Below are 288,358 nucleotides of genomic sequence, written 5' to 3' on the forward strand. Positions count from 1 at the left end.
TAAAAAGAGAGCTCACTGATTGTTTTCAGACAATAGATTAACATTACTTTTAGCTTAATTAAGCAGCTCATTTTCAGAAGTAACATTTCATTGGCTGAACAAAAAAATTTTTAAAAAAAAGAAAAGAAGGGATGTGAAAACTCCATATTACTATTTTGTATGTTGATTTACACATTACATGCCGTGACCACATATTTGCATTATATTTAACTTCACTCAATGTCGATTCATCACTTTTGATTCGAGTTTTACCAGGTCCCAGAGAAAATTTTCTTACTTAACATTGGTAGTATATGGTAGATAAAGTATTAAATAAGCCAGAGTTTTCCAAAGTGTTGTAGGCTGACCCCTGGGGATCTGCAGTGCTATCCAGCTAAAACATTAAATATTATTGAGAATTGAGAGATGCATAACGATATTTTAATTCAAAGAGAAAGCATTTATGAGGTATAAAAAAGTTCTTGCTTAAGTACATGCAGGACGCAACCCCCCCTCCCGCCGGAACTATTGGAAGTAAACACACTACACATTAATTAATTTTGTGTACATGACAAAGTTCATATTTTTACAAAACTAGATTAAGTAAAATGCAAATATTGAGGCACATTTTTACAGCTGGGATATTATACTTTAAATAAAACTTTTGCTCCAAAATTTTCAAGACTAAATTTAATGGACAACATTCAAAATTTCAAGCAAAGGCTGAAATAGTTCAAATGCTATAGTTTGCAGTCAATTTTAACAATTATGGAGTACCCCAAAAATAATAATGTAAAAAATGAAAACCAGACAAGAGCTCTGAAATATATACAGAACAATGAATAACTAAATTTAAAGGGAAAAAAGAGTAAAAATATATTTAGCAAAAAATAGATTTAATTGTTAAATATATATATTTTTTCTTTTGCACTCGTCGGGGCGGGGTTCCGCAAAGTTAGTAGTTTTTCTGGAGGGTCTGCGCAGGTCTGAAGTTTGGGTATCTCTGAAATAAGCTATATTTTGTTCTATAATGCAAACGTAAAAGATGCAGGTATGTAGGGCAGCCAGTAAATAATGTGCTAAAGAAACTACTTTTTTAAAAATATTTTAAAAGAAATGGATGCATATATGTGTGATAGAGGCTATATTCTTTAAACGCAATTTTTTTAAACCTCAATTTTTTATGAGCTCTTAAGACATTTTTTTCTATTATTATTGAATTATTAAATTATAAGTAGGGAAATGTAGGGCAAAGTGAAATAGTTAAGAGAACTTGCTTTTTTTAAAATGAACAAATTGGAAATATGAGTTGAAAATTAAGGTACATAAAGAAAGAACAATGTATTTGAAAATAAAACCTGCATTGAAACATTATTTTTTTATTTTTGGCAATAAATTCGTACCTTCAAAAACAGGTGGAAATTTGTCACTTGTTTTTTTTATGGGGCAAAGTGAAAAATATTTTTTTTTTGAATGAAATCTTTTCTATTTGATTGTTCAAGATATTATTGATCAAATAGATGAGTAAAATTAAAGAAAGAATTAATGAATTAATGAAAATCAAAGGAAACAATAAATAAGTTTATGTATGGGAAAAAGTAAATGAAGGAATAAAATTGTGAATTAATAAAAAAAAAATATAATAACTAAATTAATGAATAAATAAGAGAATTTTTAAATAAAGCACAGTAAAGGAAATAATTAAATGAATGAATACGTAAGTGATTTGATAAAGGTTTGTATAAGTAAATGAAACAAACTATTTCACTTTGCTCATTCGCTTTGCCCCATATGCTTTTGACTAACCATACAAAGCATTTTTTTAAAAGCATACTTTTAAGCAAATAAATGCTGCACCGAATATTAGTAGGTTTAAATTAATATTTTAAATGTTAATAACAAGAACTTTGTCATTTAATAATGACAAAACTAATTTTTGACTTATACAACAAAATATTACAGTATGATCAATTTTTGAAAATGGCTTGTATTATCATATTATTTGATTTTCAGAGGTAATTCTTTCTTAATTGGAGTAGACTACATACGTTACTACATAGTTAAAATATTACTAGATAGGTGACGCTAAAAGCAGAGTAAATATTTCCCAACTCCACTTTTACCCGCTATTTGACTTTTCCTCACATTCCCCTACATCTTAATTGTATTCAAACCATGATATAATTATGAAATAAGACATAAAATAAACCAGTTCAGGGTGGCGACAGGAACTGAAAAAAGGTTCCCTCACTTTTCCCTGATTTACGTTACCAATGATAATAGTTTCCTTTCTTAGCTCTACTTGAAATCCATTGTATGTTTGTATAAAATGCACTATTTTAAACGTTTTAAGTTGTGTAAAGTTGTTGAACTAAAGATATATTTTAAAAAGATGCTACTTTTTTAATAAAATGGTTTAAAAAAACAAAATCAAGACAATTTTTGGGAAAAAAAAAACCCTACAAAACAGTAGGTGTATTAAGTTTTTCTACATGGAAAGATTATAGGAAATTTTTTAAAAAATACTTTACTTCCAGAAACCACTTAACATAAGAATTTTAAGAAACTATTAAAATCACTCTTAAAAACATATGTGTATTTATGACAGAACTAAAAAGTAATTGAAATTATTTTAAACTAAACTTTCAAACAGTATAATAATTGTTGCAAGAATAACAAGTAATAGTGAAAGAATAGAAGTAATGCAGTTGTTCTTATATAACTAATTGACATATTTATGCAAAAGAGATGAAACCATTTGACATCCATTCATAGGGAGCTTTTCTCTAATCAAGAACATAGGTTTTAATGAATGAATACAGCACTTTAGCAATAAGAAAAATAAAGATATTTACTTAAGTACACAAGTTAACTCTATTTCAAATGATTTCAGTATGTAATGAAAAAATTTTTATATTGCTTTTGTAACAAAGGACTTGAAACGAAAAAAAAAACAGAAAAAAAAGCAATTAGTTAATTTCAAAATACATAAAAGATGAATGCAACTTGGTTACAAAATAAAAGAATCATTTAAATTAAAAGAAAAGAAAATCCTTATAATCTGCAACGACAACAAATAGTATAACGGCAAAAAACAAAGTTTTTTTTGGATTGAAAGTTCAATTTTAGCGATTAAATTAAAAGCGCGAAGTAATAACTTTTAAGCTTTTATCAGTATTAATTCAAAAACCAAAGACTTTTTCTTGAAATCGTGATTACAGTGAGCTAATTACCTCGAGACAATGGAATAAAGGCAAAGGAACTAAAGCATTAAGAAGGCTTCCTCTTTGCCTGTATAGTTGTTTATTTTACGTAGCATTGAAAGTATGAAAAGAAATTTCAAGCTAGGTAAAATAAAAAACCTAACAGACACAGAAGCAATCTTAGGAAGTTCATCCTGCGGTTAATAAGTAAGAATCAATTCTTTGACGTTGAAGAAAAAAGATGCACAAATATGTGGCAATGCATAATCGCACCTCTTTAATTTTAATTTTTTTTTTGAACAGATAGTTGGCGGAAAATGCGTAGGGAATTAAGGTACTTAATTTTGTAAAGCAAAAAAGAAAAATTTCCTACATAAAATCAATTTTCCCTGATTTTTTGCTATTTTTTCGAAATTCCCTGACTTTTCTCTGATTAATAAAGTTCCCTGACTTTTCTCTGATCTGTCGCCACCCTGCAGTTTAAAGTAACATAGGTGAAAATAACTTCCACTTTTTCAAAATTGTTGAAAAATTTACAGGATGCAAAAGGATTGAAACTAAAAGCACAGCACGCAATTTTCGGCGAATATAAGCGATTCTATCCCACCTCTTTTACTTATATGCTTCTTTTTAACTTTCAGTGACAAAAATTGAATGCAACAGCAATTTTTTTCTTGTCTTGAATCTTTTTGGACAATAAAATTGCATTTTTGGCGCAAAAATTGCGAATTTGGCTGTTTTGTATCAGGTTGTATCAGAATTTGAAAATTGGCGCAGTTGGCGCTGATTTTCCACCCCTGATATACTCTTCACATTATTGAATTGTACATTTCAATATACAACATATAAGGACTAAATAATCCATTTTTAGACTTACCCATTCTAAAAAGAAACAAATATGGCTTTCCTAATACTGTTGCTAACTACGATAAAGTAATATTTTACACATAAAAAATATTTAATTTCCTGGGGTAACAATAATAAGTTGCACTTAAGGACACAAACTGCATTGAAATTTTAAAATGCTAGATGAGCAGTTAAGTAAAATCAATTTCAGCTGTGTTTAACTAACAATTACATCCTTCTTTAATGTACAAAAAATAAAAAAGCTCCTTGAAAGAGTACAGAAAAGATAAAGTTCATGTGAACGTTCTAGTCAAGACAAGAAAATATCCATTAAAAGCTAACTAAAGTAATGGAAAAGGCTTATTAATTTACAACCATGAAAAAAGGCACTGAATGCAATGAATTTGATGCAAAACAATGCCTCACTACAAGTTTATGCAATGCCAAAAACAAAAATTATAAACATTAAATTGAACGGAAAAAGTCAGGACACCAAACTGTGAATCGTTTTGAAAATCACCCAATTAATAAATGAAGTAATGTAAGTGAAATAATTATGAATGAATACATTTAATAAATGAATGAATAAGTAAACAAAAATAACTATTTCACTTAGTCCAATATGCGTATGACAAATTGTATTAAACATAAAAAATTAAAAAATGCCTAATAACAAATAAATGAATACTGCTCTGAACACCAGTAGATCTCAATTAATACTTGAAATGTTAATTTCAAAAACTATCATTTTATTATAACGAAAATTTTTAATCAATGACAAAATATTACACTATGAGTCAAATTTTGAAAAAAACTTGTATATACCTTGATCTTTAGAACTATTTATTCTTTGATTGAAATAAACTATATGTTTAAGAACGTAGATAAAATGTTGCTAGACAGTTGGCACTGCAAACTGAAAATATTTTACCATTTTACTTTGCCCTACCACTTCCAGACTTTAAAAAATATTTTTGCTGCCATTTTAAATTGTTTAAATGTCCTATCTCCATAAAAATCACTTTTCTGAAAGATTAAAACTTTGTGTGCAAATAAACAAAATAAACTTTATACAATATGAATGTCTTTAAAGAAAAAACACATTTGCAAATTTTAACATTTTATTCAATAAAATGTAACACATTTTTTTACATCACATTCATGTAATACAATTTTTAATCAAGAGAACAATGGACCGGTTTTGCTTTAAATATTTATAATACACTATAAATATATGTCTCTTTTACAACAACCATTAATCACAAAAGTGAAAGTCAAATATTTTCAGCATATTATAAGATTATGCATAGTACGTTAACCAAGTTTAATAACAAAAGACCAAGATGCAGTTTAAGAAAATAATTGCATAGTTGTCAATTCCAAACATTTAATAATAAATCAAATTAAAAATAATAAAATAATTTTTATCACAACATAAAAATACTTCTAACAAACATAACTATACATGACCAAAACGTTTGGGGTGAATAGTAAAATTTTCAACTGGATGCAAATATTTCAGCTGCGGAATGAATCCAACATTGTTTAAGAACCTAAATAGAAAGAAAATGCTATAAAACATATATATTTGTAAATAAACAACATTAGTTACAAATAACTATAGCATTATAAAAGCTACTAAAAACGGCTCAGTCATTCACAATTTAACCCATTCCTTGCCCCGGCCGATACAGGATCGGCCGCGCAGTTTGTGTTAATACTGCCCCGGCCGATTCAGGCTCGTCGCAAGAGAATGGTTCCTAACTGCCCTCGACGATCCTGTGTCGTCACGGCGATTCTAGCAGTTTTTGCTTCGGCCGAATATGTGTCGGCGATTCTTCCAGGGGCAGAACCCTGTTATTGCGCTTCTCTGTTGGGTTCTGGAGCTTTTAGGGGAGCGGTAATCAAACTCTTTTCTAAGACAAAAGGGATGTAACTTATAGTATTTCACGGAACTTGTTGTAATTTATTTTATTTTACTAAGATATTAACTTTTCAAGTACTTTTTGATGGGACACGTATAATGCTTCAAATAATCAGGCATTATTTTTTTTATCTTTTCGTGGAAGCTTTGTTTCTTAGCATTCTGGCATTTGAACTCCTGATGAACAAGTGTGAAAATATTTCCTTACATATTTATCAATATTTCTATGCCTGAATAAAGCAAATAAACAGAAATATGTTTTTCTTGTTATCAAAAATCCACCTTCTTGCGCAAGTATCCTTCACTAAATTGTTCATAATCCTCAAATTTTATAATTTATTTTACGCGATATTATTTTTTTAAATTATCTTACATACCTTAATTTTGTACAAGTATGTTTTTTTTAATTATTATAATGTGTTTACTACGCTTTTTATTTATTTGTATGCTATTATTATTTTTTATTACTTATTTATTTTTAAATTATGATATTTTGAAACGTAAATTATATCCTTTTATATTCGCGGCACCCTTTGATGGATTTTTAGTGATACGGTTTTGAATATTTTTTATTTCACGAAAAAAAAAAAATGACGACCGCATTGACTATACGTAAAAGTTGACTATGTAAAACATAAAATAGATACGACAGTACGAATAAAATGAAAATATCTTGAGTTCTTTTGTTGTACGCTTTACTCATAAGAAACAAAACATTCCTTTTCTCCCATTCTTTTTCAGATTTTATTTATTGTCTTAAAATAGCTCCAATGTTTTAATTGTACCTTCTTTTATGAGATTTTAAAAATATAAATTAAATATTTGGTTTCTTTTCAATAATCAAATTTCCGTAATTAGTAAATAATCCTATGAAACTAACTAAAATTTATCCAAGTATGTTTAAAAAAAAGATTTAAAATCCGACTCGATTTCAAGCAAGATCTCTTTTTTTTTCCCTTCTGAAGACATGTTCCGTCATATAAGCATAAAAGCTTGCTTTGAAATTCCTTTCTGGGCTAAACTGTTTTGTTGTAAGAAAATAATGTGGAAGGGTTGACCACAAAACACTAAAACTGTCTGACCATTCTTTGAATGGAACTAACTTGCTCGGATGTTTGCAAAGAGGGTCCTTGGAGAATACAGACCTCCCAGTCGGTCTAGTTATTCCTCTCTCAGCTGGGGGCTTTTAGTTGAACGCACAAAAGTATCCTTTAGGGAAATAGGGGATTAGATGCAAGTTTTGATCTTTTGTAATCATTTATCTTTAAAATACTTCCCACGCTTATACTTCCCACGCTTGAGCAACTGATATCTGGGCATTCAAAAGGGATTTAAAAGTCACCTGAATTACGATAAAAGTCGACCATAGTCCTGCCATCAAAGAGATGTCTCTGTGTTTATTGGTTGTTTGGAAGTGTCACAATATATCAAAAGGAACCGAAGAATCCTTTTTATCCTCTTAGAATATCATTCCCACACTTAAAGCGTTTTTGTCCATTCAATTTTCTTGCTCACACATTGGATCGATCAGTCAATTGTTTAAAGAATGTTTTGTTGAGGCATTTTGAAAGATAGATCATCTTACATTTAACAGTAAAAGAAAAATAAAAAAGATATACTGAGATAAAAGCAAAAAGAAAAATAAATCAATAAAATAATTAGTGTTATGAAAATAATTTCTTTTCGTCCAATCCTCTATTGTTTCTTATTTTCCTGTTATGTACTGCGTAAATGTATGAATATTTCAGCACATATTAGCAACCTTGTATTTTATTGCACTATTTAATTCAGTGCTTAAAAACATATAAAGCGAAGTGATTTTCGAATGCAAGCTGAACAGAAAAAACAACATTAAAATACCGATAGCAAAATGGGGAGAAAAGTGTAGTTACAACGTAGCAAAAAGCAACTCCGTTTCGTTATCTGCGGCATGCGCATTAAGGGTTTTCGGGCTGGTCATGGAATGGGTTAATAAAGATTCAAACAACTGACAAATTGAAATGCTTTCAAAGTAAAAATATTTCAAAATATGGTTTGTACACAAAATTAGAATAGTTTTCAAGGACTAATTAGGACTATTTGAAAGTGTGAACTTTTAAAATAATAAGTGTTGATTTGGTTCCAGTTCAAATAAAAGTTTTAGAATTAGACAAAACCTTTTAACCCACACAATAAAAGCTTTAAAATCAATCTATAATAATGGGGAGTGAGAATCACATATTAACTATGACTGACCTAAAATATCAATAAAAGGGTAGGTAATATTTTGAATGAAAGATTAAAATAATCTACAGTTGATTCTCTACTCTATAATTACTTATACTCTACTACTTAACGACTCCAAGAGACCACAAAAAATCGTCTTTAAGTAGAATGCGTCCTTAAATAGAATGCTTTTAAAACTACTGTGGAGCATCTGGGACCGTGAAAAGTCGGCTTTAAATAGAAAACACTATTAAATAGAGCATTGTTACACAGAGAACAAACAGTAATTAGTAGTTTCAAAAAATTCAGAAGTAATGACAAAAATATCTGGGTATTTAATTGTAAGGGTAAATTCCAACTAGATATTTATTTTCCTCATTACCTATTCTATTCACACAAAATACCTACATTTATGTATGATAAAATAATATTGCATTTTGATATCCAATACATTGAATGTAAAAAAAAGTTTAAAAATTTGACCCGTTCTGACATTCTTTAAACTTTATAAATTAGGTTTTTTTTTTTTCCAAATTCTGCAGCCCTGCTAAAAATGAAACAATGCTATTCACGACTTTTAAACTGAGGAATCCTATCTCTTCTACTCATGCTCAGAGTGCACCAAAATCTAGTCTGAAGTTTTCTTAGAAAATTTCAGACTGAATACAAAGAACAGCTTTATATATAAGCTTTATTTTCCACTAGGCAAAATACAACAAGACAAAGTAAGGTGCAAAATGCTGAACTGAAAAGGCTAATAAACATTTTAAGTGCATAACAAATATAGGCTATATTTTCAACTTTTTCCAGCGATATCAAACCACCCAGGTCCATTTACAATAATGAGCGTAAGCTAAACAAGATAAAGTAAGGTGTAAAATGCTGAACTGAAAAGGCTAATAAACATTTTAAATGGGTGAGAAATAAAAGCTATATTTTTATCCTTTTCCAGAGATATCAAATCTTCTAGGTGCATTTGCAAAAATGAGCAATTTTTTTTTTTAAGCGTTTACATGCACTGTTATCCTTTTTGCTATAGTTTAAAAACATCCTAGTGTTATTGATATTTTAAGCTATAGCATTATCCAATATCATAATTTAGCTATTTTGTGGCTTATCCATGAAATTGGATTATCAGCGGTTAGCATGCTACCCTATTCCGCAGATAATTGGGTGTTTACTGTACCAAACTTTCAAAGTTTTTGTGCAAACTGAATGCAACCAACAAATTAAATTCATGACCACGGCATTTTCTGAATATGATATAAAAGTGCAACTGAAGCATTTTCTAAAGGTTCCTTGGTAAAAAAAAAATGCATAGCATAGTAAAGTGAAACAAAAAGCATCTGTGCTTACAACTCAAAACTGTCTGCAGGCATAAAAACCAATATAAAGTGGGTGTAGATAAAATTTTTAGTAAGATAACGCTTTTTGCTTTCAATCAAAATCCATGAAAGTAAGAGGTGAACTTTTGAGATTAATTCATCAGCAAATTTTGAAAATAACCAATGGTGAATATTCATATTAATTAACGATAACCAAATGATACCACATATTTGTAGCAAATGTACCTGCACAGCAGTAAATGTATCTGCGAACAGCATGCATGCATCTGTATTATCTAGTATTGACATATAGTTCAGCTGGTTTGGTATAGTAAGGACTGAGGAGCATCTCTTAAATTGCTTGTTCCCTGAACATTTACTCATCTAAACCTGGTAAGGTCCTGGCATGTTGGGATAATTGGCGCTCCACTGTAATTGATAATGTAGAAACACTTTTCAAAGATTACATTGTAATCATGATGGTAGTAAGCACTTTTGAGAAATTTTCAAGCCTTGTGGGAACTTGGTCGAAAACTCAAACCAATGATAATTTAATCTTCTATGCATGTTTATGGATTAATGGAGTAATTTTAATGACAATGTGAACATTACAACCAAAAGTTTGAATATTTATCTACTTACTTAAAAAAGATTCGACTAGATCACTCATTTTTTGCTCGTTTTTTGAGGAGTTGTTTTCCGTAAAGTGACGTGGGTACCAGTTTCCTTACCTTGGTTACCACCAATAACATTCTAGGCATAAAAAACAAGGGTAATTAAAACATTTACTTTTTTTTAATATATGTAATAATCTGATTAAAACTTTAATACATGGTTCAGTTCTGTGGAACGGAATTAAGCAGTTTTGTATCAGTAATTAATGTGACAATGTTAGGTTTGAAAAAAAGCCTCTAGCACATTTTATGTTACACTAACAGGATAAAGAAAAAAAGAATGTTTGTAAGGAGTTGCAGGCATTTTGTGTTTCAAACTCAAATAATTTTTTTTTTAAATAATAACCCTACAGAATAGTTAAAATTCAGATAAAGTAATTTGAGTGAAAAAAAAAACATTGAAAGGCTAATCAAAGACCAAAAAACCTAGAATAAAATCAAAGTAGTCTACAGCCTAATTGTGTTTTGTCATCCTTTTAAACAAATAATGGTGACCATTCATATTTTTTAACAAGCCGTCATTTGTACAATCTCAGCTCTTCTTAACAAACTACTGAACTCGCCGGCCATTGACATGGAGGGTACTTACACAATGCGGTTGATATCGCTCTCCATAATCTAAAAATCTGAAGTAGACACCACACTACTTCCTTTTACATCGACTAAATGATCCATTTTTTTTAATAACTAAAAAAATGGCTGCTTTCACTTATGTATTATGTAGTATATAGAGGAAAGGGAAAAGACGAACTATGGATACTTTACTCCAAAAAATGCCTTGGAATAAGCAAGGAAACACTTTAAATATTTTCACCCCTTGTTTGTCAATGCAAAAAAGCGTTTTACAGAGATTAATTTTCTACATATCAACAAATTTAACATGATTCAATAAATCTTGCTAATAGCACTAAATTGAAACCAGATTCAAAAAAATATTTTTTCACCAAATTTGTCGCCATCATGGCGATATATCGCCAAATTATAACATTACTTGAGTTGCATTGGAATTAACAGATGTTCCCCAAAAAAGGTGTTAAAGACCTCTTTTGGAACATTTGAATGCAACCAAAAGAGGAGGTGCACAATTAGATCTCACTAAGAGTCTACACACCAAATTTCAACTTTCTATGGCATACCGTTTTGAGTTATGCGAGATACATACAAACATACACACAGACATCGTGTGAAAACTCATGGTAATATAACAACAAAATAATTTATCAGTTCCTTGGAGTTTGATGTTGCAGGACTTCATAGTATATTCTAAGTAAGGTAGAAATTTTGAACAAATTTATTTGTGAAGAAACATAAGGTCTTTCAATTGATATGTGTATTTAGATGAAGAAGATATTTTTGTCACCCTTAACTATATTCATGTAAAATTTAGTTTAAAATTAAAAAATATATATATATATATTTTTTTTTTTTTGAGAAGAAACTCTTTTTTTAGTTTTTAAAGTAATTTTGAGACAAATTTCAAATTGTAGGTGCTATTGTGTTATAAATAGACAAAAGTTGTTTGTTTTATATTTATAGATCATATAACTGTCAGTAGATACTCACAACTTTAGTAATCTTAAAAACAAATTCAAAGCTTAAATAAAAGTATAACTGAAAAATTAAACAAACAAAACAAAACTTACAGTCATACATTGCAAAGGTTTAGTAACAGGAGTTGCAAATTTCATAGCAGGAGTATGCGGTGTTCTCATATACTATATCAAAATAATAAACAAAACTCAAATTTTCCAAAAATAAATAAACATAATTTGTAAGTGAACAAAACATGCAAAGACAATAACAAAACTTTACGCATGACTGGCTATGAAAGACCCTAAAATATTCATGATAGAAATTAGGAACCTACAACTCAATTGCATAATTTATTCATTTACTTTGCCAAATTTGGCCATTATAAAATATGAAATAATTTTGAACTTTGATTATAAGATTTATATTTCTAAAATGAAAATTTAGTTCAAGTTGAATTGAATGGGCAATAAATATTAAATTCTAAAATTAATTGTGAAGATGAAATGCACTTTTGTAGAGAATTATTTAAAAATACCTTATTACTATTTACTTTTTTCACTATAATATTGTTGTCTTTAAAACCTGAAACTTAGGCTACGTTTGCCGACCTAGGCCCGTACCTACCAGTCTTTTGATCACATGACAGCTAATGACGTCAGACAAATAACAAGCAGGTGAAAAAATACTTATTATTGGTCAAAAATTTTCACGTGCTTCAATCAACCAGCTTAAATTGCGGTCGACCAGTAGATCATAGAACGCTGCGGTTAGTCACAGTCGACTAGTAGAGGTCAGCGAACGCACCCTTAGTAGTAGTTAAAGTGCTTGAATTCACAATCAGTTTGGGAGAATCATTGGAGGAAAGTTTATCTAACTCAGTGGCGGATGTACCATGTTGCATCTGCCATAATTGCGAGGAGCCCTACAATCATAACAGCCCTAAAAATTATTCCAAAATATGCATGATAAATGTTTTACTTTGTGCTGTGATAGGCAAAGGGGGCCCCAAAAATTTATTGTGATGAACCCCTAAACATGTAAATCCTCCACTGATCTCACTTTGCGTATTAAAATTTTTTTACACAAATCTTAATATATGCAATCAGGCTAGCTTAGATTTTGAAGGCAGGTTTATCAGCAAATTATGAGGATATCAAAATTAAAATAAAAAAGAAACAAAATGAGCATGCATTAAAAAATTTGGAAATAACTTGTACATACCTGGCCAACGGGACTTTGAATGTACTGGTATTTTTTTGCAGATGACAGCTGAGCAGCAGACTTGGTTGGAACTTTGGAAATAGATGAGGGCAATGTACAAAAATGGGGGATTTTTTTGGGAGTTGCATCAGGTACAGTTGCAGTGCGAGAAACCAACTTTGCAGAAAGGGGACTTTTCAATTTTTCATATACCTTTGAAGATTCGGACTTTATTTCAGCAGATTTGGGAGTAACAAAAGCCCGAACATTATCTTTTCTAATTGGAATTTTTGTGGCAGAGCTTTTCTGAAAAATATTTCCTTTCAATTCCTTTTGTTCAGATTTTGGTGAATTATAAAAACACGTATTAGGCTGCTTTGGAGTTTTCCAAGGATTATTTTGACCAGGAGAATTCTTACATTGTTTTGCACAGGGTTTGTTTGGCATTTTTAGAAATATTTCAGGAATATTTTCTTTGCTTTCGCTTCTAGAAAATGAAACGGGTTTATGGTTAAAAGATGTATCTTTCAGACACAAGTTTAGTGGCATTAGGGAATCTCTAGATTCTAAGATGGAATTAGACTTATAACTTATAGATGTATCATGTAAATCAAGAGCCTGAAGAAGATTTTCCTTCTTCACATTAGGTTCATTAAAACTGCCAATGTCCATCTTTGAATACAACCTATCAATGTCACTATGTTTAGCCAGAATATTAGAAGAGCATTTTGTAGCAGAGGGTTTTGAACTGACTTTATCTAAGACCTTCTGACGAATTTGAGAAAAGTCTTGTTTGTAAGAGCTGTGTTCTATAGCTTTATCAGATTTTAAAGTTTCTATTTTACTTGTTACATCTTTATCAGACTTCACACAAACATCAACTTTGTTTTCTCCATCACATCCAATGCTTGAACATATTTCAATGTTTTTAGAATCAATTTGCTTCATGCCATCAGCAACTGTCAATTCTATGTGTAGTTTTAAATTTAAATCACTGCACTGATTTTTCCTTGAATTCACTAATACGGATGGTGCAACATTTTCTGAATTAATATCACTTAACACAGAATAACTCTTTTCATGCACTTCTAAAGAACAAAAGCTTTTTTCCGTTACTTCAATAAGTTTATTTTCTTCACTTGGGCATTTGTCATGAATTCTATCATTCAATGAAGATTTTGTAGAGTTTCCCTGCTTAGGTGTTCCTTTTTTAACCACTTGAGACTGTGCAGTTCTTTTCTGAAGTACCTTGTGATTTTTGATACCTTTAACGTAAGTCTTATTTATTTCTTTTACATTTGAAACCATTTCATGGTCTTCAAACCTATTGCTAGCTAATGAACTACACACTATAAAAGAATCACCTTTGGATTTAGCATGCACATTAGAATTTTCATTTTTATTGCAGCAGCCTTCATCAATATTTTCATATAGAATTTGTACTGATGTATCAAAATTATTATCAACAGAAGGAACATGTATCAATTCAGCAATATCTGAACATAATTCGTTAGGCTGGACATTTAAAGCATTTTCTTTGGTACTAGATTCCTTGGGAGGAATTTGGCTATTTGGCAGTTCATCTAGACTATCTTTAGAAACAGCATTACAGTCTGAGCTTGATAGTGAATCACAATTAGCATTTCCGTTTTCCCTTAAAACAGATTTTGGGTTCTCAACTTTTTCGTACATAACTTGAATAGATGCATCTAATAGATTTTTATCAAAAAAAGATGTTCTTGATGTTTTATCACAATTATTACTCAAAGGTTCACCCCTAAAAGGAATTTCACTTTTAGACTGCTCATCAAGACTATCTTTAGAAATAGCATTACATTCTGAACTGGATAAGGAATCATGATTAGCATTAGCATATCTTTCTGAAACAAGTTTTGGGTTTTCAACCTTTTCATATACTACTTGGATAGATGCATCCAAAAAGTTTTGTTCAAAGAAAGGAGTTTTTGTTGTTTTATCACAAACATTAATTACAGATCCAACAGGAGTTTCACTTAAAACTTTGGTGTTGGATAACATTAAGGAGTCATTTTCCACTAAGCTGTCCTTCATTACATCATTCACTTCTGAAGAAGATGGAGAATCGCACTTGAACTGTTTTTGTGGGAAAATATCCTTTTCTTCTAATGAATCTGTAAAGGATAACCTTTCAGTCAGAATTTGAACTGAAGTATCTAAATGATTACCAGCTATTTTAGCCATTTTAACATTTGCAATTTCTGCATCTTCTTCAGAGCATGACACTGATCTCACTTCAATGCAAGCAGGTAATACAAATTCCTCCAGACTGTCATCAAAAGTTTTTTCATACTCAAGGATAGCCAGGGAGTCCTCGTCAAAGTGTATTTGCTCATCACTATGCTTATTTTCAATCTTACAAGGATTAACAGAATCTTCACTGATAAATTGCTTTCCTGGTGCATAAATATTTTCTACTTCTTCAGAAATGCTTAGTTTTTCAGCATTTGAAACTAAAGAACATATGTCTTCTAAACTATCATATAAAGTGTTGCCTCGTCGCATATTTACAGATTTCTTGGCATTATCCACTGCTGTTGCAGGCAGGAAACTGCTCAAGAAGTTATTCTGATTTTCAAGTGCTTCACCATCAATGCTGTCAATAAAACTTTCATATTTGCTTTCTTCAACTGAAAAACTTTTATAGACTGATTCATCACTATTATTGCAATCGTTAACTTGAAGCTCTAACTTGTTCCTTAATTGCGCTTTCATGCAAGGTTCCATTTGCCCTTTGAGTTGTTCACAAATCTTTTTTTCTTTTTCCGTAACAGGACCAAAGAAAACAACATCATCATCACAAACTGGTTCCATCAGACTAAAATAAACAATAAAAGATATTAAGTTTTAAAGTGAAGAAACACAACCAATGTTTTTTTTAAATGACTACTTAAGATGTACGTACAAATAAGCTAGCTGTGTAGCCCTGCATTCAGTGTTGCCAAGTTTTTGACAGCTGGTGATTTTATCCGGTTTTAACCACGGTTTTTACCATCAAAAACCCCTTTTTGACATAATTGCCAAAAACCTAAATTTCTATCCAAAACCTGTCTAAAATTACAGTATCAGCTATAAAATTACCTTCACAGGTGATTCTTTGTTCAATGAATTTTGATTTCATGTACTAAAGGAAGTTTCTTGGCTGTTTTAGATTTTTAACTATAAAAAATCATTAACACTATTTTGATTCAATGGAAAAGAAACGAAGTCTGTAGGATAAAAGGGCTATTATTATAGAATATAAAAAAATTAAATAAAAAAAAACAGTATATTTGAAAAATAAATAAATAAAATCAACATTTTAATTATCATTTACATGTTATATTTAGTCCCATATCTACAGGTATATCTTTTTTTTAAAAGGCATACCGCAACAAAACACAAGATTTGAAGATTTTTGGATACCAAGTGTATTTTTTAAAAGTCACATTCTAATTTTTACGAAAGAAAATTTGAGCAACTAATTAGTTTAAAACATAAGAGGGGCAAAAAATATATTCTTATTTCAGCTCAATAAGCTTTGTACAATATACAATTCAGGGAATTATCAGAAAAATAGCCCTCCAAAACAAATGTTAAAAGATTGAAAGAAAGTTTGTAAATGAACTGGCAAAAAATAGCTAAAATTCGAATTGAAATACCACGAAAAAGTTGTTACTTAAACTATTATTCGTTTAAAAGATTTTTTAGTTTTCAAAAAAAAAAAGTTACTATTGAAATATTTTCGAGTTTTGTATGCATACAGTACACAAAATTTTTTTGAAAAAAGACCCTTCTTCTCTACTATAAAATTTCTATTAAAAAGTGCCATTTTAATTAAATTGAAGTGCCCCCTTTTATCTGGAAGCACTGTAACTTTTTTGGAGAGAAAGGCAAATACTAGACAGCATAATTTAGAAATCCTCTTTATCTACATAGTATCATGATTCAAGCATTTAAAAACTTTTTTTTATTTTGCCTTTATGGTAACCACTATAATACTAAGGTAAAAGAAAAAGCCAACAGAAACAAATTATAAACTGAATAAAGCATTTGTCTTAAACCCAAGATATTACTGCATATTATGTGCTATACACAATTTAAACACAATGACAGACACAACTTAAAACTAGGCTCAAATGAAGGTATAATAAGTATTATTTTGCCCAGAAACAGTTACATGTAATAAAATAATTAACAAGAAAAATAAAAGAGAAAAATTATTGAAAGTTAAAATGCATTGTATTTTACATACCTGTCCTCCAGTTCAATACTAGCATCCATTCTTATGAAATATCATATATTAAGACCTATCACAAAATAAAATGGAAATTAGAAGACAAATTAGTTCGTACTAAATCTTTACAAAATGGGGAAAAAAATTAACAAGAAAATAATTGGAAGAAAAAAAAAACAAGTTCATTTCAAAGTAGGAGTCTATCAAATACCTGCAGTACCAGAAATTTTCTGGTTGAAATTTTAACTATGTGATATACCAATCTTTAATTTATGCCAATTCAACATAGAAAATGTTTATTTGACTTCTTTTGCGAAAGTAAGCATTTCCATTATTTCAAATACAATTAATACATTAAAATAAATAAGAAATGAAATAAATCATTCCATATGATGGTGTAATACTACATTTAGGGCATGGAAATAAGTGTACAAGTTATTATTTGCAAGGTTCAGTCATTAGTCAGGCAGACAAAGTTACTGATCTGGGGGTCTTAATAAGTCAGGATTTAAAGTTTAGCCAACAGTGCAGCATTGCTAGTAATAAAGCCAATAAGATGCTTGGGTTTATCAATAGATCTATTTCAAACAAATCTAAAGAAGTTCTGCCCTTATATAGAAGTTTGGTAAGACCCCATTTGGAGTATGCTGTTCAGTTTTGGTCTCCTTATCTTAAGAAAGATATTAATGTATTGGAAAGGGTTCAAAGGCGGGCTACAAGGCTAATAATGGACTTTCCCACTTGGATTATGATTCCAGGCTTAGAAGGCTAAAAATGTACAGTCTTGAGCAAAGAAGAGACCGAGGGGACATGATTCAGTTGTTTAAATTTATTAAAATAAAAGATGTTACGGGGCTGAAGTTTAGCACTGAAAACAGGACAAGGGGTCATTGTTTTAAGCTATTTAAATCTCAGGCTAACATGGATATTAGGAAAAATTATTATTTTAGCAGGGTAGTGGAACCTTGGAACAGCTTACCGGAAGAGGTGGTAATTTTGCAAGGGAGTAGATAGTTTTAAGAGGACCATTGATCTTCACTGGGGATTGTAAATTGACCAGGACCAGTCTAGCTGGGCCCAGAGCCAGTTGCTGGTCGTCACTTTTGTATTTGTATAATACTTTAGAAATTACAAGATACTGTGGAAAAATTTAATATTTAAGTCTTTCCTTCTTAGGTGCGATGCAAAATATCTCATACTGTTCTGTAGTTTTATACAACATAATTAAGGGAGATATATAACAAATCCAAACAAAAAATAATCAATACATGCAAAAATAGTTAACTATCAAGTCTATAAAAATTAGGAGTGGCACCGAGTTTAGTCTTCAGGCAGCGTCTATAGGGATTTTAAAAGGATTTAAAGATGTGGGGGGAAGGAAAAGCAGACTACATGCAACAGATGGGGGTGTGACCATCCCCCTCAAGTCAATGACACCCTCCTAAATACCATGAAGACCCTCACAAAAAAAAAAAGAGAGAACGCCTCTAACTTCCCCCGAACAAAGAAAATTTCAGATATGCAATCTCCTCTATGAACCCAATAGTTAGGCACCACTGACTACAAGTTTTAGAAGTTTGTCTCATCAAAAACTTAAGTGTGCAGATGATTTTCCACCATAAAATTCATTGGATACTTCTCAGCATCCCAGATTTTTATGAAAATGTTCCAACTCATTAATATTTTTTTAATTCATTTTTTACCAGAACTCTGTGAAGTGGACAATGTGTGTCTCAAGCCCAGGGTTCCTAGGTCGAGGTTTTAAGAACAACTTTCTGTAACAATTTAATGATAAATATTATCCAATATTGTAACTATTTTATGATCTTATATGTTTAGCATGAAAAAAAAAAAGGTTCAAAGATCAATATAATATACAGTCAGACCCCAATTTAATGAATTCAATGGGACCGAAACTTTTATATGTTAAATCTGAGTTATTGTAATATCGTGGTTTGAAAAAAAATTTAAAAACTGCACTTACCTTATCCAAAACCTCTAAGAGGAACGGCACAAAAATATCCGTAGTTAGAAAGTGTACACTTTTTATTCAGCATTTCATGACTTATTACACACTACTTACAGGGCCTCATTACTGAATAGGCCAACTAGGACGTGGCCTAGGGCCCCCCACTTTTTAGGGGCGGGTCATTCTGTGTCAAATCAACACACTTTAAATAAAAATTTTACCTCACCAATTCAGATTTTCTTGAAATTTGGTAAACTGATATCTTGTGCTAATATGAATAAAATTACAAAATTTCAAATTTTTATCTTGAATAGTTTCTTGTATATGGCTTTGTGAAGTGAAAAATCGTGAAATTACCAAGAACGAACAGTTTTCAAATTGCTATAAAAGCTGTCAAAATTGAGTTAGAGAGGTAGGACTGGTGTCATTTTGTAGCTTTTTTAATGCTGTTTTCAGAGAGATACAACCTGCCATAAGTTGTAGCAAAAAAAAAAAAAAATAATGCAAAACAAATTTTTGATTTTGATTTTTTCCAAAAAGTACCACTTTTAAAATTTTCAAAACAATTCTATAAATTGATAGTACTTTCATAAACTACCATGCAAAGTATAATGATGGGATGGTAATGGGATCTATGTCACAAAAAATTATTACTGACTCCTATTTTTCCTGTTTTGTAGAAAAGATCTAAGTTAAAAAATAAAGAGCCTTAGTGGTGAAAAAAAATCTGAAAATGAAGATTGGATCGGAGGTGAATGTTCCAGAAGAAGATCCAGACTTTGCAACAAGTTCAGTGATTGTTCAGACACTAAATACTTCACTTCATGAATTAGGTGAGTCCCCGATTGACAAGAAGAAAACAACCTCCAAGCACTATGCTATGACTAAAGTAAAAAAAATTTCTCCGTCTATGAAGCGTAAACTCTTTGTTGCTGCTGAAAATTCTTCATCAGATAATGATATTGAAATTGACCAATTGGTTCTTCAAAATCTGGAAACCAACTTTTTGAATTATACAAATAGATCAAAAAAGATTATGACTTTCACATGTTTACCGAGAAATGGAATATTTGGAAGATAATACACGAGTTTAATGCTCCAAATTACTTAGTTCGACAGTCAAAATAAATTTTGAAAAAATATTTCATAAACATAATTTAATATACTCAAGTGATTTTTCATAAAATCTTACATCACTATATTAAAATTATCATTATTTGGTCAAAACTGGGTATTTATGAAAAACAAGAGTTAGTTGTATTTTTTTTAAACATAGATCCCATTACCATCCCATCATTATACTTTGCATGGTAGTTTGCAAAAGTACTATACATTTATACAATTTGTTTGAAAATTTTAAAAGTAGTACTTTTTGAAAAAAAATCAAAATCAAAAATTTGATTTGTATTATAAAAAAAAAATTTTTGCTACAACTTATAGCATGTTGTATGTCTCTGAAAACAGCATTAAAAAAGCTATAAAATGACACCAGTCCCACCTCTCTAACTCAATTTTGACAGCTTTTATAGCAATTTAAAAATTGTTTGTTCTTAATATTTTCATGATTTTTTGAAAACTTCACAAGACTGTACACAAAAAAATATTCAAGATAAAAATTTGAAATTTTGTATTTTTGTTATTCTCATTGCCCACTATATCTGTGCCAAAGTTTATCAAAATCTGAGGGGGTGAGGTAAAATGGGTGTGTTGGGTTGACATGGAATGACTCGGGCCCCTAAATGGCTAATTTTTTTAACCAATCGCTAAAACATTTTGGCAATGGCTAAAATTGCAAGGGTTGACTACACAGGGGCTCCAAAAAAGTATATGGCCTAGGGCCCCTTGATATCTTAATCGGGCCCTGACTAGTTAATGTGAAATTTTCAACTACTGGGTAATAGATGTTGGACAATTTCCTCATACTCAAAATAGTCCTCTTTCGAGTTTATCGAGAAATGAAAATACTGTGCCATTTGCAGCTTGCTGCATGAGAAATGTTTTTTTTTTTAGTTTCCAGGCCAAGCATTTAAAAAAGTAAGTTTTAATGGGAGTTTCATTATCACTTTCTGCATCAGAATCAATACTCGTTAGTTTGCCACCTCACACGTCAAAAATTTCTGATTTCAAGAAAAGTCTTTTTCTGCTTCAAACAATATGGATATAACATTTGGAAAACAGTCTATTATTTCCTAACTCAAATTTACAAAAAAAAAATCGCCTGTTAAAGTAATTTGTTAAATCAGCGTTTATTGTTTGGTAAATAGGGTTTTTTGCCTTCATTTCAGTTGGGGAAAAAAGAAAAATTCGCTAAATCGCGAAATTTGTTAAATCAAGGTCCGACTGTATAAATATTTAAATGACCAATTTCTACTTCTGTACTATTTATAGCCTGATATTTTCGCAAGAATCAGCACAACTTGGGTCCTCATCAACTTCACTGTAGGATTTTACTCTTCTAATTCTCCTAAAATTTTCATTAGATGTGGGTTTGCTAAAAGTGGAACTACACGTTCTTTGTCTTTCTTTATGACGACAAAAAAAAAAAAAAAAAAAACTAAATAATTATGAACTAAAGGAACTTACTTTAGGAGAGGAGTTCAATTTATCATTCCATTCTTCATTAAAATCGTTTAAAAAAAATTAAGTTGCTAACTTACAAAAATTACTTAAGCACTGAAAAGATAGCAACAAAATTTGTTTCTGAAATAACATTTTGCTCAAAATAACTGTGTGTACCATGTGGTTTTGTTGTAGGATTTCTTGTAGCTATAGATTCCATTTTTTGATGATAAATAAAAAACTTTAATAATATTAAGTATTGAGACCGGTCCAACCAACCTCATCCCCAGATTTAGATAAAGTGAAAAGCTTTCTGCAAACAAACACAAATCCTAACTACAAAATTTTCTGCAAATAATTATTTTTCCTAATTCACCCTTAATTTGCATTAAAATATAAAAAAGACAAAGCAAAATATGCTTTAAAATCATGCAAAAAATTTTTTGCAATAACATAGTTGACGCTTTCTTTTCACCAACTAAAGAAAACTGCCTTAACCATTATTTTTTGACCAACATCAATCACTTGATCATTATTATTTACATTTTATATCAAAAAAGTTCATGTAGATCTGATAAAACATGAGCTACCTGCTTTTTCTGATTTTGTAAACAAATCAACAAAAATTACTTATTTGTTTAAAATTAAGTATTTCTGCAAAAACAAATACCATATTTTCCAGCATATTATCTGTTAAAAGATATTTGAAATTAATGAGGTGCGGATTATATGCTGCCATAGATTCTTAGCTTTTTTTTTTTTTTTTTTTTTTAAATCTCTCTCAACAGATTGAAATTCAATTTACACAGGATTCACCAAGAGACCATTCCGTATTCTGTAAAGTTTTTTATTTTACATACCTTGAATTTTCCTCTTACGCTATTCAGGCTGCGTAAAATAAAAAGTTACACAGTCATAGTAGAAGCAGTCGCCATTTGCAACCGTTTTAAAATAATTAGCGTACTATGATCATGATTTCAAGAAGAAATTATATTTTAAATTAATTTTGCACCAGATTTAGAAGAAACAGAAATAAAGTGTCATTTTTTTAAAAATATATATATTTTTTAAATTAACGTTAGTAGTTTTAAAAAAATTTCTGCAGAGCCAAAAATTTTCTGTGAACACCGTTCGCCAGCGTTTGTCTATATTATGCAGGACTGCTCATCCCCCCCCCATATCAATATGAGACTATTTCCGTAATTTCATTGAAACAAAACAAGGTTGGCAAGGTTTTGGACACAACGGTAAAAACCACGTCAAAGTTAGGTTTTATATTGAATATTTATTCAATGTAAACATTCAAGAACAAAGTAACTTTATTATGCAACTGAATTTAATCTAATTACAAAGAATTTGAATTCTTCATTAAAATTTCAATTTGTATGCATGATGAGGGTTTTTTTTAATCACAATAGTACCCAAATTTTTCGACAGTTATGCATGTGTTCAAATAAAAGTTTAAAATATAGTGCAATAATTGATTTAAATGCAATAAATAACAATTTTTGAAATAAAGAGAAAAAAATATGTCACCAAACTACTTTTGTAAAATGCCAATCAATTATTTCTAAAAATTATCAAGCTACTGCCGATAATTTTTGTTTATTGTAGTTACAGAATGTGTTGTAATTAAAAATAAGAATTATAAAATCAAACTGCACAAGTTTCAAAATATAAGTGCATTTATTGTTAAAAAATTATTGTTAAAATATCATGAAAAAGATATTTACATGTAAGATATTACATAGGCAGAAATCATTAAAAAAATTAAGCTTTTCTTTTCTTTTGCACTTAAATATTACGCATTTAATAACTTTCCTTTGAGTTATAAATGGAACTGAAATTAGTTAGGTAGGATCTTGGTAATGTGCATTTCCTTTCATAACTCTACCAATTGTTACCTAAGGACGTTTTTATAAATTAGAAGTTATAAGTATTTTTTTAAGTAAAATATTTTTTAAATGAACGTTTCGGAGAAAAATATCATCAAATAATCATTAATGAAGTATTATAAACATTACGAATATTGCAGTAAATACTAATTGATTAGATAACATCCCTTTATCTTTAGCACACTTTTGGATAGTATAAGACACTTTCGGACAGGTTTAGACAGCTTTGAACGGTAAAAACCATCTGTCCAGTCATAAACCCGGTTTCGGACAGTCCAAAAGACAACCCGGGAACAAAAGTCTACTCATCAGTTTTCCTAGTACAGAAAAAATTCATAAAGTCGGTATCAAAAAAACTTTTCCTTAAGTTTTATTTACAATTGCTCTGTTACATGATATACGAAGTACATTAGTCAAATTTTGATCATGCCTTCATTCACTCAGAGATTTCAAAACATTGTTCAAAATAAAACAGAAAAACGATGGAAAATTAACTATTTCTTCTTGTAAATGTTCCATTCTTGGAAAGTCAAAGAGTCATTCATTTTCTGATGATTATTTAAGGTTGTTTAGTTTTTATACAAGGTAATTCGTTCGGTTTTTACTAGCGTAAGAATTTTGAGAAGCTCCAGACAATAAGCCACAAAAGTTTTAATGTTTCTAAAAACAACGTTAATTTACTTTTTCACCAATAAATACACGCCTGAAAAATTTGTAGAACTATATCTTACCTTTATAATCGAAATTGACGTTTGTAAACAAACAAGATCCAAAAACCGCTGGTAGACAGATTTTAAAAGTAGCTGCCAGAGTCGATTGCGAAATTTCAGTAGTAATAACAAATAATTTTAATCCGTCGTATACAGATAAAACTGTCTTTATTAATGTCAAGTGATACAAATTTTTGAAATTAACTTCTAAACTATGCACTGTAACAAAAAATACCCCTTGGAAATTCAAAATTCTATTCAGGCACTGTAAATGGGTAGGGACTTGTCTTTAAATGCACTTTACTTTTGTAACCGCGAGTTGTGTTTTGAATGTGTATGTGTGTGTGCGGTTTTTTGGTTTTTTCAGTGGGTTTTTTATTGGTTTTTAGAATAGTGGTTTTTAGCAGTGTTTGAGATGGTAACTGGATAATGGTAAACTTTGAATCTTTTGTACACTTTAATTGTGAAACAAAAAATTAGTTATTCATCTGATGAAATATTAAATGTAATACTTTTGGTTGCTTGGATACATTTATTTTTCACATTCTTTTTTCAGGTAACTTGATTTAAGCTTCAGAATGTTACGACGAAACATTCTAAAATTGAAGCATGTAGAAAAATTGGACGTGTTTCCAAAAATAGATGAAGAATATAAGCAGACTACTGCATCAGGAGGAACAGGTATGTTTTTTTCTCCTTCATCTAACTCTCGTAGTGTGTGTATCAGACTCTGAATAACTGGTGCTGTTGCAGCTAAATTCATTTCTGAGACCCAAATCTCATTCATGTTGCAAGAATCAAAGCAGAAGGGAACAGCTCCTGAAAGAGTGAGACCCCCAGTTGGGCAGGAGCGGGCCTGGATTTATAAATTTTAGGCCCCTGCAACAATCTGGAGGGCCCCTCCCCAGATGCCAACAGTGTATGTTTGCAACGTTTTTAAGTCTTAGTGCTTTTTTTTTTTAATTTCTTGGGCCGTCAGGCGCTTAAGGCTGTTCCCCCTCTCCCTTCCCACATTGCGGGGTTTGCATCGTGACCTGGGCAGGAGTCTAACCTTAGATTTCGAAACTGGTGATTCTTTTGCAAATCATTTTGTCGTTGGAAATGTCAATACAAAATGAGTTATATTGTTTGAAGATAACTTCTAAATTTTCTGATTTGTCACCAGCAGAATTGGAAGGTAAATTCTAAAGCAAATTTGTTTGTGTCATCAGATTTATGTTTAATGTTTTTGTAAGTACTCAAAACCAACCCAATTTGAATAGCTGAACTCTGATTTCAGTATGAATCAGTTTCTAAAAACATATAGGTTTGTTGTATTTATATCGGTAACTTTATCATTATTTGAATCTCATTCGGAAATATAAATTATTCATGCTAAAGCAATGAAGTTCTTAAAAACAATTAGGGCTCGACCGATGGCATTTTTTGGCCGATGGGCCGATGCCGATGTTCAAAGATGGCCGATGGCCGATTGTTTTCCTCCAAATGGCCGATTGCCGATGCCGTTGGCGGATGGCAAAAAAAAAATCTATCGGAAATAAACTGATAAGATTGTCAGGGATTTAAAAGATCATTTATTCATTTCACTTTACTTCCTTTCTACAAATAAGGACTTGTAATCAAAAAAAAAAATCAACTTTCGATCTAATTTCTATTTTACGATCACTCAATTTAAACTTCACAAGTTTTTTCGGCACATCTGTACACGCATATGTACCAAAGAACAGATAGATGACCAAAATAATCCATTTTGAACAGCACCTCAGTTAATTATCGCAAGTTCTCTTGTGATGTCTTCATACGCATAAACTTGCGTCACTCAGAAACGTTATGAAATAGTAAGTTGAAAACTCATACGTACGTAGTATGATTTAAAATGTCGAGGACAAGCAGTGTAAAACTTTACCCTGAATAGTTCTCATTACTGAAGCTCATCTATCTACAAAATAATCACCTTGAACGACTATGCACTTCTGCCAACGTTCGTATAGCTTTTAGAAGCACTCCTGGCAGCCATTTTTCGCAACCTCCTGTAAATCCTCTTGCGCTGCTGCTTTAACTTCATCGTGGGGAAGAAGGCAACTTTCATGTTGAGGATGCACGGTTTGATTAATCAATGCTCTGATATGACAAACAAATAACATAACGTTTCGTCGGACTTAGCCCCGTTTGACTCTTACCTGTCCCAGCAAAAAAACATTTGCATGGACGCCGCTTTCTTCCGCCAGGAGAAGATCAAGCTGCATCATAGTAGGTTGCGAAAAAGGCTTCCAGGAATGTTTCCAAAAGTTATATGAACACTGGCAGAAGTACATAGTCCCCTAAGGTGACCCTTTGAAGGTGGATGTGCTTCGGTAATGTGAACTATTCTGGGTTAATTATGTTGTAAAATTAAAATTATGTTGTTTAATCATTCAAAAAAATTTTAAGAAATATGAAACCGTCAACAAATTACGCAATTAAAGTGGAAAGATTGTACGTAGACAGTTTTTAGTCATGAAATTAAACAAAAAAGATAACAAATAAATTACATTATTAAATCATAATAGGAATACAGTTGAATCTCTGTTTAACGACTCTCTATTTAACGACTTTCTCAACTTAACGACGACTTTTCATGGTCCCAGATGGTCCACTACAGTGTTAAAAGCATTCTATTTAAGGACGCTTTCTATTTAAGGACGATTTTTTGTGGTCCCTTGCAAGTCGTTAAACAGAGAACCAACTGTATTTTTATACTTATTTAAATTTATGAATAGAAAAATTTGCATTTTTCATAAAAGCTATAACAGTGACATCTATTTTTCTGAAAAAAGAAATAGCCATGAAAAGAGTGAGTTTCTTAAAACGCAGCTACAATAAACAGACTCGATATTTACTCCAAATTAATAGTAACTGAATACATATACTACTTGATCTTATGTTTGCACTCATAATATTGAACAATTTGATTGTTTAAAATCTTTTATGAAGCACTACAAACAAGTTCAAATTAAATTCTTCAATTTAACAATAATTTGCTGATATTAAAAAAATTGCTTAATAGAAAATACTTGAAACTTTTCTATAACATATTATTAAAAATGTGATGAAAACAAAAATAACTGGTTCATTGATTTTATAAAAATACGTGAAAATAATTCTATCTTAATAATAGTTCTATCTAATCTTCAATAGAAAAAAATCGATCGCTATAAATAATGCAAAAAAAAAAAAAATGGCGCATTACGAAATAAAGATGAAACAAGAATGAGAAATACGCAAAATGACAGTTCTTGAGCAAAATAAATAATGGAACTGATGTGATATACCCCACCCTTGGCGACTTTTTCCTGTTGGCGCCAAGAAAGCGTCGCCAAGAAAACGATGTATGACGACATATGTCATACATCGTTCTTAGCGATGCTTTTTTAGCGCCAACAAGAAACTAGTATGTTGTGGCCATCACGAAACTTTCTTCTATATCTTTCTTATAATTCTGATCCCTCCCCATGCTTAACGAGGAAGCAATATTCCCAACAAAAACAAAATTACACATGCAAAAACTTGACGACCATCCCAATGTCTGAATTATTACAAAAGCAAAGCAAAGAGCGAAAATTGAGAGTTATTTTAAAAGCCTTGCTTGAATTAATTACAAATATTTTATTTGTTAACAAACATAAGATGGCAACAGTTAAAAACTTTAAATCATTGAGATAATATTTCCTATCATTTCCATACAATTAAAATCACGAGAAATACGCAGACGACAATCTATTACGATTTATCTTTCTTATTGTTGCATTAATAAAGCTATTTTTATTCGCAAAAAAAATCAAAATCAACACCTCTTGGAGCGATTGGCGTCAAAATTGAACCAAAGTCTGTTTACATATGGATTCACATATATTCCAAATTTCAACCAGAACGTAGAATTACTTCTTGAGATAGGGCACTCACAATGGAAAAAAAGAACGGGCGATTGCGCTACCCCCTTTTTAGCTGTTGACACCAAAATAAAATCAGCTCTTATACCCACTAAGGGCTACTTGTCAAAAAATGTTTGTTTGATTCCGTTCGTTATTTCTTGAGATACAGCAGTCACAATTGACGACAAAAAACGTTCTATAGCTCAACCCCCCTTTGAGTTATTGACACCAAAATTGAATCAGCACCTGCTCCTGTTAATGGCAACATATGGACCAAATTTTGTTTGATTCCGCCAGTTACTTCCTGAGGAATAGCAAGCACGCGTAACTCAAAAAACGTCCCATTGCTCCACCCCCCTTGGAGGAATTCGCGCCAAAAACCAATGGGCACAAGTTCACATACGGGCACATATGTGTACCAAATTTCGTTCGATTTCATGCGGTAGTTTTTGCTGTAGAGCGGCCACAAAAAACTGGTCACACACAGACGTGACACACATACATACACACACACACACACACACACACATACACACACACACACACACACACACAGACAGACATTTTCCAAAAATAGTCGAAATGAACTCAGCACACCTCAAAACGTTCGAATCCGTCAAAATTCGAAATTCGAAAATTTGCACGAATCCAATACTTTCTTCTATATATTAGATATAGAAGAAAGTAAAAATCAGATAAAAAAACATGATCAAAGCACTTCAGAACACAATATATATAAAAACAACATAAAAGCACAACGAAAAACATCACGATTATATGCTTCAAAAATGTACAGGGCCGGGGTTTTTTGTAAACATATTAAAATACAATGAAATAAATTATTGTATTAATTACAAGTCGAAATTAATGCATTAATTTTTTTTTCATCATTTCTCCGGGATACGAGCCCTTGGTCTCATAGTACTTTCGTAATGAGACCTCGGCTCGCCGGCCCTGCCTTGATCTCATTACCAAAGTACTATGAGACCTCTGGCTCGCCAGGACCTCGCTCCGCTCGGTCCGTTATCCCTCCGACTGTTAATATACATTACAGTCGGAGTATGGTCACAGTTATGTATATTTTCATGGAGACACCCAAGGGTGGCTCCTTCCGTTCAGTGTACAATAATGACACAGTTTTAAGTGTGAAATATGCACCATTATTGTGCAGATTTATTAATAAAATTCAGCATTTTTAAGAGTACAACCGAAAGAACTTTCAATTGTTAACATAAAATTCAGTACCTAAAGGAGGCACGTTAATAGAATGTCTAAATAATTCGTGGCATCGATAAGAATTAACTTTTAGAACAAAATAACCGTACTATTTCTGTAAAATTAATTTACATACAGTAAAAATAAAGTTAAAAACTACAAGAACCCCTCAAGGATTTGTAAAAACAAAGAATTTTGGAAGTGAGAGGTTTTTTTTGAATTCTAAAATAAAGAACTTACCTTTTAATATGGTATAAATATTCACACTCAGTCTAAAACAATACATTATATGACAATGGCACGTTACAGATACACACCACGTTGGAGTTAACTTTTAATTAACCTTCAAGTTTGAAGAAACTGGCATTTTCTAATGTTTTTACTTCAAAACACAACTACTGAATCTAAACTAACACAAAATAAGCATTCCTGTAAGGTATATTGCACAAAACAACACGTATCTCTCCTGCGTAAAACCAAGTAAAGAACCCAAGTAAACAAGTTCGAACAAGTTTGCCTTGGCATTGCCAACCACAGGTTAGTTTCACCAGGGATGCCATGCTTAAAAATTTATCGCCTCATTGGCGAGAAAAATATTTCAATTTTGTGCAAAAAATCGGATGTCGCCAAATGGGGGGGGGTATATCACATTTGTACCTAAATAATCGCTAAGTATTTTGGAAATGCTTGAAACGACGAGGAAGGGGCGGGAAGGGGGGGGCACCCGCTGATTTTGGAGTAACTCACAAAATTAAACTTCGTTCCTAACTTCAGCCTCATTTGTTTAGTACAGAACCGTAACCACCAACGCCTCGGAAGAGTTTCTGAGTCGACTTCAGTACTTCCAAAGAAAAAATTCAAAAGTCCCTTTGATTTCCGAACTATGTCACCATTCAAATCATCTTTAATAAATTTCTTACATTAATGCTCTAATTTCTTCCTAAACAATAGATTAAGTTTGAAAAAAAATCTCAAATTTTATGAATGGTGTTAGTTTTAAACAACTCGGAAGTGCAACTAGAGTTTAATTTCATAAATACAGGAAGGGGGGAGGGGGCACGCAAGTGTTCTAAAAATTACTGTCGGTTCAACGGGAATCTAACAAAATGACACAAAAAACGGTTTCGCCATCTCATACTTGTTTCCATGTTCTCCAATTCGGCAATATACACTCTATAACAAAAAAATCGACGCATCAAGAAGCAATCATCCGATTGCTTTGAAATTTTGTATGAATGATTGTTTTGACCAGATGTGCAAATGATGAAAATTTGGTGTCCAGTGAATGAATAGTTTGATACCCAGCGCATCGAAACTGCGCATCCAGCAGATGTATATAAAGAGCAGTTCTTCAACAGTTGTTAAAGCTTTCAGTTTGATTGCACAATTCAGATTACCTTTCAACAACTTAAAAATGCCTCGCTGCATGGTTCATGCTCATTACGAGCAACTGTCAGAGTTTAAACGAGGTCATATGATTGGATTGAAAGGAGCCGGTTGGTCAAATTAAAGAATCGCTCGTCATTTGAGTCGAAGCGATGCGGCGACTCGAAGATGCTGGCAAGGATGGGTGGAAAATGGCAGAGTTCAGCGTCAGGATGTTAGCGGTTGACCTATGGTCAAAACAGATCGTGATTGTCCGATCAGCTGTCACAGCGCTTTCTTCATCTCTATGAACCATCAGACGTTCAACTCAAACACTAGTGTCCATCATGACCTTTAGCGGACGGTTGGGACAACGAAATCTACGCTCGCGCCGATCGTTACGCCACCTGCCACTGACGCCTACACACTGCCGAGCCAGATTACAGTAGTGCATGGCTCGACCAGGTTGAAATGGTGCCGACTGGGGATGTTTAGTCTTTAGCGACGAATCCCGCTTCCAACTGTGTCATGACGATCATCGAAGACTTGTTTGGAGACACCCAGGGCAGAGGAGGGATTCTGGTTTCACTTTTGCGCGCCACACTGGCCCTCAACAAGGCATTATGGTCTGGAGTGCCATTTCTTTTGATAACTGGACCCCTTTGGTCGTAATTAGAGGTACACTTACTGCACAGTGGTACGTCGACGACAGCCTAAAACCTGTTTTGTTGCCGTTCCTTTTGCAGTACCCTCGACTGGTTTTCAGCAAGACAATGGCATACGGCATGTGTTGCTATGAACTGTCTGCAAGCTTGTCAAATTCTTCTGTGGCCTGACAGATCGTCAGATCTCTCTTCCATCGAGCATGTCTGGGATATGATGGGATGGCGATTGCATCTGGCAAGGAATGTTGATAACCTCGTTCGACAATTGGAGCAAATTTAGCCGGAAATACCGCAGGACAACCTCCGGGAGCTTTATTGGTGTTTCACACGTCGTACTTCAGCTTGTATCTAGGCTAGAGGCGGGTGAATACCTTATTGAACTTGTTACTGTAACTCTGACATAAATTATTCAATTGTTCTAAGCATTTAATCATTTATTATTCTGTGCATTGTCTTCCTATTCACCAATTTTCGTCTCAATCGGATCACTCCTTCTTGGTGCGTAGATTTTTTTGTTACAGAGTGTATCACCAAATGATCGTCAGTCTGAGACACTATATTAGTTTTGTGTTGAAATAAGTAATTAATAGCCACAAAAAATGAGTAAATAGGCTTTTTAGAACACCCGATCGAAAACAAAAAGGGAAGTGCACAACTGGAACGTACGCACACCCCACATGCGAAATTTTATCCTTCTAACAGCATACCATTTTTGAGTTATGACTTATGAGAGATACATACGTACATCCAGCAGCAAGAAACAACGCAATAATTAACTTGTTTGGTACCTGAATGCAGTATTAAAAACTCTTTCAGGGGTGATTAAAATAGAAATTCATACTGAAATTTAAGTAAACAATTTTATATGAAAACAATAACACCCTTTACTTTGCATTAAAAAGTAAAACAGCAAAGATTTTTTTTTTTTTCGAAACCATCGGCCAATTCCATCGGCTTTTCGATGTTTTTAAGGCCGATGGGCCGATGTTTCTTGCAAGTTAGCATCGGCCGCCGATGCCGATGGCTCAATTGTTGAACCATCGCCGCCGATGCATCGGCCTGGCCGATTTAGGACTCGATGGTCGAGTCCTAAAAACAATTCTGGCATTGAAAGGTTACTTCCGCTGGAGGGAAACCCTGAGGGATGGTCCCAAGGAGGCATCCTGTTTGCCTATCTCACAGAAGATGAATGTTGACCCCGCTTTCTCTAGGTGAAAAGCACTTGTGCTGCAACAGAAAGGTCTATCTTCTTTTGAAAGATCTGTGCGCCTGGTTTGATCAATCTAGCTTAATTTATCTTGGGTGAAGTCAAAAAGTTACTTAAACTTGTTCCATTATAAATTACTTCCAGTATCGCAATGTTTACAATCTTATTGTAGTGTAACAGTTTTTCCCAGTTTCAAAATATGCATGGATTTTTAAATGCTTAAAATAATGACCCTTGACTGTGTTATTTGCAGAAATTTAGCTCATCAATATCTTCCGTTTTAATAATCTTAATAACTGTCATATTCTCCTTAGACTCCCCTTTGTTTGAGATTATTTTGATACATGTCAGTTATAGCTAATGTGTTAAATCCTAAAAATTACTTGATTATAATTTGTTCATATTGCAAATTTTGGTTTGTTAAATAAAACATAATTATAATGCAAAATTATTATTTTACTGTATTTTTATTTTTTTAATTTATTCTTTTGTAGTGTCAATTGTGAGCTTCATTATCATCATCGTTCTTGTGGTTACTGAAATTCGATATTATAGTTCTAGCCAATTAAAATTTGAGTACAGTGTTGATCATGATATAGATAGGTATGTTTTTTTTTATTCATTTTGTATTTATAAATGTACATTTTAGGTTTATTGAATTAAAATCCCTTTTTTTTTTCTTCTTTTCAGTAAACTGAGGATCAATGTGGATATTACTGTTGCAATGCCATGTTCAAGTAAGTAGAATATTTTTATTATTGTAAAAGAATCTGAATTTTATAATTTATTTTTAAATTTTTCAAGTGTCTATGCATATTAAAAAAAAATAGTAATTTGCTTTATGTTCTAAGAAAAATTCTTTATTCTTATTTATTTATTCATTGTTAAAATAATTTGTATTAAAAAAGAAGGATTCAAAATATTTTGCTTTCATAGTTAAAGTCTTAAGTTATCTTGGTTGAGATGTATTGGTGAACAGTAGCAGTTGTGCAGTATATATACTCTAGGGTGATTCTTATCTATATGGGGGAAAAAAAATTTCGGAATTCAACAAGTGACGCCTCCTAGTTTTGTGACACAATAATAAAAAGAAACGTGTGCAAAATTTGAACTTGATCGGTCAATAATAACACGTGCCCCTAGGCCGTTGAACTTTAACACTTTTGATAATTTTCGCACAAATCTTCCGAGTTTTTGCTTCAGACCCAGTACATCGTTTCTCCTAGGTTTACAAAATATTTTTACAGTATGGTAGCACTAAAATTAATCTTTTTAATTACTTAATACCATCTAAAGATTTTACTTTGAATAAGAATGAAATAATGCTTTAGAAACTTTCCTTAATCGTACGCTTTTCTCAATGTATCTCGATAGTGTGTGTTTTTTCCGATAGTCTTGGACGGTCTGTAAAATTGTTTTGTGACTCATATTTGGTAAATTAGTTGTGAAATTCTTCGATTAATTGTGCTCTTCCTTCAGTTGTAACATTCACAATTTTCAGTATTTTAACGATCTCTGTCCCCTTTAAATAACTTCCTTTATAATGCCGTGAATCAGGATCAAATAAGAAAAAATCTTTTAGGATTTGTAACTTATCAAACAGTTTTATTGACTCGTAATTGATTCTATAAAGAGGAAGATCTTTACTAAGAAAGTATTCCAAATCATCTACTGTTATCTTAAATTTGTCAAACAGTCATCAGACACGTCTTCCTTATCACAAGCATTTTTTGGATTAGTCTTTTCCTATCTTCAAAGTTAATTCCTTCATCCAATACGGACAAAGCTACTAGTTTATCCCCTAAATACTATAAGTGATTTATGAATTTTCCAATCACTGCTTCTGCTGCATGTTTGTCGTATGCTGCTAGTTTTTCAGACATATTATATTATTCAAAAGAGCCTCGATTGGGTTGCTGCGAAAAACCATATCTTCATACAGCATTTAATTGTAAAACAGCTTGGTAAAACAGCACTGAAGGACTTTCTTTTCATGTAAGGTCAATTTAAATTGTTTCCTAAATATAAAAATTTTTAAACAAAAATTCCTTTTGCCACCCATGTGGCTTAGGGATAAGGTCCAGGTTGCCGAAAACATATCCCTGTAGGAGGAAATTCTCCAGGAAATATTATTACAAGTTATGAGAATTCTCTGTAATCTTTCTCAATTCTGCTTTTTACGAACAATAATATGTCATCAACTTCGTCTTTTAAAATTTAAGTGGTATGAGTACTTGATTGAAATGTTATAAGTTCTGAATGATGGAGATCTTTCCACAAAATTTTAAAGCGCTTAAATAATTGAATATCTGATCTGGAACTAAGAAAGGCAAGAACTTCTTTAAGGACACACTCTGCAGTACGATTTCAAGTGCATGATGATGGCAAACCAAATGTAATATATCACCGTTCAGTTTTTGCTCTAACAAATTGCACAATTTATATGGTAGGTATTGCAAGTTGTTGTATCAAACACTACGGCTAGAACAGTGAGCAGTAAAGAGCTATCATCTAAGATATCATATACAACTGAAGAAATATCTAATTCCGAGTAGCTTCTCAATATTAGGACCTGAAGCTATCACGGTAATCCTGCCGGCGTTTTTTTTCCAGTTACATCTGGATGTAGCTTTGTATCCCAGTGAATAACTAAAAAAACTAAATTGTAAATTAATGATATTTAATTTTACCTCTCGAAGACTTTCTTTTGCTCTTTTAAGGAATATACGATTGATCACTAAGTCATTTGGATTTAAATTTACTGCATCTGCATAGGCTGTAAATAAATGAACAACATCTTTATCCCTAATATGGCATTTGTCTAGCAGTGATGAAAGGCAAGCAGATATCAATAGTTGTCAAGCTTTTTTGGATTGTGGTAGACCAGCTGTAGAAAACAAAAGTTCAACAGATTAGGATAGATACCCATTTCGGTTTCTAAATCTTGTGAACCGCAAGAATTTGATGATAATAAAGGACTATGTACTGAAATAGAAGAAAATTAGTTTAAGGTATATATTTCTGCATTGTTCCGATTTGGTTATTTTGTTTTAATTTATATTTTAGCTATGGAAAATACAGTATATTTTTATGTTAGGAGTATTCGAGGATTTTTCGAAATTTATATTTTAAAAATTAAAAATTCCATAAGCATTTAGGTATGTTTATAACTAAAGAGCAACGAATTAAAATATAATTGCAATTACTTATATTTATAGCATTGAAACCTTGCGATTTGATTTGCCACACCAATTACATACACAGGGAGTTTTGTTAATCAACACCCCCAAAGCCTGGAGGAGGCAATTTGTTGGTGTCAAAGATCGTTCATTAATGGCTTAGGCCATTCATCAATGGCCTATAGAATCCCTTGTGTCCATCTTGATGGGAAGAAACGTTCCCCTGCCGCTTGGTTGGAACTAGCACAAAAGAGCGGTACGCTTGACCCAAGGCCATTGGTGTACATTTTATTCTCTGTAACATGTTACATTTTACAGAATGAAAGTGAGAGAATGGTCGGTCTGGAAGTAGCAGCACCTACTGAGGTTCAAAATTACTTTAAATATAAAACGTTAGAATATTTTTACATAAAAATGAGAAAATCCGCAAATTTTTCTTCGAAATTCAAAGAAGGGGGCCCTAGGGGCACGTGTTAATATTCATGGATTGACTTTAAATTTTGCAAAGATCATTTATTTGTACAATGAAACAAATTGAGGGGGCGTCGCGTAAAATATCTGCAACTTCAAAAATAAGGACCACCCTAATATACTCGTACCAAATTCCCCTGGAAGGAAAGTGTAAAGTTGGAAAATCAGGACTAGTTTCTCATATCTCGCAGTTAGAAGCAAAGGGATGTAAGTCAGCTATTTCACATGTTGAGTTAAATGCGTTTAAAGATAGAGGCGGCCTAGGTAGGCTTTCATTGAAAAGTTTTCTAAATCATGCTGTATAGCAGCACTTACCAGAGATACTGGTACTATCTCTTTCCCCAAGACAGAGGAGAGGTTCACCTACTATTTGTACTGGTTGTCTCCAAATTTTTAATTTTGTCACTTTCATCCCTTTGCTTCTCACTGCCTCATATAAATTAAAAAACTATAAAACAAGATTTCCAACTTTTTTGTTCCCCATGCTCACAAATGCCTGCAGTAGCTGTTAAGAAAATCATGTGTTGACATGTTTAAAATTTGCATTGTTTTGAAGCGCATATTGTAAATATACACTTTTTTCTTAATTCTGATTGATTAGTTTTAAATTTACTGAATACTTATCAGATTCCGTTAGAAACAACTATCTATTCTTCACATTGCACATAATTTATTTGTATAACTTTTATAGTTATTGGAGCTGATATACTTGATGTGACTAATCAAAATACTCAAACATTTGGAGAGCTGGAAGAAGAGCCCGCCCATTTTGAACTCTCTGAACCACAAAGGATTCAATGGGATACGATGCAAAAAATAAACCTGTATATTAGAGAGGAGTATCATGCAATTCAAGAACTAATTTGGAAAGATGGTTATACAAATATTTTAAGAGGATTTCCCACAGGGTAAGAAAATATTGATAACATATGGTTTGTAACAGTGCATAGATGAAACAAATTTGATCTGATCATTTCATGAAAATATCATCCTTTAAAGATATTATGCAAGCAGATGGGAACAAGTTTTGTTTTATGATGTTATTTCACACTTCCTTTTTGTTTTTCATTAACATTTTTTTTCAATGAGAAAAGTATTAATTTGAAAAAAAAACATATTTTATACACTCAATATCTATCTACCTATTTGATCCATCTCTAATTTTTCTGTTTAACAAAACGTCCGGGGAGAGAAGGGGAGCAACAAATGAAACCCCTTGAAGAAAACAAAAACAAAGGAATCCTTTGAAAGGAAGGAAAAAAAAGCAAGTTACTTCAGTAAGATCATGTAGACTTGTTACATCACATTTGGAGCGATCACAGCAGATCTTCAGCAAAGTGAGAGCTCATATCTTCGTTCTGTATTTAAAAAATTGTAAAAAAAAACTATTGCATATTTTTGAAAACATTTTTTTTTCTGTAGAGGGAGAAATATTTTTACTATTACATAATTAATTTTTAAAAAGGAATCTTTTATACTTTTTGCAGTATGAGTTTAGAAAAAAAATTAAACCCAGGAAAAAATGCAAAATGTAGGTTTTTTTTCAAAAATTTGTAAAAAAAACGCAAAAATTGATCTATCTTCAAACGTTTTTCAGTCGTCATATTTAAAATTAAATTTTCTACATTATAGTACAAAAAATATTTGTCTGGTGCGATTGGTTAGGAGTCTGTGAGGTAAAAAGTGCTAAAAATCACATAAAACATTAAATAACTTATTTTCAAATTAAAATATCAAAAATCGAAGCCCCAAGTGCACTCCGTCGGTAAAAACTGCACCTGTATACCATATTTCATCTTTCTAGGCCTTACCGTTTTCCCGGAATGCGCGCCACACACACAAACATCTTATTTTATTATATGTATAGATATCTTTAATGTAGCTTAGGCATTTAGCTTTGTCACAATCTAGTGTGCAATACAAACCTTAGAATAAGCAACCAAATAGTTTATATGAACACTGAATTGCTCTCAGAAATGGATCCAGAGAAGGGGGAAGGGGGTGATGACCCCTCTTTTAAGTGACCAAAGATAGCCAAATTATGCACTATTGGAAATTATATTCCGAAAATTTCGTCCCAATTCCCTATTTATGCCCAAAACTAACTTATGAATTAACACACTCTAAAACTAGAAGCTATATCTACCCTTGCTTACTCTTTTTCATCATAAATCTTAGTACCTTGGAAAGTTAGTGTCTCATTCAAAGAGAGAAAAGCCCGACCTTTTCCCCAGAAATTCCAGATAAGACTATTTGAGGAGCACTTCATAGTTCTTGCTTAGGCTTGCTTTAAATCTATGTCTATTATATGTTAATTTCTTACTGTAAAACCGAGTTTTACCTGGACTTGGGCATCATTTTGACTTGATTTGACCCTGCCGTTAATTCACAAACAGTGCGAAAAGGAATAATTTTAATGCACTTAAGTGACTGCTGCTAAGTGTGGGAAACTCAAATATTTTTTAACGTTGAAATAAGAGATCCTTCTCACTGAAACAACTGTGTGCACTATATTTTTCAAATTTTGAGATTTGATGATGATAATTTAATAGAAAGAGTGAATAAATCGCTTTCTAGACATTGTTTTGCATTTATTTGATCGTATTTCAATCTGAAAAAGAGCAGCTCATAAAATTTAAATTAAGAACTCATTTCTGTTATGAGAAATGAAGTTCAAGGGCAATATAAACATTGATTCAAATCAACCATGTTTGAATAAAGATCAGTGCTGAAACTAAGGGAGAGCAAGCTGACCCCTTGCCACAGGCTGTAACTTCTACGGAGCTGCAATTCACTCCTTTTTTTTTTTTTGGAACTCACTATAAAAACTTGAAGAAAGATGAGTAAGGGTTGTAGTTTAAATTTTTTGCTTTGACTCCAAAAATTGAAGGTCTGGCACTGATAAAGATACACTGCTCAGTTAATACCTAAGAACAAGCAGTTGTGTAAACTGTACAACAAATTTATTTTAGTTTGAAACTCATTCTCTATATGTACTATACTTTACAGGTGTAAGAAAATACCTGAGAATTCAAAACAAGAACTAAAAGCTTATTAATTTTTAATGTGCATACTTGGGTACGCACACTCGTTTCTTTTTAGGTATTGGGAAACATGAATTATTTTTAAAATATTCCATTAATTCATGTCAGTTAGTCATAAAAAAAACTTGTTTTTTTCCCTTCTTTTGCAACAAACTGATTTATTTTGTTAAATTATTATTTTGTTATTTAATATTTATTTTGTTATTTTATATCTTGTTAGTATTTTTATTATATTATTATTAAGAATGATAAGTCTTTCCTGTACATGCTGTATGTTACTTTCAATTTAAAATCTGAGTACCAGTCTGATAGAATGAATTGTAACGTGGTAAAACTCCCATTAAATGTAAAACTTTTGTTAGATCATAATTTTAATCAAGAGGTAGAAAATTATATCTGACGAAAATATTTTTCATTCCTATCAGTTCCATCTGAAACTGAATTTTGCATGGGGTGTATCTGTATCATGATTTATGGTTGAAAATTGTACTAACGTTTATTTTTTTCTTACTCTCTGCATTAATTGTAACATTATTTTTCCAGTCATAATATTCATAATAAAGATCCAGATGCTTGTCGTCTTCGTGGTTCCTTAGTTGTGAATAAAGTTTCTGGGAACTTTCATATAACTGCTGGAAAGTAATTATTATTATTTTTTTTTTTGCCATTGAAAAGAGTTAAATTATTGATTTTTAATTTTAATTTGTTTATTCTCTTTCTCAATAAAAATATATGGCTTAAACTTTCAGACACATTCCTCATCCTGCTGGTCATGCACATATTTCAGCATTCCTAAAAGATTCAGGTGAGGTATATTTTAAACAGAAATAGTGCATTATTTAAAAATTATATTACTGAGAGATTAAATATTTTATGTTGTCAAAAGACATTGAATTTGCCATGGCAATGTATTGATTTAGAAAGGAAAGAAAGAAAGCTTTTAATTGTTGCCAATAAGATTTTATTTAAAGTTATAATAACTGAAATAAAATGTTCTTCTTCCTTGAGTTCAAGAATTTCCCAAAATCTACATTACAAACATCTGTTAGTAATGAAGTGATTTATGGTTTAGTGTCTACTTTTGCATTCCAAGCTCTTACTGTTGCAGATAAATGTATCGTACCTGTTCTCTAGTCCGTTTGTATTGAATTTTTGCCTTAATTTCTGTTTAGTATATATTTTTATTTAAACGCAGTTTATTTAACTATTTTGTGTTAAGTAATACGGGATGCTTGTACAATAAAATTTGTTACAACATTTTACTTAATGCCCGTTTTAGCAGTTTACTGTATTATGTTATTGTGGTTAAGCTACATTTAGTAAAAAAACAAGTTTAAATTTATTGCAGCAATGTTATGACACTCGTGCAAAACATATCCTCTCCATTTTGCATATTATAGCACAGTACTTCTTGCATTTGCTTACTGAACATGATTCTATTATATCTACATCCATTGAGGATAAAAATTAAAACTTATCTAGTTTCCCTTATCAACACAACTTATTGGGCTTTAATTTTTTCTCAGTTTCTGGTGACTGATGCATAAAAAATCTTTCAAATAACATCGACTCATAAAATCTTCAGGATTCGTTCATTAAAGGGTTAGCAATAAGTATAAAATATCTTCTTTATGTAAGTTGGATTTTAAAAATTGCTTTTATTAGGCATATGAAAAGACATTTTTTACAAGGAAATTTTCTTATATGACAATTTAGAAAGTTATATTATTTTGTTTTAATTACAAGCTAATTTTTACTTTAAAATATGTATCTAATTAGTTGCATTTCTTATGTGTAATGAAAGTCTTTCTTTTTAGATTACAACTTCTCACACAGAATTGAAAGGTTTTCTTTTGGTGAACCGTCATCTGCAATATTTGATCCTTTAGAAGGAGATGAAAAGATAGCTACTTCTAGTAAGCTTAGTTTTAAAAATCTATGTTCAAATTCTAGACACTTTTTTAAAAAAGTAACGGCATGTCTGCCAAATTGATTCTTTTGCGAGAGTATCTACTCTTTTAGGCTGTCTAAAAATTTATCATTTAAGTATGATTTTCTTCCACTTTTTAAAATAGTTTAGTTTTATTTTTTGAAACTGCTACACATCCTCAAGAGATGAAAAAATGAATGACTTTCAAAAATTTTTCTGACCTTGAACATCTCGGAAAGAAGTAGGATGTTTTGTGAACATTTTACAATAAAAAAGCTATTTATTAACTTTACATTTTTGAGGAATCAAAATATATGCAAATTTGACTTGAGTGTATGATAACCTCAACAACAACAACAACATCAGTTGATTACATTATGATAATAACCTCAACAATATCAATTTAAAATTTACCCAAAAGCGCCAGTAATCATGTTGGCTGGTATTAATATTATTCCATCACAGATTAATTTAAATGAAATTCTAAAATATTTTTTTCAACAAAAAATTCTTTTATTTTTCTATTTTCATGCTTCTGATGACAAATGTGATATTTTTGCATCAGTGGTGGGAGCTGAATTGTTCTCTATGAATATTAAGCATTTTTAGAAAGCTAGTAAATTAAACTGAAGTTTATTTTCATCAAAGCTTTGATTCAGATGTGCCCGTTTCGAGTGAGGGTTTTCAAACATCATAAAGTAAAAGGCTGAATTGCCAATTTTATTTTATTTATTTATTTATTTTTTTCAATTCCTTGAGTTTTATTATACATACATTTTTTTTATCATCAAAAACAAATTGACTAGCATGCAAAGTAAAAATATTTATTCATCGCAATGAACAAATAGTGAGTTTATAAGTTATATTAACTATCTAAAATTCAGGAGAAAATTTTTTAATGCAGTAGTTATAAAAACAATTTGTCACTATTAAGAAGCATTTTAATACACTAGAAAATTACCGGTCATGGTATGACAGGGGCAAAGTGCCTTTTTACCAGAAAGATCGGCCTACAAATTTGACGTGTTCCAATACTTATCTGTACCTTAAAGCATGTCTAACGTAAGTCAAATCTTTCCAACGGCCCCTGTTTACAGGCCTTTCCATCACAAACGCATCTGTTTTCAGGGCTACTACCTTTTTAAAATAAAATTATAGAATTTTAGGTGCTCTAACAAAGAAATAATGCCCTCATGCTAATCATTTATAACTTATGGTTTTGTACTAAGGTAGGGATTGACGGACATAAGTACATCCATTTTATCGCGAGTTTTATTGTTGGTGACGTCAGAGTGTTACTTGATCCATGATTTTGGTTACTATACATATGAGGATGTGAAGTATGTTTTCATGGAATCCGTGGGTCCAAAAGTCCTGATGCTGGTTGCTAGCAGTTACCTTGTGTGCAGGGTAATTAAAATAAAACTGGAGACTTACCGTACCCTTCAGCACTAGGTTGAAATTGTTGAGGTAGAGACAGATTTTTACTACTGTCCATCTCTCAGGGACCCACTTTACACGGCTTGCCATTGCATTCAACCCTAGTAAATAAATTAAATTAGTAAGTACAGGGGTCACTGGGGTGTCATGCTTTCATCAAAAGTTAACAAATATCTTTATTCTTTTGATTTTGTTGACAAGGTTTCACTATCCTGTATAGAGTTGTTTTTCTCCAGAAAAATTGAGTGCTTACATTGAATTTCATGCATTATTGCTGTGTAAAAAAGTACTTTTTGTTACATTCTTATTGAAGTTATAAGTGTAAAATTTTAAATATTTTATCTATAATGTAGTGTAATTTTCTATACTGTTGATTAATATTACTTTTATTATTATAATTATTATTTTAGATTTCCATATGTTCCAATACTATCTGAAAGTAGTACCTACTGAAGTCATACACTACGGGAGAAAACAAGATGCATTTCAATACTCCGTCACAGAGCAGGTTAATATTGCTTTAAAGTTTCTTCTAACACAATATTTTTTATTAAAACACTATAAGAACTTTTTACGCTAAACTGTATAGAGAGAGGTTAGGGATTTTTTTTTTTTTTAATGAAATAATTTTAAAAGTAAACGACTGTTTCGAGGACAATCTACTAGTTTCTGTCAGTCTTAAGAAAAGATAGTCTGCCTACTGCTAAAAACAAGCTGGTGAATCTCTGAAAGCTGTGGGAAAAAAATGAAAGTGACTTTATATCCACAGCATTTCTGAAGCAAAAACAACACGTGTCATGAAAAACATTGAACAATCACAATTTAGAGGAGTGAAACTATCAATGAAAAAAATTCCTTAATTTAGGAAGCAACGATGTTTTCCACAGGTAAATTGTGATGGAGCTTTATTCCATTCCTCTTGAATGAGACCTTAAAATTGCTACTTCATTTGGGCATTTGTTATTGCAAGTAACCAAACCAAAGTATTGGTTATCTGATAAATAATTTGTTGGGCACTCTAGTCAGTCCTGTGCTTTCATGTGATGCATTAATTTTTACTGCACAACTGCCGCAAGCACAACTTCACTTTTATCTGTTTGCTTGCTCCTTTTGAGTGGTTAATCAATTCCATCTTTTAGCACTGCGCACACAAGTTTGCTAATTGGTTGAAAATTTTCTGTTATCTTTCTTAATCATGTGTAATTGCTTTTATTTATGTAGCCCTCTCTCTGTGTTTTGTGCAAATGTTTTTGATTAATAAGATGTTCATTCATTTTCTCTTTAAAATAATTGTATTTTAATGCATAATTTTTAAAAACATTTATATTAGTTTTTAGCATAGTTCTTTGAGTCTCAGAAGCCTTTTTGATATTTCACCATCTGAATTTACCTTACTATTAACTCATTTGTATTTTTTTTTTTTTTTTTTAATTTCAAATGTGTTTAATTGTACTGAAGTAACAGTGTCGTCTTGTTACAGTTGAAGGATGCACTATTACTTTTTGATAGTTTATTTTAAATTTTTTGAAATTAGTGAGGTTTTTTTGAAAGTCATGAATTTATGTTTAGAAATTTCAGTAAATATCCTGAGGTTCCTTTTGTGAATTATTTTCCGTTTTCAAAACTTTATACATTTATTTTTTAATTTATTTTAATTTCCAGTGTTTATTTGTGAAACAATTGTCCAAGAGATGTTTAAAAAAACTCATTCATCAAATATTTCTACCAAAAGTTACAGCTTTGTTTTTGCATTTCATGATTATAGGATTGAATCGCTTTTCTGTATTTTGCAGGCTCGTCCAATTGACCACCAGACTGGGAGTCATGGTGTGCCTGGTATATACTTTAAATATGATATGTCATTCATAAAAGTTAAAGTTACTGTCGATAGGCATTCTTCATGGAGATTTCTGGTCCGTCTTTGTGGAATCATTGGTGGTGTGTTTGCAACATCAGGTAAGCATTGCCTAGAAGCATTGATTTTATTTCCCTTAGTTTTTCAAAATCAATTTTCCTGTTTTTACTTTTGATCACATTCTATAATTATTATTCTATTATTTTTGAAAGCTAATATGACTTCATCAGAGTTAAGTTACTTTTTAGAAAATCTCTTGTATTAATATATTTTTCACCTTTAAATTTTGGAGAAAATATCAAATTATGTGAAAAAAATGGACTTTATTGTATGTCATAAAATGTTCAAATCATTGAAACACATGAAGGAAGAATAAATAATTTACATATAAAAGTTAAATGAAGAAGTACTAAAATTTCATATGCCATAAGAAAATCATTAATTTTTCTGTAGAATGCATTAAATCCAAGATTTTTTACTTATGATTGTATTTTAATATTAAAGATTAAATGATGATTTCAGTTTCCCATTAGTCAAAGTAAAATATATATCATATTAAACTACTATGGATTTGATTGCTGTTATCAGTAACTAGTTGATATAGCAAAGAACCAGTGTCTCTCTCCTGTAAAATTGCACTTTAAATGCAGTGTAACTCTGAATATCACTTAAGACTTTTCTGAAAACATAAGTTTGTAAATCGGAATCTGGGTCTTAGTTGAGACTTGATCATTGTAGCATCATACTATAGCTCTGACTAAACATTGGTTAGGCCACAGTATTGCACACCCTTTTAATTTTCAATTTTTTCAGAAATAGAAACTTCAAATCCTTATAAAAGGCTTTTGTAATTACCTTAAGGTGTTTCATGCATCTTTTTTTTTTCTTTTTTCAGAAATTTAACAAAACTTTCAAAGATTTCCCGTTTTTCTTTCTTCTCCTAAAAATTGTACCATTAGTAACTTAAGTATGAGTCTCATTCAGGGACAGGTGTTGTTTGGAATTATATATGTCATATTTTAAGTCTTGAACTGATACAAACAAATAAATATATTTCTCTTGTTCAGGTATATTTAATGGTCTCATCAAGTTTATCGTTGATCAGGTTACTTGTCGACAGAGAAACCAACCCAGCAACAAACAGACTGCCCTAATTGGAAATTTACCAACAGTACAAATTATTAATCGTGAAAAATCTGAAACACTGCATATTTAAGGTCACATTGACTTTTTCATGAAAAATTATTTGTAATATAATGTACAGAAAAGAAATAAATTATTTTTGAGTAATAAACTATTTTTGGTCAGTTTTGTCAATTCTTCATTGCATTTTTAAAATAATCAAGGTAAACAGATATATACTATCAAATTTGTAAAACCCAATGACTTGAAATCTAATTGTCTAAAATCTACTCAAGAATTGAGGCATTAAATACGAAATTTAGAAATAAATGACGAGCAGGAATTTAAGATAGAAATAATGTTATGAATGTTTAAAAGAAGCAATCAATTTTTATTACACACATATACAGAGCTGGATTTGCCTACAAGCTTAACAAGCTATAGCTTAGGGCCCCCGCTTTGTTGGGAGTCCCTAATAAAAAAAAATGCTTGATTATTTCCTAATAAACAAAAAGTACTTTAAAAAAAAAAATACTATGTGCTAGAAAATTTCGAAAAATGTAGTTTTTAACATTGAATTTTAAAATTTCTAAAAAATGTGAGGGGTAGGGGGAAAATCATATTGTGCCAAATTCAGCTCCTAAATAACATTCAGTGTCAAAAACGCAAAAATCATGGGTTTTGCATTTCTGAAGTGTGTTTATAAAGAAAGATAATCCTAACTCCCTGATTCTCTACCTCCCTTAAAGAGAATCACTCACCTAATACCCATCCCTTCCAAGGTCAATTCAAAAAAAAAAAAAAAACATGAGTTACTATATCAGAGAAAAAGGCAGTGAAAAGGAAAGCATGTTTTGCCTCTGACAAAGTTGTCCAGATTACGAAAGGTGCCCAATATTTGAAATAGCTTAGGACCCCATTTAATTTAAATCTATCCCTGCACATATATGCAATGATTTCTTTAGATGTATGTAAGTAATAATTTTGCATTGTAACACAAATTGTGTAAACAAATCACTGACCTGAAATTTGCAAAATTCTGAAATCTTTCAATTTATTGCATAGTATCAAGCTGTGCAGATTTGAAAGAGTCGACAGTGTATAATATATAGAGAGAGGGAGAGATTTAATACCTCTACAAATGTATTTCTCAAAAACATATGCCTCAAATATTTAGTCAGGCTTTATCTTAAGATTTGCATTTTGAATAAAAAAATTTCATTGTGTAAAAGGAAAAAAATAACAGTTGGATTATGTTTAATAATACATTTGAATGCTTTTTTTTTAAATCCAAAACTTCAAACACTCCAAATGTTAAAAATTAAAGTAGAACAAATCTCATCTTTCCCTGTCATCTTCTATTTCATCCTCAAAAACTTTTTCACTGAATTAGTCTCTACTGTGGCTTTTAAGTTTTTGTATATTTCACGCCTCTAAAAAATGTTAAGGCGTATTTTCATGCCTTTAAAAACCATATATATCATTGTCAGCAATCCCATGAAAAAGAAAACAGTTGAAACTCAATTTTATGAATCTCAAATTCCCAAGCATTTACGACGAGATTACCAGCCCTAAAAGTTCGTTTTATTGAAACAATATTGTTCAATTTTTTTTTTTTTCCATAAACATTTGTCATGGTCCCAAAAAGTTCATAAAATTGAGTGTCAACTGTATATATTTACATAAAGGGGGGGGGAGCGGGAGAGAGCATTGGAACAAATACAAAACAATTAGATTAAAAAAAATATTTATTTCTTTTGCACAACAATGCAAACTATAAAGCTCACAACTTACTTCAAGGTATTGAACAAACAGTTGTGTGATGAACAATGTCAAAGTTCGTGAAAACATTTATTTTTAGGCATATATAGTTGTATATATTATGGAGAAAATATTTAGAAAATTTCAAATTTAAACAATCAAGAAAAAATTATCTCATGTATGAATTCATCAATTAGAAAAGCATGTATGATGTCATATAAATCTTTACATGAGTTGCATTTTATTTACAAAATTCAGACTGAATTTTCTATTTTAGAAAAAAAGCATGCAGGTAGATAAAAATTTAGTTTTAGTTTTTGTACAATTTTATGGCAGTATTCTAATGAATGTGCAAATGTATTAATTGCTTTGCAATTCTATACATACTATTTACCTAATTTCATACAAGGAGTAATTAGAGTGGTTCTAATCCTTGTAAAAATTTTAGCCTTCATCAAAAACACAGTTCAAAAATACTGTGGATATTATTTCTAAAAAAAACTGAAGTATCTAATGTTAATCTAATGATGTATCCTGAACAGAAAACTACTTTATTTTCTCAAATCAGCAACTAAATTTACAAAAGCTTTAAAGCATGATTAAAAGCCATCACTTATTTTTATGGATACATTTCTTTAAAATTTGAGAAAGACAAGAATATATTTAAGGACAAATGAAATAAATAAAACTGTATGAAAAAAAAATAACTTAGCTTAAAATCAATATTTATCTCACTATATTTCATTTTTGCCAAATAAACACATTTCATACATTATAATTAAGAGGATAAATGATTGCCTCATCTTAAATAAACTCAATTACTTTAATATTTAATTCTACAATAAAGATATTAAGTCCAGCAAATGTGACTACTTCATTTTTTTTTTTCAAAGTTAAGTAACTGTAATTGTTTTATCCAATTCTGGGAAAGAAGAAAAGAAAATACAATAAGCATATATGGAAGAAAACTCTCTAACATGAGTAATGCAACAGTTTTTTACATAAACATTTTACAAGTGTTATTGTTATAAATTTATCTTAAATAACATTTACTTCTTAGAGATATTCTATTCTGTGCAATGGTTTTAGTTGCAGAAACTTCCTATTCAGTATTTTTAAGTAGGGTCTTAATTTGCTATGCTACCCAATAAATCAATTAAAAATAAGCTAGCAGGTGCAACTAAATTCATTTGTTTTTGATCTAAAGTTTAACTAATTAGCTAATGTATTTATTGCATTATATGCATAATACCTGAACATAAACTGTGGAATAGTACAATTTAAAAATTGCTTTCCCAGGAGAATCATTACAATAGTTTCAAAACATATTTATTTGCTTATTATAACAGTTATAATAAAGGAAATTTTGATCAAATTCAGTTCGGAATATAAAGTATGAATCAGTTGGATGGTGAATGGATTTTTATAAGTGAAAAGATAATCTGTTTTAATATGTAAACATCACAGCTTTTAAAAGAACTTAAATGTCTTGTGGTGAAAGGTTTAAGATCCCTTCTCTAACAAATATTTTCATTGACAAGCAATCACAATGTGAGCAAAAATGCATTAAACAATAATATAAGTTTTTGAGGAAAACATACTGAACTGTTTTCTAATACTTATTTTTATTTATTCATTTTTTGCTATATACTTATATTCTGAACCGATAATTCCCTAGCACAAATGCAAAATTAAATAAATGGGTTTTAGAGAGTTTCAAACAGCTATGTCCCAAATAGTTGTATACATTTTTGGTGAAGAAATTCCTTCACTTCTAGAAATATGCAATCTATAGTGCTAATCCTCTATGAAATGGGACCAGAGAAAATTCAACAAATGTCATTTTATTTTCTTTCATTAGGAATGAGAGTGGTCAAAAACCAAAAAAGCTACAAACAGAAATCTGAAGATTTCAGACATGAAGCAAGGTTTACGTTATTTTCAAGCAACAATAATTATTTCATAACAAAAACCATGTTAAAAATTAAATTATTTAAATAAGAAATGAAATAAGTCGAATTAAGATAACATAAATTAAAATGACTTTCACCTTCTAAAACAATTGAAATACATACAAGATGCAAAAGGATTGAAATTTTAAAAACAGCTTGCAATTTTTGGCAAAGCACATGTTGACATGCTACGTGTAAGCTTTAATGTGGTATACATTATGAAAATTGAACTTTAATGCTTAAGATCTTCAAAAAGTGTCTTTCAAAACAAATGTGAAACACAACAGACCTCAAAAAAAGATGGAATTTTCCTTTTCAGAAAATTAAAAAAGGGGTTGAAAAATGGAAATTTATCAACACCATTTTGTTACCTTTTAACTTTTTTTTTTTTTTTTTTTTTTGCAGTCAGTTTTGCACCCAATAGGCTCTTTTCTTTTGTGGGAGTAAATACAAGGCTATGATACTATGCATAAAGCCATCACAGGGTAAATAACCAAAGTTTTTCCCTACTTAGAAGAGAAGAAAATTTGAAGAAATCATTCATAAAGACTTCTTATCTTTTGGATGTATTTTTTTGCAAGAATAAATTGAATACAAAACATGTTATGCATGACGACTTTCTTGTAATTTCAACAATCAATACTTTAGAATTCATATTCTCTTCTGGAACACACAACTTTGGCTTATGTATATAATTAAATTTTAACAAGTACAAAAGGCAATAACATTACTAATACGAATAGCATTAGTTCAAAATATCCAGTATAAGAGTAAATATCACAAAATATAACACAATAAATAATAAATATCATAAGTCCAGAAGTATATGAAAAGTTTTCCTGTAGCAAAATCATTTTCAATTGTACTGAAATCAAAGCTTTTGAATTTATTTATACTAAGAAAAGTTTACTACTAGTTTTGTTTAAAAAATAAATAAATTTTGATAAGCAGATTCATAACTTTCTTAATGCAAACCTTCTATACTAAATTTTACATTACAGAAAGTTTGCACCAACAAAGCAAATGCAAAAGTCACAGTATGTTTCATAAAATGTTTGAACCACCAATGAAATGGAAAGGCTAACATCGAGTTTACAGGCAAAAATGGACGCATATATTAGTTTTAAGGGGTGCCAGCTTTTGCAAATGTTTGTCAAACTCTAAATTAGGTGCAGTCACATTGAAACATGCACATATATTGTTTTCCTTTTCCCCTCATAAAGATAGTCTCCTCTCTGCCGTTTGCCAATTCCATAGCAATAGTGGGCAGACTATAACTGCCAGAAAGCAAAATTTAACCATATACAACCTTAAAGCACCTAAACTAAATATTTTCTAGTTAAATAATTCAAAATAAAAAAATCTATTTCAAAACTATATGAACAAATTTCTGATCATTTTAAATAGACAGTTTTAAAAAAACCATTAGTTCTTAAAGATAAACCAATGGTTCCCAATCTTTTATGACACCCACAACTGTTTATTTTTATTTTATTGTAAGAATATAGCACAGGGTGGCGACAGGAACTGTGAAAAAAAGTTCCCTGACTTTTCCCTGATTAAGTTCACCAAATTTCCCTGATTTACATTACCAATGATAATGGTTTTCTTTCTTTGCTCTACTTAAAATCCATTGTATGTTTGTATTAAATGCAGTATTTTAAACGTTTTAAGTTGTGTAAAGTTGTTGAACTAAAGATATATTTTAAAAAGATGCTACCTTTTTAATAAAATGGTTTTAAAAAAAAAGACAATTTTTTTTTTGGAAGGAAAGAAAAACCTACAAAACAGTATATTAAATTTTTATACATGAAAAGATTATAGAAAATTAAAAAAAAAAATACTTTACTTCCAGAAACCACTTAACATAAGAATTTTAAGAAACTATTAAAATTACTCTTAAAAACATATGTATTTATGATAGGACTAAAAAGTAATTGAAATTATTTTGAACTAAGTTTTCAAACAGTATAATAATTGTTGCAAGAATAACAAGTAATAGTGAAAGAATAGAAGTAATGTAGTTATTCTTATATAACTAATTGACATATTTATGCAAAACAGATGAAATCATTTGACATCCATTCGTAGGGAGCTTTTCTCTAATCAAGAATATAGGTTTTAATGAATGAATACAGCATTTTAACAATAAAAAAATAAAGATATTTACTTAAGTTCACAAGTTAACTCTATTTCAAATGATTTCAGTATGTAACGAAAAAGAAATCTTAGATTGCTTTTGTAACAAACAACTTTGAATGCAAGGGGGGAAAAAAGCAATTAGTTAATATCAAAATATATAAAAGAAGAATACAACTTGGTTACAAAATTAAAGAATCACTTAAGTCTGAAGAAAAGAAAACCTTTATAATCTGCGGTGACAGCAAAAAGTATAACGGCAAAAAACAAAGTTTTTTTTTATTGAAAGTTCAATTTTAGCAATTAAATTAAAAACCCAAAGAAGTAATAATTTTTAAGTTTTTATAGTATTAATTCAAAAACCAAAGATTTCTTCTTGAAATCGTGATTACAGAACTTAATTACTTCGAGACAATGGAATAAAGGCAACGGAGCTAAGACATTAATGATGGCTTCCTCTTTGCCTGTATGGTTGTTTATTTTACGTGACATTGAAAGCGTAAAAGGAAATTTCAAGCTAAGGTAAAATAAACAACCTAACAGACACAGAAGCAATCTTAGGAAGTTCATCCTGTGGTTAATAAGCAAGATCCAATACTTTTACGTTGAGGAAAAAAGATGCACAAATATGCGGCAGTGTATAATCGCACCTCATTAATTTTACTTTTTTTTGAACAGATAATTGGCGGAAAATGCGTAGGGAATTGGAGTACTTAATAAAAAAAATTTTTTTTTCTTCATAAAATCAATTTTCCCTGATTTTTTGTTATTTTTTCAAAACTCCCTGATATTTACCTGATTTTTCCCTGATCTCCCTGATCTGTCGCCACCCTGTAGCATACCTCTCTTCTGGCTAATTACTTTATTTGACATACAAACACTTATAAATTGTTGCGAAGAATTGTTTTTAAATATTCTTATAGCATTTCATTTTTGATGCAATTTTTGCTAAAACTATACCATATTTTTTGTATTATATGTGGGACAAACTTAAACTGACAGTGAGAAATTTAAAAGGTTTATTTATTTAATGGAAAAAATGCCATTGCCTATGTTTAGTGAATCTCCAATTTAGATTTCACCTCATAACACTAGTGTTTTTCTTACTGCGCAGTGAGTGGTGTGAAAAAGAATGAAAAGAAAAATTTTAAAGAAGTTGCATTCTCTTCAGTTACCAAATTAAATTGTTTGGGCCGTTCGTCATTAAGCATTCAGTTCAAAAAGATTTTTCACCTAAATGCTTGTAATTTCTTGCAAAATTATTATTACAAAAGCCATCTTTTTTACAAACTACATGCTGGATGCGCATAAAACAGAAGAGTATGACGAAGACATAAGTAATAAGATACATCAGGAAATAAATGATAATCTAAGTGAAAAAATATCCACAATCCACTTTATAGAACAATAACATAACGTTAAAAACAACATTTAGACCTAATTTTAATCAATGTAGATTAATTCAAATTCATAATGAATTGTCACAAAATGAGTTACCATGGAAAAAAACTTTTGAAATATTAATGTTCTGGTTCATTTTACAGTTGCATTGTTTAGAAAAACAGCAATGGCAAATTTTTCCTCAAGGGGTTACCTAAAACCTTAAAAATATATAATTAAGATATTCAAAGCAAGAGCTTTTAGGGGACACAGAATTCATGTTTCTATGTAGATTAAAAGTAACTCAATTTAAATGGGGCACAAATGTATTAAAATGTACGTACAATCCAACTTTCAAACCAGATTTTCTCAAAACAAATTTTAAAAACTCATTTGTTATTTTTTTCTAGAAAACTACTATACATAATACTTTGAAAATTTCACCACATTTTATATGTTCATAATTATACTGAAGTGAAATTTTTGCTTTAGGACTCACAATTTTCTTAAACAGCTATTTTTATGGTCAAAATATTTTTTTTTTCAATTAAAAAGTGACTATTAATTTAAATTTTACAAATTTTTAAATAAACAGAATTTTTTTTAAATTTCACTTCAGTAGACGCTTAAATATCTCTTGGAAATACTGAAGATTTTAAGTTTTTATCATGAAAACTTTGAGAAAAAGGTACATAAAGTTTACCAATTTAACTTTATGCGTATGCAGGGGTACTGATTCCCCCAAATCTATTATGTCAAGAATTGCACCAAACCTATTCTTCTATTTTACTCTTATGTTGCTGGAGAGATTGATCAGTAAGGTAAATACTGACTAATTTCTAATCAAATTTATTCTTAGAAATTTTCATGTCCCACCAACCTGCTACATGAGAAATAAATAAAAATTACTTAAAAACATTTAAAAGAAAACTTTCTAGCACATATGAACTCAAAAAGCTATAACATTTTAAACTATTATTTGAGGAAGCGAGTATATTTTATCTTTAAATATCAATGAACAGTTTCATAAAGAAAAATAAAAAATTATTTGTGTTAGTGTAAAGGCACTGCTAAAAGTGCAGTAATTATCATTAAAACACATTCAAAAAGAAAAACTATTTAATAATGTTTAAAATACACCACCAGCTCAGTTATTCCATCATGATGGAATAACTGAGCTGGTGGTGTATTTTAAGTATTTCTGCCTTAGCCCTGGCTTAGGGCGGTAACTTACTGCGAAATATTTAATAATGTATTCAATATTTTCAGAAGTTAAAATTAATAACAAAAGTTTCTTTTTCAGCACATAAATCATAGTCGAACAGATAAAAGAAAATTGCTTAAACAGAGACAGTTAAAATACATTTTTAAATGGCAGTGAAAGCAAATAAAATTTACTATGTCTCACACAGTGCTGCTCATTAATTACTAAATACACATAAATCATTACAAATGTGTATGTGTTACCTTTTTACAAACTGATAGCTTCCCATAAATGCATTTAAGTGCTATAAAAAGCAATAACATAAAATAATTCATAAAAAGACTGAACTTGCAACAAATGACAGAAGATACCACACAAGTTATCCAAACTTCAATACCAAAATTATTGAAACACTAAAATATATTTATTTCCATCACAGCTAGTTTCAAGGAGGGGGAGCGCATGCAGAACTGTGTTTTTATTTCTAAGAGGCCAACCCTAAAAGTTCTCAAGATTACATTGGAATTTAACAGGAAAAGGAACTTTTTAGTATAAATGCATCAAAGAGTTATTTTTAAAATTATTTTTCAAAAAAAAAAATAAATAAATAAATAAAAAAGAAAAAGAAAATAATGCATAGTTGTGAAAGTTTGGAGAAAAAACCTTCCTTATTTTAATGAGCTTTCACTTTTTAGAGTTCTGCTATGGATCTTTTTTTTTTAATTACCAATGCAGTTATTGAATGAATTCCACTTTCAATTTTTAAAGAATTGTCTTTCTTAATGACACTCTTAATTAATAGTCACAAAGAAATTCACCAAACAGCAAAGTACTAATTAGCTTATCCGTAATTATATAAAACTTTTGCCAAAAACTTTTTCCACAGCACTAGCACTTGAAGAAGTGACATCATATGTAAATTGCACACAAACATTTCAGCACCTCAGTTGATGCTAAAAACAGTTTCTATGAATTTCTTTTTTAAATAAAATCATAATTTATAACACAAAAATCAACCAAGTAGCATGATTTGGTTCATACTGACTTTTGAATTAAAATATTGATAAATACATATTATTGATTTTACTTCAAAGTAAAATTTAATAAAAGATGATTTTAACAATTTGGCTGAAATAGGGCACTTGATAAGCATAACAAAAGAAAGAAAAAAAAGTTACAAAAATAAAATATTAATTATAAGCATATATTTTATCAGATGCATTATAAGTTTAATAAATTATAACTTAAATAATAAAGGTTGGCCTTTTTAGTAGTAAAAATAAATTATTATAAAACTAAAAAATGAAACAGGTTAACTACATAACAGAAACATATGACTAGACTATCAAATTTCGTAACACAAATGAATTCCTATATATCAATAAATTCATCGTTCCTCAAAAGACTAGAAAGAGAAGGAGCTATAAATACTTGAGGATATTTCATATGTGGGATAATATTCTCCATAGACTTATACTCTGATTTTATACAAGGCAGAGTAATTATGAAAATACTTTCTCATAAAAATGGAGTCCAACACATTAAAGCTTAACATAACAAACACTTAAAAAAGTCCACAAACCTGCAGATAAAATACATTATCATTTATATATTTTCAAGCATATTTGTATATATAGATATTTATATATATATATCACTTCCTTTCTCAAAAAACTACCTGTCTGTGATATTTTTTACATTGTTGTGACAACACAAATATAGTTTATACTAATATTCAATTATTTGGACATAGGAAATTGGCATTTGAAAACACTAAGCACAGCATGTTGCTTATGAACTGGTAAAGCAATCAAGAATAAAATTACATTTAATTATAATAAACATAAGTAAATCTATATACTACTTCATTTTTTAATTAACAATTTTTTTTTCCATTAATAACTTTAAAAACACTTGATGGCTTCTTAAAATGGAAGACAACATTGTTTGAAAAGAATTTTAATTAAAAAAGAAAATTGTTATGTAAGAATTTTAAAACACGAGATACACAAAGCTAAGGCCAATTTTCATTTTAAACACAAATGCTAGGCACATTAAGAACAAAATATTGCACAAGCACAATAAAAAATAAAAAAATAAGAAGTGCAATGATATGAAATCATAGTATCAAGAAATTTTTTAGAAATCCTTACGTAGTAAAAGGTGAACAACAAACTAAATACAAAGCTTCAAATAAAAGATTGAATTTTAAATATTATTAAATTCAGTGACAATCTTTTTTTTTTATTTAAAATCATTTCAAATACAAAGCTTCGACATTTTGATTTAATTTAAAAGGTTTTTTTTTTTTTTTTTTTGTTAATTTAAAAATGAATAACAATGTTAAAAGAGTAAAACTTTAGTTGTACCTAACAAATTGTTTTAAAAATCCTGTATCCTTGGTTACTGTCCTCTTTACAGCTCACTATCTAAAATTTAAAAGGGAAAATTGCAGATTTTTTTTTCTTTTCATGTTTATAGAATGTTTGAGGATATTATTTTTTAGAGGCTTAAGATTTTGTAAAAAATTATTTTTCTGATGTTAAAATTTAAGACAAAATATCAACAATCAATATAATCAATATAAAATACTGAGGACAATGTGATTACGCAAATGACCCCCCCCCCTCTCCCATTTAAAGAAATAATCAAAATACTTTACGCAGGCATTTTATTAGCAAGATTCAATGCCTCTTTTCTAAACTAACTTTTCCAAACTCGTTTTTGAACTAAAAGTGCAAAAATGTCCTAGAAAATCAAATACTGCCCATTAAAAAGAGGGGAGGGGAAAAACAACAGAAATTAGTAAAAAATACATTTATTATCAACACCCGAGTCCTGATTATGACAATACTTACTTATGCAAACCTTGCAGATATCAACCAGCATTACCATTTTTTGATAAGATAGCTACAAAATATTAAACTGGTTAAAATTAATAATTAGTGCATATGGTTCAGATGTATGGATAATTCTAACTATGATAAATTTACATTGTCAAACTGAAGCAATTGCGTTATCCTGCATTCCCAATGCAAAAAATTTGTTACAAATAAGTGAATGTTTTGATTGTGCCCGAAATCAAACTCAGTTTTTGCATAAGCAACATGCTGGGAAAATAATCCAAAAATTTGTCACAAATACAGCAGCACACTATTAAGCTAGGCATAAGTCAATACAAACTATGTATGTCATAAGGGTTTTTCACATTGCTTTGTAGCTCCTACATTCTCCTCCCAGGCAACTATTAACTCAGCAAGCTGATTGCCCTTCTTTTTCTCCTCAGGATATTTGTCTTTATTATGTATAAGGTAGTGAGTGCAGCGATTTCCCCTTTCCCGACGCCAACTGCTTCGGGGAACTTCTCTTTTTCGCTTCCTTCCCCGACCGTATGTCTGTCTTTCAGCAGGAGGTGCAAACCTACCATACAGATAGGTTAGAATTCCGAACATAGCAAAGCCTATGAGAGATGGCATGAAAGCCATTCCTTTGACAGATAGAGGATAGCCTAAGTATCGAGAATTCATAGAAATATCTCCTTCAAGAAGAGTCCTATTAGTAGCTGGATCAATCTGTGTACTTCTTATTTCATAGGTCCACTGGCTGTAATTTTCTATGAAAAAGAATATAAAGTTGTTGACCGTCTTAAACTTTTAATGAAATTAATTACTTTTAACAAAAATTAATATTAAACATTTTTATGCATCTTTCTAAACGATAAATGATAGATGTACAATAATAAAAAGTCTATTTTGTTCAGCTGAAAATGTAACCAATCACTAATTACTGTAACAAATTATATAAAATTAAGCTTGTCATTATTGTTCCTTAAAAAGGCAAAATGTGATGTTTCAATTGAATAATTATGACTTGTTTCTTAGTTCTAAAATTATTTGCAATTTTTTGTACAGAAATGAAGTTTTTAAAAATATTAATGATTTACTGAGGAATTATTTCCGTGTGGCAGAAACTTATTAGTCTAGGCCAGGGGCGGCAAATATGGGGAGCAAGAGGGGGAGGTTGCACCCCCAAATACTTTGCGCAGAATATTAAGAAATCAGGAAATTCAATTTACATAATGCGCGAATTGGTGACCATATGCAATAGGAAATTTAAAAAAAAAAAGGATCTGCAGATGATCTTTAGTAAAAGTTGATTAAACTCGAGACCTGTCCAGACACGAGCAACTGTTTTTCGCTATTTGGATAATAACTTAGAAATTCATGAATCATTTTCAGAACTTCCAGAGTAAAAAACAGATGGAGAATAAGTTTGTTTCAACTAAAGAAGAAATTTCCTCATATGGGTTAAACGCCACATACTTGTAAGTCTAATGTTAAGATGATGCTTCTGCTTCCAATGTGAAAGGGCAGTACAGAGGTGTGACTGGCCCGATTTTTACGAGAAGTTCTTTGGTATTTTGAGTTCATTGTTGCGCTTATATTTTAAATGTACGTTCAGTTAGTGAGTGAACATTGATTCCTTCTGTTAAGAGGCATGTTTGAGCAATTCAATACACTGTATACTTTCATGGAAACTTCTTACAAAAGACAAGCTATTTTTGAAAAAAATTCGTGCATCAACAAATACTTTTGCTGGGTGCTCTTTAACTGAGAGGTACAAAATGGTCTTCAAAAGTTAAAGCCAGAACTCTTGATTGAGCTCCTATTAAGAGCTTCTTGTTAATTTGGAATTATTGGACCCATTTAAAAAAAAATTTTAAAAAGTAACAAAAATCCACATGATGATGCAAAGTCATATGATTGGCTCAATATTTTGCATCAAATAATAGATTGGTTCAGTTTCTAATGAAATTAACACAAGATTTAGTGATAAATCTAAGTTCAATATTATATGTGCAGGTTATTGAACAAAATAAATAAAATATTTCAGTTACATGTAAAAGTTGTTGAACGAAGCAAAAAGGATTGTTTTGTGAAGAGCCAGTGTACTTCAATGATGAAAAATGAACACTAGAGCACAAATTTTAAACTTGCGATGGTTTTTTTAAAGAGAAAAATTTTTAAGATGCCTTTTCTAACATAACTTTGTAGCTTCAATTATTTTTCACCGATTCCAATCAACTCAGGTAATTGTGAAAGATCATTTTCGTGTCTCAGAAGCAGGGCCGCCGCTACCAGCAATGGGGCCCGGTACCAATTTTCATTCCGGGCCCCCCCCCCCATGACCCCCGCACCCCCATTCCTTTTTTTAACTGTCGCGCTTCATTTCCTTTCACTCACACACTTATTAACTTCAAAATGAGTAGTTTAAAATTGCATTCATATGTGATGTTCAATTGTTTAGTTGCCGATAGTTTTTTTTTTTTTAATTTTAATGTTAATTTAAAATTTAATCATCTTTTATAAAATATGTTTTCAAATACAGTAACTTCATGCGGTAAAAATTGGATAATTTGTCATGTTTGAGATAAGTGAAGTTACATGATTGTGAATTATGAATGTTCAGTAAGGCGAAGCCGGATGAACGAAGGGAAAAAAAAATCCGAATTACGAAATAAAAAGCTCTAGACGTAAAAATTAAAGCCGAACAATGGTGCCGTAATGATATTATAAGTCGAAATATCATTGAAATAAATGCTGAATTTATCACCACACATACATATTACATTTGACTTAGATAATCCACAGTCAGGAGAAAGTATTGAGTTTCTAGAGTAAATATAAATTAATAATCGAAAATAACATATACATATAATCTCTCCGAACATGAGATTTTAAATTTATATTTAAATTAACTTACATACGTTTCCATAACTTTAACTTCTAACGAATATAGATATACCTGTCTGGATTACAGAATGGACATTTAGTGGGGTTTTTTTTTGTCAGTAACATTCACTAACATATTCTCACCCTACGTACTTTTTTTGTCGCAAACTCGTGTATGACTGAATTAAAATCCACTTGTGCTGCCAACTGGTGCTCAATGCCAAGAATAGCTAGCGAATTTAGTCTGTCTTGTCCAATTGCTGATCTAGTCCATGTTTTAATTCGATTTCCCAATTTACTAAATGCCCTTTCAGCTTGGGCGACAGTCAAGGGGAGAGTGCAGAATATGCGAAGGGCAATACATATGTTAGGAAATATTGTTTGAAGCTTTCTGTTGTAAATCTCATTCAAAAGCACTAGGGGAGAAAGTTCAGTTACTTCATTAAACACTGACGAATGAATGTTTCTAATGTGAATAATCTCATTTCCAAGTTGACTATTTAAGTCGATTGCATACTTTGATGACAAGCATGCAGACAACTTTTGCACTTCTTCATCATCTAAGGACATATATTTCAGTATTGGTTTAAATAGAGAACAAATTTCTTTCATTTCTTCAAAACGAGTATTTATATCAATTATAATAAAGTCCAAAACTGTAAAAATTACTTCTGTTCGAAATTTATATTCACCGGGTAAGAGTTCAGTACTTTGATGCATTGCTTCTTCTTCAACTTCTGCTCCTTCGTCAAAAAATACTTTTCTCTTTTTTGTTCGTTTTTTTGAATTTGAAAATTCGATCTCCAAGTCCATGGCTTCAGAAACCAATTTTGTTTCTTGAAAAATTGCAGGCCAACCATCCCTTAACTTTTGGAGATCTTTATGGATATCATTTAGAAGGTTCAGTTCCACATCCAGGGAAATTCCACGTGTTTGGATAATCACGTTTCGTTCGTCAATACATGACAGCACTTTTAACCAGAAAGCTGACATAAGCATGCTCTCAAAAGAGCTAAAGTATTTTCTTAATGCTCGAGCTTCACTGAAGGCCTTCTCGGTTAATTGTAGTTCATCACACAAACGATCGAGAGCTTTCAATAATCCTGGACGGTGCAAGGAGATGGGTCGAACAGCGTCAATGCGAGAACTCCAGCGCGTTTCTGATAATGCCATGAGAGAAATTGGTATCTCTTCTAAAAGAATGGACCATCTGGAAGGACTGGCTGCAAAGAGTACAAATAATGCTTGCACAGAACCAAAGAATGTCATTATTTGAGGACACATCTTTGCAGCATTTACTCCAGTTAAATTTAACGAGTGGGCCCCACAAGGTGAAAATAGAGCAAGTGGGTTTTCGTTTAGAATTCGGCTCTTGACTCCTTTCACAGCGCCCTTCATATTCGACCCATTGTCGAATACTTGTCCCCTGCAATCCTCTAATGGAATCGCATGCTTTTTAAGGCAATTCAACAATTCCTGAGCAATATCAAATCCCGTTTTTTTTTGAGAAATTCAGAAATTCAATAAATCTCTCCTGAATTTCAAACAAATTCTTATCTGATGAGAAAGAAAGATACCTTAATATCAATACATTCTGTTCTTGATGACTTACATCTGGTGTTGCATCAGCTATGATAGCATAATAAATTGTCTTTTCACGTTCTGCAAGAATTAATTTCAAAACCTGATCACCACATAAGGAAATAAATTCATTTTGGCTCTGCCATGACAGATAATGCGTATGTTTTTTGCTTTCCCCACGTTCCTGTTCAAGTTTAATTTTGTTCAGATGATCTCTAGTTATTTCATCATAATGGCTTATCAATTCTAAACATCCTAAAAAGTTTCCGTTGCTCACATGCCCTATGTGGGAATTATCTCCTCTGAAGGGGAGACCTCGAGAAGCGAGATGAAGTGTAACATCAATTATTCTTTTAAGAATTGCTTTCCATCTTTCTGTCTCGCACATTATCAGAGTTTGGATGTTGCTGTCAATACCCTTCCCAGCCAGAGACTGCTCCAAAGATTTCCACGAAACATAGCAATTCTTATGTCCTGCACTTTCTTCATGTGAGGGAAATCGAGAATAACATTTTTTCCAAGGCACTTGAGCTGGTGAAAAACCACTTTTCTTCGCAAGACTGCTATTGCCTTTACTAGAAATGGAGTTTTTAAATAAAAAGCAGGGGAAACAGTAAAGTGCTTGATTCATAGAACTCCATACAAGCCAGTCTCGCTGCAATTCTTCTCTTTGGTTTGAGCTTTTGCTGTATAGAAGCTTCTTTTGAAACTGTTGCTTGTTTAGGTCTCGTGGAAACTTAACTGCAGACAGTTTATTAAAATTTGGAGCTCCAATTTTTATTATTTCTGAGCGAAGAGTATCATTTATAAAGTCCGGCCATTCTGCAGGATCACTCAGATTTGCATTGCTAGTTGAATCCAGTTGACTTATATTTTCACTTCTATTTTCATCAAATTTGGAGCCTAGAGAATCTTCTTGAGTTATTTCAATCGCTGATGTAATTGGTTCATTTGATTCCAGTTCAGTTGTTTCAGAAAATACTGGTTGCACTTCAGGATCGTTCAGATTTGCATTATTAGTTAAATCCAGCTGATTTACATTTTCTCCTCTACTTTCATTAATTTCGGAGCCCAGAGAATTTTCTTCAGTTATTTCAAACGCTGAAGTAGTTGGTTGATTTGATTCCAGTTCAGTTGTTCCAGAAAATAACGGTTGAACAGAAAAACAAGCAGAGGATTGAAAAAAATTAGTAATCTCTTGCCTGCCAATAGCACTTTTTTTTTTCTTTTTCAGCTCGGAGCCTTTTCTTTTCAGCCCCTGATTTGTGTTTGTAGGACATTTTGACCAAGACCTGCAGTAAAACTTTCTCTAACACGTAAATTAAAACACGCGTCAAGCGAGATCGTAGATTACCGTGAAAACAAAATCAAAGCACATTCGAAATACTACGTCTTTCACGAATCGCAAGAAAATGAGATTTCGAACCGACTCTCCTTGCGGATTGCATTGTAACCGACAGCGCATTGCTAAACGCTGGCTTGCATTGTCTTGTGGTTCTTGACAGCAGTGGTTTCCCAGGCCGCTATCCGCCTACCCGTCGCGATGTCGCGACCATTGGTCGCATCAACATGTGCCGAGTGGACAAACAGCGTGCAGCTAGCCAAGGTAGATTCCTAGGCAACGCTGATCGCGCGGAAAAATTGACTTAACGAGTTTTTGTAGCGGGAGAAGAAAAGTTTGCGTTGCAAAATTCCAGTGGTCAGGTTGATTTCAGCTTAGCGCTTCATGAACAAAAGCTTAATTTTTTTCGAGAAATTATTAACATTATTATTGGAAAAACTGTTTCATTACTTTACGGGCCCCCCCAGAGCTCCGGGCCCCGGTACTATAGGTCCGGTGTCCCCCCCCCCCCAAACGGCGGCCCTGCTCAGAAGGTTAGAGAATTTTTTTTTTTTTTTGGTGCATGATGGGACAAGCAAGACTTTCATCTTCAGCACTACTGCCAAGAGCATGCCACTGGATATTGATGGAATATAGTACCAAGATTTCCTTTTCTTCTGGATTCCAAAAGTTTTACATTAAAAATTTACTTTAGAAACGGCAGTATCAAGATATTTTCTCTTACAGTTTACTATAAAATAAATTAAAAGTGTGGAAATTGAAATTTGAATTTCTTTATTGACCTTACTTTAAAAAAATGTACTCATATTTTATTCCATACTGAGAAAATTCATGTTTAAAAAACTCTACCCCCCCCCCCAAAAAAAATGAAATGTTGTGAAATGCCACCCCTGTCTAGGCGTATTGTATACGGCCAGGTTAGGTTTGCTCCAACTATAGACCTTTGTCCACATACAAATTTCAACTTTCTAAGGCGTACTGTTTTTCTGTTATGTGAGTTCCATAGTATGTATGTACACAAGTACATACATCAGGGTTCATACTCTATTTGGATGAAAAAATTCCATGACTTTTCCAAGACTTTTTCATGACTTCAATGAAAATTTTCATGACTCGTTACATGAAGAGAATAGCACTATTTAATCTCAAACTTGGTAATATTTTGAAATGAGCATTAGCAAAACGTCTAGTATATGAATGCCACAGCCTCACTAAGCACTTACTCGTAATGGAAAAAATATAAGTGCACACTTAAAAAACTAAACTATTCTTATTTGTCTTCATCATATAAATTTTCCTAAAGTAAAAAGGCAGTGAAACAAATATGATGATGCTTAAATGTCTGATATTTTTTTAAAAAACAGGCAGAATGATACTGAATGGGACAAAGGTCATCACTAAGTTTCAATAAATTTGCTTCAAAAGTTACCATTTAGTGTCAACAGTGCCTTTAATCATCCACGTAACTTGACAGTATTTTGGTTCTTTAAAGTAAAGCCACATAGTTTAGTTCTTTTTATGTTTTTAAACCAGATCTTTTTTGAAAAAAACATTCAGTAATGAATCAATCTTCTGATTCAAAAGTATATTTGTTTTGTTTACAAATTTGCATATTTTCAAATGCATATAAATTAATAGGTTCAGAAATTCCAGAACATGTTTAATTCTTGACATTGAACGTAGTAGTGGGTCGCATGGATTAGTTTTGCGTGCCGTATGTTGGGATTGGGAACTACTGTTTTAGAGCATTAAAATTCCTCTATTTCTGTATTCTATCGTCTGACTTAAGATCTTTCTTTTCTAAAACATTCAACAAATTAAGATAAACTCTGATACATTTAATAATAAAGTCCTTACGAGTGATGGAATCGAACTTGCATGCAATTGAATTGCTTTTTTTTTTTTTTTTTTGAGTGGGCATGGCAAAACTAAGAACGTGAAATTTTGCTACTACAGAATATGAAACATAAGAAGTGTTGAAAATAACAGAAAATTCAAAATAAGTCCAGGCAATAAAATCACATCGCAAAAAATGGCAAGCGGCTGCGACAGAAGTGGATGCAATGAGATTTCAAAATTCAGATTTGATTTTTGGAACGTTCAATTTTCCACTTTCAATAGCTTTTATGTGCTATACTGTAAAATCACTCAAGATTTTTAATGCTCTTTTAGCTACTGTTCCTTTCTCTATGTCCAAGACATTTTTCCATGACTTGAAATAAATTTCCATGACTTTCAATGAAAATTTCAATTTTCCATGACTTTTCCAGGTCGGAAATTCTGTTATTTTTTTTCCATGACTTTCCAGGATTTCCATGACCCGTACGAACCCTGATACATACACACATACAGAGGTCATAAGAAAACTCGCAATAATTAACTCATTGATTGTCAAAATGATCACTTTGACTGTTCATACCTTCTTAGGCACATATGCTAATGAGGTTAGGTCGAAAAAACTTAGCATTCATTCAGGAATAAACAAAATGGAAATTTAGGCGAAGGTGGAAACTTTTTTCACAATTACAATATTTCATTTACTAGGGTCTGGTGGGGGAAAGTGGTCAATGGGGTAAAGTGGTCATACGTCAAATAAATGGCTATAACTTGGAAATAAATGTTCGAATGAATGTGAAAATTTTATTTTAGAGTAGGGCAGTTAGAAACTACATTTTGAATACAAAATTTTACAACTGGCCAAATTTTACTAGGTAAAAAAAATATTTTGCGTGAATATGAAAAATTTTAAAATCTAAACACCTTTTTTAACTTCCTTGGGAAATTTTGTTTGTTAGAATTAGGAACAGATTGACTGCACAGGAAGCTTCCTACATGTCTCAAGAACTCTTACTCATTAGCAGTTAACTGAATCTATTTTAGATAATTTTTTAGAACAATTTGAGTAAGATGGGGTAAAGTGGTCATAATATTAGGCTTAACGAATATTGTTCTTCTAATGTCACTTAATCTTTAAGTATAAGACAGACACAAATTAAATATTAATTTTACTTAATATGTATTGTTTTTACAGTAAATGGGGTTAAATATACGAGTATATGCGTATATATACGCCTATATACTCGTGTTCACATGAATGCGCCAAAAAATACGTATATGGGTATCTACAAGTATTTTGTATCCATAAAGCTACACATTCTACTATACACGCATATGCTCGTTTATACTCGTATATATAAGAACACTTATATACTCAGGTAGACACGTATATACGCGTACGTATTCGAGTAGACACTCACATACAAGCATAAGAAATACAAGCATACATGGTGAGTTTAAACTCTTGAGCAAATTATTAAAAGTTGTTAGAGGGGAGGATAAGAAGCAAGAATCATAAGGAACATATGGTCACAAACACAATGCTGACACGCTACATGCACGCAAAGTCAGAAACTGATGGATGCAAAAAAAGTGACAAATTTATTACACAAAGAATTTTACACAACATTTTAGGTCTTAGGAAAGTTTTCGGGCCGTGGTAGCCCGATCGGTAGAGTGTCGGATTCGGGGCCGGAGGGTCCTGGGTTCGAACCTCGATGGTTGAAGACCCACCGTCGTCATTAAAGGGGACTGGGCGACGTTAAATATGCTCGTGGTCTCAATGTCCTCCAAATGAAACGATACCTCTGGGGGTGCTAGCACCAGGTAGCTACTAGCTCCTGGACTAGTTCTAAATTCTCATTAACTGTTCGATCCGGTGATGGTGCTGCCACCTATCGGTGGCACTTAGTATGCAGTCCTCGACATAAATACAGTTGTAGTCAGTTGTGACTCTGAATAGGAATAGGAAAGTTTTAAAGCGATTGAAGAAATTTGCAGCCTGCAGCAGTAATACATGCGTCGTATTCACAGATCACTCTTTGTTGCAGTAACGAGACTTTTGAAAAACTTTCATCAGCCGCTGCGCCTTTGTTGTGATGCGTGAGATATTACAGGCCGTAACTTCTAACAACTGCTCTAAATATTTCTTAAAAACTAAAATGTAAGGTAAAATAATCTTTGTGCAACAAATTTGTGCATTGCTTTGCATCCATCAGTTTCTGGCTATGTGTGCATGTAGCGCGTCAGTGATTATAACTTCCTCATGATTCTTTGCTTCTTATCCTCCCCTCTCACACATCTTTGATTTTTGCTCAAGAGCTTAGAATCACTCTGTAGGCCGAAATCTATATAAGCGTATATTCTCGTGTATACATACATGTATTGGTGTATACACGTAAATGTACGTATATATGTTTATACAGGTATATAATCGTGTTTACACATATACATGCGTACATACTCGTGCTTCCATATTATATATATTATGAGTAGACACGTACCAAAGACTCACTGGATGTATCCACGAATTAACTCGTGTATACCCGTATATGTATGTATGTACACTTATATATGCGTACATACGTCTACTTCACACTTATATACTCAAGTATGCACGTATTTTCTCGAGATACAAGTGTATACGCGCATATGATATTCGTTTATACGCGTATATACTCGTATATACACGTGACACGTGTATACACATGACATGTATATACCTATGACACGTATGTACTCATGTAGACACGTATACACTCCTGTAGGTAATCACGAATAGATGCTTATATACTCGTATATATGTCATATACTTGAGTATACTTGAGTAGGCATGTGCATGCATGTATCTGATGTATACATGTATCTACTCATATAGGAAGGTGTTTATTCGTGTATAACACACGACACGTATATATTCGTGTATACACGCCTGTACTCGTAAATATACTTGTAACTATAAATATAGCCAAAATATACAAGTATTAGGGTTATTTATAATGGTTTTGCATCTATTTTTAACTATGACCACTTTACCCCATGCTATGACCACTTTCCCCCACCCCATGGGGTAAAGTGGTCATAAAAACATAGGGAAAAGAAAATGCTATAAAACTACTAAAATCAATATTTTTCTTCTTAAAATTCAATGTACCGTGTTCTTTAATAATGCAATGTAAAATAACAACAGAAAAAGTTGAAGTGTTTAAAGAATTTGTTGTATTTATTATCCACCTAAGTTGAAAACCTACGATTTTATGACCACTTTACCCCACCAGACCCTATGTAAAAGGAACTAAAAAGAAAAAAGAACTTGAGTTTTTCAACATTGTCTCAAAATTTGCCGAATCGTCAGCAAAATTTGCCAAATAAGAACATTTAATTACTGATCACAGTGACTTCCCATAAAATCATCATATTGGGACACCTATGTGAGGGTGATACAGTACAGCTAGTCACCAAAGACGGCTAGTACATTACCTAAAAAAGTTGAGGTAGAATACTAGAAATAACTTACTTGAGGAAAATATATCCTCATCTGGAATTGAGTAAACTTTGTGGTCAGGTCCAATATATTGACCATATTCTGGTGGACTGTAGAATATTTGATTTTTCCACATGTTAAGATCAAGTATCATAACAAAAACTATGATGCTGTAGTTGAACCATTTACCTGTTACAAATGAAATTATAACATTTTAACAAGCATAAAAATATTTAAAACAGAAGTAAAAGTGAGGAATGATACAAACAGTTAAATGTTGAAACAATTTTATCGGCAGAAAATTGAATTGAGTACTAACAATTTATTAAAAAATTTTTGAAAGTTTGCATTTTCAGAAATGGATAATTTGCCAATCAGAAATAAGTTATTTTTATTACAAAATGAACCTACATGATTATGCGCAATCAAATGAAATATTATTAAAATGATTGCTATTTCAAAATCGAAACTGCAACTGCCAAGGGACTATAGCCATAAATTAGTTTTAAAATAAGTTCTTATTTTTTGCCTCCCACATCTCACAAACAAACAAATAAATAAGAGTAAGGTATATTTTACATCCTGTTTTTTGTAAAAAATGTCCAGCCTTCATTTTCATGACAGAACAGAGAACATCTAAGGCAACGTCCATTTAAAATTGATTGGAAATGAACTACGATGCAAACGAAAAAAAGAGGGGAGAAATTTTTTAATTATAAACATAAAGGTAACCTTTCTGGCAAATTTCAGGGGGGTTGAACCTCCCAAAACCCTCTATCAGCTATTCGCTACTCCAGAGCTTGAATACGCTACCTTGCGGTGATTAATAATAGTAAAGAAAAAGGTAAAACATTCCCTTCCATGTGTTTTCTTTGGGGTAAATTACAGGCCTCAGACAATTTATGGTGTAATGTAATTTCAGAAGAATAAAAAAGAAAGCTTCTCATAAACACAATGAAAAATTAGTCATTCACTAAGCGTCAAAGCAAGTTATAATTTACAGCGTGTCTGTTTTACCTTTTTCATCCGCCATTAGACAGTGGCTCTAGGGCCCCCTATAGTTTATTGGAGTTGCGAATTAACTTAATATGGCACCAGAATGCTAATTTACCAGTGCCGGTTCTGAGGAGGGGAGTCCTTGTCCCAGGCAACAACATCTGAACGGCGGCAAATTTGCTCTGTTTCTGTGTTTTTGACATTAACATTGAATACCCATCGAAACTTGAAGAAAGATGGACAAGGGTGGCAGTTTCAAGATTTTTTTCTGGCTTGGAACACTACTACTACTATGATGAATCTGGTTTAACTTTTTTTTTCTTTTAGTTACTGATATTATAAAGTAAGTACAAACAATAATATCCACATATCAAGCCAAATTCAGATGCAAGCATGAGTACATTGACTATTAAATCACAAAGTCAACACATAGTTTCTATGCATGTCCTGAGCATATAAGTTACCTCTTAAATGAAATTGCAGTGGTTGTGACTGCAGCCAACACAGATGACCCTGCATTATGCAGCTTAGTTCAGAAGAACTTTTAATATGGATGTAGCTTCAAGTAAGCTGACTAATAATTAAAGTTTTTCCATATTTTAACTACATGTGATTTCAATAGATTACAATGCAATAAGTAAAACTTTTACTGTCATAATCAATAGCAGATTTAAATCTGCTAAAAAATTTCATAAAAACAGTTATGGATTTAGTATAAATCTTATGCAGTGTATATATATACTAAGAAAATGGCTTGATTAAAACAATCACAATTTCATTCATTGTATTAGTAAAGAGAAACTTGCCTGTGACATGAATGCTAACATCAGGCATATTAACATACTTCTGAAAAAGATTAAATTTAAAAGAAGCTGCATGAAGTCCAGGAAGCTTAACATCTAAGTCACAAACAAAATGAGGAAAATCCCAATCCTGAAAAAAAAAACTAATCATTAAAGCAAAAAATAATTAGAATGATATATTCAAAGCAGTGTATTAACAATAAACCCATTTTGATAAAAATCTAAAGTGATTTTTGGCTTTGTTCGGTTTCCGTGTTCCTGAAATGCAAGAAATGCTTTTAAGGGCCGTAACACTTACTTTTCTTCCACAGACATTCTGTAGTACAGTCATGGATGCAATGAGACAGCATCATGTCTATTTACTAATCCGTAGGCATGGGCAATTTCTTTCTTTTTAATGATCATTAATTGAGGATCATTCATTTCTTTTACCCATTCATTGGACTTATTCATTTCTTTTACCTGTTCTTTGAACTCGTTCGTTTGCTCAACAACTTTGCTCATTTAAAAATGTTATTTAAATTTTTAAAAGTTAAAAAAAATAATCAACATAAATTATTAAAAATTATAAATTAATGAAATCATAAATATTTTTAAAACCTATAGAGTAGGCTGTAAAAATTAGAAAGCCTTATTCATTGATTTATTGGCATATAAATAAGGTGGCGAAAATAATCAAAAGAGCAAGTGATGCCAAATTCTTTTTTACATAGCAGAGAAGAGAATAATATAAGCAAAAATGAATGAAGAACAAACTGAAACAAATGTACTTCCAGTGCAATGTTCGAAACCATTCTCCGTTCAAAAGAACCATGGTTCACTTTTTAGGATTGTACCGTTCATTTAAAATTGTTATTCGTTTTGATCCGTTTGTTTATGAACAATAAATACATCCTTACTAATCAGACTTTTTTCCCTCCATGTTAAGTTTGATAGATTAAAGGTGGCAACAGCGGTTGTAAAACCTTTTAAAATATAATTACATTTAAAGATAAAAATATGGCAATGTAACAAGTGAATGCCTTGTAATAAAATTTATATGAAAAACTTAGCATCTGGCATTGTAAGAGTTGTTCAAAGAAAAATAAAATTAAGAGTTTGATTTTGTACATAGGCGTAATGGATTTTATTTTAAAATCTTCTCTGTTGAACCTGGGATTCAGAATTGTATATGTACGCCTAAAAAAAGCTCTTTAACTTTCACAACGCTCAACAAAAATTATATTTTAAAACTAGTAGAGATTTTGGTGAAATTTCCGGTTGCTCTAGCATTTTGGTGTGCGTAAGACAGGATCCTAAGCCTAAACTTGTCAATATGTTTTTATCTGTGAAAGGATTCAAGAAAGAAGATTTAAAACTTCTGGCTGAAGAAATTGGTGAAAATGTGTCACCAACGACAAAAATCTCAGATTTGAAAGAAATAATTTTGAATAGTGAAAAATACAAAAAGATCCAAATTTTGAAGAAGTTTTTGAAAAAACTGTAGTGGAGAGAATTAAAATACAACAACAAGAATTCAAGTTAGAAAATATAAAATTAAATAATGACAGCAAACAACAAGAATTCTAATTAGAGGAAAAATTAAAGATTCAAGAGCGAGAATTCGAGGTCGAAAAAATAAAACTGAATGATGATCTGGAGTTGGCAAGAGTTCAAGCACAAGCTAATAATCCGTATGTGATACAGCAGCAAATTCCAGAAGCTAATAACTCAAAGAAAAAGTTCACATTGCCCAAATTACAATTTCGACAGTTTGGTGACGATTTGAAAGACTGGCTGCCATTTTGGAGCCAACTTGAACATATTGATAAAGATTCTGACATTGCTCCAGAAAATAAATTTCAATATTTAGTGCAAGCCACTGTCATTGGTTCCAGAGCAAGAGTGGTAGTGAAAAGTTTTCCACTAACAGGAGAAAAGTATTCGAAGGATGTCGATTGCTTAAAAACTTGTTTTCGAAGAGAGGACATTTTGGTGGAAGTTTATGTATGGGAGTTGCTAAAAGTAATTATATTTGTGCAGTCCAACCAAAAGTTGTTGCCAATATCTCTCTATGATAAACTTGAATCATATTTAAGAGCTCTCGAAACTTTGGGAGTAACAACAGATAAATGCGCATCTATTCTCTATCCTATGGTTGAGTCATACTTTGATGAAAAATTTTTGAAAGCTTGGAATACAAGTCCTACTTCAAGCTCTGCAAAAGATCCAAAGGAACGCTTGGATAATTGGATGTCATTCCTCTATGGGGAGGTAGAAGGAGAAAAGAGAATATCCTTGGCTTAACACTGACAGTTTTGAAATTATATATAATGAACATACAGAAAGCTCAAGAAAATTTATGCACGCATACATACTTTAACCTTATTATTTCAAAAAATTACGGCATCTGTGAGTCTCAAATATTTCAGAGCTAACTATTCTTTTGCTAATAAAAATGATCTTATTTACATGGTATTGCATATTGTGCAAACTTATCTTTTCCCAATGGGAAAAAAAGTTGAAAGAGAACAAGCACCTTTCCTTGCAAATTTTTATGACATTTTTTACTACATCAAGATTACTTTTTCATTAATAAACATAAATAAAATTTATACAGATGTCAAAGAATTTTAATCTTTATTTGCTAGAATAGAATTCCACAAAATGCATAACAATGCAGGTCAGTCTTTTTTTTTTTTTTTTTGGTAAAGTAGTTAGGTTTTGCAGAATGGTGCTGAGCAGAAAATAGCTACAATTAATCATTGGACACATGAGGACGAAGTGGTTAATTTTAGTTTTTCTTCTTTGTGAAGTTGAAAATGCATTGCCTTTGAACTTACACTACTCAGTGTACCATTTGATATTATAAAATGTATTTAAATACAGTAAAACCTCTCCTAACGGACACCCCTCAAATGCGGACATGCCTCTCATGCAGTCAATTTTCAATTCCCCGATTCCAAGGCAAATAACATTATTAAACCCCTGTCCTGCAGACAACCCTCTATTGCGAACAAAAAAATTTGTCCCGTTAGTGTCTGCAGTAGAGGGTTTTACTGTACATCAAATAATTTGATCATAACATAAGCAATTTAAACATATGAAATTTTTAATTTAAATATACTTACTTGCATCACAATAAGTAAATCCATAACAAGTATGAAAGATGCTAGGAAAGCTCTAGAAAGTTCAGTGGTAGCTACAAAATCCCTATTTAAGTTATCCCAACTAATGTGATCACTAACTATAAGAGTAACTACTAATGCTGTCATGATAACAGAACCTGCCCAAAATATTGTGATTCGAATGCGACCATGAGATCTCCAGAATACTCTGTATGGGCGAGCCCAGTTTGGATATAAATTATCTTGAAGCATCATGTCTGTAACCTAAACAGAAGAGAAAATCATATTGTACAAATAAATAAGAAGCAAAGTAAAAAATAACGTCAAAAAGCAAACTGTAGATTAATTAGTGCTTTTTGATGTTGTTATTTCTTACTTTACTGTACAGGACAAAGGTATTTATCTTAAATAAGAAGCTTTTGCTATGCTTTGTTATAGTACATTTTTCAACCGAAAGCAACTCGGTTGTTTTCAGTTGAAAAATGTTCAAATATGCCAGTTACTGGCATATTTGAATATTCATACAATATTATATTTACATAGTAATTCAATCACATAAAATTTGGTTGCCAATCATTGGTTTCCATGAAACAATAAATATTTATGATTTTTAGACCAAAGAAAAAGAAACCAAGTTATTGCTATGAATTAATAATTAAAAAAATTGAATTCAAATACAAAAAAATATAAACTCAGCAAAGTTATTTAATTAGAAAGATGGTAATTGAGGGTTTTTTTATTTCTGCTTCTGTAATTTCATGAAATAGATTTTAACATGAAAGTTATCTTTCCCTGGTTTAGCTATTGAATAAAATGTATACTGTTATTCCTCGCCAGTTCGTCAGTCGCAGCTTCGCTCTATAGAGTATTTTCTTTCTTTCAAATTTATTCATTAGCTTTTATAATGGTCTACAGTTAATGCTTTCCTTTAAAAAAGTAACAAAATATTGATTTTAAATAAGGCAAGTTCTTAGCGCTACAGACGAGTCAGATGGGCCTATAGTAGAGTCAGTGGAAGGAGTGCAGATTTAAAAAAATGCCGCAGAAAGTGTCAAGTATCACTATCTGCTTTCAACCGTTAAAGGCTTACTGGGGAGTGCATATCACCGTATTATTGAAAGAGGATAAATATTTGTAAATAACCTTCAACTTCTTGCTTTTCAAACAGAAAACAGTACTTTCAATAGGGAAATAATGCAGAGGTCAGGGGGGGGGGGATATTGTCACTTATTTGAACTTATTGCATCTTCAAACATGTTACACATGATACTGTGTAAGAACTCTGTGTGTCTGCATAGTTCAATGCACAATACTAACAATGTGAAAATATGATATTTGTAATAATGTCTAACAAAGTATTATTTTCACATATTTTGTGTAATATGTTATGTGATAATACAACTGTAATGTTATTTCCTCTCTATAAGGCTCTAACTTTTTTTTTTTTTTTTGATGTATTTAAAAGGTCATAAATATTCTATGATCTAACTAGGAAAACATTTGCTGGAAAAGAAAAAACACCTATTTCGTGGAAATTCACTAATTGTGGGAGAGGCTGAAATGGAAACTGAACTGTGATAAAAGAGGGTTGACTGCACTAACTTTCATTGGTATTTTCCCTTCAAACAGTAACATCTCTCTAATAACATTGCATATAAACTCTCATTTGATGTATTTGTGCAATTCAAACAAAATTTTTGTCTTAGAAAAGCAGTCAAGTACTCGAATTACATAGAATAAGCCTTTACCTGATCCAGTGAGATAATCTTTATACATAAAGGTCTACTTCTCTGTCCGGATGTCTGGGGTAACCTTCAAAACTACTGAACGGATTTTAACCATTTTTTCACCCTAGATAGCTACATTATCAGGGAACAACTTAGGCTATAATTTATTGCTAAAAAACTTAGTTTAAAAACGTCGTGATCGAAAACAGTAAATGTCATGTAATTTCCACATCAAACGATTAAAGATTAAACCCATTGTTTCGAAAATTCGTTGCCTTACAGCAGCAATATTAAAAGTAATCATTATGTAAATTTTGAATCAAGGCCTCTCTGGAGCAAGCATGACATTTATTGCTTTCTTAGGATTTTTATCCTCATCTATGTCAATAATCGATAACAGAACAAAGTAAAAAGACAATTGATTTTGGCAACAGTTGGAAAATAGATAGTGTTTATTGTCAAATATTACACAGGCCTGCAAAATTCGGGTCATGAAAAAGTGATTGTACGGTATTGAATGACTTTTATTCCACTGGATGCGCTGACTTCAAGTGATTTTTTCTCAATCATAAAGATATTTTCACCAATTGGGCTTTAACATATAGGCAGAAAAGCCTATTTTTTCCTATTCTGAGAGAAAGAGCCTTTTCAAAATATGCGTAAGTTTATTACTTACACTTACAAATGAGTTTATGCATCAAACATACAATTGGAAATCAAGTAATAAATATATATATATTAATTTCATAGAAATAAAAACTTAGTAATAATTAATCATAACGATTTAATTACAACGGAAGGCAATCTGTTCAACTGGAGCTGATTTTGCTGCGAAAAACTACGTAATAACGTTTCTCTGTTCATTTGTTTTCTTTGGTTCATTTCAACATGTAACCAAAATATCGCAATTAAAATAATCTTAAAAATCTTTTGTTAAAATGTAAAATAATCTGTTAACTAAATTAGGCAAATCTATAAACAACACAAAAACTTCCATTAGTTTGTCTTTTTTCACAATTTCAAACACTGGCCAAGTTTTGCTACTTATTTCGGAAGAAAATATTTAGTATCATTTTATGATCACCAAAAAATCTCAGTATTTGGTGACAATATCTCTTTGACAATAATTAGTAATAGACAGTTTTACAAAGTAGGGAGGGGGAGCATTATCTAAGGTATTCCTAAACGATTACCGAAAATTTGGTAACATTTTAAATCGCACCAAGAACCCACAATGATTGAAATTTCCCAAAACAAGTAAAGCAAGTATAGTGGGATTACGGGCGGCTACATTTTTTTAAACCGTTTGTATTTCAATAGCCATATAGAAAAAGCTTTAGACTATGTTTGAAAAAAAAAATGATAAATCTTTATAAACAAGTGAAATTTTATGTTTTGGAAATTCTTCAAATTTTTTTGCATAACTATTGTGCTTTCGTTTCTAACTGAATACTATTTTGGTCTTTATACTAATTGTTATTTTTCTTTTCTGGGTGAATCACATCAAAGCGGGGTGTTTTGAGTTCTTTCAGTTAAAATAGAAAACGAATGAAAGTAGCGATTTTTTCTCTCAATTATTACTGACCCAGGCAACGCCGGGTATTTTTGCTAGTATATTGATGTTTGTCATGTGTTAGATATTGCTCATGCTGCCCTTTGGATGCAATGCATTGCTAACTAAAGAAATTCCTCTTAACATTTGATGTTCAAGAATGAAAGCTTGAAAACTTTTTCTGCTGTGCAGTGGCACCTTTTTGTACATTTTTCATATTGCATGAACAATATCTCCACTTTATTGTAAAACAAAATATTTCTTATGTTCTTCAAAAAATATCCTCTAAGAATGGAGTTTCATTACAGCAAACTTCTTTAAGTGTAGACGATTAATACTTACACTGTCTTTTAATCTAAAAATAACTAACTTATGTAAGAAAGGCATGCCAACAATTAGGGAATCCAGGAGGGACAATTGACTTGTGGTTTTGAACAATTAGTGAATTTTCATATAAATATGAAGGATTTGTTCATTTTTTTTAATGTAAAATACATTGAGTATAAACCCTTAAACAATCGAAAAAGTTGAAATGGCGGGTCTGAATAAAGGTCCTAAAGCAGTCTTGGATAAACAGTCTCACTTCCAAAATCATAATTAACATTCAAATCTACACCCTGTTACTGTTAAAAAGAAATGCTTGAGTGTGTATGAACTTCTCAACTTTGTGCGATTTTAGGGCTTCAAAATTGCTACTGTATGAATAAGACAGTCCTCTGCAATTTGAGACAAATTTTTAATGCTTTCTAGAAAATATACAAAGCCTCAAAAGAAATTATTATGAACATTTATTTAGTAAATTTGAAGTTAAATACAGTCAATTTCCGATAGCTCGAATCTAAAGGAAAAGACGAAAAACTTCGACTAATCGGAAATTCGACTTACTGCTAGTTTCAGTTTTTGAAATTTTAATATTACAAAACAATGATTATTTTAATCAATATGTACATATATCAGACAAAATTAAAGAACTTAAAAGTTTTTAAGTACAATGTGCACAGTTTAATCAAAAACATTGAGAGCAAAAAATCAAAAGCATGGTTTTTGTATGTTGATACTTCTGAAACCACTCAAATAAAGCTGATTCTACTTCAGGAAAGGTGGACATCTTCATTCGTTTCAAATTCGGATTCATGGATTCTACCGATTTAGAAGTTTTTCTTTTTCTTTTAATATCATTGGCAGATTATTTGCTTTGAGATCTTTAATAGTAAACAAAATTCACTCTGTCTCTAAGGAACTTATCAGCAAATGATCGAACTGAAGAATGAAGGGGAACGCATCTTAACTTAGTTCAGCCGTTAAATGAAGGTACAATCAATTGACTTGACAGCTTAAAAGCAAATTCTTTGTCCAGCAACATATCAAAGTGTAAACAGGAAAACAAAAGAAATCAAGCTAACTCATTTCCGCGCGTGTAACTCCTTTATTGCACATTGGCTTAACAGGTGCTCTTCTTGCTTTAGAGGTCTATTGTGCAGGAATTGCAAGTGAAGGTGAATTAATTTTTCTCTCATAGTCACTTGTCTTTTGTTTTTTTTTTAAGTTCTTTCGAAATTAATTTTGAGTCGTTATTGAAAAAACTTCTAGTTAAAGGATGTTAACTTCATGATACGGAGAATAATTAGAATGGAATTAAAGACAAAGGAGTTGGGACTTGATAAAAACTTTGAGTTTTAGTAATATTCGAGTTATTATGAATTGGCTGTATGTGGGATCAAAGATATTTAGAAAAAAAAACACATCAATCAAACAATATACCTCTACAAATTTAAAAAAAAAAATCTTACCATCCAAGCTGTAACAAAATCGCCCACCCATGTGCCACAAGCAGCAGCTTTCATAAAATTAGCATTAGTTATGCCCATATGTAAATTGATGCGATATATGTCAAACTGTGGATGTCCTGCTTGCAAGAACCAGTTATAAATCTTGGAGAACATATAGATGAACATCAAAGAAGTTAAAAACATAATCATCCATGTTCCTTGTTCATCTCGAAACATTTTTAGTCTGAAGAAACGATCTAAAAAAATTTAGATGCATTTATTATTTATTTAAAAAGAACAACATACACATAAAATTGATAAATACATGAGATAAATTGATCATAATGGTAGAAAAATTTAATTTTAAAATCCAGAAAATTTACTTACATGCACATTATGTGCACATGGGCACCCATATGCAAAATTTCAAGAGAGGGCTCAGATATTTTCCTCGTGGAAACTGATTTAAGTACAGATTAGAGCTATTAAAAGTTGACATTTTTAACAACTTAATCATTTATGGCTGGATAAGAAATATTTTTACATTTTTTCAAAGAAAAAAGTATTAAAAGCAAGGAAGTTCTAATTTCTAAGGGAAGGGGATGAGTCCCCATATGGGCGTCTGTGTATGTGTAATTAAAACACACACATAATAGATTCATTATGAGAAAATGTTCTTTCCTTCTAACTGAACATCTCTTTGTTGCTTGTTAAAAAAAAATTTCTCGGTTGTTTGAAAATTTTGAGTCAATAACATGCCAAACTATCCAAGGCCATTTAAATTAAACTTCTTTGATTCATTACTGAAAAGTGCACTCAACTTTTCCTGTGTACCAATTTTGGCTCACTTACCACGAGTGTCTTTATATTATTTTGTAAAATTTGCTGAATATTTTGTGGAAATTGAGCAATCAGCTAGCCCTGGAGCTGTTGATCAAACATTAATTTGGAGAGCAGAAAAATTAATTCTTTAGAAACTAAGCATATAGACAAGATCTGGGTTGAAACTATCTTAAAATCTCACCGTCTAACTGTTTAATACAGTTCAACTGCTTTTTTTTTTTTAGTTATCCAGAGTGGGACTTTGCTTCAATATGATTTCCTTTTTGGAAGAATTTAGTAAATACCAAATTTGGTAGTTTCCAGTTTTTTGCATAATGTTATAAACTTATATCCACGAGCAGAGCCAAATCAAACCAAAGTGGTACCCAAGTCCTAATAAAATTTAAGACAAGTTGATAAAACACAACTTAAGCTCTCTCAGAAATCTTGGGGAACTAGTAATACAGTAATTTCCGGTGGAAACGGCGCAGCGTTTACATACCAATGAAGTGTTTCAGATAAATTTTCTTTTATTAGCATATATGGTAAATTCGTTATTTTCAATATGCTTTTTAATGGGCATTTGCTATCATGCTATTCCACGGTTGAGTTTATCATTATTTTTAAGTGCGGCATTTTTAAGCATTTAAAAAATGTTTGACATACGTTTTCCGAGATGCATAGATTTTGCTGATGCGGGGTTTCTACTGGAAATTACTGCAGATAATTGCAATGTATTACACAGCTTAATAGGCTCAATGTCTACAAAGATTTGGCTTGTATAGCTGCCAGGAAGGTCTTTACAATCTACTAAAAAACAAGCATTTTTTTTTCCTGTTACTAATCAATAAAATGTTTTTTTGTTCAAAGTTCTCATCAATTTTTCATTTTTTCCAACACTATGCACATTGCACAAAGAGTTTCTTTTGGTCAAGGTTTTTTTTTTTTAATTTTGTGCACGTTTTTTTACACCAGAATGCATTAATATATGATCACCATTGTTTTGTTATATAATAATATTCAAAATAATTAAATAATTTTAAAAAACAAAAAAAACATTTAGTTTATTTAGGCTTTTATCAGTTTAAATTACATAAATTAATCTAAAAGTTAAAAAAGTATAATTGCTATTAAGTCATACTTACTTAATACAAAGTGATGAATTAGATATTTCCCAAAGAAACAACCACTGATAATAGCTATAACCCAGAGAATAACTTTCAAAACACACCAACTCCACTGAGGTGGGTATTTGGTAGCAACAAAGGAGAAAACATTGCCAACTACAGGAATTTCACTTTCTGTATGACTATGAGAAACTGGATCCTCGGCAAACACCAAGAAATTACAAAATATTACAAAGTATGATACAAAGAGGCGAGAGTATGGATGCTGAAAGTAATACCTAGAAGGGAGGAAAAAACATCAAAAGTTACTATCAACTGCTTGAGCTTTCTAAGGATCTTTAAGTTCTGGGAAAATAAAAGATCCTTACAATTAATTTCATTTAAAAATTGACAGAAGAATAAAAAGGAAACAAGTTGTTAGCATAAAAAATATACAGTATGGGACACCAATTAAGTAATAACAAAATTGGGAAGACCCAAAACTGTTCTCTAAATATTTTTTTTTTTCCTTAATTTTAAGCAGAGGCGGAGAGTAGGGTTTAACTAGTGCGGGGGAATTTTTTTCTAAGAAGGTGAAGACTATTTTAGGATATCTTGAGTGACTGGGGGGGAGGGGGGGTTCTAATGTCCTCTTGTGTAAATGGTTTGGAATTATAGTTTTAAAGAAGCCGTTTAAGTAGAGTTTTGTCAACGTTTGGGGAATGGAGAGCAAGGGGTTTAGGGTTCTCTCCCAGAAATTTTTCAAAGTTTAAAACATTTTTTAAATGCCTTTTAAAACGTTATTTCAGACTTCTCTTTCATTGAGTAAAGGAGGAAAGAAAGGGTTCGGTGATTCTCCCAGCATTTTCTTTCTTTTTTTGAACTGATGAAATCCCAGAACTTCCTTTGGGGACTTCAGAAAAAAACATTACGATTTTTTTTTCTAAATTAAAGTTTTAAAAAAAGCAGTTTTATGCCATCTAGGGGGATTCTCTTCCTGAATTTTTTCCCTCAAACTGGAGTCTTTATAAAGCAAATTTAGGTCATTGAACTTAAAGGAAGGAGGGAGTGCGCTCAAGGATTTCCTACTGGAAAATTTTCAAAATTGAAGTTTTAAAACTGAAATTTTAAACAATATTTGGCGACATTTATGTTCAGGTAATCTCACCCAGAATGTTTTGAAATTTTGATCTTAACGTTGAAGCAATCTTTGATGACGAAAATATTGCGCCCCTCTCCCCCCGCAATTGCAGCCACTGATTTTAAGTGTTTCAAATTGTTATCAATCAGCTATTGTTGAAGTGTTTAAATCCTCTTTTTACATTTCATCGATGCCTCGTGTCATGTATAGTATTAGTGTTCTGCTCTAATTGTGCAACATTTTTCATTCCCTTTTAGTTTATGATGTTTTTTTTTATTTTCCTATTAGTATACAATTCAAATTATATTAAGCAAAAATATTAAGCTATTTTTAGTATATATATATATGTATCATTTATTTATTGTATCAATCTGTATATTTAATTACACAAAATAAAAATTAACATCTGCGGATGACACACCGATGCAAATTATTTCAAACTTTTTTTAATCACACAAAAGTATGCTTACATTGGGATTGAATAAGGGGGGGAGGATAAATTTGGCTTAAACATTAAAAAAATACACAAAAACGTGCCTACCATTGCTCAAGATGATCACTTTAGCTATTATTTGAGTCAAGATCTAAAATCTAGAAAGGTTGCTTTCCCGATTGTTGGAGATTTAGAGTCTCATACTGCAACAACTAATTTAAAAAATACTTATACGATGAAAAAGGATGAAAGATCTATCTTAAAAGGATAAAAATGTGGTGCAATCCACGAAAGCGATGTTAACTTGCATTGCAAGGCTCATATAGATTCGAACAACCATGTGGAGCAAGTAACTCAACTTATGGATTTTCACTCCATGACTTCCACTTAGCGATCCATGGAGCAAAATTAAAAATTCAGTGCTATCTGTCCAAATTAGCAGCTTTCGGTTTTGAACCAGTTTTGCAACGCATGTTCATTTTAATCTGCAGATGACTTTAGAAGTTGACCAACCTCCTCAACAATTTTGAACATAAGGACACAGCTCTGTCCACTAGAACGGTGTAGGAAGATTGTGTATAAAATAAAAGCACTTTTTCCACAACAAAATTCTTTTGAAACATAAATTGGTCATTCTCATAAAAAGTCATTCTGAATGTGTTAAGTTCATAAAAATTAAAGTGGGTGGAATCAGATGAAACCTTTCATAAAGATAGATACATGTAAGAGCTTTATGAAGAAAATATTGGTCCTGTTAAACAAAAAAATATTTTTAATAGCATTATACCTTCAGTATTATAAACTCATTTACGTGTCATTCCCTCACTAGTGAGGGAATGACGAATTCATTAAAATTGGATTCTAGTAGTTATGCCTAACTAATATTTGAGTTCATTCGCACACAAATCTTCTCAAAACAGGAAACTATTTATGATCAGGCAGTTTTCATGCATTATTTTATTTTATTTTTCTGTAAAAAAGTATGCTTACATTGAGAATCCAAGAAATAGCATTAAGATAATATTCGGCGGGTGCACCAAAAAGTTGGAGGTCAAAAGAAGTATGTGAGTTAAGAGTGTGTGGTCCTTCAAGCTTTTTTTTAAATTATTTTATAAAAAAGGGCTCTATTAAAGGATCTTAACATTACTGGTTTTATTACCTCCAAAAAATGCGGAATATGACCTCAAAAATCAGGACGGATGGCTACCGTAGACTTTTCTAATTCGAAGCTCTATTTTTATGAAACAGGGTGAGAAAAGTCCACTTATTTGAAATTTTTAGTTTTGATTTTCATAAAATAAATCAATCCACACAATAAAATACCTTTTCACTCAAAAAAGTGAAAGGGAAAGGCTCCTATACTTTTGAAAGTGAAGAGGCTGTCCCCCCCCCCCCCCCCCCCCCGCCTCATACCAGCCGCCTATGACTAAGATATCTTGCTGTTGAACTGAGGCGACGATACAGTGAAAAAGTCACCAAAGAGTTTTCCATGGCAGTACATTTCAAGTATAATAATAAGCTTCTATTTCAAACCAGGGTTGGCAAGTTTCTACCAAGGCGGTTAAAATCACTGGTAGAAACCTGCACGGTAAAAACCACTTTCTGCCACATTTGTCAATCATTGAACACTGACATATAGTAGAAACTGCATGGAAAAAATAATTAGTTGTTAGCCAAAAGCACAATTTAATTACAATATTATCACAATTCAAAATCAAACGTTACATTGTTTGGACCCTGCAGTTGCTTTTTAGAAAAGGTAGTTTCAAAAATCCAAAGTTTCTCAATTTAATATGCACAAACGAGAAACTTTAGAATATTCTTGCAATAGAAGAGCTAGCGGGCAATGCATCAAGGAAAAGCAACATTCCTGAAACTTTCATGTATTGTATATTTTTTCAAACTGGTCCAATATGTAGTAACTGGGGTAGTGGTAAAAATTTGACTGGAAAAATAAGTTTCAAGAAATGGGGCTGTGACATTAGGTACAAAATCTAGGTTAATATTCGCAAGTAAAATTCTAGAACTTTCTTCATGAAGTACATGATAAATCACAAACAATTTAGATGAAGCATATAAGTGAGCAAATTACAATCAGTAATGCCTGTTTAATTCTGCATATCACTCCTCTTTCCTAAGCAACAATATGATTTTCATCTTTTGTTAGATTAATCCAAATATTACAAGCATCTGAAATTGAAAAGTTCCCTTTTTGAATTAAATCAAGGGCACTAGCATAGTATTTTATTTTTTTGCAATGATGAAATGAAGTTTATTTTTTTAGTTTACTGAAACTAATATCATTCAGTAATTGCTTGAGTTATTAAGGACACTGTTTAGTTTTACCGGTTATATAACCAGTTTCTACCACTGGCACAGCAAAACTCGTTTCTGCCCGCAAAAAGCCAAACCTGTTTCAAACGCAATTTTTTGGGCGAGGGGGGTGGGGCTAAAAGCAAGGGAGGCCAAAAATACTTTTAATTTTAACTCAATATGCAATGCACAATTAAGGAATTAATCAGAAAAAGGACAAATCAGAAACAGATGCTAAAAGATTGCTGCCTTAAATGTAGAACCGGGAGAAATGGACAAAAAATGGGAGTCGTCCATGAAAAATGGGACAGTTGGCAAGTCGAGGGGGGAGGGGGGTAGTCAATGCCTCTTTATCTCAAAGTTTTCATTGGGTGCCGAACTCTTAAAAAAACAGTGAGAACTTCTCCCACTGTCTTCTTAAGAGTTTGAGACCCAATGAAAACTTCGTGGGAATTGGTAATGGACTCGAACTATCAATAACTTGAAGGTTTAAGTCGATCTTTTGGGGATTTGAGCTATAGATTGAGGTCTCATTGACTGTATTTGGATTCATTACACACATAAACTGAACGAAATTTAATAGGCAAAAGACTCCTTTATATATTTATATCAGATTTTAAAAATAACGCAATCACCTAAAGTCTTTCTCTATGTAAAAATTTTGGACTGTGTGGTGTTCAGATTCTCCAATAGAGTTCCGTGAGTAATAATCCGTATCAGAATATCCACCATCTCTTTCCAATTTCAACTTCTCTGGAGGAAGCGGACTTACAACCAATCGTGGTTCATGTTTATATTTTGGTGTGAATGGATGATGATTAGGAGGCAAACGTGGTGATGTATAATGTCTGTTCCAATGATCTGCGATCTGCTCATTCTTAGAACTGATGAAAGCTTGGCAATAACGCTCTTCTAATACGGAAGCACAGGATCTCGCGACTGGAGGTGGCGGTGATTGTTGAGGACACACAGATGTTGGTGCTGGTTGGGTAAGTATTGGTGCAGGAGTATCAGTTAAACTAGTTGACAGTGAGCTTTTGGCACTATCATCAATGTATTTGATATCCTCCAAATGAACTTCCAATGCTGTTCCTGCAGGTTGCAATTCAACTGGTAAGTTGATTTTTGGTACACAATCTTTTGATGTTTTATCCTCCTTCTCTTGCCGACTTTTAGCGGAGTTATCAGACTTTGGTTGCCTAGTTTTTTGACAAACTTTAAGGCTATTCCAAGGTCTGATAAATTCACTTTGGGCTCCAAACTGTGTCGTGGATCCTTCATATTGCAATCGAGAACAGCGTTCTTCAATGCTTTGAATTACTTGAGCAGTAGTTTTTTCCCAAGCATTTTTGTCAACATCTAACAAGGTATCACCTGAATTGTCTTCGCCATCCATTGAACACTACGCACATGTTATAAGGAAATCTTGCTAAATGTCATTGAGAAAGAATTTAAATATATTTTCATCATGATTTCTTCAACTTCCATGATCTTTTTTCCTCGTATAGAAAGTCGAGAAACACATATCTCATGCCCTGAAAGAAAAATTTGGAAGTAAATACATTTTTCGGTAAAAAGTCAACAATAAAAAATAACATATTACCTCACATAAGTCAGTTTTCCACAAAAATCGAGGGTTACCAGAGCCGTTCAATGTGGTGGAACAAGATATTTTTCAATATGTTTTGTTTTATAAATGCAAATAAAACAAGCTAGAAATTTTATTTTTGATGGCAACAGTAAGGATTAATCCTAAGAATTCCATAGAACATTGAACCTATTGTTTTTAAATAAAATAATTTATGCCTGTGACTGAATGGGACTTGTATAGGTCCCAATTCGTCAAGGGCACTTTATTGTATGTCGTTCAATTATTTTCTTCGAACTGAGTTAGCAACTTTTGATGTTCTACATAGTTGTTATCAGGGTTTGAAAATATCATGACATTTTCGAAAATATTGCAAATATCCGATATTTTGATATATATCGGATATTTTGATATGTATCCGATATTTTCAATCAGCACAAACTAAAGTCTTCAAAATAGTAAATGCATCCTCAAATCACTCTTTATTTTCTTATATTGTTGTTATAATATGTAGACTTATAAAAAAATTTTGAAAAAAAAATAGAACCGACTTTAAAATTGCTCTAAAAAGTGAAAAATAATTTTATTCTTTAAACACCATCGATAATACTTTTAAACATAATTTTTGAAGTTGGCGCAAAAACGATCGATAAAATCATTCACAGCCATAACTCAACTACAAGTATAAATTTAACCAGGTCCAGTTTCTTCACTACCACATGCATTACGCATTGATGACAGCATATTTGAGTAACGATATAAATGTTTCGTTCCTAACTTTGGATGATTTTTTGATAAAAATATGAACGAAGCATGGTTACAATGGATTTTACTTTTTGTTTTTGCGCCAACTTCAAAAATTATGTTTAAAAGTATTATCGATGGTGTTTAAAGAATAAAATTATTTTTCACTTTTTAGAGCAATTTTGAAGTTGGTTCTATTTTTTTTTCAAAATTTTTTTATTTCATTCTTCAAGAAGTTCGGCTCTATATCACTGTATTGCTTTAGAAAAGCCTTTATTCAAAATTATCATTACAATTACTATTAATGTTACTGTAATATGGCACCAAACTTTTATAACAATGAGTTTCATATTGTCGAGTAGATGAAGATAGCGAAGACAATGTGAAAGCTAAATGAAGCGAATATTCGTTAGTCTCAACTCGAGATCTTTATTCAGAACCACGAATGAACGTTACATCTCCTTGTATACAACTCAGGGAGATTAAAGGGAAGGAGATAAATCTTTACTATGCAGAAGTGGCAACGTTTGTTCACTTTTTCCAGAGGGCGCTGTATGTGCACCGCTCCCGTCAATCGCAGCAGATCAATGTAAATGATGCTAAGTTTCTCATTTTTTTAGAGGCAGCTATTAAAGCAAAATAAAGAAAAAACTGCTGGAAATTGGTTGTAATAAGGGGCCAATATAGTGGACGATGTACGGCTTTCGTCTACAGGAAGTTAGCACAGTATTTTGATGGAAAAATTTATTTTATTTTTCATCACCAACTTGCCGAATTCGTCTGCTATTAATGTTGCGCTGTGCGATGTTTTATTTTTTACGAGTGTGAATGTTTCTATTCCTGAAAATAATTGACGAAATGAGAATGTAGTAGAATTAATTACGTAAATACTTTTTTAAATTAGTTGTAAATTTCGTGACATGCTTCGAGAACTAATTAAAGCGAAACAATTTTTTGTTTTCACCACCTTGAACAGAAAAAAATAAATGTTAATGTTCTATTCACTTAACTTCAAGCTGATATTGATTGTAATAATTTTATTCACATGTTTACTCACTGCTTAAACAGAATTGTAGAATTGTTATCATTATTTTTTTATTATTATTGCATTTTTTTCTACAACCAAATCAGAAAAAAATCGGGAAATCTTTTTCATTTAAAAAATACACATGCTTATTTTCAACAGAAAACCCCACAAACTATCTCAAAAAAGCGTTCCAAGGTATAATTTTTTTTGAATGAATAAGGTTTCTCGATTTTTTTTTTCCATTTGGTTGTCGAAAAAAATGCAATCTGTTTAAGCAGTGAGTAAACACGTGAATAAAATTATTATAATTAATATCAGCTTGAAGTTAAGTGAATAGAACATTAACATTTATTTTTATCTGTTGAAGGTCGTGAAAGCAAAAAATTATTTCGCTTTAATTAGTTCTCGAAACATGTCATGAAATTTACAACTAATTATAAAAAAGATTTACGTAATTAATTCGACTACATTCTCATTTCGTCAATTATTTACAGGAATAGAAACATTCCAACTCGTAAAAAATAAAACATCGCACAGCGCAATATTAATAGCAGACGAATTCGGCAAGTTGGTGATGAAAAATAAAATAAATTTTTCCATCAAAATACTGCGCTAACTTCCTGTGGACGAAAGCCGTACATCGTCCACTATATTGTCCCCTTATTACAACCAATTTCCAGTAGTTTTTTTTCTTTTTTTGCTTTAATAGCTGCCTCTAAAAAAATGAGAAACTTAGCATCATTTACATTGATCTGCTGCGATTGTCGGGAGCGATGCACATACAGCGCCCTCTGGAAATAGTGAACAAACGTTGCCACTTTTACACTAGCAATCCCGTAGGACATTTCTCTCCTTCTTCCTACTCCGTGATACAACTTGAGAAAGTGCTGGAACTTTCCAGACTTGGAAAGATACAGAAATTAATAGAACATTCGAGAAAATACCGGAAACAGTAGAAACGAAATTTTAGTAAAATTCACTTTGTCCTAGTCGGGATTTGAACCCGGGACGCTAGTGTGGGATGAGAGAATTCTACCACTGAGCCACCGTTATCCATGGATGAAAAGTGCAAACTTCGCTACAATATCATTTTAATTATTTAATAAGGAAATTGCATAAAATTTACTGTTTTTTGCCCATAACTTTTTTCTAAAGAACAAATATGGTCAAACAAAGTAATGGGACCTAAGTTGAGCCATCCCCTATCCATTAAAAAAAGAATCATCAAAATCGGTTCACTAGATGAGACGCTATGAGTGGACAAACAAAAAAAAAAACATACATACGATATGAACTGATAACCGCCTCCTTTTTGAAGTCGGTTAAAAATGAAGGATTCTATCATAATGTACATCTAATTATTTCATTTAACATTAGCTGTTTTATTCATTTCTCTTCTGTTAGCTACTTTTACAGTTATATGCATTAGTCGGTGCACAGAACAGTCATATGACTGTTTTTTTTCTGACCAATGTTTAACATTTAATTAGGCACATTTAATATGAATCAAAACTGTTACATTACTAATAATTTTATGAATATAAAATAAACGAGCTGATGTGTGCATCACATGACTTCCTTTCACCTCAATTTAATGTCATTTCCCCATTATTGGCATTTTTAATGTGATTCAATAGTTTTCTCTCTAAATATCACCAACAGTGGCCAAATTGAAACCAGATTTTTAAAAAAAAATCGCCAAATTTGTCACCAACCTGGCGCCAAAACTTGACGATCAAAATACTGGCGATATATCGCCAAGTGTCCGCCAAATTATAGCACCACTTGAGTTTACATCGAAATTAACAATGATTTCCCCCCCAAAAGGGGCAAAAGACCTTTTTAGAAACATCCAAATGCAACCAAAAGGGGAGGTGCACAACTAAACCCCTCTAGGAATCTACGTACCGAATTTCAACTTTCTAGGACATACCGTTCTTGAGTTATGCGACATACATACGCACACATGCACATCCATGCATACGTACATACAGACGTCACAAGAAAACTCATTGTAATTAACTCGTGAATCGTCAAAATGGATATTTTGCGTGTCTATACCTTCTTAGGCCACATATGGTCGAGTCGAAAAAAAAACTCAACATTCATCCAGGTTGAATAAAATGGAAATTAAGGTCGGTTTTTGAGTGAAAATTTTTTGTGAATATAATACTTTCTTTTTTGTAAAAGGAAGTAAATAGGAATGGAACAAATCTGATATACCCCCCTCTTGGCGACTTTTTCCTGTTGGCGCCAAAAAAGCGTCGCCAAGAAAACTATGTATGACGTCATATGTCATACATCGTTCTTAGCGATGCTTTTTTAGCACCAACAGGAAAAATTCAAATTATGTCATTAATTATTTAATGAAATTAATGCATTAATTTTTTTCCGTTGTTTCTCCGGGATACGAGCCCTCGGTCTCATAGTACTTTCGTAATGAGACCTCGGCTCGCCGGCCCTGCCTCGGTCTCATTACGAAAGTACTATGAGACCTCGGGCTCGCCAGGACCTCGCTGCCGCTCGGTCCGTTATCCCTCCGACTTTTAATATACATCACAGTCGGATATAAGTCACAGATCTCCTCCGTTCAGTATACAATAAAGTCACAGATTTTATGTGAAATTAACACCATTTTTGTGCTACAAAAATGCCAACCAGACCAAAATACAAACTACCAGAAACACACTAAAAACACAATAATTCAAAATATGTTCACTTACCTTTTTTACTTTTCTTTTACTTCCTCACGTGAGGCAGTGCACATATGTTCCGCTCTTAGGAATATTTGTTCGGATTTTAATTCAATGTAATTTAATATTTCTTCATTAATATAATTTCGCCAATCGGCTAAAGTTTGTGATGAAAAAAAATATTGACTTTCAATATCAGCAGTTTTGGTCCCAATTAAAATCTCATATGTTATCAAAAAAATCTCCTCTATTTTCAACTTGCTAGAACTAAACCATGACCCACTCCTGATCGTTGCTTCTTTTCCACAAACAACACCCCCAATAATCTTTCTACAAAAAAAAATTAACCCATCTGAACATTTTTTAGTTTTTTTAATTTTCATAACAGAATTACATCTAGAACATAACATTTCATTCTTAAGTAAACCAATTTCCCTTAAAAATTCTAAAAAAACCTCTTTATTTTCAATTAGTTTAAATATAAAAAATCTATTTAGGACTCCGGTACGTCCAAACGTTGGACGACCTGACGAAAAAGAAAAAGAAGATTCATTCAAAAATTTCAATTGATACATTTGGACAACATCACAAACCGAACTCATAATTAAAATAGAAAATTCAACTAAATTAACATTAAAAAACAACAAGAAAAAGAATACTCTAAAATAAAGTTTGAATTGAAACTTTATTTTAGAGTATTCAACTTAAAATCTCCCTAAGAGCGAAACATATGAGCACCTACCTCCTACCACACATACACGTGCAAAAAGACAAACTTCGAGAAACTACTTTCCAGCGTTCAAGTTGCAAAACCAGGGTTTCCAAGTTATCGCCTTATTGGCGATTTTCGTATCGAGCGAAAAATTAAAATCTCGCCAAGAGGGGGGCATATCAGAGGAGAGCCATAGGAATACTACATTACTTTGTTATATTAATTATATATTAATACATCATACAAATATAGTACATAACTTTTCGGTTATTTTTAATTATAAATGAACAATATTATTAAGTTTAATGTACTTTTTACAGCAAAAATACTGTAGTTGAAAAATAAAAATTGAAAATATCAAAATATCATGATATTTTCAAAATAAATATTGGATAATATACCATGATATATATCAACTGATATATATCGGTGAACCCTGGTACTTATGATAAATCTTTACTGTTACTATTAAAATAAAAGTTCTAGCTTGTATATTTTGCATTTACGAAAAAAAATCTTGTGACAAAACTACTCAAAATGTTTCATTCCATCACATGGAAGGTCCACCAGGTTTTCAATAACCCTGGTCTGGTACTTTCCGGCATGCCATTAAAAAACCAGGTTTTAAAAAGTATATTTTAATTTTACAAAACCACATATCTATCTTAATCATGTGAGTCCCACAAGCTATTATTAATAATAATAAAACTTTTTTGTTTTTTTAATTTATATGCAATTAGCAGTACTTTCTTCTGATTCTAACAAGAAAAAACTAATTCATTTCAAATAAGTTTGTAACAAAAATGAAATATAACACTAAAATTAAAATATTCAGCAATTAATACATAAAAAAATTTAATATAATGCATAAAAAAATACCTCTTAAACAGAAACTTAAATTAATTCAAAATATAAACAAATCTTTTACAATGAATGCGTTTGAATCAGTCATTTTATTGGCACAAGTCAAAAGCTATATATCAAATGGCCTCACTTATAGCAAGCACTTAATTTTACCTTGCTTCGTATTAAAACATTTTGATTTTGACTAGGTATGCAAATGTTTTAGTCTTAAAAAAATTCTTTGAAGAATTATTCCTCTATGTCAGTCAAACGCGACTCATTTCAACTATAAACATCCAAGCAAAAGAAAAACAGAAAACCTAGAGATCCAAGATATTATTTCTGCACTTAAAATGGCTCGGATTGTGTCTTGAATGTTAAAATATACTGTACATAATATTGAAAAGAAGTGCAGAAGTTCCTGCGTTCCCATGCAATTAAGCCCTGATAAACATCATGAGCATTGAAAGTGTTATTTGTAGAAAGTTTCTTTAATTGAGTATGTCAACTACCACTGCACGATTTCACAGCCGATTCATTCGAAACTTTTTCCAAGTGAGGTTTTACCTGTTGTACTATTGTAGAATGTGGATGCAGAGCAACAAATATTGGATTTAGTAAACTTGGTTTCTCTGTTAACTAACTATTCGGTTCTCTTAACTATTTTTTCTCAAATTTCGGTTTAATTGGGAAATTTACTTTTTCTTAATTGCAAAGTGAACGCCAGATTAGTCAACCTCACTTGTTTCTGGCACACTCACTACAGTAATGAAGTTTGCCAGTTAACTGGCAATAAAAGATTTTAATACAAGAAAATGATAGAGAAAACATTGACAATAAAGAAAATAATGCTCTAAACTAGTATTTTGCACTAATTGTTTGACTGTTAATCATAACGTTATTTAAAAGTCATAAACTTCAATTAGATTCAAACTTTTCGTTTAAAAAAAATGCAAAATATTTTTAAACAAATGTCAGCACAAAATAAAGGTCTATAAAATACTATAAAAGTAGAATACCGGCAAGGAAAGTTCTCCAAACCGGAGTACTGTCTTGGTAAAGTTGAAGCAATGCACAAAAATGAGCACTTTTCAACTAAAGCCATTCTGTAGGATAAATGCATATTTTGGATGATGCACTGAAAACAAAGTTTTGACAGCAGTCGATAGCTTCGACCACATTCTACCCTCCCCTCGTTCTTCATTGGGGATTTTAACAGCAATAGGGAAAATTTTTCCTTTTCAATCATCACAAGAAAATCTGTTGCCAAATATTTGTGAGAATGAACGAAGTACCAAACACACGAAGAAACGAAACTAAAACAGTACAATGCTCAGACATAGCGTTAATCAAAGATAAGTATGCTGAAATAATTAAATTAACTGCATTGAAAATAAAAGATTCTGTAGAACTGTAATATTTTCTTTTTTTTTTAAACCAAGTTATGACATTTTTCAATAAAATTTTTCATTCTGAACTGGCAACTTAAAAATTCCAAAACAATGGCAGCTTTCAGTGTGGGCGTGATGCGCTCAAGAAATAATCCTCAAAAATTGCCTCCCGTTCCAGATTTTGAAAATTTTAACAAATCTGAAAAAGTGAGCAGAAACCTAGGTTCTTTAAAGATTCCTAATTTTGTTTGTTTTTGTGATTGCATTGCCATTTTTGAGAATAAAATGATTTCCGGTTTCTTCAAACTTGTCAAACAGTCCGGAACTAAACATTAAAAACTTTTAAGCACCCAAGAGTTTTGAATCAACAAAAATTTTGCAACATATATTCAAGTTATGGCCCACTAAGTTGCGACACAATTATGAGCTGCTTATAAAATTTCAATCGTTTTTAACTTGTAAAGGTTTTTGTCACTTTATTACTCTGAAAAGCTACCCAATTATACACTGATTTCTGAGTCTTGCACACACACTTAACTTATGAATGAATAGACATCAGGCATCATTTAAAAAAGGAAGGTATAGTGAAGGGAAAAAGTAGTAATACTGTCTCCATATTCTACTGTGCTGGGATTTTTTGGGAGAGATCACTGATATCTAGAGCCGTAACTTGGCCACCTGAATGCGGGGGAGGCAAACTTTTTCTTAAAGGGTATTTTATTTGATTCATATTCTGCTATCCAATTAAAATAGTGCAAGAGACATTCTATTTCAGTAGCACACAAGAAAAACGTTTTTAAGGGGAAGGGAGGCATATCGAAAAGGGGGAGAAAATGTTTTGATCTGATAGGAATGGGGGGTGTGGAGGTTCTCCCCTGGAAAAGATTTGAAACTTGTAAATTTAAAAACACAGTTTTAGACTTTGTTTGCTGATGTTAGGGGAACAAAATATACTGGGGTCTCTGCGAAAATTTCCAGAAATTGAAGCTTTAAAAACGTGATTGTAGGCCATATTTATCAACGTTAGGGGATGGAGCTTAGGGACTGTCCCCGATCAATTTTTTTTTTTGGTGGAAATCAATTCATCCTCCCCTTCCTGCAAGTTTTCAAAATTGAAGTTTCAAAAACGCACTTTTTATACAAACATTGAAGATTTTATGGGAAGAAGGTCCTAAAGCTCTCTCCTGGTAAAATTTTCAAAAATAAGGTACTAAAAACCAAAGAATGCTTTATATTCAGAGGCTATTCCACTTAACATTTTTGTAAGTGTAGTTTAAGAAACCTAATAGCTTATGCTATTGGAGAAAGGCGGGATAGGGAGACCCTTGTCCGAATATTTTCTGAAATTCAAGTTTTAAAAACGAGATTGTTTGGCCATAATTTGTAATATAAGGGCCAATAATTTTTCGAAATTAAAGTGCTAAAAACGCAATTTTAAGCGATTTTCGATACTGTTCGGTAATTGAGGGCTTTCCCCTGAAAAACTTGCAAAATTTAAGACCTGAAAATGAAATTTCAGATGCTCCATAATGCTTCCAATGTGTGTGTGTGGGGGGGGCTTCGGAGGAGTAGCATTTTCCTATTTTCAGACGACTAGAAAAGAAAGAAGAAATAGACGGGAGAGGGGAGCCATTAGCTGATCAGTGAGCTGGAACTTTTAAATATGTTTAATTCAAAGATTTATTTTTGAAAGAAATTAAGATTTCCCCTGACATAACTATTAATTCATAAAAATCACTTTGTTTTCCAAAGACGTATTCTTATCTTCTTATCAATAATAAAGAATACTTTTGAAGAACTTTTAACTGGGCATTCTGGGAGGGGGGATGAGCCCCATGGGCCTTCTTTCTGGTTGTGCCATCGTTCTGTTTTGACCCGTCTTATTACATGGGTTATAAATTCATTCATGTGAGCGCCAGTTAAATTATTAAAAGTAAATTTCGCTTTAAGAAAAACTTCGAAAATGCAGCAACACTTCCGCTCTTTCTCGAAAACACTCATTTTTTGGGCATTTAATACAAATTTACTACATAAATTAAGTAAACTAGGATTACAGGATTTTAGTAAACGAAGCCTATGTATATTGGGATGGGGGGGGGAGGGTCATCATTACTTTGAGATCAGGTACGGGAGCCTCTTCTGGGCTTCTGATTGCGCCGCCGTGGTTCATTTTAAAAACCAAATAAACTATGGGTTCAAATTACTAATTGGTAGTTGACTAGAAGGATACAACTTTTGCATAGAATTCATTACAATTGCATCAGTAACATACTAATTACATTTTATTGTCATTTGAAAATCAGGCATAGATCATTTGAAAAATAATTCTAAAAAATCTTTTGCTTAAAAACTTCAGGGGGGGGGGCAAAATAAAAACTCTGCACATGACTCAAAAAAATTACTTCCCTAGTTCACGTCTATGCTGATATCCGTCCAAGAGGTCATGAAAAAACTGCTGTTGCTGCCCCTTGTTTTATTGCTAGAAATTCATAATATTTTCTGATGAACTGAATAGTGAATAGTACAACACACCAGATAGAGGAAAATAAATTAATTTGGTTGAATTTATGCTTTGCATTTACAAAATTCTGAAAATAAAGAGTGGAAATGGATAAATTAATGTCTTGAACATGAAAAAAATGTCACATACTTGTAAATATTATATTCACTATTAGTCAAAAATAAATATTTATCATTATAAAAAGTAATTTTAGCAACCTTTAGCATAACTTCCTCGCGGATGCTGGAAGGGAGCCAATGAAAATCTGAAATGAAGTTTTATGAGCTCTGAATACATCTTATTTCTAGCCTTAAAAATGCAAAAATAAGATAATTCATTTCTTAATTCACATAAATAAATAGCTATATTTAACAAAGCAGGTATTAGTGATTTACTTTACGTTTACTTCTGGGTGCACCTGTAAGTAAATCTAAATTACATATTCATAGCATTCTGCCAGCACTGTTGAATTTCCTTTATGTTTTTACTTTCTTCTATATCTAATATATAGAAGAAAGTATTGGATTCGTGCAAATTTTCGAATTTCGAATTTTGACGGATTCGAACGTTTTGAGGTGTGCTGAGTCCATTTCGACCATTTTTGGAAAATGTCTGTCTGTCTGTGTGTGTGTGTGTATGTGTGTGTGTGTGTATGTATGTGTGTGTGTATGTATGTGTGTCACGTCTGTGTGTGACCAGTTTTTTGTGGCCGCTCTACAACAAAAACTACCGCATGAAATCGAACGAAATTTAGTACACATATGTGCCCCTATGTGAACTTGTGCCCATTAGTTTTTGGCGCGAATTCCTCCAAGGGGGGTGGAGCAATGGGACGTTTTTCGAGTTAAGCGTGCTTGCTATTCCTCAGGAAGTAACTGGCGGAATCAAACAAAATTTGGTCCATATGTTGGTATTAACAGGAACAGGTGCTGATTCAATTTTGGTGTCAATAACTCAAACGGGGGTTGAGCTATAGAACGTTTTTTGTCGTCAATTGTGACTGCTGTATCTCAAGAAATAATGAACGGAATGAAAGAAAAATTTATCGGCAAGTAGCCCTTAGTGGGTATAAGAACTGATTTTATTTTTGTGTCAACAGCTAAAAAGGGGGTAGCGCAATCACCCGTTCTTTTTTTCCATTTTGAGTGCCCTATCTCAAGAAGTAATGCTACGTTCTGGTTGAAATTTGGAATATATGTGAATCCATATGTAAACAGGCTTTGGTTCAATTTTGACGCCGATCGCTCCAAGAGGTGTTGATTTTTTTTTTTTTTGCGAATAAAATTATTTTTATTAATGCAACAATAAGAAAGATAAATCGTAATAGATTGTCGTCTGCGTATTTCTAGTGATTTTAATTGTATGGAAATGATCGGAAATATTATTTCAATGATTTAAAATTTTTAACTGTTGCCATCTTATGTTTGTTAACAAATAAAATATTTGTAATTAATTCAAGCAAGGCTTTTAAAATAACTTTCAATTTTCGCTCTTTGCTTTGCTTTTGCAATAATTCAGACATTGGGATGGTCGTCAAGTTTTTGCATGTGTCATTTTGTTTTTGTTGGGAATATTGCTTCCTCGTCAAGCATGGGGAGGGATCAGAAAAAAAAAAAGAAAAATATAGAAGAAAGTTTCGTGATGGCCACAACATACTAGTTTGCTTTCACCATGGTTTATCAGTCACACTTTAAAAGGACCGCCCATTAGCACTATATGTGTATGTATTTTTCACTTAAAAGCTTTGAAATAAAAAGGACAGATGATATCTGTTGTCTTAACCTTCATAAAGAATGCTGAATGTTGTTTTCATTTTTTCCTGGTAGCAATTTCCTAAACGCAAAATTTAGTGTTTGCTTCTGAGATGTGTATCTTAAGGAGAATATGTGCTTTAAGGTATACACAGTTTAAAGATCTACTGTATTATTTTATTAGGTTGAAATTCGTGAAGATGAAGAACAAGAAAAGAAATTCCATGAAATAATAGAGCTTCTGTTAGCTGCTGGTTATTTTAGAGCAAGAATTAAAGGATTATCACCATTTGATAAAGTATGTATGAAATAATCTATTATAAATAATTGTATTTTATTTTTGAAAAATAATATTATGCAGTTGGTATTGCTGAAAAAAAGATATTTAGAAAGGATATTTTTCTTGTTTTACTGTGCGATATCTCCATAGAGCAACATCAGTGACAAGCAAAGTTTAATCTCAGGGAAATAAAAACACTTTAATAAATTAAAACAATTTATAAATATTTACCTGAAATAATTTAGTCATACATTAAGGCATAGCAGGGTTTAAGCTGAGTTCAAATGTTCATTAGCAAAAATGCTAAAATTAGGGAAAAAAAAGCTTTAGCAAAATACTGAATTGCCAAAGTTTAATGAATATGTTTTCATATCTTTTTCACTGACACTATGTGTTTCATCTTCAGTTGAAAACTAAATTCAAAATTCAATCATGACATGTTTATAAATTCACAGTTACTAATATTTTTTTACAATTTAAAATAGAAAATTTGGAATTGTCTCAGCATTGAAAGAACACAAGTTTGACTTTTAAATGCCAATAAGACAACTATTGTCGGGAAACATAATGCCTGTTAAGACAAAGTATTGTTGTACTTAATGGTGGTTTAAGCATGTCAGCTAAGATTTATAAAGATCAAGTTCAATATTGCCTTGCTTGCTTGCACTCTCGGATTGTGAATCTTTTTTTTTTCTTTTATGAGCATAAAAGTGAAAATACCTTACTTTATTTTCATAATTTAGATAGTGTTTTGGCATTTTGTGACAAAAGGGACTGCAGCGGAAACATTGGCATGTAGTACTATGTACAGTAAAACCAAGTACAATTACTCAAAATGGATTTTGACTTGTATTTAAATCAGATAAAATGTATGTGCCTCTCAATCTTGTCTGATCTTTTATCCAACAATGTAATTCGAGAAGGAAAGAATAATAGGGACTACCTTACATATACAAGCACTAAAGTTATTGTAATTATAAAGGCATTAAAATTAAAAATTGAGGGGGAAAACTTTAGTTAGAATGCTATTGTTTGCACCTAATTTTCATACTTGATGCTGGCAACATGGAAGATTCTAGAACAGGGATTAAGATAACCTTTTTTGCCTATGGATCAAAACCAACCTATATGAGATAAGCCAGAATAGCTCAGTTGAAAGTGCGCTAGAAGGAAGACCCAACAACATGGCGGCCCATATGGGAGGCAAGTCGGGGCTCAAGTCCACCTTAGAAATTAGCACTTCCTTTGCTTTTAGTACTCTTTTCTTTGCAAAAATGTAAAAACATTTCTTCTCTAGCCATTAATGAATAAGTTATTTAAAATGTCAAATTTTAATAACTCTAACTAGCTGCGTGCCCGGCGTTGCACGGGCTACTTAAAAAATGAAAGAGATGTCCAACTGATGTTTTTGTATTACTCTGACATCAGTTTCTAAAGCGCTAAGGAGTAATTAAATATGCGTAATGCAAGGTTTGCAAAACACCAGTAGAGCATATTTTTGGAAAAAATCTCTTTAAAGTTAATCATAGTTATCAATAATGCAAGTTATGAGTATTTTCAGTTAGCACAAAAGATGAAAATATATGCATTATCAATTATAATCTGTGCTCACTTTAAACTGAATGAAATCTGATAGACTATACCTGAAACATTTGTATGTACAATTAAGATCAGCTTTTTACATAAAATGACACATACTTTTTGGTTGCTTACGTAAAACTAAAGCACCAAGACTTTATAAATACCAATCAGCATTAATTTAATACCAAGTCATCAGATTCGAATTAAGCTTTAGTTAAAATCCTTAAAAACAATATTTTTGTTCAACTCTGTTTCATTTAAAGAAATCCAAACAATCTTAATTTAACATGTTCTTTTAATGATACTGTTACAAATCCTGTAAATAGTAATTATTGTAGTAACGTAACCTGTAAATAGTTTCCCGTAATGAATATACAACCCCTTTTCATATGGCTAAAGTATACGACCCCTATTTCCTTTTTGTTCATTGATAAAATTTGATAACGGTCTACTACTTTACAGAAGCGTGTGGAATATTTGAGAAATTTCTTTTCGGTGTCTATGTAAGCCGTTAGCGATGGATAAACAAGAGAGTTTCGATTGATATTTCGAACTGAGAGCATTTTTGCTCTGTTTATTGCGAAGCATTTCGCTGTGTTGTTTTCGTATTTGGAAGTAAATACGTGTGTAAACGTTGAGTTTACGGTGTTGTGTGATAATTGCTTAATTGCTGATGAATAATTTAGCAGTTGTTGAAGATCTTTCCTGTACATAGTGTAAATAAATTTCCTGTGCTTTTATCAAGAACTGTGTCTTCATTTCAAGAAAGTGGAAGTCGCACCGAATCCGTTACAATTTGGCGCCCAACGTGGGGCTTCTTCTGGACTTTCTTGGAGTAAGTGTGACTTTGGACATTTTTTTTCATAAAGACTGTTTGAATTTATAGACTTTGTTTTTATGGTGATTACTCGCGCAATGGATGACCAATTAAAACAACTTCTGGCAGCAATTAATGCTGCGAAAAGTGACTTGACCGAAAGTTTGGCGGCTAATCAAAAACAATTAAAAAATGGTATGGCGGCTAATCAAGAACAATTAAAAAATGATATGGCGGCTAATCAAGAACAATTAAAAAATGATATGGCGGCTAATCAAGAACAATTAAAAAGTGATCTGACTGCAAGTATGTTGGCAAATCAAGACCAGTTAAAAAGCGATTTAACGGTGCTGAAAAAGGACTTAACTTCTAACCAAGAAGAAATTAAAGACGACCCTATTTCGGTAAAGACTGTGATGGAAAATAAATTTAATGACATAGAGCATCGAGTTGATGCTATTGAAGAAAAATTTGATACCGTTGAAAGCCGATTCAATGCTGTAGAAAATAAATTTGAAGAAGAAGATAGAAGATTTCATCTATTTAAAGAAGAGATCTTTAAGGACGTGGAAAGGAGATTGGCGACCTCGGAAAGCTGCTCTGTACAGTTTGGCGCTCCCACATCGGTTGCTCGACCGTCCATTAAACTTGCCACATATGATGGGAAAACTTCGTGGCAGGTTTACGAAACTCAATTCATGATAGTGGCGGAAGCAAACGGATGGGACTCTGCTACCAAGGCCTGCCATCTTGCAGCATCCCTGAGAGGTGACGCAGCGGACATTCTTCAGACCCTTCCGGACAGCCAGCGCCTGGATTTCGCCGCCCTCACATCTGCGTTGGAGCTTCGCTTCAGTGAGAAGTGCCAGAAAGATTTCAGCCGACTCCAGTTGAAGTCCCGTTTCCAGAAAACCGGGGAAACCCTGCAAGAGCTAGCGGCGGACATCGAGAGACTGTCTCATCTTGCTTTTTGCGACTGTCCTGCGGATGTTCGAGACAACCTGGCACTCAACTACTTCATCGACGGAGTTCGGAATCCTGAGATCCAGAAGGCCCTCCGGATGGCGAATGTAAACGACTTGAAATCCGCTTTGATATATGCGATGAGATACGAAGCCGCCCAAGAAGCAACCCGTGTGGATCGCCATCTAATCCGGACTCAGGAAGCTGATGAGTCTGATTCCAGGTCGACCCATCTCGCTGAACTTGAGAGACAACTCGGTGACTTGGCAAGACATCTGAACAGCATAACAGCCCAAAAGAAACAAGAACAGAAGTGCTGGAAATGCGGTAGTGAAGGACACCTGCGAAGGAATTGTCCGGCTCGCTAAGCTACGCGACGGAAGGAAATCACCACCACTAGAGCTCTGCAGATTTCCTCTTCTAGTAGTGGCAGTGATGGACTTTTCATTTACGCACATGTAAATGGTAACCCCTGCAGACTGATTGTCGACACTGGAGCCAATGTGACAATCATTAGGACAGATGTGGCTCGTGAATTTGGATTGAAACTGCTGTGGACATCGCCACGCGTAAGTCTCCAGACTGTGACAGGTGACAAGATCGAGATTGACGGTAAAGTGGACTTGGAAATAGTGTTTGGGAATGCCACCTACCATCATACGGCATTCGTCGCTAATATCACGGACCCCTTCATTCTCGGATTGGACTTTTTGAAGAAATATGACTTCACTCTCGACTTCAAGACTAATGAGCTGCACTCGATGAGAGAAGACATAGCCGTTTTCCCTGCAGAAAGTGATGTAAAATCCGCTCATCAAATAATAGCCCAAACAGATTTATCGATTCCCTCAAGGTCAAAATCATTAATACCTGGCTCCCTTGAAGAAAGCAATAGTTTTCGATTTGGACTCATTGAATACCCTAACCTAAGCAATAGCCTAAAAGGAGTGCTGGTAGCATCTACGCTTGTGGACCTTTCTAAGGATGTAATTCCTGTGAGAGTCGCCAACGTGAGTGAAAGGCCAAGGAATATCCGAAAAGGTGAAGTGTTGGCAACTTGTACTCCAGTAAACTGCATCATTAGAAGAATCAATTCCCCCGAGACTGTGTCTTCCGAGTCCTTGACATCGAAGTTAATTGGGAGTGCGCCATTATCGAAAGATCAAAGAACTGCTGCGGAACAATTGGTGGAGGACTTCAAGCATCTGTTTTCATCTACATCGGAGGATGTGGGCCGGACGAATTTAACGCAGCATAGGATCTACACTGGAGAACACCTCCCTATTAAACAGCATCCAAGACGGCTACCGTTCGCCAAGAAGGAAGAGGTTGAGACCCTCCTGAAAGAGATGAAGGAGAACGATGTAATCGAACCGTCATCCAGTCCTTGGGCGTCTCCCATCGTCTTGGTCCGAAAGAAAGATGGCTCCACCAGATTTTGTGTCGATTACCGACGGCTGAATGAAATCACCAAGAAAGACGGTTACCCTCTTCCACGGATAGACGACACCTTGGACACTCTTTCCGGACACAAGTGCTTTTCGACCCTGGACTTGAAGAGCAGCTACTGGCAGGTTGATATACACCCTGATGACCGAGAGAAGACAGCGTTTACAACTGGACAAGGCTTATGGCAGTTCAAAGTGATGCCCTTCGGCCTCTGCAATGCACCAGCTACGTTCGAGCGTCTTATGGAGACAGTGTTAAGAGGACTTTCCTACGAATCCTGTCTGGTCTACTTAGACGATATCATCATCGTGGGACGCAGTTTCGAAGAACATCTGGCAAATCTTAGGAAGGTGCTGCAAAAGCTTAAGGAAGCCAATCTGAAGTTAAGCCCGTCCAAATGTAATTTGTTCCGCCGGGAAGTGAACTACCTTGGTCACATCATCTCTTCTGAAGGTGTACAAACCGATCCAGAAAAGGTATCTGCAGTCAAGAGTTGGAGTCGTCCCGAAGACATCCATCAGCTGCGAAGTTTCCTGGGGCTTTGCACGTACTACAGGAAGTTTGTAAAGGGTTTTTCCAACCTTGCACGACCTTTGCATAAGCTGACGGAGAGCAAGCAAAAGTTTGAATGGTCCAAAGAATGCGAAGATGCATTTCTACGACTGAAGGAGGCTTTAACATCAACGCCTATCCTCGCCTATCCTCAGCCTGAAAAATCCTTCATCCTGGACACTGATGCGAGCAACGAGGGCATCGGAGCTGTTTTATCCCAAGAAAGTGACGGAAATGAACATGTCATCGCTTACTGTAGCAAATGCTTATCAAAGTCGGAGCGAAATTACTGCGTCACCAGAAAGGAGTTACTGGCCATAGTGAAAGCTGTAGAACACTTCCATCATTACCTCTACGGCCGAAAATTTCTGCTTCGGACAGATCATGCCTCATTAACTTGGCTTTTGAACTTCAAAAATCCGGAAGGCCAGATAGCCAGATGGATACAGCGGCTCCAGGAATATGACATGGAGATCAAGCATCGAAAAGGGTTATCTCACGGTAATGCTGACGCTTTATCAAGGAGACCCTGTCCTGAGAACTGCCACTATTGTTCCCGAATCGAGAAACAGTATGGAACGACTAGCCCTACCGCCTATCAGGTGACAGTGACTCCAACATCATCAGAACCTGATCCATGGAGTGATGACCAAGTTCGAAAAGATCAACTTGAAGACCCCGACATAAAACCAATTTTAGAGTTCATGGAAAGTGACAGTAGACGCCCTAGCTGGCAGGACGTTTCCATCTTCAGTCCTGCAACAAAAAGATACTGGGCTTTATGGAACTCACTCCATTTACGGAACGGCGTGCTACACCGGAAATGGGAATCTGACGACGGCAAGACATCTAGGTGGCAGTTACTACTTCCCCGATCAAGGATTTCAGATGTTCTGAAAGAAATACATAGTAGTGCCACTGGAGGACATTTTGGTGTGTTGAAAACCCTCAATAAAGTTCGGGAGCGCTTCTTCTGAAGCAAGGCGAAGGATGACGTGGAGAAGTGGTGCCATTCTTGTGACGCCTGTGCTGCTCGTAAAGGACCGAAGAAAAGAAGCAGAGGGAAGCTACATCTGTACAACGTTGGAACTCCTTTCGAACGAATTGGGATCGACATCCTGGGTCCTCTACCAAGAACGGCTGATGGGAACAAATACATTCTTGTTTCCATCGACTACTTCACCAAATGGCCGGAAGCATATCCCATTCCAGATCAAGAGGCTACCACCGTAGCAGAGACTCTAGTCCAACATTGGATCTCGAGATACGGAACACCTTTGCAGATTCATTCCGATCAAGGGAGGAATTTCATCTCTGCTGTGTTTAAGGGCCTATGTCAAATTCTCGGAATTGAGAAAACTAGGACAACACCACTACACCCACAATCGGACGGCATGGTAGAGAGATTTAACCGCACAATCCTGAATAATCTCTCACTTATGGTCTCCAGAAATCAACAGGATTGGGACAAGAAGCTACCTTTGTTCCTGCTGGCCTACCGCAGTGCTGTCCACGAGACTACCGGATATGCCCCATCTCAGATGCTCTTCGGACGAGAGCTTCGGCTACCTTGTGATCTCGTCTTCGGTCGTCCTCCGGATGCGCCTGCATCGCCTGAGGAGTACATCCAGGATCTCCAGGCCCGGTTGGAAGACGTTCATAACTTCGCACGAGAGCGAATCAACATCGCGGCGGAGAAGATGAAGACCCGATACGACACTAGGTCTACTGGACATGAATTCAACGAAGGCGACAAGATTTGGTTATGGAATCCCATCCGACGGAAAGGTCTGTCACCCAAATTGCAGTCGCATTGGGATGGACCCTACAAAGTCCTTAACCAACTAAATGACCTCGTAGTGAGGATCCTAAAATCACCTAATGCAAAACCTAGGGTTGTACATTATGATCGGTTAGCCCCATACTATGGCCATAGTTCATGAGTATTACGTAAACAACCATGGTTGATAACATAAAAGTTGTAGATAATTTTTGCTTTTAATGTTTAGTAATATTTCTTGTTATTATTGTGTTTTCTGTATCTGTTAGTTATTATTTAATGTGTGTAATTGTGAACTTGTGATAGAAGTTTGGCACCCTTTCTGGGGATTGTACTGCCTTGGACGTGCAGTCCTTAGGAAGGGGGCAATGTTACAAATCCTGTAAATAGTAATTATTGTAGTAACGTAACCTGTAAATAGTTTCCCGTAATGAATATACAACCCCTTTTCATATGGCTAAAGTATACGACCCCTATTTCCTTTTTGTTCATTGATAAAATTTGATAACGGTCTACTACTTTACAGAAGCGTGTGGAATATTTGAGAAATTTCTTTTCGGTGTCTATATAAGCCGTTAGCGATGGATAAACAAGAGAGTTTCGATTGATATTTCGAACTGAGAGCATTTTTGCTCTGTTTATTGCGAGGCATTTCGCTGTGTTGTTTTCGTATTTGGAAGTAAATACGTGTGTAAACGTTGAGTTTACGGTGTTGTGTGATAATTGCTTAATTGCTGATGAATAATTTAGCAGTTGTTGAAGATCTTTCCTGTACATAGTGTAAATAAATTTCCTGTGCTTTTATCAAGAACTGTGTCTTCATTTCAAGAAAGTGGAAGTCGCACCGAATCCGTTACAATACAAACTGTATTTCAAAAATAGAAACAGGAAGGAAAAAGAGAGTTATTACAATTCGAAAACTCACCCATGTGACGGGAAAAGGTCCAACAAAATAAACATAATTAGTCACATCTCCTAAATGTACCAAAATATGAAGTCGGCGAATGATAAACTTACACTACAATCAATAAAGATACCTAAAGAAACAACTTTCCTATGCTGAAAAAAGTTAAGAACGTTGAATGTAAAAATTTAAAAAAAGACAGACGATAAAATAAAGGCTATGTCTGAATAGTGCAACCAATTTTAAACTAATTTAAAATAAAAATTCTAGATGGAAACGTTGTTTTAAGATTTGGACAGCAGCCAAAAAATCTCTTTTAAAAGAATTATTAGAATTTTACTTGCTCACCAATATGCAAAATGGCAACAGGAAAGAAATAATAATTCCTGAATAACGTTATGTTAATTAACGTTTTAATTAATATCTCCGCTAATTAAAGTCGCACAATTACGAGATTGGTCCTATTGTTTTCTTTGGAAAATTTCGAATTGATCGGTACCTCATTTGACTCTCGATTCACAGCGGTTCTCGAGAAGATAGATCTTCTGACAGACGCGAACAGATTTTAATATTATCGTGGATGTGTACTGAAATTGATTTCCATGAGGAAAATATCCTGATAAACCATAGATAAAAAGTCTGATCCCCCTTTAAAAATTTGCATATATGCAGTCCAGGGATCATGTCCCACTTCAGGTGGAAACCCTTCTGATATTTATTTTCGCACTCATTGTAGGACCAGCCTAGCTGGGCGCAAATCCCGTTGCTGGTTGTCACATTTGTATTTATAAGGAGGCTTTATGCTCTGGTATTTTTATTTCAAACATCTTTTTATGTTTTTTTTTCCTTTGTTGCTACAACTGTGAGAACTACATCACAATTTTACCAGATGTTATTTCAGTATTGTAGATTAGTATAACCAAGCTTGTTGATTTCGTATGTAAATTATGTTATTTTTATTTATTTTATTTTCATTATTTTACTGTTTTATTTTGTTTTTATTTTTTGTATTTTTTTCTTGATTGTGATAAAAATGCATGTTTGCTTCTACAACTCTTATTGTATATTTTCAATTTCTTTTTAATGCATCCTTCTTCATTTCATATTCTTTTTATCTGTTTGGATGTACAGTCGACTCCCGCTACAATGCGATTTGACCTATGCGAAATGGCTGTAACACAATTTTTTCATGAATAACGAATTTTAGAATAAATGCGAATTTTTCACCCACAACACGAAATTTTTTGGAAGGAAGTATCAGCTTTGTTATTGGCTACTAAATGTTGATTTCGTGAATGCTATTTCATCCCTTTAAGCATCACTGACAACCAAAGTTCCCACACCAAACTAGTCTAGTGCATCAAATAACCAGTCTCAGCATCTTTCTTTTTTTTTTTTTTTTTCATTCTAAATGTAAAAGTTGATGAAATATAATGGTGCCTTAGTGTTACTTTCATCTGAAGTTTGTGAAGATGGGAAGAAAAAAATTTTCTGATAAAAGCGTTTTAAAAAGGCTAAGATTCTCAATATGTTTGAACAACTACAAAACATCGACGGTAGCGAGATAATAAGTATGAGTGAATCTTCCATACGTACAATTAAAAGTCAAAACAAAAAGATATTCTTAAAAGTTCAGAACTTAGTTTCAATATTGAAGCTTGCACACCAGCAAAGTAAATATTATGAAAATGGAAGCTGCTCTTGTTTTGTGGATTAATAAAGAGATCAGAAAGAGGAGACATTGCCACAAATTGAAACGTTATAAAAAAAGGCGAAGCAACCGTGTTTAAAAATGTATTAGATAAGAATAACGATCTGATCATGGAGCATTAATCGTCACTCTCTTCATTTTGTAACTCTTAAATAGTGTTACAGTATCTACTGTACAGTACTATTATAGTGCCTCATTTTAATTTTACTACATGCTGTGTGTACCGTGTTGTTGTTTTTTATGTCTCTCATTCCCATTGGTCATTCATTTTGTGTATCTTAAAGTATTTCATATTGAATAACAATTTTTTATTTTTTTAAATACAGTAAAAGTTCAGTTCTTTGTGCAAGAAAATGGAGTGTATGATTGAGGAATGCTTTAGAGCAGTTTGAGGGGTGTTTATCAGTGTTTTAAAGTATTTGGTATGCTTTAAAAAATTTGTATACATATATTTCTCCACAACGTGAAATTTCGGCTTATGCGAGGAGTCTTGGAATGCATCCAAGGGCGCCCATATTGGGGGCAAAGGGGGGCTCGAGCCCCTCCCCCTTAGAAATCAGAACTTCCTTCCTTTTAGTACTTTTTTCTTTTCAAAAATAAAAACATTTCTTCTCCAGCCATTCATGAATAAGTTATTAAAAATATCAAATTTTAATGACTCTAATCTGTCCTGAAATCAGCTTTCATAGGCAAAATATCCTGCTAAACCATGGTTAAAATATCTGAGCCCCCCTCCCCCCTTACCATTTCACATATGGGCGCCCATGAACTCATCCCTCGCCTAAGTCGGGACTTGACTGTAATGTGCTTCATTTTTGTAACTGAAATAGGTCACTTGGTTCCCTATAAGTAATACAGTTGGACCTCCATATATCAAAGTAGCAAATTGCCGGAAAAAAATTCGATATATAGAAATTTCGATGTATAGAAACAATCTGCTTTTATCATAAAAATCTCCTAAAACATTAGTATTAAAGCTAATTTTCGTGTATGAAACCCAATTTCTAATTTATACGAACATCAGATTAAAAAGTTAAGAATTAAAAAAAATAACAGAAATTACACTTTTGCGCCTTTACACATCTTCATTCTTCGGCAATTCAACTTGATCCGGAACATTAGGGTATTTTCGTTTTGACAATGTGATCGAGAGAAAAGTAAAAAACCAATCTATTTTACCTGAATGATTTTTATTGAAGCTAAAAAGACTAAAAATGATAATCAACAGACAAAAGGGATAACTTGAAACTGATTTTACAGTGTTACTGGTTACAACTAAGATTTGAAATGAACTTGACGGAATTTAAGAACTCCAGAACTGAACAACGACCTATCGACACACCCCTCAACCCGAGACAAACAGTCTAAAGTGGAAAAAAATCTACGAATGTCTCAAGGAAGTTTCGATATATAGAGATTTTTTCGATATATAGAAACAATTTTTCTATGTAATGAGCATGGAAACGTGCTGAAATTTTGATACATAGAAAATTTCGATATGTGGAATTTTCGATATATGGAGGTCGGACTGTAATTTGACAAGGCCTGTTTTTGAGAATCAAGCTTTTTTTGGGGGGGGGAGGGAGTAAAACCATAGTATATTTGCTTGCAACTTAAGTTGACAATGACGTCACAATGCGCGGCAGAAAAAGAGTTAACAGACAAAACGTCATACTTACTAGCTACACCTACCTTACCTACTTTGCAAATAAGAGGAGCTCCATGGAGATCACCACCTGTCTATGAGCTGCTATTGACTGGTGCATTTGATTCAAATGGATGAAATGATACGCGGATGAATTTACTGCTTCGCTCGCAAAATTGAAAATATTTAACAATTGATAGAAATTATGACAAAAAAAAGTTATGCAAGCGTGGGTTTAACTAACTAATCCGATATCTAAAGTAAAGAGCATAATTTCACCAGAATATCGGACAGGACGCTTTCAACTATTTCCTTCACTTGGCCTCTTGAGTATTTCTCCATTGTCAAGTAAGCTTGCAGTCGAGTATAGATTCTTCACTGTTTTGCTAAACCTATTAAGAATTTAAGCCAATGCGTGTAAATTTCTAAAAATAATGAAATTCCGTTAAAAGTCCTTTCCCTGATAGATCATTCTTAATGCAGAAAAAAGAGCCTGTCTCTCGGGTCACAATATTATTCACAAATTTCATGAACTTTGTTTCTCACATTGTCTGCAGAGTTGCTCACTGATGAATATTGCAATAAAGGGGAGGGGGGACATTTGAGGAATTTGTTAGAGCATAGACAGGGGTCACTATTTATAGTAGTAGGCCTTCATAGGCAAAATTAATATTTAGTTTGGTTTTTAAGCATACTTTTGATTCTTTTTTTTTTTTGAAAAGTATGAACCAAAGTGTTATTTTTACTAACACTATAAATTGATTTCTGATAATATTTTGTAATTTCAGCTGCCATTAGTTTTTTTTTTTTTTTTTTTTTTTTTTTTTTTTGTATTGCTCTACATACATTTTAAATATTTTTAAGGTTATTGGTGGAATGACTTGGTGCATTGAAGTTTGCAATTTCGACATTGATGTTGATCTTCTTTTCCAAGAAAATCTAACAATAGGACAAAAAATGTTGAGTATTTCTTTTTTGAATGAAGGTTATTAATATGAAAATAGATTTTTATCAAGTATAAACTTGTGGAGGAAAGAATTAACAGTACATCTATAGATACTAAATTGATTTTTTGAAACTACAATATAACTTCATATAAACCAGCAGTTCCCAACCTTTTCCCTATGCGAACCCCTTCCAAACTCTGAAAGAAGGTGGCTAACCCCTTGGGTACTAGGTAATAAATAAGAAGGAGCTAACTTCTTGAGTACTAGGTAGTAAGTAAGAAGGAAAAAGAAAAAAAATGCGCGAACACACACACACACACACACACACATAGACAATAAAATTTGGGCAAATAAAGTTGCATGCTTAAATTCTGCTGATTTTTTTTTTCACTGCATAAACGTCTTTCACTCATAAAAACTTTTTGTAGTAATTAATTTTCTATACTTCCTGTGGTATTTTTGGATTGCTAACTATTGTTTCCCTTTTGCCCCCCCCCCCCCCCCCCCCCCCGCTCCAATAAAGCTCGAAGTAAATTGTAGAATATGTAATGTGAAAATTATAGCGACAAACAACAGCGTGATCTCACTTTTATGCATTTTTGACTCAACACAAGAGCAGAGCAATAGCTCTTTTTCTGGCTCAAATTAATGGTAAAGAAACTAAACACCAAAATATTTTAGATGCTTGCATATGCTCTATGCAATGTTTTCATCAAGTTTAATCAACCTTTCCGATAAAAAGCTTCTGAGGAAAAGAACACTTTCAAATTATTTCATCTGAAGACATTGTATTCATAAGTAGAAGCTTTTTCAGCATGGCTTCATGGCTATCAATTTCTATGGAAGTGCTAAAACCAGTGCTTTGTGATAACAGACTAAATTATTTTAATGTGAAATATATCAGGAAGTACGCAAATTTTTATTGACAAGAGTATCGGATTGCCAGAAACAAATATATAAACGAGCTGATGTGTGCCTCACATGACTTCCTTTTACTCCAAATTAATGTCATTTTCCCATTATTGGCATTTTTAATGTGATTCACTCTAAATATTCTTCATTCTCTAAATATCGCCAACAGTGACCAAATTGAAACCAGATTTTAAAAAAAAAGGCAAGTTGCGACAAAACTTGGCGACCAAAAGACTGGCGATATATCGCCAAGCAGGGCCAGATTTGGAAGCATGGAGGCCCCGGGGCAACAAAGGATTGGAGGCCCCTAATCAAGGTTCGAAAAGATCATCATATTTTCGAAAATATCCGATACTTTGATATATATCCGAATATTTTGATATATATGTATATATCCGATATTTTCGACCCGTGAAAGTTAGGATATTTTGTAAATTTTTTTATTGTAGGGGCCCCTTTGTTCTAGAAGCCCCGGGGCAGTAGCCCTGCCTGCTCTCCCCTAAATCCGGCCCTGTCACCAAGTGTCCCCCAAATTGTAACACCACTGTAGTTTACATCGAAATTAACAATGATTTCCTCCCAAAAAGGGGCAAAAGACCCCCTTAGAAACATCCAAATGCAACTAAAAGGGGAGGTGCGCAACTAGACCGCACTAGGAGTCTATGTAACCAATTTTAACTTTCTAGGACATACCGTTCTTGAGTTATGCAACATACATACGCACATACGTACATACACACGTCACGAGAAAACTCGTTGTAACTAACTCGGGAATCACCAAAATGGATATTTCGCGTGTCTATACGTTCTTAGGCACTTATCCACGTGTGGTTGAGTCGAAAAAAAACTCAACATTCATTCGGGGGTGAGCAAAATGGAAATTAAGTTCGATTTTTGAGTGAAAATTTTTTCGCGAATACAATACTTTTTTGTAAAAGAAAGTAAAAAAAGAGCAAAATTTGCTGAAAACCGCTTGAACATGAGACTTCATCAGAAACAGGCATGTTGAAACTCCGTCATTACAATATTTTTTTCTCGAACCTCCTGAAAAACTCTTACGAACCCCCAGTTGGGAACCGCTGGTATAAACAATACCCGGTTTAACGATTTCCTCAATTTGAGGATACATTTCATTGGTCCAAATTTGACTGCATTGAATCATTTATCTCAATGTTGATGCTCCTCTATTTAACGATTTCTTTGATTTAACGATAACTTTTTCCTGTTCCTTGACAATCGTTAATTCGAGATTATATTGTAGTTGATTAAATATTTATTTCTGTTATATATTTGATAATATCTTCAGAGATAAAACCTGTCTCAAGTCTTTTCGTATAAAGTTTGAATGTTCTCCAACATTTATTTTAAAAAAGTAGTTCCAACATTTTACCAATGGTTTTATGTATCATTTTCGAGCATTCAAAAAGTAACTCTTTTTCTCCATAAGCTCTTTTATTTACTTGTTTATAATATTTTAAAAAGTGAATTGTTTTTCCTATGCCTAGCTCACTGACTGAAAAGATAGTAGCAGTTCTTCCCAGAATGAAGTGTCCACATCGAATAGAACCTCACCAAATTCAGGGATTAGATTTTATCCATATTTTCCCTGTCATTCAGGTAACAAGTTTGATTTCAAGAGAAATTCTCTTTTTTTTTTTTAAATTATACAAAATTATACATAAGGTATTATTCTTCTTGACTTCTTTTATTGCATATTTGTTTTTCGTTTCCCAATTCACTGGTATATTGGTATACTTCAAAGTTTATTGCTTACATATAAATTCCAAACTTTTGCCTAGGCTTAAATATTATTGTGGTGCAATTATACATATTTTTCAGCTAGATTAAAATGATTAAAAAAAATTTGTCATAATTATATGCAATAGACAATTGAATTCTGCAATTTTAGTAGAATTAAGCGTTAAGTTAGAATAATTTCACAGTATTTTTAATTGTTTTCAAATCTGGATGTTCTTTAATGAGCTGTGTATCATTTGTAACTGATATGTACTTAAATATCATAGACTAATAATAAGAATAGACCGAGCTATTGCAACTCTTTTGCTTCTCATAAACCAAACCATGTGACTGGTGGATATCCTAGCAACAGCGGGCGTTGATCGTAGCAGACGATCAACGCCCGTGAGAAATAAAATAAATAGAATTTATGGAACACAGAAGAATGATCTTTTATGGAGTCCGATTTGTAAATTTGTTATTCTAAGTTGTAAATATTTTGTTAATATAGTGAGTTTTTCGTTTAGATAGCATTGTGCATTTTCTTTAGTCAATTTCAATAACTCTCTAAGCAATTAAAGATGCAAGCGCCCAAAAAGAATCGGCAAACGGTAAGATTTTTACCTGCAATTTCAATTTAAGATACCGATTAGTACATTTTTGCGTTAATGCAAAACGTTTGCGCCATTACGTTCATGCCAACGCTGACGTAGCAGTTCCAAATTAAATAAAAGTTACTGAAAACTGTGATCAAAAGCTAATTACTAATGTCAAAATAATGCATAACTAAAAAAAAATCAGTTCAATCTCTGCACCTGGAAAAAATTATAATGAAAACAAATTACGTCTTAAAATACATGTTGAGTGCCAAACTGTAGATAATGTTGCCATCTAGCAACCATGCTGCCAAAGTTTTCGCCAAGCCTTCCACTAGTCACATGATGTATCCATAAACCAATTTTTTCATCAGGAAGTCTGGGAAAGCTCGATCTACTCTTATTATTAGTCTATGATAAATATATATAATTTTTGAATTTATTTTTCTTTTTTCAAGTGGCTTGTTAAAAGAGCTATTGAAACTAGGGAAGAAATGGGTGATTATATAAGAGCTTTTTCCATTTCTCAGTTTCAAAAAAGTTATGAAATGCCTGAGGTAATTATATTTTGCTGTTGTTATTATTCCTACCCTCTAGTCTTACTTATTTATTTATTTGTATGCACCTAGAGAAATGTTAGTATTGGTAATAGAAAATCAGCTGCACAATAATGACTGCCTTATTTTTGCAGGATGTGATTTTCAAAGAAACTAAAGAGAAAATGTTAGAATCCTACCAAGACATAAAAGTAAGGTTTTTCAACATAAGTATAACTTCACTTTAACAATACCCGGTTTAAGAATTTCCTGAATTTAATGATCCCAGTTTGACTGCATTGAATGCCTATGTTCCTTAATTTAACCATATCCTTGATTTAAGGATAAGTTTTTCCAGTCCTTTGACTACCATTAAATCAGGTTTATACTGTACTTATAACTAATTTGAAATTTTTATTTGTAAAATTTACTTTTTCAATATGTAAATTTTATAAAATTTACTTTATAAGTATGAAATTGGACTTTAGTTTATTTCTTCAATAGTATTTGAAGTAAATGTCATTCATAAAATTAAAGCCAGCTGCTGTAAATAAAATTGTTACCTTGTAAAGGTGATGCGAAACAAATCTGAAATGTGTGAGAAACATGCAGTACTCTAGGATGAGTAAATATAAGCACTCTGATAGCAAGTATAAAAGGTCGTTAAAATTAATAACCCCTAAATGATACCCAAAGTTATTTTTGAAAGGAAAATCGTAAATAAGGCTTTTAATTGTTCCAGATATTCCACTTACACGTTGATTTTTTTTGGATAAACTCTTATTTGAAAAAAAAAAGAATGAGTATTTCTCGGCTTTTGAAGTGACAGAATTTATTTATGCTGTGAAAAATATTTACTGAAGAACAATTCTCTAATAACCATTGTTCATGGCAGTTTGCCCTTTTCTCTAGAGTGTGGTACAGATTATTTTAGTTTTTTACTTCAAAAGTAGCACATTTAAGATCAATCTTCCAAATAAGAGTAATTGTGTATATTTGCAGAAATATATCCTGGTTTAAGTGCTTCTAAAAATAAGAGATTACGTACTACAAAGTACTAACACTTTTGATGTTCAGGCACTGCTTGCAAACCGTAAAACATTGTCTAAACAAAGTTTTTTTCAGTATTTCATCATGCATTACTGATAGAAATAATGAAATGACTCAAATAGAGATAATTGCCAAGTGCAAACAGTTGCAGTTTAATTCTTCATATCAATTACGTAACAACATTGGTGTTTCTACAAATTTTAAGCACCTCAATTTCGTTTGGCTTGATTATGAAAAAATCAAAGTTTGCATTTTTTTAATTTCTTCAAAAACCAATTAAATAGTTTACATATTGTGAATGGTTTTTTATTCTGAACTATCGCAGGCTTGAAATAATTTAGACCATATTCGTCATAAAACTTTGGAATAAAATGGAGTCAGTGGCTACCTTTTTTGGAGAAGATACCAGACTTAGTAGTTGTCTTGATATTCCTGATAAAAAATATTTTGTCCTGATTTTCTTTATTTTGTTCCGATATTTCTGATTTTTAAGAAAATACTTATTTTATGGGATTCTTTTCCTATGCAGTTGTGCCAAAGATATACCTTTTTTTTTTTTTTGAAATGAGATTATCTTTGAAGTTTGGAAGGAACATGATAATGTGCTTCGCCGAATATTGCCATTTCGTGTTGAGGTCTCAAGATCAAAAGGAGTTTTTTAAAAGACTTACCTTCACATGGTTTGATGCAGCATAGGATTCTACATACAATGCACTAATAAATGGAAAATTGCAATTTTTGGACTTAAGTCAGTCTGGCTCTGAGGTCATATTGTGTCCTGATTTCTTTTCAAAGCCTCTACAAGCTCTGAAATATACATTTTAAGCACATAGCATGGCATAAAGTCATGCTGCAAAATCAGATAATTCTTGTCATTGCATTTAACTTAAGTACTGGAAATAGTATATAGCTCTACTTGTGAAAAGTCAAATTCTCTAATATGTTTTAAGGTGCATAGTACGTGTCTCACCGATATAAAACGCTCATTAAACTTCCTTCTTAACAGGATGTTTACAGACCGCAAAGACTTTTTCGTCATCATGCTGCTCACAAATTGAAAGGTGAAGAAGTCAGAGTGCAAACAACATTATTGGAATATGGAAAGTAAATAAACTGGTATCCTGTATCTATGAAATATCAGATAAATTTTAATTTCATCAAATAGTTTATTTTTTATTGGTGAATGTATGTAGTTTAGCATTTATTCTTTTGCTTGCTAATACATGAAAAATACATTTAAGAATTTTATATGTGGCTGTGAGAAGCAAAGGGATGCAAGTGGCAAAATTAAAAATTTGAAAATACCCAGTACGCATGGTAGGTGAACCTCTCCTCTGTCTTAGGACAAGATGTTAGCATAAAATATTATTTTATTTTATTTAGTTTTTATTCTCGGTCCACAGCCGATAATTTAAAGAAAATAATTTAAAGTTAAGTGTACCTACTTTAAGCCCAGTCTGGTAAAAGTAGAACCTGTCAACTAGTTGGTGCTAACACTTCAATCGACGATTCCCCCACGCCATAATTAATGGCGACTGTTTACTGAAACCATCGGAGATTGCATGTCTCGATGTGTCGATTCAGAAAAGTTGAGTTGTCACCTGATCGACTCGAATTAATTCCACTTGTTGACCGCACGTGCTATGGAGAGGAGTACGAATATTCGCGGTAGTGGAATATGCAAATGAGTGATGGTCGAAGTAGAAGTTAGTGTGGTGACGTCATCGAGGCATGGAATCTCATTGGTTGATAAAACATATATATTGTGGTGAGTGGCAGCGATCACTTGCTCTTCTCTCTCGTTTTTCTTCTTTCAACGATCCCCAGTGGTTGGTTCTGATAGTGAAGCCTAGTCCGGCTCACGTGTGGGGGGTTTTTCCCCGCGATGCTAGCGGGGGTTTTTGTGGTATGTGAAGTTTAATCTTCCAAGTCCTGGAATTAGTGAGTCCAGGTGAAGAACCTGTTGTGTTGTGTCCGGCCAATTAAAATGTCGGGGATGTGAGTTCCACGGGTCTACCTGTGATGTTTAGCGATCTACGTATTGTGTAATGTTGCCTGTTCAGTCCGGACATTCCTGAAGTGTGATTCGGCGGACCTTTTGTGCGTTTTCTACCTGATCCTTCGGAGTGGCAAGTGACTGCATCGACATCTTGGTGACATTTTTTCTTTATATTCTGGAACCACTTTTGTTATGATATTTTGGGGGTGTATTTTATGGGGATGTTATTCTAGTCATATTTAATAAATGTATTTTTCTGAAACATGTTTTTTGCTTGTCTCCAACTTGACATTACACGGCCAGTTAATGTTGGCTTAGTTTAAATATCTTAACTTCTGGATTTTAAACTTAACTTTAATTTATGCCAACAAAGTGGTAGCAGAGCTCGGTCGAATGTCATTTTGGTTGGAGACAAATTTGCAAAAGTTTTCAGAATAATGGAAAGGGACTATCGAAACATTAAGAAACTTAACTCCTGCAATTGGGCAACATGGTCGAAAAATATGAAAATGGTACTGATAGAAAGAGATTTATGGGAATTAACCCAAACAAAATTAGAAGAAGGTATTTCGGCAGAAATAAAGAAACGGAGGGGCCAAGCAGTGGCGATTATTTACCTCAACATAGAGGATGAGTTAAAACAACTAATAGATGATTTAGACGATCCATATGCTGTATGGACGTCATTGAAATTGAATTTTGAACCTCCGTCTTTAGCCCGTGTTGCCGGATTGTGGGAGGAGTTTTTTTCTAGCAGAATTAATGAAAAAGAAACTATTGGAATGTTCGCGGCTCGATTGAAGTGTTTGCTCCGACAGTTGGAGGAGAATGGCTATAAAATGGATGAGAAATTAAAGGGATTTCAACTAATACGTAGTTTAGATCAAAATTTTAGGGGAATAGTACAAAATATTTATAGATGGGATGAAAGTAAATTTAACTTTTCAAATGTTTTGGATGAACTTTTAGCAGAAGAGGGGAGATTAAAATTTTTAGGAAATGAAAATTTTGGAAATAGTAGTTCAAGTGTTAATGCTTTTTCAGTTCAGAATAAACACCAGACTGGGCGGAAAGTTGAAAATGTAAATAAATTTGAAACGAGAGTTTGCTTCACATGTGGGAAAAAGGGGCATATTTCGGCTCGGTGTTGGAGCAGAAAACCAACTAATCAAAATAAAGGTAATCGTAATTTTGTCAAACAAAGTAATCCCCCTAAGGCTGGAATGTTTTGCACCATCAGTAAAATATCAGGAGTGCAGGCCAACAACACAAATTTGAAGGAGGAAATACCAGTATTTTTACTGGATACAGGTGCCACGGCACATTTCTGTAAAGATAGGGACTTGTTTTGTGAATTGAGGCCTGTTAAAAATACAAAAATGGAAGTAGCTGTGGGCAATGTAAATAGTCAAGTCGAGGGGGTAGGGAAAATTGTTTTCGAAATTAAAACAGATGGTAAGCTAGTAACCATCACATTGAATGAGGTCTATTATGCTCCAACACTTAGACGAAATTTGCTTTCCGGATCCAGGATAGACAGTCTTGGTTTTTCATTAAGGTGGTATCCTGGTAAAATATGTATTTTTAATAATGATGGTATCAAACTTTTTTCTGCATTTTTAATTGATAAATTGTATTTTGTAAAACCCACTTCATTTTTAAGTAATCAAAGTAGTGACTCACCACCAAATGTAAATGTAACCGAGGTCAAAGGATTAGACCTGGAGTTGTGGCATGAACGGTTTTGCCATATTAATTATGACAGTATCTTGGAAACTGAAAAGAAGAACTGTGTCAAAGGACTTAATATAAAAAGTAGAAACCGGCCAGATTGTGAGCCTTGTATTATTGCAAAGAAAAGAAGGTGTTCATTTAAGCCCACTCCAGGGATAAGGTCTAAAAGACAACTTGAGCTTCTTTTCATGGATCTAGCAGGGCCATTTCCGGTGGAGTCACTAGGGGGGAAAAGATATATTTTTTCCATAATTGATGATTTCTCAAGGAAGTCCACTATTTACTTTCTAAAGTCAAAAGATGAAGCTTTTGGATATTTCCTTAGATACCAGAGGCATGTAGAGAGAGCCCTCAACAAGAAAATTTTGGCCATAAGGTCTGATAATGGGAGGGAATTCACAAATTCTAGTTTTGAGACCCACTTAATTAAAGAAGGCATCAGCATAGAAAGAACCAACCCTTATACTCCCGAACAGAACGGGGTAGTAGAAAGATACAATTTGACATTAATGAATGGGGTTAGGGCAATGCTGAAAGACTCTGGACTAAGGGAAGAATTTTGGGCGGAAGCCGCCTTATGCTTTAATTATGTTAGGAATAGAACAGTCCTAAAAGAAAGGGGGAAAACCCCATTTGAGCTGTTCTGGGGAAACAGGCCTTCAGTAAGGCATTTCCGGAGGTTTGGATGTATTGCCTACAGAGGCATGCAAAACAAAACCTAAAGAAATTTGACTCGAGAAGTAAGAAAGGCATAATGGTGGGCTACGCAACCCAAGCAAAAGGGTACAGAATTTGGGACCCAGAGCTAAAGAAAATTTTTGAAACTATTAATGTGGTCTTCAGGGAAAATTTAATTTGGGGGAAATCAAACTTGAATGGGAATGTAGACAATGATGATGATTATTCTTTTATTAAACCTATTAGTGAAGTTCTCTTAGATAAAGAGATAGATGAAAGAAAGGCTCCCACCCCTTGTGAGGAAATTGAATGGGTGAGGGATGCAGTAAAAAGAAAGAAAGGGGACCGTACTGATATCTATTACTATGAAAAGGGAAATAAAACCAGGTTAAGGTCACCCAATGATGTAGAAAAATATTGTAAGAAGAATAACATTGTTTACAATCCTGAACTATTTGATTTCAAAAGTAAAAATGTACCTTATAATCCTTTGTTTGATATTTTTAATTCTCCTAAGGAACAAATGGAACCCGAGCCAGAGGCAAATTTGTCAGAAGTGCTAATTCTACAAAACTATAATCAATGCTTGAAAACCCCAGAAGTAAAACATTGGCAAGAAGCCATGTCAGAAGAAATGAAAGTGATTCAAGAAAGGGGAGTGTGGCAGTTAGTTCCCCAGCCAGTTGGTAAACCAGTACTTGGTAATAAGTGGGTCTATGACTTGAAGAGGAATGCTAAAGGGGAAATTGCCAGATTTAAAAGCAGATTGGTTGCGATGGGAAACAGGCAGGTGGCAGGTGAATCGTATTCTCAGGTTTTCTCCCCAGTTATCAATTTCTACCTGATAAGAATGTTTTTCTCAATTCTGGTGATATTCCTGGGTTGGAGCCATTTTCAATTAGACGTAAAAAAAGCATATCTTTATGCTGATTTGCATGAAGAAATCTATATGCGACAACCACAGGGTTTTGTAATCCCGGGAAAAGAAGACTGGGTATGCCGTCTAAAGAAATCGCTATATGGTCTCCATCAATCGGGGAGAAATTGGTACCTGGAAATTGATAGGGTTCTCCAAGGTCTAAATTTTTTGAAATTTAAATGTAGTAACTGTGTCTATACAAGAAACAGAAATGTGTTTTTATTGATGTATGTAGATGATATAATAATTTTTGGAAAAAATGAAATCATAATTCAGGAAACAATTCAGGATTTATCAAAACATTACGATATTAAAGAATTAGGGAGAACTAAAAAATTATTGGGGGTAGAATTTGAAGAAATAAATGGGGGAATTTTTATACACCAAAATTCTTATATTAAGACAGTTTGTGAAAATTTTGAAAAGTATCAATACCCATACTCGACCCTCCCAATAGCGAAAGGTACAATTTTGTCTTTAGGTGATTGTCCAAAAACGGACCAAGAAATAAAAGAAATGGAGAAAGTACCTTATCGCAATTTATTGGGATGTTTGTCCTATATAGCAGGGAAAACTAGACCGGATATTGCATATACAGTTAATTTATTATCTCAATTTCAAGCAAATCCGGGTAAAAGACATTGGCAGTGTTTATTAAGACTTTTAGGTTATTTAAAATATACAAATTATTATAAATTAAGTCTATCTGCAATAAATGAAATTAAAATCAATGGTTTTTCTGACTCAGACTATGCTGCAAATAGGGACGATAGGATTTCGATGGGGGGAATTATTATTTACATTGACAAAGTACCTATTATCTGGCGAACATTTAAACAAAAGTGTGTTTCATTGTCCACCATGGAAGCTGAGTATATATCTTTGACAGAAGCAGCAAAAGAGGTGGTGTGGTTAAAAAGAATTTTAGAAGAAACATCACATTTTGAAATAGCTGGATATAAATTTAACGGGTCTGTAATTAATTGTGACAATATAGCTGCAATAGAATTTTCAAATTCCCCTATAGAAAATTCCAGAACAAAGCATATTGATGTCAGATATCATTTTTTGAGAAACTTAGTAGAGGAAAATACATTTGAATTAAAATATGTGAAAAGCGCAGAAAATCCTGCGGATACGTTTACCAAGCCTCTGACTCGGGGTACATTGAAAAAAATGTGCAAACTCATTTTTGGTAATTATGAAAATGTAAAAGTTTAATATTCAAATGTGTAAATTTTTCAATGTTTCTCAAAAGTGTTTAAAAATTTTTTTTTTTGTTGTTTGAAATATGTCAGTTTTCATGTCGTTTTGAAGTGTATCGTGCTGTGTAACCGAGAAGGGGGGAATTTGTTAGCATAAAATATTATTTTATTTTATTTAGTTTTTATTCTCGGTCCACAGCCGATAATTTAAAGAAAATAATTTAAAGTTAAGTGTACCTACTTTAAGCCCAGTCTGGTAAAAGTAGAACCTGTCAACTAGTTGGTGCTAACACTTCAATCGACGATTCCCCCACGCCATAATTAATGGCGACTGTTTACTGAAACCATCGGAGATTGCATGTCTCGATGTGTCGATTCAGAAAAGTTGAGTTGTCACCTGATCGACTCGAATTAATTCCACTTGTTGACCGCACGTGCTATGGAGAGGAGTACGAATATTCGCGGTAGTGGAATATGCAAATGAGTGATGGTCGAAGTAGAAGTTAGTGTGGTGACGTCATCGAGGCATGGAATCTCATTGGTTGATAAAACATATATATTGTGGTGAGTGGCAGCGATCACTTGCTCTTCTCTCTCGTTTTTCTTCTTTCAACGATCCCCAGTGGTTGGTTCTGATAGTGAAGCCTAGTCCGGCTCACGTGTGGGGGGTTTTTCCCCGCGATGCTAGCGGGGGTTTTTGTGGTATGTGAAGTTTAATCTTCCAAGTCCTGGAATTAGTGAGTCCAGGTGAAGAACCTGTTGTGTTGTGTCCGGCCAATTAAAATGTCGGGGATGTGAGTTCCACGGGTCTACCTGTGATGTTTAGCGATCTACGTATTGTGTAATGTTGCCTGTTCAGTCCGGACATTCCTGAAGTGTGATTCGGCGGACCTTTTGTGCGTTTTCTACCTGATCCTTCGGAGTGGCAAGTGACTGCATCGACATCTTGGTGACATTTTTTCTTTATATTCTGGAACCACTTTTGTTATGATATTTTGGGGGTGTATTTTATGGGGATGTTATTCTAGTCATATTTAATAAATGTATTTTTCTGAAACATGTTTTTTGCTTGTCTCCAACTTGACATTACACGGCCAGTTAATGTTGGCTTAGTTTAAATATCTTAACTTCTGGATTTTAAACTTAACTTTAATTTATGCCAACACAAGAGATAGTACTAGTAGCCCTGGTAGGTGCTGCTATACAGCATGATTTAGAAAAAAAATCAATGAAAGCCTACCTAGGATGTTATATTTAAATGCGTTTTACTCAAAACTTGAAAATGTCCACTTGCATCCCTCTGCTTCTCACTGCCTCATATGTGATCTGCTTGATGAACTTTGAATTATTATGATTACTGTGATAGTAAACTTTATTAAGTTCTTCAATCTGTAAATAATTTTGATTAAAACTTTCAATTAAATTATTTCAGGTATCAAATCGTATTAGTTTATTGGTATTTGTTGTAATTCTTTGTTATATTTTTAAGGAAGCTTGGAAGTGCTAAAGTAGCTGAAAGTAAAGTAAGAAGCATTATTATCTATATTTTGACTTAATTTCTAAAATTTTGCGGTAGATGTATTCTCCTAGTTCTATACCACTTGGTTTCCAGCAGTTTGAAGGGGGGAAAGTTGAAATTCAAACTATTTAAGTCCTTAAATCGAAATTTGGAATGTTTTCATGATTTTACTTAAATCTTTCAAATAAACACCAAAGAAACAAATACTAACACAATCTGGTCTAATTTTATATTGTGTGACTGAGAAAAGTTGTTTTCATTCAAATCCTTTACTATATGAAAAGTGAGGTACACTAATTTAGGGGATTTGCAAACTCTAACTTTGGGTTTGTAAATCTTCTTTAGTTGACTGCTAAAAAATTAGAGCTCCTTTAAAATATATATATATACATATATGCAATGAGACTAAATTTTTTTTAAAATCAGTATCAATTCAGCACAAAAGCAACACTTTTCAAAAATTGTGATTTCAAAAATGAAATCTTTTATATATGAGTATGAAAATTGTTCAGCTCCAGTTATTTTTGAAACTCGTTTATTACATTTTATTTTAGGGCAAATATTTCCCTCTAGAATGCAGTAAAACCTGCCTGATTCATATATTTTTCTTTTTTATATTTATTTTTAAAAATTAAAGGTTAATTATTTAATTAGGTTATTTAAATATTAAGTGGAATTGTATGGTGTTTTCTTATTTAAAAAAAAGCACTAGTATGCAGTAAATACCCCCCCCCCTCTTTTCAAAAAAAAAAAGAATGTTTAGTCTTATGAGTCTTTAAAAGTGGCCACCATGTTTTTAGTTATTCAAAATGGCAACTATCAAAAAATATCATTTAATAATTTTAAGATGCAATGTAAAATCTATTATTAGTGCTAAAGAACCTCCAGCAACTTTTTAGAATTTCTTTTTCAGGAGAGTGCTGAGAAAAATTTTTTCATTATTGAATTGTGTAATATCAATAATGGAGCGGGGGGGGGGGGCTCCAATTTTGAAAGAGGGAGGGAAAAGACAGTCTTCTTAGGATACTTTTCACTATATCCATGTTCTGTCCTGGTTTTGAGCATGTGCAGGATTTTTCAAAAGTTTTGAACATAGGTCCCTCTAAAATACTGGCAATGTACCTGGAGTTAATTTTCAGATAGCTCCAGGTATATTGCCAGTCATTTTTTCTCTATGCTTGATCATTAGATCACTATCCATTTTTTGTTATTTTTTTTTCTAGAGACATTAAAATGAAGTTCTCAAAAATTGTTAAAGGTCTGCATTTATGCTCTTTGTGCAGATTCAGTCACTGTTATTATTTTTTAATTTTTACCTATAAAAAGATTTGAAAATGTTTTGGTACTGTATTGCTAAAAATAAATTGACCTACTTATCCATCATGTAAATTTGCTTGTCATATGTTGATACATTGTACGATTGTTTGTTACCTTTTTTTTTTATCCTGAGTTATAAGAATAAATAGACAAGCATTGAAAATAACAAAGAAGTCACAATATTTTGAACCAAGTTTTTTCATTTTTCTATATTTACATTTTTTTAATCAGTGTCTTTCAATTTATGTCATTCACAGCTTCCTTCGATCAATTTATTTTTGAGCTGTCAAATGTATTTTCTTTAAATTCTGCTTTTGCATTTAGTTTGGTTTATTTCTACATGGTTTAGAATCTTGTAAAAGCTCTTATTTAAAATATTTCATATTGAAGCCCGTTTTTCTACTCATTTAATTTTTTTCTAATCTTAGCACCTTTAACATTTCTTAAAATTTCATTACCATTTAATGAAACATCATAGTATTTTGATTAAAATTGTCCTTTTTACCTGTCAGGATGAAGATCAAACAGGTGAAAATCAAATCATTCAAAAAGAAAAAGAGGAAGAGGTAACATTTTCTTTCATTGCTTAGAATTTTCTTGCATGCTTAGCATGTTTTTTTTTTTTTTACTTATAAGTTGTCTAAATGTCTTTCTCTTGAAAATGCTTGATCGTTTTGCATTGTGATTTTTATTTTGCATGACATTTTTAGACCCGAATCCAAAGCTTGATGAAAGGCATGTCTCTTACGAATGAAAATGAGGTTTGTAAATTTTTTTTTTCTTTTTTAATGTACTTGCCTACTTTTTAAGAATTGATTAACCTTTTCTTCATTTTTTTTTTTTTGTTCTATTAAATAAGTTCTTTCTAACATTGAACCTTGTTTTTTGTCAAAATTTTTGTGTTTTGCATGAGAATGATACATTTTTGAAACATTCTAGCATAATGTCCATGCTACAAATAAAGAGCTGGTTTGATTTGTTGTACAAAACTGACATCCCTTCTTACTAGCCTTCAATAGATATTTTGTGTAAAAATATTGTTTGTTAATGTAATGTTTGAATATATATTGGAAATTATTGTGTTGCAGTAGACTGGGTGTGTTGCATAGACTGCTTGATGTGATTGCGGTTAATGCCACCAATCGCTTATTATCAAAATCACTCGTCCTCTATGTTCTTAATTTATTTCGATTGTTATATCATTTCATGTTATCAGTTCTGAAGTCAGAGATTGTGTTTGAAACAATCAGAAAATGCTTCCCCTAACCCAAGATTTTAGTAAAAAAGTATCCGAGAATCTTCCTTCCTCAGTGGCACGACAGCCCTGGGTGGGCCCTGGCCTTCTCAGCAATTTTTTTCTGGATCTCTCTCTTTTTGGCCATGGCTTGCCAATTCTTCACTTTTATGGTAGAATAATCCTTATCAAGGCAATCAACTCATCTCAGGTTAGGTCGACCCCTTGTACTAACTCCTGTGGATTTAGCCAATCAAATTTGTTTATTGATCGGTCTTTATTTAATCTTGTAACATGACCAGCCCATTTGAATCTTTGAATTTTTATGAATTTGACCACATCAGATTCTTTAAAAGCATGATACAGCTCTAAATTAGAGCACCTGTGCCAAATACCATCAACCTCTTTTCCTCCAAAGATGGCCCTTAAAATGCGGCGTTCAAAGACACCAAGGGCACTTTGATTGTTTGGTGTCAATGTCCAGATTTCTGAGGAGTATGAGTACAGGACTGATAAGGGATTTATACATCCAAGAAACTACAAAAGAAAAAAAATTCCTCAGTTGTAATATTTCAAGGGTTTGATTCTCAGATGGATAAAATATCCATATACCATCCACACTAAAACAAGTAAAAGTTTATCATATTGTTATAAGAAAACAGATGGAGGGTGAAACTGATGAGTCAGCTGAAAAACATCTTGTGGTTGAGAAAAATCCAAAAGGAAATTTAAATGAAGAGTGCATTGAAGCTGTTGAAATGTGGGGTACAAATCCCCCTTCAATGACTTTAAAAAACATTGATTATGAGCAATTTATAAATGAGTTTCTGAAAAAAAAAAGAGACTCAGTGTTGATTTTGAAAAAAGTACAATCTTTGTGTTTTGATGGAAAGATATAACATATAACTGAAAGATTTATTTGTTTAATTGTATTTTAAACTTCAGTATGTGTGGCTTAAATTATTGGGTTTATGTAAATTTGCTTCTTTTATTGTTATCAAAATCATTGTGTCTCAAATTGATCCCATTAAAAAGAGAATACTGCATAATAGAATATTGTTAAAATCACTCATTATGGATTTAAATTTCTTGTTAAGGTTCAAAGTTTTACATTTGAAAAAAAATGTTGAAGTTCTCTTAACTAATTCGTGTCTCCTATGTTTGAGTGCTCAAATTCTGTAAAAAGATGCAAAAATTTAATTCCTGATTTAAAAATAAAAGTAAAATAAAATAAAACATTGATAGTTGAAATTTACTGAAAATTAATGTCTGACAGTTAAAAAAAAAATTTATAATAGTTTTATTTTTATGTAACAGAGACATATTTTGTTTACAAAAAAAAATGTTTTATGCATTGAAAAGGTATATTTGAAATAACCTGCAGCCTGTGGCAATTCAATGAGCGATTTAGCTAATACTAAAGAATTGATTTTAGTACAGGGAAAAGTATGCTTGTTTAGTTTTATAAGAATTTTTTGTTTAACTTTCTTTGAATTTATGGCAATGGTTATGGGAGAACTTTTTTTGGTTAGATATTAATTCAAGTTATCACCACTCTGACCCTTAGATGTCCGGAAAAATACTTTATGAGAAATTGCTAGCTAATTGATATTGTTTTTTTTTTTTTTTTTTTTTTTTTTTTTGAACTTTTATGCCTTGTTTATTTTATTTATTTATTTATTTTTCTTTTTTGACTTTTTTTTTTTGACTGAATTTTAAACTTTTTTTTTTTTTGAATAATTAAAAACTTTTCATTGTTTCACTGTTAAAGTGATTGCTATTATATTTAATGTGTTTTATTTTTTTAATTGAAAATAGAGTAAACTTACAGCAAGTCAAGTGAGCTCAATTGTAGGTTTACAATCTGGTGAAATACAGCAAGTAGCTTCTGAATTTGCAGGAAAAGTAAGTGTATAAATTAAGTTTATGTATGTATATCTTGTTTAATATATTCATTTTTGTCTGATACATATCGTCACCACAGAATAATAGAAAGACATCTAGCAACAGTAAGACATTCGCTCAAATCCTACTGTTGCCCTGAAGCACCAATATAAGCAAACCAATATAAAGGATAACTGAAAGAAAGCCAAGACATATAAGACACATATTTGCATACAAAACAGTTAAAATTCTTAAATTGTTCAACTTACAGACTGCTACTAGCACCTTTAAATTTTCCAAATATTAGCTGAGTTAATGGTTGAGTTTATGAAGTAGTTGAGGTATGGTTTAGCTAATAAAGAAACTCTAATCGGATTTTGCAGTGAAATTACAAAAATATTACAAAAACTGAATTAGACTCGACTATTAAAGTGATTGCAAAACAGATACTGAAGAAAATTTTGGTTACATAAGTAATCTAATCTAACGCATATTGCCATTAAATTCTCTGTACTTTAGGAAAATGATTATATGAGTGCAATGACAGAGGAGAGTATGACCCCTGACTAGTTTTGTTTTGTGTTCAAGTCTCATTTTTTCATCTACTATATGCATACAGATTGCAGTATGCATAAAGACTAATTTTCATACAGTTAGCGCATGCGATCTGTATACTTTGCAAACTTTTTATGTGAAAGGTTTGAAATAATTACTTTAAAAGGAGCTAAGTTTTGTGTTTGAGGTAGTGGCGGATACAAGGGGAGGGTCATGACCCCCCCCCCCCCCCCCCCCAACTATCGACAATAGTATCTGTCCATATTTGTTCAAACACTTTATGAACAAAATGGAAGCAATATCAGAAGTCTTTCAATTCATTTATTATTTTTGAAAGTAAATATTTGAAATATTACTTCTTTTCATTGCTTGTGAAATTAATTTGTAAACTTATTCCTGGCCAATTTGGTGTTTTTTATTGAAACCTAAGCAGTTTCAGAAATTTTTCACGCCAAAAATGTAAGTTCCATCAAGGGGAGGGGCATTCTTCAGCATGATCCCCTCCCCCTCAAAATAGTTGTCTGTATCCGCCCCTGATTTGAGGAGAAAAGGAAAATAAAACAACTATCTGGATGGCATTTAAAAAGTATGTTCTTTGGATGTCAATCATATATTTCGCTAAAAAGCTGTGTTGTCATTCAGCATACTTTTCAGGATTTTATTTAAATCTTAATCCTCATTATCACTAAAAAATATTTCAAAATTTGTAAAATGATTTGATTTCAATTGTATTTTTTCAAAGCGAAAGCATATATGTAATCTGAGCAATTAATCGTTTCTCCATATTTTATTGCATTATTTTTTAAAATAACTTTTAGGTTTTTTTCTCTTTGCATTAGCAAGCTGCACTTGCAAATGAAGAACAAGCTGTAAGAGGTCTTGGTGGCATCCAGTTCCACAAACGAACTGTTGCTTCTCTTGCTCGACAAATTAAGGAAAAAGAAAATAAAGTGACTGAGGTATGTATTATTTGGATTTTATTTTAGAAATTCAAATTTGTGAATCATTTTTAATAATGTTAATCATTTATGGTGTGCTTTTTTTTTTTTTTTTTTTGTTAAGCTCTCACAGAAAATTATGCTGTGACAAAAGCAGATGCTAAAATGTTACTGCTCAATTACAGCAGTATACCAATGGTATGCTTGACTTATGGCTTCAAAAAAACATTAAGATGATGTAAAAATGTAAAATTTTTGAAGTGGAAGAACTGAATGTGAGTGATTTTAAGCATTAAAAAAAAAGCTTTTAACATTGAAAAGTCAACAAATTTCAAGTTTTTACAAAATGGTACCATTTATTTCTTTCCTCCACTCTTCATGGTAGTAATTGCTTTTTTTGAAAACAGTTATTGTTTCTATCTAATATATCTGAAACAGCCATTTGGATAAAAGCTTAACTATAATATCCTAAAAAATACAGTTATAAAAGTTTTTATGTGGAAATGTTTTAATTCAATTTAACAAAATGTTTATTCTTATGCACAAAAAAGCAGCTCAACCTTTAGGAAAATGAAATATGTCTTCTCAAATGTGGGAAAAATGAACTCTTCCCAAAATTTGTGATCGCTGTAACTGATCTTTAAAAAGATCCTTATTATAATGAAACTTTCAAATGTTTTCTCTGTTCTTTATTGTATTACTTTTGTGTTACTTTCTTACCAGGCTTATATTTTCCATGTTTTATGATCTTTTCATTATTTGTTTAAACAAAACTGACTAATATTGTGTCATTACCAGCTGCAATTAGCATAAATCAATTGCTTTTTGGAACTGTGAAATTTAAGATTCGCAGATTAATGTTTTCCAAAAACGTTGTTAAATTTCAAATCAATGATACATCAAAAAAAAACTTTTTTTTAACTTATATTTTTTTCTTCAGTTTTATTGATTTTGATTTAATTTCTTTCAGTTGGAAGCTATAAATTCAAAATTCAAAAGTAGTTACCAAGAATCCCAGGCCAAGTTACGCAAAGTAAGCTTTTTATATTTTGTGGTCAGATTTCAACCATATGTTAGATGTTTCCAACTCTATCATTTTCTTTCTTTTTAGTTACGAAGTATGTTTAAGGAAGTCATGAAAGAAATGGAAGCATTAGAAGAAGTTGAAAATGATGATAATAAAAGGTATTTTGTTATTTTGCAATTTTTTCTTGAAAATTATGTAGAATGGTGGCATGACAAAAAGGGAATAGGGTGTCACGATTTATCACCTTTGAGCCCATAAGATAAGATTCCTCAAGGAATTCCTCTCAAGACAGACCAATCCCAGTAGTACTCTCCATTAGATTGATCATTATAAATGTGGAGCCATTCTCTTGGGTAGTTTAGGGCAATGATCCCCAGGGAATGGACCCTGGACTGACCTCATCAAATTTATCTTCTGGATTTTCTTTGCTTAGAGCATTGTGCTACACTACAAACTGAGAAAAAATGTAGCGACTGCAATAGTTTTACTACTTATAGAGCACTACTTCTGACCACTGATCAAATATTTATATGCTATTCATTTAGATATATACTCTTTTATAATTTAATATTTGTTCTTGCCTCAAAGAGCCTCCCTTTGAAAACTGTTCCTTTGTGAGTTGACAAGTTTTCAATATTTCACCCACCATTTGGAGCAAGCACAATTTTCTAGTATTAATTCCAACACATAGTGTAGCATTATAGTTTTAGTTTTACTTTTAAAATTAATCATTTGGGTATAGTTAAGTTTTGATATTTGCATGATCAATAATACTGATGCAGAAAATTAATAAAATGACAAAGTTATGATTAAAGTAAAACAGCCGGTTGTTAGGCTAACCTTTACATTTATTAGTTTACTAGAAAGTCACCCGTTATGGTATGACGGGTAAAAATTGCTTCTACATTTGAACGAAGCAATTGCCTGTTTGATGATATTTTGATAGTTGAAAGTTTACCCTAACACCAGTGGATTAACCCTAAACTCCAGTAGGTAGCGTTCATATTGTTGACCATTTTTTTGTTTCTTCATTCCCTTGAAATGACACAGTCTTACTAGTAAAACAGTTAAGTTACCGGATCGAGTTCAGCCTTGTCACAATAAAAACTTTTCCCTGCATGTTAAACATTGTCAAATTATTATGCCGTGGCGCGAGTTTCATTGTTTAAACTCATGGGCTACTCTATCATCGGCTATTATTTATATGAGGATTAATGAGAAATTTTACAAAGAAAAAATATAATTATTTCCTTTTCTTATTTATAGCATTTTAGAGTCATTACGGTCTCTTGTTGCAACTAATGAAACACTCAAAAAACAAGAGCAAGATTTTCGTGCACATTGTAAAGAGGAGTTAGCAAGGTTAAAAGCACAACTTCAAGAACTCAAAGCTTCATCTAATGATAGTTCTTCTGAAGATACTGTAAGTTGATTCATTAGCAACTGTTATATACTGTAATGATCCAAGGGCGCCTGTATACAAAATTGCAAGGGGGGGGGGCTCAGATATTTTAAACATGGTGTAGCAGAATATTTTCCCTATGGAAACAGATTTCAGGACAGATTAGAGTCATTAAAAATTGACAATTTGAATAACTTATTCATTACTGGCTGGAGAAGAAATGTTTTTTTTTCATTTTTGCAAAGAAAAAATACTAAAAGCAAGGAAGTTCTAGTTTCTAAGTTTTCCCCCTTGCCCCCATATATGGGTGCCCTTGTAATGATCCTTATACAGTAAAACCTGTAAAGTTGATCACCCTTGTAAGTTGACCGCTTTTTCAAGCACGGAATCAGCCCTTATCATATAAATCAACCTTTGTAAGTTGACCACTAAAGTAGTGCACCGCAAGTGGTCAACTTACACAGATTTCACTGTATATGATTAGAATAAATCAAAATACATATCTAAAAAAAGTTCAGATAATCATGATTTATTTTTGGTCTTATAATGTGTGCTCATCAAACATATGAGTCCTTTTGTTTGAGATGGCCACAACGTTGTCTATAAGTATTAGTTCTTTGTCTGCAATGTATGACATGAAAATGACCAGGGGCAGATACAGACTACCATTTGTGGGAGGATCGTGCTGAAGAGGGACCCTCTCGCCTTTATAGAACCTACGGTTTTAGGTACAAAAAATTTCTGAAACTGCTTGGGTGTCAGTAAATAGCTTCAAATCGGCCAGGAATAAGGCACCTTATTAGGTGTAAACGTTACGAACTTCATATTGCTGTGTGCAGGTAAAGGGCAGTAACTGCAAATTTTGCATTTTTCATTTTTTTTGCATTTTTGTCATTTATTGTACATTATCTTTATTGTACAAGCTTGCTTATTTGTTTTCCACTGGAAAAAAAGTGTGAAAAAGACGTCTAATTCCACCAATTTCCTATTGTTAGTGTTGAATCCAAAACGTGTTTTTTCAATTTTCTGGAAAACTCATTTCTGCAGATACTGCCGTTTACTTGCACACGGCAGCATAAACAATGAAAAGAAGTAGTACTTCAAATATTTACACTCAAAAATAACTAATAAATTAAAAATACAACTGAAATTGTTTAAATTTTATTCATAAAGTATTTGAACACAACTTGGACGAATACTACCCGTGACAGTTTGGGGGGGGAGGATCATGACCCCTATGACCCTCCCCTTGTACCCGCCACTGAAGATGACAGTATCCTTCTGAAAAAAATATTTTGTTTAGCACTACTATTACATCAAACAGGTATCGGGGGATTGTGTGTATTGCTCACAATAGAGTCATTGATCAGGAATTAGTTAACTTCATTTGTGATATAGTAATCACATATATTTTCATAGATTCGCATTTTTATTTCATGTGTTTGGATTTTCTAGTTAATGGCGTCTTTTCATAGTTTTTGGCGGCCATGTTTTCCCTTCTTCCTGCGATGCGTTGTCTCCCGCCTTTTTCGCTCATTGGCCGTAGGCGTGGTCTTGATCAGTGATGTCATTTTCCCGCATTCCCATTTGCTGCGCTAAGTGACGCCGCGTATGGATATCTGCTTTTCACACGACCGCGTGGGTTTTTAGCGGGGATGTCTCAAAAATTTTTGATTAGTCGTGTGCTAGCCGTGATATGTGACGTAGCGTTGTGAGGTGAGGAGCGCGGACGCTTGACCTGTGAAGGGTCATACGAAATGGCGACGATGGAGATGAAAAATCTGGATGCATCTGCCTGAAAAACGATGTAAATTGTGAAGTAATTACACAGGAGCCATGGAGCCCTGTGTCTTTCAACAAATGACGGCTTAGTTCCAAAATTGATGCAGTATTTAACCAAGAGTTTCTGAAAAAAAAATTGAAAAATGTTCGCGTCCACGTGGAAGTAGCTCCGATCCTGCACAGATGAAAATCATATTTTTTCACATGTGACCCTTGCATAAGATCAAAGAGGTGAGTGATGTCCCTGTTTATGGTGAGAAAATGATAGTAGAAGCGGTTTGTGTGGTCGACATGAATTTAGTTCTGACTCCCGCTGCGCCATTTTCTCCGTCAGTAATGGAGCTTTCTCAGTCATCGCCGTGGTATAGTAGCCAGCTCCATGTGGTTTTACATCATCTCCCTCGCTGATGTCACTACGAGGAATTCTTTTGCTGCAACAACAAGCCACGCCTTTTTTTAGTCTCTCCATGTGCAATGCACATCCCTCTGCTGTGACAACCTAATTCCCTGCAATAGACTGGACTAAGAACTTAACCTACCTTAATTTTTCTACATTTTAATCTTTTATATTTCATTCCTTGTTCTGCGAAGTTTTGATTACTCCGCGGGAGCTCCCTAGGATCTTGGTATTTGTCGTGTAAATGATGATCATCGGAATAAATTTTCACATGTGACGCGAAAAAATTGTGCTTATTTTGTCTCCACAACATTGGGGTAAGTCAAACTTTTTCTCTTTGTGTTCCACATAGGCACCAAACATTGAGACGTCCTGGAGTTTTGCGGAAACACTTAAAATACGATCGGCCTAAATTTTTCCTCATTTTTTTTTTTTTTTGTTTAAAGTTGGTGGTTTGTTTTCTAACAATTCGAAATATTAACCACTTTACCACCACATCATTAAAACTTTTGCTTAGTAAAATTCCTCAAGCTAAAGACTGCAAGTTTAGACCCAGAAATATGTCGCAATTCATTATGAGAAGAATGGCTGTGTGTCAGGATCTGACCTGTCCACTATTATAGATTGCAGCTTTAAGTTCTGTGACCATAAGGTACCATTTTTCAACTATTCAAATGTAGGGGAGAGTGGCATTGAATAAGATATTTTTCTCCCTTTTTTTTAAATTTATTCGAATTGATCATATTGTTTTTCTAATGCTTAAAATAATTTCATTACATATTCAGCAACATATAAAAAGGTCTAAAATGGATGAGAGAGGGGGGGGGGGTCACTACGATAATGAACTGCAATAAAAAAGAACTCAAGAAGTCTATTTGTCCCATTCACCCTCACCAATAGAGTTTTTCCCTACTATTTGCTCACACAGCACAGATTTTTTGTTTCACACTACATACTGTTGTCTTGAAATTGCCAAACTTTAATCTTAGATGAGCTTTTGCCCATAGTGCAATTCTATAGAATGTTTTGTTCATGTAAATTGCAATAAAAAAGTTGTAGATCTTTCTGATATATGAGCCCATAATTAGATGAACTTTATAGTATAAAGGTGCAGGGCTGTCGCCAGGTGCATTCATTTGGGGGGGGGGGGGTTGAAACTGATTTTGTTGACTGACTTCAAACCTTTTGCGACAGCAGTGGCACAACAAGAAAAAAGTTTTTGGGGAGTGTGTGTAAGGGGGGTGGGGGAAAAACATTAGAAAAAATTTTTTTTGAACTGGTAAGGAAGGGAGGAAAGGGGGTTCAGGTGGAAAAAAGGTACAGTGGTCTGAGCGGAAAAATCTAGAAATTGAAGCCTAAAAAACACAATTCCAGGCCATATTTAGTGACGTTATGGAAAGGAATGGAGCTCAGGGATTGCCCCCGATCGACTTGTTTTAAAAATAGATTTAAATCAACTCCTCCTCCCCCTCCAAATTTTAGAAATTGAAGTTTCAAAAATGTAATTGCAGACAAACTTTGAACATTTTACCTTAAAAAGATTATGGAGCTCTTTCCTGGAAAAGTTTTCAAAATTATGGTCCTAAAAACCAAAGCAATATTTTATGTTCAGGGACTATTAAGTTTTTTATAAGTGTAGTTTAAAAAACCTAATTTTTTAAAGATATTAGAAAAAGGCAGTTCTGGGGCCCTTGTCTGAATATTTTCTGAGTATCAAGTTTCAAAAACACGATTGTAAGACCATTAATTTTTAATATGAAGGCAATTTTTCGAAATTAAAGCTCAAAAACACAGTTTTAAGCAATTTTCGATAGTGTTAGGGGTGTGGGGAGAGTTCGGAGGAGTAGCAAACTACTTTACTTTTTTTACAAGTTTTGTAAAAAGTCTTTTTGTAAAAAAGACTTTTTACAAAAAATTAAAGTCTTTTTTAATTTTTTGTATCAAAAAATTAAAAAAGACTTTTTGTTTTTAATTTTTAATTAATGAATGCTTTGAAAATTTGAAAATGATGACTCAAACTGATTTTGCCAACTGGATGAAATCACTGAGAGGGTGACACACCCCCTATAGTGATGGTCCTGTAAAGGTGGCATTTTATAAGTAGTGTAACAACTACAATATTCTGATATTTGGTAGCATCATGGTTATTTTTGTTTATTTCCTTCATGATGTTAGCACTTTCATACAGATTTTTTTTTTAACTTCAATAAATAAGAAAGATTTCAAGTGCATTGTAATGCAACAATCAAATGCATTGCATCGTTTGCAATCAATGTGTCAAAGTAGTATTTTTATATGTCTTTACATAAAATCTTGCTTTGGGAGAAAAAAATGTTGTCTCTTTTTTCTTTTTTTTTTTTTTGTGAGACACAATAGAAATAAAACTGAAATAGTACGAAAAAGCATATTTTGGTCTTAAGGATTATTACTTTAGTTGTATGCTATGAGTAAATGTACCTAAGTTTTAAAATGCAACGATTCATATTGTGTATGATAAATGTTTATAAAAATGTATTTTTAGTGAAAATAAATTCTTATTGTGTGTATCTTTATTGGCAGGAGCATCGAGAGATGGTTGAGAAACAATATAATGCTGATAAAGAAAAGCTACAGAAGATTCGAATGTTACTGGTTTGTGGAATTATGTAATTTGTTAATTAATGTGTATTTATTCATGCATTTGGTTTCACTTTAAACTTTGCTTTAATTGTCCTGCTTTCATATGGTTTTATGCAAGTTTCATGTAATGGTAAAAGAATATTATGTTTTTGAATGAATAAGAAGTCAAATCTTTATGCTTATGCAGAAACAGTGAATGATAAAATACAACCACCCCTCAATATTTTGCATCTCATTATGTGGCTCATTTTGATAGATTGCGCTTTTCATCTGTTTCCCAAAGAATTCAATGCATTAAAACTTTATTTTAATTTTTTTCACTTGAATAATAGACACATTGTACTTCTCTGGAAAATTATTTTTATTCCCTTTATAGCAAATCAATAAAACAGAGAAACTCTGATTTTGCTGCATTTTAATTTTTCATAATAATAAGTGTTTGTATTCTTATTAGACTCAAAAATAATCGAAGTGTTTTTAATTAGTTTGTATTTAAAAAAATACAATTGGTAAGATAATGTTTTTTTTTACAGAAATTTGTTTCAATATGAATATTAACTAAATTTATTGCAATTGCGCATATTAGTTACCTCAATGTTAGTTGATCATTATTTTAATAACCTCGGTTATATTGTGCTTTTCATTGTCTTCCAATTAGTGCCACAGGTGGTTACTGTATTATTGAAGCAAAAATTTGTGAACTTATTTTATAAATGCATTTTAGGATTATGAGGTATTTTCTTTCTTTTCTGACACAGAAAAGCTTTTGATCTTCCAGTGCTTAAACAGCAGTAAAAATTTAACTTTTTTGCATACTCAACTTGAAATTCATTGATTCTATAACTTAAATTAAGATTAGTTCAAGCCTTTTAATTATTATTTTGTACCTTGAGTTTAGATTGTATAACAATGCGTCAGAGCAACAGTAAAACATCTAATCCAAAAAACTACTCTAATTTCTTACTGTTGCTCTGAGGCGACGATATGCTTTTGGTTTATTATTATTATTATTTTGTATTCCAAGGTACCTAATTTGTGTTTTTTTTTTATCTGATACCCGTCCCCCCCCGCACCCCACCTCCCTTACAAACAACTCTAAGTTTTGTAAAACTAGTTGAATACTATTTTTTAACTGTTTTAATTGTTAAAATTACATATTCAAAACATTTTTTCTCTGTAGGCAAGGAAAAATCGAGAGATTGCTGCTCTTCAAAGAAAGTTTGATGAAGTACCATCTCGAGCTGAACTAAGTCAATATCAGAAACGTTTTGTAGAACTTTATAATCAAGGTACCTGCAAATCTGTTTCATTTTTTATGCATTTGTTCACAATCCCAAACCTGTCTCGTGGGACAGTGATTGTTCATTTAACATAGAAAACATATACAGTAACTTCTCATTTAAACACCATTTCTTTTCACCCTTTTTATTTATGTGGTGATTTTTTTTTCTTTGTGTGTGTGTGTGTGTGTGTTAGCAACCAGAAATAAAGAAAAATAAAAAACTAGAATGCAGTTATATGTTACATTGACAGAGCTATTCTGTTCTGCGTAAGTAAATGGCAGTATCTACATTTTGTTTTTCCTGTATTGTTTGTTTCTACCATACTTCAATTTTACTGTTCGAACATGCTCATTTTGTTTCTGCTGAAAATAAAACATGAAATAAACTTCAAATGTCATATTTTAATAGTGTTTGTTGGGAATCAAAAATGCATTTTTTCAAATATCTCTGAATCTCATTTTTGTGGATATTGCTGTTAACTTGCAAACGAAAACCTACAACAGTATTGTTCTCCCAATCTGGTATTAAACTTGTTTTACACTTTTTGTTCTCATGATTTCGGGCTCTATTAAACTAAACTTCACTTAATTGGAACATTTAGATGAACGTACTGTATAAATGAAAGACAAGATGGTGCAATAATTATTTTCGTAAGGCCATATTTTGTACTTTTGTAACATTTTTGTACTTTTCCCCTATGCTATTTTTAACATGGACAGTAGTTTGTTTATGTACTTTGACTCAATTTATAATGAAATCGCTTTAGGCACCACCTGACAGCAAAATTCGAAGTTAACATTCTTATCCCTGAAACAGTACAAGATATAGGAAAAAGTCAACTACAAAGTTGTTCAACATCATCAAATTGAAAAAGTAAAGGCTTCTGAATAGTGATGTTTCAAATAGTAGGCTTAAGATGCACATTTGTTTGATTGCGTCGTTCAAAACTGCACTTATGGGAAATGAGCCTCATCTATCTGCAATGCTGAAAACGATCTATTTTAGCTCATCTAAACACGAGACTGCACTTTCCACTGCACATTCTACAATGTGGCAGGTGACTCACTGGAATAAGCATGTTCCTTCAATGTTTGTAAAGAGGTGACTTACACTCACTCTTTGATGTTTTCGTACCAAAAACTGTCTAAGCGTTCAGGTCAAGCACAAGTGGAGGCCATTCTATGCAGTCACCATACCCAATGACTTGTAGCTGAAATGCATTTTGCTCCTACTATTTTTATCATCACTGTGTGGAAGATGTCTTTTTGTTTTTAATTTGACCTTCTAAGGGCTACGTGTCGATAAATTTTTGTTTGGTTCCGTTCATTATTTCTTGAGATATAGCAGTCACAAGCTACGACAAAAAAAGTTTGATAGCTCAGCCCCGGTTTGAGCTATTGACACCAAAATTAAATCAGCACCTGTACCTATTAAGGGCAACATATGGACCAAGTTTTCTTTGATTCCACCAGTTACTTCCTTGGGAATATCAGGCAAGCATAACTCAAGAAACGTTCCATTGCTCCACCCTAATTGAAGGAATTCACTCCTAACTCTAATGGGGACAAGTTCAAATAGGGGCACATACACTATATGACAAAAATATCGGGACACTTTCAAAAATTCACATTTTAAAGGATTTCTCGAGAAATAAAAGACCAAGTGCTTTGTAACTTTTGTCACATAAAAGGTATGTTTTAGCTGTCATTTTCCATCAAAATTTATAGCACCCATGAATTTAGGGGACTCGCAACAAACTGAAGAAAACAAAAATATTTTTTGATCATCGTTCATTGTAAAAAGCTGAGAATAAGCTGTAAATTTCAGAAATTAGGAGCTTTACTATGTACAATTGTTTTGTGTACTTTTGAGAAAATATAACTGATATTCATGAAGATATAAGCATTTCTTTCATAAATACGAATTTTATTTGAAGGTTTTTGGCTCATAACGCATAAAGTTTTCCATCAAAGCTTTCCAGAAAACTTGACAGCATACAAAAGAAGTATAATATTAAGATTTGAAATTACAATGTTGAAAATTTGATAAAATATGAACGTTTAAAGCAATTAATTTTTCTCTGTGCATGTGCGAAAGATAGCAATTTAGAACTTTCATAATCCAAACCCCAACTAGATTTTCCAACTCATAATGAAATTTCAGTTCAATATCTGAAAAATTCAAAAAGTTATCAGCATTCTAATTAGCTGAATTTGAATAGCTCTTGGGCAGACTACGAATCATGAGGGATTGTTCGCAAATAGTCTGTTTTTATCATGAATCGCACTGAACGATTGCAAGCAAATGTTGCACCTTGCGAACGACTCCTGATGAGTTGTCGCCTATCCATGACCTATTGGCATTATAAATTGCTATATTTCGCGCATGCGCAGATAAAATTTTATTGCTTTAAATGTCCATTATTTATTAAATTTTCAACATTTTACTTTCAAATTTCAATATTATACTTCTCTTGCATGCTGTCAAGTTTTCTGAATGTTTGGTAAGCTTTTATGGAGAACTTTACGTGTTATGAGCCAAAAACCTTCAAATAAATTCATAGTTCTGAGAGAAATGCTTATATCTTCATGAATATCAATGATATTTTCTCGGAAGTACACAAAACAATTGTACATAGTAAAGCTCCTAATTTCTGAAATTTACAGCTTATTCTCAGCTTTTTACAATGAACGATGATCAAAAAATATTTTTGTTTTCTTCAGTTTGTTGCGAGTCCCCTAAATTCATGGGTGCTATAAATTCTGATGGAAAATGACAACTAAAACATACCTTTTATGCAACAAAAATTACAAAGCAATTGGTCTTTTATTTCTCGAAAAATCCTCAAAAATGTGAATTTTTGGAAGTGTCCCAATACTTTTGGTCATATAGTGTGTGTGTACCAAATTTCGTTTGATTTCATGCGTAATTTTTGCTGTAGAGTGGCCAAAAAATAGTCAGACACATACAGACACATGACACACACAGAGACAGCAGACATTTTCCAAAAATGTTCGAATTGAACTCGGCATACCTTAAAACATTCAAATCCGTCAAAATCTGAAAATTTGCACGAATTCAACACTTCTATATATTTGATTTAGAAGAAAGTAAAAACAGTTAAGTTAAAAAATATGAAGTTATACAAGATTACCGAAACGATTCGAGCACAAAATATTCGACATCAGTATTAACAATATTTACTGAGCTATGAAACATTGCATTTTGCAACCTATACCATTTTACACTCTTGGTTTTTAGTAAAAATATGGTGGTTTAATACATTTTTTTTTCCTCTCAAATTGTAGGAGCTTTTGTAGGGTGTTTTTATGTATCAAAGATTATGTATGGCCGTTTCCTTTCATTTTTTAATACAATGAAAAGAATAATTATATGCAGTTTTTTTTTTTTTTTTTTGCTTCAATAATTATCATAAATTATGTTCTGGTCAAACAATATATTCCCGTCTCATTTTTAGTACCCTTGAAATTTTGAACTTGAATATCTTCTTTAATTTTCGTTGAAGGTTTTTTTTTTTTTTTTTTTTTCTTGTTATTATTGCTTTTTACACTTGTTATTTTGCTAAATGTAACTTTGGGAATTTGGGGTGTGTATGGAAATATTTTTCCCTAAATACTCGTTTGCTTCAAACTTTTAATATCTTAATTCTGCACCTTATTTTGACCATTATTGTAGTTGAAATTAGTTATCTAGGACTAAGGATTACAAAAATAGAGGTCTTGCAGGTTAAACAGGAACATGCTTTAGATATATTCTGAAATTGGAAGGTAAAGAGCAGCATCTGCAAGTTTCCGTTTAGCTTTTTTTTTTCATCTATTGTACTTTAGCTTTATTGTATAAGCTTGTTCTTTTGGTTTCCGCTGGAAATAAAGCACAAAAAACTTATAATTCCAACATTTCCATATTGTTAATAAAGAATCCAATATGGGTTCCTTCGAATATCTCAAAAACTCATTTTTGTAAATACAGCTTTTTACCTTCCCATGTTAGTATCAATCATGATGTGTGCCTTAAGTATATAAATCATTTTATCTTATTAATTTTTCTGATTTAAACTCTTAATTTTTAAATTGATCTTCCTGTAGGTATGTTTTTATTAGTTTGTTTATTATTTATTTTGCAGTGGCTGCCAAACACAAAGAAACTAAGCAATTTTATACCTTGTATAATACTCTAGAAGATACTAGAATATATATAATGAGAGAGGTATTACTTTTTCTTCACACCTGACAATTGTGCACATTTTCTCTATTCATTTTAATTTGCAAAAAAAAAAAAGCATTTTCATTAAAGGATATTTGTGTTAATTGCAAAATTAAAAAATGCACTTAAATTTTTATATTTATTGTGTCTATTTTTTTCCTTTTCAAAGAATGCTTTGTAAATTATCAATTGAATCTCCTTGTCTTTAACCTTCATTATCAATATCTGTAGTACACATACCATTCATAGCAATTACTGAAAAAAGAAAGAAAAAAAAACAAGATTAATTACAAAGTTGAATCATTTTTACTGTTTTTCTTTTCTTTCTTTCTTTTTTTTTAAATTTACATTCTTAAATTATTTCTAATTTTAAAGTATATTTAAAAAAAAAAACTTTATTAAATCTTTGTTCCTAATTTTTCCCATCTTAGTTTGATCTTTTATTTTTAATTTTGAAAACATACTCACTTGTTTTAAATATCTTTTAGATTGATTTGTTGAATTCCATACAAGATAATTTCACTGAGTAAGTGTTGACTTTATTTGATGTTCTGTAAATACATTGCTTTATGTATTGAGCTTTGTGTGATTTTGATGAATTGTGCAAAAGAATCAAGTTTTTTTATTTATTTATTTATTTATTTTAAATTAAAGCTGCGTACGACGTTAGTACATTTGTGCATTACTTGACATGAATCAAAATGTTTTTGAAAAAAAAACCAACTTGTTTTTTAATTATACATTGCATATGATATGAAAAGTACAACTCGGAAGAGTTTTGCATTTTTCCTAAAAGTTAATTTAGTTATTGTAAAATTATTTTGAAAAGCAATGACTTAAAACTTTGTCTGCAGCTTTTCTTTCTCTTGAAGTGCTTAAAAGAGGAAAAAATAGCTTTTAAAATTTCTAATGGGTTGCATATTAGATCACAGGGTCTACCTTCCATTATTTTATGTGGCAAATAGAGGGGCCTACTTCTTTTAAAATTTTGATGCCAAGTTTTGAACCAGGTGGAGGCACCTGGGCTCTCACAGTAAAAAACTGCATTAATAATTAAATTTTTTTGAAAGCACTCAAGCCAAATGAATACTCAAGGGATCTCTAACATGTTGCATAATCATAGGCCAAGAAGGCATGAACAGTGATGATTGTCTATATCTTGAAAATTCAGATTATAGCTAGGGTTGAACTTGCAACCTTAGAGGTAAGGTTTCCAATCCCACTCCAAATTCAGTCCTGTGGGATTTTGGGATTGTAAGGAGGCAATTCTCCATGATTGACTTTATTCTTCAAAAAATTTAATGTCAAATATAAAATGTGTGTTTTAGGAAGGACTGCTTTTGTTACTTGAATTAGTAGTTTTCCTGAATTCTGTGCACCAATTGTAGAGCAATATAAAGTCATATCCCAATTAGCAATTATCATTTGGTAAACAAAAGTGCACCCTAAAACTGTCCAATGTGTCTCACAAAGCATTGTTTGTATGAAATGAGAAAGGATTTTTCCTCAAAAATAATGCGCTTGATGAAGTTACATGTTGTGGCTCCAGTGCAGTTGGTTTTATTGAGATTAAATAACTGGACATTTAGCAATTCACTTCATCACCATCTGAAGTAGATTTTTCTTTTCTTATGCTTGGTTGAACTGCAGATTTTGGACAAAAACAATGCCTACTGAATATGTGTTTTGCCGGGTTTTTTTTTTTTTTTTTTTTTTTTTTTTTTTTTTTTTTTTTCGTCCACTCAGTCTCAGTAAAAGTTTTTGGATAACTTCACTAATTTTTCCTCTCACTTTAAAGAAACATTCAAAAACTTGAGCAGCTAAACTTACTGCATCGTAATGAGAGTCATCCCCTGTTTCATCCAAGTTTCTGTCACCTCTTTTAGGGTGGTGTTGAATACATAAATAATGTCTGGTTTTTCATTGCTTTCTTCTTTGGAGAAAATATTGTGCACTTTTTGTAAGTTAAAGGTTTTGAGTGCATTCCTTAAGCTTATAGAAGTGCTCCAATATTGCATTCAGGCTACTCCAGCGGTTTTGCAATCAGTTTCCATATCATCAAAGCAGTTTTCCATATCTTTTCTAAAGCGTAATTCTCTGGCTTTTAAACTTTAGTGGTGGTTTTCAAAAATGTTTTTAAATTATATTCATTTTCTTAACTGTTGAACGCATTAAAACTGAAACCTCAAATGAGAATACCAATTCATTCTCAGAAAACTATACTCTATTTTTATTGTGTTCTTAAATCTGAAATCTACAGTTCATCATATGAAACACAGAATTTTTCTTGATCTTCTTGCAGATATACAAAGAAAGTGATTCAAACTTCAAAGGATGCTTTTAAAAATAGTTGTTTCATGAGCGGCAAAAGTTGGAAGACGTTAGAATGGAAAAAATCTGTGGGATTAGAATTTTGCTCTCAATCCTGCGGGATTAATACCTTTAAATATCATGCAGGATTCAGATTGGAAACTAGTAAAAGGGCAATGCCCTATTACTATGTCACTGGAATAGTAAAAGAAAAAAAAAAGACATAAGTCACAGAAGAGAAAAATGTTTACCAAGACGATGATTATTAACCCTGAAATGTTGTAGTTATTTATTTGTATAATAATTTAAAAGATATGTTTTTACCTTGTTATCATCATATTAAAAACTTTATTTGTTTATATATTTTTTGAATTAAATCTTATGGATGTTTTAAAATGAAAAAAAGAGCAATATTTAAATATAAATGTGTATATGTAAGGTAAACATTTATTTTTTTACACCACAGGGCCATGTCGTCATCTGCATCAAAAGGAGAATTTTTGACCCAGTTAGAACAAACTGTCGAAAAAATTTTGCAGAATAAATCAAAGGTGCTTTAATTTGCGCTAATTTATCAGCATGCATAGATTCGAGATTGCTTTTATTAATTTTTCTCTTCATTCCTTAAAGGTGGAGAATAAAAGACTTGACGAAAAGAGACATCGTGACTTACTAAATGATCAGTTGCTAGAATTAATAGAAAAGCAAAGGCTATATTTTAAAACTGTTAAAGATTTCAAAGAAGTAAGATTTTTTTCTACTTTCATATTTATTTTCACCCTGAGAGACTATTCGCAAAATCTATCCTATAGGGGTCGTATAGTACGTATTGGGGCTGTAATTTTATGGGCCCAATACATACTGAATTGGGGCTGAAAATTAAATGTATTGATTGTTTGAGGAATGAGCTTGTCCCCCCTCCCATAAAACCATTTGTTAGAGTTTACTAGCGAAAAATGTATTTAAAAAAAAAACGTGTTAGAACTACAATCTTTTAAAATACAGTGAAGCACCGTTTATACATTTCTCTTTTACACATTTTTATCATTTATACATTTTTAAAATTGGTCCCTGCGAAGTCCAATACACATTAATCTGTACCTATTATACGTTTTTTTGGTTTGTACGATTTTTTCATATAGTTCCTTAAAAACGTATAAACGGTGCTTCACTGTATCAATATTTTTGGCCATGAGTTTTTTGCATTCAAACCCTCTCCCAAATATTTCTGAAATGTTTCAATTATTGCTTTTAAAAAATTATTATTACTGTTTTATTTATTGTTATTATTTTTTAAATTTCATTTGAAAATAAAATTATTATTGTTAAAAGAACTGTAGAAACTTGATTGTAGTATATATTTTTAGCATTATTTTGAACATCATTCCTTACAAAACTGTGCAGAGTTTCCCTTCAGATTTTGAATACCGGACAGTAACAAAAACATTAAAATTCTTTTAATTTGAAAATGCCAAAAATTTATAATACAGTCAACATTTATGAATTAAAAGATATGAAAACAAGAAGTATGACTTTTATTGTGCATATATTTGTACCCGTATTTGTTATTTTGTGTTAATAACAAGACATCAAATATTTACCGGGGGGGGGGGGGGATTACGTAGTTGGGGCATCAGATTTTTTTTGTCATTTAATAGATATATTATCTTTTACACTTGCTCATGTAAATGCTCTTAAAGCAGAATCCCCTCGTTTAAATAACCTATTATAATAAAAATCAATGGAGTGCACGAATTAAATCAAATTTTATTTTGCGTATAGATTTTACAAGGAATATGTTTGGTGCCCTACCTGAAACAAAAGTCTGGTTATAGCACTGCATATATTTTAACTTCAGATATTGATGTTTGGTCATGGATGTCAAACCATGAAAATGATAGCATCCCAAAAGTATTATTTGACTCAAAGCCCTATCTGGCATTAATTGGGGTTTGTTAAGTTTGACCTGCATTTTTTTTTTTTTTTTTTTTTTTTTTTTGACATAAAACATGCAACTATGTATGAATGCTGAGATTACAATACACAAAGAAAGATGCTCAAACTCGAGACACTTAAATCCATGCTGTTAATGGACTAAACTAGGCTTTGGAGAAAAAAAAAAAGTTTGCAAATTTGGGCTTTATGAACATTGTTTTGTTTTTGTTTTTTTTTTTTAATCTTACAGAGGTTTGATTTATTTCTTTTGTTACAAATGGCTGGACCTACAGATAAACAAATAGGTGTTGAAGTTTTCCACCTTTTGATGGGTTTCTTTTCTTTCTTTTTCTTTCTTCTTCTTTTTTTTAAATTTTTTTGTTTATTTATTTATTTTCTTTTTTTTTTCAAGAATATGAGATGGAATAAGATAAAAGTTAAAAAAGTAGTATGTAATCAGGGAACGAGTGGAATCTAGAAAAAGTTCAGATAAATTAACTTTCTTATTTAGTTTTTGTTATGTGATCATATTGTTGCCTTAGAGCAACAGTAGGACATCTTACTGTTATTCCTGAGATTAGATGTCTTACTGTTGCTCTGAGGCGGCGACATGAAAGATAAAACTACTGCTCAGAAGCAAAATTTGAAAAATAAATTATTCATATTAAAAAGTTTGAAAATTTGTTATAGTTTTAATTCTTAAGAAGATATCATATAAAAACTTGGGTTGTTTTCCATTTTTCAAAAATATTTTTTTCTGAAAGAACGTGATCCAAAACTTGGGATGAGTTATATTTTTTTTTTCTAAATTTTGACTTACTTTCTCTCTTAAAAAAATTAATCTTAGAAGACGTTCAGCAACTGCTTTCGTTTTCGCTGCTGACATCACAAGTGAACAAGTCGCTAGAGTTACCAGAAAAAAGTTTCAGGACATTGCCAAACTTTGCCAAATGGATATTTTGTTCGATTTTTGTTCTGCTAATAAATTGCTTGCAGTGAGAAAATCATTAAAAGGCAATATCTTGCCAGAAAAGACAACCACATGCTCTGAATCAAGATGACTGTCTTCACTTGTGACGTCACACAATAAAACATTTTGTTAAAGAAATCTGACACTTTAAATAATTAATTAAAAGTTAAATGTTGGAAAAATAAAAGTGTTTTCTGGCTCCATAATTTTTTTTTTTTTTTTGCCTATTCTGTCAATTTTAGTTACTAAAAGTAGTAATTTTGACTGAAGGAAACCCTCCCATTCTTCAATTTATATTTTATGTTACTGAACATGTTTTGTCAAAAAAAGGTTTTTATTTTTGAAGTATGAAGTACTATATTCAGTCCTTTTATTTACTTAAAAACTAAGTTTTGGACACTCTGCTTTTTTAGCCTACTTTCCAGTAAAAGTCAGAAAAAGAAGAAAAAAGCATGAAAGAAGGCTTAATGCATCTTAAAAATATCGCAAAAAACAAAAAAAAAAGTCAGAAATAAATAAAATAATTAAATATTGAAAAATTAAAAATTGGAAAGTAGGGTATTGAGATGGGGGAAAATGTCTGTCGGTCTGTCTGTCCCCCCCCCCCCCCCAATAACTTTTGAATGAATAATCCGATTCGAAAAAACTTTTTTTTGTTCGAAAGATCTCGGCAAGGACACCTCATTCCCATATTTCACTTTTTGATTTGAACTATTTTTTGTTCAATTTTGAACAGTTCAAAAAAACTTAACATTAGCGCCTACGGGGAAATTCAAGGCAATTCCAAACTGTGAGACGAATTTGCTTCAAACAAATGTTGTAGGAAAAAGCTTTTGATGAAAAACTTGTCCATAAAATATCTTTTTGATTTGAACAATTTTCCGTTCAATTTTGAACAGTTCAAATCCCTTAACATTAGCACCTACGGGGAAACTGAAAGTCAATGTAGATTCCGTACTTGAAGGCGGATTTTCTTCAAACAAATTTTGTTGGAAATAGCTCTTGACGCCAAACTCCAGACTTCGACTCTGAGAATTTAGGGGCACTTGACTCCGACTCTGACTCCTGTGCCCAACAATTAATCGGACTCCGACTCCCCGACTTCGATTCTGACTTCGGAACTTTGGCAAAAATTTATGCACGGAGGACAAATGACTGACTCCGATTCTTAGATATTCGACTCCGACTCCTTTACCCCAAAATGAGATTGACTCGGACTCCGACTCCGCAGCTATGGTTTTGACTGAAATAATTATTGTTGATCTGACTTGTTTTTATTTTACGCTAAGTTTTAATTTAGGTATTCAGTTTTCGGCGAATAAACTCGAAGTCATTTATGTTTCTACATAAATATATGCACAGATGATTTTTTTTTTTTTTTTTTTGACAATGAAAATTATTTTTTTAAGTTGACATTTTATTGTTTTTATTTATTTTGGTAAGTGCATTAATTCATTTGAAAAATTGTTTTTGGCAACAGGGGAAAAAGAAACGATTTTTTTTTTTTTTTTGATATGATGTATTTATTTTAATGAGCTTATTAATTTTAATTATTATTTTTTTGTTTTGAAAGCTGTTAAAGATTTTTTAATGAAAAAAAGTGTATTAGCTGCTTTGTTTAAAAGTTGCTGCTATTTTTTTTTTTTTATTTTACGCATCTAATTTTTTTAGATGAGTGAGGAATATTTTATTCCTAGAAATCAGCTTAAAGTATTTTTTAAATACGTTTGAAAAAATTTGCGATTTTAGCTACTTTTGAGAATATTGATCAGGTACTAGAAAGTAGTATGGGTATACGGGAAAGTAGGCTCGTCTAGTTCTAGACGGAACTTCTTGTTATTTTGACCATTTCTAGCTTAGGAATTTTTGCAGTTTTACCCCTGAAAATGGGAGAAATTGACTAACAACTTAAGTATTTGTTTGGTTTAAACAATTGTTTTTTAAATTTTATGTTTTTATTTTCATTTTCTCTCGTGAGATTCATGATTTAAACTTTTTTAATCAACATTAGTTATCCAGAAAAACTGAGTATGTTGACATGAGTTTGTTGCAATACGAAATAAATATCTATTTTGTCAAATATGAGTTATCACGCAAGTCAATTTTTATTGCTTTAGAGCTCCTCTTTAAAAGACATTAATGGGATCAAAAAAAAAAAAAAAAAACAATCAGACATTTCTCAACAGTTTTCTGCATAACTGTATATCGTTTTGAATTTAGAAATGCCTACCAAAAGAAAGTCTGTAGTTAGGGAAATGTCTGGAAAAAGAGCTTTAAGGTTCTTTTTATTTTTATTGTTGTCTCATTTGTAACTTTTAATATCTTTTTGTAGTTGAAGTGTTGCAGTAAAATTAATCTAAGATTTATTGATCATTTTACATGTGTAGTGGTTTTAAACTGAATGTTATCTTTCCTATTTGTTTTTGTAGGAATGTCGGAAAAATGAAGCCCTAGTTTCCAAATTAAAAGAAAAGAATAAAGGAAATCACTGAAATTTGCTCTCCATAGATGCTTAATATAAAATGCAAAATTGAAATGTAGATGATTATTTTCAGTATTTTTTATACATTTTCCATCTTTAGTTGCCAATTGTACAAACTTTTATAATTTCATAATTTTGTGTTCATAAATTAGAGGTATATTTACGATGTAAATTTTATATAAATTATTAAACATTATATTTTCAAAAAGCAGTTCTTGGATTTTTTTTTTTAATTGCAAACACAAACTACTTTTTTTTTCAAAGCATTTTTATTTTTTTAATAATTAAAAAAATAAAGCATTTTTAATACTAATTACAAAAATAAAATTATACATGCACAAATTCTTACATATTAACATTCTTTGGCACAAGTAACTGGTCTTTACAAAGGAAGGCAATGATCTGTACATCAATGGAATGTATGTATGGATTCAAAATAATCTAATGAAAAATATATTGACCCTGTTAGCCAGTCAATGCATTGTACTATAGTACCAGTGAACACTTGTGCTTTATTTACAATGAGATCACATAAAGCTCATTTTTTTCCCTCACTCACTCAACAAAATAAAAATATGAAATTATTATCTCTCAGTTTAACATTTGTTTTACCATAATCCCTTAAAACTTGCTTTTTAAGCAATAACAAATGAGCTATTTTGAAACTTGAAATCTTTGTATTTCTATCATAACAATTCAATTGTGTCACCATGTGAGGCACAGTATTTGCTTTTTTTTTACTAATTTTTGTAAGTTTTGTACTTAAATACAACAGAACTATTAAGAAATTACTGTCACAATAAACCGTCAGATATGAATTTTTTAGCAGTATGATATCTTTTTAAAAGAAACTATTTGCATCAGTTGCTAAAATATTTTTTCAATTTTCTTTTTTAATAAAATTTCAATTGTTATTACTATTAATATATTTTCTGTATGGAATGCAGCTTTGTTAAACTGAGGTATATTTTTATCACAAAATCATCAACAATTCATGGAATTATACACAAAATATACAAATTTATTTATACATTAAAAGAAATGAAATGCCATTTGATACTAATTGTATGCCTAGTCAAAGGTGTAAAAATATTTTTTATATGCTGAAGTTATAGTAATTTTTAAATTATTTGATTTGAATTTATTTTTACTTGTGTGTGAATACTTAAATGGATATAAGATTAGTGTTAAAATGTAGGTGTACATTAGAATTTTAAAGTACAATTTGAACATGAAAAATTTTAAGGTTGTAACTTTGTTTCAAATGTTTCATTAAATATATTTCTTTCACTCTTTTAAATAATTAGGAAAATTTATCACATAAAGTAATCTTTAACAAGTAAGTTTTAACTTCTAACATATAGCAATGAAAAATATTTTTGTTTCAAATTATTGTTCATAGGGAATTATGTCAAAATTACAGATTTAAGTATTATTATTTTTTTATTTTTTAAAAGAAGCAGTTTTTATATCAAACTTGTACTAGATAGTATTGTTAATAAATTCGTTGTGCGCTTGACATTATTTAACAAAAAAATATATTTATATCACAGTCAGCACTGATATTCAAATATCTGTGTATAGATTATAAGTACAGACATCATTGTGAAGGTTTATACCTAGACAAATAAAAATCACAATCATTGCAGTATATACTTGGTGGGCACACTTGCTTATTGTGGCACAAATTGCATGGTGAACTTGTGCTCGAGTTCATCACAGGAAGTCCAGGCTCATCTAACCTGTTTAAACTGTTACTTAAAATTGGAATTTCACCTTTTCCAGATTCCACATGTTGCTGATACACTCGTTCAAACAGTGGATTGCTGGAAAAATCAATTTCATCATATTCAGCGCACGCTACTAACACAACCTCATCTGAAAACGTTACAGTTTTTTTAGGTCCTTGCCTCTTTTTTGGAGAACTTTGCAAATTTATGTGGTGTACAGTTTCAGATTCAGTTGGATGGTCTCCCAAAGAAGTTCGTAAACGCTCTAGGCGTTGCATTGCTGTTGCATAATCTGGTGGTTGTACTGGTCTTTGCTGAAGAGTAGTTGCACTGTCCACTACATCGATTCCTTTTGAATCAAGTGTCATATCATGATTGAAGTTAAGTTTGGAAGGGCTCGGTGGAGGTGGAAGACCGACGTTATCGGAAATGATCGTTTGGAATTTTGAGTCGACTATCTCATTTTTGGGCTCAGAACGAACTTTCAAAGCAGACTTCAATGGCAAAACTATATTTGAAGGTGTATTTGTATTGCTGTCAGAATTTTTGTTAAAATTGCTTGCTGTAATGCATTTGGGACTCTCTTTTATTTCCATAGATTGTTTCTCGTCACTTTTGGGAGAACTAGCGTGATCTGCAGTGTTTTCAAACGGACAAACTACATTTGTAGTTGGTTCTTTTGGTTTCAGTAGCACATTTTCAAATCTTGACGCAAGATTTTTCACACTACTTTTCATGCTAGTGCTGCTAGTTTTATTCTTTGGAGAACTTTCTTTATCTTCAGAACTTTTGTCTGAAGGAAGCTAAAATTAAAAAAATATAGATGTGAGTCATTTTAAGTAAAGATTATCAATACAATTTTAAATTAAAGTTATTATCTTTAAATAAATTTTTACCCAACACATTTTTTTTCCTTTTAATTTTGGAAAGTAAATGTGTTATGAAACTAAATAAATGTGTCATAAATCTCTGCACTCATTAACTGCAGATTTTATTTTCCAATAGTATTACTGCCCTTTTTGAAATTATCTTAGTTAAAAATTTATGTCAGGGTGAACTCAAAAATTCTTCAGTACCAATGAGAAATATTCAAGTCCTGATAAGAACAAAATCATGGTGTTGTTTCAGGTTTAAATTCTCCAGAACTGTTGGTTCAAGCCATGCTGTCAATCCTGGTATTTTAATACAGGGGAGGGGATGTTTTGTACCCCCTCCTCCCACTACTACTGTAGATAAAATAGCAGTTGCCTTATTGAGTTGAAAAATATTAATTCGGTTCAGATTCAGGGGTGCCCCATCCCCCCCCCCAAATTCAATGGTGCAATTCCCCCCTAAAGTTTTCTCAACCCTCCCTCCCTTTTTTATTTTTTAGTTAATTTTTTTAACTTTATTTATTTTTAAATATTTTTTATGATTTTTTTTTTTTTAATTTGTTTATTTACTTTTATTTATATTATTTTAAAAGAAAAGTTTTATGCCTCACCAAAAATATAAACTAAATAAATGAATGAATTAAAATATAAACAAAATAAAATAAAAAAAAATAATTAAAAATAAATCAATACATACATTTAAATATATTAATAAATACATTTAAAAAAATAACTTTTAAAATCCTCCACCCCCATTTTGATGCCTCAACTTGCACCATAATCCCTCCCTGTGAGCACCCCTGTTCAGATTCAAGAACGTAAGCTGATCTAACTACAGTAACCCCTCGTTATATCGCGCTTTTCGGGGGACAAAGAAAAATAGTGATATATCCGAAAGCGCAATATAACGGAGGGCATTAAAAATAGTTATGTCTAATACGCAAGTAAATTGGCATTCGTTCTTTTTGACATTAGTTTCTAATAGTTTCGATGTGGGTACTATCACACCTATTGAAATTTAAACAAGATTGAAATTTGAGTAAATTTTCCCCGTCAGAAAGTTAAAATCATCAAATGGCGAATGAAGACAATCTTTCTGAGCTACCGCGAGATAAGAATGAGCTTTCCAATACCCTCCTATTCCGAGTAGGTTTTCTAATCCGTTTTACTTGCTGTAGAAAGGATGTGAAAAGTAAAAGAAACCAGATTGTTTCCAGGAAACTATTTCGCCCGTCCAGATCATTATTCCTTTCTTTGATGCAAATCCTGGTTTGTGCAACCAAGTACAAATCTTTTCTGTACTAAAAGAAGGGCGTATGTTCTCTTCTACGTGGGCTACTATGACACTTGCTTGATGTCTGTCACTCCTTGTAAAGGCAATGTATCAATACAAAAGAAGATGTCAAGTAGTTTACAGACCATCTTAAACTGAAATATACTGTGCGAGTATGTACATTTGGATGCCAGGAATTGCTGCTGCTTTTCCAGCGAATTCAGAAGAAATGCTTCCTTTTGTTCATTGGCAAAATAGAGAAGAAAGAGACCTTCTCTGTGCAATACCATATGTTTTCAGAAATGGTTTCAAACGTAAAGAAAAGTTTTTTTCTTATTTTAGGCTTTAATATTTCGGGAGACAGAAGAAAAGAGCGATATATCCGAATGAGCGATATAACGAGAGGCTACTGTATTTTAGCTTCTGTAGGCAGCAAAGACAAGATATTAAGCATAGAATATGTGCAAAGAAAAGCAACCGTGGATTATCTTTACTAATAATAAAGCTGAAAGTCTCTCTGTCCGGAGGATGTCTGAATGTCTGTGACGCGCATAGCGCCTAGACCGTTCGGCCGATTTTCATGAAATTTGGCAAAGTTAGTTTGTAGCATGGGAGTGTGCACCTCGAAGCGATTTTTCGAAAATTCGATGTGGTTCTTTTTTTATTCCAATTTTAAGAAAAAAACTATCATAAATTACGAAATTATCATAACGTGGAACCGTAACATGGGCACAAGCCAATTGGCGCGATACGAAATTATCATAACGTCGGTACAAGCCAATTGGTGAGGGAATTCACCATACATTATTTGTAAATATTACAGGCAAAACAAAAGACCTTTAATTTTTCTATTACGGGCAAAGCCGTGCGGGTGCCACTAGTTTCTTTCATAAAGGAATTATTTAGTTTTCAGTTTTTATTAGAGAATTCTACCAAAGTTGTTGGGTCAGTGTTGTAAAGAAATAATGATAAAAAAAGAATGCTTAGTGTTGTTTAAAATGCAAAAATGTTTGTGGAAAAAAAACTTTCTTGTTTGAAAGGAAAATATTGTTTTCAGAAAAGCAGTGCTGAAATGGGCACAAGTTCAAACCTGATGTATGAATATTGCACAAAATATATTAAACATCTTAAAATAAGCTTTATGTGTTGTAAGAACTAACTAGGCATATATTGACAGTTAAAAACCAAATTTCCAAAAAAAAAATTCTAAAAACTGTTCTAATTTAATAACAAATGTTATTTTAATGTTCTATTTACAATAAAATTTTACAATTTTAGAAGCTTTATTTGTACTTACCAGTTTACCTGTCATCTCTTTGGTAGCATTGAAATAAATATTTAATAAAAAGTTAAATCAAAAAGTATTAAATACAAATTAATCTATTGATAAGTGAATAGTTACATTAAATTTCAAAGTATAAAATATAAATTTTCATGTTAATCTAAGCATTATTTATGCCTTTTACTAGTCTTAAATTTCACATTTGGTTCCAAATAATTAATATTTACCTTCCAATTTGTTTCTGCTACAATGCTTGTGCTTGATGGTTCTCTTTGTACGTTTCCAGATCCTGAAATAAATAATGAACTTTAGCTTTTAACTTACATAAAACATGATTTTTTAAATTGAGTTTCAATTTTCATTTTGAAAACCATAGCTTACCATTGGATTTTACAGCTGCTTGACTGTTATAGCTAGTAGTATCTGCAAATCCTAATGAGCTGCCTTGTCTTTTAAAGATTTGCTGTGGGTTGGCTTGAGGCCTGCTTTGACTGTTGTAGCTAGCGTTATCTGGAATTCCCAATGTACTGTCTTGTCTCTTTAAGATATGTTGCTGGTTGGTTTGAGCCGTGCCTTGATTGCTGTAGTTAGCCGTATCTGTAAATCCCAATGTACTGTCTTGTCTGTTTAAGATCTGTTGCTGGTTGGTTTGAGACATGCTTTGATTATTGTATTTTGCAGTATCTGGAGATCCTAATGTACTATCTTGTCTCTCTAAGATTTGTTGCTGGTTGGTTTGAGGCTTACCTTGATTGTTGTGGTTAGCAGTATCTGGAAATCCCAAAGAACTATCTTGTCTCTTTAAGATTTGTTGCTGTTTGCTTTGAAGCTCTTTCAACCATGATGTTTCTCCTGCATGAAGTGCTAGTTTTGGTAGCATTGATAGTTCTTTGGTGTCATTCGGAAGACTTTGTGCATTTTGATTCTTAGCTTCTTTTAAAAGTTCAGGCTTTTGCAATGTTTTATTTAAAACTTGCTTTCTCTTTGCTTGTATTTCAGCTAAAAATGGATTTGACGGTTGAGGAAGCTCTTCAGAATCATTTGATGTGATACTGTTTTGCTTTATCTCACTAGTACTTCTGGCTTCTGGTTCTTTTGGGACATTGACCACTTTAATGGGAGAAAGAGGAACTTGTGGTGTAAGTACAGGTATGGCTGAAGATTTATGTGTGGAAGCTACCTTTGAGAGGCATTTTGAATCTTGACGAATTGGTGCTAATGGTGGTAAATTTGAGGAATCATTTTTGGGAAATGTTGAAATAAATGGTATTTTAGAAGGCTTCATGTTTGTATTTGAACTTAATTCCAATTTATTTGTGTCTTGCATTTTTTTGCTTAGAGATGGTAAAGTATTGTTTGGTTTACTCTTAGGACTTGTCAGAATTGAAGGCTGAATATTTGGTGGGTTAACTTTTCTGAGTAATGGACGCTGTGTTAAGTCTTTTTTCACAAATGCATGGTGTGGTTGATGAAACCCTCTCATGAGATTACCAATGCTGCTGTTTGTTTGACCATCTATCTTTGATTTTCCATTTGGCAACATCATTGTGGGAGGAACTCTGATTATGGCATCATCGAGGAAGGGATCCATAGGATTAGCTAAATTTTGATCTTCTCTGAGATCAGGTAGACTTCTGTTCTTGCGTTTCATGAAACCTCCCATTAACTTCCTTTTTATTTTGTGCTGCTTCTTGTCTGGCGAAGTCACAGGGGACAATAGATCTTTGCTATGCACATCATTCTTACCATCAAAGAAAAGTCCCTGGTAAGAGGGCTCTACCAGTTGCTTTTGAGATTTTCTTTTTTCTACATCATGTCTTTGAGGAACTTCTGGTTTTTTCTTTACGGGAGATTTCGTAATTGTTCCATCAGTAGGAATTTTTCTGTGTGGTTTTTCAGCTACTACCGGTGTTTTCACTTTTGTTGTAACATCAGTTTGATTAACGTCAACATTCTTCAAAAGTGTTTCGTGTAAGGAGTTTGAAAGACTTGTATTTTTTCGTTGTTTGTCTAAAAAGTCCTTATACACTTGATCATCTTTCACTTTCAAAGATCCTGAGGTTCCAGCATTCTTTTTCCTACTACCTTTTTTTGGTAAAGTTCCATATATTTCTATGTTTTTCCCAAAATTTTCTGTGTCATCGGAATTAGGATTACTATCTTTACTTCCTGTTTTAGAATGGGAACTATCTTTGCTACCTTGACGGCTATGCTTAGAATGAGTGCTATCTCTGCTAGATTGCCTGCTGTGGTGACCAGTATGACTTTTTTGTTTTCTCCTTTCATCTAATTCATGGTCTTTTAATCTACGGTATAAGTTGGAAGACCTCATAACACATGTACTATGCTTCATTTTGGCACTTACTAAGGACCGAGAATTATTGTATGGCGCTTCCATTGCAGCTCTTGCTCTAGCTGAAAATGAAAAAATAATAAAACAGGTTAGGTATGGTTTAAACTATTTTCATAGTATTGATCTTTATCAAATTGTTTTTGAATAAATATATAATTACTGGTTGCATATTGTTAGGTATATTTTAATTCCTTTAAATACAAAGTCATCTGTCTATACAATGCTATTTTCTGTAATTTAACTCTTTTTTTTTAACCTTCATTTGTTGAAAACTCGGTTTTTTAAGAGATAATAAAATATTAGCTAGTTTTTTTTCTTTCTTCCATATCCAAAGAAGGTATACAAATTCATGAAACTGTTCGAATTTTAACGAATTTACACATTTTAAGTAGTGCTGAACGCATTTTGGAATTGTATATTAGTAGACACTTTTTTGTGGGCTATCTAACTCAAAAAGCAAGGCAAAAAAAAATTGAATGAAATTCGATAAAGAAATAATCCTCAATAGGAAGTGATGCAGATTAGTTTTTTGGGCCAATCGCTCCAAAGGGGGGTGATAACGAACGTTTTCCTTGGTAAGTTTGACAGCTACATCTCAATAGGTAGTGCAAAGATTCAAAAAAAAAGTTAGTAGACCTGTCGACTTTGTATGATAAAACTCTAAAGTGTATCTTTATCTATATAATCTTTAGGTGTTGGAAATGAGTTTACAACACAATGTATGACTCGTGAAAAGGATTTATCTTATTTATTTCAAGTTATGTATCTTTTTTTTTTCAAATTCTTTGCTCTCTCTCCCTCTCTGTTCTTTGAATATTTACTCATTCTACAGCATTATAATCAGTAACCAGAAACAAGCGAAATCGATGATGACTTATAAGCAAGGAATACTACCAACTATTAACTCTCATCTTTTTCTTTCAATGTTAATAAATAAATCAAACATATATGTAAATTTTAGCTAAATGCACACTATCTCATGCTATCAAACGTGGTTTTATGGAATATTTACCTTTGTGCATTAAATTTATTGCAAATAAAAAACACACACACAGGGAGAGAGAGAGAAATGCACAAATAGAAATAAAAATTGCAGATGTGTGTTTTGGGATTGCAAAGAGCCCCTTTATTTTTCAATGAAAAAGTCATGCCATGAATGAAGCTTTTGCTTTTGTCTGGTATCTTTTCAAACGTAAAGTTTTTTATCATACACTAAAAAACGGAGTTTCTTGTGACTCTGAAACATATGTTCGCTATTCTTATTGCTGTTGTGTATCTTTATGTAGTTTTTGAGTATTGAATGTATTTTAGTTGCTTTTACTTAGTTTAAACAGCTTTTTAAATTGTTTAAATTCAATTAAATGAATGTTAAAGAAGTTAGAAATAAAATATCACATTTAAAATAGATCTATAACCTTCAAAGCACCAACAAAAATATTTAAATTAAAACACCCTATTCTTGTTTCATTTACCGACATCATGGTGGTTAATATTTGGCGCCAATCACTTGAAGAAGATTGGTGCACTTGAACATTTCCCTCATTAAGCATGACTGCTATCTTATCTACAATGTTGATGGTGCTTTTTGAATGTCTTAAATACTGTCAAGGTTATGAAGGGAACTAGGCAATTAGACCTATTTGCCCCAAATACTTACTAGAGCAGGTGGAGTACATATTCTGTCTTGAATGTTTAAGAGATATTGCATGATCAATACATAACTTTCTTTGCTACTTTTTTTATACTGGATGAATAATCGATGTATTAAAATCTTATTATAAGTGTGGCAAATTTTCATTGTGATATTTTATTGATGCTCCTTCTGCATTTGAAGAAATTTGTCTTCGTATATATATATATATATATATATTGGTAACACAATATTTACCTGCAGCAGAATCAGAAAGCAGTGCAGCCATTACCAAGTCACCATCCTTTTCTTTTTCGTGAGATTTAGCAAGTAGCAAATCAGCTTCTGCGCAAAGCTTATCACAGTCTGGAGGCCCTAAAAGTACAGAGAATCCAATTAATTAAAAGTTTTAAATAAGTAAGTCCTAAAAAACTAAACTACAGCTATAGCAAATGAATTGTACTTAAGTTACATTTGGTGATTCATGTAGAACAATGACTGACACAAATTTAAAAAATAATAAATAAATACATGTACCTCACTAGGTTTTCATTATTGAAAGTGAAGTTCTTTAAAAATTAAACAAAACTAGTAAGGATGCAAAATCACATTGAAAGTGACATTTCATACTTTTTATTTTTGAGATTTTGCTTTTTATTTTATATGGTTTGAAAATTAGAAATATAACGCCATAAAAAAATTGATTAAGTGAAATTACACGGTTGAACAGTATTAAAAATAAAAAATCTTGAAAAATATTGAGCCCAAACTGGTACAGAATTTGTACCACAAGCATTTTGTTCTCAAAAGTCAGGTGCCAAAATATTTTGCTGCGTGGCCTGCTGAATTGGGGATTTCAGGATTATCTTTGTAGTATGAATTCATAACGAATCACCAATTCAAAGAGAGGGCTAACGATCGACAGGGACCAATCTCACTACTAACTTACTGAGCACAGAATACTTCTAGTACAAATGATATCCTGAATTCAAAAAATGTACTTTTATTTCTGTTTATACGTTTTTTGTGTTATAAAATGTTTAAAATTTTGATTGCTTTTCCTTTCAACTTCTCTGCTTGGTTTTCAACAGATAATAAGTAAAAATGTATAAACAAAAGTGTTAGGTAAACTGTTTGCATAAATTCAAGGTTGCCCATATGCAAAATTTTAAGGGGAGGGGGCTCAGATATTTTCCCCATGGTTTAGCAAGATAGATTCCCCATGGAAACTGATATCAGTACAGATTAGAGTTATTAAAATTTTACATTTTTAATAACTTATTCATTCAGTACTGGAGAAGAAATGTGTTTACATTTTTGCAAAAAAAAAAAAAAAAAACAGTACTAAAAGCAAAGAAGTTCTTATTTCAAGGGGGGGGGCTTCAGTTCCCCTTGTCCCCACCCCCATATGGGCGCCCTTGCATAAATTACTTCATTCACATTCAAAGTTCACTTGTATGTACTGGAAATTGATGCTTTACCTTGTGTGTCCTCTGTAACCAATTTCAGTTTATGTTCCAAATCAGGCTCCTCGTCTGGCTGCCAAACTTCTGGTATTTGTGTCAATCTTGGATCTAACTTTACGGGTGAGCCATTCACAGATGGATAACTGTCAGAACTTGAAACAGAATAGGAATCATATCCATGGTCGGAAGTGTTTGCATTGGTGTAGATGGGTAGTTGGCTTTTTTTATTTAGCCCCAGCAGTAACCTGAAAAACATAATTGTAAATTTAATGTCAGTAAGATTGATTCCAGTCAAGTACCATTAAACCACTTGAATATTTATTCATTAGTTTTAGAAGCATCATCAAAAGAATGAAAAGTGGTTTTGTCCTTCTTAATATGTAGAAAACGCTCTTTGACATTCTAGTGACTAACAATAAGTACATTGTAACCAAAAAATGTTAAGTATCTTAGATAATCGGTTCGTATTATTGTTTGGTTTTTTAAATGATTCAAAATGAAATCTTAATTATAGAATACTTCAACAATAAACTAACCTTTTGATAGCAACAGCAGTTATAAGGGAAAAATTGAACCTTTATCAGAGTAGCAACTCAGGCTCCAGTTACATATTATAAAACCACATAATCATTCATCGGTATTAGAAATATCAGCAAAGTAAAAGTAATTCAATTAAAGTTGCTTGCCCTTCTCCAGATTATGTTAGTTTTGTTTAACATTAAAGTGATTTTTAAAAAGAATCTGACCTAACAACCTAGCACCTAGTAAAAATGAGTACCTAGTTAACTCATTCTTATTATTGTTTAACCTTTAAAATGATTCAAAATACTATTATATTGTATGGTTGAACACTTCAGCAAAATAAACTTACCTTTTGGATGCAACGACAGTTAGGAATGGATTTTCCACAGAGTTATTGCTAGACGAACTGTTACGATCACTGCTCCATGATCCAGAATCTCTTCTATTCTCAATTTGTTGATTTTTAATAGGGCTCATTTTAGTGTTTTGAACATTGTCAAAAGATTCCAAACTACTACTGCTATTCCTGTTGCCCACTGAACTTTGACTGTAAGATCGACACAATGACAGCTGACGTTTCTGATGGTTCAGAACATTTTCAACTGCCTTGCGGCTGATGTACAAATCACTGGCTTCTAAATCTTCTTCGGTGAAAGCTGAGTCACTATCTTTGGCACCATCGAAATCTTTGCAGTTCTGCTGTTCAAAATTATTTACACTGTACATATTTTGATCGACAGGGTTCAAACTATTCCTCGAACTGTTCTGTGGCACTTGTTGAACACCAGGTAAGGATATTTCATTTAGCTTCGTGATATCAGAGTTCTCACGATGATACTGCAGAGTATTTAAGTATTGTAAGTTACTATATACTGGAGGATTGTGGTTACTCTGTGCATTGAATACTTGTCCTTGATTGTAGGGAACATTTGGTACGTGAGAAATATAAGGAGGTGGCAAAGTTTGATCACTCGTTTTATACCCATTGTACATGTAGGAATCATATGGATACTTAATTTCAGAGTTTCTTGCTGGTGAGTATTCGTGTTTGGCTGCTTCTTGATATGACTTTTGGAACATCATATACTGTTTAACAATAGCTTGTCTTTGGTTCACATAAGGTGATGATGGGTTACTGGAATAGTTGTTGCAATGCATGAAGTGATCTATAAGGGAAAAAATTGAATAAGCAAATGTATTAAAAAACTAATTCTTTAAAAAAGACTTGGAAACTGAAATTAAACATTGATGTGGAATTATTTAACAGAAAGAAACTTACCTTGTTTTGGTACATCTACACCATCTGGGCTAGCAAACAAGAGTAGAAGAGGTTGAAAACGTCCCCTTTGACATTTCTCTACCACCTGCTCCCAACTCGGTCCAACCTTAAAAGTCAATTTAAGTTTATGAGTTTTTCCGTTGAGTATATTATGTCATACAAAAAAACCATCAGCAGCCTTTTAGTAGAGTTAGGCTGCTAGAAAAGACAGACTGCTTTCCAGAAAACTAGCATACTCATTATTCATACACAGGCCTGGATCAGCGTACCCGCAGACTCCGCAGTGAATTGGGGCCCGCGTCCTTAAAGAGCAAGGTTTGTTCCCAAGCAAGGGCGCCTTTATGCAAAATTTTAAGGGAGGCTAAGATGTTTTCCCCATGGTTTAGCAGGATATTTTCCCCATAGAAACCGAGGGGGCTTGAGCCCCCATTTGCCCCCCCGCCCCCAGATGGGCGCCCTTGGGCCCAAGAAATTGAGAAGAAAATTGAAAAAAAAAAAAAAAAAAAAACTAGCACTAAGACTTAATAACGTTGCAAATTTTCACTGCTAGCCCCTGGGGAGGGGCCCTACAGATTTTGTTGCAGGAGAACCCAAAATTTATAGTAGATTCATTTCTACATATGCTTATATACTTATATTATTCATTTTACATCACATAATTTTCATCAAAGCATTTACTTTACATCTTACACTGGTTTTATATCCTTCTTGAGTGAGTTATACAATAAGAAAAATAGCTTCGTAACTCTGAATCTCCTATTAAGTTTTCGAACATACTTGTATGTATAGCATTGCTGTAAAAACGTAATCAAACAATTTATGAATGGTCATAATTTTACAATACAATAAATGCAGCTATTGAGACATGTAGTTAATAAAATTATTAAGTATTTTTAGTAATAATTACTATTAATTATCAATTTTTAGTATATGGGTTGTGCGGGAAAAAATTGCAAAGCAGGCCAAGCCAAGGTCCACCAAGGGCTTTAGAGCTCGAGAAGAAGGAAGAAGAAGAATTTTTATTGTTTTACTGTGTTTTAATTATTATTATTATTATTACTTTAAACACTTTTAAGTATAGTGAAACATTTTACTGTACACAGCGTGATTTGAAATGTTGGGTGGGCCAGACATGCTAAACTGTTGTTGTATAAATTTGGCAGTTGAAAAGTTAGTGCAAAATTTTAAAACTTCAAAAGATTCGTGATAAGAATAATAAGATTTTGTTGGAAAATATATTCCTTTTAATAAAGCCGAAAAGTGAAAGTTTTCTGGATCACTTTGAATGCCAAAGAACTGTTTAACAATTCATTTTCTCTCTATCCTTTAAATGGCTAAAAAACGAATACTTCTTAAAGTAAAATAAGTCCAATTAATTATAAAATTTTTGTAAAACGTAAATGAAAATGTATTACCTCACGAACTGTTGCATCATCAAAATAAATCCAAACTCTAAGTTTCGTGTGGAAAAAGAAAGTTGAGTAGTGTTTTCCATAGTAGGTAACTACACCAACCAACTGATGTGTCACTTTGCTTGCCCACTCCAAATCAAACATGTAGTGAAACATCTGTAATAAATTTGAATTTAATTATTCTTAAAAAAAAGATAAATGCATAATTAAGTGTTTTTAAATTTATTTGACTCGATTTTTTTATACATACATATGCAACTAGAATGCTTAATATTTTATAATAGACAAAAAATGTACTTTATATAGTTTTGGATGGAATCAGGAATATAAAGTACATTTATTTGTCTTTGGTTATTTATAATGATGAAACATTTTTTTATTTCAAATCCTGTCAGCAATTTATACTTGCCGTTCAAATGTTGTCTTGTTGTGTATTCATTGTTTTTCAGCATTGTAAAAGTGAGAAATAATGAAGCGATACGAATAACATTGTTCTTTTTTTTTTTTTTTTTTTGCACTATGATTTTGATGTGAGTTTTTGCTCTGAATTTCTAATTTAATTTTGTCGATAATATACCACTGTATGATAGGATTTTCAATCTTTTGATGGAATGTTACAAAAAAAAAGAAAAAAAAAACATTCTACATGCATATTTGGCCTCAAGTAATTGATAAAATTTGTAATAGTACCATTTTGTTTTGTAAAGGTATTTTTCCTACAGCTAACTGAAGTACTGTCATAAAGGCAACAAAACTTTTTTTCCCCTTTGAATTCTAAAACCTGTTTTACAGCTTATATTCCTTTGTCCTTGAAAATTCAATTAGTAGAAGTTAATGAAATTACTTTTCATCACTTATTTATCTTTTGCATTTCTTTGGTTTATATTTGAATTTAACTCATCAGTTTCGTACATGAACCACATCAACTTGTTCAAGTTGAGAAATTATTTCTATAACATGGCAATAATTCTAGACTGAGTACTACCTAAAAACTGTTTTTAAAAACTAAGATAAACAGAAAAATATTTTAACACATGTGTGTTGTGCATATTTATTTGTATAAAATATAAAAGGTTTCTTAAAATATGTGTCTTTTCCGGTAATACTAATATCAATTGCTTTTTTCTTTTATTAATTCAAAAAACAGGAGGTTTTGGTGTGTACAGATTAACCAGACAATCTTCTAGTGTGAGCAATAGTTTATGAATTAAAAAGCATATGCATACGTACATCTTTTAACTGTAAATACATTCCTATGCTATGGAAAACATCAGTAATATGTTGAAGAGTTGGACATTCAGAATCCCAAACGAGACCGATGCTCACTGAAAATAAAAATCAAATAAATTACCAATTGAATTTACTACTAACATATGCTAATTTCTTTTTACTTTCTTTATGAATTTTCAGATTAAAAACAGATACCTTGAGATTGACAAAATTTCATTCATTTAAGAATTAGAACATCAAAAATAAAGCATATGTATTTTACTTTATTGAAATTTATCTTTGGTTTTAATTTATTTATTTTTTTAATGTAATTAATTAAATACATAATTTATTTATTTGAAAGTCTGAGCACTATAATAAAGAGAAAACGATTCTCACCAACTTCAGGATGATTCATCAGAGTCTTCTTCACGTGCACTTTTGCCCCACATTCACTCTGTTGAGGAAAAACAAATTTTTTTAGCATAGAAAATTAGAGAAAAAAAATCTCGTGTTATTTTTAAAAAATCTGAGGCTCTCAATTTGGAAGAGAGGCTTTAAAACGCAGAATTTTAAAATGTCTTTCAGTAATGTAATGTTAATGCAGTCTATTTGAGGTTCTAAAACATGGAGACGTAACTCTTAGTATCCGCATCCTTTGAAAACATCAAACTCTCTCCGAAATTTTTCAAAAATATGTATTCCAAAAAAAAAAAAAGTTTTTTATGTACTTTCTTCTTGATAAAAAAGTTATTATTACTTTTTAAAATTGATTTGTTTATTTTTTCAATTTTACTTGAAAAATGTAATAAATATTGAAGAATTCGAAAATCAATGTTTTATGTGCAGTATTTATTTTTATATTAGTTTCACGAATATTTTTCTTACCAAACAATACAGCTTGTTTCTTTACATTTTGAATACCTGACGGTAACAAAAGCTTCAAAGTTCTTTAAACTTGAAAGTGCCTAACTCTATATATTACCCTGTACAGTGGTTGGAAAAACTACATTTTTTTTGTAGCGAACTACAACTACAACTATTTTGTTACAAATGTAGTTAACTACAACTACAACTACTTTTTTCAAAATGTAGCAACTACAAACTACTTTTGAAATGTAGTCGCTACTTCGCTACTTTCCAAAAAATAAGTAAATGAAAAGCATACACAATAGGTTGTCCCTCAAAAAATGAAAGTCAATTTTTCAAATCGCATACACTCTTGTATTTTTCCTCTTGTGTCAAAACAATCGTGAGAAAAAGTTTCATATAATTTGCACAACGGCAACCGGTGCCGACTTGCACCTGAATGTGTTAAACAGTACTTGTATGCTAGGCCAAATCGAGGAAAAAAAAATAATAATTTAGAAACTCGAAATTTCTGTTAATAAAACGTTGCCCCTGTACCGAACACCTCACATGTACCACAAGAACATTCATTCAAATTAAAAAACATTTAGAAATGCCACACTTGACCTAAAATTTATAATTTTATTTAAAAAATTGATTTTTTTTTTCAGTTATCTTTTAAAAAATTACATATAAATTTAAATAGAATATCAAGTTTTCAAAAATTACTGGCGACCACATTTGCAGATCAACAATTACAAACGAATATATATATATATATATATATATATATATATATATATATATATATTTTAAATGAAAAATTTAACTCAACCTGGAAAAAAAACAGATCTTTGAGTACTATGTGGGAGACTTTAAAATTGCAGGAAAACAAAAATTTCTATTTAATGCTGATTACCTACTTTTCTACTTTACTGTTTATATTTTCCAGCTTAATAATTTCGTAAAATCTTACATTTCTGAAAATATGTATCAAAAACTTAATTTTTTGAAGAAAATTATAAATGTTAGGCAAGTGTGGTTAGCAAGTTAGGCATTTAAATGGTTTTTAATTTGAATAAATGTTTTTGTGGTGTATGTGTGGGGTATAGGAGTAACGTTTTATCAGCTGAAATTTTGAGTTTCTCAAAAAACATTTTATTTTAATTTGGTCTAGCATTACACAAGTGCTGGTTCACTTTCACCTTTCAGACAAAATCGGCACTTGCCGCCGTTGTTCAAATTATATGTTTTTTTTTTTTTTTTTTGACGTAAAATATAAGAGAGTGTGCGACTTGAAAAATGAACTTTCGATTTTTTATGGGGAGGGGGAGGGCACCTTTATACATACACACACCGTAAAAGGATTGAACAAAAAAGATTGATAAATTAGCTCATCAGAAGACGCTAAGAAAAATGTCCGTTATCATACTCTCACACACTGTAATGCCCGTATTTATTGTAAGTCCTCCAGAACAGTTCAATTTCATCCTTTTCTCTAACATTTTCAGTAGCTTCTTTTTATTTGGTGAATACTGTCGAAAATTTAAGCCTTGCTAAAATATTTTTGTTTTTCAATCTTCGGTCTGTTCATATAAAATTCACCAAATTTTCAACTCGCGAAATCACCGATATCTTCATTTTCGCGAAAATAAGTGCATTTTACAATATAAATATTGGTGAAATATGAAAATTACGAGGGCAAAAAAACTAATGGCGTCAAACAGACAGAACGTATGGCGTCAAAATGAAATGCCTGAGGTCAGCTCGTATTTTTATGAGTCTTATTTCTCATTGCATCCGCTGATGTACTTGTGTAAAATTTGCGCCAGTCAAATTCGTTTGAACCTTGATTTTTTTTTTTTTTTTTTTTTTCTTCAGTTTATTTAAAAGTAGTTTCCAGAATTCGCTACAAACTACTATTTTTTTGTAGTTAACTACTCACAAAAACTGTGCGCTACACTACAAATTACGCAAAAATGTAGCTACTACAGTAGCGTCGCTACTTGTAGCGCGCTACTTCCAACCACTGACTCTGTATTGTACTGCAGTTTGCAGTTAAAACCTATCTTATAACTACCAAAAAATATGAATTTGAGAAGTGTTATTTCGAATGCGCGTATGAGAACACGCATCTGTTCCTTGGAGTTGTCAAAAATACATTGAATAGCTAAGGGGGCGAAGTCATGCGTATACACGTCAGATTTATTTCCTTCACTTAATAGATTTATTCGAAATGGACGTACGTCACTTATTTCAAATAATGTTACAGAAATACGATAGAGGGCAGCACTACTATATGCAAAACAAGAAATATTGACCTCACTAGTGTAACTGCACAAAAGTACGATAGAGGGCAGCACCAATGTTATCGCATGATCTATACCGGTGAAATATACGCAGTTTCTTCCAAATCGATATAACTCTAAAAAAAAGCTACATTTTTTAAAAACTTATGAGGGAAAAAACTTTTTGTTAGCTTTTGATTTCCTCGCATCCAGAAAAATTAAGAAAAGAGGGAAATAATAACCATCCTCCATCCGCGTCCTCCTCAAAACCGACCCATCTATTTGTGTACAAAATCATTTAAAATTTTTACCTTGTTTTACTTCTGATTGGAAGAAAATACAAAATTTTATTTTCCACTCTGAAAACAACATACGGCCAAATTTCCTACGAAGGGAAATTTGACCGCATATTGCCATATTTGAGGTTGCATGAGAAAAAAAAAAGCATGATTTGGATTTAGGTTATAAAATAACCCATTAGATCAGGCGCGCCCTACTGTGATGGGAGGTCACTGCGACCTCACAAAAATAAATTATTCGGCAAATTTTATCTGCCGATTAAGCAAAATTATCATCAATTGGCTGAATATGGAGCTCAATTCGGCACAATTATCATCATTCGGCGAAATTTAGAGTTATATTCGGCAAAATTATCATGACTCGGCAAAACTTGGAGTTCCATTTGGCAAATCGAGATTTTCCTCTCTCCCAAAAATTTAAGTTCCGGGGGGGGGGGGGGGCTCCTGTCACTCGTTAGAAATAATTCCCTACTCATCACAATAATTTATCTATCATGCGCTCTCGTTAAAAAACTTAATTTTAATTTGCTGGGATTCCAAGATCCATACAAAGAAGTTTAGGTATTCTTAAAAGGACGAAGAGAAGTACGAATCATTGAAACAAAACAACAAATAAACAATCTGTCATCTACTTACCGGGCAATCTCGGATTTCACCCATTTCTCCAGCAAGTCTTAAACACTTTCCAAAAGAAGGGAATCTGGAATTCATTTCTTGCTGCTCTCGTACATCCAAAGTTTTTTTGCTGCAAGTTAATTCATTGTATTAAAGAAAGTTTCATTTAAAAAAAAAATACAAATACAAATGTGTTGACCAGCAACAGTCTCTGGTCCCATCTAGGCTGGTCCTACTCATTTTATTGGCCCCTAGTTCCCAATGAAGATCAATGGCCCTCTTAAAGCTATTCACCCCCTTCCTCATTACAACCTCCTCCGGTAAGCTGTTCTAAGTGTCCACTACTCTACTAAAGTAGTGGTTTTTCCTCATTTCCAGGTTAGCCTGAGATTTGAATAACTTAAAACTATAACCCCTCGTCTTGCTTTCCGTGCAAAAACTTAACACATTTACATCCCTCGTTTCGATAAATGAAAACAACTGAATTGTATCCCCGCTGTTCCTCCTTTGCTCCAGGCTATACGTATTAAGCCCTTACTTGTCTAGTAGCCCTTCTTTGAACCCTGTCCAATACTGAAAAATCGTTCTTGAGATAAGGATATATTGAGGCAACTTCAACAAATGTGACTTTTAAAGATATAGTCTCTGTAACGTCACAACGTGAGGTCTACTTATTTCATTAGATACTTTGCTTTAACGTTTTAAATCAATTGTGTATTATAGCTCGTTAATTTAGTTACGTAGTTATAGTCGCGCCGTCTGGAAAAAAACCTAAGAAACTAAAAAACGTATACTCTGTATTACAAGGTTACTCTTTGACTTACCACAATGCCGAAGTTGTTACATAATGAACCATTTGTGTGAATGGCAAAGGCTCTGATGTAGCACCACAGCTATGGCATATACGCTGAAAATAGAATGAAAGATAATCATAAAAATCAACTTAGTCCAATAATACTATTTTAGTGAATAGTAGCTAGAGCATTTATATTAATCTATGAAGTTATTTTTCTTAATCTCTGACAGTAAATGTTCGGTGCACATTTGAAATTTTATTCAAAGATTTGTGCCCAGAAATGCACTGAAATTAAATAAACCGTTTGCACTAAATTTTCTCATATGCACGAAGTAATTTAAAAAAAATATATGTACATCTGTATTTATATTTATAGCAGTTACAAATTTCCATCAAAAGCATTTTCTGACCAAAATTCAAGCAAATAAGCATCCCAAGAGTTTGAATCCAATACAATTGATGAATGAAAATTTCAAAAGTAAGAATTCTTAAGAAATTAAAAGCACTTATGACCAACTTTAATTGATTGCCGTAATTCATCGTTAAATTAGTTAGTATAATTTTTATGCACATTTTTAACAAAATCAAAATGCATGAATATCCTCTTACTTGTTCGACAAGTGTCATCGCAAATTTTTGATGAGGTATGCAATGAATGTTTCCACACATATCATCGGTCTCTTGGTTTGCAATGTGAACATGAATTCTTGAAAGTATATTTTCCTGAAAATAATGAAAATGTAAAACAATTTACTTATGCAATGCCCTAATAAAATTATTTATTTTTATACTAATACTTTGAATGAAAATATTCTCAAACAATACATTAGAGAACTTTAAAAGAAATCAATTAGTTATAATTATATTTATGAAAACGTTGCTAGTGGGATTGGGTCAACACAAAAATATATTTCATGCGGATTTTCAGATATTTTTGGAGTGAATTAAAGAAAGCTTTGAGTGAATGCATTTTTTTTTCAGCCGAGCATTACATACTTATTTAGTGGACTAACGGTCTAACATTTAAGAAATATTTACAAGTATAGGACTGCCTAGCTTGCATGGCATCTATGTACAAATGCATGAAAATTTTGAAGGGAAAAAAAGATAAATAGATAAATAAAAGAAAGTAAAAGAAAACTTGAATTAGTTACAAAAAAATTCAAAGGAGGATTGAGATAGAAATTTTCAAAGAAGCTAAAAGGAAAAGGAAGAAGAAGCTTCTTTCTAATGTTCATATAACATAGCCACATGAAGCAATGAATCACGTGACTTGCTATCTACACCAAGCAAAAAGGGATCAGAGTGTCAAAACAATACGTAATACTGATTGCTTAAAATTATATCAGTGATTTGTAAAAATCCCGTGAAATTAAGTAACAAATTGTACTCTTTGTTAAAAGTGATGTGTTTAAAAAAGAAACTGATCATGGTGTTAACTCATCAAAATATTCGTCTGTATGTATAATGACTTACAAAACATTCGGCTGCGTCATCCATAAAGCCCAATTGAAATCGTCTTTGGTCGCAAAATGTTTTAGCGAGGGCATGGCGTAAAGCATCAGGAGGTAAGGCAGATTCCTGACTGTACTGGAACTGAGTAAATAACTCCTGAAAATAAAAATGCAGATAATAAATTAAAACTGAGACGAGAGTTAGAAGTTTATCTTAAATTAAAAATTAAACTGAAATGACTGAAATGCTCATTTTTGAGCTTCAATACTTTATGTTCATAAGCATAGTACCTATGTAATCAATGGAAACAGAGATGTGTAATAATCATTATTCAATCCAAAAAAAAAAATACAGAAAATATGACCTTTTAAACATTTAATTGAAATAAACTCTGTAAAAGGAGAATTCGTAACTGAAAAAATTAATAGAAAATGAATTGAAACTTATTAACTTCGAAATAAAACTTTGAGCAGTTTATACAATTAAGTATAATTTAATGAACTGCTGAAAAAGCGGCCACTTTCCTTGCGAGTAAAAAGGGTGATTTGATATTTTTGAATGTCAATTTTGCTTTGTATTCACAATACGGTGTTCCTGTATGTGTCTTTTAACAAGCTGGCTTGGCACCTCTGATTTTATTAGTAACTGTACCGTCAATCATGAATTCGTATTCCAAGTTTTGTTTTCCAATACTATAGAGATAGGGTGAGATTGAGTGATACGCATTAAAATGTAGCGCTATCTCGGTAGACAGACATAATGAGTAATACATATTTTCACGTGAACCATAATTTTTTCAAGAACAATAAACAGCATGAGTGAAATTATAGTTGACACATCTTGCGTCATGCCCTCACTCACGTGGGCATAAACGTAAACAAGACTAGTTGCCATAGCAACGAACAGGTGGCCTTGCAGAGCTCTCGCCCCCATAAACATAAAAACTCGCCGGTCGTCGTCCCCCACAAGGCCAAAAAAGTGTCCACTGTTTTTTTAATGCTTAGTCATACACGGGCACATCAAAGAGCGCAAATATGGGATGGAAAATGGGTTTTAATAATTGACTTCATCATCTGGAGTTGGGAATTCGGAAATGAGTTATTTATGAGGAAAAGAAAATTTCTCTGTCATAAAAAATATGCGTGGTACTTAACAACAATTGTAGTTAGGTAATGAAATTGTTTATAGGGAAAATTCAAATATGTCTGAAAAAAAATCTTTTTTAATGAAAAATTTGGGTAAAATCCATGATAGTTTTGCATTGATATTAAAAGGTAAAGGTAATTTTTACACAATAATTTTGCTTACAATGAAACATTTTAATAATGCATTTTGTATTTTTGCACTCAATTCAGATTTATAAATTAATAAAAATTTCGGAAAATTAGTGCTTAGGTTTTATGTGTAAAATTACATGTTCTCATAAACTTCCAGGAAATTGCTAACACCGTCTCAAACATTTAAGAAACTTATTTGCGAAAATAGTTGATAAAAATTGTCTCTGAAAAGAATAATGCTCTATGCATATGGACTCAAAACTACACTATGAAACAATGGGTTTTTTTTTGGGGGGGGGGGTACTTATTTACTAAGTAGTTTTAAGAGTATGGCAGAATTTGAATTATTTTAAATATATTAAGCTATTTATTGAGGTAACATATAGGTTTATGGTATTGTATTTCAGTCGTGTAACGTAGTAATAATTGCATGAAAAAACCATGAAACGGTTTTTAAACTTCGCATTATACGTCATATGATGAAATTTGCCTAAGAAATGGACTTGGGGGAAATGCTTAAAATAAAAACATGTGTTTTATATTTAAAAGAAATGATTATAGCTTACCTTTAGCGCACAAAATATACACGATTCCGCCATGCACGCATGACCAGTAAGTTCTCGAAAGTTTCTTCTAAAAGTATCCAAATGCCAAAGAACCTAAAAATAAAATAGTTCGTGATAAAGTATAAAAATTTTGTGAATCACAAACTCGTTGATTTTTTTAAAAGTTGTTCTTTTATTTTTAAGTTTAATAGAAAGGAAAGTCAAGCAATCAGTACAAAAATGAATAATTAAATAAACGGATAAAATATAAATTAAAATAAAATCATAAATGTAAGCAAATAAATAAATAAGGATAAGTAAGTAAAATGAAATACAATTTAAAAGGTCGACAAATGGTTCTGCTGCGTCAGTATATTTTTCAGAAATAAACCAACTAAAACTAATTAGTTAAAATCAAACGTAACATGCACATTTCCATCGGGAATTTCAATCAAGTTTAATTCATTTACGTAGCAGAATACTGGGATTGAATAAAAGCGATACGATAATATGTAGTTTAAACAATTACCGGTGACTGTACAGTATGGGAAAACAAATATGGTATATAGCAAAAATGTTCAATAAATATTTCATAGACAAATTTTGGAATTTCAAGCTTTTTGTAGTAAACGTGTTGCGCACATAGTAATCTAGTTCCATTTCCCAGCACTCAATTTTTTTCAGTTAAGCATTTTCATTCGTGTAGTAAGTATTTTTTTTTTTATTAGTTTTCTTTCTTGTTCTTAACATTAAACATTTTCTATGGTTTGCGCGACAGTATTATATCTTTCCGATGTGCCAACACTTTATTCTACTAATTGTATTACTTCAAACTTCTTCAGTTTAATTATATTCCCTTTTATGTGATATTAAATTTATCATATTGTTGAATCTGCAAGATGACGTAGATGGATAGCGAAACAGGTGCAATCGCTCAAGATCCATTATATTTTAATGTCAAGTGCAGGCAAAAGGCACACAGATGTACACGTTTTTTGAAAGACCGGGCTGTCTGAGTCAACACTTAGCAAAATGGCAAACGTTCACGATTTGCACAGCACAGAGGGATTTTCGAACACTAAGTAAAGTGAAAGATATGGTGAAAATTTTGCCTTACTGAGCTAGCTATTCTACTGACTTTTAACTTTTTCAGTTGCAACACTGAATTTTATTTGTCAGCTGTATACGTCTTTAAGAGAAAATAATAACCATTATAGTCATAATTAACGATATTCGCAAGCGTGCATAAAAATATTTTTTTTTAATTCAAAGGAATTTTTAAAAAATATCTTTCAAACGCAGAGGTATCTTATAATTATAACGAAGAGATTTTGCTCTAAATTTGACCACAAATGCTTGAAAAATCTAACAGTTACAGAGTTTGCAATATTTCTAATTCCTGCTTTAGAAATTGAACATGAAGCATTTAGACTTCATAATAAACTTCAGCACCGATAGTAATTTATGGTATGTATTATGTAATTTTGGCAAATTTAGCAAAAAGTTACAAAATCTGTGAACAGATTAGAAAAAAAAAAAAAAAAAAAAAAAAAACCCTCACAAAATTCAATTATCAAATCGGACACCTCAGAAAATCCTTATTAGCCGATGATTTTTCTTAATTTGTCTAAAATGTTTCAGTACGCTAGTATGATTTTCTAAGAGTTTGTTTTTTCTTTCTTTTTTCAAATGAGGCAGTGAGAAGCAAAAGGATGTAAGTGGCAAAATTAAAAATTTGGAGATAACCAGTACACATGGTAGGTGAACCTCTCTTCAGAGCCTGATTACCGCAGGGGCATGCGGGGCACAGGCCCCTCCTCTTTGATTTCAGGGGGCCTAAATTCCCCTTATTTATCATGCTAATTAAAAATAATTAATGATTTCACTCAGAATCTAGAGTACAATGATATAATTGATATTTTTTCAAATGCCTAGACAAGGAAAATAATCTCTTATTTGTTGATAAAAATTCCTCTTAAAAATTTGATCTCTTTGCAAATCCAAAAACCACTCCAAGTTTAGTCTGTATTTACTATTAAAAGTTATATCATAGATAATTTTGATATTTACGGTTTACTGCAACGGGCAAAGTTTAACCACATTTTATATAACTATCGTACACTATATCTCTTCTATTTTTTAAATGTATGAGATACCACCAAATTTAGCATGGTTGTGTTACTACGCACATCAAAATATTTTATAGCATCATTATATAGAATCAGTGGAAATGGGAGGGGGGGAGCACAAAATGAATTTCGTGCAGTGTCTCAAAAATCTTAATCGAGCCCTAGGGAGGCCCTGAAATAGAAATGTGCCCCATGTGCAATATTAGAATGATCGGGCTCTGCCTCTCCTTTGTCTTGGGGAAAGAGATGGTACTAGTAGCCCTGGTAGTTGCTGCTATACAGCATGATTTATAAAAAATAATCAATAAATGCCTGCCTAGGATCTTTAAGCGCGTTTTACTCAAAACTTGAAAATGTCCACCTACATCCCTCTGCTTCTCAATGCCTCAAATGTATTTATACGAGTTCAGTTACTCCTCCATCTGTTTTTATTATATCATTGAAACACACTTATTAAATTCCAAAAAATGGATTTGACGAATGTGCCCAAAAGTACTAAACAATGTAAAGGCGGTTCACCAAGCCTGCATTAACTTTTAGTTTTCTGCAACTGAATCTTTCAAGATGCCGTCATGAAAGACCACCTAGATCATCAAAATTTAAAATTGTTCCTAACAAAATAGTAGTTTACGTGGAAATACCATAAACAAAGAGGCAACGTCCACAAGCATTTATTGTTATACAAAAGCCATAAGCCTTAACAATCAATTACATCCTACCGTCTGTTCATCACATTGCCCAAGTGCTCAGTTACGAAATCGGATGACTTTTACAAAGAGGACTGACCCGTTTTTCAGCCATTTTGATGCCCATTGAGCAAAACAATAACTTTCTCCCCTGAAACGAGGAATATCATTTTCCATCCCTTAAGCTGCTTCTTTTCTAGGAAAGTGGGCAAGAAAAGGTTAATTCGGAACAAATAGAATACGATGTAGCCAAAACCACGAAAGCGAAACCGTTCCCACAGCTCTTCACAGAAGCTCTTGCCAGTGATTCGCTTCGGTGGTTTCGTTGATTTGGAAGACAACGCCAGCTTGAGATATGAGGCTATGAGTCATTGGGCTGTTGGGGGGTCTGGACGTTGAGGCAATTATTTTAGTCATTGTTTCGTGAGGCAAGTCTTTCTAGACACGACAAGGATAATGAGTAAGTCCAGCGTCAGGTATAATTACTGTGGCATTGTGTATGGTTTGGTTTTGGATCTTCTTCGAGACTCATTAGAAGACACTGTATTAACTCTCACTGCTTCGCCATTTGTTTACACATGTGCTTGCCTAAGTTGGATGAACTCTCAAAGACAATTGCCGAGCAATAATTTTGCATCTGATATAAACCATAATTTTCGTACCGTCATGTAGTTTAAACAGAAACGACGACACAATTCATCCTTTTCTCAGCACTGATTATCCATAAAACTAAAAAATGGTTTAGCCAAACAAAATCGGAAAAGCTGTTGTTCCATCTATTCTGGGAATAAGTAAGTGCTGCATTATATCGAATTTCCGGTGGAACATTGACGCAACTGCAAAAAGTAATTTTACAGGAGAACCCAAATATGCAAAATTCTTTAATTCATTACCTTATACAACGAAACATAGTTGAATTACTGCCCTGGTGGCTAAATGTTGAAAAACAAATCTGTGAGTGTTCCTCCGAATGGCGTAACTACGTTTGGACCCAGTGTGTGACGACAGTAACTCATTTTCAATTAATTTTGAAATTACGCCAATGTTCCGTCGGAACAGCAATATATGCTTTGGGTTTAATCGTCTTCGAGTTTTATTATAAGACAGTTTATATATATATATATATATATATATATATATATATATATATATATATATTTCCCATATGCGCCTGTTTAAGTTTTATGAACCCTCGAAGAAATGTCCTACAAAATGTATTGTATTGAAATAATTTTCAATAATTTTCGTACCGTCAGGTAATGAAAACAGAAGTGATAATACACAAATCATCTTCCTTTCTTTCTTTTTCTGTACTGAGTATCGATGATAGTAAAGAATACTTTTACTAAGAAAAAAAATTCACAGAGATTAAATAGTAGCTCTTCCATCAATCGCGTGTAATTACTGAAATGAGTGACAATTCAGTTGACCGTATGGTTTACTGAATATAAGAAAAATTGATACTTAAATTACTAATCAACTAAAAGATTGAGCGAATTAATAGTGGTTCGAAAGTACTTCTACATGATATCGAGAAAAATATTTAATAAATCTCTATACAAAGCACAAAATTGCTAGAGAACTTGTGTTTCGTCCGTGGCCACTATGAGGATTTTTTTCCCAGGGGGAAAAAGCACTACATAAAGAATTTTCAGAACGTATAAGTATTAGTAGCAAACATTATAATATGAGTTTTTAATCAATGTTAAAACTTTTAAAAATTTACATTTTTTGTTATAATAATGTTGTTAAATTTAAAGCAACTGATTTTTTCTGATTTTAAGTTTATTAAAATGACAAATATGTTTAATCTACAGTTGTGGGAAAAAGAATTTATATTTGTGATACGAATGAAAGTTCTGACATTTTCAGAGAACATTTATCTTCTCAAAAACTAACCATACATACACACACATTAATACACATTAATACACACAAACATACACATACATTAATACACACATACATACACATACATTAAACACAGGATGGACCACAGAAAAGTATCCAGCAACTCAACCAGTAAAAATAATAAGTTTTACCAAGCACACTTTGAACAAGTTGTAACAATTCGAGGCACTTTAATTACAATCAAATAAAAAAACAATCAGAAGTTTAAGTTAACAACAGATTTTTAAGATGTCAAGGAGAATTCGACAGCAATTCTACCTTTTAATTACATTTCGCTTGATCACGAATCAATCATCAAATCAATCATCTTAAACCGAGTTTATTGCTAAATTTCCGGCAAGTAAAAAGACCATTTAGAATCGGGCGTGTAAGGAACTCTAGGCCACACAAAGCAGCATAACAAAGAGAACACGCTATTTACAGCAATCACTGTAAGCATGCAAATTTGCGCAACATTCGCGAGCGGAAATTACATTCGTCAACAGCATCCACCCCTTCCGAAATATAAAATGGAAACGTATTCCCGTCAACCGTATGGTGTGTGTGTGTCAAAAGCATTCTACCATCAGTTTGCGTTTTAGCCATTGTTCTGGTAGTGATTTCGGGCTCAGTTCTCTCCAGATAGGTGGTTAAGAGCGTTTACGAACTCTTTAGCAAAGTTAGAGTAGCATACTTCCTGTTCTGGTTGCCCTTAATTGCTGCAGAGATTTCTCCTCTGCCTCAAATGGTGATTCTCTTCTTGCATCCGTTGTATTTTTTTTTTAGGCCGTTCTAAACGGAACGTTTTAGAAGTTCCGTTTTTATTCAGTGTGGACTTTACAAACATGCATACACATACACGTACACAATACGTATACGCGTGTGTTTGTGTGAAATGAAATTTAACAATCATCTTATTACACCTTCAATTTACTTTAGATTTTATATACTGTTTACAACTCAAGAAGCGTAAAACAATTATTTGGTATCTTTTGAGTTCATTAAAAAATCATTTAGAGATAATCTTAGTTTATTCAGTTTTGTCTTTTAATCTTATATATATATATATATATATATATATATATATATATATATATATATATATATATATATATATATATATATATATATATATATATATATATATATATATATATGTATAAAATTAGTAGATAACTTAGTAGGTAATAATTATTCATTAAATATTGAGAATTTTATGTGTCAAGACTGCAGACTTCGGATTCATGCTCTATGCGTAGTAAGATCTCCCAAAACTAGGTAAAAGCTATTTCTCAATAGTTGGTTATTTATTTCTTTTCGATATTCATATCTATATTTTACAATATTTTCTATCGACATTCACGGAATATTCATGCGCTAACATTTTTGCTAACTTATAAAGAACTGCGATATAGTTTCAGATTGTTTTTGTGCATTTTTAATTTCAAAATATTTTTTTTGTTGATTGTTCATATCACCACTTAAAAAAACTCACAGTTGTTTACTAATACCATAGATATAACTTGATTGTTTAATTTGACAAATTCTATATGAAAATTCGGATACCCAAAACAAACGATTCATAAAATAATTGTTTGGGCTAGAGCACTTAGATCCTATCCTATTACTGAATTATTTTCGCATACTTATTTCCATGCTGAGATATTTTTTTATTAATACTTTTATTGTAATTTATCTATTTAATGCTTCCTCTAACAGTGGTGGAACGGTGTGAGTTTTTGGATATTAGGTACTAAATATTTATTTCATCCTGGACAATTATCTTGAAATCACATTAAGTAGAGGTGGGAAAAGCTTAAGACTCGATTCACTGTAAAAAAAGTGTAGATGAATAAAAAATAAAATTTTAATAAAACACTCATAAATAAAAATAGATGTATTAATTATACGCATATAGAAGTTTTATCACATTGTGCGCAGTGTATGTATGATTTTTTTTTTTTTTTTGAAATCACAACGGAAAAGTTTTCAAAGAAAAGAGGACCTCTATTGGTGAGTCAATCACAATTCCACCTACAGAAAATGAAAATCTACCCCTCACTCAATAGCAGGAATTTTCATACAATGTCCCTTGATGTGGGGAAGACTTTTTCCAGAAGCTGAGGACCAAATCCACGCATAAAAAATCGTCACTTCGCTGTTGCTAAGCGAACTCCAAGACGCCGTGGGGACCAGTTGGGGTCACGCGCGGGCATCACGAGCCTCCTAAGAAGGTTTTTTTATATCGTGTTCCTTGCTTTTCATCTCCAGGTAATAATAAGAAACCGGTTTCTTCCTTCTTGGTAGGTAAGGTAGGTAGTGCTCTTGTCAAAATAGCAGCCATGGTTTTCGTGTCTGGAGCCTTACTCACAACAGTTGAGTGGTTAAAAGATAGTAAAAGAAGGTGATGCGGTTCCGGAGATTTTCAATTTTTAAATTAAATGCTGTGTTTTCAGGCCCCACTTAATTTTGCAACTATGATATTTTAAACGATTTGGAAGATAAGCAAAACAGGTCCGAATTCAAGGGGGGGAAAATGCGCCACCGATCCCAAAATAGTAACAGTAGAACTCCAATTATTCGAACTGGGCAACATTCAGATAGTTGGATTTTTCCGAAAAAAAAAAGGTAACTACAGTATGTATGTTGAAAATAGGAGAAAAAAAAAACTTTTTGAAGAAAAAGGGGTTCTAATTACAATCGTGCTTTACAAGTGCTGTGCATTAATACAGTATGTACGTATTGTACATTGAATGAAAGTCATTGCTTGTTGAATATCTCGGTAAGTAAACTGTTGGAGTATCTTTGCGGAAGAAATTAGTGCATTGACACAGAATCATTATTTTGTGAAATGCAGTACATTCCGTCTTAATTTTTTTTTTTCGAGAGTGATTCGGATAGTAGGAACGCGGGTAATTGGAGATCTAATATATATTTAAACACTTTTGCTTTGTTTATTGATACTGTTGATTAGCTGACTGTTAAATTATTTTTTTAGAGAGTTTTGCTATCAATTAACAACTCTTAACTTACCAATCAATCCCTCCTTCTCTCCTCATACCAGTAAAATATTAGTTTCAACAAATCGCACACTCTTAAGCCACGCCCCCTTTTTTTTTTTTTGATAAGGACTTTACCACCAGTACACCAGAAAGATCAATTTGCTTTCTAATGAATTCATGATTCATTAGAATTCAGCTAGAAGACATGCGATTACTGGTGAAAGAGTTTATACAAAATACAGTGCTGCTCAAAAGTGTGAAAACACTGGATTTTTAAGCTTAATTTGGTACTGATTTAAGGAAAGAATGAGAAAATATTCCGTAAATATGTGTCGTTAATTAATAACAGAGTTCTTAAAATCTCTAGAAAATGCTTAAATAAAATCATAAACTCATTAGTTTCAATATTTAGTTCAAAATGATTAAAACGTAGAAACTGATTTGAGGAGGAAATTTTGAGGAAGAAATTTCGACCTTAATGTAACGACTAATTTGGGCGAAGGGAGTAGAAATGTAAAATATTTTCGACTTAAGCAATAATACTTTTGTAATGTACTCAAATATGCATATATGTGAATTGCTCGGATAAATGTAGTTATTTTTTTCAGTGCATCATGTCTTCTCCCTCAGCCCTCCCTATTTAATTGTATTTCAAAATAATAACCACAAGCAGTGAAATAAATATTTGGTACCTAAATAAATAATCATAAATAAATGAATACTCTCTTTTGTGCAGCAAAGTAATATTAGACAAAAATAGTGTCAAAAGGACAAATTTGCAAGAACTTGCAGAGACGCATTTTGGGGTTTTAAGGAAGCTGTTCAAGCCTTTGCAATGAAGGACAATGTGAGTTAATGGATGTGAAGTTTTGAGTCATCCGACAGAAGCAAAAACTTCAGACTTTTAACCAGGCAACAAATTTTATTCTCTTTTCAGACGTCATAAGTTGCGTTAAAATGTTTTTGGATATTTACAGACTTCGGAGGCTTCTCTTGTTCAAAATAAACCATCTTAGTTGAAAACTGATGTTAAGTTGTGGTTTGGTGGTTAAAACAAATCATGTTAATTTTGCGTGGTTAAGGATACACGATCCATTTTCTCTTTTAAAAGGTGCTTGATGGATTAAAAAAATCTTTAGTTAAATGTTTCTCACAAAAAGCTTTATTCTTTAGCTTTCCTCAACATTACTTCTATTATATTTTCAGAACAAGATTCGAAAGTAATAACTGTGGAAAGTAACAAAAAAAGAACATAAAAACTGCATAATTGTTGAATAAAAATGAAATAAAAGCGACATTAATAAAAAAGAAAACCAAAAAGAAAAGCCACAGGTGGACAGGTTGAATTGTTGCGTGAGAACGACTCGAGATTTGCCTGTAGAGAAACAGGCATAGAGCGTGCAAAAGAATTAAATAACCAAAAACACTAAAGAGCAGATGAGTTATAATAGAAGATCATTTGGGTTGTAGACCCTTAGGGCCATTTACCGGTTGCATAGTCGAATGGTGATTAAAAATAATAATTAAAGAAAAAACTTGAGGCACCGGTGCGTGCAAAATCAAACTTGGGAAGATTTGTGTCCGTTAGTCATGGATGAAAAAAAAAGAAAAACTGGCCTTTCTCTGTGAAATAATGAGTGTCTCCTCGTTAGACGTAATCAGAGGGGGGGGGGGGGGTAGAGATTTAAAATCAACCACTTCACTTCAGTACTCCTTTTTTTAGTAGTTACAGACAGCAGGTGCACTAACGGTACAAGTGTAACTGCGAAGGTGGCTGAAGCATCTTTTGTCTCTCATGTTTTGTTTGTTGATGGTATTGTGAGGATAAACTATGGTGGGAAAAAGTAGGACTGCTTATCCAATTTGTAACCGTTCAGTTGTTGTTGATGGACATGTGTGACAGCAAGAATAACCATGTATAATTGCTTCATGTTTTTAAATACATGTACTGCTTCGCTGCCTTTTTTTCTTTCTTCTGTTTGCTGTCCATTTTATTGAAACAACTACAATGGACGTGTAAAAAAAAAATAAATACGGAGTACAATTCCAGAGAGACTGTGAGTGAACCAAAACTTAAGTAGGGAATAGAGAAAAATCTTCCGACATTACACTAGGAAAGTGACTACCGATTATGTTATGCTCTTTTGAACTCTAGATGTTAAAACTCTTAAGTTTGATTAATGCAGAAATGAACTCAGAAACTCAAACATTAATTTGAAAATTTCAAAAATTCTTTCGTTAAAAACAGTATGGGACTTATTGAACAGCCTTTTGACATCATAAGGCATCAAATAATGTACCGTTAGTTAGAAAGTCATCAGAAAATAGCAATATATTTATGTTTTCAGTAAGCAAGAATTTACTGCTCTTACTGGCCGTGTAGTTGTCTACAACCCTTACCGTCAACCAATGTGACTTTGAAGCAATGCGCAGAACGTCGTTTCTGCTTTTCCTGTTACGCACATACTTTAACAATTGTTAAAACAAGTACTTGCCGTGCAAAAGTTTTTTCCACAGGTGATAATATTATTCACCGTTCTATTAAATAAAAATTAAAAGGAAAAAGTTCGATAACTCCCAATTATCGCAAAAGGATGGATTACGTTTTGCTGCGCAGGAATATTTTAAGTTTAAAGTTATACAAAAATAGTATGCTACACTTACTTGTACTGCACTGTTGAGGAAGCAATTGTTTTGACCTGGCATATTCAGCAGTCCTTTAGTGCTTACTGTCATGCTCTTCCTGGGGCCTGCAAGGAAGGATGCGTCCTGCGGCTCGGTTATCACCTGGCCCGCACTGCCCGGGATGGGTCCCGGGGTCGGCGCCATGGTGAAAACGAAAGTAAATTAAAGGGTAATTACGTCTGGAACCACATCACATGCATCCTAAATAAAGAGAAAGGATGTTGTTATGCATGTACTTGAAATAAATTAAACGATTCATATAATTACTTCTATGCACTCTTTAACAAATACATTTTAAGAAGATTGTTTGCTGACAAGAGCACATGCTCTGAGACAATGCTTTTTCTTCTAACTAACTGTTATCGTAAGACCGAAAAAAAAAAGAAAAACTTTGGTAAATGAAAAATTAAAACACGTTTTAAAAAGTTCTACGTTGTCATAAGAAGTTAATGTTTTACTCTGCAATCTTGCAAAAATTCCTACTACAAAAATTTGCAAAAATTCCTTTTTTTTTTTAATTAGCAGATAATATGGTATACTTCCTTGGTGACAATGATTTTGTAAATTTACTATTATATAAAGCCTTTTTTTTAAAAAAAAAAGAAAAAAAAAAGAGGGCGTGTTTGTAATGAAAAGTTAGGACATGCCTGTTATCACAAAACTTTTATTTCTTATATTTAATTTCTATGCACAAAATAAAATAATTCCAGTAAATTATAAGCTCAACTTGAAAGTAACTTCAACTGCATATGCTGCATAAGAAATCTGAAAACATTAAAACACGATAATTCGTCGCCTCAGAGCAACAGCAAGACATATAATCTCAGGAATAACAGTAAGATATCCTACTGTTGCTCTGAGGCGACGATATATTGTTTATTTTTTAAAGCTTTTATCATTATAAAAATAACTACTCCAATACACGGAGGAATGTAACTAGAGGGCTCCGGTATTTTAGCCGTAGTATTCGTATCTGCATATAAATTTCTATTTTATCTTCATTGATCTTTTGAGCAACAATTCCATAACGAGAGAGAGAGAGATTGCCCTTTTGGACATTTTGTGCAATTTCTGTTTACTAACTTTACATTTTGATCTCATTGATCTCATAAAAACAACTAAACTGTCACGAGTGCAATGAAAATTATCTTTATCCGTTAGTATGAAACAGATCGAACATTTTTTTTCCCCGAAAATGGAAGCAAAATGACGGGAGCGCTTCAGTCACTTAACTATAATAGAACTTTTATCCCAAGAGACTTGGAATGAATCATTAATTTGATTTCTAGCGTGGCAAGCACGTACCGTTGGGCTAAATATATATTTCTTGTCGGGATTTCATATCTCGTAGGAATTGCAAAGTCTGTGGGAAAATAATCGATTTTGAGTGTTAGTTACTCTGTATCTATGTGAACTATCAAGTTTGAAAAAAGGAGTCGATTTATGGTGTCAGATACTGTGCATACGTGTTCCTCGAAGTGTGTAATCAAATCAAATAGTAGAAGCTTGGTTAAAAATTCTGCATCTGGGAGGTTAAGATCACTAAGTCACAAAACAAAATTAGCCAAGAGATAGGTTTAAAGTTTTTATTTTGTGACGTTTTGAATAGCGTGTTATTATGCGTGAAAAATGTCCAGTGGGAGGTACGGAGAACCCTGGAGTGTAATGTGTAGTCGTAGAAAATGAAATAAAAATTTACTTTAAAAGAAATCTTTGATCTTTATGCCATTAAATCATTAAGAAGTGATAAAATGGAGGGAGTGAATACATTCATTAGTGAAGCAAAGACCCCAAATCGCGTGTTGGATTTTAAAGCAAAGCATTGGAAGAAATCAGGTTTCCTTTACTACTTTCATGCAAAACGTGTCAACCACGTTGTTGTCGAGCCACGTGACTTGGGAGTCTTTGCCTCAGCTTTTGTCAAACCAATGATTGGACTTACACCCTCCATTTACAAACTCCTGCTCTAAACTCCGAATAGAAAATGAAAAGTTGAGTAAGATGGTGCTTAAATCTCGATTTTGAAAAATTGGGCATTGCCCTACACTTTCTAGGTAAAGAATTAAGTTGTAAAATGAAATATTGTTCAAAAAAAAAAAAAAAGAAAGGAAAGAAAGAAAGAAATACTGGTTTCATAAGTTAAAAAAATATTGTAGAAACGTGAAAAGTGAAGAAATTTTGTTATAATAATTTCTGTCTGCATAGCTATGGTTTTTATTAGTCATTACTAATGTCATTTTCTAGAACATTGCTTTCTAGCATGGTTTGAAGTCTAAAACCAATGTTCTACCCTTTTCACCTTCTAAATAAGAAGGATTTTTCTTAAATTAATTCTATTTATTTGAAGATACATTCCACTTCTAAAGAAGAGATGAATATTGCAGTTAAGACTCACAGTAGCATTTTTCATTAAACATTTTTCATTTTTAACTGCAATACGTTTTTGATTCATAGCAATCGTTTGAAATCAAAATGATTTTCAATGAAGTCATAAATATTTTTCAAAAAATCTCTACTTCCACATGATGTCTGTAATGGAAGCCAAAAGATTTATAGATATAAGAAGCATTTAAATAAAATTGCTTATGCAAAAATATATTTTAATCAAAATCACCATTAACTTTCTCACACGATTAATTATTACACAATACGTGATTGATCACATCGAAGCAATATTTTTCCAGAAATCGTGCAGCACCTACTCGTAACCACAACCCAGTTCTTCTAAATGACCATAGAACCATAAACGGGTACGGTTACAGCTTAACCGGCAATAATATTAACACAAAAAAGGGTGGAGAATCCAAAACGGCGCGTGCCAAGAAAATATCTAATTCATCAAACATTAAGTTTTTATGTTTCTTCATTCATTTTCTTTTCACCTCGCCACCAATTACAACTCTATCACAGCAACAAGGCTGCCGCTGCCATAACGGCGATGAAATAAAACATAAAAAATAACCAGCATTGTTTGGTTACGGTGAATATCTGGGGCAAAGGAGTTGATCATTTTGAAGGGTCACAGACTGGACTGACTCGTTTCTTTTGATGCAAGAGAAGTTGCTTGCTTCGAATTTTGCAAAGCTGGGATGTTCCTGATAATTTCGTTGTTTCGATTTTTTTTTTTTTTCAAGAAAATGGGTGGCAATGAGTGGATGTTTCTAATTTGCATATCAGACTTAATTGCCTGACAAGTCAATAGATGCATCCGTCACGTTTGTATTAAAAGTGAGGGTGGTTTCAGGAAATTTATCCGAAAGCCATGAATTAAAATAAAAAGGAGAAAATTTAATGCAATGCATTTGTGTCAAATGAATAGGTCTAAACTAGAGAGCTTTTATATAGAGAGATCGGAAATTGGCCGACATATTGTCCAAACACTTTCTCATTCCCCCTAGCAGTTAATTCTTCAATACTTTGTGGATCTACGTTCCACAAAAGAGCTTAAAATATATGCAGCACTACAGTAAAAAGCCACAACTGTTGGCCGCAACATGATGAATGAGCTGGGCATCCCTGTCAAAACCGAATTCAGAAAAAAAGGTCCAATGACAAATTTTAGGTGAAAATAAAAAACATACGCTGATATAACGGCGAATCATACACTTTACGTTTAGGCTGTTCAATTAGCATGCATCTTGAAAAGATTAAAGCCCAAAAATAAATAAATAATTAGTTAATTAATTAAGTAAATAAAATAAAAAGAAAATTAAAGGAAATAACGAAAACGCAAAATTAAAAGAAATCAAATTTAGAAATTAAAAAAAGAAAACGTAAGTTAACGTAGCAAATTTTATGAATTCACTGTCTTATTCATTATTATTTCATTCTTATTCGCCATTTTAGGTATTGGTTTACTACGATATTTTCCCATTCATATTTATACCTCCTAATATCTTGATATCCTATTTTTCCTTCTTATTGTTATCAATGCATTAAGTTATTAGACGCATCGTATATGCTTAAAATATGAAACCAAAGCCATTAAAATACATAATATTACGACCACACAGATTTCCTAGTTATAATTTAAATAATATTGACCGGTTTATGATTAAATTTTCCGTACAATTTGATTACATGATACTCCGCTCCCTATTTGCTGCCCTGCTACTATTAATAAAAAGTTTAAATCATTTTAAGCTGGCGAGAGCATACCCAATTAGAGCAGCAATAAAAGTCAAGAACTATTTACTTTAAGTCAAAGTTTATCGTGAATTCCTATTGATAAACTCTTAAACGGTAGGTGCGGAGGGTTTTGAGGTAGCATGGCAGAGCTTTGTTAACCGAATATAATTTAAAAGGAATCTGTGAAGCTCAAATCTTATACAGAAATTGAGAAAAACAAGAATCACAACTGAAAGTTAGTTAATAAATGCTGAAGTGGAATTATTGAGTAGTTTAATAAAAACTACGTTATTTATTAAAATTTAATAGACTAACTAATCAACTATTTAATAAACTAATCAAACTGAAGCAGTGCTAATATTTAAAGTAATTAGTGCTTTCTGAAAATAATACTTTAATGAATAGTTCTTAAGTTAATACAACGATATTTATTACTGATTAGCTGATGAATGATTTAGTTAGTAGTAAAACACAACATATTTACGGCTAACTTGCACTTGAAAGCAGCTGAAATGGGGGAATGGAAGGGGGGAATTTTCAATTTGTCGAATGAATTTTGAATTTTACCGAATGAAAATGCAAGTGCATGCTCACATTCCTACAACTAATGAGGCGAGACTGCAGACATCAGCAAAAAAAAAATCACGTTATTGTACTTTTTCCAAATTTACCGAAACGTCACACAAAATACGCTGAATAAGGAATTTTTCGAGAGGTCGCAGTGATCTCCCATCGGGCTTAGAAGGCAAGAATTTAGGTTTTTCTTTGCCAATTGAACCAGCTCGAAATAAAATCTTTAATTCCGCAGTTGCAGTCAATGTGATGATCTCCTTCCTCAACATCTTCAGCAAGTCAGAAAAAATGGCGAAATGATGGCATTTCAGAAATTATGAGGAAATCACCGAGTGGTCTATAACACACGTTCTTTTTTTTTTTACGTATTTTTTTTTTTAATGCTTTCTTTAGTAATCTTCAGGGTCGAGTTTCCAAAGATTAAAATCTGCACTGCTGCATTGTGCCTTCTGGTTTTGTTTACAAACCAGAGCAGGTAGCTGCATAACCGGGCTTCAGGTTCGCCCTGACATCTCCAAGGACAACAGGAAACTAAGGTCAGAATAAAAGACCAAATGTTGAAAAGTGCGAATTCCAGTTCTTTTGAGAATAAAAACAAATAAATTAATTAAGAAATTTGGTGCGCAAAGATAGGCCAAGTTCATTACGAAGTTTTAGCTGGTGTTCAAAGCAGCAAAAGGATAAAAGGCTAGATTTAATTTAAAGTTTATATTCCTGCGAACGTTTATCTGTTTCTAGAAGTTCGTTAAGTATTTCATGCTCTCAAAGATACGGCTTTGCCTTCTTATATTAAAGTTGAAGAAGAAAATAGTAAAAAAGTTCGGAAATTTAAACGATAAGGTTTCGTTAGTGATTTACATAATTTATTTTCTTTTTGTTATCTGTGTAAACATTACATCCGAATTCGCAAGGTTTTTAGAAATGCATGGTTTTTGTTTAATGAGTTTTTAGATCTCTATTTTCAATTTGAAGCGAAAAATGTAAAAAACTACACGTAAAAAGTAAAAAATAAATAAAATCAAATAAATCAAATGAAATAAAATAAGTAAAAATAAATATATTATTTTAATTTAATTTAAAAAATTCAATATAAATAAAAGCAAACTAAAATATTATTCTTTAAAGCATTATAAAAAAAAGAAAAGAAATATGAAAAATGCATGTTTCTTTCGAGTGCAAGAATATTATGACCGAAGTGTCATCAAAAAAGTAATCTTTACTAATAATAAAGCTGAAAGTCTGTATGTCTGGATCTTTGGATATTTGGATCTCTGGGTGTCTGTTACGCGTATAGCGCCTAGACTGTTCGACCGAATTTCATGAAATTTGGCACAAAGTTAGTTCGTAGCATATTAGTGAGCAACTCGAAGCGATTTTTCGAAAATTCGATTTTGTTTTTTTTTTCTATTTCAATTTTAAGAACATTTTACTGAGCAAATTATCATAACATGGACGAGTAAATTATCATAACATGAACGAGCAAATTACCATAACGTAGACGAGCAAATTACCATAACATGGGCAAGCAAATAAACATAGCAAATTGGCGTTAAATTCATCATCCACTATTTGTAAATATACAGGCGAACCAAATAACCTTCTAATTTTCTACTACGGGCAAAGTTCAGTGGGTACTGCTAGTTTATTTAGAAAAGAGCTTCAGAGAAATAAGCTAAAAATGGTTGAAAAATGATAAAGTAAGTGTAAGAAGTGAGCAAATGTGCACAAGAACCTTGCACGATACAGTTGTTTGCACTAAATATAAATGAAAGGTATGCAAGATCATTTTAAAAACTCAAGGATAGAAGAAAGAAAAAAAAAAGATTTGGAGAACACTTGATTTTTCTGTTTGTATGGTACTCAAATGAAAATTCTATACATAATTTTGGTGATGCATCATGTCGTTCGAATCAACAATACTTCATTTGGAAATATTTCTTTTATTTTTAAGTTTATGATGCTATGTTTTTCTATGGTTTTATTGAATTTACTAGGCTATAAGTTACAAACTGAGATTGGGATTTAAAATTTCGAACTTGCTAGGATCCAAATTCGCATCTCTTAGTCGATTATTAACTGTCAACAATTCATTTGCATGGCACAATATCCAATAGAATACAACGATTAAAAATGATCTTCTATTACTCACTTCGCATGTAGTTTTTATTTGTTAGCTTTCTTCTGTTGGAATATTTACGTCCTTAACTGGTTTGACCCTTCTGTGTTTGAAATTCTATGTATATTTTCAAAGAGTCACTGCAGCATTGACGATTCCAATGTTTGTTCGACAATTTATGATTTATTGGCACTATTTGCTCATTTCAGATGAACACAATCGCCTCTGATCAAAAGTTTAAAATTTTGGTTCTTTAAAATTTTTTTTCAAATATGAACGTTTTCAAATTACAGAAGTCAAAGTTATGAAGAAACTTAGCAATGCCAACTAATGCATGAAACCAGATGTTAAGCAGCAACCTAGTGATACAATTGAAGTTGAGTATAAATAAATAGCAATCAATCTAGATTTTACATTTCACAGAGAATTGCCAGCTTACAGTCTTGTAGCTCTGAAAATTTTTCTGATTTTTTCTTTTCTTTTCTCTCTCGAAATATCAGCTCATAAAATCAAGTTGAAACATTTTAGTACTGAAATAACTGTCAGATGAAACTGCTACATTTCATTGTAGATCATTTCGATAATAATTCTGTAAAAAGGAAGCGGATGAGTCACAGCAGTGTCTTTGCTTGCCCAATGCCCACACCTATCTGAACATCACACACATCACTTCCACCTCCATTTGACAAGTTGGCGTTGTTGTGGGGGAAAACAGATCTATACATTAAAAAAGATACGAGTCAAGGTGAAAGTCTGTTCCCCCATCAAGAGCAATAAAGAATCTTTCCACCCACAGACCAAAAAGTAAGTAGGCCATCGTACAACCGCGAAAATTTGACTCAACCACATGTCCAAAGAAGCTCAGCGACCCGAACAGACAGACAGCCATCTTGAAGTTTTGGAAGAACGATGCATGGATGCGTCATATTCTTTTGTGGCCAGCGAGCCACAAAAGAACACTACAGGAAATTATCTCGAGGTCTCATCAGCCCATCATCGTGGTCATGTTTTTGTTTTTGTTCTTCGGATGGCTGAATACCGAAAGATTGGGAGTTTTGCGAGAAATAGCCGGCTGAAACAAAGGGGGCCCAGATCTAGATAGATGATGGAGATATTAATACACCTTTTTAGCAGTCCCAAACTCTGGCAATGAAAGGTCATGTTGATTCAAATATGGCTGTTGAATATTGGAATGAGAAATAATCAGAATCAAATGCAAATTTGCTGAAGATTCGAATTAGCTCTTCAGATGGCATAGTTTAGTTTGACATAGTTGGAAGACATAGCAGGCAGTGAGAAGCAAAGGGATGTAAATGCCAGAATTTAAGTTTTGGAGATAACCGAAACAAAAGATAGGGGAACCTCGCCTCTGTTTTGGGGAAAGAAATCGTATCCCTTTGCTTCTCACCTCCTCATATGTACTCAATTCGATACAGTTTAAAAGTAAAAAAAACTCAATTCGTAGAAAAGGTTTTTTTCTTAAACAGAGTCTTTACTGGTAATAGGATCACGTTTTGACAAGAAACTATTGGTTCTCCAATTATCAGTTTCCAAGATGCCACTTTTCGCAAAATGATTTTTAAATGAAGGAATTTCAGTTGGCAAAAGTAGCCATTATCATTTAAATTCTTCAAAAGTAGAAACACGACACTAAAGTAACACAAACTTACATGCAGTTATTATTATTATTATTATTTGAAATTGTGAAGACACATAAATATAAAAAAGCCTACCTGATTTATTGAATTATTCAAATAACCAAACCATAGTCTGATCCGTAAGGTTATCTGAGGATAGCGCAATAGCATCGAGATGAGAAGACATTTCGCGTTTTAACGTATTCGAACTGAACCAACTAATGTTAGCAAAAATCTGGGTCGTATATTTATACATACATTTATACATTGATTATTTGATTTTTGGTTCTTAAACTATTTCTCAAGAAAAGTTTCATCACAGGGTGATGGCAGATGTTTTACAGTATTTTATACAGTATCACTTGATCATGTTTAACATAAAGCCAAAAAAACGAGATATAAATAACACAGGTGGTTTAAAATTTCGGGAGGATTATGCAAAACATGTACAAAACTTCACATCAGTAACACTATTCGTCACACTTAGACTAACAATTTATTGCTCTTCCTGCAGGTGAATGAAAAAGTCATTAATAAATTTTTTAAACTAATTTGACTACTGAAGGTTATATAGAGCCAATGCGAATGTTGCAGAAAAAATAACGTTGAAATAGTTATAGAGGAAGAAATATGTTCAGTCTTTTACTGGAGATTGTTTATTGTGATAATAAAGGAAGAAATATATCTATCCCTAGACAGTGACAAATATATCATTTGATTTTTACAAATTGACCAATTAATCTTTATTAAATCTCATCATCTTAGAATCACTTTTGCAAAATAAACCCATAGGCAACATTTCTGAAGTTTTATTTTAGAAAACTATACATCGATCTATAAATAAAAATAATTGGGTTAATCAACATACGTTACACGACAAATATTCTAAAATCATGTTCGTTTTCTCTCAGATTTAGTTATATGACTGAAAGGTGTTTTTAACTACTATAATTTAAAATTTTATGATTAATAGTTAAAATAATCCATTACCTTGGTACACAGATCTAAATATACTTCCGAGACATATCTGTAGCTTCACCCGATTTAGTCCTAAAGTTATCTTGCATAATATAACGTCTCGTTTTGCCCAAAACATCGATAAGTTTTTAATGACGAAGTTATTCTCATCAGAGAAACTTTCTCCTTTAAGACGAATTTCTTCATGTGCATTAAGAGGATAAAGAAGATGTACCCGTCGTTCCAGTTGTAAAATAGGTCGGTGGTAAAAACCAATATCCTTATTGTAACATCATCGTGACAGAAATCTGTGCAATACCAAGAGAAGATGCAATTTCGATTTCAAACAGTTGAAACAGGATTGTTTGAAGATTTTTCGACAGTTAATAAATCAATCATAAAATTTCTAAATCAGCTTCATAAAAAAGAATGGACTTTAATTACAAAGAGTTTGAGCGATCTTACGTTACTGTCAATTGCTGTTCGTCCTATTGTTATTATCACTATTATTATTATAACAATCAAGATTTTTTCTGTAGAGTATCTTATAGGTGCTTATTTAATTAGTAACTAAGGAGTAGCCTAGATCAGCGGAACATAATTTATGTTACTTTTCTTGGGTGTTTTAACATTATCTTGTGTCACTTTTTAATTTGATGGTTTTATGATGCCTATGGGACAGTTGAAAGGATTAACTGAAGGAACCAGTCTGAAACAGCCTGTCTATGTTTCCAGGCTTGATATTTATCTGGCAAATTTTTTCAAGATTAATTACCTTGATTTGCTCTTTTACAACAATTACAAAACTTTTAGACTAATTTTAATAAAATAATCAGTAAAAGCATAAAATAAAATTCAGAAATAATTTTTTTTTAAATATTCAATAATATGTAAATAGTTCTGTTTCTATTCATACTTTCGCAATTAAATATGAAAATTTTTATGTTACGTTAAAAAGTTACTTATAAGCACGAATAATGTGTCTGAAAATTTTATTTAAAATTAATCGAATTATCATGTTTTTCCTAAGAAACATTTATTATCAGTTTGTTAGTAATTATTTGAGGTCGCGTCGCGTATTCTGGTACATCCGTTTCTCGTTAACTTTAGAAGTTCATAAATTCAAACAAAATGCACTCTTCACAAATTATTTAGCACGTATTTTATGCTTCTTTTCAGATTGGTTCGTTAAATCAATCTGAATTAACGAACACAACGTTTAAAGCTTATAATGTTTCCATCCTTAAATCCCGCCGTGAACTTTTGTGTCTTCTTTTTTTTTTCTATAAGGTACTAAATAATTTAATTGACTGCTCTGACATTGTTAATTCAATCCAGCTTTCTGTCCCAAATAAGACTCTTAGGAGTCGTTCTTGTTTTATTTTATTTTATTTTTTAACCAGGCTTAATTATGTTGATAATTTCTGTCTTTTTAAAATTTTACAAACTTTTAAATATTAATTGTCGCGATTTAGGTATTTTTGACATGACATTTTACAATTTTAAATCCTTACGTTTTAATATTTTAAATGTATAAATTGTTTTAATTGCTATTTTTATTTATTTTTGAAACTGTAATTGGATGTAACGTGCAATGTTTTTTAATAAATAAAAAAAACCGTGTGGAATTAGATAAAACTTATATCCCAGAACTAACAATCTTTAAATGACACCACGTACGCAGAAGAGATGCTGAATAAGTAGTACTCGTCTTTCTCATCGACTCTCTTATAAAATTTTACCCGAGGTGCCATCAGAAGTTTGGCTTTTAGCATACGGTATACGGAAGTGAACTGGGTCATTAGTCGAATGCATGGCTTGATTCATGACTAGTATGCAGAGAGGAGGTGAAATGCCGGCAACTTATAAATGAAAGACGAAACCGGCTCCTGTGTTTTAATTTTTTTGCTTCATATCGTTAACAGCAAAGTAGTTGCGAGTAGTCCTCAAGCTATTACAAGCCTCAGGGGGCTGCAGCCTGGGATTCGTTTTATGAGTATTACACTTCAGTATTAGATTTCAATATTGGATATCCGTTTCTCTATGTTCCGATGCACGGATAAATATTTCTTGTTCGTTTTTTGAAATTAAAAAGTAAATAAAAACACAAATGTATAAACAGGCAAAATTAAAAAAGAATAATATATGATAGACAAGCGACAATACAAACTAACAATTACACTATATATATATATATATATATATATATATATATATATATATATATATATATATATATATATATATATATATATATATATATATATATATATATATATATATATATATATATATATATATATATATGTGTGTGTGTGCGTGCGTGCGTGTGTGTGTGTGTGTGTGTGTGTGTGCGTGCGTGCGTGCGTGCGTGTGTGTATGTGTGTGTGTGTGCGTGTGCGCGCGTGTTTTTTTTTTGTAATATAGCTCTTAATACATAGTATTATGCATAATATTACTTTAATATAAGATTAAAATATATTTAATAGTTTTCTAATGAATATTTATCTCCACAAAAATATACGAAAAATCAAATTTCTTTTGCTGCTATTCGTGCACAGAAGGGGCAATTAAAGGGGGGTCAACCTCCAGAACTCTTGACATAGTATCATCTTCGACAATCCTATTTTTTTTTCTTTGTATTATACTGATATTTAAGTTTATGGTAAGAATATTCACCTACTTTTATTTCCCTAAAATTTTTGCTCATACATTATGTTAACTCCTTAACTTATTATGGAGGCTGCAGGAATTCATAATGATTATGACTTTGTACAGCAGTGCTTAACAGTGATGTTTTTGTTAAGTTATCACCAAATTCTTAAGTAGTTACGTTTAGCTCATAGGATTTGTGTATGACTGACATTACAAGGCTGACATTACAGATTGCACAGTAAATCATTAGTGGTCTTAAAAAATAAATTTCAATCAAGGCAAAAACAAATCAAACAGCTGCATTAAATCTTTTGACAGATCCAAATAAAAAAAAAAGGCTTAGATCATATTTTTGGTGAAACTTTCTTTTATTTGAAGGTGATTCTTCGTCTTATTTAATAGAATGCTTTCATTAAAAAAATAACATTAACTTTCAAATTTTAGCAATATTGATTTTGGCAACGTTTGAGGTATCATTAAATGCATTTTTTATCAATTTGGCAATTTGACCAAAAAAAAAAAAAAAGCCGTGACATACCAATAAAGGAAAAATATCATCCTTATCCGTTTTTTGTAAGATTTCATGACTCATTAAAGAGTACTAAACTTTTCCGCTGAAATATTTAAATTTCACCTTACTGCAATAATAGTTGCAAATTCATAACTTCGGAAAGGTTTATGTAATATGGTAGATTAAGAATTGGAGTTTTCAAAGCTTTTTTAAATAGCTTATATTTCAGTTGTTGCGCCGTCGTAATTAACCAGTTTGAGCAATTTCATAAAATCTAGCATACATCTGTGTTTACCAAATCTCATTATACAAAGAAAAAAGAAAAAAAGGAAAAAAGAAAAGAAGGCGAAAGAAAAGGAAGAAAAAAGAAAAGAAAGAAACACAGAAAAATAAATAAGTAAATAAAAATAAATCTTCCTACTTTAATGTAATTCTTATTTCGAAGAGTTATATATATTTTTTTTTTTCACTTGATACTTTCGATAATATTTGGAACATTTATGCCTTAATAATACACTAGCTTTTTTACGAGATAATTTTGAGCTATTAATTTAATGTATGCAGAAATCAAATCTTAGATCTAATCAGTTTTTTAAATCACCTTGCCACAGAATAGGGCGCGGTAACGCTGTCTTAGGACGTCACGTTGGTGGAAATTAAGAAGCAGCTGGCAGGTTCTAAGTTTTAAATGCATTTTCTAGAACTTTCAGAAAATATATCTACTATGATTTATGCACGTCGTGCAGATGATTTTTAAACTGAAATTTAAATTTTCAAGCACTAAATCAAAAAAGAAATCTAAACAAAAAAATAAGGCAAAATAATTCGTGACATTCAGTATCATTTAATTGTCAAATGCAAAATGATGCGCAAATGTTGAGCAAACGATCTGATTTTCTTTTTGTTTCTATATACAGTTTACTCTAAATGCAGTTCGATATTGGAAATTTAAAAAAAAAAAAAAAAGAAAGAAAGAAAAAGCAGAAAAAAGTTAAGGTGAATGTTGTAAATATTTTCTTTCTTTTTTTTTTTTTTGTTATTATGTACTAATAGATAACTTTTAGTTGCTAACAACTGTCGAATGTAAACATTACTTTTCCTATGAACTAACTAATTAAATCAAGAACATTTAAATATTTAACACCAATTGACGTTTTTTTTTTCTTTTATTTTTTTGTGAAACAAAAATGTTTTATGAGATGAAGCAAATACGAACAATTCGAATAATTCGAGAAGTAGACTTTTAAGGAGAAGTTGATGAATTAATATTTTACTGATGTTAAAAGAACAACTCCAGGTTGCAAAATGTTTGCAAGCTTACAAAATTCTTCTATTCAAGATTCAAGGTTTAAAAATGCATATAGACATATTGAGAAAGATTTTAATGAAACACTATTAAACACATTTTTGTATGAACTATCACTTTCAAGTCTCTGAGGCAAATTCATTGCAAATAAATTTTGTACTTTTTAAAAATTAAAATATCTCCTTGAAAATACTTATATACTACATATTTTATCCGAATTTATTTTCTATTTTCTTAAATGTCTCTAAATTTCAAATTCATCGTGCTTGTAGGTTTATTCAAGTATATTATCTAATGCAGTCTAAAATTGGATTACAATTATTAAAAACTTATTTAAAATATATAACTTTAAGTAAAATTTAATTTCTATTTGCTTTCCACAAGTATCTCCCTAGTTATAATTTTGCATGTGTATATGTTTACTAAATTAATATAGATTATTATAACTTTAAAATTAGATAATTATTTTTATTTTTAACAACACTTTCTTCAGATACCTTTAGTGTTTTAAAGCAAATATTTTGTGCATCGTATCATTATTCGTTACTTAAACGCAAAAATTAGTTTCCGAAGTGTGGAGCTGAACAATTGTCAATTAATTGAAAATAGAAAAACAGTATGGTTCCCTGAATAAAAAGACAATCTTTACTATTGCTCAAACTCTTCATCGTAAATCCATCCATCAGAGGGGTGGGGGGGGGGGACTTTTATTCCTTTGTTTTCCGTGGCTTTATAAGAAACTTTTACACTTACAATTGCGATTGCATTCGTAAATGTAAAGATTTATACGAAAACGAATGAACGTTCGTTGAAATGTCACAATGCTCTGCCTATTTTTGTGTCCTTACACAAAACAATTCTACTACAAAAGTTCACAAATGAGTAAACAAACACAAAGAACACTATATCAGAAACAAAGTGAGGTGACTTATACATAAAATAGCGAATCTAATTTTTCTGCGGAAGAGCGAATAACTGCACAAAAGGGTTATAAAGGACATTTATCAAAACATGATTTTTCTATGCAAATAAAACTGCATACACTCTGAACCCAAGTTTATGGAAGAGTTTCAGAAACTTATGATCTAAAACAATAAGCCAATAAAATGTGTATGGAGTTTGATGGCTTTAAGAAGCAGTCAAGTTTGAAAACTAGCAACTTGTTTCCTATTCCACCATTTCCAGTGAAAACAAAGATTAAAAATAATTATTATTATAAATAATAGATTTCGTGTAGTATGAAGATAAAAGCATAACACAATGAAACCCCGATTTTACGTTTCTCAAAGAACTGGGTTAAAAAAATGTAAAATACGGAGAAAACATAACATGTGAGGAAAACATAGCAGCAAAACTGATGATGGGACCCGATGAAAAAACGTTAAATTCGGAAAAACGTAGATTCAGCGGATGTAAAATCGGGGTTTCACTGTAACAGTTAAAATTGAATGAATGACAATAAGAATTGCAGGTACGTATTTCGAATATGCAAGGATATTCTTAGTTAATACAAAAATGAGCTTATGGCTGAAAATAAACCTGACAAAAGTTTGTCCTCCATAAATTCATTTTTATATAAAATTCATTTATTCTATGATACTTCTTCAAATCTACAGAGGATATAGTAAAATTTATTGCACTAAAAATAACAAAAATACAATTTCAGCTTTACGAAATGACTGATCGAAAAGAAATTTCAAACTTTGAGAAAATTTGAACAGAAAAATTAAGATTTCACTATCATTTTATGTTTTATCTATTACAAATTTATGACCTTGTCATGCTTTTTTGAAGCTAATTTATATTTTTCTAACCGCATTTCAGTCAAAGAATAACAAGGTGGGTTAACTAGGATACAATGAAACCTGTGTAAGTTGACCACTTGCGGTGCACTACTTTAGTGGTCAACTTAAAAAGGTTGCTTCATATGATAAAGGCTAATTCCGTGCCTGAAAAGAGCGGTCAACTTAGACAAGTGGTCAACTTACAAGGGTGGTCAACTTCACAGGTTTTACTGTATTTGTTTCAAGCATTTGCCGATGACTAATTACTTACATATATAGTTTTAACAGCCAGCAGAGAAAAAAGGCGTAAAAATATATGCAAAGCAGGATTGATACCTTTGCTTTTATTTTTTATCATCAATTCTAGTCTAAAGCATTTATTATTATTATAATTATTTATTTACGAATTTATTTAAGATTATTACGAATTTATTAACTTCCCCTTTAAAGCGTAAACAAAGCAAGCTTTTTTTTATTTACTAAAAGGAATTATGATACATATGCTATTCTTTCTAACACTCGTTTATGTTGCAAAATCACAATACCAGAAAGTTCCCAGAAGCTGGGAATGGGCACTAAGAATTGAGTTATACGTTGACCAGTTTTAAGAGAACTTGATCTTCCAATTAAATTTATATGAGAAATTAATCCAAAAAAAGTAGTTAACAGTTGCATTTTTTGCTTGCTATTTTTATTACGTTATTTTAATTTTATAAACTTATTAAAACTTCCTAACAATAACTTTATTATTTTATTCAAACAAGCAAAAAACATTTTTATTCGTCTTGTTTTCCTTTTGTTAGCTCACACTCTCCCTATATATTTATACATTTTGTTTAAATTTTTAGTCGTTAATAAAATGCTATATATGCATCCACTTTAGTTCAAATATATTTTTTTTAACTTGCAGTGATTGACACTTGATGTCAATACATTTTTTTTTTCAAATATTAATTCATTTATAAAATTTTATTTCTATTTTGCCACTTTATATTGTGATTCCGCCATACATATATATATATTTTTATTAATTATAGCTCTTTAATAAAAAGTAACTAAAATAAAAATTTTCTTTGTTGACCTAAGTAGGAATTGACTTTTTCTTTTCTTCTTTAGCATTACTTATTCTTATCGATGTATGTATAAATAGATATATTATATGAATGAATTACCAACGTTTGAATGCACAAAACTTGCAAATTACTGCAGACACGTTGTTTCGGGGTTACAAAGACCCTTTTTTCCAATTCAAAGAAGTGTGAGCTTTTGTATGAAAAGTCATCCGAGGAAAGCTGTAATTTGCAATTTTTGTGCATTCAAACGTTGATGATTCATTCATATAATTTTCAATCACAAAGGTATTTATTTGTTATATAAGTTCATTATATAGTAATCGAAATGTATTTCAAAGTAAAAGTTCTTAACTGATTCAATTTAGTATTGACGGAATACGCTGCTCAATATTTAAAGAGCATTACGAATAGAATCACTCGGACAAATTCAATCGCTGCATTTGCATAGATTTGTTCTTTTTTAATTTTTGATAATTTTAGGTGAAACGCGAGCACAATCTACTACTAATAAACTTACAAGAACGAAGCAAAAACCAATCAGTACATCCCTCAGTTTTCGCCTCACCTGAAGACAAGATAGTTTCATCGTTGCTAAATGTCTTTCCTGCATTGTCTCGTCGTGCTTCAGTTAACCGTGGGCTCCGGACGCGGTACTTTAGGGCCAACGGACGTAATTGCGGCGTCATAAACCAATGACCAGAAAAGCGGCCCTGTTGAAACAATGCAAGCGTAGCCTCAGAAATCGAAAGGCGGCCAAAAAATAATTTTAACGAGGCTGCAGCCCATTATGCGAGTCGGTTTATCGTTGCTTCAGAGTGCTGTTTGATTGGATTAACTGAAGCTTTCATGACTTGGAGCTCAGAAGCTGTTCGTATTGAGAGTGAGAATCTCACTTTCTCGATAGTATAAGACTTAGCATATTTTAATTTCGCATTATAATTCCTCTTGACAGATTGTGATACGCTTAGTTAATGTATTAAGTGCATTGTACGTTTAATGACGTACATTGAGTGCTCTGCAGTGGCAATTTGAAGATTTGTGGGCGGGATGTGGGAAGGGTGATAGATTTTGAGAAATATGTATTGTTTCGAAATTTTTTCATTTTTACATGAGGGAATGAAGATGTTTTCTTTGTCTATTATGTCATTAATTTATGCATATATGATATTACAAAAAATCGGGAAAAGGGAAAACCACCGAGGTTGGAAAAAAAAAGTAAGGAGTAAAAGTTGGACAAACAACGTTAAATGCAAATTTTCAAAACAAAAAAAAGGCCACACATGCTTTAGGATTTTACGAATACCCTTTTTCTTTGCAGAAAAGTGAGCTCATGGATGTAAAAAGTTGGTTTTAAAATGTTATAACTAGTTAAACATGAGCAATGTTTTTGATCTTTTAAAAAGTAGGAATAAAGTTACTAATCTTAAATTTTAAATTAGGTGAAGGTTTTGATACAAAAGCAGGAAACTTTCTGAGCCTGTTAAACTGGAAAGTAACGTTGCCACATAAAAAAGAAAATGATTACAAAAAAGAAATAAAGTTCTGGTTTATGTCTGAAGGATGTTGCGTCCACATGGTTCCTCCCGCCTTCCCATTCCTGAATTCGACACTGGTTCCTTTCGTTATTACTATTTTAATGTACTAAAACAATCTCTTTTTAATAAGTAAGTTTTAATATAGTTTTTTCCATTAATATTTCCCACATACGTGATTTAATGTGATTTGATATGAACAATGCTTTGTACATGAAACTTTTTTCTTTGTTTTGTACAGTCCTGTCTCACAAAAAGAGAGGACCAGTGTATCAATTTTTATTTTTAATTTTTATTTATTTTTATTTTTTTGTACTTCGTAGTATGGAATTACTATTTCACGTATCACACCTGCCCTTGATGTATTAAGTTGAATAAATGCTCTTGCATGACTAATGAAGCATCATTTTGATGCAAAATAAATAAAAACAGAACTGTAAAAAATATAATTAATAATTTAAAAAAAACTTTAAAAAAAAACACGTGAAATAAGATTAAGTTTGCAGACTATTCATCCTATCTTTCGTTTCCATGCACTTCCGATATTTTTACGCCTCAAGAATGTTAAAGCATTCTTAAACTTCCGTAGACTTCACTAGAATTCGGAAATTTATCTGCACAGGTGCAGTAAGGAGAAAAATAGAAGCATAGAATAAACTTCTGGACGCGCGGAAGAATGTTGACAATTTCCGTTAAAAAATGCTGCGATCAACGCCATTTTGGGTCAAGCGCAAACAGTACAACTTTTTTGCTTCATTAATTAAATACATTTGGCACAGAAAAATATTTTTTTTTTAAATAGAAACTGATATACTATTAATGCCGCTAGATGTATTAATGGCATCGGAATGCTAGTTTTCATTGCGTTATTTTGTTACATCGCAAGACAAATTCGCAAAATCTTAAACGGTCAGTTTCGCCACGAGAGAAGGACAGTATCTTGTAAGCAGGACCTGATTACTGAATAAACCAACTAGGCCGTGGCCTATTGCCCCGCTGTTTTGGGGCCTCCAAATGGTTAAAATTTGTTTAGCCAATGGATAAAATTGTAAGTTTTGACTACAAGAGGGTCCCAAAAAAAGCGTTTAACCTTGGGCCTTCTAATATCTTAACCGAGCCCTGCTTTTAAAGTTGAAGGTTGATTGTACTAAGAACAAATCACAAAGAATAAAAGGAGAACTTGGTTTAGATTTAATAAAATATCCCTCAAATGAGTTGCAAGATGTCATTTGTAACTTGCTTAACTAAACGAAGATGAGTAAATGAAAGTAAAACTGAAAAAGATTGGCATAACAAAAAATGAAATATGATTCTTTAATTCTTCACTAAGTTCAAAAAAAAAAAAAAAGAAAGAAAGGGAAGAAAAAAAAAAGAAAAGAAAAGAAAAGAAAAACAGAGAAAAAAAAAAGAAAATAGAAAGGGGGTAAAAGTAAAGGCAAATTTTTTTGTTGTTGTTTTTTGAACATCGAAAATGCATAAATAAATAAAATCTTTACAATAATGTGACATTACTATTTCTCTTAAATAAAGTTTTAAACAGTGCTTGGTATTTAAATTTCCAAAAAAAAAGTGTTTTGTTGATCAAGTCCAAGATCTGTTAATAACTTTCCGAAAGGTTTAATCAGGTGCGCTGTCATCAGGTCATTAGAGCTAAAGATTCTATGACTTTAATGCATACGATTTTTTTAATAATTTTTTTCAACTAGGATTTCAAATACATTCAAGCATGCGATATTAGGTTAAAAAGTGATGCTTGATTCCCATATACTGGTATGTGTAAGGAAGTGCAGTTAAGCACCTATTGTAAAATGACGTAGTTTCTAGTTGAAATGAATTATCATTAGTTACATCGAAAACTATTAGGAAGTTGATGGTTATGGATTGTTAAGCAAATGGAGCAATTAGATCATTTAGAGATAAATTTATCATACAATGCAAAACTGACATTGTTATTACTCTAATAAAGCCCTTTACTTTATCTTAACGTTGTGGAAGTGTAGTTATTCAAACTAATTGCGTTCATTCAGGCAATTGTTATATTAAACCATAGTTCTACATTACACCGTGGCCACGAATGGTGGAATATATGTCTTTTAATTTCCTTTACGCCGTGATTGCCCTGAAGCATTTTATCTGCCTTGCATTTAATCTTGGTTTCACAATTCCACCTGGTGCAACGGTTTTTCTGAATGCTGCAGGTCATGGGTCAACCTTGTTTTCGTTTCTACGGTCATTCTAGGCAAGGATGAAAAAAACTAAATTATGATTCAGATTTAAATGTGAACCGTTTTGGTGACTTTATTATTTTTTTTTCTATTCAAGATTACGTTTTCGAGTCAGCTAATGTTAATCATCAGTCATGATTAGAAAGGTATACGATCCATTGTGATTGCGTTTTCCCACGATTATCTTTTCTTATTGCTAGCATTACAAGTTTTTTTAGACGTTTGGCAAAACGGTAAGTTATACCTTAGATTAGGAATAATTAAGGAAATGAATAGTCATTCTGACAGAACCTTGACGGATTGTCCAGTGGTGGACAAACGGTGTGCAATTATTTTTTATTCTTGAATTTCATTATTCTTTATGGCTAAGAGAAAATGGTAATAATATATGCGAATTTTGCATGCGTAATTTCTTTCTAGGGTTTATTATAATGCTCAGGGACTAAACCCGTCATTTTAATAAAAGCGAGTTTTTCTTTTGTCATATGTTGAAGGAACAGGCAGGCACCGGAAAATTGTTTTTTTGTTCACATCAAACATTCATGTGCTCCGTTGGTATGAAAAAAAAAAGAGTAAGAAAGTAAGAGAAGGGGTTCATGTTTTGCTTTTAATTGTAGTAGACTGACAACAAAATTATTTAAGTTTAATGTACGTTTGAAGGTCATTGAAAAACATCTCATTAAAAAAAACTATGCATCTGGACTTATAATTTACACTCCGACATATTATTTTATTTTCTTGTAGTGCTAAACCTGCATCAAAAATTACCAAAATAAAAAAATATATAGTAATCAACTAGATAAAAAGTAATTTTAATTGATAATCAGATTTTTTCATTGCACAGTTGATGAGATGAGAAAGAGTGCAATAAACAGTAGATATTGCAAATGTATAAATTTAAATTCAGCAGTTTCATCTAACATGATGGGCTACTATCATTTTCTGCAATGTACTGGCAAGTACAGCATTTTTAAATACAAATTGGAATCCAAATTTTATACACATTTCCAAAATTGCAAGGCCCTTTACTTTGTGTACGGAAATCGAATAAGTGCGTGAAAAATAATGCTAGAGTTTTTGTTTCTCGCTCTTCCGAAACATGTGTATGCAGTTTTCATTGCGAGGATTTTTTTTAAATATTTTTATTATTTTTTTTAATGCATAACGTTGAATTTGTCAATGGGTATAGTCGGTGCAAAGGAATTTATTGCTATTTTTCTATTGATATTTTTCCTAAACTTTGAATGGCTTTGTAGCAGGTAAATTTTTCAAATCATTTAAATATTCACAGAAATAGAAATTTTATAATCTACTATGAACTAAAAAAGAGCAACAGATAATAATGAAGCAAAATCACCATAATACGATTTGAATAGATTCTGTATGAGAAAATCTTTTTGGGCAGTCACATTGTACTCTTTTTATGAAGGATTCATTTTGGTGATTATAAATTTTTGTATAGTCCAACTTTTTCAGCCCGAAATGTTACAAAACAGTCTCTTTTGGAATAATGAGGCTCGTCGAAAATTTTTCTGTACGTTTGGGACTTTTATACAGATTTTATAAAACTTAAAAATCTTTCACACGATGACTTATACACAAATCTAAGTTATCCAACTTCTTGATTTACTCGAATCACGAGCAACAAAATTAAAATAACGGAAAGCAACAATTTTCTATTTGGTAAACCCAAAGATCGCCCCTAAATCTAGAAACCGCATTTCAAAAGAGGAGGGAACTAAAACTGGATGCAAGAATGTCTGTGGTTTCCGCTAATCTTCAATTTGACCTGAATGACAGCCGGATTGGGCGCCATTGTTGTCAGACGAAGATTAGTATCTTAATGGTGCAACGTTGACTCCCCCCTCCCAAAATGGTGCCCTCAACCACTCACTTTTTTTTTCCTTTTAGCAATTGACTGAATAAGCAAAATGGAAACTGAGGCAAAATACGTTATCGATTTTGATTGGAACAAGTTTTGTTTTTCGTTGATATGTGTGCGGAATTCAAACTTACACAGTAAAAAAAAAAAAAAAAAATCCCATGAATTTTACAACAAATGTTGCGGCTGGCAGCAACTTTTGCTGTAGTTCAGTAAAGCCTTGCTGGTTCACAAAACTTGATCACAAAGTGCTATTTCTGAGCGGGCTGTGAATATTGCAGCACAGAGAACACTGCTGCAAATTTCACAGGGTGCAATTTCTAATGGTGCTGTGAAAATTACAGTGCACTATTAAGCATGATAAAAAATAAAAAATAAAAAGTTTTGACCTCGTTAAAAACGGTAATATCAATTTTATTGATACAAGTTCACAGGAAAAGATTCACCATCCAAAGAAGAGAGAGGGAAGTAACATTCTTTGGAGTGTGACAATATGATTCAAACCCAAGGCTTCTGGGCCGGGCCTGATTACTAAATAGGTCAACTAGGCCATGGCCTAGGGTCCCCGATGCTTAGAAGGCCCCAAATGGCTAAAGTTTGTTTAACCAAAGGCTAAAATTGTAGGTTTTTACCACACCGGGGCCCCAAAAAAGAGTTGGGCCTTGGGACCCCGGATATCTTCAGAGTTGTAGTTTTGGTTGGACAAAACCTATTTTGGCCATGCCACTGGCAAAAACCGGTTAAAACCGGCCAAAACTGGATATGACCACCATAGACCTGGCCAAAACTGTATTGTATAAAAGCACACAAATATGTATAATGTTGCACATTTTCAAAAGGCATAATTAAAGTAAATAGGATGTCTGTTTATCATAATTGAAATTTTTTTTAAAACTGATTTATTGATTTAAATGCAACATTTCTTATATTAACATTAAAAATTGTTCACAGCAAAGACAAAAGACACTCGTTTATTAAGAATGTGAAAAAGCCTGCAGTATAAACTAATAGCTATTCTTTACAAAACTTGTAATATGCATTCAATGAATTAGAAAATAAGTAATATACTTTGATTCGATTTTAAATTCATTTTGTGCACATAAAACTATAAAAACAACTATATAGTGTGCTGTTTACACTGTTTGAAACATATTTTTAAAGAATTATGACACATTTCTCTTATGATGTGACAAACCTTACCTTCTTAAACATGCAATCATTTATTACTTGCCTAGGGTGTAAATTAACTGTTTACTTAAATGAGGAATAGTGACTGGTTTTGGGATTGATGTTTCACATGTCTTTTAATTATGTTCTCATACATTTTAATTAGAAATTTTATTATTTCTAATATTCACATTCAATGGCCGAAACTTTACGAAACTGATTTTGTCCAAGCCGGTTTTATCCATGGTTAAAGCCACCTCTGGCCGAAACTCACAGCCCTGTTTCTTATTCGGGTTCTGCTTCTGAGATCACCGTGAAAACGCATCTGGAGTTGTGTCCGTGCTGAAAATAAGCATAATATTTCACTCTAAGGAAGATAAAGGTCAAACTGCGAACAGATTATTTCTCTCCTGCATGCGAATGAACCAAATATCCCATCTTTGTGTGCACGTGAGGAAGCGTACATATAACATACTCTGACGTTCCTTAAAAATAACTTTGAGCATAAATAAATAGTATAAAATTCGCAATGATTGCTATCTTCGTTATTTTAATCATAAAAGAATCTAAAACTTCATTTACGTTGTGTAAATCTTTAAAAACATTGTTCAATAAGCCCTCGTTGTCAGCTAAGTAAAATCTTGATTCATAATGAAGCTATTGATTTTTAAAGACTTTTTTTTTCAATTAAAGCTTTTTCATAATTTTTATCCAATTTGTTAAAGTGTCATTTCATAAAACAAATTTATGTGATGAATTGACCCAGTTTTTTAAGGTCAAAAGCGAGGTATGTTTTTGTCGTGATCACATCACTCGTAACTACAAACAACATCCTGAAATTAAAATTGTTTTTAAACTTTAAAACCATTTCCTTGCACTAGTAACTATGCCTCGTAAGCAAATGAGCTTTAAACAAATTGTCAATTAATGAAAACTGTAGAAGTGAACTTTAGACAATTAAAATAAAGAATTCAATTTAATAATAGTTTTCTTGCACTAATGATAAGCTATTTAAAACAAGTGCGTCATTAAACGTTAATTTTTTAGTAATGACTTTTAAACTAGATTTCCGAAGTAAGTGGAAAATGTACTTTTAGCATTTTAGCGAAACAATTCAAATATGAGATTTAAAATTAAACCTTTTCATAACTGCTCATAAATTTAGATGACGTAGTGCTTATCTCATGCTAATTACACATTTCGCACTGAACATATTTAAAGATGACAAAAAGTCATTATCATCTACGGAATTGAACTCTTAGTCATAATCGCAATTAGTTTGGGAGTAAGTAAACTTTGATATATTAGTTGTTTGTTATGAGTTAATGTTCATTCAATTGTATTCAGAAACCTCTAGTTTAGCAGCCAACATTTAATATTCAGGGTTTTTTTTTTCTTCCAACACTATCAATGATCACCATGATGAATCAAAATATTTTCTGTATTGTATACTGCTCAATCCATTTTCAGGAAACCGACATGTTTACGTATGTATTTGTCCTTTATTCTCAGAATTGTAAAGTTTGGCCTTTAATTTTCATATATTTCAGTATAAGGAATGATTATGTGTCAATCAAAAGTATCAATTTTCTGAAAACAGAAATACTTTTGTACAGTCCCACTCACAACACATACAAATCATTATTTTTTAAGGACTTTTTTTTTTAATTTGATACTTTTTATTATAATACATACATAATAGTTCTTTGTACTGAAATACATGCGAATTAAAGGCCAAACTTTAAAATTTTGAGAGTAAAAGACAAACATACACCAAAAATGTCACCCTCGTTCAAATGGATTGAGCAATATGTATAGTTCATCAGAACTCAATACTCGTTTATTCTGCCTAACTGGGACCAAAGGCAATCCGGATAAGCCGGGTAATATGGAAAATAAGCAAAACAGGTAATAAGAAAGCAGGCATTCCTTTTATCACAGTACAAAACAATGCGTTGAACCAAAACTACACATAATTATTGTTTCGCACAATTTTATAATAGTTCAGCTGCAGTGGTGTCGGACTAACGCTTCAAGTGTCTCATGATGCTTGTTTGATTGTTATAACTTATGGTGCGATCTAAGCAGGAGTTGTAAATTTCATCAAAATGAAAAGTAAATGTTTGGGGCGCTTATACAGTTCAGCTATTGTAATTTAACATTATTTTTTTTGTGAAAAAAAAACTTTTTTTAGAACTCTCCGAATATGATCCGGATTCAGCACATATCCGGATTACCGAGGGACGGATAAATGAAGTTCTACTGTATGTGCGTATGCCTCCTTTTTACTGCCAACGCTAGACCAAAAAATCTTGTCCAGAAATAAAAAACAATCCGAAGTATTGATATTTTTTGAACTCATTCAACAAAATTTGTATATGATGCTATCGATCAATTACATGTCTTAAAAATAGCAATTGTTCATGGGAAGTCGATTTGATACTTTCCTCTACGTAAACGAATGACATGAACAGTTAAAAGCCAATTACATATTTTAAAAATAATCACCGTTCACGGGAAACTGATTCAGTATTTTCCTAAACATAGGTAAATAAATAGGGAGAAAATAACATCACGTTTCCGAAAGCTTATTTTTGATTGTATTATTAAAATCTATTGTCTACTTATTGCACAACCTTAAGCTATTGATTTAGGTAATAATGTGAGAAACAAAAAGCAAATTATTTCTGTGAGTAAAGGAAGCTAAGAAGAATTTTCATTAGCATTTAATCCTCTGGGGTTATCCGGATTTGTATTGCGAGGTGATCAATAAAAATCAGTGAGCCGTACAAATGAATTGGAGAAAAGTGCTTCCGTGATTCGAAGTCTGCAGTTTTATCAGATAAAATATGTAATACTTTTCAATTAACTTATGGTTGTTTTTCAGGAGAAAATAAAGGACTGTGACAAGTACATATTTAGAATTAACTTGACTCGCCCCGTTCCAGAAGTGATAAAAATTAGAAAGTTCAGATATAGCTTCAAAACAAAAGGTAACAATATTTTCTATTTTGTGAAACGTATGCTGATAGTCTGGTTATGACACCCAGAGACTGCAGCTTCGTTATTGTTATGGACTCATCATTCTAAAATAGTCAATAACCGAGATAGAGGCATATGTTCTCCCAGTGAAGCTGAGATTATCAACAAACTGGAACCTAAAATTAAGTTAACACACACCGTATTGCATAAGTTTGCTTTAACTTACTGTTTGCTTGATTTATCTAACCGCTTTTTGTATTATCTATGGTTTTGCTCACCATAGAATAATTTATCAGTTCACTATTTCAGGTATGTGCATTTATTTGTGTGTTTGCATGTGTGTACTTATATTTGTATCAAATGACTAATATATGCCTAAGGGAACGTTTGCCAAGTTAATACCTCTTAAAACATCAATCTAAATTATTATGCTGAATTTTTAGCGAACAATAAACTGGAATTCATGCTGCAAAATTATGCACTTGTAACAGCATAACAGAAAAAATGATTTTTAGAAATCTTAGAAAAGTTAACGTTAAGAACTGAAGTTGTTCGCATTTTTATTTCTATTCTCTAACACTATTTTCAAACAAGTGCAAAGAAACGTTTACTCCATACGTAAACGTAAATTTGCTACCTACATTAAAGCATTTTGTAAATGCATAATGCATGTAACATTATCATGTTTCTTATTAGGAAATGGGATGTAAAAATACAATTGAAAGGCATTTGTTGCTTTTCAAGGTTTTAAGACAAAATATGAAATATCATAACTTATAACTTCCTTCCTGTAACATTGACCGTACTTTGATATTTTGAATTCAACAATGATAATAGCTTCAATGTCAACAAATCAAAAACCACATTCCCAATCGTACTCAGCCTCATAAAAATAATTATTTGCTAATGCCAGTTTTACTTACACTTCCAGCAATTATTGGTGTGTAAATAAGTCCCACCCATTCATCTTTTAACAAGTTGCATTTTGTAGCCTAGTCAATCTAATAATAAATTGGTTTTCTGTTTTCTAAGCACTTTGCCAACTAGTGTAACATTGGAGAATATGAAAAACAATGTGTTTCCTTTAATAGATAAAGGCACAATTCAAGAACTTTATGATCTCTTCTCTTCTAAATTACCCAAGCGTGCAGGAAATGTACTCTTACCGATAACAGAAACAATGCTCTATACACAGCACGACTTTCGGTACGTGAATGACACAAAAACGACCACTTCCGTAAGACTTTTTTTTTTCTTTTGGACGGAATAATTTTATCCAATTCTTATAACTACTGAATATATTCTTTTTTTTTTTTTTGAAAAAATAATACTTTTCATGAGTGATAAAATTACCCAAAGAACAAGTATTTTTGAAAAGTTGAATATTTTCAAGTCAATGCATTAAACTTTAAGTTGAAGTTCCTTTTTTTCGGCATGAATAAGGAAACCGTTTTTTTTTTTTTCAAAAACCAGTCAAAATCCAAGGCTATACGATTACAGAAAAGTATTTTTAGCATATTATTTTTTCGGTAATTATTAAAACACTTTATGTTAAAACAGGTTTGTCCACTTGGGGGGGGGGGACGCACATAGGACAGACTGCGCCATTGGACTTTTTAGGGGTTACTTTTATAGGATTTTTGATTTCATTTGGGGGTCTCTCGTTTTGGGGGGAGCTCCATAGCATTTAAGGGAATGAGCCATCGCTCTTGGTGGTGGGAGGGGGGGGGGAGGACTCTGCTGAAAGGAACACAAATTTAGAAATATTTCTTTCAGAAATAGTAGAATTATCTCTACTCATTTTAAGTTTCTATTGAAAAGAGTTGTTTTCCCTATTGAATAATTTAACGTAACGATATATGATTTTTTTCTTGAAATTACAAAACTTGGCGTTTGGCTGGCTCTGGAGCATACTATTCAACTGGCCGTAACGAAAATTGAATAGAAAATTGAAAAAGGAAGAATAAAAATGAATAATATGCATTCAAAAAATCAATATATTCGGATTTAAAAAAAATTGAAACGGGAATGCATTTGTAAACGGCATATTTTCATGATGAAAATTACCAGTACATGCGAAAAGAAAAAAGACATTGTGGAATTGAATTTCTTTCTATTTCCTCTCTTCTATGCTCCTTTTGTCATTCCTTCTTTTCTTTGAATTCTTTCTGCCCTTTCTAGCTTTTTCTTTTCTCCCCATCCTTTAATTTTCGTTAAGGGGCATTTTTGTTTAAGGCATAAATGAATTCTAGTTCTTATGTATTAATGTTGCGATTAAAAAACTGGTGTACAGATAAGGTTACAATTTTTAAAAATAATGTTTGGGGATGTTTTGGATTTTTACGTTTTTGTTTTTAAATTATTTAAATGAACTCATGAATGTACTTAGGAAATATTTAAGATATTTTTCAGGCCTATTTATAAAATCCCTGAACGAGATCAATACAAAGTCTTGGAGCAGAAACATCAGCATAAAACAACAGTTGCTGTAAACACTTGTTACTTTAAAAAAATAAATAAATAAATAAAAAATAAATAAATAAAAACATTATTTACCCAATCTGTCAACTTAGTTTTTTCCTGAGTTTGCATCTCTCTACAACTAAAAAATGCCCATTTTGCCACGGTTAGTTTTCGAAAAAGAAACATCATTATCTGCAACACGTTAAAGTTTTGCAACAAGAAAAATGATACATTAAAGAATGTAGAGGAAGAAAAGACACTTTGTGAACAGAAAAGAATAATAAAAGCGAAACACGAGTAATGAGACTCCAGGACATTAACAGCCGTTCACCCAGATAAAATGTAAAAAAGGAAGAGGAAAAAGATATCTTGTGACTATTATAAATGAATAATGCCAAAGCATCTTTCCAACGATTCTCGCGCTTTTCACCGGTTACGCAGCAGCCATTTTCTCTGATTCGGTTAACGAAGCATGAAAAAAATTCATTCATATTCTAGAAGAAAAAAGGAAATAAAGCACCTTTCACTTCATCTCTCCAGTCTTTTTATCGCCATTATTTTTGCTGCAGAAATCAAGGCTAATAAATAACAAACTATAGGGAAATGTTAAAAATGGAATACAAGAATTGTATATTGATGGAATTAAGGCAATTTATATTCCTTCAGTTCAGCATCAGGAACAGCCACAATTATTTGTTACTACTTAGGTAAGGTCTGAGCGTGGTACTGAAATGGGAAAGGAACAAAGTATAGAAATGAAATATTTCCTGTTAGTGTATGAATTCCTAAGCAATTAAGACATCATCTAATTATTTTATCAAAATAATTAGGTAAGGTTAGAATTCTTGTTAAATGTGTTTCTAAAATTGCAAATATGTTTTAATTCCAAAATTATGCTCCTAATACCCTTTTATAAAGAGTCCTAATATGCAGCAATCAAGCTGACTTCACACCACGACAGTCACAAAACACGTTGCTGTCGTTCTTGTTTGCTATAAACTAGCTTCACACCAAAAGCAAAGCCCTTTAACGTTATAGCATAATCTGCAAATCATGTAACTGAGAGGAAAACTAATTTTTAATAATCTAATAAACGACAGCCAATTAGAAAGCACGAAGGCAATGAATTATAGAGAGTCAATGAGGTATTCAGAAAATACGCGACAAAGTATTTCGTCGCTGTGGCATTCGGTGTGAAATCAGCATTCACCAGTGTTAGGATTCAACTTAGCAGAAGTCTTTCGAATCTTCGGTTGAATATGATTGAAGATCTATGATGTAGCAAGAATTACAATAGATCAAAAATCAATTGCCGAGAATCAATTATTACGAGCTTTGATAAGAGCTGGAGATAACTATCTCAGATTAAGATTGGAGGGTTCCGGGGCTCCTTGTTCTGGGACGTATGAAAACTCGGTGATTAAGTGGCATTTGCTGCTGGGTTCCTGTTAGCAAAATCAGGTTGCCCGGTTTGCTGTTGCCGTACATATACAAATGTGATGCTGTGCCGAAACTATCTCTGAAGGAGATATTTTTTTCCCTCTTTTAGCTATAATTTAGAAATTTTACACACAGAAAAATTGCGCAGAAAATGTCATTTGGGTCATAAATGAAACTTAGCAACAGGATATTGATAAGAAAAATGATCCTATCTTATTATTTAGTAGGCACGGATAGTAAATCAGGAGTCAAATGCTATCAATAAATGGGATTTTTACTATCAATTTTATAATGTTATTGTATGAAAAAATCTGTAGTAACATAACTTTAGCAATTAGCAGATAAAATGAATAAGAATAAAATTTGAAGTACCACATCTTGATTTTTCCAATTCAGCAGCAATGAGCGTTTTACGACAAGACTTTTTTTAGCTGATACTATTAGAATATTTAGGAATATTTGTACTTTGACTTCAGCGTCAACTTTATGTTTCCTTTATTAATTATCAGAAGAACGATAAACACTAGGCTAAAAAGAAGGAACTGGATATTGAGCGTCAAATTGAAAGTTCCCATTTTCAAAGAATATTTAATATGTTTAATTCTTAGGTGGTAGCAAATACTTATGAACTACAATAAACGAACTATAAAAGGTAAACAGCTGGAATCTGTGAAAAAACTCAAGAAAATTAAAATAATTCAAGGACTTTTCCAAAAAGAAAAAGAAACTTTTAAAGAATAATTAGAAAATGAATGATTCAAAACATATTGAGAGTAAACGAAAACTACAAATAAACAAACAAATATTGCTAAGAAGTTTTTGCATTTGTATTGTTTACGTTTTGTTAGACTAGTATTACTAATATTGTATAAGTTTTTGCACCTGCACAATTTCTAAAAACTGAAAGACAATTCTAAACTTGCTTTTACTATACGGCAAGGTCAAATGCAGTTGAGAATTCTCAGATAGTTGTAACTTTTTCTTTAAAAAAAGGGGGGGGGGAGAGTGGGATGAAAAGGTGGGAATGTTATTAATCTTTTGACATGGAATCAATTGCAAACATTACTATAAATTATTTCCAGTACACTTTTTTTCTTCCCGAGACATTTGAAATAATGAAAGAAAATCCTCGTGTGATTTTAATGATGGCGACATTTTTTTAAATTTTTTATTTCTATGAATGTTTTTTTAACTGCTGAGACACAGTATTCATCCATCGTCATTTTTATTTCTCACCAAAGATATCTTTTTTTTTTCTTCCCTTCAATATTGTCAGGTGACTTTTAAAAGACCATAAATATCATTTAAAAGGAAGAAAGGATTTAAGTTCTTGATTTACAACTCTGTAATTCATTTCCGATGTCAGCTTTCTGTTTCAAATCCTCTATAGCTTAGAATCAAATAAATGCGAAGTCCCCATGCAACGTCGCAATGACATTAAAAAGAATTGCGTAAAATAAAAGTGATTTGAAAGACAGTCTATTATTATTTCCAAAGAGGGCGTTCCCAAAATGGGAAGGATAAAAGATAAAAAGTGAGGGAAAAAAGCAAAACAGGTCTGAAGCGTTAGATCAAAATGCCAACTGAGCGTCTGTAACTGTAACGGAGGAAGTCGTGTGGTCTATTTTTGAGAGCATGTTATGTATTTCCCGATTCACTTTTAAAGAATGGTTGAAAACCGAAAGTGAAAATATCTGGTATGGAAGAAGAAAGAAAACAAATTCGCAAATTATTATTCTTCCTAAACTAAGTAAATTAACAGCATTTTACGAACTCGAAATATAGCACACTGCCTTTCAGATAGTATTTCAATCAAAAATGAAGTCAAATTTAATTTTAATGAGGAATAAAATGAAGGGCTAATTTATGCTAATGATATTCATGCAATTTTTCACAGACCCAACACTAAAAAACTTGTTCGTTTGGAGCTATGTGTTGATTTTGTTTATAATTCACTTTTTTCTTGATGTTTTCCAACAATTGAACCAAATTAAAATCTAATCAACGAAAAGTTTTTTCCCCTTATATGTGGGAGCCGTTATGTACAGTAAATGAACTGTTACATAAATAATTAGTTTCTTGAATTAAATGATTTATTTATTTATTTTTTTATTTTTATTTATTTATTTATTTATTTATTTATTTATTTATTTATTTTTTTGCGTTTTCCAACATGACATGTGGAATATGTATATCTTCCAGGTTTTGTTTAAAAAAGTTCATCAGGTGAAGTCCATGGCATTCTTCAAATCTTTAAGTCAATGTTTAGAAAAACAGAAGGAATAAACGGCAGAAAAGAGAAGTCATTGGTTGATTTAAAATCAACGAAGGTGAAGAAAGATGCTCGTTAATCTTGATCAAGAAGTCAATTATAAATGTTGACAGTGACGATGATAGACTCAAATAATATAAAATGAGTGCGTGGGATGTCTTGAGCATTCTACAATTGAGCAACAAATACATAGATTGGTTGAATATGAAAAAGATGATCTCGTTTAGTGCACAATAATTCCTGCTCCTCTGTATGAGAATATGCATTTCTTTTTAGGGAAAAGCGCTTACAAATAAAAATATTTTTTAAGTTAGTGTTAAAGCTGAGAAAAAACTTTTTCAAACACTAATACAAAACCAAACCGATTATATTGTTTTAGACAATAGATATTGTTTTAGGCAAGACACGAGAATTGATATTGTTTTGTCGAGTAATAATAAAACAATATCAAATCTTGTCTCATGTGGAGCAATTTGTTTAACCCTTAGAGCGCGTGAACTACTTGTTTTGAGTGCTATTATTTTCCTTTGAGTCTCAAATTTGTTTCATTTTTTAAAAATTCAATATTTTATGGTACAAAATCCTGCAGGACTAGCGTAGTAATTTATCAACTAGAAACTTCACTCCCAATATAATTTTAAAAGGCTACCAAAATTTTATGAAAACTTCAGTGATAATTTGATTTGAAACATTATTTAATTTCAAATAAATAAGTAAATGAAGAGAAAAATAACAGTATCAATGAATAAACTAGTTATTGTCTTTGTCCATATAGTAACAATTCATGCAGCATTTTTTACGTAGAAAGGTTCATTTCAATTTGAATTGAACTGATATATTTATTCCATTGGGGAAAGGTGTTTTTGAAAGAGCCTGAAATCGATGTTAAACAAATACAGACAGCCATTAATAGGGCATATAATACGTAATTGGACAATTGTTTCTTGTAATTACTATTATTTAAAAAAAGAAAGAAAAACAAAAGAAATTGCTTTTTATTTCATACAGTGCCCCTCCCCCTTCTTCATCTTTTCTGCGTCATATCCAGGGAACGTTGATTTATAAAAAAATATTATTTTAGGGCAACTAATTCTGCATGTAGGGTGTAAAGTTGATTTTGTAAATATAATTTATGTGCATGATGCATTTATTTAACATTGAATGAGACTTATTTTGCAATTTATTTTTCAATCGTTTTTGTTTGAAAGCAATAAATTTAAATTCTATAAGTGTTTTGATTTAATAAATTTATTAATACTGCGTAAAATTATTCTTCTTATGCAAAAAATTTACAATATAAAAGGGAAATGAAAAGGAAAAAATGCTATTAGAGCTTAACAATGTTTTCAAAAAATTACTATTATTCATAAAAATAAGTAAAAAATGACATTTCAGACGATGCCCCTCCCCTTTCTTAGCTTTTATTTTTCTTCCTTCCTTTCTTTCTTTTTTTTTTTTTGCTTCATGTTCCGTAAACGATGCTGAAGATTATTTTCCTTATTATTTATATTAAACAATATTACTTTTTTGGGGTAAGAAATTTTGTGTACAGAGTTGATTTTATGTATATAATTTCTGTAAATAATTAATTTGTTTAACTCTGAAGAAAACCTGCCTATTTTACAGTTTTCTTTTATATTATATTCTTTTAAAAACAATAATAATAGTTTGTATAGGTTATTTGGTTTTATACGTGTATCTATACCGAAGAGAATAACTTAATTCTTTATTTCAGGCAAAAACTTAACAACGAAACTGTTTAAAAATTAATCACAAGAGAATTAATATTAGAAAAATAATTTATTTGGTTGAACTAAGAGAAAGCATAAAATTGTCAGATTATTAATTTCGTTTCGTTTTTATTTTAAAATATGAAGTAAAAATATATTGTTAAAAATAAATACAATTATTTTTAAAATAATTGATGCACCTGTATAAATACCTAGCTATATAAAAATCTATTTATTTATTATTTTCTTTTTCAGTTATGCTTTTATGAAAACATATTTTTTCCTCACCTTAAAGCTAAATAATGCATTGAATTATTAAAATACCTAATTTGAATAAACGAAAATACTGAATCATTACTTTGTAAAAGAAAAAAAAAAACTTTAAATGGTCTCAGAAATTATACCTTATTGTTTTTTTTTTCTTTTTGTCCTAAACATAAATTATGTACCTTATTAATAACATCTTATTCTCTTTGTGTAACATATATATAATATATATATATATGTTTATTTTTTATAAAAGATAATGTCTAACACTGTAAGTTATCACTGATAAGCAATATTTGTTCTTAAAAAAAGACTTTACTTGATTTAAAGAGTTTTAATATTCTCATCAAATAAATGTTCCATCTCCTCTAAGTATTTTTTCTGAAAAGTAATGTAAGCATTAAAGAATACAAAAATTAGAAACTTACCTAAACCTCCTTTAACACTTGCTTCTTAGCTGTCAAAAAAATCCGTCAAGTGAGCACCTTGGTAGAACATCCATATAAACAAAACCACAAATCCAATTTTTGTCGAACAATAATAAAATCCAAAATGTACACCATAAAATGTTTTGTATCTCAAAGAAGCATTTTTAACAGCATCAAGGAATATTAATATTCCTAAACCACCTTTACATAAAACACTCACGCTAATTCAAACGCCGCACTTTACACAAGTTTTTCCGCAGGTCGCAAAGCGCTTACTATGAAGCTGTGTGTACACACGCGTTTACCTGAGTAGGGTTACTATGTTTTAGCTCAAGTTCCAAAACATAATGGGAAACTTTTTGGCGCCAACTTATTCGCCAAGAAATGCCGGCTTTTCACGTGGCGCTAATAAGAAATGAATCGCGCTTTATTTTTACAATGCCAATTTAAAGTAAAGATAGAGACGTAGTCAGGGCCCGATAAAGGCTTGGTGAGGCCTTGTGTCAAGAGCTCCTGCCCTACTCACACTCAATAGTGATGTGAATAATACTAAAAGTGATACGAAAAGAAGTTTTCTTATTTAAATGCAGAATTTAATCTATTCGTACAAACTGCAATATAATTTCAATGTAATGTTATAAGAAATTTCTTAATGCAAATATACTGAATATTTAATTTAAACCACTGATAATAGAGACACTAAAGAAAAAGAAACAAACACATTTTTACAAATATTTTGCCTTTAATATTTATTTTCAAACCAAATGAATGGAAATTCTAAAATATATTTAACCAGAAATGGGGCCTTAAATCTTGAGTGCCCCTGGGCTTTGGCCCAAGTGTCAATCTAGGCGTAGTGCAACGTTAACGTTTCTCAACTCAACCTTTTAGAATTTAAGATCACTTTTTCGGTCATAATTGCCATCTCACCCCTTGCTGCTTTTACTTATAAAATAGTAATGTAACTAATAAGGCTTTTTTAAATTATTATATTGACGCTAAAGCTATGATCTTAACTGAAATTCTTCTATAAAACGTTGTTAGTTTTGCTTTTTAAGCTAAACAATAAAGCTAGTTTTTATTGAATATGTTAATATTTCTGTACGGCATTTTTTATGTGTTTATTCATGAAACACAGTGGCGGCGATTTGGGTGGGGGGACCACTTTTTATGGTTCATTTATTTATTTTATTTTCCAATTTAAGAATCAAAACTAGAAATTATAAACAAAAAAAGCAGAAATGTCAAAATTTTCAGATAATAATTTTGTTTTACTTTGTATACCTGTTTACGAAACATTATTTAGCACAAGCAGTAACTTTTAGTTTAGGTATTCATTGTTTAAATATTAGTAAATGAATTAATTGATTGAACAAGCCATACTTGTTCGATGAAATTATTACCAAGTGTTTGTGACATCTAAAAATACTTTGGAGTAATTAATGTAAGTCTAACTAATGTCTAAGTTTTTCTTCGGAAAAGTTATTGCGTACAAAATTCATAAAAATCTTAATAAAAACGTGATTTAAGTTGCTAGATTTACATCAATCACTACTCATCTGCTCTCAAAACCAGCTCTAGCAAAATTTTGTGTTTCTCTCTCTCTCTCTTTTTCTTTTTTTTCTTTCTTTTTTCTTCTTTTTTTTTTGTGCTGCCTCTAAAAGTCCTATGACTTTTAGTTGTCGTCCCCCCCCTTTTCAGTCCCAATCGCCGCCTCTGGTGAAATCCTTATTGCTTCACATGTTTTTCATAAAATAATATTAATAATAATAATAATAGCAATAATAACAAAAAAAAAAAAAAAAACAATAATAATAATGCTATGTTTTCTATTAATACTTTTGCATCTCACAAAACTGAATTTTTCTTAGCACATTTTTACTGCTTTCATGTAAATAACTTATATTCTATTTACGAAGCATTGAATTTTTTCTTATGCAACTGAAAATGCTATTGTTTAAAATTATTCAGAACAATTAATAACGATCAAATAAAGAATAATGTTTGTGTTGAAAATCAATCTAAAATCAGAAAATATTATATTAGGAAACACTAATTAAAGAATGTTTATCTTATGATGTCAGAATTTGTTTCATTTCTTTTTCTTTTTTCATTTCCATCAGAAAATTAATACATTTTTCAGTATTTTTTCGTTCTACTGGCACTTCAATCGCAAGATGCTCCCCCTCCCTTAGGGTTGAGTGCCCCACAGGCTGAGAACCACTGATGCAGTGAATTATTTTCAGATTCGTTATCAAGCATTCGAAAATCTGTCGAAAAACGGGGAGCATAAATAATGTTTCGAAGAATCTTTCTCTCTGAAAATGAAATAAAATAGAATGTTTAACAATGCATTAGAATCTCAGGAAACATTAGATTTTTTATACAAAAAGCACTTAAGCAAGAAACTCGGTCAGAACTAAGCAATCCTACTTTCCAGAACAAATAAATCGATCCTCTAACGTCAATTAATCTCTCTCTTTCTTTTAGTTGGCTTCAGTTTAAAATTATTTTTGACGTTTCCTTTTGATAATTAAAAATATTTTCTGAACGCAAAATATGTCTCTTTCAGGCAAAAAGAAATCTATTGGTTCAGTGAATTCTATTCAGTGTACTCCAATTATTTAAGTTTTTCTGTTTTAGGAGCATTTTAAGATTCTCTCCTTATATTTCTGCATTAAAACGGAAGAAAAGTGAATTATGGAAATGAATTGCAACGAAAATTTCCAAAATATATAAACTTTCGAGTATAAATATTTTTTAAATTGTGCTAAAATGAATAAAAAAATTAATCAAAACCTTTTTTCGCTAAGCTGTGCAAATACACTTAATTTTATGTTGTTCCAAAAAATACCTTTCTTTCAGTCGTTGCCAGCAAAATAAATAAATAAATAAATGAATAAACAAACAAAAATTAAAATAAAAATTTTATATTTTCAAGTTTAAAAATTATTTATGTTGAAAAAAAAATCAGTTAGATCGGCTTACGTGAAAAAAAAAAAAAGAACTTCAACGTTGCTGAATAAGTCAATCAATTGATTCCCTTATTTTTGTCAACAACTGCAAAGACTAATATTTCGTTTTTTTGTTTTTGTTTTTTTTCTATTTTGGAAAAAATGAAACTAAAACTATGTTTTCCACTTTTCGTTGCTAAAATTAATTTTAAGTCATAATTTTGACAAAAAGTTTGAATTTTTCTGCTGGCAGTATTATTAAAACTATTCTATTGTCCTAAGAAAATACTCTTAAATAGATAAACAAAATAAATGGAATCGAATTTCTTCGCAGAGGCTAACAGTAAGTTATTTAAACCTGTTTGAATGTGTTTTAAATTTTACGTATGCTGAACGGAAAGTTTAAGAATCAAAAAATGAGATACGTAATTGAAGGATAATTTCAAGGAAGAATTTTTCGCAAGCCTATTCAAAAAACTCAAAAATGAACGAGATTAGTTTAAAATTTCAAACAAATTTAAGGTCATTCATTTCTTCCATCATAAATAATAACTCGCAATTTCAAACCTATTTCAGTCGCTGCGTAATAGTTAGGGGAATTGAAATAATAATATTTACTTGGCTGTTTAATCTTCTGACTAAGCTGTTATGCAATGATTTTAGAAAGAGATTGAGATTGCCCGTTCACTAATAAATAAACGATTTTTAAAACCATAGTTTGCGTTTTTAAGATACTGCGTAACTGTCAGAAGATACAAATTCATGCAAATCGATGCAAATAAATCTACTATTGTATATCTTCTTGCCCTTTGAATCGCAAAATAACTGTGGTGCTTTTAACAGGAGGAAATAAACCACTCAACCAGACTCAACACTAAATGTGAGAAACAGGTCTCACTCATCGATGAATAAATTTCGCTTTGGTATTACTGTTCCTTGTTGACACAAAACACGTCTGTATAATTTACTTCACAATATTTAAAAGTCTCAATGGTGCTTTCTTATGTAGTTTACCACTCGCTCGCTGAACTGTATTATTTCTACGATCTCCAATGAAGTATAGAAGCAAGATCATATCCCTAATTTCACACCCTACAATTGCAGAAAAATACGGCGATTGTAATAGATTTGCTATAGTATAACGCCAACAGCAAAGATTTATCTGCTGTATGGGGTTAAGACTACAAGCAGGTAACTACAATCTACAATTTTCTTTTTGCTCAGAATTTTTTTTTTTCGAAAGTTTTTGAGGAAGGTGAAGACTGATTTAAGTGTTCTTATATAAACTACCATTTTTAAGTTTTATTCAAATGGAAGTATTTGTCTTTTTCCGAACAAATATTTCCAAGAAAAGTAAAACATTCTATTTTTTTTTTTTCAAATTTTTGATCACCTTTGTAGTTAGTCAACGATATCCCGTCACAACACAATTAACCTATCGTAGTTCTCTAAGTGAAGAAAATTTTTAATGAAAGTTTAAAAATCAGCCAATCAATAATCACGATGACTTGCTTACTAAATCATATGCCAATGGAGTGCCTAGAAAAACGGCGATAAAGAGGACGCCGTTGTCGTAAAAATTGCGAAACCAGCACAACGTTTTTTTCTGTGTACACAAATAAAGAACGATAAACATGTTCTTAACACAATGGTTGATATTTACTCTTTTTTGATAAAAACATGAGAAAGATAACGTAAACTTCCTTACTTTCTGTTTAAGAGCTTAATTCATTACATTTTTAGTCATAGCACCACCAAACGTTTAAGCAACATAAACGAAACTTTGGTTGCTCATGATTTACTTCTTGTCGGTATTTTACACGCTACATTGCGTTTAAGTATGTCACTAAATCCCCTCTCCAAACTCACTCACTCAGACTTCACACCAGCTTTGGGATGGTTAAGTCTGCTATCTGTTCTCTTCAAATATGTTCTTTTGCTATTTCGTTACTGAAATAGCTGTATGAAGGCAAATGCGTAAAGCGATTACCAATAATCCGTTCTAGCACACCGGAAAGATAAACAAACTGCAAACACAGCTATTTATTGTCATAAGTACATTGTTTGCTCAACAAGAAGTCACCTTCTCTCTGATAACGAACAGCTATTGAACAGAATTAGAAGTTCTAGCAAATGATATTCAGTTCTTTTTACTTATTCTTGATTTTTCATTCGCTCTTCTGAAGTTTTGTTTATTTGCTTATTTATTAATTTTTTGAATGTGCAATGCATAATTAATGTTTTTTTTTTCTTTTAAATCAAATAAAAACTTTTTGTAGTTCTCCACGTAAAATAATGAAAATTTTTCTTGCATAAAAAATCCTTTTAAAAGTCGTAAACAAAATTATTTAATTAATAAAAACATACAGCTTTTAAAATCGACAAATGATCCATTTAATAGAAACTGCATATTTTTGGGCGTTTTTTTTTTTTTTTTTGAAATGCTTACAAGGTTAACGAATGAAGTCCTCTTCTCATGTAATTTGTTTTTTTTTTTAAGAATGAATGAAAAGCATGCTAAGCATTTACAACAACAGCAACAATAATAATAATAAAACAATAATAATAACAGTTATAACAATAATAATAACAGTCATAACAGTAATAATAACAATCATAACAGTAATAGCAAATACTAATAATAATAATAATGATAAAAATGATACTAATTACAATAATAATAATAATGATAAAAATGATACTAATTACAATAATAAAAAAAAATAATAATGTTGTTCTTGATGATGATGATGATAATGTGAACTATGAAAAGTTTATATCTTTAAATGTTTCACAGTAAAATTGAAAGCTGTTATAGCTAAACAAATGTAGATGTATGGTTCTTTGTGTATGAAACATTTCTTGCAATAATTAAGCAATAACTTTTCATTGCTAGTTTTTGAGCACATGAATTCCTTTTCCCCCTTCCTATTTATTTATTTATTTATTTTCCAGGCATAGTAGTGACTTTGAGAATTTTCAACTCTACTTTTTTTTTACTGAAGATATGTTTAGTATTTGGGATACAGTATTCAAATCATATCGTTCTCTTGATTTTTGATTTTAAAAATTAGTTTTAGCTTTTTTCTCTCATTTAACCCGGATTAGGTGCTTCAATAAATAAATAAATAAATAAATAATGCATACGAATAATCAAATATCTCAGTAATGATACATGAATGTAATTTAATGTAAAAATGATACATAATTTAAACATTTAAAACTTGCTTTCATGCTTGATTGTTTGGAAAAAGCTCCAGTAGCTTTACTTTATTTTTAAGGTCACAAAAATGTCTTATGGGAAATGGGAAGCTTCTCTTTTCTTCTAGCTGTTGGAGTAGTACTAGCACTGAATCCCATCTTTATTCTTCAATTTCATCAGATAAAAGTGCCTCTTTATTTCTGTGGATTGACAGAATAATGGTCTTTTGTTTGTTAGGTGACAGAAGAGCTTTTCTGTCGACTTCTGACAAATACAATTTTTTTTTTTTATTCAGCTTTGTATGACGTTGTTATTGATCTTCAGAAGTTTAAGATATTCAATTTCAAATACTTTGATCTGTAAAATTCTGACTTTATAAAAGTTGAAAATGGAGGTTTGTCGGTGTAAAATTTCTTCAAACTTCTACTAAGAGTGTCAAACAGAATTATTATTATAATATTTCTGTTTCAAGTTGTAAGACTATCATTCATTTCTTAAATAACTTTCATTCTCATATGTTTTCAGTAGCAGCAAGAACGCAGAAGATAGAGGAAGGAAATCCAGAACACTTAATTTTAAGCCATATTGTCGTTCCCAATATCGTAGTATTTGTACGTTTAAGGGCTGACCGGAACCTCTGTAGATGAAAATTTTGGCTCGTCATAACGATCCCCCTCTCTCCCCTCCCCTTGGAGATAATTCTGGCTGAGCAATGGGTGGTAGGTTTTAAGAATCTCTCTTTTTTTTTCAAACGAAGTTTAATGTATCTTGCCTCGTTCTTTGAATCAGTCATTTATTATTTGAGTTTTCATGAAAATAACCATGGATGAACTTCTTTGAAAAAATAGAAACTCTCAAGATTGCAAGTATATAGAAAAATAAGTACTACTTTTTAATCCAACTGTTCGATTTATTTAATAGACGAACTTCTCAAATAAAAGTGCAATCCGCTTTTTTCCACGCTAATCTTTTTTTTCTCATATTTACACTTCGGAAAGTCGATCCGGGATGAAACAGTATAGTCGCCAAATATGGTAACCCTCTTCAAGTGTTTGGCGGGCTTACCTGTGCTGGCACACAGCCAATCACCAGGGCAACGCTCATGCATGAGTAAGTAGAGATAGTAGAGTCTTTTTTCGACCAATGGTGAAGGAGCCCGGGAGAAATCAGAAAAAAGTCTAGACCCACAACACGAAGTTTGACCTCGCTCCTTGGGTGTAGCGTGGTAGGGAGGAGGTTTTCTTCTCTGCCACTTGTGACAGAGGCCACTCAACTCGAAAAAGTTTTATCTGGGCTCAGTTTTCGGCGGGAAGTTTTTACGGGGCAAAATAAATCAGACACTTGTTGTCGTAGTCCTATTGTTTTTCCTGAAAAAAAAAGTTCCTGAAAAAGTTGTTCATGTTACTCAATGTTGCAATGGTGATTCTGATTCTAAAAAAATCCGCTTTTTCTTTTTTTAGCCCAAAAATTTAGTTTTCTTTCTCTCTCTCTCTCTCTCTACATTATTTATTCCAACGAGAGGGAATGAGAATAATTCAAAACTAATTTCGCATTTTTCTCCCTCTTCTTCTTCTTTTTTTTTGTTTTACTTCAATGATAAATACAAACTAATGAATTATTTTTTTTCCTCACTCAATGAAAAATTCAATCATCGTTTCCTATTTTTTCTGTTTAAATTACTCCAAAGAGGAGATCAAATCTAATTTGAAATATTTTCTCTTTCTTTTACTCCAACAACAAATTCAGTCTATTTTCTTTCCTTAATCGAAAGTTCAAGTCAAACTTTGGTTTTTCTACTTTCTTTACTTTAAACTTAAGTGTGGTTTAAATTTAAGTTGTGGTTTTGATGGAAGATTGAAAAGTCAAAATATGCATATGTTTCAGCATAAGGTTTGCGCTCTATAAAAGAAACTCGAAATGGCATTAAATCATTTTTTGTTTTCTTTAATCCAAAGACAAATTCAAATATAATTTAGGATATTTTCTCTTTATTTAACTCTGTCATAAATTTTAGTACATTTTCTTTTCCATACTTCATGAAAAACTCAAGCCTAATTTTGTATTGTCTATTTTCTTAAAACTAAAATTTTGGTTTTGCTGAAAGGTACTGAAGTGTTAACATTTGCAAATGTTTCAACATTGGGTTACGGTATGCATTCTCTGAAAGGATATCAAAAGGATAATAAATCAGATTTATTTATTTTTTAACTCCATAGAGAAGTTTAAATCGAACTAAAAATATTTTTTCCTTCTTTTACTTCATCATTAGCTCAATCTGTTTTCTTTCTTTCACTTCATGAAAAACTCATGTCAAATTTTGTATTTTGTCTATTTCCTTAAAATTCAAATTTTGGTTTTGCTGAAAAGTATTGAAATGTCAAAATTTGCAAATGTGTCAACATTTGGTTACGGTGTACATTCTCTGAAGAAATATCAAAACTACAATATATAAATCAGATTTTTTTTCACTCCAAGGAGAAGTTCAAGTCTAATTTAAAATATTTTTTCTTTCTTTAATTTCATAATTAATTCAATCTATTTTCTTTCCTATACTTCTTGAAAAACTCGTGTCTAATTTTGTATTTTGTCTATTTTCTTAAAATTAAAATTTTGGTTCTGCTGAAAAGTGTCAAAATGTCAAAATTTGCAAATGTTTCATTCAACATTAGGTTACGGTGTACATTCTCTGAAAGGATATCAAAAGGCAAAAGGAGAATAAATAAATTTTTGTTAAATTAAAACTTCTATTAAATGTGTCTATTTTTGTAAACAATGTTTTTTTTCCTTGTTGTTACATCGCTTCACATTGAATTCCAACTTAAATAATATTAAACAGCAAATATTAAAACTATTTCATCGCTATATTATAAATACTTCTTTATTACTCTTTTTTTTTTTTTTTTTTTGATGATTTCATTCTTTACTATATGTAAGAATGGGCAGTTAAATTTAGACTCATTTTTATTTTCAATTTAGTACTACCGGAAATGTTGAAAAGACAATTCATATGACCAACATGTGCATGATTATAATGCTTCTATTTTTTATTTGCTTAGATAAATTTATTTATTTTTATTTTATTGCTTTATTATTATCCTTTTGCGTGAAAATAGAATTTTCTTTACGGCAAAGACTGAGACAAAACGGAAAGCATAGTTTTATTTATTTTATTTTATTTAAATTTTTTTTTGTACTAGAAAATACATTTTTTTGTTTCTGCTTTCAATTTTCATCTATATGAACGAAACCAAAATAAAGCTCAAATATTTGCTTGTCCTTCTGGCAATTAATTGTGCATTTAATCCATATTTTGAGAAAAAAAAGAACAAAATAATATAATAATAATAATAATAATAATAATAATAATAATAATAATAATAATAACATTTTTTTGAGATATTAAAAAAAAACTGATTTAAGCTGAAATCACAAAGGGTAATTTCGCTGCTATACGCAGAAAAATATCGCCGACAAAAACACTGTAGTTACTAGACTCAGTCGAAAATAATCAAGTTTTCATCCTTCTTTTATCAATTGCTGAAATCAGGCACAACTCATACTCCATTCTGCCAGGAGTATATTTCGTCCTAAGCTTCAATTAAATAAAAGCAAATATAATTTACACTAAATTCGATGTGGATACTAAAACCAACCATCCATGAAATTTTCAGAGAAAATTAACTTCTCTGCAGTCTGCACCGTTATTACTTTCGTAAAAAAAAAGTACTGAAATTTTCTGCCGTATAAAACTTATTCAAACCAGTTATTATGCTTTGTGTTAAAAAAACTAATAAAAGAAACTAACAGTGTTTTGTCTGTGGTTCGAATACCATCAGAGGGAGGAAAAATACCCTTTGGAACTTGGCGAAAATGACGCCTCTGTTAGAGTACAATCAGTAAGTCATCAAGTAAAGTGGATTAAAAAAGAAAACACAACTATTCAGGGAATATCAAAGTGAAAATTTCCTTGATCACTGATGCGATAGTTTAAAGAATTTTCTGTTCCTTTATCTGTTGTTTGCTCTTTAATAACTGACGTTTTTTTTTTTCTTTTTTTTAAAACTAAGTCACTGCAAAACATTATATTTTTGTAAGTGAAAACCAATGAAACAGTATGTGTGCGCCACTCATAATATATATCATTTACACAAATTAAGTTAAAAATTACACTTAGTGAAAAAAATCTCGAAAAACAGAAGTCAAGGCAAAATTTGCATTACATTATTCGCACCAAATTCGAGTTTCTTGTTTTATTTTTACAAAATTTTTACAATACATTTTTTAAATACTGTTTACTTTCTTCCAGCTGTAAACGGCCTATTGTCTGGTTTTAAATATTCGTAAAAAATGTAAGTGGAAATCACGGGACGAGCAGTCGGAGGGTTGATAATTACCTCTTCTACTTCTTTTCCATTTCCTTTTCCGAATTTTGAGGATAAAATTGCGGATTAAATAATTTTATTTTTTTGAAGAAAATTTTTATTTCTTTACGAAAAAAGTGTATAAATAACTAGCTTTGAATTACCAATAAAAATCCGAAAATAGCATAATGGAAATTATAAATCTTTAAAATCAGATAATTTAACTGCAAAATTTATAATGCTTTTAAACGGGAAAAAGAAATATATTATGATCCTTTTTCTTGTAAAACTTCTTTTTTCATTTCAGACGTCACATAAATCTGTAACTTATTTGTTCACACTACAGGACAAACTAACTTATAATTGTTACATGATTGATTTTTTGCAGTTCCTCAAAGTCACCGGTTTGTTTCTCGGTAATTGCACTAATGTCGCGGAAAAAGTCTATTTAAAGGGACGATTAAGGTGAAAAAACAACGTAAATAAAGCACAAATATTGGAGAAAATTTTTTCTCAAATATTTGTGCTTTATTTACGTTGTTTTTTCACCTTAATCATATTGTAGCACAAAGCTTATATGATAATTTTTCATTTAAAAGGATGATATTTCAGTAAATGGTGCTATGAGTAGAAATGGTTTCATTCACTGCATTTGGTGAATATTTGGAAGTGAATTTTCACTGCTGCGTATACTGATCTTCAATGATTATAAATTACATAAAGTACTTCGTAAAATTTAGCATAAAATTGCCACCTTTGTGCACTGACTTTCTAAGAATTATTACATATCTTTTACCAGTTCAATACCAGAAGTTTGTCTTAAAGAAATATTTATTGTATACGTTATCGGCATTATATTGAGAGCGGAGCGAGCATTTAAAAAATTGCTTAGGTAACTTACAGAATACTTAGGGGAAAAGGGGCTCATATGAACACAGGGCATATGTGAACATGGTGTGTTTTACTAAGATCGCTTCAAGCAAAAAATCTGGAAAATTTCTCAAATTAGGACCGTTGTACCTCTTGGACAAACATTTAGAACAATGAGCCGTTTCATATGTCTGTGGTGACAACTTCTTTGTTTTAGCAGGTGTTGAAAATTTTTTTTCACTGATTTCTTCAAGTAAAAACATTTTCAAAACTAACTGCAATGCCAAATCTAAGTATTACGAACCACTGCATGAACATTCAAGTAAATTTATGACAATGTTTAATTTTTTTTATTAAATTAAAAATTCTTTACTTTTGTTAGTTAGCTCTAAAGTAGACGATGGGGTACTTGTGAACAAAATCTAGGGGTGCAAGTGAACAGTTCTCATAGCCGCTCTCTGTAACATTATTATTAGTGCAGGATATTGTAAGTGTTGAAAAATGTGTAAATATTTGTGATTATTATTTTCCTATAATTAGTTTGTTAATTTGTTGCTAAATGTTATTAATATTATTAAATATTTATTTATTTATGCACATTATTTTATTTTTAAAATGTTTTGCTAGTAAATTAATTAATTAGTATAATTTTTACTTAAGTCAAAAATGTAATATCATTAAATACTTACAGGAAATAAAAAGACAAAATATTTTCATTTAATAAAAAAAGAGAGTTCAAAATCATTTTAAAATACATCATCAAACAATGTATGAAGCTTTAAAGCAAAATATATGTAGAATAACCTTTACATAATAAAAAGTTATTTGTATTATGTAGTCATATTAGTTTTTTTCTAGTCTTTTCAATGATGAGAAAATGCTACGATTCTTTAGAATTTGACAGTGAGCAGTTATGTGTTCGGATTTTTTTTTTCTTAGTGGAACAATTGCTGTACATTTGAAGCTGAAACAGTATAGGTTACAAACTCTTCAACATTTTTGTTATTTAGGTATATGCTTCATATTAAAGAATTTTCCTTTAAAACGTTATGTTTCTGCTGCATTTTTTGACCCTTATTCATAAGTGCCTCAAGCCTGTTCACATCCGCCCCTCTATAGGGGCACATGTGAACAATTGAAGACCATTCTTAAAAATACCATAAAGTATAGAAATAATTGTTTAAAAAATCCCAAAAAAATCCATGATACAAAGAAAAGTTTATCTAATCATAGGGACACTTTTGCGTTGAGAAATTGATAATAATTTTTAAATAAGGAGTTGAAAAAAAATTGTTCACATGTGCCCCCATTTCCCCCTACGTTTTATTTGTTGCCAGTAAAATACAAGGTTTTTAAAATTGAAATTAAAATGGCTGCTACAAGAAAAATTACTATACTAAATGCTATTTTCAGCACTCTTCTTCCTTTCATAAATAAATAAATAAATTAATTAATTAAAAACTGATGTCTATCAGGAAATGACGCTGTTAAATGAAGCATTGTCAAACGATATAAAGATGCATCGACTTCAAGACCAGATCAACCCATAGTGAGGCCCTCGGCAAAGAGTTCAATTACGCCCCAAACTCCCTCCTTTTCCTACCCCCCCCCCATAAAGCATATAACATATACCATCACTTTTATAACTTATAATCATATATTTTAAATAGTTCTTGTTCTTTAGTATGCTTGTAACCCACAATTATATACACATTTAATTACACATTATTTAACACTATATTATGTGATTACACGTTATTAATACTATTATATTATTGAGTTACATTAATTTATATGTATACTTTGTTTCCTCAATATGCACTTTATTTGTAGCTCGTACTTCTAATTTCAAGCAGAAATCTCAATAGTATCCTTCTCTTGAAAAGTTAGAACTGAAAATTGTAATTGTTAGGGGTATGAATACAAGCAAACGAGTGCTCTGAATAAAATTTTATTTAAAAAAAAAAAAACTCTATTCGTACAAAATGCTGTATAATTTCAATATAGTACAGTAATATTATTTATTATGTAAATATAATGAATGTTTAATTTGAACCACAAATAACATAGAAATCAAAGAAAAAGAAACAAGAAATATTTTAACAGCTATTTGGCTTTTAACAATTTTATATTCAAAGCATAATAAATGAAAATTCTATCACATACAATGGGGCAATGAAATATAATGTGGGCCTTAAACTTTGGTTGCCCTTGGACAAGGGCCCACCTGGCCCAGGCATTAACTAGGGTCTGATCGTCGTACATTTAAAATATTTCCAGTTGTCTTTAAGCTGCGTTAAAAAAAATATAAATTGTGAGCCTACCGTTTTCTGAAGCAAAGTTAAATCGCAATGAATTTGAAGAGAAATTTCCGGCCATCACTTCTTCGGACAGAGTCCTTCGTATAACCACTATAAACGGACTTTCATGTAATCAAAAATTTCCATAGCCACGATAAAGCTGTATCAAAAACATTCATAATGCTTAGCGCCATTTGCTGTAGTACTGTCCCTTTAAGTGTGACTTTTCCCTGATAGTAGTGTGATGACAGTGCATTAAATCATTCCGTGTGTTCCGTAGTACGCTAAATTGGGTCATGTGAATCTGTCTTGAGAATTTGGAAGGGAACATCATTATGTAATGAGTGCTGAAAATTAATTTCTTATTCCTGCTAAATTTTCAATGGAATAAAAAATTTTGACAGGAGAAAAAAATATATTATAAACATTAAAACATGAATTCGTTGCTGATAAGTAAAAATTTTTGCAATCAAAGATTGCAGCCTAATGATAACTCCGCGTTTCTAAAAGTTATACCTTTGCATGAATTTCAGCCAATATGCTCTGATTTTTTCCATACTAAAAGCTATACAAAAGAGTGCCTTTGAGTTGAAATATTTCATGGTACATGAAACAATAATCAAAAGGTAAATTGTTCTTGCAGTAAGAAAAATGTGCAGTCGCATGAAAGATATAGCTAAAAACTTAAATTTAAAAAAAATATTAAGTTAAATATTATGTTTTAAAACGTAATCATGCATTACTCTCTAATAATTTAACTTTAAATAATAAGAAAGCAACGTGCAAATAGCAGCTAATCCGAAAGAAATTGTCAAAGAAAAAATAAATAAATAAGTAAAGAAATATTGAGAAAGTATTCAAAAAAAAAAAAATCCTGAAGAGATTAACAAAGATTTATGCAAAATTATACCTTTTAGAAGTACAGAGATCGCTCTTTGTGATTGCAAAAACTTGAATCTGCCAGAAACGAATTTAAGTTACTTATTTTTACAATCATCGTAATTTTTTTTCTTTTCGTTACTTTAAAAAAAAAACGAAAGTAACATAACTTATGTTTGTCTTTTCTATTACATTAAAACAGGCAGAATTCAAACAGAACATTTATTAATGCAAAAATTCATTTATAGTTTCCATAATTTGTCATTATATCAGTCTGATTTAATTCTGATAAAATTGGACAATCTTTTGATTTTCAGTTTTTAATGTAATACCAGCTGCGTCTCCCGGCTTTGCACGGTCAACCTTGAAAATAAAAGTTACGTCAAGTGACGCGTGTTCAACATCAGGCTTGAACAAAAAAAAAAAAAAAAACAGTAAAATTTTGCGGCAGATTTCGGAAAAATAACCAAAAAGTAAACATTTTAAATCACCCGATTACAGGAAAAGCCTTTGAAACAAAGGCAAGAATTTTACTTGTTCATGTTCGAGAAAAAAAATGGAGGAAAGCCTTCGAAAAATAGGGATTTTATGTCGAAATCTATGTGTCATAATTAATAGCTTTTAATTGATACCTCCGCTAATTATCATCGGAGGATTATGTTAAATAGCCAAACATAAAGACTGGAAGATTACGAATCCATCGATACCTGGTTCGATAGTCAGTTCACTGTCGTTCGGGAGAAGTAACTTGGACATACATAGTTACATAGATAGGTACATACACTCAGTTTATATTTGTTTGTTTTTTAAGCACTTTTATTATACTTGACCTGTTTGTCACGAAGTAATCTGAGACCTGATTTCGCTTATATTTTAGCAACTAGATCACTTAGAGACTTCTGGATTTCACTAAATGATTTGCTTAAGGGGTTACAGTACCTCAAAAATGATGAAACGATGAAAAAAATTTGTATTGCTTATTTCAAAACTAAAAACTGTTCTGAACACAGGGGAAAAGTTTCATTGCTTTAGTTCAAATATTTAAAAAGTTATGAGTGGTTTTAGGAGATGCTCGCTATGTGTTCTTATGCAAAAGAAAAATTTTAAATTGCTTTTTCTCGATGATGGTTTTTTTTGTGTTTTCATGTCATTAGAATCCCTAAGGATTTTTTTCTATTAAAGATACAGCTTTAAAGTAAAACTTTTTGCAATTGGGATAATAAATTTAACAAAACTGTGCATTGTATAGGCATTTTATAAATTACTCAAACTTTTAGAGCATGTTAAACCTTTAAAAACCAAATTTTAAAAAAAACTTTGATTTTTTACATAATTAATCACAGAAAGTTTTCTAATAAACTCATAACCAAATGAATGCACAGATTTTTAGAGATGATTATAGTGATCGTTTAGCAAAAAACTTTTTTTTTAATTAGTGCAAAAATAAAAAAACCTTAAAGATTTTTAAAAATTGAAAATTTCCTCAATTTTTTGAATTTTTTAAAAAAAGTAGGCAATATTTTTAAATTTTGAAAATAAATTATTGATTACGAAATAAGTATTAATGTTATGGTTTCAAAACAATATTAAATTTACTGAAATTTAAAAAAAAATGTTTGAAATTCACTGTGACCCCTTAATTATAAGGGACAACTTAACGCTGAAAAATTAAAATTATGAAATAAAATGAATATTTCGGTTAGGATGGAAAAAAGCAAATTTCATGCAATTTTCCCATTTAATGTTTAAATATAAAACCCATTATTACTAATTTTGTTGCCTTGCAACAGTAATGTTAAAAGCAATCATAATGAAAATTTTGAATCAAGGCTTCTCGGAAGCAAGGATGAAATTAGCAAGCAGAAATCCTTAGAGAGGAACAAGGATTAAATTTTAGTGCAACTGCTTAAAGTTTTAGACACGTATATAGTTTATCCCCCTTTGAGCAGTGGCGCAGCCACGGGAGGGGTTTTGGGGTTAAAACCCCTCCCAGAACATAAGCACATTCATCTACGCTGTTAAAACCAAGGGGGAAAAGCAGAGTATTTGAGCTTTTCCAAGCGGAATAGGTTTCAACAAAATATCTTATTGGTACATTCAGTAAATTACCGCCCAATAGCCAGGGCTAAAGCAGAAGTACATGAGATACACCACCAGCTCAGTCATTTCCAGCCGAGGACTGCAGTTTCGTGCTTGTTAGCACTCATCAGCCCGGCATAGGAAAGTAACTGAGCTGGAGATGGAAACCTCTTAAGGAAGCCAAGAGTGCCAAACAAACTGGTAGCTAATATAGAATTAGGACAGACCAGACGAGTGACCGAAGCAATTGAAACGAGTGAACCGAACCATTGCTTCGGTCACTCGTCTGGTCTGTCCTAATGGACCTTATTCACGGTTTGGCAACGGTCCCATCAGCTGTCCGTCTGCGGGTATTTTGACCAATTGCGTAGTGTCAGTAGCGCTAAAAAAACTCGTTTTTTTTAAAAGATTACTGGACTTCATGCACATAATGAACATGCTTAGAGCTTATACAGACTTACGACTGCATGGAAAATGCCGAGAAAAGGGAAAAATAAAAAGAGAATTCGAGTTTTCACCATTTTTCTGATAAGGAACCAAACAGGCTTAAACCCATGAAAATACGATAAAACAAGAGAGTAGTTTGTATCAAATGAATCGTTCATCATTCTTTTACAACGTTTCATAGTTAAAAAATTAAAAAACCTCCCATTTTAAATAGAAAGAAGAGTTTATAAGCCGCACAAAAGCAAGTGTTATTATACGCTGTAGTACCGGATTTTTGTCTGCTACAGATTCCCACAATGCACTGCAGTGAGGGTTTTGACCCGCAGTGACGTCAGATGAATGCTGGTCATTCTATATTAGCTACCAGTTTGTTTAGCACTCTTGACTTCCTTAAGAGGTTTTCCATCTCCAGCTCAGTTACTTTCCTATGCCGGGCTGATGAGTGCTAACAAGCACGAAACTGCAGTCCTCGGCTGAAAAGACTGAGCTGGTGGTGTATTTCATGTAAAATATCTTATTGCTTTTACTGATCGGGAAGCAGTCAGAAATTACTTTTCAATTCTTAAATTTTAAAGTTATATTTCATGATGAGCACCTCACGTCTTCACTGGTATAAGATAGCTAAAATGGTGTCAATAAAGCTCTGGAGGGTATCATGGTCCCTCAGCACTTTCATCTCTGCACAAATCCTTTTTAGGGAAATCTAGAGAGAGAAAGCCTACACACAGAGAGAGAGAGAGAGAGACTACCCTACCGCACCAGATTTTCTGAGGCTCTGTATCATCGAAAGATCGAAACCGTTATTAACTAGCATTTGACATTCATAAAGACATGAATGTTTTTGAGGAGGAGGTTTTAAATGATCTCGAAAAAAAACACAAGCAATGAAAATAAGACTAAAGTAAAACTAATAATTAATATTCTGTGTCTTTTCCCCACTTCTTCGTTTCATAGTGATATCAATATGAAGTATTAATTGTTTTTAAGCAAGTACTTTGAATGAATAATTATTAATCTATAGAAATTCTTTGATATTGAATAAACACACATTGTAAATAAATGGGAAAGAAAGCAACAATTTTCGATTTTGAAAACCCCTCCCAGAAAAATTTTCTGGCTGTTCCACTGCCTTTGAATACCGAGCATTTATATGAAAAAAATGAGGTGAAGTTTCGTGACGGTAAAATTATTCTATTTCTGAAATGCATTTACACTAAAAAGAATAAAATAACAGAATTTTTTAAAAAATACTAAGCACTTTTCATAACGCACTCAAAAGGACAAAATAACCTTTCTGGGTCCGAAAGGACAATTTAAGCATTCCTGTAGTTTTCAAAAATTCCAAGAAAATGACACCACAAACGAAGAAAAGTGCGGTTCTAGTCATTTCAAACCAAACTTTTCCCATAAGAAAAATATGCATGCTTGAACACTCAAATTTATGATTGAAATCTAGATAATGATATGAAATTCTCTTCATGACTTGAGCCGCACTTTTCTTCGTTTGTGGTGTCATTTTCTTAGAATTTTCGAAAACTACATGAATGCTTGAATTGTCCTTTCTAACCCAGAAAGGTTATTTTGTCCTTTGGAGTGCGTTATGAAAAGTGCTTAGTATTTTTTTAAAAATTCTATTACTTAATTATTGAATTATGCTTTAGTTATCTCTTGAACAGACAAAATAAATAGAGCTAGAAAATATATAAATGAAGGAATAATGCTATCGCGTAGCTAAAATAGGGAATTTCATAGGAAATGCAAGTACTTGAAAATGCAATAAATGATTTTTTTTTTCACCAAAAAGCATTACCGCGTGCTTTTCATTATTTTTATTCGTAATGACAACATTCAACGATTATCTTTTATCACTATGGAAAAGGGTTGCTTCTAAGTCACGGTAAATAGCATGCTGATAACAGGAAATAATTTCGTTGAATTGAAAGACGCGGGAGTGGGGATACACCAATCATGGTCGCAAAATTCTTCCTAGCTTGCAGGGTTACTGTTGAGAACGCAGTATATATTGCAATTTACTGAATTATTTTCAGAAAATGGAGGACTCCAGGTTGAATAAACGTTTTAATGCGTTTTAGAAAAGAATAAATTAATTTTAAACACATGGGTATTGAGTTTATGAACTTTCTTTCTTTCTTTTTTTCTGAAAATAAAAATCAATAATTCCTTGTAATTACAGTAAAACGTGTCTATAACGACACAGTTGGGACCTAAAAAACTATTGTTACTGACACGTTATCGTTATAGACAGTTCGAACATTTACAAAGATTTTTTCCTTCTGCATATAATATAAATGAGTTTTATTGTTAAAAAACTTTTAAAAAAAACTTGTTGAAAAAGTATGTAGGGGAATGTGGGGCAAAGTGAAAAAGTTAATTTAACTTATATTTTTCAAAACGAATGTTAGAAATTTGTTCTGAAAATTATGGTACATGAAGAAATAACAATATATTTTGTAATAAAACTTACATTGATTTTTTTAAAAATTTTTGGCGGTTCATTTGTACCTCCAAAAGAAATTGGAAATTTTTCACTTCTTTTTTTTTTTTTCATGGGGCAAAGTGAAAAATAACATATTTTCCTAATAAAACATTTTCTATTCGAATTTTAAAGATATTTTTGATTAAATAAAAGAGTAAATAAAAGAATGAATTAATAAATGAAAAAGAAATGAAAGAATAAACGAAAATATAAATAAATAAATAGCTTAATAAATGAGCAAGCATAAGTGAGTGAATAAAATATTGAATGAATAGGAAAATTAATGAATAAATAAACAGGAAATTATTAAATGAAGGAATGTAAACGAAATCATTAATAAATGAATATGCAAGTGATTAGGTGAAAGATTAAATAAGTGAATGAAATGAACTATTTCACTTTGCCTCATCCACTTTCCCTCGCACGCACTGGACTAACTATACAAAGAATTTTAGATACAAATAAGCTTAATGTTCAACAAATAAATACTGCATCGATTTTCAATTAATATTCAAAATGTAAAAAACGTGAACTTTATCATTTAATAATGAGAAAAATAATTCCTGGCTTATAACAATATATTACAATATGAGTATAAATTTTTGCAAATGGCTTGTTTTTTCATATTCTTTGATTTTTAGAGGTAATTTTTTCTTGACTGGAATAGAGTACTCGTGGTACTACACAGTTAAAATATTACTAGATTCTTGGCGCTAAAAGCAGAATAAATATTTCACCATTTAAATTTGCCTCGCTATTTCACTTTGCCCCACATTCCCCTAAATACTACGCGAGGGAATTTTCTTTGCTATCAGCTTTGGGAGAACCTTTTTGTAGTAAACGTTTGATGATCAACATCGCAATTAATAGCACTGTCTTTTTCATTTGGTGTTCACTTACTTTTTTTCACAGTAATTTATGTGTTTTATTTATTTTTCTTTAAAGAATTGCTAAGCTTGATTAAGATATTTCATATTTTTTTCGTTACCTTTTCATCCGTTCCTTACTTGTTTTAATCCTTTATCAGTTGGATACGGAACAGTTCAGTTTTCCCCTCAACTGTTCTGAAATCATTTCTTAGAACTGACCATCCATCTTCTTTTGTTATCTTATATTCCGAAAATAGTTTTTAAAATAGAAATGGGAGTGATAATTAAATAAACCAGTTTTTGTTACTTGAAAAACGGTAGGGTATGGTGGGGGAAAGTGGTCAATGGGGGTAAAATGGTCATACGTCAAATAAATGGCTGTAGCAATCAAATAAATGTTTGAATGAATGTTTAAAGTTTATTTTAGAGTATGGCAGTTAGAAACTACATTTTGAATACAAAATTTTACAACTGGCAAAATTTTATTTGCTAAAAAAATATATTTTGCGTGAATATGGAAATTTTTAAAATCTTAACATCTCTTTTAACTTCGTTAGAATTATGAACGGATTGACTGCACAGGAAGCTTCCTACATGTCTCAAGAACTCTTACTCATTTGCAGTTAGATGAATCTATTTTAAATAATTTTTTAGAGAACAGTTTCAGTAAGATGGGGTAAAGTGGTCATGATATTACGCTTAACGAATGTTGTTCTTCAAATGTCACTTAATCTTTAAGTATTAATTAGATATAAATTAAATATCAGTTTTACTTACTATGTATTGTTTTTACAGTAAACGGGGTTAAATGTACGAGTATTTGCGTATGTATACTCATATACTCGTGTAGGCACGTATATAGACGTATTTAAAATAAAAGCACCAATAAATACGTATATGGATGTTGCAAGTACTTTTTATCTATACAGATATATATTCGACTATACACGTATATACTCACTTATACTTGTATATATACGAGCACTTATATATTCAGGTAGACACGTATATAGTCATTCGTACTCGAGAAGACTCATACACGCATATGATATACAAGTATACAGGGTGAGTTTAAACTCTTAGACAAATTATTAAAAGGTGTTAGAGGGTAGGATAAGAAGTAAGAATCATAAGGAACACTAAGCATAAGGTCACAAACACAATGCTGACGCGCTACATGCACGCAAACCCAGAAACTGACGGATGCAAAACAGGTCACAAATTTATTACACGAAAACAATTTTAAGCAACATTTTATATCTTAAAAAAGTTTTAAAGCGATTGATGAAATTTGTGGCTTACAGCTGTAATACATGCGTCGCAATCATAAAGCACTCTGTTGCAATAACGAGACTTTTGAAAAACTTTCATCAGTTGCTGCGCCTTAGTTAATGAGTGTATTAGAGCTGCTGCAGGCCGCAACTTTTAACAACTGCTCTAAATATTTCTTAAAAACTAAAATGTCGGGTAAAATCATCTTTGTGCAACAAATTTGTGCCCTGTTTTGCATCTATCTTTTTCTGGCTTTGTGAGCATGTAGCGCGTTAGGGAATATAAGTTCCTCATGATTATTTGCTTTTTATCCTCATAAACATATGAGGTTGGATTATATTTTGCTTTAGATAATATTTTGCTTGCGTTTAGGATAAGTTGGGGTGAAAGAAAACATGTGGTAAATGGCAGAAAACTCTATTACCACGCTTGCAGATATTTTTTAAAACAAAACTGTTGGTGAGTGAAAACAAGGTGAAATTTGCGTGGTGTTTCTGAGAGCTCTGTCTGTTTTCAAACAACTGTGTACGCGCCATCATTGCTCGAAAATGACACGATGAAAAGGTTATTGTTCAAAGTCAAGTGATCATACGTATTTTTCCCCAGGAGGTGTACAAATGCAAAGTAACCGATTTCACTTGTTTAACTTATCATATTGAATATAATTAAAAACATTTATTCATGAATTTCACTTTTCCAGCTTTTCTTGATGTGCAATTTAATATATTTCTATTAAACCCATAAATACTCTGTGTTGTAAGTAGGAGCAATTAAATTTTTCATTCTTCCAATTTTTTCAGAAGAATAAAATTTTTTGTTATGTACACTTATATATGTATTTTACATGAATTCAGAAGATAATGTAATTTCACGTATGATTTTTTCTTTTTAGATGATTTCAGAGCACATTTTGAATCCACAGTGGATCGCATGTTACCTGCAGGTCAAAGTTTGAGTATTGTTGGTGCAGAACTTTTAAACTTCTAAACTGATATATGCTGTGATAACTGATATATACAGTCGGTTATCTACCCTCATTATTACTCAAGGGGAAATAAGTGGGGTATTTCCATTTGTCCCCTAGTCTTTGGGGTAAAAGTAAACATGATTTCATCCGCTAACAAACAGACATAAAGCGTATTTTTCTTACCCAGTTAATCTTAGGGAGTGTAGTCTTGGACACAATCTACACAGTTTTATATCTCAATGGATCCAAAAAAAAAAAAATGAAATCTTTAGTTGGAACATTGAAATTATGTTTCCTTTTACCGCAATCCCAACTGTCCAACAGACCCTACTTAAATTTATTTGAAATAAGCACATCTCCCCCATCATGAACTTTTACCATACACTTGGTAAACAAACATGATCCCTACCGGCGCATTCGAAAGGTTTAATAGCTGATCTTGCGAAATTTCACGAAGCGTGTGCTGCTGCTATCATCATCATTTAATTTGATCGCTTCACGTAAACTAATATTCGTCGAATAAACGTTTTCCCACTGAAACAGCTGTCAGGTCCTCGAAAAGTCCCAAAAGTAATCCTGGAAACGTGCGATTTCATCGGAGGTCTTGAAATTAAAAACCAGTGATCAAGTGAAAGTTTTGGTTATTTCATTCCTGTTTAGAGCCATTACGTTGAAATATGGCGATGGAATTTCAAAATATTTTTTTCTCTGAAAGTAGTTTCATAATAAGATAGCAATTTCCTGTTATTCAGATAAGAAATGGAATTCTGAAACCATTCTGAGTTTAATGTTTGTTGAACTATTAAATATTGTTGATAGTTTGTTCTATAATGGGGCTGCGATTACGAACTGGTTTCTCATGATTTACACTTATTCTGCATTCTCCAAGATCTGGCAGTTCAGTTGTTTTGCATACTGCTTCCATGAAAAACTGAAAAAACCAATCTTTTTGTCACGATTTCGGGTGAATGTGAAGACTTGAGTTAAAAGTTATTAAACTACCATTTCTAAATTCTGTTTAGTTAAGAGTATTTATGTCTTCTTTTGAACAAACATTTTCAACAAAGGTGAAACATTCAATTTTTTCCCGAATTCACCCACTATTGTACTTGTTGTTTTGCAAATAAAATAGGAGATTACTCTGCAGATCTCCGTAGAAATTTGTGGATAATAATAATAGTTAATTATTTAAATGTAAACAAAATAAATAGATAAAGATCTTAACTGCACTGATGTATGGTATAGCTGCCAACATTGAAAGATAAATATTTAGATGAAAATTGGAAGATGATGAAAATGAAAGGTGAAAGTTACCTAATGAATAATCTTAGAATGAATAAATTTAGCGAAAAAAGATCGAGCGTTAAAAAGATTTTTGAAGCATAAGTTTGGATTTCTCAAATTGGGCATGTATAGGATCCGGGATGCGGATGTTGAGTTTACTATTTTTACTTTTTGAAGTAAAAGAAAAATCTACAACTTTTTGGTTTGAAAAAAAATGCTTTAAAAGAGGCATATATTTTTTTTTCTCTTTTAAACGATAATAAACATTCCTCAACTAAAACTTTGAGACGTTAGGTTAACAATATGATAATCATTCATAATTTCCGTAGATTTTAAGTGAGATAGTAAAGCAATACCGTACAAAAATATGTAATCTAAAAGCAACTGACAAAAGAAAACAAAATAAGTAAATAAGAATCAATAACATGCGAAAAGATTTGTCGACTGATAAAAAGACCAGAATAAAACGTTAAAAAGGAATTAATAAAAGTAGGCATTCTATTTATACAAGCCGAAAAAAGCAGACGCGATGATATTTATTTCCAAACAGGCGATTTTTCACCTTAATAATTTAACTTTTGTGAATTTCATTGATGACCCTCCAATGGATCACGTGACACGCACTATATCGGTAATATTAATATATCACACATGGAAAAACACTGCCAAAACTCAAAAATTGAAAATTTTATGGCAGCAAAAATAAATAAATTGCTTTTTATAATTAGCTATGAGATAGCCAATAAGGTGTCAATAACATAATTATGCACATTTTGATAATCTTGTATTATTCATGTTAGTAAGACAAACGGCCCTCTTCGATAGGTAAATCGTGGCTTCTTGAATATCCCTAAACATTTGAAAATTTGACTTTTTGAGTCGTGCCACTATTCTAGGCATGCGACAGACAGTAAATTTGAAAAACGTCATTTCTTGGTAAGCTGAAATCAACAAACAATTTCGATTACTCGACAAAAAGGATTCCTTATAATCCCGAAACGCGAGTATAAAAACGTTTTAAATCTACTGCGGTTTGGGTTTCACAACTTAATTCTCTCACTTGTTTCCGCACAAAAGTAAACGGTTACTTCTTAGAATCTTCTCGAATTCTTTTTTGAAATGGACTTAGATCATTATCGCTCTCATACCTTGGAATCGCTTGTTTTACCTAATGCAATTTCAGCTGCACATTTGCTAATGACGAAACTAATGACAAAATAAAAGAACAATCAAGAACATTTCTAATACTACTTGAAGAAATTATTTGCGCACTATGCATGCTGTTGTCGAATGCAAACAATCAAGTTTTTTATGTTGGCAATGGTGTCTATTTGATGTTAAAAATGTGTATAAACGTACCATTAACAGTTTTCTTGAATTCTTTATTTTATTAGTATTGCTTTTTCCTTCATCAGCTCTTGCACCTACAACTTGTTCAAGGTGAATGCATATATACATCGAGATATATATGCTATAAATATGCAATATGTATATTTTGAATATTCTTGTTTAACTTACTCTATATAGTTAACGGTGTAGTTAACGGTGGTCTTTGCTGCTGATGACATAAATATATACCGTCTTAAAAAATTGTGTTATTGTTGTTGCTTATATAGCAGAGGTTCTTAAAGTCCAGGTAACCATAAGCGCTCACCTGAAAACATAAAAACTTTGTGACCTCCCCCCCCCCTCTCCTTCATAAAAAAAAGAGAACTTTATTCAAAGATACATTTTTCTTAAATGTATTTACATTGTTCTATGCATTTATTTGTTTGTCTATATATTTTTTAGACTTAGTTTTCATCAGTTAATATTATTATTTCGGGCTGAAACACTAAAATTTAATTAAAAAATCAATATCTAGGACTAAATGTTATCAAATTATTTCTATTACAATTTTACTAGCAATAATCAGCTTAATGGAATTTGTAAACAAGTTAATGTTAGCTTTGTTTAAATGAAATCATTTTTTATATGATTTGTATAACCCTACGTATTAGGATTTTAAATAACAGTATGGAAGTGTGCAAATGTGTTTAGTTAGACAGAAAATAAAACATTTCTTATGAATATATTTATAATATTTTCGAATAATATTCCACAGATCCCCTTTCACAAACCATGTCAGTGATGCACTTGTATCTTCAGTCTTCAAAATTGAATCAATGGTAATGAAGTTATTTGTTGCATTTGAATATCCGAGGTTTTAGGGAGAACTCTTGAAATCTTCAATTTCAAAGCTGGTTCAGTACTCATTAGTCGATTTCTTTTTACACTTTTCAAGTTACGAAGAGTAGAAAATATTTGCTCGCACAAATAAGAGCTACAAAAAGGGACACGATGTTTGGATGCTTATTTAGCTGAATTCTGGCAGGACAGAATACAGGAAGCCAAAATTGACATAAATCCTTTTCTTGATCGGAACTTCTCAAGTCCCATGTTGTGATTAACTCAATTGCAAATATTTTTATTTATTTTGCACTTTTAGCTTCCCAGCACTGCAGACTGCCTGATATGAGCTCGAGGATCCCACATATAGAAACTCGGGCTTACAGAATGAATTAATTTCTTTCTTTGCAGGTTCGATGCCAGCTGGTCAAATAACCTCTGTGTTTGCTGGTGGTGAATGGGCCACTCTAAATACGTCGTGGTCACAAAGTCCTCTGAACGCCCATTCCAAATCCATACTTATAGGGGCATTGGACAAGATTTCTTCTGCTCCTGGTCTGGATCAGAAAACAGGGTTGTCTTCAGGACACTATATAAAACCTTTTTAACCACTGTACGTACGAGGATGGAGCTCGTAGCGTACAGGACCTGATTACTGAGTATGCCAACTAGGATCAGGTCTAGGCCTTCCACGTTTTAGGGATCCCCATATTGCTAAAATTGTTTTACCTAACGGAAATGGTAAAGTCCACAGGATGACCCCCCCCCCAGAAAAAAAATGCGTTTGGTCTACTGTTTCTTGGCATCTTAATCGGATCTTGGTAGGTTAGTGTAATGTTCAGAAAACTGTACAAGTTTCATTGCGTTTCAGTCAATAAATTATTTTCATTTCACAAACATTTTTCTGTTTGCCACCTATATTTTAAGATACAGTGTGGTTTATGTGCAAACTGTTTCATTTGAGAACAACACGACTTTATTTTAAATTTTGAGTGGATTTCAAAATTTTAATTAGACATATGTTGCTTCTTTCCACTGACAAACTGCTGGTTTTCCTCTAGGACAGAGACATCACGCGAAACCAATCCCATCTTCAGTATAACAATGGCCACCTCCGTCAATGCACGACTGCTTTTTACAGCTCGGACAATCTAAGGTCCCCGTGATTGCAGAGCGTTGACCGGTTCCAGGAGGGTGGGAGCACGATTCTAGCATTTATTAGCTTCATTGTAGGATGCTGGTCGCGTATAGCGGGGGTTCTTTCTTTTCTTTTTGAAACAATGATTTGCGTTTGTTCTATCTTAAATGGGGGGCAGTGTCTCAAACTGGATCAGTTTGGTGGAAATAGTGTAATTGGTTTGCTGGTATCGGAACATTAGTAGAAAGGCAGAGGGGTCACGGTGAGACCTGGAGGATTATCAGAAATGTTAGCTGAACGGATTCGATCTAATGTGCTCTTACAACAGAATGAAGAGTACCTTTTTATCATTGTAGATGTAATAGATGCACATTTGAACCGAACTATATATTTGCAGGGTGCAGAGGAAAGCCTAGTCAGACGAAAAAGATAGTTTTGAGAAAAACGCATCTGAATATTTTCCATTTCATGGCAATCCCAAGTGCCGCCTATTTTCGAACAAATACTGCAGCTGATTATGGGGATTTATTTGAAAGATAATAGCCTTTTCTCCACTTTACTTCACCTCTTGGCGGATAAAAGAAATTAAATGTCATAAAAGTACATTGTAACCGAGTTGAATCAAAATCCACATTTGAAAATGTAGCTTTTAGTTACATTTCATCAAATGTGCCCTCACTTCCAATAAACATTTTTGTTTAGCAAGTTCAAATGAGGCAGTGAGAAGCAAAGGGATGTAAATTCACTATTTAAAGTTTCGAGTAAATCGCGTTTAAAGTTGTTTAGATCCTAGGGAAGCTTTCATTTAAAGAAAATTCTAAATCATACTGTACAGCAGCACGTACCAGCGCTACTAGTAGGGGGACATGGGGCAAAGTGAAATGGTGAAATCATTACTCTGTTTTTAGCTCCACCTATCTGGTATTATTTTGACTATGTAGTACCATATGTAGTTTATTCCAGTCAGGAAAAAAAATACCGCCGAAGATTAAAGCGTTTGGTAATACAGGCAATTTTAAAAAATCGATGCTCATATTGTAATATTTTTGTTGTAAGTCAAAATTTTTATTTTTGTTACTATAAAATGATAAAAATCTTGTTTTTAACATTTTAAATACTAATTGATTCCTCCTAACATTCAGTGCAGCATTAATTTAATTATTATTAAGTTTAATTGTATTTTTAATAAATTTTACAATTAGTCAAGTACATACAAGGCAAAGTGGATGGGGCAAAGTGAAATACTTAAAATCATTTACTCACTGAAACATTAAATATAAATCACTTACGTTTTCATTTATTAGTTAATTCATTTACATTCCTTCATTTGATAATTCACTTATTTATTCATTCATTCACTTATTTTCTGATTCATTCATTCTTTTACTCGATAATTTCTTCTTCTTCTTATATTAATTGACTTATTCATTTAATTCTTCATTTATTGCTTCATTATCTTTACATTTATTCATTCAACCTTATATTTCCTTATCTTTTGATCAAAAATATGTTTTATAATCAAATAAAAATATACTTAATTCAAAAAATATTTCATTTTTCACTTTGCCCCATTAAAACAGAGGTAAAATTTTCCACTTTTTTTGAAGACTCAATTTTACTGCCAAAAATAAAAAATACTGTTTCAAAGCAAGTTTTACTACAAAATGCAATATTCTTTCTTTATGTACCGTAATTTTCAAAACAAATTTCCGATTTGTTCATTTTCAAAAAACTTTGTCATCTTAACCATTTCACTTTGCCCCACATCCCCCTACTATCTTTTGACCCAAGACAGAGGAGGGATTCACCTATATTTGTACTGGATATATCAAAATCTTTGATTTTGTCACGTAGATCCGTTTACTTCTCCCTTCCACAAATGTTTGTAATTTCTTTGAAAAAAAAAAAAAAAAGCAGTTAAAAGCAGAAACTAGAATAGTTAAGCACAGTTGGACAGTGATATTTGGGGGCCGTAGTGGCCTAATCGATACGGCATCGGGCTTGTGACCGGAGGGTCCCGGGTTCGATCCTCGCTGGTCGAAGATCCACCGTCTTCATTAATGGTGACTGGAGGACGTTAAATATGCTCGTGGTTGCAAAGTCCTCCAAGTGAAACGATACCTCTGGAGGTGCTGAACCAGGGATTGCTCGGTTTCTGGCCAGGTTCAAAAAATCAGAGCTGTCTTCAAGGTCCCATCCAACTATTTGAGCCACAAATAGTGGTAGTTTGGGGGACTCTGGAGTGAAAAGTGATATTTGGGCCCCTAAAAACTACTAAATGGCATCATTATTCTGTTTCCTTGAAAAAACTGACTAACAGGGTATTCCCATGTCTGCTTCACATTAATTTCACAAATGTATCAAGAATATTATATGTGAAAAAGCACTGCGAGGAGTGTACATTAATATTTCTACTCAGGCACGGAACCGGGGATTTGATTTGGAGGAGGGAGGAGGCCAATTGAGGCAATGAGAAACAAAAAGATGTAAGTGGACATTTTCAAATTTTGAGCAAAATGAGTATAAAAATAACGTCCTAAGGTAGGCTTTCATTGAATTTTTTTCTAAATCATGCTGTAGAGCCGACCCTACCAGGAAAACTATACTAGGATAGACCGAGGCACACTTACGCATTGGGCACGTTTACGCAGTGCCCTTTTTTCAAAACGAGTTATAAGTGGAGAGCCAAGGGTCATACCAGATTGATGCTGCTCCCTAGCAAATATTCTCAGAAGTTTTTGAGCATCAGTCGAGCTTCGGTTTAGCATGCGGATAGGAAAATCTGTTTTCTACCAAGCCGAGTAAATTTTATGTTGAGCGCTTTGAGGCTTATTGTGAATAATACTTTGTTAAAAACAAATAAATGTATAAAAAATAGCAGAATTTTATCCTTTTTTTTTGAGAATTGTATTTGTATGGAAAGAAAAGTTATTAAATTTTGTTGCACGTTAAAAATAAATCCAAACATGCCAACGGGTCAGTTTACGCATTTTCATCGGGGCACATTTAAGCACGTTCTTACTGTGTCTTACTTCTAAACGGGCCCCGGACGTTGTTTCCGTTTTGTACTCTCTCAAACCTTTAGTATTTTCAAGTTATTTAGTTTTGAAAATCACCATTCATTTTTAATAAACTAACAGATTGGTATCTTATAGCTTACAATCAGATAGTGTTGTCTTCATGCCTCTTCAGCTTTAACTTTATACAGTATTCTAATACATTTTCTTTATTTAAAAGATATTAAAGCATTACGTTCAAAACACTGCCAGAACCACGTTAGATGTCAAAATGACGAAAAGGCTTATCGACAATCCAAATATTATTGGCAGTAAGCCTTCCACATCGTCATTTGTAGACTACCCTAAGTGAGACCATATAAAAAAGTAGGACCAAAGCTTAGTAACCAGGAAAGGGAAAAAAAGAGGATGCTCACAATCCTTACTGATACTCCGATTAAAGAAGCCCTCAGACAAGAACAGTTAGAAGCTACAAAGAAAATAACAAAATGGGCAAATAAAACAAAAAGAAGAAATTACTTTAAAATTTACAAGTTTCTATTGAAGCAGAAATAGAAGACATCAAAGAAAAAAGTATGAAACCAAAACCTGCGACGGGGAAAAAGTTAGTACACTCTGTAAATTAATGAACGATTCTGTTTACGAAGTAGATTATTGTGCTTGCATCTATTGCTTGAAAGCACAAAACCAATTGAAAAAAAAAGGATAAGACAGGGTTTAATGTCTTAGATGTCAAAACGCGGTCCCATGAAAAGCATACGAATAGAAATAATTTATATTTGTTAGTAAAATCTAACAGTGATGAAGAAGATGACTAAATAGTTTCTGTTTTTAATTAGCAATAAGCCCTATGATTTTAGTTTAGCCTATAAAATGTTCTTTAATTATTTGTGATTTTCTTATTTTGAAATTGTTTCAAGAGAAATAAAACATTCAAATGCGGTTAAATATCTATTTTAGTTATTCCTTGGTATCATTTTTATTATGCGTAAACGTGCCCCACTCGAAATGCGTGAATTTGCCCTGTTTTCGGGGCAAGTTTACGCAACCGACTGGGACTCAAAAAACAATTTTTTTTTACGGTTAAAAACACAAGCTGAGCAACAACTGAATATTCAAATTTTGTTCAATTCAAATTCTGCCCATTAACTGTTTTATAAAATCACAATGTCTAAAACTTCCTAGAGGTTCAAACATAAAAACTAGAAAATTCACTGAAAAAAATCCTCGTAAATGTATTCCGGTCCATCCTACTATCTCTTGCCACAAGACAGAGGAGAGGTCCACCTACTATTTGTATTGGTTATCTTCAAATTTTTAGTTTTGCCACTTACATCCCTTTACTTCTCCCTACCTCAATTGTACTGCGGTCTGAGAGGTTTAGAAGACCTTAAGGAACTTGACGCAAGAAATCGGTTGATGGCTTCTTCCTCCGTAATGATAAAATTAAATAACTTCTTAATATGTCATACATATAACATAATCGGTCTTCACAATTACTAATGATGAGGTCACAGTACATCGTGGTGACACGATCCACAGTAAAATTCCTTTACCGCGAATACTAACAACGAACTATCCGTATCTAACAAGTAACACTGTGCGGCAAAAAAAAAAAAAAAAAAAAAAAAAAAAAAAAACCTTCAAAATGCTTCTGACATTTCGTCGGCTGATTCGTATGTAAAATGACCCCTAAATCCAAATATGACCTCCGTTCTCCCTCTATACATACCAATTTTTTTTGAAGCCCCCCCCCCCCCAAGTTTTTTTTTAATTTTCCTTAGTTTCAGAGTAATTATTTTTTTTTGAAGGTTAAAGGAGCTTTATATTAACTGTTAAAATAGTTTTGGCGGGAAAGAGAGGTTCAAAGTTCAAGGTCATGGACACCGATAGCAAAAAGAGGGACTTAGGGGGAGTATACACCCACAAAATATAAGAAAAATCACGAAAAACGATCTTTTCATTCTGTTTCTTATTTTAAAAGACGTTTTTAAAAACAAATTCGGTGCAGAATGAGAGTAAGACTCGCTTCTATGACTCCCATGTCCAAAACATTTTTCGCGTTGTGAAAAAAAAATTTAAAAAAAAAAAAAACTATCTTGTGAATGTCGCATGTTGCATACGAGTTGAATCGCAGGTCTTCATTCAAAAAGATATTCTTCTGGCTTATTCGTATGTAAAACGATCCCTTGTTTCCAAATACGACCACCTTCACCCCATCACGCCCCCTTTTTTAGAACCTAAACCCCCTCCTCTGATTTACAGCCATTCTTTTTAATTTGGAGGGGGAAAAGAGTATTACAATAACCTTCTGAATGATCTTAATTATTCTGAATGAATAGAGATGTGCAAAGCTCAAAATCTTGTGCATATGACGCTAAAAAAAAAAAGAAAAAAAAATTGGAGGACCGTGCCCCCCAAACACACTGTGCAGCAAAAAAAAAAAAAAAAAAAACATCTCAAATGCTTCTGAGACTTTTCCGGCTGATTCTTTTGCAAATTGGCCCCCTGAATCCGAATATGATTTCCGTTTTCTCCATACACATACGATTTTTGTAAAAAAAGTCCCTCCCCCTCCTTTAAAAAAAACATTTCCTTAGTTTTAGATCTATTATTTTCCTTTGGGGGAGAAAGGAACATTATATTAACCGCTAACATTGTTTTGGAGGGAAAGAAAGGATCAATGTTCAAAATCATGAACACTGATAACAAAAAGGGAGACTCGAGAAGATTATTTGGGGGGGGGGGTGCCCTCCAAGTTTTCTTTTTTGCTACATATGCACAAGATTTTGAACTTTGCACATCTCCAGTTATTCAGAATAATGTTTACGGTTATTGTAATGCTCTTTTCCCCCTCCAAATTAAAAAAAAAAAAGGCTCTTATTTAGAGGAGGGGGGTCTAAAAAGGCGCGTGATGGGGGGAAAAGGTGGTCGTATTTGAAAACAACGGATCATTTTACATAAGAATCAGCCAGAAGAATATTCTTGAATGAAGACCTGCGATTCAACTCGGATGCAACGTGCGACATTTACATGATAGTTTTTTTTTTTTTTTTGCATAGCGAAAATTTTTTTGGACATGGGAGTCATAGAAGCGAGTCTTATACTCTCATTCTTCACCAATTTTTTTTACAAACATCTTTTTTAAAAAAGCAGAACAAAAAGATCGTTTTTCGTGATTTTTCTAATATTTGAGGGGGGTATACCCCCCCCCCCTCCAAGTAATTTTTTTTTTTTTGATCGATGTCCATGATCTTGAACTTTGAACCTCTCTTGCCCGCCAAAACTATGTTAGCAGTTAATATAAAGCTCCTTTAACCTCTTTAAAAAAAAACTTTAAAACTAAGGAAAATTGAAAAAAACTTGGGGGACCTTTAAAAAAATTGGTACGTATAGGGGGAAAACGAATGTCATATTTGGAATTCGGATTCAGGGGGTCATTTTACATAAGAATCAGCCGACGAAATGTAAAAAGCATTTTGAAGGGTTTTTTTTTTTTTTTTTTTTTTGGCGCACAGTGTAATTTTTCAATGCAAGTTTTATTATAAATGCTTGGTTCTTTCTTTATGTACTGTACTTTCCAAAATAAATTTCATTTTTTTTTTTTTTTGAAAAAGGTAAATTATCTTTACTATTTCCCTTTGCCTCATATTCCCCTGCATCAAATTGTCAGACAGATATTGTGTGAATATTTGTTAAACAGAATTTGTATGAATACAACTATGTGATAATTAACTCAACTTTCTCCAAATCTCAAACGATTTCCCAATAATTAATTGCAGCCGTACAACAATTATGAAAAAAAGGGAAAAAAAAGAACGGTAGTCCAATGCAGTGACGCAGGGAAAGGGGAGCCGGTGAAAACACCCTCCCCCCCCCGAGCTATTGGTTTTAACATAAATGCTAATTAAATACAGTAGTTAATGCATATGAAAGGGCTGTTTTGATCAAAAAAATCCTCTTCAGAAGGTATTTTTGATCAAAAATCCTCTCCAGAAGGTATTTTGATCAAAACAGCCCCCTCCAGAAGGTGTTTTTCATCAAAACACCCCCTCCAGATGGTATTTTTGATCAAAAAACCGCTCCCAGAATGTATTTCTGGCTGTGCTAGTCCATGCCATGATCGAAATCGTAAAGATTCGGAGTTAAACATGTGACCATAAAACTGATAACAAGAGAAAGATAGATAGACCGCGTTCTGTAACGTAAATTTCTTCGTCAGCTATCCAGAAATTAAGAAAACAGACCATATAAGTGCCAAAATTTATGTTATATCTTGTAATTATTTTAATCTTTTAATTATTTTTCTTTATTAGCTAAGACAGCAAGTTATGTCTTACATACACTTTTACCAAATTTAAGTTGACCACTTATGGGAGTGACCATATAACTGATGTTAGGTTGGTTGTAATTATAGAATTAAATAGATGGTTGTAAATAGGAAAATAAGCAAATAAATATGTACGTGGTAAATCCAATGTTTGATACGAGACAGAAATACAGAAAAACTATGAAATGAATTGTCTCAGTTTACTGTTACGTGTATGTACACATGTCCTCTGTCCTGTCATATGCACTTTATAAAAAAAAGATTTTTGACATAAATAAATATATTTGTTTAAGAATTATAAAAGGGTAATTTTTAGAAAGAGATTGTTGTAGTATGTAAGTATTTTGAATTGATCAAAGCCTTTCAAGATAAATTAAAAAGAAAATGAAATACATATGAGTGAAGTATTCTTTAAAAAGACATTGGATAGTTCTTTCTAAGTCAAGAGGAAACAGAAGACAATTAAAGCGGCATTTCAGTGAAATATTTCAAAAATCTTTGGGTTACTCCCTCAAAGTTATAAGGAGAAATAATGAGACAATTGGACCACTTTTTTTTCCTATTTCAATAGCATATATAAATGTATATTTTTCAGTTTTCATATTTAAATCATGTTTTTAAATTCTATTTTGTTTTATTTTTATACTATACTCTCATGGTATTTTTCAGACCTTTTAAAAATGTGCTTATTATTAATGCAGAGAAAATGGTTGGAAGCTATTCAATGCCAAAATCGAGTTAGTGTCAATTTTCTAATGACAGAGTGTTGGCAAGAAGCTTTCTTCCCAAAAACGATTTTAGTCTTTCGCGTATCAAAATTCCAAGCTTTTCGACTGTTCACGTAACACATATGTGCATTTAATGTCCCTTATTTTTTGTAATTATTAGCTTTAAATTCTAAATAATATCAAAAAGCGGAACGCCTTAATTCCTAACCGACACTACTGAGAGCTAAATCATCCATTTGTAAGCAGCACCTAAATTTAATACGGCAACTTATAACCAACTTGCTGATAAAACCAGCGTTTGCTGCGTTATACATATTTCTGTGGCGTTAAAGCAAAAAGAAAAAAAAGGAAAATAAAAAGAGAAAAGACAAGAATGTTGGCCTATCCTAGGATTTTTAACTAACTTGGAAGAGTTTGTCAATGCTCGCGCAAGTGGGTTATTCCTCCCTCCTCCCCCTTTTCTTTATTCTTTACATCACTTTTTTGTTCTTCATTGTCATTTCTTTCCTTCTTTTTTCCTTTTTTTTTTTTTTTTTTTTGACCCATAACTGTTCATTGGACGAGTTGATTTGACTGATATGTTTTCAAATCCATGTTACAAGATCAAGAGAAGGCTCCATAATTTTGCTTGACAATATTGATCAATGCAGAGAAGGTTTAGAAGCGGAGTTTAAGTAATTTTACTAAATTTTTAAAGTTGAAATGGATATTGGGTGAGAATCATCTGTTGTTTTAAGAATAAATTACTTGCTTAAAGAAAAGTATGTAATTCAATATTTTAAGGAATGCCAATTGTGTTTAGAAGCGGCTCGTACTACTTTTTTTTAATGAATACACTTACACTGTCAAGAAAAAAAAATCTGAGAAATGCAAAAAAAAAAAAAAAAAAGGAAAGAAAGAAAAAGGAAAGAAATTGATAAATGAAGAAAGAAAAAAAGAAAAAAGAATCGGCTAATTCCAAAAACAGAATTGAGGGCTTAATTAAAAAAAAAAATAATAATGTTTGGCAATTGAGCTGAAACATAAACTCATTATTAAAACAATAAATATGATAGCTACTTTTGAAGATTAAAAAAAAGGAAATAAATACGAAAAACAAATTCAACACAGTTTTAAATCGGCCCAAAGTTATGCATAAAATCACACGCAGCCCTTAATAATTTATAGATGTAAATTTACAACAATCATTTCTTTAGAGAGCTTTCACTGATATATTACGTTACCAACATGTTGATGTAACAGTATTTGATTGTAATTGTACTTCATTTATAATTGTATGCTGACCTTAGAAATCGTACATTATGTAAATCAGTATTGTGTTCAAAGCTGCGTTGCGGAATTTCTCAAACGCTGATTCGAAAAACTGAATAACTCTCGTTGATTTTCTCCGTCTGTATTTAAAAAAAAAAAAAACTCATTCAAAAAAAAATAGTTGTAACTAAATTTTATGCAATATTTTTTTTTTTTGTTAATTTCGTGATTTTTTTTTACCATTTTCTGCGGTTTTTCTCACATGCTTATTTACTTACGTACAGTAATTCAATAATTATTTATCTCAACATGTAAACACTTTTTATGGAATATAAATTATAAAAAAATCCCTCACAACTAAATCATACCACAGGTCTCTAGCACATAGAAAAGTTTTTCAAAGAAAAAAGAAAATAAAATAAAATACCTTTTCCTCCCTTTGCAGGGAAAAAAAAATTCGAATTGTTTTGCGAAAAATCTCTTAGTTCTGAAACCAATTGTCTTACCAACTATAATTTCTATAAATCATACTAAATGCAGTAAAACTTCATTAAAATTAATGTTTGCGAAGCGTACCTTCTAAAAGACAATTTTTTAAAGTATGTTCAAAGTAATTTAGCTCACAGTATTTTTGCCATACTTGAGCTTTAGTTCGAATATAGCAAAGAGTTACCAGAAAAGAATAGCATAGGAAAGCTTAATTTGGACTGAACAAAAGTGTCAAGATAACAAACATTTCTTAAGGTAGGGTAAAGTAGGGCAAGTGATATAGCGAGGTAAAGTGAAATGGTGAAATATTTACTATGTTTTTAGCACCCCTATCTGGTAATATTTTAAGTACCTATTGTTGTACCACCTGTAGTCTATTGTCTATTCTAATCAGGAAAATGTTATCTCTGAAGGTCAAAGCAAATGATAATACAAGATGTCTTTAAAAATTGATACTCATATTTATAACATTTTGTGGTAAACTAAAATTTATTTTTTTTATTAATAAATGATAAAGCTGTAGTTATTAGCATTTTAAGTAATATTAAAACCTACTAATGTTCGGTGCAGCATTTATTTATTTAATAATAAGCTCATTTTTACTTTTAATATTTTTTACAATCAGCCAAGTGCATGCAGAGCAATGTTAAATAGTAGTTCATTTCGTTTACTTATTCAATAATTTATTAAATCCCTGATGTATTAATTCATTTATTTATTTATTCACCTTCCTTCATTTAATAATTCACTTCTTGATTCATTCATTCACATATTTCTCATTCATTCATGACTTTATCACTCATCTTTTTTACTCATACACCGATTAATTATGTTATTCATTTATTTGTTTATTGCTTCATAATCAGTAAATTTATTCATTCATTCTTTCAGTTACTTATTCATTTAGTCAATATTATTTTTAATAAAACTTACCAAATAGAAACAATTTTATTAGAGAAATATTTTACTTTTCATTTTGCCTCAAGGAAAACAAAACTGATAATTTTCCACTTATTTTTAAAAATGCAAATATATTAACTTCAAAATAACATTTACGAGCAAAACATTTGAATAGTAAGCAAATAACAAAGTAAAAATGTTCCCAAATAGCAAATGAAATAATTATTTCGTAATTCTAATTACTATTCGTAAAGGTTTTTTTTATTTGTTCGTGTGGTTGAAACATTACTTCTAAACAAGTGTATGGTGAGATTTTTTTATATTTTTTTAAAGCTTTAAATTGCTGGCTTGAATCAAAGGAATGTCTCGAAAATTTGTATCCTCATATATATATATAATAGAAAGTGAACGAGTAACGCTCCAGACGTCATCAACAATGAAACTCGTGCCACGGCATGATAGTTTAAAAATATGTTTTGCATAATGTTTAACATGCAGGGAAGGGCTTGATTGTGACAAGGCTGAACTGGATCCGGCAACTTAACTGTGTTACTGCTGAGACTGATTTCTGGGGGATGAAGAAACGAAACAATGATCAACAATTAACGCTATCTACTGAGTTCAGGGTCAATCCACTGAAGTTAGGGTTAAAATTTCAAGTTTCGAAATGTCACCAAACGGGCAATTGCTTCGTTCAGATGTAGAAGCAATTTTCACTCGTCATATCTTGACGGACGATTTTCTAGTTGAAAAGTTTCTGAGGCCCAAAACCCACAAATCTGCTTGCTTACGTTTAACCTTAAAATTAATTTGTTAACGTTATTAAAAATTAACTTTCAATCAATACTTTTCATTTTTGTTTTTGGCAACAATAAAGAAGTTTGTAACGCCCAAGACAGAGTTAGTGTAATACAAGCTTTTAATAAAAAAATTTTCAAAGTGTAAATGTTGCATTCTTCTCAAAATCCCAGCACGGTCATTGTTATTCATTTCGAATCAATGCAAACACCCAACGACATTGTCTCGTTCTAAATAATCCTAGTTAAAAATCAATTTAAGAATTTGTTCATTCGTGTTTTCTTCTTCATGTTTTTCTTCTTCACATAAGAAGAGCGGACTCAGTGGAGCTGAAAGTCGAGAACAAGGAGATTTGGCGTCAAAGTCACGATATTACGGTAATCTGCTTCTCGTTATCCGTTTTAAAACTCAATGTGCATATTACTTTGATGTTCTTTTCCCATTTTCGCTGCATTTCAACCATGTTCCCACATCACGGAGTTGTGTTTGAGAACATTCGTGTCCTGGCATTCCATTCCAGATGTTAACGTTGATCCCATTGTTTTTGAAGTTGTCATTATGGAATTATTACGTTACTTCCTCAGTCTTGAGGGAGAAAAGTTTAAGATAAGTCTAACCATGATTGAAGGGAAATTTTATAATTTTCATCTGCAATTTTCTCCCTGTAGTTCATTTCTTCCCTTTTTGGTTGCAGATACCTTGGCGGATCTGCAAGCCTTTTTTGAAGAAAACGGAAGAAATATAATCGAAAAGAAAATCTCTCGTGTCAAACAAGTCTTAAAATCATTTTCAAGTTAATCATTTGATAATTAATTATTACTTGTAACCAATCACAATTTCATTATTAAAATTAATTTCTGCAAGTTCTATACACCTATCTATGCACATATTACAGAATTTCCTGAACGAAGCTTTTAACTGGCTCCCTTTTTCAAAGTTTATGCTTGACTGGTATGGCCCCTGATCCACTATCCATTGCATTATCATCACCACCATCACCATACTGCTTCAATCTACTGCTGGATAAAGGTCCCTTCAAGTTTTTTTTCCCCTTTTTTTTTTCAAAATACTGCACCGATACCTTTTGATTTCCGATTAGTTACCACAATATTCCTTCTACAGATTATGCTGACAGCGGATGCTTCTAAGAATACTACCTCTATATCGTGTGTAGTAAACAAAAAAAAAAAAACTTTGATAGGAGCTCTTGTAGAATATTGCTTTAGCAGCTATAGGATGCGAATATCAAGTGACAAAATTAACTGCAGCTATAGTTGGGTCAAACCTAACCTGGCAACATAGTGAAGGTTTCGCAATTCCTAATCACAGCATTGCGAAGCTGCCAGCTTAGGTTTGTCCCAACTACAGACGTCTTCGTGGTGTCTTCTTTGCGCACGTAACTAAACTAATTCCGTAACTTCCGTACTAAAATATTAATCTACCATCACTTTCATCATCATCATTCAGTTGCTGTCAATCCACTCTGGCTGAAGATCACTTCAAGTTTTTCCCAAAAACTACGAGATTTCCAACAACTCGAGCGTGATTCCTTAGTTTATCAGATTTTCCAGGCTGCAGATACTTCCCACACAAAACTACCTCATTGTTTTATCTAATGTGTAAGTAAAAAGAGATCGAAAAGAGATTTTGATATAAAATGTTAGACACATTATTTGAAGAAATTTTGGAAAACACAATACAATAACGTAGTAACATGAAAAAAGACTAATTGTAATCTTTTTTTTTTTTCCTTGAAAGAAACAGATTGAATTAAAACACTCATTTTGTTTTTCTTCATCCATGAGAAACAAATCTTGTAAGATGCCTTTTAGCAATTGTTAGTTAAGTATATTTCTAAATGCTAGGTGAGATTCTCTCTTTGCGCGCAATGTAGAAGCCAACGACGAGATTTCAAATCACATATCGGGGATTATTTATTTTTTAAATGTATTTCAAACACTTTTTGTTTGAGAGTGAAAAAAAAAAACTTACGCATGTGTAATAAATTTGCTCAGAATTAGTGGAAAAATTTCCCATCATTTAAGAGATTTTACCGGTTTAAAATAATTCCAACATTTTAAAGTATTTCAACCATCTTCGCAAGACTCATGGCTCCCCTAATTTTTCTTGTGGCCCCATCAGGACCACATGACTCCCGTTGAGAAATCCTGATTTATTGTATGCTTGAGCCTTTGAATGAAACCACAAATACTTTTTGCTGCTGAGTTTATCTCCACTTCATCTTGACCACAAATACGGATTTTTCTCGGGGAAAAAATATCTAATCATAGTTTTGCCTGCGATCACCGTTAAAAACTCTTCTGGACTTCCATTAAAACGAATATCTGACTTACTAACTGCTGACTGTTGAGTTCCTCGAGCGATAAGTATCAACCACACACTCGAAATCAAAATTAGTTCTGCACCACCAGCAAACTGCCATTTTCTTCACAGTTGGATCGGAACACCACATTTCAGTTCCGATTCAGAGGCATCGAGTTGACCATCCGTGCTTTGCTGTTTGGTGGATTATCACTCAGACCTTCAGATCACGAGGTCATTATGCAAAGTAACCTTTTATGCAAGGCATGCCAACCACAACTAAGGAGGGTGGAGTGGTCGTATAACTGTGGATTTTCCTTTGCACTTATGACTTTTATTGCTTTCCATTGCATTTTCATTTCTGTGCTTAAGTGTGTCTGTACGTGTGCGCAAACTAAAACTGTTAGCAGAATCGAAGAAAAAAAGAAAATAATAAGAAAAACGAGGCATCAATTCTCAGATGAGTTCTGCATTTTTTGTTTCCACATTAGAAAATACAAATTCGGAAGACTTTTGAAATTAATTACACACTACACCAATTACATTTTGTTGAGACGAATTATCTATTATGTCAATTAGATTTTTTGAGACAATTTGCACACTACATCAATTAAAGTTTTGGTAGAGCGATCCAAAAATACTTCGATACATGGTTTAAAGTTGTAAATATTTTACATAATTCGGTATCGCTACCAAGTGTAGATGAAAAAGTGGAATGGATTGTGAAGGCATAAAGTACTTCATAATAATAATTTAATTAATTCTTTGAACAATGCATTAAAGAGGAAAATTAGACTCGTTTTGATAAATTTTATTTTCAGAATTCAAGGAATCATTGGGCCCATCACTCTTTTTGTCAAATCCCTCCATTGTTTAGTACAATAATGTGTAGAATAAGTAAAAAATTAAGGTTGAAAAACAATAACAGTAAAATATTTTGAGTCTATCATTAAATCACAATCTTTTGCTTTTTCCAAAATTTAAAATTTTCATTTTACAAAAACTTCTAGGGCGACTAGAAAAAATTAAAGTGATTTCTAGATATAATTCTGAAACTGACAGTGAATAGTAACTCAAGTTGTTAATATGCAGTCGTTAAATGATACTGTCAATTTAATTAATCTTAATTGATAGTTTTATTAAATCTTATTATTCTTTTTTCTAACATTACTGTTATTTTCCGAATTATATTACCTGTATATAATAAATAACGTGATTTTCATATATAGCCGCTGCTAAGAGGGGGTTCCAATTCAACACTCTGTGCCTTTACTTCGGATTAATCGTATTTCCGTGCTTACCTTACACGAATAACTTGCTCGCTTGACTTGCTTACCATACATTATTTAATGGAAGTTCTTAATGTAATAGGATCAGTCAGTTGGGGTAAATGAAAACATGGACTAAATAGGGAAGAAAAAAATGCTCAAGCGGTGGCAAATTTATCATGTTGCAAATTGGAGGGACTCCCACGATATAGGGACCCCCAAAGAGGATCCAAAAAGGTACATGAAAAGCATCCTACCTATTTCTGTTCATTTCAAAAGGCCGTTAAAAATGCATGGTGACGGACCATCTATAATGTAAATCCGCAACTGCGCACAAGTGGAGATCTTTGAAATTAAACTATATAGTTGAACTATAATGAAATGAAATTAAACTATGATGGAATTAAACTATATAGTGAAGACTAGGCTAAATGGGTAGGCTAATTGTTGAGTGAAGATTAAAGAAGACATTCTGAAAGTTTCACGGGTTTTCAGGCAACCATGGTTGGCAACCGTGATCGTTGTCTGAAGATGACACTGTGTAAAAAATTTCATATTAAAGTTTATTGATTTTACATTTTCCTCTTCAGTGGAACCACAAGAGTAAAGTACTAATTGGTTTCAACTATAGTTATATTTGTGTTGATTCTAAAACTATTTAGTTGTGAACTCCCAGTTACCTGTATGCACTTATTTGTTTCTATTTACTTTATACATTCTTCAAAATAAAAATGACTAATTTTAACATGCGTCCTAATTTTTTGGATGATTGAGTTTTGATGTTAATTATATTTTTGCGTAAATTTTATATAAATTTACCATATAATTTAATTCTTTGTAAGATATATTTTTTTAAATCATTTCATATGGCATTTGGAGGATTCCACAGCTGGCATGAGACTTAAGGGCTGCAAGTTAAGTAGAGTTGCTGTAGAACTTTTTAAACCTCTATAAGCGGATTGAGTGATTGTGTATATCACTGGTATCTAGTACTTACAGCAGCTTCAAGGGGAAGGAAATCACTGTTTTCATTTACAATGAGTATCTGTGGGAAATGGAAAAAAAACACGATTTCCTTTGCTAATAATTAGTCATAAAGTCATATTTTTCATACCAAATTAGTCTCGGGGAGTAAGCTTGGGTGCAGTGAACGGTATTTTAAAGCTGAATTCGGTCAAAAGTAAGGGAAGGACCTAAACTAAAAGCAATGAAGTTCTGTTTCCATCTTCTTCAACTTACCCCAGTATAATACTGAACAGTTGGCTTGTTTCCACTTATCCAATCGTCTCGGTAAATTTAAACACGAATTCCTTGGCAAATAGTTAGTTATAATGTCACATTTTTCAGACCAAATTACTCTCAGGCAGTACAGTCTTGGGAGCAACGTACGGAATTTTAAAGCTCAATTCACCTAAAAGTAAGGGAAGGTCCTAAAGTAAAAACATTGAAATTCTGTTTCCACCTTCGTCAACTGACCCCACTATGTTACTGAACTGTTGGCTTGTTTCCATTTACCCCTTAGTCTCTATGGTAAATGGAAACATGATTTCCTGCGCTTTAGTCAAGTTTTCATATCAAATTACTCTCAGGGAGTAATCTTGAGTGCAACGCACGGAATCTTGAAACTCAATTTATTCCAAAGGAAGGGAAGGACCTAAGATCAAAACATTTAAATTCTGTTTCCATCTTCGTCAACTGACCCCACTATGTTTCTGAACTGTTGGCTTTCATCTACGGTTGCTGATACAGTAGGTCTTCTGTCTAGCTCACGTAATTCATGCCCAAGTGAAATTAAAAAACTTTATCACCAAAATTCATCGATTGAAACAATGCATTTTCAACAATATACTATCTAATCACTGCAATAAAAATTTACTTTTCAAAGAGAAACTGATTGCTATTCTTTGAGTTTAGCGTTGTATGATAGCTTCTTGAAATCCATTGTTCCAAAAGTCTTGTTAGCCCTCACATCTTTCAAAAAATCAGCCCCCAGGCGAAAAATGGTCATCATGATGTCTCTTAAGGCGCGTCTCTCCGCCAAGATGACTAAACTGCCATTTACACGCATCAGAGAACAGGAGAAGCGTTTAATCCCTTCAGACTTTCGTGCAACAAAGAAGGAATTGATAAAATCGTGGCCAACGCCACGTGGATGCCTTTAATTAAGAAGGATAATAGCGACCACATCTAACAACAGGTGTCGCGGCGTGTGTCAAGGTCAGAGTTTTGCTTATTTTTTTCTTCTTTTCTTTTGTCTTTTTAAGTTTTCTTTGTTACAGATGGGTGAGTCTGCAAGAACACACCAGAATAGGGGGAAAAAACCTGGAGCAGTTTTCAATGGAATCTTTTGAGAACCATTAATCAAAGGAGAACATACGAAGACAACTTGCTTCGACAAAGGTCAAGTTTCCAGTCTTTTTGGAAAAAAAAAAAAAAGACAAAGATCTTCATAATGAAGCAGATCTGCATTCAATTTCATTGAAAATCCTTAAGTGAAAGTATAAAGACAAGTAGCACAGATTTCACTTGTTTTTTAATTACATCTTCTTCTTACAAATCCGTCTCATCTGAATCAAATCAGATCCATGAGTTCATTCTTCCATATAACCTCCAATGCAAAATTAGTCTCTTTCAGCAGATCCCCTCTGGTTAAGAAAACACAACTAAGATGTTGTGCTATGACTTCGCTGCTGTCACATTTCGTAACATTTGTGAAACTTGTAATGTCACCTGAAAATCTGAGGATCCTCAAACAGCGAGATTTTAACCTAGACAAAGCAGTGCGGTGGGGCCCTTCTGCTACTTTTGAAACTGATTTTAGTACTGGGAACTAACAAGGTACGGGTAATACCATGCTTCATGGGCACCAGGTTGAAACGTTAAGGGTAAACTCCAAGCAGGGCTGACGCCCAGTGCTATGTACCACGTATGTAGACCACTATCGACCTTCAAATGCAGCCATACTGGCGACTCACTTCGCCGATGGTACAACCTTAGGCAATACGCTAAAAAAAGAAGTGAGGTGGAGAAAAAGTACTACGATACCATGAATGTGCTGACTGTTATTTCCAGCAATTTTTTAATCGAAAAGTTACTAAAAGTAAAAGTGTGTTATTTCCATAAATTTGTCGACACCAGCAGTTATTTAAAATCACGTGTAAAATTATGTGGAAAATAATATTTTTTTTCAGCTTTCGAAGTTATTTATTGCCTTGTAGCTTTAATATTTCTGTGTCGCACGTTGTTCACTTTCTTCATTCCATACGTCCTCTGAACGTCAATATTTTCCGAGACGTCTCCTGCTCCTATTGAGCAAAGTCTTCTCTACATAGAGCAAGTCTGGGATGTCACAGATTGGAAATTGCCAAGAGTCAATTAATCTTCAAGGAGTCATAAGAGTTAATGTACCTAAATGGGAACGATATATCAAAAATATTCCCTAGAAACCCTTCAACACTTGTACCTTCAACAGTAATAATCTTAAACAGGCAAATGCTTATTTAACTAATATTGAACCAATTGGGGGGGGGGGGGGGGTTTATGACATAAGGATAAAAAAAAATTGAAAAAGGTATAGATAAATCTTTAATAGTACAGGGAAACCCCGATTCTACGTTTCTCAAGGGACTAGCTATAAAAAACGTTAAACACGAGGGAAACGTAAAATGCGGGAAATACATAGCTGCAAAATGAACGACGGGGACCCGATGAAAAATCGTTGAATGCGGGGGAAAACGTAAATTCTGGGGACGTAAAATCGGCTTTTCACTGTATTTGATTTTTAATAAATCATCTTCATCGTGCAAGACTTTATAAACACTGTACGTTTATGTTCCAGCAATTCCTTGATTGCAAAACCTTTAATTGCACGAAAATCAATTGAAAATTTTGCAAAATTTAACTCCGTATTTTTAACTATTAAACGGAAGTAGCTCACGATTTTCCCACCATTTCACATGCACACTTTCAATACCGATCGCTCTTCGAACAGCTGATCTTCCAAGTCAAGGGTAGGGTGGGAATGGATAAAAGAGCTCCACGAGCTCTTTTCTGAACCAAGCGCGGAGCAGTTTCCGGCAGGTTCTTTGTCTGGCCGCATCCGGTAGCCGTGCATGGCCGGATCTTGCGATCCCGTAACAGAACGCATTTTTATTACACAAATCACAAACCTGGAATTATTTCACGCACGGTGTTGGATGATGCTATGCGCTAACTTTCACTTGTGTCTTATTTGTTTTCTGTTTGCTCCGCAAACCATATGGTTTTCATTGTCGAGCTCATGATTACTGTTTGAGTGAACACGGGTAGTTGATGAAGATGCGTGAAGAACCACACCCCCACCCCCACTTTTTTTTTTATACTTCTTTCATAAATCAGGATTTTTTTTTTTTTTGTGCCTTCTTTACTTTTTTTGCATTTGTGTATTATGCATGAACTTTGAAAAGCTTGAGTCTCATAAAATTATTTGCCATTAATCATTTTTTCTTTTCACTTTTTTGGATGTGTTTATGAAGCATATCCTTTGAAATCGTATAGGCAGGGCTTGATTTCTGCATGAATCTCCGGAACCACTGCCTTGTGCCCCCAAATTTTAGGGATACACGTGATGAAGTACAGTTAAATCATTACAGTGAACTTCAATGAAACGCAAAATTTGTTCGTTGTAACGGGAGTTTCGTTGTAATGGAATTCAAACAATGGGCCGGCAATTAAAATGAGATTGATCATTTATTTCGTTAAAGCGGATATTTAGTTGTTTTGGTACTAATGAAATTGGTACTAATGAAATTTTACAATATTCTTTAAATACACGTTGAAGTTACTTTTAGCAGTTGCGCATGTAATAAGAAAATTTATTAAATATGAACTGCTTACTTTGTTGTTTCTATATTTGTTTAATGTTATTATTGCTGTTGCTAAATAAATTTTTCTCTTGCATAAATTAGTCATTTACTAGCTTGATTAGCTTTGAGCCAAGTCGGTTAACTTTGTGCCACTTCAAGTTATTTAGTATACGTATTTTTTAAATGTACTAAATTTACTTTTACTGAACGTACTTTATTAAATGTGTGTAACTTTAAAATAAGTAAATAAATAAACAAAACCTAGATAACACATTTTTGCACTCTCCTGGCAAGGTTACGAAATAAGTTTTATACTTTTTTATTTTGGGGGGGGGGGGAGAAGAAGACGAAGAAAGAGAAAATGTGTTAGCGATATTTTACACAGCTCATTGTATCATTTAATGCCTCTGAAGTTACTGTACGGAAATAGTTTTTTTTTTTTTTCAAATTGCCCCCCACCCCGTCCTACATTGTTTTATCTTGTTCAATATTATAAAATATTAATGATAGAAATCTTGTAAAATTATTAGGGGAGACTAGGAATACTTGATCCCTAGGGATACATGATCCCATAGCCAAAAATTTACCAAAATCATTAAGTAGAAATTTGAAACCTTAAATTAAAGTTATTCATAAAAACTGGCAATTTTTTTTTTTCAGCCATTTTGTTTCAGCTCAAGAAATGATCGTCTGAATAGGACAAGGGAAACTTTTTTTAAGGAAAATATTCCGAAGTTTACATTATCCGTTAAATTTAACTTTAAAAAAAAATCCGAAGTGTCATGTTAAAGTATAGACAACTGAGACATATTTTTAGTAAATTGCCACTGATTGTTAATAATAGAACAAGTATGTTTGTATTATGCAAGTATGCATATTAGGGATACATGATCCCAGGGATCAAGTATTCATATGACAATTTAAACGCAATGAAAACAATATAAATGTTGTTTACTTAGTTGACATTAACTTTAAACATTCAAAACCATAAAGTAAGACAAACAACGTTATAAAAAGCACAAATTTGCCAATTACAGCAGAAACGTGTTATGTTAACATAATTAAATTAATCATAGTTTGAGTGATAGATTTAAACAATCACTACTGTAAATATACTAAACAATTGAAACTTCAGTTCTCACTTGTAACCCGCATAACACCTAAACATCTAAATATAAACTAACTCTACTGATAAATTATGTTCCGATCAGCCTAATGAGCTTGAACAAGTTCAAATAGATGTCAAATCTTTGTTTGAAAGAAAAAATAAATTAGTTTACAATAGTTAGATTTACAGCAAAAAAGTGAGATGCCCATTATGTTGACCCATTAGCGGATAGAATGCAATGTTGGATTTCTAGAGTTTGAAATAAGTTTTCTGAAGCGAAAAAGTAATATGTTTAATCAATCTATTTTTCCTGAAAAATTGACAAAATGTGTTAAGCTGCGCACATCCAGTTGGGTTGAGCAGAACTTAAAGAACTACAACAAACGAATTGTTTGCATTTGACTTTTCAGGTTTTGAAAACATATCATCTAGGCTTTCATTTTTATGAGTACACTGATACTTACATTTTTCTTCCCTCTTTTTAAAAATTAATTCAAATGATGAAACTCTAAATTTTATTATTGCAAGACAAGAAGCAAGTAAAATGATTTTCGTACTTGTCATCCTTCTTTTTTTTTATTTGTTGTAAGTTTTGTTTCATTACGCTACTTTAAAAAAAAGTGTTAGTTTCATTTATAAAATACTATAGTATTTAATTTGTTCACAACTGTATTGGATAATAAGTACTTATCAAAAACATCATAAGTTCATGAAAGTTGTGTTTTTTTTTTTTTTTTTACAAATGTCTAGTGAAATTTGAAACTATGCTATTTTGTGTTCACATTATTATAATCTAAAAAAGAAAATTAGAACTTGTTTTTTTTTTTTTTAGAAATATTATGTAGAAAACTAAAATCCATAAATAAATTGCCGATCTAATGAAAAGTCTATGTATTTTCTCAGTGGGATCAAGTATCCCCCATGAAGGGATCATGTATCCCTAGATGCGGGGATACATGATCTCTTTATGAAATTAAAAAAAAAAAAATCACTCAGGAACACTGAAAATAGCACCCCAAGAAAGAAGAAAGGTACAATTGTGAAAATTTGCATATAAGAAGAATGACATCTGATGTACAAATGATCCAAGTTTGGTGTCAATGCGCATAACCGTTTACCCTACAGTATCAGTGACATCAGGAAAAAGGTCCTACATAAAGCAGTGCATAATTTAAGATTTGTAAATGTTACGATTACATCCAGATTGTCGGAGAACCTTAATGAGGGAAGGATGCCAGATGGACAAGTTAGAACACGTTTCTCACAGTTAAGTGAGCTTGAGAGAGGTTTGATCATCGGCATGAAAATTGCAGGCTGGTCGACGAGCCGTATTGCTGCCTAGGTGAATCGTTCGGAGTGTTCCACTAGAAACTGTTTGAGGCAGTGGACACGAGTTGGTACCCACGTGCAAAAAAAAAAAAAAAAAAAAAAAACGGTTAGCGACCTGGAAGACCACGAGAAGAGAGGATGGAAGGATCGTGCGGCAAGCGTTCGTGGATCCCATAGTGACTCGTTTCACCATACAAGCAGACGTATGGGTAGCAGTTGTTCCCCGAACCATTTCTAAACGTCTTGCGGTAGTAAATCTGCCTTCCGTCCTTTTCGGGTACTCCCTTTAACATCAAAACCTGGCAACTCCGTCTACAATGTTGCGAAGCCAGAGCGATGTGGGATGTCACTGATTGGCAAAAGCTGGTGCTCAGTGATGATTCCTGATTCGTTTTGGGGTCAGATGGTATTCTTGCACGGATGTGTAGGCGCCCTGTAGAAAGGTACCAGTCCACCCATTTTATCACACGACACACTACCATAGACCATACAGCGGGCAAAGTGGTTTGGAAGGCCTATGATAGCCGGTCCAGTCTAGTTGTGGTACGTGGTACCTTAACGGATCAGTGTTATGTTAATGACATTTGAAACCACATCTAGGACCGTTCCTAAATGATCCTCCAATGGTAATTTTCCAGCAAGATAATGCTTGCCCGTATACAGCTAGAGTTGCTCAATACAATGCTTCCTTCTTGGGGCGCTATTTTTAATGTTCCTAGGTGTATTTTACCAAAACTATCTGTTTCATTTCAACTAAAAAAATACTGTCGGATAGAGGAAAAAATAACCTTTCTTCACATACTTTTTTTTTTTAAACTGATAATTTGCAGCAGAGAAAAAAAAATTGAAAACTAAAGTGCGGATCAAGTATCCCCAGTCTCCCCTACCTTAGAAATGTTCAAAATCTCGAATTTGAGAGTTTTAGTTTTAAATTTAAATTTATTTATTTATTAATTTTTTTAAAAAATTTTTGAGAATAGTGAGTTTTTTTTTTGAAAACTTTTTCAATTTTCTTGATTATGTTAGACACTCAAGACAGGTAGTGTAACAATTGATTATTCTGCTCTAAGTTACATTGATATTGCAATCAGAAGGTATGCAATAAAAAATCATTTAAATGGGGGGGGGGGAATATTTAAAATAGCACGAAACATCAGAAAATAGAAAAACATTTTATGAATTAAATTTTAAAATTCAGCATTTGAGAACAATCTTGGCTCAACGAGCCAAGATTTAAAGCTGTAAGGATGAGTTTAGTCTGGACAGGAGAAAAATAAGCACTTACCGACGCTGTCTTTTATAAGAAGTTCAGAGTCGTTAAGGGCGACTTATAGCCATGCGGGCTAACTTGCACCGTGTCATTTTTGAAAAAAATATTTTTTGACTTTACATACGAAAATTAAAAAAAAAGCTTTGAAGGCCCATTGATGCACTCTTCCTGCAAGGTTATGAAATCAGTTTTTTACTTTTTATCCCGATAGCAGAAACGGTGCGACGTTGCGACTTAATCTCGAGAACGCTGATTCTCGAGAACGCCTGCTTCTTAGTTAAAGTAGAAAAAAAAAATCTTAAATTTCAGTGGTCGAAGGTTTGTATAGTACTTTCTGGGATATAATCCACATGTGGCATGTCGGGGAATGTGGGGTTAAGTGAAATAATTAAGATAACTCACCTGTTTCAAAATGAACTTGAATAGGAAATTTGTTTTGAAAATCATAGTACACAAGGAAAGAGCAATGTCATTTTAAAACTGCATTCAAGCATTATTTATTTACTTATTTTTTTTTTTTTGGCAATAAATTTGTACTTTCAAAAAAAAAAGTGGGAAATGTTCACTTTTTTATGTTGCATAGTGAAAAATAAAATATTTTCTATTTGTTTATTAAAATTACTTATGATCAAATAATTGATTAAAAGAATAAGAATGAATAAATAAATGAATAGATAATAAAACAATAAATGAATAAACTAATAAATTAATTAATGTATGAGAAAAATAAATGAAGTGATAAAATAGTGAATTAATAATTTTTTAAAAAAAAGTGAGTGAATGTATAAATTGAAGGAATATAAATGAGTTATTTAATTAATAAATCAATACGTAAGTGATTTAATAAATGAATGAGGAAACGAAATGAACTACTTCACTTTGCCCCATCGACTTTGTCCTGCGTGCACTTGACTGATAGTACAAAGCATTTATAATAAAAAAAGCTTAAAATTAAATAAATTAATATTGCACCGAATATTAGTAGGTTTAATTTAATATTTAAAATATTAATTACAAGAACTTAATCATTTTACAATAACAAAGATAATTACAACAAATATTGCAATTATGAGCACCAATTTTTGAAAATTGTATTATCATATGCTTTGATCTTCTGACGTAACTTTTTTCTGACAGTACTACATGTGTTACTACTACATAGTTAAAATGTTACGAGATAAGTAGCGCTGGGAACATAATTAATATTTCACCCTGTCACTTTGCCCCACATTCTCTTAATTGTATTTTTTACGTTTAGAATCTTATTTTTATGCGTTTGTCAGTAAGTCATTAAGATTTCACGATTAATCTAAATCTAATGTCTGTTAATCTTGAAGACTGTTTTCAGGATATTCAATTCGCGTCGCAGATTTCAGTAAGATATTCTGCTGCCGCGTTCTTTTTTTTTTTTCTTTTTCAAAAAAACAAAAGTTGGTAATATTGCACACAACTAATCGCATCATTCAATAATTCTGAAGTTACTGTATGAAATCTTTTTTTTTTTTTTTTTTTTTGAAGTTGTTTAAAGTTGCAATTTACATTATAATATGATATACGGTATTATAAATAATAGGAATCTTGTGATGTTGTGTATCAACATGTTGAGAAATACCAAAGGGAGAGGAGTTTTAAACTTTTAGACATTTTATGTTGCTGCAGTACTTTTTTTAAAATAATCTATTTTGTATTCCGTATCTCACATAGCTAAAAGTTACCCAAAGTGGAGGGAGAGTTTTGAAATAGGCTAATAATTCATTTTAAATGGATTAAATAATTATTGTTTCTTTGCATAACTATACAGTTGTTTAGAGTAAATTCCTCGGTTTCCAAAGAATGCAATAAAACTATTAAAATATGACTGTGGAAGTTTAAATTAGAGAAATCGTTCTAATCAAGTAATTATTATTTTTTAAATTTTCATAGCTATACAATTGTTTAGAATAGTTTCCTCCATTTCCACCAAATACAATAAAACTATTAAAATATGAGTGGGGTAGTTAAAATCAGCGAAATTGTTTAGTGAAGAAAATGAGAGAAATTCTTCTGATTAAATAATAATTATTTTTTATTTTGCATAACTATACAATTATTTATGATACATAGTTTCTTCCGTTTTCAACAAATGCAATAAAACTTTTAAAATATGAGTGGGGCTGTTTAAGTTGGAGAAATAGCTTTGTGAACAAAATTAGAGAAATTAATCTAATTAAATACTTATTTCTAAATTTTTTAAATTTTGTATAATTGTTTAGGATAGTTTCCTCCGTTTCCAACAAATACAATAAAACTAAAAATATGAGTGAGGCAGTTTAAATTGGAGAAATTTAATTTTGTGAAGAAAATTCGGGAAATAAGAAAAATTGTTCTGATTAAACAACTATTACATCTTAATTTCTGCATACTTATACAATTGTTTGATGTTTCTTCCGTATCCAAAAAATACAATGAAACAATTGAAATATGAGTGGAGCAGTTTAAATAGAGAAATTAGAAACAATTTTCTGATTGTGTACCTTTTATTTTTTAATTTTGCATAACTATACAGTTGTTTAGAATAATTTCCTTTGTTTCCAAAAAATACAATAAAACTATTAAAATATGAGGGGGCAGTTAAAATTAGCTAAATTGCTTTGTGAAAAAAATTAAAGGAATTTTGCTGATTGAATAATTTTTATATTTAATTTTACATAACTATACAATCGTTTAGGACAGTTGTTTCCGTTTTCAACAAATGCAATAAAACTTTTAAAATATGAGCGGGGCAGTTCAAGTTGGAGAAATAGCTTAGGGAAAAAAATTAGAGAAATTGTGCTGATTAAATTGCATTATTTCTTAATTTCGCAAAACGATACAGTTGTTTAGGATGGTTTCTTGGTTTTCAACAAATACAATAAAGTTATTAAAATAGGAACGGGAAAGTTTAAATTGGAGAAATTGTTTTATGGCTCAAACTTACTCTGAATAACTGCAGATGCAATACTTACGTAACTTAATTAAAAACCTGTGTTATGTCAGAAATAGCAGTGTTTGAGTTATAACGCTTTGTCCTAATATTCGAAGGTCAAATCAAAGACTACCGGCATGAAAATCGATTTTTGCAAGTTACAGGGTAAAAACCATGAAGTAAATAGGACTACAATTTCGTTCCAGTTTCGGTACCGATGAAAAACAATTTCCCATCGTACGCCCATCGGATTTAGTATTTCTGTCAAGGTCTTTCACAATTTGGATCACGGTTTAACCTGAAATCAGAGAAAATATATTTTTGGTTTCGAAATGCTTGAAGCGACATTTCACACAAACTCTTTCCAGAAGATTTTCTTGCTGTTTGCTGAAGGGAGAACTGTGATGAGGAGTCTGAAATTGCTTAACGGCGAAAGAGGGTTTTAGGCATTGTATTTTGCTGATGGCTATTCATCAAAGACTTGAATGTCAGAGAACAAAGATGTTTGCTATGGGGCGTCTGCTTGCTTTTGTTAGTGACAATAGTTAAAACACAGCGGGTTTTACCTGTTCACAGAAGAACAGGTGCGTACCTATTATTCAATGTAGAGCAAATGCGTCCTTTTGAGGAATGATAAAATCAGGCGAGGACAGAGAGGAGAAGACAACCAAGCAGAACTCTCGATGTGAGCCTTTGGGGGACTTTCTCCAGAATTTCAAACGTTTAACGAAATGTTCATTTTTGTAACCAAATTCAATAAATAAACACAATATTTTAACTGAAAGAGATGGACACTAAAAATTTAATTCGTTGAAAATGAAAAAAAAAATGTTTGGTGTGGCTTTTGTATTACTAAACATATAGTGTACCTACGTTGCTGATATACAGGAACATGTTAAACTGAATCGTTCGGTCAAAGTGTTTGTACTTTTTGTTTAAGACTAGCATCTCATCCTAAAGTATGGAGGCAAAATCGAAGCATATATTGTATCGTCCCTGGCATACATTTCATGACATTAAAAAAAAGTATATATATATATATATATATATATATATATATATATATATATATATATATATATATATATATATATATATATATATATATATATATATATATATATATATATATATATATATATATATATATGTATAAGAAGAGGAAGAAAGAATGCAATCTGTTTTACATAGGCAAGCTGGTTCGCTTTGCAAAAGCAATTTCTTTCGTATGATTTTTAAATTGATGTAAAAATGGGGTATTTAACTACTAGAAAAGCTCCTGTATTTAGATGCTGAAGTTTACTCTATAAAGAAAATGGTACATTTCTATTACAGATTCTACGATTATTTCTATGGTGCTTAGCGTCTTCTTTACTTTCGAAGTTGGAAAAATATCCTCATGTTTAATTTTATTTTTTACTGAAACTACTAATGTTGTTTAATTTAGCTTGTAAATTATTTTAATCGAACTTCAATGGCTTCGTTTTAATTTAGGGAAATATTTTGCTATATAACTGGTTTTCTTAACTAATTAGAGAATTATTTTTGACTTGAATAGAACTTTTGGTCTTTCTTAGAAATATCATTTTCTTAATTTATTATTAAACTAGAAAATCGCCCGTCAAGGTATGACGGGTGAAAATTGCTTTTACATTTGAACGAAGCCATTGCCTGTTTCGTGATATTTTGATGGTTGAAATTGTAACCCTAACTCCAATCCAGTGGCTGAACATTAAATTCCAGTGGGTAACGTTCATTGTTGACCTGACCATTTTTTTCGTTTCTTCATTCCCCTGTCACACAGTCTTACCATTAAAACAGTTAAGTTACCGGATCGAGTTCAGCCTTCTCACAATAAAACTATTCCTTGCATGCTAAGCATTACGAAAACATAGTATTTAATTATCATGCCGTGGCGCGAGCTTCATTGTTGAATCACGCGAGTAACTCGATCGTCGGCTATTATTTATATGAGGATAGCAAATATTTAAAAAGCAATCGTTTGTTGCACGTAGAGTACGTTAATTAGTTTGCTTGTTTTTTTGTTATTATATTGTATCTTATTTGACTCTTAAGCATTTTTTGTATTTACTTTTGAGGTCGTTATTAAATAAATCCATTGGGAAGTGAATGTTAAACCTTTATGTGCAGTTCCAAACTACAAAAAATGTCTTCCTATTTCTTCACCTGCGGGATGTCTCTCTCTCCCCAACCTCCACACAATTATTTGCTTCAACCCCAAGAGAAACCCGAAAACCCCCTCTTCTAAGAAAATCTCCTTTTACATCTTCCACATTTTACCTGCTTCACCGAAGAAATCCCCCGCTTCTCGTCTTCATACCTGTTCGCTCAAATGGCGAAGAGGAGGAAGAAGAAAGAGCGACGCGATCCGAAGTGGCAAAGATTGACCCCTATGGAGCTCCCAAGGTCAGTCAGGTAGGCCAGGTAGCAGGGTATTATGCCCCAGGGGGTGACATCGGGCCTGGATATCGCGTGCATTTAATATTCTTGGTTTTTATTGCGGTAAACAAGCAAAAGATTTGTCTGCGATGCGATGGAGATGGAGACAAGCTGCAATTTTTTTCTAATGGCATTGAGATACTGCGAATGATAAAGCCACCTTTGCTAGTGCGATCAACAATAACACGATGACCGTCGCTTAGGTAATCATCTAAAATTACGCATCGCACTTTTGACCGTTTGGATGCACACACGAGTTTTACACATGAAAGAGTGAAAAGGGTTCGTTGAGTCCAAACTATAATGAGCTCACTAATTAAAATAGTTGTTGAAATAAAAAATCTTTTCCATTGACCATGTTTGTAAAATTGGCTAAAAAGTAGAAAATTATTTCACAAAGTCGCATGTAGGTTGCGAATTTTTAATAGTAATCGAAATAAATTTAAGATTAAAAAGGAAAAACTTGATTCGCATACCACAGATAATTGATTCATTTAATAATTCAATAAACAATTTTATTGCTCTGCAAATTACTTAAATTGATGTATAAGTTTACCGACTGATAGCTACTATCTACACTTCTTACAGTTACAGTTATGTAATAGACGCACTCCATGCCGTTCTTTTTGAAACTTTCATGATGACTATTAGGAAAATTTGAGGGTTAATTATTAAAAATTCACAATAACGATTTTCCGAACAATTTTCAAGAAGTTATGAATTTGTAGGGCTTTAAATCTATATGAGGCTTCGACAAGTTATTTTCTTACTTTTTAGTCTGTTTTTAAAATATGCTTACTCGAAAACATTTTTTGTTTTAATAATTATTTTCTGCTTTTTAAAATTGTCTGTCGGACATTTTGCATTTGATACTTTATCAGTGATAGCGTATGTCTGACCGTGATAGTGTATGTATCAGTAGGGTCGAATTACATTTGCTCTTAGTTTTTGGAGTCGAAAAAATGGCGCCAATTGGGAAAATTTCCAATTTTCCTAGTTTTGAAATCTTATTACCCGTTCTAACATTTATGTTGAAAGTACACAAGTTCGTAATATGTATTCCATATATTGATTTAAAATTGTTTTAAATTGTTTTTATTTCTGATTTTTCTTTTCTCTCTCTCTTTCAGAGCGAGGGGTTTTTGACGAGGACAGCTGAAGCAAATTTATGCCTTCTAGTTTTAAGAAAACGAAATATAATCAAGGACTGCTTTTTCTTTCTTTCTTTTTTACATCATTTTAAATTGCTTTTGCTGCTCTATTCTTTTTTATTTGGTAATATTTTAGCGCATGTCACTTTTATCTCTCTTTTCTTTTTAAGGCGATTACAATCTTTTTACTGTCACTGTTGGGGGAAAAAATGTTGTTTATGCACTTAACACAAATGTAACAAGAGAAAAATAACAAAAAACCAAACTGCTTCTCTTTATATCAGATGTCAAGGTGGGCCGTTTTCACTTTGTAAGAAGTCTGATCTCATGCAAATGCGTCCGACTTTCTTCTGTAAATTGTAGACGTAGATAAACTAAGCGGAAACTTAAACAGATAACCAAGGCCCGCCCAAGAGCTTCGTACTCCTACGTATCGTGACCTGGAGTGTTTAATATTCTGGCCCCAGTGCAGTAAAATCCCTGTAAAAAAGAAAGCTTTTGTGTACTTTCACTCTATTTTCGGTTTATACTTTCACGAAAATCCATGACCATGGCCTTATATGATGACCTCCATTAATCTGTCAGTTTATAAATGAGAAAATACGATTGATTTTTTTTTCTCTTTGTGTCTGGGTTGTTATTCTTGTCACTTATTTTCAGTCGCAACTGTCATTTGTTACGTATCTATTTCGTAGTATCAGTAGAAGCTTTTAAACATTACGTCCTGCTCATCTTCACATCGAAATTATTTATTATTTTAAATGCTTTTGTAAGAGCATTTTGTGTTCTTGTGCAATGAAATCAGTGGTGCACCCATGAAGGGGGCTAAGTGACTTAAACCCCTCCCAAAGGTCAGAGGGAATTCAGAAAGGGCTTGATTTCCTTGACCAGACCAAACAGAAAGCCTTAAATAGCGTTTTTTCGGCTTTAATTTTGGATATTTTACAAAATGGCTGAAAATTACTCCTTTTCAAATACAATTGCTGCAAAAACCTTTGCTCAAGAATCCACCACTGAGTAGTCAACCTATTTTTCTTTAAAACAGGAAAAATTTCTCTCTCTAAAAAAAGCATATTTTACAGATGTTTTTATTCAATGGTTTTTCCCAATTTCAGCATGATTTAGACGCTGTCTATCGTTCATCACTTGAACTGTCGTTCATCATTTGGGTGCTTACATTTATTGCTAAAAATGTATCGAATGAGTAGCTATAAAATGGAGAGAGTTGGAATTCAACCAAAACAAGAATGTTTTTCTTCCAATTAATCTGTGTCATGACGGTTACAAATGAGCATTTTCTGTAGTGATTGAATGAAATTTCCGGCACATTATATATATATATATATATATATATATATATATATATATATATACACGCATTTAACAAAATTAATTTACAAAGCGAATTAAAATTGTTCTATGTAAAAAACAAAATTAACTTACAAAGCTAAGCAAAGTTATTTTACAAAAAAGAAGAAATTAACTAACAAAACAGAGTAATATTATTCAACAATATATATGAAAAATAATTAGTACAATCTTTACTAATAATAAAGCTGAAAGTCTCTCTGTCCAGAGCATATCTGGATGTCTGTAGGATGTCTAGATGTCTGGATCTCTGTGACGTGCATAGCGCCTAGACCGTTCGGACGATTTTCATGAAATTTGGCACAAAGTTAGTTTCTAGCATGGGAGTGTCCACCACAAAGCGATTTTTTCGAAAATTCGATGTGGTTCTTTTTCTATTCCAATTTTAAGAAAAAAAATATCATAAGATGTACGAGTAAATTACGAAATTATCATAACGTGGAACCGTAACATGGGTACAAACCAATTGGCGAGAAAATTCACCATACATTATTTGTAAATATACGGGCGAACCAAAAGTCCTTTTAATTTTTCTATTACGGGCAAAGTCATGCGGGTACTACTAGTTTACAAATAAAGAAAGAAAAGAAAGAAAGCTCGAAATTAAGAAATTAAATAAAAAAAATATTTAATTTAATTATTAAATTTTGTAAAATTATTTTACAAAAAAAATAATAAATAAATAAATAAAAACTTTAAAAAAAGCGAAATTAACCATCAAAATGAAGCAAAATTATTAAACAAAATTAAATTAAAAAACTACACAAACTGATTTTACAAAAAAAAAAAAAAAAAAAAAAAAAAACGCAATTAGCATATAAAATGATAAAAAAAATACTTACAAAAAATAAATAAGTCAATTTCAAAAAACGAAACAAAATACATTTACAAAAGGAACAAAAATGGACCAAAATTATTTGACAAAAAGAGAGACAATAACTTACCAAACGGGACAAAATTATTTTGCAAAAACAAAGAAATTAATTTGCAAAACGAACGAAAAATATATTTTACAAAAGGAACGAAAGTAATTTACAAAACAAAAAAGAATTATTTTGCAAAATAAACGAAAATTATTTAGAAATTGAACCAAATTTTTTTCAAAACGAAACAAATTTACTATATTAGAAAAAAAAAAAAAAAAAAAAAAAAAAAAAAAAAAAAAAAAAACGAAATTAGATTACTGAGTGAAACAAAATTGTTTTACAAAAAGAACAAAACTAACTTGTAGGACAAAACAAAATGATTCAACAAAAAGAAAAAAAAAACTAACGAAACGAAATTTCAACTTACGAGACGAAATGAAATTCACTTACTAAACGAAACGAAATAATTTTGCAAAAAGAAAGAAATTAACTTACAAAATGAACAAAAATATCTTACAAAAAGAACGAAATTAACTTGTAAAATGGATCAAAATTATTTAACAAAAAGAGAGAAATTAATTTACAAAACGGAACAAAATTATTTTTCAAATATAAAGAAATCAATTTACAAAAAAAAAAAAAAAAAGGAACGAATTTAACTTACAAAACGAAACAGAATTACTCTACAAAAAGAATAAACTCACTTACAGTGCGGAATAAAATCGTTTTACAAAAAGAATGACATTAATTTACAAAATAAAACGGAAATGTTTTGCAAAACGAAGTACATTAATTTAAAAAGCGAAACAAAATTACTTTACAAAGAGAATAAAAACAGTTTTGCAAAACAAACATACTTTACAAAAAGATCGAAATCAACTTAAAAAACAAAACAAAAATATATTTTAAAAAAATATTGAAATTAGCCTACAAAACGAAACAAAATTGTGCAAAGAGCGAAACAATTTATTTTACAAAAAAAATATATTATTAATTTACGAAACGGAATAAAATTATTTTATGAAAATGATGAAATCAATTTACAAAACGAAACAAAATTTTATCGTAAACATAATAATAATAATGATAATAATTAAAAAAAAAACACGAAATTTTTCTAAAACAAAACAAAATTTTTTTAAATAAATTAATTTATTTATTATTATTTTTTTTTAATTTATTTTTGAGGACCGCATTACATCATCCTTTCTTAGCAGATCATCCGTTATTACGAAATGTTTCATGTGCCAAAAACAAGTTTAAACATTAGAAAGAGGGAAGGAGACTTCAACAAAAACTTAAAATGACTTCAACTAAGCAAATTCATCTCCATTAACTATCTGATAAGGTTTCAAAATACATAATCACATATTCAATTCAGGTAATAATTTATTTTATTTTGTGTCTCTCCACATTTTTCAATTTCCCGTATTTGTAAACACGTTGTAGCATTACCAGACCGATGAATGCTACCTTCTTCCCTCATATCCATATCTATGACTTTTGGTAGGAGAATTAATTTCCAAAAGTAAAATTCAACAACTAGTTTCGCACTATAGCATTTAAATTTTTGATATCCCTAGTTTCAAATCTTAAAATAATTGACTGGTGTGGAAAAATACGCAGTAAAATGAGTGATTAACTGTAACCCTTCTCTATGTGTTTATTGATTTATTTACTTTTTCAATAACAATTTTGTTACTCGAAGTTTTTTTTTTTTTATTTTTTTTGCTACTTTTAAAATAAAACATTTTTTCCTGCAGTTGCGTGAACTTTTAAATCGAAATCTTTTCGACTTTTCCACAGCACTTACTCATTAAAACTTATTCATCGATAAAATCCTCATTTTTGGGATTTAGGAGCTCAGTCGCTGACATCAGAAATTTTTTTTGCTCTTTTTCCTTTTATTACTCAACAATTATTGCCAACTGATTGATCATTAATTTCACCTTTTTCTTACTTTTGCCTAATTTTTCTCTCTTCACAAAACTCTGCACAAAATGCGGGGGGGTAGGGGGGGGGGGAATCTTTGCATATTTTATTAAATAAAACCATATGAAATAAATCTATGCTCACTATAATAAACGAAATGTTAATTCTTCTATCTTAATTTGAGTTTTTTTTTCAATTAAGCTGACTTTACTTAGGGCAGTGCCCAAAGAAGAGCTCAGAGCCTGAAAGGTTGAAACCTGTGGATGCACCAGGGACTTGTTAATAAAATCAACAGAGTATCTTACTTATTTATTTATTTTGAAGGTTATTACTTTCATTCACGGCAAATTAATTTTGGAGAGTTTGGAAAATGATTAGTAGAATATGAATATAACTTATTAGAAACGTTAAGAATGAATTTTGAAATCATTTGTTCAGTTGAAAAAAAAAAAAAAAACTTAAAATATCTATTGTGTACGTTCAACGGACGATTTTAAAATGCATTGACACATTAGGTTCGACACAATTTGAAAGTTTTTTGTTGCTATAAACATTAAAACTTTCCTAGGTATAAATTCCTTAAGATTTATAGCTTTCTAACCAGATGATTATTTGTGAGTTAGTTTGTGTAGACTTAAGAAATTCTCAAAAACAACTTGGCAAGTCACCATTTTTCTCACGAGTGTTACCTTTATAAAATGTTCTGTAATTTCTTTTCTAAAAATAAATAATCTAACAAATCTTTATTAAATTAAATACTCAGTAATAAGAGAAAATGAAACAAATATTTATTTATTTAAGAAATTTTAAGTACTGTGTAACTGTTTTTCCTCACAAGTGTTACTTTGTTTCCTAAATAAAAGGTAAAGTTTACTACAAAACATACCAAATTAAAAATTAAATGTTTTCATTGGAATTAACATGAATTGCTAAAAAATTTCCATTTTGAAACCAATTTTTAAAGGTTAATGTTTATTAATACAAATGCTAAATTTTAGTTACAGTAACATTCATGAGAGATGGACTCATGAAATAATTTATTGTAGAGTTTTGGCTATAATTCCTCGAAAATAGGTAGTCATTTGAATGCCATGTTTTAAGAATTAGAGTTTTTCCTAAACAACGCACACAAATTTCATTTTTGCAAACATTGGCTTTGTGTCACTGTTCACTCTTCAATTTTTAATAAATTTGAATTGTGAAAACATATATCTCTTTGATAAAGGCATGAGTTAAAGGTAATATATCTATAACTTTGGATTTATTCATTATTTCGGTCTTTTTTATCATGAGTGTTACACCCGTTGAGAAGAGATAAAATGGAGGGAGTAAAAACTTTCCTTTGTGAAGGAAAGACCCCAAGTCACGTGATAGATTTTAAAGAAAAGTATTGGAAGAAATCAGGTTTCCTTCGCTAGTTTTTACGCAAAATGTGTCAACCATTCGTGGTTGTTTAGTCCCGTGACTTGAGTTTTTTGCCCAAACTTTTGCTTAACCAATGATTGGACTTGCTCCCTACATTTTAATTCCTGCTCTAAGGTTACACCCTTATCATGAATGTTACCTGTTCCAAATAACACTCATGAACGGTAACACTCATGAGATTTAGAGAAGAATTCTTCACTGAAATAAATGCTATCAGTGTTTTTGAAAATCCCTTTTGGTCCCTTGTTTCCTTAACAAAAAATACATTACTGCCTAATTGTACATTTTTGTACTTCAAAAAATATTACAAAATAAATGGGTAACACCCATGAGAGATGACTAAAATACTCTTCACATTGAATGGTACATTTCAATGTACAACATATAAGGAATAAATATATGCGTTTTTAGATTTACACATTGTAAGAAGAAACAAATATAACTTCCCTGACACTGTTGCTAACTACGATAAAGAAATATTTTGCACACAAAAATATTTAATTCCCTGCGGTAACACTCATGAGCTGCACTTAAGGATACAAATTGCATTGAAATTTTAAAATGTTCAGTAAAATCAATTTCAGCTGTGTTTAACTAACAAATATTACTTCTTTATTTAATTCAAATAAATAAATAAATAAATAAATAAATAAATAAAATAAAAAAGCTGCTTGAAAACGCACAAAAAAGATAAAGTTTATGCGAACTTTCTGGTCAGAACAAGGAAAATTTTATTACTAGCTAACTAAAGTAATAGAAAAGGCTTATTAATTTACAACCGTGAAAAAAGGCACACTGGATACAATGAATTTAATGTAAAACAATGCCTCACTACTTGCTTATGCAATGCCAAAAAAAAAAAGAAAAGAAAAGAAATTATCAACATTAAATTGAACGGAAAAAGTTAGGACACCAAACTGTCAATCGTTTTGAAAATCCCCCACATACAAGTATTACTACGAAAAGTGCTGCCAAAAAGTCTATCTGCAAGTGATTCAAAGCATATGGAGGAAAAAAGTGAACAATATCTAAAAATCTCCCGCCTCCCTTTTGTTGAGAGCTATAGAGAATGTCAAAGTATGTATAGATAATACCTATCAGTCAGAAATTATCTTTAATGATTAAGATTATTGCTTATATAATCTTTAATGAATGCCAAACAATTTGAAATCTATGGCATTATTTTAGAATTTTTTAAAAATATGAGTAGAGGTTAAGTCCATTGCGAAATCTTTAAGGGTCTTACGTAGTTGCTTGCAGAGGCTATAGATGAGCAAAAAAGTACTGAAGTCTAGTTGTAAAATCTGTAGAATAACCATACCACTTGCTACAAAAGACCATAATGTTTGTTCAAAATAACAATATTGTTTACAGAGAATACGTTTTAAGGTCAAACGAACTCAATTACTTATGGAACGTAATTCAGGTTGCATAACGGATTGTTTAAGTACAAAATGAAATTTTTCAGCACTATCAAATTTCGAAGAAAACGAAAGAAATAATTTCGAAAATTGTAATATTGAACGTAAAATATTAAACCATTCTAGAGTCTGTATGCCTTCTAAATTTTGACACTGCGACCGAGCTTGCACCTCAAGAATATTCTCTGCACCACTTCCTACAGGTTGCAGGTTAGAAATCCGTAAAGAGAAACCTTTCAGGAAAGAAGCTCAGGTGCAGGAACAGCTGTCGATGCCACCGAGATTTTCGAAATAAATAAATAAATAATCACAAAAAGTATAAGAAGACAGCTGTGAGCTTAGAGCACGTGCTTCGATGTCTTGAGAGGGAACGGAGAAGGTATAAAGTAGAGGAAAAGAAAGAAAAAGAAAAGTAACTGGGGTAGGGGGAGTAAATAAAAAAAAGAAGGTTAGGTAAGGTGAGAGCAGATGGTTTGCTGGATATACCTCTTTAAAGGCGACTGTTCATGCTTCGGTGAATCACGTTTTTAAGGTTTCTTATTTTAACTTCTTATTTGACGCATATTCATGGTGTAGTCAATCCTTATTGATGAACTGATAAACACAGTCCTCCGATTATTTCTTCCTTTTATGTATGCAAATGGCGACGGAAGCGTGCAGACGATAGTCAACTTGGTTTTTGTTCGGGCTTCTGTTTTTTAAAGTGCTGGATAATTTACATTACAAAATCGCTACTACGCACACGAATTTGATTCGCCGTGTTGATCAAAAATGAACCACAACACCTTGACGTAGTTTAATTGCTTTTGAAGCGGGAAGCTGATCTTGATCGACATGCTAAAACCATAAAAATTTCATGGTTATGTTATTCTTTTTTAAGGGGAGATATTTTCCTCTCCGGATTAGCGCTTTGCTATAAAATTGTGTAAGACGAAATTGCTTCAAATGTCAAATACTTTTGAAAGTAATCTGCACACTTTACCTTTAATTCGTACGAAAACGTTCATTTGTATATGTGAATTTTTAAGAGGAGTTGGAAAGGATTTCTTTGTTCATTACTTTATTTAGTGTTTTCGTTACCTCTGAAGTGCAGGAATTAGTTATTCTGCAGATTATCTAGGAAATTTGCAGATTAACCAACTTAGTTAATCTGCAGATTAACCGATCGGATCACCCTAGTTAATCAGCACATTATCTAGAAAAATTTTCAAAATAACACTCTAGTCAGTGGCATTTTGCAATTACAAATGCTCCCCCCCCCCTTCCGACCCGTCATTTCAAATTTTTCCAAGGGGAGGGGGAGCACGCAAAGGGTGTGTACTCAATGTATATTGTTCCAAAAAACTGCAAAAAAGCACTCCCACTTTCATATAAACTTTTACTAAAAATATTCTGGAAGTCTAATTATCTTTCTCCATTCGTTCCCTCAAATTCAAAAGAAAGATTTGCCATATTATTTTTTCACATAATATTTTTTCCGCCCAATGCTTTTCAAAAGTTGGCGCTCCTGTGTACATAAAATTACTTCAACCAGGGACCAGGGCTTTTAGAATGGTATTTTTTTTCGTTCAAATTCAACTAGAAAATATGCAAAACGGTTCATAGCTCCAGTTTTGGTTCCACCAAAAGATAACAGTGTCATTTCCAAATGAATAATTTTGTTTTACGCATGTTCTTATTTGTATTAAAATATAATTCTATCATAAATGTAGCGATATACATGTAATCATGATAATTATATGATTGAAGTAAAATTAGAAAAATATTGATAAGTTGTAAGCAGTAAGTTACTGTTCAGGGCTAAGGCAGAACTATATGCAGTATACCGACCGCCTGGTTATCACAACCAGAGACGGCAGTCATCAGTATGAGATGACATCCAGGTCAGTTATTCCCTATTCCAGACTGATAAGTCCATAACAAGGACGAAACTGCAGTTTCTGGATGCGATAGCCGCACTGTCGATGTATTGCATATATTGATAAGTAGGTTACAGTACCAAAATGAAAAAAAGTTGTATCGAACCGGAATGTCCCTCCCCCTCCCTTTTCCGGTTTTAGTTTCCCAGTCCCCATTTCGGTTTTCGTTAAAAAAGATAACGGTTTTCTCCGGTTTTCATTTCAATTCCGGTTCGAAACAGTGATTCCAACAGCGGTGATTCTTATATCGATATCCAGGAAGTGGGTCTTGGGTTTGAAGTCAGCCGATCAAAGATCCTCCGTGTTCACAAGTGGTGATTGGGGCACTTTAAATATGTTCGTGGTCACAAAGTCCTCCAAGTTTCCACTCCAAATCAATACCTCTGGGGATCAGGGGTTGTTCAGCTCCTCGTCTAGGTCAAAAAAAAAAAAAAAAAAGCTCTCTTCAGGGTCAAGTCGGTTAAACCACGTTTAGTGGCAGATATGGGTAATTCTACTGTCATGAAATAATTTTCAATTCAAACAAACCACTAGATCCCACTTTAATTTATTGCACAAACAAGTGTGTGTGCGTAAGTGCGTGTGTGTGCGTAGGTAGTTGATAATACACTAAATCAGGGGTGCCCCCCAAGAGCAAGGGTGCACTCCCGTAAATATCGTGAAGACCCCCCCCCCCCAAGAAAAAGATAAAAATACCCCTCAAAGCTAACCCTCTAAAAATTTCAATAGATCAGTCTGCGCCATGACCCCCCCCCCAGGTGGTCACCCCTGCCCTAAATATACATCTTCTAAAGATTTTGATGAGTTCTAAAAAGTTTTTTAAATAACCCACTGATCTAGTTATAATACACACGTGTCCATTTATAATTGCTTCTCTTTTAAATAACCTGCCTATTGTGCAACTTCACTACTTTAATAACAACTTTCTATCCAGAACATCAATTTCAGATCTCGAGTTAACTCACAAGAGGCAGGTGTCCCAGCTTCACTTTACAGTAGCGTTCTTAATAACCACCTGCTCTCAGTTGCACGCATTGGGGCATTCAGAGGTATAGGTAGGGTACTTCGCTTTCCTTAAAATCATGAGTAATAAAATAACTGCACTTTTATTATTTAATGCGGCGTCAAAATTAACATTGAATAAGGGTTTTAATAATGTTGATTACACGCACGGAGATATCGAACATTAAATGTTACAAACTAATTAACAAAATTAAAACATATAATGTGGAAAATAAATAAAAATGAATATTCTGGGTGACCAGAGAAAGTGTTCTATGCAAGGGCGGTTAGGAAAGAGGGGGGACTGCCCTCTCACTTACAAAAGTAAAGGGGCTATGCCTCTCCACTTTTCTAAGCTCAAAATTAACAATCGATAGAAAAAAAGATAAAATTTATCAATTCACATTTTTGAAGAAAGAAGAATCGATATAATAAGCGTGTGTTTTATATTTTTCTCAAGTTATTATTTCATTAAAATTAAAATGGAACTTTGAATTGCGAGGGGGAGGGGAGAAGAAAGGTTGATGCGGCCATCTATCCCGATTTTTTTTTTTTTTTAGAAAAGGTCATTTAGTCAAAGTACCTTAAAATTCTGTTGCTCAATTAAACTGTGTCAACAAGATGTGCAACAGAGCAAACTTTCATTGAATTAGATACCTGCGTATAGAAGAGACTAAAATTACACACTGAAAGTACATAAAGAGGCTTTATTTTTGTCTCAATGCTAGAAATCTAAAATTTCCGGAAATTTTGAAGTAGTGGAAAACAACCGGTTTTTTCCGGAGTTTTTCTGAAAAAATTGGAAAAAATGAAAAATTTGATTTTTTTTATCAATAAAAAAAAGGTTTCTTAATTTTTCTTGGAACATATAAAGGGTTAAGCATTAAAAAACACGTGCAATCCAGGAATCTTCTTCTTCTGCTTGACAAAAATACACATAAAGGTAAGTTTCATTAGAAAGAAAATAGCCTTTTTGTTTTTAAAACCGACAGCTTTCTTGGTCAAACTTGAGAAATAAATCAAATCGTGGTTCAACCAATAATATTGCGTAAGGTGTGTCTACTCATAACAATTCGGTTTCCTATTTTAAATTGCCTTTGAAACTTGAAATAATAATAGCAATCATTGACATTCAAACATGATTGATATTGTTTGAAAGTAATAAAATAAGTATGATTTCCTTCCCTTGCAGTGTAACTATACTGTCTGAAAATGAAAGTTTTTGAGTTTTGATTTTTTTCAATCCAGTCTAAGTCCAAATTAAAACTAAATTTGCCAACAGAAACCCCAAACCAAAACTGCGTGATGATTTCTTAAAGCTGAACCAAAACTCACGCTGGAGTTTCAGTTAACTATACGGCCGCGGTAAGCACAGTAGTAAAAGTAGTCATACCTGCCTTTTTGAACAAAATTGAGTTATTGTTACCAAGTTGTTCTCTGTTTCGCCTTTTGCTTATTACAGTACCCGCAACTAATAAAATTATTGGATTATAAAATCAGCCGCTTTTTAAAATCAAATCTAAGGTTCGGTTAAGAAACTCTCTTAACCGAACCTTCATCAGAAAGAATTTGGTTGTTTTGCCATTCTTTCCATCTGTAAGCTATCAGGTTGCTAAGATTCTAAAACGTTTCCAATTCCAGGTGGTGTTCTCTCCTATTAATAAACTTTCATTCTCTTCTCTTAAAGATCCTATTCACCCTCTTAATTGTTGTGGAATTTATAGAATTAATTGTAGTTGTAAACTTGCCTATATTGGACAGACTCGGCGTGCTTTTAAAATTCGCTTGAAAGAGCATCAAAATTATGTGAAAAAACAACAATTAAATAAGTCTAGTATTGCTCAACATTGTTGGGATTCGAATCACTCTTTTGATTTTAACTCTTTTCAGATTATCCAAAAATGCCCCAATTCATCAGATCTTGACTTTTGGGAATCCTTTCATATTTTGAGGAACAGTTCTAACTTAGTTAACGATCTTAGTGCAGTTCCATATTTTTCTAACATTTGGCTCCCATATCTTTAATACTGTCCTTTCCCCATTCCCCCCCCCCCCTCTTTTTTTTTCCCCCACTCATTTTTATCTATCTTCCTTTGTTTATTTTTGCCTTTTTGTCTTGATTGACACCCCCCCCCCCCCCAATTTTCTTCTATTTATCTTTATTTTTCCTTTTTTCGAATATTTTTTGTTTCTGTTTATCTTATTTCATGGTTTTCCATTTTGCTTTTCCTTTCTTGCGGTTCACGGTTACTGACAATTTCTTTTCTTTTTGTTTAAGCTTCGGCTTAATCCTTGTCCAATTGAATTCTTTCTTTCTGGGTTCGTACCTAAGCGAAAGCTCCTGACCTTTGCTTGCATTCCTATTGGTTCCTGATCGGTTTATAACTTTGTCATTGGTGTTTGGCTAATCCGCTGTTTTTATCTTTTAAGCTGCATGCTTATCTGCTCTTGGCTTTTGTCGGATGTCTTTTCATCCATAAGCTCATTATTTTTGCATTGAAAAAGGCGTTCCCTGTAACGCCGAAACACGTGTCTGCTGTAATTTACAAATTTGTGCTTCTACTTACGTTGTTTGGTCTGACTTTATGCATCCGATGTTCAATACAATATATAGACAATCTCTTTTAGTTTGTAGGGCCTCTGGGGCAGTACCGGATTTCAGGGGGAGGGGGGGGGTCTCCTAAAAGGATAAATTAATTTAACTATTTCATTTATTATTTGAATTGACTTCTCTATAACCTTTTTTTTTAAAGTTTTTTAAAAGGAACATAAAACACACAGCATATTTTGAATAAAAGCATTTTTGTTTGCTAAAGACGTACTGGAGTCAAAGAATAGAGCTGCAAAATTCATTTAACTCACAGGTTTCAAATTCAAGGGAACGTAATATCGAGATTCGTCAATTAATTCTTCTTTGACGGAATCAAAAATTAACAGTTTTAAGAAAAATTTTATATGGTGCCTAAAAGAGTCATTTCTATTTAGAAAGCTAATTACGAAATAACAGATTTCTTTCTCAGCTTATAAAAAATGCAAAATAAAAGAAATCACTTGGTAGTTTCTTTGCAAAACCATAATTTTTGAAAACAACATATAGTATCAAAATGTCACCACAACTGTATCATGACTTTAAGAACAAATCAGTAACTGTTTTGAAATTCGCAAGGAAATGGTTTTTCAACTCTTCAATAAAACTTATGTGTTATGAAACTATGATTTTCTCAATTACATACTATTTTGTAATTAAAATATAAATGAATTTATTAAAACTCAAAT

General features: G+C 31.9%; 5 protein-coding genes across 6 annotated transcripts; 2 read left to right on the plus strand and 3 right to left on the minus strand.

Moving 5' to 3' along the window:
- Nucleotides 1-5,131: 5,131 nt before the first annotated feature.
- LOC129222396 (uncharacterized) lies at nucleotides 5,132-17,216 on the minus strand. The gene is made up of 5 exons (XM_054856898.1): nucleotides 17,160-17,216; nucleotides 12,911-15,743; nucleotides 11,800-11,871; nucleotides 10,125-10,235; nucleotides 5,132-5,581 (listed from the first exon to the last, which is right to left on the minus strand). Exons 1-4 carry the CDS (start codon nucleotides 17,186-17,188, stop codon nucleotides 10,149-10,151), a joined length of 3,021 nt encoding a protein of 1,006 aa, XP_054712873.1. The 5' UTR covers nucleotides 17,189-17,216; the 3' UTR covers nucleotides 5,132-5,581; nucleotides 10,125-10,148.
- A 7,382-nt stretch (nucleotides 17,217-24,598) lies between these two features.
- On the plus strand, nucleotides 24,599-45,847 carry LOC129222388 (endoplasmic reticulum-Golgi intermediate compartment protein 2-like). The gene is made up of 11 exons (XM_054856890.1): nucleotides 24,599-24,706; nucleotides 24,831-24,955; nucleotides 33,132-33,240; nucleotides 33,328-33,374; nucleotides 36,979-37,195; nucleotides 39,875-39,970; nucleotides 40,081-40,136; nucleotides 41,149-41,247; nucleotides 43,112-43,209; nucleotides 44,495-44,657; nucleotides 45,624-45,847. The coding sequence occupies exons 2-11, from the start codon at nucleotides 24,853-24,855 to the stop codon at nucleotides 45,770-45,772; spliced, it is 1,137 nt and encodes a 378-aa protein (XP_054712865.1). The 5' UTR covers nucleotides 24,599-24,706; nucleotides 24,831-24,852; the 3' UTR covers nucleotides 45,773-45,847.
- A 10,429-nt stretch (nucleotides 45,848-56,276) lies between these two features.
- LOC129222375 (transmembrane protein 117-like) lies at nucleotides 56,277-92,703 on the minus strand. The gene is made up of 8 exons (XM_054856871.1): nucleotides 92,485-92,703; nucleotides 84,494-85,393; nucleotides 80,011-80,270; nucleotides 78,065-78,300; nucleotides 72,999-73,259; nucleotides 69,892-70,018; nucleotides 68,123-68,278; nucleotides 56,277-57,727 (listed from the first exon to the last, which is right to left on the minus strand). Exons 2-8 carry the CDS (start codon nucleotides 85,252-85,254, stop codon nucleotides 57,306-57,308), a joined length of 2,223 nt encoding a protein of 740 aa, XP_054712846.1. The 5' UTR covers nucleotides 85,255-85,393; nucleotides 92,485-92,703; the 3' UTR covers nucleotides 56,277-57,305.
- Nucleotides 92,704-92,955: 252 nt separating this feature from the next.
- Nucleotides 92,956-149,183, plus strand: LOC129221958 (coiled-coil domain-containing protein 93-like). 2 transcript variants are annotated; one of them, XM_054856355.1, is made up of 22 exons: nucleotides 92,956-93,063; nucleotides 97,292-97,405; nucleotides 109,654-109,748; nucleotides 112,154-112,265; nucleotides 113,440-113,538; nucleotides 113,673-113,729; nucleotides 115,574-115,671; nucleotides 122,592-122,625; nucleotides 124,451-124,504; nucleotides 124,649-124,699; nucleotides 126,991-127,077; nucleotides 128,451-128,570; nucleotides 129,520-129,582; nucleotides 129,661-129,734; nucleotides 130,843-130,999; nucleotides 135,717-135,788; nucleotides 136,957-137,065; nucleotides 141,204-141,286; nucleotides 141,772-141,809; nucleotides 144,060-144,144; nucleotides 144,224-144,337; nucleotides 148,928-149,183. In XM_054856355.1, the coding sequence occupies exons 1-22, from the start codon at nucleotides 92,968-92,970 to the stop codon at nucleotides 148,988-148,990; spliced, it is 1,875 nt and encodes a 624-aa protein (XP_054712330.1). In that variant the 5' UTR covers nucleotides 92,956-92,967; the 3' UTR covers nucleotides 148,991-149,183. The 2 variants fall into 2 exon arrangements, with proteins under 2 accessions (XP_054712330.1, XP_054712331.1); XM_054856356.1 differs by lacking the exon at nucleotides 124,649-124,699.
- A 98-nt stretch (nucleotides 149,184-149,281) lies between these two features.
- Nucleotides 149,282-217,931, minus strand: LOC129222199 (uncharacterized). The gene is made up of 17 exons (XM_054856669.1): nucleotides 217,653-217,931; nucleotides 182,504-182,725; nucleotides 172,154-172,246; nucleotides 170,332-170,466; nucleotides 169,465-169,578; nucleotides 168,884-168,966; nucleotides 168,081-168,189; nucleotides 164,408-164,465; nucleotides 164,030-164,124; nucleotides 162,803-162,955; nucleotides 161,388-161,493; nucleotides 160,458-161,274; nucleotides 159,602-159,831; nucleotides 158,379-158,495; nucleotides 154,519-156,552; nucleotides 154,365-154,426; nucleotides 149,282-151,513 (listed from the first exon to the last, which is right to left on the minus strand). The coding sequence occupies exons 2-17, from the start codon at nucleotides 182,666-182,668 to the stop codon at nucleotides 150,581-150,583; spliced, it is 5,304 nt and encodes a 1,767-aa protein (XP_054712644.1). The 5' UTR covers nucleotides 182,669-182,725; nucleotides 217,653-217,931; the 3' UTR covers nucleotides 149,282-150,580.
- Between the last annotated feature and the right edge of the window lie 70,427 nt (nucleotides 217,932-288,358).

This window comes from Uloborus diversus, chromosome 5 (genome assembly GCF_026930045.1).
Source record: "Uloborus diversus isolate 005 chromosome 5, Udiv.v.3.1, whole genome shotgun sequence".
NCBI lineage: Eukaryota > Metazoa > Arthropoda > Arachnida > Araneae > Uloboridae > Uloborus > Uloborus diversus.

What these genes read in the sequence shown, in the direction of transcription:
- LOC129222396 (XM_054856898.1), bottom strand. Translation starts at nt 17,188, where the DNA reads ATGGATGCTAGTATTGAACTGGAGGACAG. An exon ending in AGTATTGAACTGGAGGACAG is followed by an intron (nt 15,744 to 17,159) that starts GTATGTAAAATA and finishes TGTTTATTTTAG; the next exon opens with TCTGATGGAACCAGTTTGTG. An exon ending in AACCTTTGCAATGTATGACT is followed by an intron (nt 10,236 to 11,799) that starts GTAAGTTTTGTT and finishes TTTTATGCCTAG; the next exon opens with AATGTTATTGGTGGTAACCA.
- LOC129222388 (XM_054856890.1), top strand. Translation starts at nt 24,853, where the DNA reads ATGTTACGACGAAACATTCTAAAATTGAAGCATGTAGAAAAATTGGAC. An exon ending in TACTGCATCAGGAGGAACAG is followed by an intron (nt 24,956 to 33,131) that starts GTATGTTTTTTT and finishes ATTCTTTTGTAG; the next exon opens with TGTCAATTGTGAGCTTCATT. An exon ending in GTTGATCATGATATAGATAG is followed by an intron (nt 33,241 to 33,327) that starts GTATGTTTTTTT and finishes TCTTCTTTTCAG; the next exon opens with TAAACTGAGGATCAATGTGG.
- LOC129222375 (XM_054856871.1), bottom strand. Translation starts at nt 85,254, where the DNA reads ATGGATGGCGAAGACAATTCAGGTGATACCTTGTTAGATGTTGACAAA. An exon ending in TACATAGAGAAAGACTTTAG is followed by an intron (nt 80,271 to 84,493) that starts GTGATTGCGTTA and finishes CCTCCCTTCTAG; the next exon opens with GTATTACTTTCAGCATCCAT. An exon ending in ATTTACTTATTGTGATGCAA is followed by an intron (nt 70,019 to 72,998) that starts GTAAGTATATTT and finishes TTTTTTTTTCAG; the next exon opens with GATTGGGATTTTCCTCATTT.
- LOC129221958 (XM_054856355.1), top strand. Translation starts at nt 92,968, where the DNA reads ATGGCAGCTTTCAGTGTGGGCGTGATGCGCTCAAGAAATAATCCTCAA. An exon ending in ACATTATTGGAATATGGAAA is followed by an intron (nt 115,672 to 122,591) that starts GTAAATAAACTG and finishes TATATTTTTAAG; the next exon opens with GAAGCTTGGAAGTGCTAAAG. An exon ending in CTCTTACGAATGAAAATGAG is followed by an intron (nt 124,700 to 126,990) that starts GTTTGTAAATTT and finishes AATTGAAAATAG; the next exon opens with AGTAAACTTACAGCAAGTCA.
- LOC129222199 (XM_054856669.1), bottom strand. Translation starts at nt 182,668, where the DNA reads ATGGCGCCGACCCCGGGACCCATCCCGGGCAGTGCGGGCCAGGTGATA. An exon ending in ATGATGCAACAGTTCGTGAG is followed by an intron (nt 161,494 to 162,802) that starts GTAATACATTTT and finishes TTGACTTTTAAG; the next exon opens with GTTGGACCGAGTTGGGAGCA. An exon ending in GCTTTCTGATTCTGCTGCAG is followed by an intron (nt 156,553 to 158,378) that starts GTAAATATTGTG and finishes TTTCATTTTCAG; the next exon opens with CTAGAGCAAGAGCTGCAATG.